Raw genomic sequence first — 281,891 nt, 5'->3', positions numbered from 1 at the left:
CTTTGTCCACTGAGCCAAGATGAAAAGGTGAAGGGAGGTAAAACCTCCTCCCACTGCCTTTTAGGGAACAGTCGCCTCGTCTGCCGAGGGTGGTCACCTCGCCCCCGTGCTCACCGAACCTCTAGCAGCTCCAGAAGGGAGCAGCCGCCTCTGCAGTCAGCTGAGGCCTTGCCACAAAGTCACCCCCTGATATCTGTTCAGAGTCGGAGGAATAGAGAGGAAGTAATTATTATTTACACTTCTATTGAAAAGGCTTCACTTAAAACTGAAAGAAGGAAACTCCACAATTGGCAACGAGGTTAAAAAAACAAAAGACACTGAGCAAAAATAGTTTCCCCTCTGTTGATCTAAACTCCCCATGCCTTCTTTCAAAAGGACATCTTAAATCCAAAACTGAAATCAAGGACTTTGCTTTTTTGGTAATTGTATTGGAATATAGTTGATTGACAATGTTGTGTTCATTTCCGGTGTGTGGCAAAGTGATTCGGTGATCATATATCCACTCCACATACGGTCACTACGGAATATTGATTAGAGTTCCCTGTGCTATCCAGCAGGTCCCTGTTGGTTATTTATTTTATATACAGTAGTGTGCGTATGTTAATCCAAACCTCCTAATGTATTCCTCCCGCCAACACTTCCCCTTTGGTAATAATAAGTTTGTTTTTGAAATTTGTGAGTCTGTGTTTAAGTTCACCTCTATCATTTTTTTAAATTAGATTCCACGCACGAGTGATGTCGCATATGTCTTTCTTTGTCTGACTTCACTCAGTATGATAACCTCTAGGTCCATCCATGTTGATGCAAACGGCATTATTTCGTTGTTTTTTACGGCTGAGTAATTTTCCACTGTGTGTGTGCGTGTGTGTGTGTATATAAAACATCTTCTTTGTCCAGTCTTCTGTCGATGGACATTTAAGATTCTTCCATGTTCTGGCTATTGGGAATACTGCTGCTATGAATACTGGAGCGCATGTATCCTTTTGAATTATAGTTTTTTCCAAGTATATGCCCAGGAGTGACTGCTGGGTCACAGGGTAGCTCTGTTTTAAGAGACTTCCAGCGTGTTCTCCACAGCGGCCGTACCAATTTGCATTCCCACCCTCAGTGCTGGAGGCCCCCTTTGCTCCACGCCCTCTCCAGCATTGGTTGTTTGTAGACATTTAGGTGGTGGCCATTCTGACTGGCGTGGGGTGACGCCTCACTGTGGTCTTGGTTTGCATTTCTCTAATAATTAGCGACGTTGACCATCTTTTCACGTGCTTTTTGGCTTATCTGTATGTCTTCTTTGGAGAAATGTCTATTTAGATCTTACACCCATTTTCCAATTGGGTTGCTTGTTTTTTTGACATAGAGCTGCATGAGCCGCTTGTATACTTTGGAAATCGATCCCCTGTTGATTGTAAAGTTTGCAGATATTTTCGCCCGTTCCGTGGCTTGTGTTTCATTTTGTTTATGGTTTTCATTGCTGTGCAAAAGCTTTTAAGTTTAATTAGGTCCCATTTGTTTTTTGTTTTTACTTTTATTCCTCTAGGAGGTGAATTCAAAAAAGATACTGCTGTGATTTATGTCAAAGAGTGTTCTGCCTATGTTCTCCTCTGATAAGAGTTTTATAGTATCCGGTCTTACGTTCAGGTCATCAATCCATTCTGCGTTCATTTTTGTGTGTGGTGTTGGAGAATGTTCTAGTTTCATTCCTTCACATGTAGCTGTCCAGTTTTTCCATGTGCTGCATCTTGAATGACAACCCAGCAGGACTGAGTTGTCCATATCCTGCACTTTCCGAGGAAAGGGCTGATCTTGACCAGCTCCAGGGAGATAACCTTGAAGGTCAAGGTATTTCCGGCCTGATAAGAGTTCCGTGGGGGCTGTGGGCCACACCAGATTGTTAATGCCGACAGTGTGGCTCATGAAAGCGGTCTTGGGCCGAACCACACATGTTTGACCTCTAGAGGGGCTGAAGACTGAACAACTAAGGTCAGCCACACGGACAGTCCATCCTTATGCGCCTGACCCCCAGCAGCACGCCTGGAAGGCAAGGCCCGGGCGGGCTCCCCGGCTGACACCAAGTCATGTGCGTCATCGCACATCATTATCAGGAGAACTAAGAATCGTCCGTTCCATTCCACCGGGAAAAGACAGTGGGAAGCCTGCTCACGGACTCTGTCCCGCAATTCTCTTACCTTTGCTGATTTTCATCGATATCCTCTTGCTATAATAAACCGTAATTGTGAGCATAACCGCAGAACTGAAGGGGGGGGCCCCGTCGAGACAACCTCGGTGTTACAGTCCAACCGTTTTGTGTGTTCTTTCATTTTCTTTCATTCTCCGTTGAGCCCACCTATGGAAGAGCTCGCCACTTTCCACACACCCAGTGCTTTCTCTCATCGCCACGCTCTTCTTAGCACTAGGGTTAGCAGTACAGGATTTATGAGAGTGTGATTGTGAAATATGAGGGCAGAAAGCAATAAGGTGCTCAAATCATTGGTCGGAAAACACAGATGGCACTGCCCACACTGACCAGGCAAGGGCCCTGGCATGCAGTAGCTCACTCGATAGGGTGACCCATGGGCGTTTGGACTCATTATAGGAGGATGTCCTTTAGGGTTGTCACTGAGTGCACAGAAGTGGGGGTGCCACAGAGGTCAGACTGCGGCAGAAGGAGTGGGAGATAGAGGCCAGCTAGAACAGATGATGACGACATATGTGTGTGAGTGTGTGTGGGTGAGTGTGTGCGTGCCACTCCACTGCGTCCCCCTGCACTAGTCCTCCTGGATCACCAGCTTTATCTTCCTGCAGGGTGTTGGCCTCCAGATGCTCACAGCCACGGGCTGGTCACAGCCTTCGCTGGTCTAGGCTGACCCCTCGCAGCTCCGCTGACCCCGTGGGCCACCAGTCAGGAGTCCTGGCTCACCCCACTCAGGCCGGCCCTCTTGGCCAAGCCACGAGATCAAGTAGAATTCTGCATCATGGGATGACTCCAGTGCCAAGGGTTCTGATGAGTCAGAGACTGAAGGAGAAGTGATCAAAACCGGCGGTGGAGATTCTGCCTCCAGAAGCCGGCCGTGCTGGTCACGTTCTGCTCCGTGAAGCCCCTCACATGTCCTCCGCCCCCACCCCACCCCCACCCTGCCTAGATCACTCACCCCCACCCGCCACGCTGACTCTCCCCAGCCAGGGAACCAGGGAAGCCTTTCTGGTCTTACATGTGGAATGCTTTTTTTTAATCCTTTTCATCCTGTTCTCCCCCATCTCTATCTGCATATGAGAGAACTTTCTCAGCCTTTGAGGCCCAGGCTTCTGAAACCTAAAGCCATGAGATGACTTATCTTAGTCTGTTCAGGCTGTGATAACAAGATCCCTCAGCCTGGGTGGCGTTTATTTCTCCCAGTTCTAGAGGCTGGAAGTCCAAGGGCAAGGCCAGCTTGGTTGCATCATGGTGAGGACCACTTCCTGGTTCATTGCTGGGGCCTCCTTGCTGAGTCCGCACGGAGTAGAAAGGGCCAGGCGAGCTCTGTGGGGTCCCTTTTAGAAGAACACTAATCCCCGTGGGCTTCCCTGGTGGTCCAGTGGTCAAGAATCTGCCTTACAATGTAGGGGCATGGGTTCGATCCTTAGTCAGGAAACTAAGTTCCCACTGACCTCAGAGCAAATAAGCCTGCACGCCATAACTCGAGAGTCTGCACCACAAGGGAAGTCTGCCCCCCCGCCCCCCACCCCATGATGTAATGAAGACCCAGTGCAGCCAAATGAATAAATAAAAAAAGAAAAAATAACACTAATCTCATCCATGAGGACTCCACCCTTGACCCCTCCCCACAAAGGCCTCACCTCCCAGTACCATCACCTTGGGGGTTAGGGTTTCAACACACAATTTTGCGGGGACAGAAACCTCCACACCACAGCCGTGGCTCTTTCTCTCTCTCTACGTTTCTGCTTTGCAGTCTTTCTTTGAGGCACTACAGGCAAGGTCAAAGGAGACATCAGGCATGAGAAAACGCCAGTGACGGTTTGAAATCACAGGGGAGGGCTGGACAATGCTGTGGATGTTCCAAATGCCATGGGATCATACACGTTGGAAAAGTCCACTCTGTGTTATGCGGGCTTCACCCCAGTGAGAAAAAAGAAAAAAAGGAGGCCTTGGTCAGTCACTCGGAAACATGGTCCACCTGCATTTCAGCATCACCCCCACGCCAGCTGGATGAGCTCGGCACCTTTAAATCTATGCTCGCTAATTGGAGCGCATGCAGGCTTCTGGCGGTGGCGACAGACTCTGTGATTAATTTAGCAAATGTCACGGTCAAGAGGACAGTTTGCGGAGAAGCCTCCAGGGGCAGGGCCCCAGGTCCACGGCCTGGCTCAGCCACTTCCGAGGGGCGTGACCTCGGCAAGGTCTTTAATTTTTTAAAACCGTTCATTTATTATTAACAGCCCAAGAGGAAATATGTGACTATTATTCAATCTCCTGCATTTAACTTTTCATGTCTCATGAACTTTCACCCTGGGAAATGTCAAATCCAGCCACGCAACATCCAAGCAGAAGTCAGACTGTCCCCAAACGTTAGAGAGATGAACCACGGCCTTTACACACAGTTCCGGGCATCAGAGATAACGTAAATGCTCTGTGCTTTGGCGTCTGTGTTGGCGAGTCGGGGGCCATGTCCCGGCCCGGGCTGTTCTTTCTCTCCCTCCTGACCCGATGCAGCAGCCTCCTGGCCGGCCACGGTCCACACACGCCTTTCCCACTCCATCGTTCCAGCTCCCCAGCTTACAACAGTCCACGGCTTCCATTGTTCTTGAACCGCAGTCCAGAATCCTCACCACGGCCGCAGGGGCGCCCACCCCAGCTCCAGCCCCTGCGGGCTTGTCCCAGTTCCCCTGAGGCTGCTCAGACACGCTCACCACTTATCACGACCCACCGTGGCCAGTGGCCGCTGGACTGGCTCTCCTACAAAACGATGAGACTTCCTTACCAGCTGCTGTGAGAATCAGGTGAGACAGGCATTAGGAACGCGCCCGGGGATAGAAAGGATGCACGAGAAAATCTGCCTGTGGGAAACAATTGGACACATCACATAATAGGTTTCCTAAAAAAGAAAATGATGTTGAGGAAGAAAATTTGTTATGCAGAAAGGTTCATAATACATCACAAAGAGAGAAAAAGACACCCAAGTATGTTCATGAGTATGCCTCTGATTTTGTCAAGGTGCACATTTTGTAGTTTTACACGAATATATAATGGTATAATTATCTGTAAATCATGGGCAACCTGTAAGTACATATAACTGATGTGTGTGTGGGGGGGTGTGTACATATTTTTAAACCACAATGTCAATATCAACATATTAGTAGTAGTGGTTGTCTCTGGGTGGCAGAAAGCATAAAGCCAGATATTTAATCTGTGTGTTTTCTGTGGGTTGTTTTTTGTTTGGTTTTGACTTTTTCTCTCTCTTACATTGAGCACAAGCTGTTTGTAATTAGAAGGTGAAGTTGACCATCCTCCTGTGTGATACTGTATTTCTTACCTTGGACAAATAGCACAGGATTCTTGAATCTGTGACAGCTACTGAATGTGTTTAATATTTTGAATTACAGATAAACGAAATAATCAGCTTTAAACTGAACAGAAAGCGGCTCCTAGCTTAAGTCATCGGGCTGTGAGAAGCAGTTAAAACCGCTGTATCCTGGCAGACACCTGCAGGCTGGGAAAGTTCAGTTGTCGCCAAGTCTGACTTGCAGGGAGTCGCTCTGTTGGGCTTGTTGGTTTGGCGCCTTGGATCTGCCCTGGCTCGAACGAGCCTCAAAGGGGCAGCTCTACCTCGACCTTGGGTTCCTGAGCCGCCTGGCCGCCCGGACGCCTGGGGGACTGTCTCTGCGGAGCGGGACGGGAGGCCATCCTGACCGCGTCACAGAGACCTGCCTGGAAAGGGACGGTGCCCAGGGGTGGCAGTGACCCAGGAGAGAGGCCAGGTGGGGGACGGGGTGAAGGCCGCGGGCAGGGGGCACAGGCCCCGGTGGGGGTGGTCGCGGGAGCAGCATTGGACAGAACCCCGGCCGGACAGACGTCTGATCTGAGTGCAGCTGAGATCGCCAAGGCGGGGCCTGTACGTGGAGACGCAAGGCCCAGGCTGGGCGCTGGGAAAGGCCAGCCTTCTGGGGCCAAGGGCGCGAGCCGGGAGGACACACCAAGGACTTTCTCCCAGGAGAAGCCAGCCAGGGGGAGGGGGTGGGTGGGCGGGTGGGAAGGCGGCTGTTCCAGCGGCCCAGGGGCGCCTCCGCAGACGGGACCCCCAGGACTCGAAGCCGAGCTCCAGCAGGTCCCCACAGCCCCGCCGAGGACGCGCACTGCCTTGGCCCGACATGGCTTCTCTGGAGAAACTCCCTTTACCGCAACACCTTGGTTCACGCGCCCCCACGGGCAGAGCGCATGCGCCAGCCCTCAGCGGGGGCGGGGTCCTGGTGCAGAGCCGCCAGCACAACAAGAAGTAAAGCCTGGAGCTTTCAGTTTAAATGGACCCGTTCCTCCTCATCCGGGACCGTCTGCGTGGGTTTGCATACGAAAGCGCTCCTCGAGATCACTGATCACCACAGCAGCCGGCCAAGGTGGGGCCCCCAGAAGATGCAGCCGTTTCCTCCAGGACGACGTCACGCTGCACCCTCGTCGCCACTGAGAAGGGCCCCGCGGGTGAAATCCGGTCCCCAGGTCCTGACGCTCCACTGTGTCCTCCAGTGCCACCCGTGTCTGTCTGCCCGGCCGGCTCAGCGCCTCCCACCGTCTCCCTAATACTCACGTTGCCCCGGGGTCAGCGCTGTGTCACTCGAGTGCGAGGCATTGCCTCTGCAGGGCGGCATCTAATTCTGACTCCGGCCCCACTCAGTACTTCTGCTCCTAAGCTGCCTGGTTCCCCCATGAAGCCAGCCGCTCTCAAGCTTTGTAGTCACGACAGCAACCCTCATCTCTCACCAAGTCCCGCGCCAGAACTCCACAGATCATCCTGGGATGCTTGGTCGTCTGAGTTCCCACCCTCCATCCTCAGACCATCATTCACTCTGTATCTCATGGTTTATCCTCCTGGCAGTCTGCGAGCCAACACCAGATGCCAGGGTGATTTTTTTTCCCACTTCCAACACCGTGGAGGAAAAACAGATCTTCCAGGTGTGGGAGCCCCCCTGATGGTTCAGAAAATGATGGATGGGCAGGAGTCTAGATTCATCAGAACACGAAGGCCCAAGGCTGGCTTCACCGCTCAGCCTCGCCTGAGCCGTCCCAGAGTGGAGGATGACCCTCGGATCTGGAGACAGAAAACCCTGGATGCGTCCTTGTCAGAGCCGGGCGCCCACGTCCGCTCGCCCCCAGGGGCCACGGGACAGGTGCGGAGGGAGCCGTTGGCGGGACTGTTTGCTCAAGGAGATCTGGAACAGCCAACAAGGGCCGTGGTCGGGCGCGTCTGAAGAGCCGAGTCCTGTTTCCGCTGCACTTGCAAGGCCCCTGGCGGCCAGGGGTCGGGTGGGGACAGCTAACCCGGCCCTCGAGGCTCTCAGTCTTGGCCCTCGCCACCGCCTGGGCACCCGCCCCTGCAGGCCTCTGACCACGTCCCCTTCCCCGTCTGCCCCGGCTCCGTGATGCCAGCATCTCAAAGGCAGTAAAGGGAGCCAGCAGACAGGTTCCAACCTCCCTCCTCTTCCTCCTGACCCTTCCTGGTTCTCACCGCGCCCCTAAGACCCTCATCCAACGCCCCAGGCCCCTCCCTCTGAGAAAACGAGCTGGCCCCCCACCCTGAGATGACTGAGACCCCCAGGTCTGTGCTCCGCCATTTCCCCTGGACCCCCACCCACACCTGCGCCTCCATCGCCCCTCCTCCACACCGCTTGCCACCGACTAAACGTCTCCCATGTGTCCCCTGAACTTGGTCGTCAAGAAGTTAGTCCGGGCCACGAGCAGAACCTTCCCCAGGGGGATGCCGGCGACTGACACGGGAGAGGACCGTGGGTGCGGGAGAGGGCGTGGAGCCCAGACTTCCGGAAGTGGCGGAATGTTCTAGACCTGCATTCTGGGCGAGGTTCCATGACTCCATCTATCCGTCCGAGTTCACAGGACCGCACACCAAGAAAGGACGGATTTCTGTCCACGTCGGTCACAGCTCAGTGGCACCGCCTTTGGTTTGAAGAAGTGCGTAGTCAATCCTTCAGGGACCTACCTGGCGGTTCAGTGGTCAGGACCCCACTCTTGCACGGCAGGAGTCACAGGTTCGATCCCCGGTTGGAGAACCACAATCCCACATGCCGCCTGCTTGGGGCAGCCAGAAAAAGAAAAGGGATAAATCATTCGTGTTCCGTGATGAGCACTTTTCCCTACTCAAACGACTCCTACGCCTCGCAGCCGTCACATCGCAGATGCTGCTCGTGTAGAAGACGAGCATAAATATTCCCCTCCCAGCCCGTTTTCCACGTTCTCTGCTCACCAATTTCTCCTCATTTTTCTCTCAGCATAGATTCTCCTTGATTCCCTTAATAAGCTCCGTTCTATAATTAGTCCGCTCTGATAATGCTTTTATCATGTATGTGTTTTATTTCTAAAACATTCACTGCCGTGTGCTGTCCCATCACACTGTAATTCCCAATTCCCTGACCACCATTTTTACAGTCTTACAGTCTTAATAATCTTTTCTATTTCGGTCGTGCTTTTTTTTTTTTTTTTTGCTCTTTTTGTCTGACGAACATGAAAGCACTCTGCAGGCATTTTATATCCCCGGGAGGTAGTTAGGGGAGGGAAAGAGATTTTACAGATGGGAAAATACCAGCACAGAACGTTGTGTGGGGTGCTAGTCAGGAGCATGGTGTTGAGTGTTAGCAAAAGCTTGGCTCAGCTCCGCAGCCCCAGGAAGGAGGGGTCCTGTCACCCCATCTCCTCTGCCCCCTCTAGGCCTGGGAGAATATAGAGTCAGCCGTGTAGCCTCTGGGTGGGGGCCAGGATGGGGCATCTCTCTGTACTGCATGCTTTCGTGCTGAGTCGTGTCCGACCCTTTGCAACCTCATGAACTGTAGCCCGTCAGGCTCCTCTGTCCGTGGAATTCTCCAGGCAAGAATACTGGAGTAGGTTGCCATTCCCTTCTCCAGGGGATCTTCCCGACCCAGGGATCGAACCCAGGTCTCCTGCACTGCAGGCAGCTTCTTTACCGTCTGAGCCACCAGGGAAGCCCTGCTTACAGGGTGGAGCACAGTCACATCCCCCTCACCCCCACCACCACCCCACCACCACCCACTGAACACAAGGATCCACTGGGGGTTAGGGTGGAAAGTAACCAAAGATGGAAATGTTACGAGCACACAGTGCTTCCCCAGAGACAAGTACAGGGATTTCCCCAAACCCAGAGGCTGCCTCTGTAAGTCCCCTGTTGGTGGGTTTGTGAGCACACAGTCCGCCCACCCCCGCCCAGGAGCTGGTCTGATGCTAAGTCCCACCATCAGGCGTTGTTCCCCCAGCCGCCACCCCCTCAGTAGCTCACTGGATCCAAGCCTTTGTCTCAACAAGCACAAGTCTTCTGGGTTGTTGAACTGTCCTAAATTTTCCTCCTTTCTGGAAATACTGGGGTGGCCAAAAACTTTGTTTGAGTTTCTGTAACATCATACAGAAAAACACGAATATGCTTTTCGGCCAAGCTTCTATGTCATCCCAACACACAAGTCGGCACCAAACAGGGTCAGCCCTTATTGCAAGGTGGTGCGCCTTGGGTCAGACCACACACACACAGCTCGAGGGCTTGGCAGCAAGCCAACCACCTGGAACTAGTCGTGGTGACGCTGACAAGCAGCCCAACCACCCTGACTGTCCGCTCCGTCTGGGGGGACACTGCACACCTGCCGGGTGTTAGGGATGCAGGTCCAGTGTCACTCCAAGAATAAGCTGATGAGCTGCGGTTTGGACCACAGACCACACTCCTTCTCCTGCCTTTCCTGGGCATAGTCATGGACACAGGGCCTTGCTGGGATTGGCAGAGGGGCCTTCCGAGTCTCTGGACGCCCGAGTGTCACCACCTCCCTCCAGCCTGGCACAGGTTGTGTTCTCCAAACGTGTCCGTAGCCATATCTCCCATCCCAAATGCTCTTCTTAAAACATCAGCTTGACATTCCTCCCCTGGAGTAATGGGGACCCTGTCCTTCCCCTTGAACCTGAGCAGGTTTGGAAGTCTAGGCTTATTTACTCATTCATTTTGTTGTTGTTCAGTCACTAAGTCGTGTATGACTCTTTGCAACCCTGTGGACTGCAGCACGCCAAGCTTCCCTGCCCATCACCAACTCCCAGAGCTTGCTCAAACTCATGTCCACTGAGTCGGTGACGCCATCCAACCATCTCATCCTCTGTCGTCGCCTTTTCCTCCTGTATTCAATTTTTCCCAGCATCCAGGCTTTTCCAAGGAGTCAGTTCTTCTAATCAGGTGGCCAAAGTACTGGAGTTTCATCTTCAGCATCAGTCCTTCCAATGGATATTCAGGACTGATTTCCTTTAGGATGGACTGGTTGGATCTCCTTGCAGTCCAAGAGACTCTCAAGAGTCTTCTCCAGCACTACAGTTCAAAAGCATCAGTTCTTTGGCACTCAGCTTTCTTTATAGTCCCAACTCTCACATCCATACATGACTACTAGAAAAACCATAGCTTAGACTAGACGGACCTTTGTTGGCAAAGTAATGTCTCTGCTTTTTAGTATGCTGTCTAGGTTGGTCATAGCTTTTCTTCCAAGGAACAAGCGTCTTAATTTCATGGCTGCAGTCACCATTTGCAGTGATTTTGGAGCCCCAAAAATTAGTCTCTCACCATTTCCATTGTTTTCCCATTTATTTGCCATGAAGTGATGGGACCAGATGCCATGATCTTAGTTTTCTGAATGTTGAGCTTTAAGCCAACTTTTTCACTCTCATCTTTCACTTTCATCAAGAGTCTCTTTAGTTCTTCTTCACTTCCTGCCATAAGGGTGGTATCATCTGCATATCTGAAGTTACTGATATTTCTCCCGGCAATCTTGATTCCAGCGTGTGTGTGCTTCATCCAGTCTGACATTTTGCATGATGGACTGTGCATGTAAGTTAAATAAGCAGGGTGACATTCAGAGTTAATTCCCTTTAGGATTGACTCCTTGCTGCCCAAGGGGCTCCCAGGAGTCTTCAGCATGAGCACCACCCGTGCACCTCGCCTGGCAGCCTCACTCAGATTTTAAACACTTAAGACTCTACTTTAGGGACGTCCCTGGTGGTCCAGTGGCTAAGTCTCTGTGTTCCCAATGCAGGGGCCCGGGCTCCATCCATGGTCAGGGAACTGGATCCCACGTGCCGCAACTAAGGGATCCTGTGTGCCAAAACTGAGACCTGGTGCAACCAAATAAAAAAAAAAAAACGAAAAGTAAAAACATTTTTAAAAGACTCTACTTCTCCATTTTAGGAGCGAGATTCCTTCTGTTTTGTTCAGGAGAGAAATTCCCTGGTTTGCTTTGAACCGGAGGCAGCACCGAGGTGATGTCCCCAAAAGGTGCCAGGAGGGAATCGGCGCCCACTCCGCCTGCTCCCTGTGGCCTGTGCTTGTATGGACTCTGGGGCAGGAGGGAACCATCCCGAGTTAAAGAGCCACCCCCCCGCCCCCCCACCCCGTTATGTCCGGTCCAGGCCCCTCTCGAATCCTGAAGTGAAAAGCCATACCTCTTCACCACAATCCACAGCATATACTTGCTTTCCTGAAGCCTCTGGAATATGCAGCAGGCAGATAAAATTATGCCATGTCTAAGATCGCTTTGACACTTTCAGAGCGTTGTCGGAGATGGAAGGACATCGCTGAAAAAGAAATCGCACGTTCCGTGCGACTGAGAGTGAAAACATGGTGGGTTCGGCATGCTCAGTCACGCAGTCGTGTCTGACTCTCTGCGACCGCACGGGCTGCAGCCTGCCAGCCTCCTCTGTCCATGGGATTCTCCAGGCAAGAATACTGGAGTGGGTTGCTATTTCCTCCTCCAGGGGAGCTCCCCAACCCAAGGATCGAACCCATGTGTCCTGCGTCTCCCGCATTGGCAGGCGGGTTTTTCACCACTGTGCCACCTAGGTCAGCAGAAGCCAACCCCAGATAATCTATCTTCACGTCCAGGGCGGTAAATCTCTCACTTTCAGCTCTGCCTACACATCAGAAGACAATCCTCCTTCTGTGAGGGGGCACAGAGAATGACACCCTGTGAGATGTTTGGCCCTCCTAGAGATGAACAGCCCTCCTTCCGTTTTATGGCTGCGTTGGGTCTTAGTCGCAGCGTGCGGGACCTTCGCCGCAGCACTCCGCCCTCTTGCCCTTGTGGTGCTCGGGCTTAGCTGCTCTGCAGCGTGTGGAATCTTAGTTCTCGGACCAGGGATTGAACCCACGTCGCCTGTACTGGAAGGTGAATTCTTAACCACTGGACCCCCAGGGAAGTTCCAGTAGCCCACCTTTCTATGGAAATATGAGGAAAAGAGCAGGACGGGGCCCTCCGCCGTGCGTCCGAGGCTATTCACAGCCGGTGTCAGCCCCCCGCTACGCCCAGGTGAGCTTTCTGCTCCCCAAGCCCCTCACTTTCCCGCCTCAGGGCCTTTGCGTGTGCTGTCCCTCCATCACAAACGCCAGCCTCTCCCTCGTCCAATTGGGAAAATCTCCCACATCCTCTAAGACCTCATACAAACGTCACCTGGTTTCCAGAACATTCTAACACCTGCCTCCCCAGCAGGGTTGGCTCTTCTGGCATCTGTGCCCTACGTGAGTGTCCATCTCTGCCTACACGCTGGGCCCCGAGGGTTGGGTCCACACATAAGACAAGTTACGTATCAACAAGTGGTGGTGGTGCTGTTGCTAATGACGAAACAGGTAAACACATCCAACATGTTTTGACCTCGGCCCGTCGGAAGGATTCTGCACACTCAGCAGCCCCTTCCCTCCCGAGGGCTCCAGTCTCAACCTTCCTCTTCTCAGAGGGGAGTTTCTCATTGTCATGGATGGCAACTCACACACGATGCAAATAATCACCTTTTATGTGGCCTTGGAAAAGCTTCTGTTTGATCTCCCCGCAGCTGTCTTCACGGAAGGCTCCCATGCAAATAAAGAGTGCAGTAGCAAAATGTCAGGGGGCTCAGCCCAGAAGCCTGAGCCCCTGAAGGGTCGGAGGGGCCAGGAGGGGCCTTGGGCCCTTATCTGACTCCCCAGAAACCAGAGCACCTTCCTGCCCGCCGCCGCCTCCTGCCCTTCTGTTCTCTGTCTTCAGGATGCTCTGGGTCTGCCCAGCATGGGACACACAGCTCTCCCCTGACCCTTCCCACACCCCCGCCAGGGCAGAGAGCACCTCTGTGTACCCCACCTCCCCCCGCTGAGCCGAGGCGGGGGACGGGAGTGAGTCTGGTGGAGCCAGTGTGCAGGTGGGGGCTGCCTCCCGCGGCTGGAATCAAACGGGAGCTGAGGGGCCCCGGGGCGGGCGAGCCACGTGGGTGGGGGGAGGAAGGCCACTGGCATCTCAGTGTGACGAAGGCCTCTCCACGGGAGGGGCAGACCATGTCCTGCTGGCGAGGACGTCAACTGCGTCCCTCCGTCTAAAGAGCAGTATTCTGGGGACTCTCCGCTGGTACGTGGAGAAGAATCCACCTGCCAGCACAGGGAACCCGGGTCTAAGCCCTAACTCAGGGCAGTTAGGCCTGTGTGCCACAGCTACTAAAGCCTGCTCGGCCTAGAGTCCGTGGTCTGCAACGAGAGAGGCCACCACGATGAGAAGCCCGCGCACCACAGCAGAGCTCGCCACAGTGAGAGAAAAGCCCACGCAGCAGCAAAGACCTCGCACAGCCAAACATGAAAATAAACAATAAATAAGATTTTTTTAATTAAAAAAAGAGAGAGAGAAAAGTGCTGGATTGGGAAACTCTTAGACTCAACATGAGATGCTGGAGCGGGGAGTAAAGAAATGCATGTGTCGGGAACCAAGCTCCCAATTCCGACCCCACAGATGAGCCAAGTGACCCTGTCCAGAGTGTTAGTAAGCCCCTCCCCGACGGGGGACCACCCCTGTAAGAGGAAGGTGGGGTAGCACCCCAGTGGCTTCTAGCACATGGGGCCTCAAAGCTCACACCATCAAAGATCAAAAAGACCCACATTTCCGAGAAAGATGTCCCACAGGCAGAGAAAGCATGCTGTCACTTCTGTGATGATCACAGAGCTCTGGTTTCCAACCTAGATTTTTATCTGGCGCCAGCAGGGAGAGGTTCTGCTTCTGAGTCAGACGGTATCTGAGCAGGGGATCTGGGTTCAAACCCAGCCCCTCCCATCCAGGGCGGTCTTAGGGTGAACTGACAAAGCCCCTCTGAACTTCAGTCTGCCAGTCTACGAAGGAAGTGTCCGGGGCGGAGCGGACGGTAGCGTCCGCACTGGGGCAGAGACGTCCCTGTGAAGAACAAACGAGGTGATGGGACCCGGCACATAGTAAGTGCCCGCGAAACACGGCTCGTTTTATGATCTCTCACGTGGAACGGAAATGACAGCTACTTCAGAGGTAGCTGATTTAGGGACTTCCCTGGTGGTTCAGTGGTTGAGACTCCATGATTGCAATACAGGGGCCACAGGTTTGATCCCTGATGGGGGGAACTAAGATCCCATGTGCCACCAAAAATATAAACAAAAAAAGTACCAGTTTTCATTCATTCATTCAAGATGATGAACACAGCAAATTAAAACACCAATGGCAGGTTGCAGCACCAGGCCAAAAAATAGTAGTTGATTTAGCCTCTGGATTAAACAAGATTGCTGGGAGAAGGCAATGGCACCCCACTCCAGTACTCTTGCCTGGAAAATCCCATGGACGGAGGAGCCAGGTAGGCTGCAGTCCATGAGGTCGCTGAGGGTCGGACACCACTGAGCGACTTCACTTTCACTTTTCACCTTCATGCATTGGAGGAGGAAATGGCAACTCATTCCAGTGTTCTTGCCTGGAGAATCCCAGGGACAGCAGGGCCTGGTGGGCTGCCGTCTATGGGGTTGCACAGAGTCAGACACGACTGAAGTGACTCAGCAGCAGGAGCAGCTATATACTGATAATATGTGAATAGATAAACTAGTTGGTTCAACTGTGTAACATAAAGCTGTGGAATTTTCAGTCTCGGCCCCCTAACTTGCTAGGCTGCTGCCCCCAGCCCCGATTCCTGGGACGCCAGAGCTTTGCTGAGAAAGTTCTAGATGCTGTCTGCTCACCCCTCACCTGCTTATTCTGCCCCCGCCTCCTGATGCTTCATTTCTTGGCCACCAGGTCATAAAGCGTCAGCCTCTTTGGGCAGAGCTGCCAATAAACTCCGGTCTTATGACCGTCCAGTTCCACTGAAACCTTGTCAGGCGGGACTTTTTTTTACTCCAGCAAACAGAAGATGGGGGTCATTTTATCTCACGTTATAATGATCAGCTTGGGATAGTTTTTGTTTTTTAATTTTTTGACCTCACCACAGAACATGCAGGATCTTAGTTTCCCAACCAGAGATGGAACCTGTGCCCCCCACCTCCCTGCATTGGAGGCACAGTCTTAACCACTGGACCACCAGGGATGTCCCTTGGGATGGTTTTTTTTATTTCCTTATCAATGTCAAAATGAGTGATCACAAACTTACATCCCCCGAGCAGCCAGGCAGTTGCCATAAATAAGGGACAACGCTTGGAGGCGGTGGGGCCTGACACCGCTGCTTCGCAGTTTTGGTCTTGTTGCTGCCACTGACAGGCTTGGCGCTGGGAACAGCAGGGCACGATGGAAACCAAGGCTAAGGCCGGAGACCTGTGCAGCCTCTTTGTCGTAATTTGAGGGTGATGGCCCAATTTTTCTAGTTGCTCTGATTTTTCATATTTTTGCATAAATTCTCCCAAATTTTAAAATATTGGCTCAGTTTGGTTTTTTTTTTTTTTGGACACTGTAAGTCAGAGAAAATATAACTGCAGACCAGATTCAGCTCCTGAGCCATCACCTTGAGAGACTTCATGGAGCCTCCTCCAGCCAGTCCTCACCACCGCCTCCAGTGTGTGTGAACGGAAGTGGAGAGTGGCCAGGGTCACCAGGACGATTGTCCTGAGCGTGAACTGCCCAAGGGCACCCACCTGAGAGGCGGCCTCTTCTGTCCCAGGGCAGCTAAGACTTGTTCTGCAAATTTCAGCGGTTGTCCAGCAGAGGGCAGTACGATTTCACAGTCTGACAAAGTCAGCCCATCACACGGTCTCAACAGATGGATGTGACGTGTCTTCCGGCTGGGGTGTGTCCTCCTTCAGATTCACCCAGAGCAGGTGTAAGGACCAGCAGCGGCCCTGAGCGGGGAGGAAACTGCAATGGAAGACCCCATCCATTCTGGTTGGGTTGCAAAGTGGAAGTTCCAAATACCAAGCATTAGTGAGGTTGTGGAAAAAACAGAAATTGCACTACCCTGGCGGGGGCAGTGGGGGGTGACGGTGAAGGACAGGAGGAGTGTGAATTGATACACCCCCACATTGGAAAGTTTTTAGCAGCACCTACCCAAACTGGACATACAAATACCCATGACCCAGCAATTCCACTAGGCGTGTGCCCAACCACACACAAACATACGTGTGCCTGGAAACGTTTAGAACATTCATGGGCATGCCCTTTCCGAGAGCCAAGACCAGAAAGAGGTCCAATGCCTATTAGAAATGGAAAAAATGAATAAAGTGTGTATCTGCAGGGTGGATACCAGACAGCAATGCAAACGAACCAGGATACAGAAAAATCTGCTCAAAGTAACGTTAGGTACATGAAGGCAGCCACAGAAGAGTGTCCTGGGGGATTTCATTCGTACCAAAGGCGAACAGCAGGCAGAGATCAGCTGTGGTGTCAGGAGCCAGGATGGCTTAGGTGCCTGGTGGTGACCTAAGGGGCACTCGGGGACTGTCCTGGGGTGCTGGTGAGGTTCTGGAGCTTGACCTGCAGGTGATGATGTGGTGGTGGTTGTTTGACTGCTAAGTCGTGTCTGACTCTTTGCAACCCCATGGACTGCAGCATACCAGGCTTCCCTGCCCTTCACTATCTCCCAGACTTTGTCAAACTCACGTCCACTGAGTCGGTGATATCATCCAACCATCTCATCCTCTGTCCTCTGTCATCCCCTTCTCCTTCTGCCTTCAATCTTTCTCAGCATCAGGGTCTTTTCCAATGAGTTGGCTCTTTGCATCAGGTGGCCAAAGTATTGGAGCTTCAACTTCATCACCAGTCCCTCTATTGAATATTCAGAACTGATTTCCTTTAGGATGGACTGGATGGATCTCCTTGCAGTCCAAAGGACTCTCAAGAGTCTTCTCCAGCACCACAGTTCAAAAGCATCAATTCTTCAACGCTCAGCCTTCTTTATGGTCCAACTCTCACATCCATACACGAATACCGGAAAAACCACAGCTTTGACTATACAGACCTTTGTCGGCAAAGTGATGTCTGTTTTTTAAGTAAACTGTCTAGGTTTGCCATAGCTTTTTTTCCAAGGAGCAAGCATCTTTTTTTTTTTTAATTTCATGCCTTCAGTCACCATCTGCAGTGATTTTGCAGCCCAAGAAAATAAAGTCTGTCAGTGTTTCCTGTGTTTCCCCTTTATTTGCCATGAAGTGATGGGACTGGATGCCATGAACTTCATTTTTATGAATGTTGAATTTTAAGCCAGCTTTTTCACTCCCCTCTTTCACCCTCATCAGGAGGCTTTTTAGCTCCTCTTCGCTTCCTGCATTAGAGAGCTGATGTGGATGGGGTCTCTGGGAAATCGACTCGTGCACTGTACGCTTTCTGTACACACGAGACCAACACACGAGTGTCACAGCAGAGACCCCCAGGTGTGCATTGGGCAGGGAAGGGCTTTGGAGGAGGAGAGGCAGAGGAAAGCTCCGAGTTCCGGCATCAGCGCCTCCAGGTGCGACGTTCACTCCAGGGCTGCCCGGGTCATGGGCGTCGCACTATTACTAGGGGAAGCCAGCATCCTTGGACGGGTCGTGTCAACGACGGGTTGGTGCATAGGACAGGGTTTGGGAACCAGGAATCCTTGCTTCCCTGAGATGAGGGTTTGTGTGCTGGTCATTTATGTGGCTCCCGGGAGATCCACGAGGGAGACAGAGCCGCCAAGCGAGGGCAGGACTTTGAGGTGCAGTCCCAGGCCCCTGGAATGCAGGTTACACCTCGAGGTTTGTCCCGACAGGCAAGGGAGCTGGGCTTTCAGAGCCCCACACCCATCAGCGCTTGGCTGAGGGCTCACCTGGAGGATGAAGACCCCCTGCCGTCTGCACGCACAGGCTGAATGGCCCCAGGGCAGGCGTTCCAGAGCCAAGCATCCCTTGCTGGGAAGAACCATGGGAATGTGGGGGAGCTCAGGGACCTGGGGTCCAGACGCTGACCTCCCCGCTTTCCCCGGGCATCTCCAGTTCAGAGGGGGGATGCGAGGCTGCCCGTCCCGCTGGAATCACAAATCACCTTCATCAGGCCCCAAGGCGGTGATGAATTGTTCAAGGGTATAGAAAGCGAAGAACTAAATTTAGAGCCTCTTGATGAAAATGAAAGAGGAGAGTGAAAAAGTTGGCTTAAAACTCAACATTCAGAAAACTAAGATCATGGCAATTAGATGAGAAAACAATGGAAAAAGTGACAGACTTTATTTTCTGGGCTCCAAAATCACTGCAGGTGGTGACTGCAGCCATGAAATTAAAAGACGCTTGCTCCTTGGAAGAAAAGTTATGACCAACGTAGATAGCATATTAAAAAGCAGAGACATTACTTGCCAACAAAGGTCCGTCTAGTCAAAGCTGTGGTTTTTCCAGTAGTCATGTAGGGATGTGAGATTTGGACCATAAAGAGAGCTGAGCACCAAAGAATTGATGCTTTTGAACTGTGGTGTCGGAGAAGACTCTTGAGAGTCCCTTGGACTGCAAGGAGATCCAACCAGTCCAACCTAAAGGAAATCAACCCTGAATATTCATTGGAATGACTGATACTGAAGTTTAAGCTCCAATATTTTGGCCACTTGATACGAAGAGTCAACTCATTGGAAAAGACCTTGATGCTGGAAAAGATTGAGGGCAGGAGGAGAAGGGGGCAACAGAAGATAAGATGCTTGGATGGCATCACCCACTTGATGGACATGAGTTTGAGTAAGCTCTGGGAGTTGGTGATGGACAGGGAAGCCTAGTGTGCTGCAGTCCATGGGGTCGCAAAAAATCGGACTCGACTGAGTGACTGAACCGATCTGAACTGATATTGGTTGCTTGCAGCGTTTGGGTTTCCTCTGGAAAACAAGAGGCCAGTGATGCTTTCAAAGTGCCAATGCTGGGACTTCCCCAATGGTTCAGTGGTTAAGACACTGTACTTCCAATCCAAGGGACGCAGGTTCACTCCCTGATCAGGAAACTAAGATCTCACATGCCATCTGGTCAAAAAAAGAGAAAAGAATATGCCAATATCTTTATAGTAACTGTTTTTTAAAAACCAAAAGTGAGTGAAGTCACTCAGTCGTGTCTGACTCTTTGCGACTTCATGGACTATAGCCTACCAGGCTCCTCCGTCCATGGGGTTTTCTAGGCAAGAGTGCTGGAGTGGGTTGCCATTTTAAAAACCAAATTGCCAAATGCAGCCCAGAAGTCCTGCCCCGCGTTGGCTTCTGGGTCTCCCTTACAGACTTGCCCTGGACGATGACCCACGGGAACACCCTGCACACACACTCTGATCTCAGAATTTGTTTCTGGGGACCCAGAACTAAAATGGAGGGGAGAATGGATTCCAACTGCTGGGAGAAGTGGAAACCTGAGCCCCAGCACACAGACCTCCTGCCTCCCCTACACTCGCCTGTGGGTCTGGTTTCTGCAAACAGAGTGAGTCTCTTGCAACAAGTTTGTCATCACTTCCAGGATCTGCCCTTGCTCAAGTTGTACTGTTTTCATTGGGAGCAGAGACGAGTCCCTGGCGTGGAACTCAGCTGCGCTTTCCCACAAAAATACCAGCGGCCGCTCACATCAGTGGGCGCGCCACCGCAGGCCAAGCCGGCCCCGAAGCGCCCTCTTAACCCCTGCGTCGCCCATCGTGATTCTGTCAGCCGCCCATCTGAGTCCGGGCGCTCTTCCTCCAGTCTGAGGGGGAAGAGAAAGGTGTCCTCACCCAGAACCAAGGCTCCTCTACAGGCCGGGGGCCGAGAGCTCCGTGTGTCATCTGAACAGACCCGGGATCTGGCGCTTCCTGGCCACTCTCCCCCAGACAGGCGCTGGCCTCCCGTTCAGACGTCCCCGTCTGGGTCACGGACCCGAGGACACCAGCCTCTCAGCCTTACAGCGAGCGTCGCGCAAATATTCACCGGGCAGCAGGCATACGGGGGGCTTCCCGGGGGCTCAGCAGGCAACAACCCGCCTGCCAGTGCAGGAGAAACAGGAGACGTGGGTTCAGTCCCTGGGTTGGGAAGATTCCCCTGAAGAAGGAAATGGCCACCCACTCCAGTACTCTTGCCTGGAGAATCCCATGGACAGAGGAGCCTGGCGGGCTACAGTCACACAGAGTCGGACTTAGCGACGGATCACGCGCACACAGGCATATGGAACGGTGCTTCACGGCACTGACCATCCAAGACACACCAAGAAAGGTCTCAGTGCGATACCAGATTGCGCAAAAGTAAACTCTCTCCCAAGCTGCTTGGGAGATCCGTTTGGGAGCATCCGCAGGAGCTAGTCACACATGGCTCCTGTGCCCCAGCCAGCTCCCTCATTCCCAAGCAGAGGAAGGGGGTGGGCCCCCCAGAAACACGTCCAAGCGCGTCACTGCGGCTCTGCTCGTAACAGGCGAAAGCTGGAAACAAATGTCTGCCAACGGTGGATGGGGAAGCAGCACGTGGCATGTGCGATACAGCAGTGAGAGTGAACAAAGCCCCCTCCTGCAACAGGTGTGGCCCTCACACCCACCACACTGAGCAAAGTTAGCGCCTGTGTGCGGCCAGAGCCCATTCAGATCAAGTTCAAAGGCAGGCAAAGCTGTCTTACTCCATTCATGCCGCTTTAACAAAGCACCGTGGACGGGGTGCCTTGTAAACATCACGAATTTATTTTTCCAGGTTCTAGAGGTTGGAGAAGGAAATGGCAACCCACTCCAGTGTTCTTGCCTGGAGAATCCCAGGGATGGCGGAGCCTGGTGGGCTGCCGTCTATGGGGTCGCACAGAGTCGGACACGACTGAATCGACTTAGCAGCAGCAGCAGAGGCTGGAGGTCCCAGATTGGGGTGCCAGCGTAGCTGAATTCTGGTGAGGACCGTCTTCTAAGGTTGCGTGCGTGCTCAGAAGTGCCCAATTCTTTGCAGCGCCATGGACTTATGGACTGTAGCCCTCCAGGCTCCTCTGTCCATGGGATTCTCCAGGAAAGAATACTGGGGTGGGTTGCCATTTCCTCCTCCAGGGGATCTGCCTGACCCAGGGATTGAACCCACATCTCCTGCATTGGCAGGCAGATTCTTTTACCACCGTGCCACCTGGGAACCCCTCTTCTAAGGCTGCAGACGCCTTTATATAGAATGAGTTCCACTCCTGAGTATACACCCCAAAGAACTGGAAACAGGAACTCAAACGGAATCGTGTGTAGTAATCTCCATTGCAGCCTTATTGGCCACAGCCAAAGGGTGGGAGCAACCCGTGTCCCTCAGTTGGTGAGTGGGCAAACCAAATGTGACATGCCCGTACAGTAGGTTGTTTTAAGTTTATTTGATTGATGTGTAGTTGATTTATAATGCCATGTTCATTTCTGCTGTACAGCAAGGTGACTCAGTTATAGACACATATTCATTTCCATTACGGTTTGTTGCAGGGTGCTGACGCGAGCTCCTGGTGCTCCACAGTAGGTCCTCGCTGCTCGTCCCTGCTGTGTACTCGAGTTTGCATCTGCTCAGCCCAGCCTCCCAGCCCCTCCCTCCCCCTCCCACTCTCCCCCTTGGCAGCCGGCGTCCTTCTCTAGATGAGCTTGTTTGTCACACAGTCGATGTTTCTCCTCCATAAAAGGAATCGAGTGCTGATACATGCTAGAATGTGGTTGAACTTGAAAACGTAATGCTAAATGAGAGAAGCCAGGTCCCAAAGGACACGCATGGCACGATCGCACGTCCGTGAAATACCCACAGTAGCAGATCCATGGGGACAGAAAGGAGATGCCTGCTTTCCAGAGGCTGGGCGGCCCAGGGGAGGGGGGAGGCGAAGTGAGTACATCGTGGGGCGGGGTTTCAGGCCTGGCAGGCGTTGACCGAGTTCTGGAACCCCATGGCGGCGACGGTTGCGCAGTATTGTGAATTACTTCACGCCACCCAAGTGCGCGCTTTAAAATGATTCGAATGAGAGATTTTTTTTATGTTGTGTGCCTTTTGCCGCGCACACAGAAAGTTAAACTGAAGTTACCGTATGACTCAGCAATTCCACTCCAAGGTGTAAAGCCCAGAGAATTGAAAACACGTGTCCACACGAAAAGCTGCCTGCGAACGTCCGTAGCAGCATGATTCATGACAGCCGTACCGTGGAAACCATCCAAATAACCATTGCATGAGGAATGGGTGTTTTGATTTCTTAGGGTTACTGAAACAAATTACGGCAAAGCAAATGACTTAAAACGATAGGAACGCGCCGTCTCGCAGCCCTGGAGGCCAGAAGTCTGAAATCCAGGTGTCGGCAGGGCTGAAACCTGTGGGGGAACCGTTGCCTGCCTCTTGGGGCTTCTGGTTTTGCTGGCAGCCCTTGGCATCTCTTGGCTTGTAGCTGCCTCCCACCACTCTCTGCCTGTGTCGTCACATGGCCACCTTCTTTCCATGTATAAGGATTCTCCTGCCTGGAGAATCCCATGGACGGAGGATCCTGGTGCGCTGCAGTCCATGGGGAGTTGGAAGCGACTGAGCGACTTCACTTTCACTTTTCACTTTCGTGCATTGGAGAAGGAAATGGCAACCCACTCCAGTGTTCTTGCCTGGAGAATCCCAGGGACGGGGGAGCCTGGTGGGCTGCCGTCTATGGGGACGCACAGAGTCGGACACGACTGAAGCGACTTAGCAGCAAGCAGCTATTTCCAAATAAGGTCACATTTCTAGGAAGTAGAGGCTAGGACTTGGTTTCTTTTTCTGGAGCACATAGTTCCACTCCTAACAGCGTATGGACTAAAGGCGGTGTATGTACATGATAAGACATGATCCAGCCAAGGGAGGAAATGAAATCCTGACACATGCTGTGTTGTGGGTAAAAGCTGCAGGCGTGATGCCAAGTGGGAGAAGCCAGACACGAAAGGTCACGCAGCGTACAGTTCCATTTATGTGAAATGAAATACCCAGAACAGGCAACTCCATAGACGCATAAAACCGCTTATAGAGTGTGGGGGAAGGGGCAGAATGCAGAGTGACTCCTTGAACGGGTCTGGAGTTTGTTCTGGAGGTGATGAAAAATGCTCTGGAACCAAACAGAGGCAACTTTTGGTTGCCAAACCAAACAACTTTGCAAATGTAATAAAAACTACCAAACCGTGCACTTTACAAGGGTGAATTTATAGTGACCGAAGCCATGAAATTGAAAGACACTTGCTCCTTGGAAGAGAAGTTATGACAAAAATAGCATATTCAAAAGCAGAAACATCACTTTGCCAGTAAAGATCCATATAGTCAAAGCTACGGTTTTCCCAGTAGTCATGTATGTAGCTCAGTCCATAAAGCATCTGCCCACAATGAAGGAGACCTGGGTTCAATTCCTGGGTTGGGAAGTTCCCTTGGAGAAGGAAATGGCAACCCACTTCCGTATTCTTGCCTGGAGAATCCCATGGACAGAGGAACCTGGCAGGCTACAGTCCATGGGGTCACAAGAGTCGGACACGACTTAGCGCTTTCTTTCTTTCTTTCTTCTTTCTTATACGGATGTGAGTGCTGGACCGTAAAGAAGGCTGAGCGCCAAAGAATTGATGATTTCGAACTGTGGTGTTGGAGAAAACTCTTGAGAGTCCCTTGGACTGCAAGGAGATCAAACCAGTCAATTCTATAGGAAATCAACCCTGAATGTTCATTGGAAGGACTGATGTTGAAGCTGAAACACCCATACTTTGACCACCTAATGAGAAGAGCCAACTCATGGGAAAAGACCCTGATGCTGGGAAAGACTGAAGGCAAAAGAAGAGGGTGGCAGAGATGTTTAGATGAGATGGTTAGAGAGCATCACTGAGTCAATGGACATGAATTTGAGCAAACTCTGGGAGATAGTGGAGGACAGGGGAGTCCAGTATGCTGCAGTTCATGGGGTTGCCAAGAGTTGGATGCAACTTAGCGACTGGACAACAGCAATTATTAATGGTATTTATCTCTTGAGTAGTGGGATTCAATCCCTGTGTCGGGAAGATGCCCTGGAGGAGGGCATGGCAACCCATTCCAGTATGCTTGCCTGGAGAATCCCATGGACAGAGCAGCCTGGCGGGCTGCAGTCCACGGGGTCACAAAGAGTCGGGCACGACTGAGCGACTGACACACACACACTGGGATCACAAATGACTTTGATCTTCCACTTTTTCCTGTGTTTTCCCTTTTTCCCACAATAAATCTGAATGCATTGTTTTTATCAGAAAAACATAGTGTGGGCCTTCGTTGGTTGAAAGCCACAGAAAGTAACTCAAACTAATGTAGACGAAAGGAGGGTGTTGGAAACTAGACAGAGAGCAAGACTTGCCCACCCAACAGCCGCTCTCCACCTCTTCCTTCCTAGCAGAAGCCTGGTTTGCAGGGTAGGAATGTGTCCCAGTAAACTACACTTCTTAGCTTCCCTTAAAACTGGGGACGGTCATGTTATGGAAAATAAGATAGAAACGGAAACTAGCTGGGTTGGAATTCTGGGAAAGATTTTAAGAGGTTGGCCATGCTGGCAATGTCCTTTCAACCTTCCTCCCTTCCTTGTCTCTGCTCTGTGGAATGTCATTGTGATGGCTTGTGCCGCAGCAGCAGTTGTGGCCGCATGTGACCTTGGGGATGGAGGCCACATGCTGAGGAAGGCTGGAGCAGAGGAAGAGTCTGGCACATTGGTGACTGTGGAGCCACAGACCAAACATGGGCTGTCTATTGCCAACATTTAGGCCACTGGCGGCTCAGACAGTAAAGAATCTGCCAAAGCAGGAGACCCGGGTTGGATCCCTGGGTCAGGAAGATGCCCTGGAGAGGAAATGGCAACCCACTACGGTATTCTTGCCTGAGAAATCCCATGACAAAGGAGCCTCGAGGGCTACAGTCCGTGGCGTCACAAAGAGTCGGACACAACTGAGCGACTAACACTTTCACTTTTTGCTGCTGCCTGCAAACTCATCTGTAACTGATCCAGCACTCGCTGGACCACTAGGAATCTGAAGAACCAGACTTGGAAATGAGCAGGGACCAAGGCAGCTCAAGAGTTAAGAAGCAAGAAACATACACAAAGTTATGGATGACTGCAGCACCATGGCTTGATGATTCTCCTTCTCGAGGGAGCAGCGGGTTAACAAACAGTCACCGGTCTCTGAAAACAAACCACACCCTTTCCTGGAAGCAAAGCTATAGGTTGGGACAACGAGAGAGAACACACGTGTCTATAAATCTGCCTTCAAAAAGTCCCACTTTGGAGATTTGCTTGCTTACTCTTGAGTAGTTCCAGAGAGAAATTTACCCTTTCAGTGTCTCAAATAAAATAAGAATTAATGGGTGCATGTGCCCACATTTCCCCACCACGAAAGATCTCTCCACCCGGCTGAACCGTAAACCGTAGGTAGTTGCTTGTGCCCAGATCGCCAGCAGGTGAGCCTTGCCAGCTCAGAGGTCCAGGATGTTTAACAAGTGATGAAGCGGGTCTCCAGCAGAACTGGAAGTACCGCGGCGAAATCTGAAACGGCTTCACGTGCTGTCGGACAGGAAACAGGAGGCTGGCAGAGCCCTTCAGAGTCCTGGGAGCTCCATTTCGAAATCTGCAGAAATATCTGAGTGTGACCTAACCCACAAGGGGTGGGGGCCTGACCCTAAGATGGAAGGTCCCTCAGGAGGAGCAGGGGAGGGTGGGGGAGAACTCCACTCGTTTCTGGCCTCTTTCTTCTTTTGCCCCAGATTCCGTTTACAGGGGAAGACGCATCTGGTTGGGTCTCCTGAGGGTCTAGACACCCTTGGGCTTGAGGATGGCAGACTCCTGGTTGTACTCCCCACCCCACCCTCCCTCCACCAAACTGCATCCAACGGGAAAGGGATTGGCAGTACCTCAAGTGAGATCAGAGAAAATGGACAGCTGGGAAACATATATTTTAAATTTTTAAGTATATACATTTTTAAAATATTTTCATTTATTTATTTGGCTGTGCCAGGCCTCAGCTGGGGCATGTGGGATCTAGTTCCCTGACCAGGGGTGGGACCTGGGCCCCTGCATTGGGAGTGCAGAGTCTTAGCTGCTGAACCACCAGGGAAGTCTCTAAGTAGATAAATTTTAAGTTAATTTTTCCTTTAAAAAATTAAGAGTTTCTGTGCCCAGAAGAATCCTGTGTTGAAGCCAACCTGAAAAGCACTGTGATTCTCTCAGGTCACACGGAGATAAATGAAGATCTAGAAGGAAAGCAAGATATACACAGATAAGCCACATGATGACTGCTAAGACCTGCTAACTGCGCCCAACCAGAGCACCATGGGGGAGCAGCCAAAGGGGGCTGTTTTCCTTTTGAGCCTCCAGATCAGAGGAGGCTTCCTGGAGGAGGTGACATTTGAGTAGAAGATGGGGATGAAGATAGAGATCTGTACCAAAGGATGTGGAGCTCTGAATGTCATCCTGAAGCTTTCTGTGGAAAATGGGGTGTCACTGAAGGGTTTTGAGCAGAAAGATAATCTGGGTCTTGTCTCAGCGGCCATGTAGAGATCAGATTGCTCCGGTGGGAGAGATTAAAAGTTAGGAGACCCATAAGAATGTTGCAGTCATTCAGATGAGCAGCGATAAGGCACTGCTCTGGAGACCAGGGAAACTAGGGTGATGATGCAAAACCGCATTCCAGGGAGCTAGACTGGGCAAGTCTCAGTGAATAATGGGATGTGGAGGGTCGAAAGGGAGATAATACAGGCTTTCTCTCCCGGGTGATGTGGTGCGTGGGGCTGCTCTGTACCCACCTGGGGAACTCAGGAGCAGTGTGAGTGGGGAAGAAGCCGAGGTTGATTGGGGTCAGGAAGGACTTGAGATGTTTCCTGATGGAAATAGTCTACCAGCAGTTGGAAATCTGATCACAGACAGAGTCAAGAAGAAACTGTTGGCCATCATCACCTCTGAGTACTGAATTATGAATTATTTTTGTTTGGTTGTTTTTAGGACCCTATGTGTTGCTTGGCATGTGTCGTCTGGTTATGAGAGAGAATATGCTTTTGTTTTGTTTTTTTTTTCAGTAGTAACAGGGACGTCCCTGGTGGTCCAACGGTTAAGAATCCACCTTGCAGTTCAGGGGACTCGGGTTCAGTCCCTGGTCGGGGAACTAAGGTCCCATATGCCAAGGAGCAACTAAGCCCACGAGCCACAGCTAGAGAGTCCACGCCCCTCAACAAAAGAGCCGAGGGCCACACTAAGACTCAACGCAGCCAAGTAAATAAATAAATATTTTTAAAGACCATTAATTCATTCACAGAATTGTTTTATATATATAGGTGTGTATGTATCTCAACAGCAGCAGACAGGTGGGGATCTGGGAGATCAGGACGCTCACAGACAGGACAGAACTGGGGAACGAGACTCGGCAGCAGCCAGTCAGTCTGGCGCAGACAGCGCCGTGACCCAGCACCTCCTCTTTGCTGGGCTCTGGGGAACAAGGCAGTGGCCGTGGGAGGCGCAGTCCGCACCCTCAGAGAGCCCCGAGGACTGGGGAGGCACCCGGAGAGGAGAGGCGTACAGATGGCCAGCTTGGCGAAAAAACAAAAAGGCAAGCACACGCACGTTCTGGAAGCTGCACAGCTGGGTGGCTGGCTGGGCAAAGATTCTACACTCTGGGCTTCTCTGGTGGCTCGGTGGTAAAGAATCCACCTGCCAATGCAGTGGGTTCAGTCCCTGACACCGGAGGATCCCACGTGCCACAGAGGAACTACTGAGTCTGTGTGCCCTTGAGCCCGAGCTGCGTGATAAGAGAAGTCGCCGCGATGAGAAGCCCACACACCGTGACGGAAAGTAGTCCCCAGTCTCCACAACTAGAGAAAAAGCCAGAAGGCCCAGCGCAGCCAAAACCAAATAAATACAATTTTAAAAAATTTTCTACATTCTCGTAGGCTCTGGGAGAAGAAGGCAGGGATAGCTGGTCCCTGGGAAAGTGCTTGGATCCACAGAGACCATTCATACTGGAGCAAGGGCATTCTCCTTCCTGGGAGGATAAGACTGAAGATGTTATGTCTCTGGGTTTCAGCCGAACATTTGACAGAGGTGCTCTGGCTGCCTCTCTGGGTGGGTTTCGACACCATGGGCTGAGGGGGTTTGAGAGACACAATCTCAAGAGAAGGCTCATGGACCAGATGCAGAGTTGTGACGAATGGGTCGACGACAAGCAGGAGGAAGGTCTTGAGATCTCACGCGTCTCCTCTCAGCTCCACCCTGTTCATCATTTTTTTTTTTTTTTTTAGAAAAACTGAGAAATAGATGCTGGCTCAGGATCAAGGACTTAAGCAAGCAAACGTCTCTGGAAAAAAGAACTGGAGGCCCTTTGGGGTGGGGAGCCCCATCAGCGGGTATGTTTGAGCAGCCCCTGGAGGACACCTTCCATGAGCAGGAAGACCAGAGTCCTGGAAGAAAGGGTGTAGTGGGAGCCCTACCACGTTTTCCAACACCAAGCCCCTTCCCGTCTACGAGAGCCCTTTGGAGCAACCACCTTCAAGCCCGCCATCTTGGCAAATGTGACGTGCTTACCACTGAGCAGTTGGGTTCTGGGTGGCACGGGGTCCCTGCCGTCAGTCATACCTGGGTTCCCATCCGAGCTGCACCTGTCCAGGCGTGTGCCCTTGAGACAAAGCACGCCAGCCCCCCTCCAGGGTCAGTCGCACCCCCCCAAGTCCTCTTGTCTGCGCTGTGTCCCCACCTTGCCCACCCCACGAGGCCACCCCATTCTCAGCACCCTCTTTCCTCTGAACCACCCCCAGCAGCCCCCCACCCTCCGGGCCCTCGTTACAGCCCCCCACCCTTCGGGTCCTCGTTGGCTGTTCTGTAAACCACGATGCTCAGTTTCTTTTTCTTCTCCTTGGCTTCCAGTCTTTGCAGGAAGACCAGGGGCTCTTTGCAGACGAGAGCCCAGCTGCTGCTTCTGGGGATGACCCGGGGCCCCGTCTTGCTTGAGACACACCCTTGGGGAGTGTGTGCTGTTGTCTCAAAGGCAGGTGCTGCCCGGGAGTTTGGGGTCATCCCAACAGAAGAGCTCACGGCACTTTCTGAGTGACACAGTGGCCCGTAACTCCAGCTTGGATTGGCCAAGACTGTCACCAGGGAGAAGGGGAAAGTCTAAGGAGTCTGTGGTTTGCACACAGGCAGAGCTCTGCCTTCTGTTTCACAGCCTCTTTGCTTGCTGCTTGCCCATCCCCCTTCTCAGGGCGTTCTACTCCTGGTTACCCCGGAGGTCCCTCCACCCAAGCAAGGTCAGAACTCCACCTTCCGTCCATCCCGAGCACAGGGTGGCTCTCCTCGGTAGTGCTTGTTCATGGTTTCCATGCATTTGGGTGATGCTTTATCACCAACTGTTTTCCTCGCCCTGGAGCTGTGTCCCCAGCACTTAGCCAGCTGCCTGTCACACAGCAATCAATCAATAAAGGCTGGTCCAGTAATTGAATGAACGCTCTCCGGTTCCAGCCAATATACGTGACCCTCCCACCAGTGTCTCTCCAAGCTGTCCTGTTAGAGGATCACTTGGGGAGGGGTGCTGGCCTGGCTCACACCCCCCATTTATCCTGGAAGCCAGAGGGCAGGGGAGGACCCCCTGGGAGAGCCCCAGGTCAGTCCTGGCAGTAACAGACAGGCTGATCGGCAAAAAGTCGGGGAGGAGCCGCTGCGGGTTTTTCTCAGCTTGGTTCTGTTCAATTCCCATCCTGCAGTGCCATCTCCAGGGCACCAGGGCACTCTGAGATGATCAGAGGTGCGGCCAGCTTGGCCGGAACCGCACAATCACCCTCATAATCAGAGCATTTGATCCGAGGAAGGTCAGAGCTCTGGAGAAGGACTTGCTCAATGCTGCTGTACACTGGTGACACCCACCGCCTGTCCCCTACTCCACGAGCGGGAGAGAGCGCGGGGCCAAGGCAGGAGCTGCCCTGGACCAGGGCTTATCCCAGGGCCACGTGCTTGGCAACCAACCCAGGATCATGCAAAGTACAGATTCCGTGGCAGTGGCCTGGGGTGGGGCCTGGGAGTCTGCATTTCTAGCAGATGGCCAATGCTGGTGCTGCTGGCCTGACACAGCAGTCCATCTTGACGTTTAAACTGTGGTGCAAGGGCTCTAACATCAGCATCTCTGGCAGGGTTTTGCTGCTCACGATGCTGTCCCCATCTGGGCGGCAGCAGCAGCACCTAGGAGTCTGTTACAAATACAGAGCCTCAGGCCCCACCCCAGACTCTCTGGACCAGAATCTGTATTTAAACCAGATCCACAGGGGATTCACAGACACGGTAAAGTCTGAGATGCTCCGCTCAAGAACCCTGGTCCTTAAGACCAACTGCATGTTGAAACCATCCGCCGAGCTTTTAAAAAATGACCTTGATGTAATCTGTGTTGGCTACAACCTGCATATCAGGGATTTTTTTTTTTCAACTCTCCAGGTGATTCTAACAGAAAACAAAGTCCAACTGCTTTTCTTCCTATTAGAATAGTTGATCAATATTTTATTAAATTTTGCTAATAGTTTTCTTAACACCTACAGGAAATTTTTTCTCCGGGGAAGATACAGAAATAGCCAACAAGCACAGAAAACATGCTCGGCATCAGTAAGCTAGGGCCACCTACTAGGGCGATATCCTTGTGTCGGCGGGCGGTAAGAGGCGCCGGTGAGCACGGGCAGGGACCGGGACCCTCGCACGCTGCCAGTGGAACGTAGAGTGACGTGGTGCCGACAGCCTGTCAGTTCCTCCAAAAGTTAAAACGGAGCTACCATATGACCCCGCGGTTCCACTCCTAGCTGTTTACCCCAAAGAATTGAAAACGGAGAATCAGATGTTTGTTCATGCAAGCTCATTGCCGCATTACTGACAATAGCCCAAAAGTAGACACAACCCAAGTGTCTACCAGCAGATGAATGGATAAACTATATGTGGCCTAGCCACACAATGGAATATTAATCACCCATAGAAGGGAATGGAGTGGCATGATGCACGCCACACTATGGATGACCTTGCAAACATTATGAGCCAAGCTAGAGAGGCCAGACAGGAAAGAAAGCCGTGCAGGAGCCCTATTACATGATATATCTGGACTAGGCAGATTCAGAGAGGCAGACATGTTTTCCTGTGTCTTCAAAAAGCTGAGTTCTTGGACCCTCTTCTTCCAGTCTATTGCAAAGTGGTCAGGGTCCTTCTTCATCAGCTACAACACCTCAGTTTCATCAAGAAAATTCCTCATGTCTTCCAGTTCTTAAAAGGAGAATAATCTGTCCTAAAGACTTTGCACATTTTTTAGTTTACTCCTGGGAAGTTTCGTCTTCCATTGTAAAAGGGATCCTCTGTTTTTTTCGTTTATTTATTTAATTGGAGGCTCATTGCTTTACAATGCTGGTGGTTTGTGCCCTGCATCAGCATGAATCAGCCATAAGCGTACGGATCTTCTATTTTCTAAGGAGGTGTTATTTGTATATAGAGCTGCTATTGATTTTCTTTTCTGCTGTATACCCACCCTTCTATTTTCAATATTGATTGATTGATTGATTTGGCTGCGTTGGGTCTTGCAGCATGCAAACTCTTAGTTGCGGCATGTCAGATGTAGTTCCCCAACCAGGGGTTGAACCCCGGCCCCCCGCACTTGGGAGCACGGAGTCTGAGCCACCGGACCCCCAGGGAAGTCCCCCTACCCATGTATGGTAGTTTCCCAACGGCCATGAGAAAACTGGTAGTTCTCTAAAACAGGGTGTAAGGTAGAGCTGACGTCATATACAAAACAGTCTTCCGTGAGTTCTACATGTGCTGAAGGGCCAGACTTGAGTCTTCTTCCCACTGAGTTTTATAAAATATTAACAGATGACAGGCCTACAGAAACCATTTCTGGATGCCATTAGAAGGTCAGATTGCTAAAGAGGTTTCTAAAGACTTATTTCCGATTTCTGTGCTTTCTTGCCATGGACCAGGAAACACTGGGCAGACCACGAGTGGGCCACAGACAACATTTTGAGTGTCGTTGCTTTATTTTTTTTTTAATTGGGGTATAGCCAGTTAACAATATTGTGGTAGCTGCAGGTGAACAGCGAAGGGACTTGGCCATATATATGCATATACCCGTTCTTTCCCAAATCCCCCGCCCATCTAGGCTGGCATAGAACATCGAGCAGGGTTCCCTGTGCTATACAGGAGGTCTTTGTTGGTTATCCATTTAAAATCTAGCAGTGTGTACACGACCTTCCCAAACTCCCTAACTCTCCTTCCTCCCTGCAGCCATAAGTTCATTTTCTAAATCTGTGAGTCTCTTTCCATTTTGTAAGTTCATTTGTAACCTTTCTTTTTAGATTCCACTTACAAGGGATGTCCTACGATATTTCTCCTTCTCTGTCTGACTTCCTTCACTCAGTATGACTGAGTGTTATTGTTTTAGAGCTTGTCTCTAACTGCATTAAATGTTAGAATTCCAACCCTATACCCTGTAATACGTTCTCACGTGTTCAGTTACCAAACTCTGTTTATTACTGCATGATCAGACTGCTTCTGCAAAGTACAGGAACCTGGATTATTAAGTGTGTGTGTGTAGTAGACTTTTTATTTCTAAAACCAGAAAAAAAATGAAGAATACAGGACATTCCAGAGATAGATATACTAATATATCTTGATATTGAAATTGTTCCTGGATTTTCTCCAGATTTGAGGGAGTGAAACACTGCCAGAGGAAACTGAGCCAAAAATAAAGTTTAAAAATTCTGAGCAAATTACGGTTTGGTGACGAGGGACCGTGGAGTCTTTAAAAACAGAGGCTTCAGAGAAGCTGTCTGCCGTGACAGTGAACTAGCATCACGGGCAGCACGCGTGGCCTTGTGGCTCCCGCAGCAGCAGAACTGCCTCCACGTCTGGGGCCCTGAAATTAACACGCTGGCCCCGTGTCTTGCAAGACCTTCACGGCACTACTCAGGACGAGCGGTATCTGGGATGCCGCCAGTTCCTCCGCTCTGCTGGCAGGGGGACAAGTCATGCGCGGCAGGGACACCGAGTCTTCCTGTTGGATCCTGGGGACCGCCGGACACAGTTGGGCCTCCCCACCCTGCTGGCGGGCGGTGAGACTTGTGGATCCCCTGCAGTTAGCCTCCCCAAGCATCTTGTTTTAAAATCAACCATCGGTGCCACTGAGGAAGGCGAGGCTGCCAAAGCGTGTGTGTTCTTTCCGAGATGAGGTGTGATGTAAACACATTTTGTTTTTTTTTTTTAAATATTTATGTATTTGACCACACCAGGTCTTAGTTGCAGCATACGGAATCTTCAGTTGCAGCATCTGGGATCTAGTTCCCTGTCCAGGGATCAAACCCAGGCGCCCTGCATTGGGACCACAGAGTCTTAGCCACTGGACCACCAGGGAAGCCCCAGACACGCGTATTTTAATAAGGACTCCTCACGATTCCCTGGGGGACTCCACAGTTGACTGAAACCTCACACTTGCTGCCTCTTTAACCCATAACAAGTTTGGGCTATGGGGGCGAGGGCTGTCATCAGTGGAAAAAATGATCCCATCTGCAGCCTGAGTCCTGGTTCTCCTTTCTGGAGCCTCTATTTGCTGATCTTTAAAATGGGTCCAAGGGTTGCTGGGAGGACCACATTGATGGCTACATGGCTGTTGCAAGCAGCAGTTAGGAAGCCTGGGGATACTTGCATTAAACTCATAGGTTCCTCTTGGGGGCTTCATGAACGCTTCCTGCAGGCTCAGCCCCAGCTGGAGGCTGCAAAGGCAGCTGTGAGTGAGACACACTAGACTCCCAGGAGTGGATGAGACAGACAGTGAACCGCAATCTGAGTGATAAGAGCTGCGAGGGCACTAAAACAGGGTCATGAACCCAAGGGCTGTGCCCTGCTTAAGCAGGGCAGTGCTCCAGAGGCCTCCAGAGAAGATGGCTCAGCCACAGCTGGGTCAGGAGGCTCTGATCCTGAAGCCCCTTCCCTGTGGCTGGAGCCAAGGGCGGTAGAACAGATGGAGGGGCCTGGATCACTCAGTCCCAGCCCGGCTCCACCCTCTAACCCTAGGCAAGTCACTTCGCCTGGAAGCATCATTTTCTCAATCCCTATTAAGAGCTAAGATCACCTGTGTGTAGTGACTTTTTTTAAATAATTAAATATTTTTAAAGTATTTATTTATTTGGCTGTGCCGGGCCTTAGTTGTAGCAAGTTCCCAGAACAAGGACAAACCCAGGCCTCCTGCATGAGGAGCACAGAGCTTTAGCCACTGAACCATCAAGGACATCCCTTTGTGTAGTGATTTTTAAAACAGGAGTCCAAAACTCTTTGACACTTCTTCGGCCAAGAGGTCGGTCTCCATCACCTCTCCTTGAAGCTGGGCAGGTTTCCAGTTGCTCCGACCGACCATGTTGGTGATGCCAACCAGTATGACTGTGACTTCCATGGATATGTCTTAAAATAGGCCCTTTCCACCTGGCTCCTTTGGGCACCTTGCTTTTGCAAGAAGTCCACTTTCCCTGAGACCACCACGCGAAGGAAGCCACAGATGGGCAGCCCCATCTGAGCCTCCAGCTGACGGCCGGCATCACCTGCCGACCTGGACATCCAGCCCCATCCAGCCATCAGCTGCCCATACCTCCCCACCATCTCCTCCTGGTCACTGCCCAAGACCTGCCCCCACCACCCCCAAGCGAGAACTGCCGGGCTGAGCCATCAGATTGTGAGTCAGACATGAAGGTTGTCTTACACTAGTAAGCTCAAGGGTCATCTGTCCCCTGGTTTTAGTGATGGGAGCACCTCTCTCTCTGCCCTCACTTCTGAAACCTCTCTTGCTCACCAGCTCCTACCACCGTGTCTTTTTTCTGTTCCTCAAACACACATGCAGCGGTTCTGGCCTCGGGTGTTTCCATGAGCCATCCTCTCTCTCCCTGGAAATTCCCCTCCCTTCCCCCATCTTCCATGGCCGTCTCCTTATCTCGTAAGGTCTCTGTTCAAACAGCCAGCCCTCAAAGGGCTCCTCGGGTCACCTGATCTAGATTAGGTCTCAGATCAGCAGCTCCTGTCACATCCACAGAGGCTTCTGAAACCCTTGAGCAGCGTCTGCTAGTTTTCTGTTTGTTGACTGTGTCCTCTGCCAGACAGTCCTCGAGAGGAAAGCCCTCCCCCACTTTGATCACCCGTGTATCCCCCTGCTCCTTGCAGAAAGTCTAGCACAACTTAAGCAGGGATCCATGTGGATTAAATAGACGAATATACAAGAAGGACACAGCCACGTCAGAGAACAGCAAGGAGAAGTGACGAGGGTGGCAAGTTCCGGGTCAGAAAGGCAGCTGGTTGGGGCTCCAGGGGTTTGAGATGACACAGGCAGGACGAGAGGGGCCCAGGCCTTTTAAAACATTGGATATTTTCACAACAAGAAAATTAGGTACAACGTGACCTGACTAGGGGGTGGGGGTGGGGGGAGATGGTACACGTAACATACAATTTACTTGCCTCAACTGTTTTTAAGTATACATTCTGCGTGTGCATGCTCAGGTGTGACCCCATGGACTGTAGCCCTCCAGGCCCCTCTGTCCATGGGATTCTCCAGGCAGGAATACTGGAGTGGGTAGCCATTTCCTCCTCCAGGGGATTTTCCCCAGCCAGGGATCAAACCGGACTCTCCTGTGTCTCCTGCATGGCAGGCGGATTCTTGACCACTGAGCCACCAGTTCAGTTCAGTCGCGCAGTCGTGTCCGACTCTGCGATCCCGTGGACTGCAGCAGGCCAGGCCTCCCTGTTCATCACCAGCTCCCAGAGTTTACTCAAACTCATGTCCATTGAGTCGGTGATGCCACCAGGAAAGCCCCTTAAGTGTACAGTTCGGTGGCATTAAGGACGTTCACACTGCTCCCCTCCCCAGCCCGTGTCCGTGAATCTGCCTATTCTAGAGACCTGGCGGACGTGGAATCATAAAGCCCGTGTCATTGTGAGTCTGGATTATTCCCCCCGGCCCACCCATGTTAGCACATACTGTGACTAACACACACACACACACACACACACACACACACACACACACACACACACACACACACACACGATACGCATTCTGCTCTGTTGCTTCTTAAGGTGGAACACCAGTTTCACTGCGTGCACACACCACATTCAGTTCACCGTTCACCAGCACGGGCGGACGGGCGTGTCCAAGGCTCTCTTCAGGGCCAGGTGAACCCTGCCCCGGGGTGGAGCTAGTGCGGGCCGAGGACACAGCCAGGGAAGGCCAGCAGTTCACCCGCACGACCACCCGCCTGTGCCCCGCCGTACAGGCGAGGCGCCGGCCCAAGTCACAAGGCCGGGAGCGGCCGGGGCAGCACCGGGCGGGGAGGGGCCCCGGAGCCCAGCCCACCTTTCCCGGCCGCCGGCCGCCCCTTCCCGGCCGCGCGCCCCGCCCGCCCCGCCCTGCAGCGCGCAGGCGCGGGAGGAGCCTCGCGGCGGAGCGCGGGGCGCATGCGCGGGAGGCGCCCAGCACGGACGGCTCCGCTCCCCGCCGGGGTGTGAGTCCGCGATCCGGGCTTTTGGTCCCGCCCGGAGTTCTGTTTATAAACACACGGCGCTGGCCACAGGCGAGGGGCGAACCCTAAAGGTGGTGGGGTCAGAGGTCAGCGGGCGCGCCGGCTAGGAGACCCATCCGTTTGGCTTCTCAGGCCGCTGGCCGTGCGGTGTGGCCGGCCCAGCTGCCCTACCGGGGTCTGGGACGGCCCGGGGGGAGGGGGGCGCCACGTGGTGCGCACGTGGTCCTGCCTGGCGCCGCAGCCGCCCTTCCCCCACAGCGCGGGCGGCCCCGGCGCCCCCTAGCGGCGGGCGGGGTTTGGGCGCCGCGCTGCAGTTGCGCCTGCGCACAATGCGTCACGGCGCGCCTTCCGGTGTGCGCCGTGGTCGGGCCACGCCCGTTACGTCGTCGTGGGGCCGGCGGCCGCCGGGACGCACGTGTGGGGCTGGCGGGGTCTCAGGGCCCCGCCCCGGCCTGCCGGCTCTGACCTAAAAGCAGACGTCGGGCCGCTGGGTTGTGATAACTCTGGGAGAGAGTGTGTGCCGGCTGGACGCTGCCTGGCATCAGTTTAGGTTCCCCAGAGCCCGGTGCCTGTAGGTGCGGTGTAAATGCTCGGTCAAATCAATAAACGGAGGGCGAGTTAATCATTAACTATTCAGGAAATGATGATTCAGATTTTTTTTTTGTTACTTCGCCTACTTTTTGTAAGTTTTATTTATGGGATAGTGCGTAAAAAGCTTGGGCTTCCCTTGGTGGCTCTATGGTAAAGAATCCGCCTGCCAATGCAGGAGACTCAGGTTCGATCCCTGGGTCAAACGGCAACCCATTCCAGTATTCTTGTCTGGAGAATGCTATGGACAGAGGAGCCTAGCGGGCTGCAAGTCCATGGGGTCACAAAGAGTTCAGCACGGCTGAGCGACTAAACCACAGCACGCAACAGGTTGGCTCAGGGTTAGCACTGAGGGCTTCCCTGGTGGCTCAGACGGTTACGAATCTGCTTGCAATGCAGGAGCCCTGGGTTCAGTCCCTGGGTCAGGAAGATTCCCTGGAGAAGAAAGTGGCAAGCCACTTCAGTGTTCTTTCCTGGAGAATTCCATGGGCAGAGGACCCTGGTGGGCTACAGTCCATGAGGTCACAAACAGTTGGACGCGGCGGGGCTACTGACACTTAGCCCTGAGCCTATGGTAGTTACTGTTATGGCTGTTGCCTTTTATTTTTTGTCCTTTTGAGTTTATTCTGTTAAGTGTAAAAAATTTGAGCTGTGCCTTAACCAAGATTAAAAAGACTCTCCCCCTTTTCTGCCATTTTATCCTAAAGACTCATAATTGCCACTGCTGGTTGCTCTGTACAATTGTTTCTCAGAAGTTTACCCCGCTTCGTGTTTTTAAAATACCAGAGTACGTGCCGGGACACTGCCCCAGGTCCTAAGGAAGATGGATCCCACCTTGGTAAGGGGAAAGCTAAAAGTGGTTACTTACAAAGGAAATCAGGAAGCACTTACCCTAAAGGTCAGGCCGATGGCACCTGTGTAACAGCTGGCAGGCGAAGAGTGAATACTTACAAACATTTATTATAAACTTTACTAATACAATGCGTGTGCAGTGCCCTTTCGCAGACAGGCAGCTTTTAGGCAACAGACATTGTTTTCCCACAGTTTGGTGTGGTGTGTGCGTGCTCCGTTGCATCCCTCTCTTTGGGACCCCATGAACTGTAGCCCACCAGGCTCCTCTGTGCGTGGAATTTTCCGGGCAAGAATACTGGAGTAGGTTTCCGTTTCCTTCTCCAGGGGATCTTCCCGCCCCCGGGATCAAACCCTCTTCTCGTGCATCCCTTGCATGGGCAGGCGGATTCTTCACCACTTGTGCCTCCTGCAAATCTGAGATGGGTCCTTGTTTCCTCCGAAGCCTCCCCGCTTGGCTGGGGGAGGTGAGCGTCTTCCTGTCCTCACGTGCTCGTCCCTCTGTGCGTGTCTGCATTCTGACCTCCTCTTCCAAGGACACCAGTCTCACAGGGCTACTCTGGTGACCTCGCTCTGCCTTACCTCTGCAGAGGCCTCATCTGCAGAGAAGGTCATGCTGTGAGGTGCTGGGGGTTAGGGCGTCCACATGAATTCAGAGGGGACACAGTTCAGCCATCACAAACCCCCAGTTTACAGATGAGGACGCTGAAGTAGAGAAAGGCCACATCACTTGCATGAAACCATGTAGGAATAAGGAACAAGCCAGGGCTCTCGCCCAGGGAGCCTTACTCCCTGCTGTTGGACTGAACATACATATGCCCCCCGCCCTGCCCCCCATCCCCAGGTTCTTTTGCTGAAACACTAATCAGCCAGGTCACGAGGGTCCTCACCGATGGGGTTGGCCCCCTTATAGGAAGAGACGCAAGAGCGGTATTTCTCACCCTCCTCCCACCCCCGCCCACGTGAGGAGGAGGAGAGAAAGCAGCCGTCGACGAAGCAGGGGGCAGGTTCTCACCAGACAGCTGATAAACTGACACCTCGGCGGGGCACCCTCACCTCCACACCGTCAGAGATAAACGGCTGTTGTCTAAGCCACCCAGTCCGTGATATTTTTGTTACAGCAGCGGAGATGACGTAAGACGCTCCCACCGTCAACCCCTGCTCTAGCGCCTCGGAGAACTTGCCGTGAAACGCTGCTGTGACACCGAAGGGCCGCGGTTGACCATGTCGTTGCTTCCCACCTGCAGACACACTCAGGGCCGGGCACCCGGCCTGCATTCCCAAGGGTGCTCCCGTGCTGACGGGGGCTTGGCAGTCGTCAGACGAATGAAGGGAAAGGGTCCAGGGCAGGGACACCTCCCAGGACAGCCTTCTTCTACCCGCCTCCACCCCACCCCGTTCACCCCGGGAACAAACGCAGCCCCAGGAAGCGCCCAGTCCTGTGGGCTCCAGGCGGGCAGTGGTTTCCAGGCCTGGGTGGGCCAGGTTGCTCTCCTTCCTATTTAACGGCCCCCTCCCCACACCGAGCCTGGTCCCCTTCCTCCCACGTCGCAAGCCCACCTCCCTCATGTGGTCACAGGAGGCCCCGCTCAGCCTGCCCACAGCCTGGCCGAGCCTGGCCAGGCATCACATCCCTATCCCCAGGCCTGGAGGCGGAGTCATCAGGCCGCCTCCTGGAGTCGGCCCCTCTCCACCCCTACCTCCTGTTTTCTGCCGGGTTTCACAGGAGAAGGGCTTCTGTGATGGTTCAGTTGGTAATGAATCTGCCTGCAATGTGGGACACCTCGGTTCGATCCCTGGGTCAGGAAGATCCCCTGGAGGAGGGCATGGCAACCCACTCCAGTGTACTTGCCTGGAGAATCCACGGACAGAGGAGCCTGGGGGCTACAGTCCATGGGGCCACATAGAAGCAACTTTCACAGAAAAAACCGGGTCTGCAGCCCCAGCGCTTGGCGAGGCCCGGATGCTGCTTCCTGGGCCACCCCGTGCGCAGGCCGCGCCCCCAGCCGCAGCCCAGTGAACAATAGGCCGGGGCCCTGGAGCCTGCACAGTGGTCTGTTGAAACCTCAGGGTGGGTCCCTATTTATCTCTCCCTTTAGTGCCTCCGAGGCCAGAAAAGGAGTCAAACAAAACCTCTTTTCTAAGCCGAAAGAACTTTCTAGAGAGCGAGAGGAAGAGCTAAGCCAAGTCTCCCAGCCCCTCTCACCAATGTAACATGAGTTGCCTACCTGGGCCTCCCAAACTCACCGACGGGAACAGAAGTGCCCTGGAGAGAGGTCCAGACTGCAACCTGTTGGCCTGGTGACCCCAGAAGGCCACAGCAGGAGAGCCAGCAAGGGATCCTGGCCTGCGTGCACACCACCCCCACCACCAGCCACCACCTTGATTTATTTTAAAAACCAACACGACCCAATTAAATGACGTTTTTGTTTGTTTGTTTTTTTTTTTTAAGTAGACACACACTTGGAGGGTGGGAGAGAGAAACAGACAGCCCATCTCCTTTCTTTCTCCAACGTCACCTTGAATCTCAGCCCCTTTGTCTGCTTTCTCCTGCTGCTGCCAGCTGCCTGAACCAGCAGTGAGAATGACCCTGATGAATGAGGGGTGATGCGGCTGCCTCACTCTGTAAGCAGAAGTTGGGCTTCTCTCTGTGAACAGGGCTCGGCCCAGCCCAGACACCAGCAGGCCTTCGCTCCCCCCAGAACCAGGCCTGTTGTCTCTGGTCCCGTGTCCGGACTGTCCTGCTAGAGAGAGATGACCTTTTCATCCAGACACTGGGGCACTTTTTCAGGCAGGAGGGGCAACAGTCCTGGATGTTTATGCCTCTCAGCACAGGCACGTTCTTTTTCATTAAAATTTAATTCAAAAACAAAAAACAAAAAACTGGCTCAGAGGGCATTGGCGTGTCGTCCGTTTAGATTTGAGGGCAGAAGTCTGTCCAGAAGCAGTGCAGAGCGTTAGCCTGGAAAACCAGATGAATGAAGAGACAGCAGTTGGTGGAAAGGGCCTCCTCCTTGACCTCGCCACACACGGCAGGGGCGTGATTCCCGGCACAGATTCTGGCCTGCCTGGGCCGCAGCCTCGCTTTGCGTTAGGCCCCACCTTGAACACGACCTTGGGCTCTGAGCACAGGCCTTCCTCCTTCCATCCTGAGCCTGTGCTAAGTCCTGGGTCCCATCAAGCAGGTGTCATTTCCCTGTTTTACAGCCAAGAACAGCAAGGCTGCCTCGGGCCAAGCGGGGGCCCAGCTCCAGTCGCAGGAAGAGACCACTTAGCACAGATGTAGGAGCGAAGCCCAGGGCCACCACGCTCCTTCCCCTGAACTTGGCCACTTGAACAATTTTAAGAGAACCCACTTCGGGGCAGTGGGGACAGGTGGCTTCATGTGCCGCTGCCCAGGAGACCAGGGGGACAGAGTTTCACGTGATACCATCCATGCAGGGCTTCCACCCCAGAGAGCAGATGCTCTTCTCGCAAAGAGAAACCCGAGTCAAATCCTGCCCCCGGACTTAGGCTCGGCGAATCCCACCCTTTCCGCAGGGCGTAACCAAGCTAAACAACTGGAGTTCACACCCTGTCACGTGTGCGTGTCCAGCCTGGCCCGTGCCATGATCACATTGCAGGGGAAATTGCCAGCCTGGCAGTTAGAAAGTATCTCTGGAGCTTCGCTATGGTGAGGGTTGTTGTTGTTTTATTTTTTTAATTAAAAAAATAATAATAGCACTGTCCTAGGAGAGATGATTATAATGATAGCTCTAGAGGTTACAAAGGAGCCGTCACACCAGAGAAGCTGGGAAAATGTAGGCTACAGCTGAAGCCCAATCACTGTGATTCCAGGAAGCCCTAAGGTCTTTGATGGCCAATCCAAAATAAAAGGATGCTTCTAATAATTCCAGTTTTGTGTTTTGCTCTATGGTTTGCAGCACAAAGCAATGCACAGGGACCCACCCCCAAAATCCAGAGACCTTCCTCCCACCCCCTTCCCAGCACAGGTTTTTATTTTTCCCAAACTGGAGATTGGCAGGAAGCCACACCTTCGAGCTGAATAGAGAGCTAACAGTGAGGAAAGGCCGGCTTAGGTTCTCAGCTCGCCCCGTCCCCTGCTGTGGCCGTCCTTCCAGAGCGCCAGTTTATACTGTTCTGCAAAGAGTAACTGATCAGCGTCTGTGCTGTGCAGTTACTTAAAGTGACGTCCACTAAGGATTTCTAATAACACCCCGTAAGGTGAAGTGGATGAAGCAAGATAGGAGATCAGGCTTGTGCATGTTCTGCAGAAAATGTACCCAGCTCTGAAAAGTCATCGGCGGTGAAGTCATGCGTGTGATTAGTTTTCTGTTTGATACATATTTTCCTAATTTTCTACATCGAGTGAACAGACGTTTCGAGTTGCATCGTGGCGTGTAGTTTCTTCAGTGAAATTTAACAGAAACTGGGCAACTCTCTCCTAGTCTTTTTCTCCCATATGGGGCCTTTTTCTGATGATTGACTTTCGTGGTCCATTTACGGTCCTTTTATTTAATTCTTGCTGTGGCCGCTGGTTGCTTGGTAACAATCATTGTTACTGATTGCCTTTTCCTCATCGGTGCTCTGTGGCAGTGCTGCATTGCGCAGCAAATCGGTGTGAAATGATTTCAAACCAGGGCAATGAAGGGAACTATCTGACCTCAATTATCACACTCTCCACCTTAGGAGACGTGGCTACCCTGCCAACTTCTCAAAACGTTACATTTAATAAATGTACTAGAAAGAACTATGGCTTAAAGACCCGTGGTTCCTGGTCCCACGCCCAGCTGTGAAAAATCTCTCCCTGAGATGCTGCTGGTCTCCAGGATGCTGTCCCCTCTCCTGCTGCAGCAAATGTGTTCACGGTGCCTACCTAGCAGCCCCCTCCCCAGTATTCTCTATTTCCTTCCACGAGAACCCAGGTTTTTGTCCTGAAACCATCTTTCTATCCACTTCAGGAGAGCCAGGGCCCGGCTCCTAAGTGAGACTCACAGCTGGGCCAAGAAGAGCGTGCTGGTCACAGAGCCCTCACTGGGAAGTGGTTTAGACAGAAGCGTGTGCAGTCTTTTTGGCCAGTAAGACACGAGGCGGGGTGGGCTGGGGTAGAGAGGTCCTGAGAGACGAGTGCTCCTAGGAAGGAGATGCGGGAAACAAAAATGGTCTCCACACCCTGGCTTGGGAAGATGGGGCATCTGGGGGCCTCATGTAGACCTGCAGCCACCTCGAAATCAGGAGAGTCGATCTGTCAAGGACGAAGGAGGCCAGCGCTGGGAGAACCTGAGCCCTGGTGGCATCAGAGTCCACCAGTTACCCCAGGGCCGCCCTTTCTCCTGAGTTCTCTTCGGTAAGGTTGGAACCCTCCTCCATGCTGGAGCCGTGTTTTCTATTATTTGCAGTCAGAACCTCCTGTCTGAGTGGGCGCTGACACTGAAGGTTTGCCTGACGGGCACCCCCTGCTCCCCGCTCATGGGGTAGCCCAGGCCTCCTAGACCATCCCCAGCACTCACCGTCCCGCCTGCGATCCTGGGGCAGAGACCACGAGTGTCCTGCTTCACTGTCCCGAGTGCCCCTGTTTCAGATGATCAGTTACACATTTGTTGTTATAAACTGAGTTGTGTCCCTGAGAAATCCACCTGCTGAAACCCTACCCCTTGTAACTGGAAGTGGGACCTTCTTTGGAAATCGAGTCAGGATAGATGTGAGAGTGTTAGTCCCTCAGTCATGTTTGACTCTTTGCAACTCCATGGATTGTAGCCTGCCAGGCTCCTCTGTCCTTGGAATTCTCCGGGCCAGAATCCTGGAGTGGGTTGCCATTTCCTTTTCCAGAGGATCTTCCCGACCCAGGGATCGAACCTAGGTCTCCTGCATTGCAGGCAGAATCTTTACTATCAGAGCCACCAGGGAAGCCCCTTATCGGGGCAGAGTCGGGTGGGACTCAAGTCCAGTGTGATCAGTGTCCTTATAAAGGGGAAGTTGGAGACAGACAGGCCACAGGGAGAGTCCCGTGGGAAGACTGGATATATGCTGCCACGAGCCAAGGATTGACCTACCAGGAAGGGAGCGGGGCGGGGTTGGGGGTCGGGGTTGGGACAGACAGACCCTCCCCGGAGCCTTCAGGGGAGCGCGGCCCTGCTGACTCCTTGATCTCAGACCCCAGGGTGCACAGGAATAGATTTCTGTTGAAGTTGCTACTTTGGTGGTACTTTGTGACAGTGGCCCTAACAAGCCCACGCGGATCCCACTGCAGGAGTGTCTGAGGGGGAAGGGGCCACTTCTGGTCTCAGGTGACTGGCAGCGGTGGCCCTGTAGAGGCTGTGGAGGAAGGGTGGAGTGTCAGCAGGCGGGAACACTGCATGGGGAGAGGGCCCCAAAGATGCAGAGAAACACTGAGCTAAAAGCACATTCACAGGCGACCCCCGTTGCCTCATCTGACTGCAGTGAGATCCGGGCAAAGGATCTGCCCAGCTCAAGGGCGTCAGGCTCCTCCGAGAGGGAGGATCCTTCCACCCCAGGTGGCCACAGAAGAAGTGGTCTGGCATCTCGTACACTGAGGTGCCCACTCCAGTGCCCGCAGATACACCAGTGAAACGACAGAGCACTCAGACACAGACCCGTGTGCATTGATGTCGTTCAGTCGCTAAGTCATGTCCAGCTCTTTGCGACCCCATGGACTGCAGCACGCCAGGTTCCTCTGTCCTCCACCATCTCCCAGAGTTTGCTCAGATTCGTGTCCAGTGATAGCCGATGCCATCCGACCATCTCGTCCTCTGCCATCCCCTTCTCCCGCCCTCAGTCTTTCCCAGCTTCAGGGTCTTTTCCAGTGAGGCAGCTCTTCGCATCTGGTGCCCAAAGGATTGGAGCTTCCGCTTCAGTGTCAGGCCTTCCTTCCAGTGGGTGTTCGGGTGGGTTTCCTTTGGGATGGACTGGAACACGTAACCGATGGCATTGGTGGCAGTACAGAGACATGGTTTTCAACCAGTGGTGCTAAGAAAGTTAGGTATTCACGTGGGAAAGAAAGAAATGGAACCCCTACCTCCCGTTACACACAACAGTCAGCTCTAGATGGAGTTAAGGATTAAATGTAAAAGGCAAAGCTACAGAGTTTGAAAAAGACATTTGGGAGACTGTCTTCATGACTTCGGGACAGGGAATGATTTCATAACAAGTTATTGAACAGAGACTTATCAATACATTTTTAGAGAGTGTCTCAATTAACATCTGGCTTCCCTGGTGACTCAGCAGTAAAGAATCCGCCTGCCAGTGCAGGAGACGTGGCTTCAATCCCTGGGTCAGGAAGAGCCCCTGGAGCAGGAAATGGCAACCCACTCCAGTATTCTTGCCTGAGGAATCCCATGGACAGAGGAGCCTGGTGGGCTACAGTCCATGGGATCGAAAGGAGTTGGACACGACTGAGCGACCAACACACACATCACCACCATGCAAAGTTGTTAGAGCTTAAAATTGATCAAGGGTTCAGAATACAGCTTACAATTATCGCTATCATCCACATTGCTTCATTAAGTTTTTGTCCCAACCTTGCGTATATTATAAATGTAAATTTTTCAAAAATGACGCATTGCTGAATTCTGAGCGAGGGAGAATTTTTCAGTGAAACGTATGCAGATATTTTTTCCTGATTGTCCAAGCAAAATATATACTAATATGATAGTTCTTCTGAATATGGTTCTGATTCAGATGTGAATATTAGATGAACAGAAAGACAAAAACCTTAGTGATTGATTCTGATATGAAAAGTGAAAATGAAACTCACGGTGCTGGAGAATGCCCCACTGCTTTTACAGAAGAGTGGATTGAAGACATTTCAGTAAAATTAGAGGACTTCACGGTGTCAGGTGTAAGTACTGAATGTAATAGCCCCCAAAGGGTTAGTGAAATAACAGAATTAATTTGGGGCCAGCCAAAATAAAGTTCACCGGCCACATGTGTTAGTTTCTGCAAAAATGCCCTCGTCACTAATGAGTTATCTCATTAAAAGCATTTATCATAAATAAAAGCAACGATAAATTAAAATGAAGAAGTTGTTCATCAAAGGATGATTGCAAAGAGAAAGTGGAGGTGAGAAGGCCAGTCTCAGAGCAGTGGAAGATACCTGGACCAAATATAACCAAGAAAAACCAGTTTTCAAAATATTTAAAGAACTTCACACTGATAAGGAAAAACAGACAACCCAACATAAAAAAAAAAAAAAAAACAGGCAAAAGACTGAAGCTGGCACATCACCAAAAGGTCAAATCCAGAGGACCACAAACTCGTGAGAAAGGCGTCCCCCTCGCTGGGAGTTATCTGAGTGCCCGTTAAAATCCTGAGACATCTTTTTACCTTCCAGCCTCGCAAAGCCCTTAAAGTCTGTGGTGGCAACGACACTGAGCCCCGGGGGTCTAAGACAGCACAGATGCCAGCACAGATGGGTCCAGTGACAGGAAAACTGTGACAGCCTCTTGAAACCTTGACCTTTGCACGTGCAGTGACTCACAGACCTATTCTGGAGGTGCAACCTCGAGAAGCGGCTCTCAGACTTGAGCAGACATCAGAATCCCCAGGGGGCGTCAGGGCCCCACCTCCAGAGTCTGAGTCAGTGGGTGTGGGATGGGACCCCAGAGCCTGCATCGCTAACAGGTTCCCTCCCAGGAAACGCAAACACTGCTGCCACGGGGACCACACTTTGAGAACCGCCTGGAGAAATGTGTGCTCGGTGCCGCAGGACACGCGTGTAGGAGCTGCCCTGAGAGTCGTCACTAAGACTGTCCACCAGCAGCTGCGTGAATAAAGTGTGCAGTGAGTGAAAGTCGTTCAGTCGTGCCCAACTCTTTGTGACCCCTACAGACTGTAGCCCCCAGGCTTCTCTGTCCATGAGATTTCCCAGGTAAGAATACTGGAATGGGTTGCCATTTCCTCCTCCAGAGGATCTTCCCAACCCAGGGATCGAACCCGTGTCTCTTAAGTCTCCTGCATTGGCAGGAACCTGCATTGGTAAGGTTCTTTACCACGGAGCCACCCATGTGCAGTACAGTTCAAATCACAAAATGTTGAAAAGTAAAAAAAAATCAAATCCTGTTACTCAGGGTGGCATGGGTATGTGATAAAGCTATGGAAAAGCAAGAAAACTGCATCGAAGTCGGTGCCATGGTTTCCTCCGGGGGAAAGAGAAAGTGATGTGACCAGGGGAAGGGTGCCAGTTATTCAGTCATCAGCCCGGACCCGGCTTTGTGGGCCTGGAACCTGCGTTCCCGCTTCTGTCCAGATGGCTGCCCCCTGGCAGGATCATCCAGTAGGTGGCGCTAGACCAGGGCGGAAAGAGGATGGGAAGAAGGGGCTCGTCTGCACCCCGCTTGGGGTCTACACCTGCTCCTTAGTCCCATAAACTGTGGCAGCAGCGCCTCCCTGCCACCACATCCTGGGTTCATTCGGGCAGCAGCAGCTTCTCGTCTGCCACTCTTCTGACGCCCACAGAGACAACTCATACGGCCCCTGGGGACCCCCGGCACAGCCAGCCCCCTTGCCCCCAGCACCGCCACCAAATGATCCATCTCGTTCAGTCACGACCTCCAAGAGCTGGGGCTCCCTCTGGACCCTTTCAGGTTACACTGAGAAAACCGCTTTGTGCCTGGTTCACGGTCCTTCCCATCAAGTTCTTCCTGTTAACGTAACTCAGCGGCTCTTGTCTTCATGCATGTCGGCTCGTCATCCCCTCCAGGATGGAGGCTGCGTGCTGTGCAGTGAGGGGCCACAGGCGGACGGGAGCTGCATCTCCCCTTTCTCTGAGCCGTCTTCGGGGCTGGCCAGCCATCCAGATCGTGCAGGGCTGAGAAGTCAGTCACCCGGGGCGCAGGGTGTCGGGCCTGAGATTGAGAAAGTGTCAGCAGTGAGCTGGTCATCCTGTGACTTCACCCAACACGTTAACCCGAGTTACGTCTTACGGCTGCACTTGGCTCCAAGAAAGGATGGGAAATGCAGGTTTAGCTGGGCTCATCATTACCATCTAGGAAAAAGCAGAGTTGTGTTACTTAGGGAGAAGGGCAGAATGGACTAAGGGAGGCTGCCGGTGCTTCTGCCCTTTTAACTCCAGACTGAGCACCACGCCCCCGAGGGCACTGTCTGAGACACAGCTGTGCCAGAGTGGTGGCCTGAAGCCGGGTCCTCTGGCCGTGGCCTCCCTTAGGACGCGATGCCTCTTCCGCTTCCTTTCTGGCAGCTTAGAAGGGAGGATCGTGCCTGTCCTTCTGGCTCTTTCAACCCTGAGTCCGAAGGGCTGGCAGTACTTCTTGCCACCACATCACACGTGGTGTTTTACGTAAGTTCTATTTTCCTTTCTGCATTCACAGTCACTCTATCTGAACAGGACTCCGGGTTTTCAGTTCTTCCTTTTGAGAGGGGTTTAGGAATCTTGGTCTTGTCTTTCTTTTAATCTTGTATTTACTTGGTGCTCTTCTCAGACATTAATTATCATTGCATCCTGGTTTATTCTGTATATCCTTCAGTACCTGCATTTACTGGGCTTCCCTGGTGGCTCAGTGGTAAAGAATCCGCCTGCCAGTGCAGGAGATGAGGGTTCAATCCCTGGGTCAGCAAGATCCCCTGGAGAAAGAAAAGTGAAAGTGAAAGTCGCTCAGTCGAGTCTGACTCTTTGTGACCCCATGGACTATACAGTTCATGGAATTCTCCAGGCCAGAGTACTGGAGCAGGTAGCTGTTCCCTTCTCCAGGGGATCTTCCCAACCCAGGGATCAATCCCAGGTCTCCCATTTTGCAGGCAGATTCTTTACCAGATGAGCCACCAGAGAAGAACACGCCTGGACAAGGGAATGATAACTCACTCCAGTATTCTCGCCTGGGAAATCTGGAGGAGCCCGGTGGAGTCACGGGGTCCCAAAGAGTCAGACCTGGCCGGACGGCTGAGCACGCACGAACCCACACCTGCGTTTCTTGCTCTTAGCTTGGGAGGAAAACCCTTGCCAGGGAGGATTTTCAAAGCCAGTCAGTCACTGCTGACTCACTTGAATTTCAACAGCCCGCTGCTTGTTCTTTATGACAACAATAAACATACAAAGAGGGAGGCAGTATCGTGTCTTGAAGATTTAATCCCTGATTAACTGAAACTTCGCAAGGCTCTTAGCCCACTTGGTCTTCCCCCTGATGCCTGAGTCGGTTCAGCCCAGCAGGGGCAGGGTGATGGTTAGGACTCGGCCGGCCAGGGGCTGTGTGCCCTGCACGATCCCCGTGTGTTCGCCCCACGCCACCGTCGAAGGTGGCGAGTCCGCACGGTCCCTGCCAAGCGGGAGGCTGGTCTCCTCTGCTCTCCATCGGCCCAGCGTGTTCAGTGCAGCCGCACTCCTTGCCCACGGCCGAGAGCCGGGCTGGAAGACAGGGCTTCTCAAATTCCCTTTTTTTCTCTCCGATACAGACTTCCCTCTAGATGTGGGAAGCTCCATTTTTCCTTTTCTCTGGCTTCAAAACAGGAATTAGGGGCTTCCTTGCCAGCTCCGTGGTAGGGATTCTGCCTGCCAACAGAGGGGCCGTGAGTTCAACCCCTGGTCGGGAAACCAGGATCCCACCTACCCTGGGGAAACTAAACCTGCCAGCTGCAACTAGAGAGAAGCCTGCGTGCTGCAGTGAAGCCCCCACACGCCGGAACTCAGGCCCGACGCAGCCGAACGAGTAAATGAATATTAAGAAGTCGCCCCCGTCCAGTGCCCTTTGACACCACGGAGCCATCCAAGGTGCACCTTGTGCAGTGAAAGGTGCTGAGGGGTCCCTGACATACAGATGACCCTTGGAAGGAAACAGAATCCGAAGGACGGGCGTTTAAGCCAGGTTTGCAACAAGCCAGGACCAGAGCCAGGCCTCTCCTTGGCTGGGGAGGGCTCCTTGGGGGCCTCCGAGGTCAGCTGGGAACCTGGCCTGCGGGGAGAAGGGGGTCCAGGCGTGGGAAGCTGGCCAGGCAGTCGCCCTCCTCAGGAAGGTGCCACTGCCTCATCCTCCGGTCCTTGTCCCCGCACTTCCCAGACACCAGCCCACTTGTCACTCGAGGGCAAGAGAGTGGGCACGGAAGAAGGTGCCCATGAGCTGCATGAAAAGGTTGCTCGCCAACTTGACTTCAAAACAGACTCTCAGAGACAGGGGAGGAATGAATGAGGACCTCGGGATTAGCAGATACACACTACTGTCTATAAAACAGATAAACAGCCAGGATCAGCTACATTCAATGAGTACGATAGTCTAGTAAGGCGCAACAGTGAATCCCTGTGCCCCGGGCCTGAGACTAACACACTGCACCAGAATCCTGGCGTGGGCAGCCTTTCCCTTCTCCAGGGGATCTTCCCGACCCAGGGATCGAACCCAGGTCTCCTGTATTGCAGGCAGATTCTTTACCATCTGAGCCCCAAGGGAACCCCAAGAATCCTGGCATGGGCAGCCTTTCCCTTCTCCAGGGGATCTTCCCGACCCAAGGATCGAACCCAGGTCTCCTGTATTGCAGGCAGATTCTTTACCATCTGAGCCCCAAGGGAACCCCAAGAATCCTGGAGTGGGCAGCCTTTCCCTTCTTGGGAAGGGCATCTTCCCAACCCAGGGATCAAAACCAGGTCTCCCGCATTGTGGGCAGATTCTTTACCATCTGAGCCCCAAGGGAACCCCAAGAATCCTGGCGTGGGTAGCCTATCCCTTCTCCAGGGGATCTTCCTGACCCAGGAATTGAACTGGGGTCTCTTGCATTGCAGGCGGATTCTTTACCAACTGAGCTATCAGGGAAGCCCTAACTAGGGAAGCCCATTGTAAATCAACTCTACGTCAATTAAAAACAAAACAAAACGGGATGACTTGACAGTGGGGTTTTTTGTTATTTCTGTTTTGTTTGCATACTTTTGGTCTTTGGGGGGAGTTTTGGTACAGACCTGAAGGGTAACTGATGTTCTAAGTACTTTGTTAGAAATTCTCTTTACTACAGCGTTTCTTTCTCTTCCCAGCTACACAACATTGAAATTGGATGATAAACACTCACGTGAGGACCTGAATGTTGTTGAAAGTTGCCTTTTTTGACCTAGGATTGAAAGTCTGACTTTCCATATTATCTCATCAGATCCCAAACAACCTTACTTACCACCTTTAAAAAAAGATATTTATGTATTTTTTTAAAATTTATCTGGCTGAGCCGGGGCGTAGTTGTGGGACACAGGATCTCCAATTTTCCTTCCGCCTACTGCCTTTTTTTTTTTTAATCACTGACGTTCCCCAAAAAAGACTGCCGTGTACTGTCCAGGTCACCAGTGGGGGTGCCGCTCCAGGAATTCCTACCACGTCCCTAGTAAGGAAGAGGGGATAATGTGGAAATTCTCTTCGGTCTCTGGCAGGAAAAGGCCAGTTTCCTGGGAGGAATCAGTTTGTTTTTATCTTCTGAACAGTGACTCTTGTAACCGAACCTGTTTCCTTCTTTGCTGGCGCTGTTCAGAAGCTCAGAATTAAAACCAGCATTTATCTTTACCAACTGTCTCAGACTTTAAGGTTTCTACTTTGTGCGCTGACTCTATCTGTGGCTTAATCTTGTTCGTTTCCATCACTGTTTCCCTGTTTTCCAGTTTCTCCACTTTTTTTTTTTTTTAGTTCAGATGAATGTAGACTCCATGAGATGCAGTCAGTAAAAGTGGGAAACAGAGTCTGGGAAACTTTAATGAACAAATGACCCAGTTTTTAAAAATAAATTGCAAAGGGGGGAAAAGGAGGTGGAGGGGAAACAGAGATTAAGAGATTCCTCACTCGCCGCTGCTGCTGCTGCTGCTGCTGCTAAGTCGCTTCAGTCATGCCCGACTCTGTGCGACCCCATAGATGGCAGCCCACCAGGCTCCCCCGTCCCTGGGATTCACCAGGCAAGAACACTGGAGTGGGTTGCCATTTCCTTCTCCAATACATGAAAGTGAAAAGTGAAAGGGAAGTCACTCAGTCGTGCCCGACTCTTATCGACACCATGGACTGCAGCCTACCAGGCTCCTCTGCCCATGGGATTTTCCAGGAGAGAGTACTCGTTGCTGGGAACATCCAATTCAGCAGTCACTTGGGAAAATGGTCTGTTAATTTCTCTAAATATACATTCAGCGTGTGACCCAGCAGTTCCATCCCTAGGAGAGAAATGCAAGCACATGCCAACAAGTTGTGCATGAATGTTTATGACAGAAGCATTCATAAAACCCAACCTGGAGACACCCCGTGTGTCTGTCACATAGGAACTGATTATTTTCACAGTGGTATATTCACTCAGTGGGCTTCCCAGGTGGCTCAGTAGTGGTAAAGGATCCATCTGACAATGCAGGAGACGGAAGAGACTCGGGTTTGATCCCTAGGTCGGGAAGATCCCCTGGAGGAGGAAATGGCAACCCACTGCGGTATTCTTGCCTGGAAAATCAGTCCCATGGACAGAGGAGCCTGGTGGGCTACAGTCCATGGGGTCTCAAAAGAGTCTGACACGACTTAGCAACTAAAACAGCAACAACAATAAATTACTCCTTAGTTGAAGTAAATTGTCCTTCCGTAAGTTTATTTAAAGATGAAAGTAAAAAGAGGCGAGAACACTGGCCGGGAATCGTATGCTGTTAAGCCAGGATTCGGCTTCTTTTGGAGGTGACAGTGTTGTGGTAATTTCTTAATCTTTTGTCTACATTTGTGTTGTTTATTTTGTTTTTGTTTATTTATTGGTGATGCTGGGTCTTAGTCATGGCCCTCAAGATCTTCGCCTTCATTGCTGCCTGCGGGATCCTTTAATTGTGGTGTTCAAACGCTTAGTTACAGCACATGGCCTCTGGTTCCCTGACCAGGGCCCCTGTGTTGTGAGCGTGGAATCTTAGCTTACTGGACCAGCAGGGAAGTCCTGTAGTGATATTTTTGAAACCAACTCTTATCTTCTGGGGATACACACTGAATTATAGGAAATGATATAATGCCTAAGACTGGCTTCAAAATAGTAGAGGATTTGGGCGGCTTGTGGATGAAGTGGATGAAACGAGGCTGAGTGCACACAGATCGGGCTGGAGCTGGGTTTGGGGCACATGGAGGTTTGCTTTATTATTCTGTCCTCTTTTGTCTGTGTGTTCAACGTTCCGGTAAGTGAAAGTTTTAAAAGAGGGGCTTAAGAGTCCTTGAGAACAGGCCGGAGCCAGCGAGCCCCTGACGACATCCGCTTGGAATGAGGAGGTGGACCAGCTATTGTTTGTCTGCCCGGCGGCCCCGCCCCCTGCACTAACAGGAACCAGACCCGCTCCCCGGATGGGCCAGCCCCGCAGGGTGGGCTGCATGCCTGACTTCCAGGCGCGGCCCCGCCTGGCGCCTGCCCGCCTTGGGCCCAGGCCTGGGCACAGACCCTGCACTAAGCCCTTCAGTGGCTTTCTCCTGGGGATTCCAGCCTCCTTCGGAATGATGCAAGAACCGGAAAAGTTTGGAACCGGTTAATCCCTGTGCAGGCAATCCTGGGAGACCAGCCTGGGGGTTTTTGCAGCTAACTCCCCAGGGCCCCTCTGCCTCCAGCCCTTTCTGAAACCCAGATCTCGGCTCTCTGCAGTTCTGTGATCACCCTAGCACTGTGCCAGTACGTACCCTTTTTGTTGAAGTTGGCCAGAGGGGATTTCCATGGCTGAAAACCAAAGCGCCGAACGAAGGAAACAGCAAGCTCACCAGATCATTGGTGTGCCCTTTTCAACCTCTCTGTACCCCTCAGCTGACCCTTTGAACGTGAAAACTCCCACACAGTGGTCTGATAAACAAAGAGGAGGGAATGTACTTGATACAGAGACACCAGGTTGATAGCAACATGCCCCTGCTCCACTAACACACAAACCCAGAAGTGAAGTGAAGTGAAAGTCGCTCAGTCGTGTCCGACTCTTTGTGACCGCGTGGACTGAACAGTCCATGGACTTCTCCAGGCCAGAATACTGGAGTGGGCAGCCTTTCCCTTCTCCAGAGGATCTTCCCAACCCAGGGATCGAACCCAGGTCTCCTGCGTTACAGGCGGATTCTTTACCAGCTGAGCCACAAACTCAGAGCATTGTCATAATTAAGACAGAAGCATCTATTGGGACAAAAAAGGTTACACTGGTCTCTAACAGCCCCATCTCACAGGAATATAATATGAGCCACAAATGTGAATTTTAAAAATTAAAATTTTTAACTTTCTAGTGATTGCATTTGGGGCCGCTAAGAGTCGGACACGACTGAGCGACTTCACTTTCACTTTCATGCATTGGAGAAGGAAATGGCAACCCACTCCAGCGTTCTTGCCTGGAGAATCCCAGGGACGGAGGAGCCTGGTGGGCTGCTGTCTATGGGGTCGCACAGAGTCGGACACGACTGACGTGACTTAGCAGCAGCAGCAGCAGTAATTGCATTAAAATGGCAAAAAGAAATAAGTGAAATTAATTTGGGTAGTGCATTTTATTTAGCCCAATGTATCCAACATATTACCATCTCAAAGTATAGCCAATATAAGTATGTGAAATACTAATAATACCATTTTGGTTCTTTTTTTTTTTTTTCCTATAATCAGTATAGTTTTGTGTATGTGCTCAGTCACAAAGTCTGACTCTTTGCAACCCCATGGACTGTAGCCTCCTGCCAGGCTCCTCTCTCCATGAGATTTCCCAGGCAAGAATACCAGAGTGGGTTGCCATTTCCTTCTCCAGGGGATCTTCCTGACCCAGGGATTGAACCTGCGTCTCCTGCTTGGCTGGCAGAATCCTTACCACTGAGCCAAAAGAAAAGCCCTAATATAGATTTACAAAACACTAACACTTTGCTTAAAGAAAAAAAAAAAAAACTAGGCCTTTGAAATCAGGTGTAGTGTGTTTTACACAGACGGCATGTCCCGCTTTGGCTGCGTTATGTGTTCGGTGCTCAAAAGCTGTAAATTATAAAGGGGCTGTACATCATCCTTGGGGGTTTCTGCGTATGTTCTGGGTCGAGCGTCCTTAAAACGACCAGCTCTGTTCTCACGATGGTACCAGAGGCTCCACTGAGGGCTCAGCCCCCGCGGCTCAGCAGTCCCAGGCGGGCTCTGTCTGAGGTGGGGACATTCCCCCAGGATGATACCACCGACTGGGCTGCTGGGAGGGCCGACTCTAGGCGGCAGCTTTAAAGATCTGATGTGACCTGTCCACCAAGTACAGAGGGGGCTTGCAGGGCCCAGCGGACATCTCTCCAGAAGAGCAGGCCCCTGAGCTGTTGAGCGAGTTGAGCCGTTCCTGGTGGAGACACCACGAAAACCCTCGCAGAGAGAAGAGACAGAGCTGCTCGGTGACCACTTGGAATGACTCCCGTGTCCAGTCCTGCATGCATGGAGCTTACGCTGGTCTATGACACATTGGACTGAATAGTCAAAGCTACTGTTTTTCCAGCAGCAGCCATGTACGGATGTGAGAGTTGAACCGTGAAGAACGCTTAGCGTCGAAGAACTGATGCTTTCAAATTGTGGTGCTGGAGAAGACTCTTGAGAGTCCCCTGGCCAATCCTAAAGGAAATCAGTCCTGAATATTCATTGGAAGGACTGATGCTGAAGCTGAAGCTCCAATACTTTGGCCACTTGATGCAAAGAACTGACTCATTGGAACAGACCCTGCTGCTGGGAAAGATTGAAGGCAGGAGGAGAAGGGGACGACAGAGGATGAGATGGTTGGATGGCATCACCGACTCAGTGGACATGATTTTGAGCAAGTTCCAGGAGTTGGTGATGACAGGCAGGCCTGGCTGCTGCAGTCCACGGGGTCGCAAAGAATCAGACGTGACTGAACAACTGAACAGCAGCAGCAACAATGTGACACGTTACTCCCGACCACAGAAGAAAAACGCTCAACGAGCTGAAGAATGAACTCTTCTTAGAGACATCAGAGAAGTGAGGCCACAGGCAAACCGCCACCCCAGGTTGGAGGGACAGACGGAAGAAGGTGCTGATCACAGCGCAGTAGAGCAGAGGCCAGAGAACAGGAAAGGCAGCGGCCCAGGGCCGGGCCGGCAGGCCGCACGCTCCTGGGGGCCTGTCCTGGGGGCCCCGACACGACCAGGAGTTTTACCACCGAAGCTCTGCCGGCTTTTCACAGTAAAGACCCTGAGCTTCCTTCGTTCCCAGGAGAACAGGAATTGTGTTCTTCCTGTTCTCTGCAAGGCCTGCCAGCTGAGCAGGTTCTGGGGGCTTCTGCGGAGCTAGCCCTTGGGCTAAGAGCCTTGCTTTCCCGACTTCCAAGTCTGTTCTTACAAAACACTCTGCATTTCTTGAGGTCGCAGGAGCGACTCTCTCGGGGTCCCCGCAACAGCCCTCAGCCCATTTCACAGCAGAGGAAACTGAGGTCCAGAGGCCAAATAACTTATCTGGGGGCACAGAGCTGGCTAATAGTGGGGCTGGCTCGTCCTTCCCCTGGCACCGTCATGCTGCTTTGTCTTAATTTTTTTAATATCTATTTTTATAATAAAGATATTATAAAAATTAAGAAATTAAAAGTTAAATAAAAATTAATTTTAATTAAATTTTAAATTAAGAAATTAAAAAAAAATTTTTTTAAGTTTATTTATCTGTTTTTTGGGGGGGCTTCCCTTGTGGCTCAGCTGGTAAAAAATCCACCTGCAATGCAGGAGACCTGGGTTTGATCCCTGGGTTGGGAAGATCCCCTGGAGGAGGGAATGGCTACGCACTCCAGTATTCTGGTGTGGAGAATTCCATGGGCTGTTTAGTCCACCCGGTCACATGGAGTCGGACAGGACTGCGAGACTTTCGCTTTCACTCTATTTCATTTGGCTGCACCAAGGCTTCGTTACAGCAGCATGTGGGGTCTTTACTTGCGGCACGTGGGATCTAGTTCCCTGACCAGGAACGGAGCCGGGGCCCCTGCGTTGGGAGCTCGGAGTCGTAGCCACTGTACCGACAGCGAAGTCCCAGGCCACGTTGTCTCAACGTGGCAAATCCTCCAGGCTCCAGTGAGCTTCCAGAAAACACAGCCCCACTACGTCTCACGAGGGGCCCTAAGCCGAAAGCACCCCGCCGGGTCACCCCTAAATCCCTGCCCCACGGACACGGTGAGATGGTACACATTGACGGTTTTAGCCGCTACGTTTTGGAGCCGTTCGATATTACACAGCAGTGGATGAGTTTTTTTTCCCCGAGTGCCAACACCCATGTGCTCTGTCGAGAGTAGTTTTCACCCCAGCTTTATTTGGACAGCTTTCCTCCAGGGTTGAAGTCGGACCTATCTTTTCCTGAATTTGTGCTCCAGAAACGTGGATGGACAGGTGCTAAACTACAGGGTGGCCAGAGGAGGCTGTAAAAGAAAATCAAGCCAGGCTGCTGTAAGTGAGCTGAGGACACAGAGGCCCTGTCTCTGGTTTGGGGGCCTCAAGTGGGTGAGGAAGTGTTTCGTGGAGGATTGTCCTGGCTGCCTCTGTCCTTTGTCGTGATACAAAGCTGCAGTCCCTCTCTCGGCGGTGGTCAGAGGCCCATCACCGTGGGATGTTCACCACCACCCCAGGGACTCGGTGAACAGACAGGAAGCAGCACGGGGGATGCGGGGAGGGTCCGAGAAGGAAGTGGCACTGAGCAGACAGGAAGAGGAAGGGGCGCGGAGAGCACAGAGCGTGGTCTGGCTTCCCCGGCCATTCGGCAGATGCCGCAGCGAGCCCCAGGCCCCAGAGGCTGTGAGTGTGGACCGGACGCTATCAGACTCCGAGGCGCCTAAGCCCCACTCGCCTGCCTGGAGACTCAGCCAGGACTGAGGGGGACCCTGTCTTCTGATGGGGCCTCCCTGCCGCTGCCCTGCCCTTAGCCCCCCCGGAACAGCAGTCCTTGAGTCCCTTTAGCAAGAGGGTGAGCCCACCGGTGCTCCCCGGGGTGGGGGTGGGGGTGGGGTCTCATTGTCCGGCTGCTCTGTGTGCGCAGCGTTGCTGTGATTGCCTGACTCCGGAGGAGGACGGCAGGAGAGGGCAGAGGCAGTCCAGCGACAGCCCCACCCCCAGAGCAGCAAGGTCCAGGACTTACTTTGTGCGTCTGCACGGATCACACAGAAGCCGTTAGCCACGTGGGTCTCCAGAGCCAGCACGTAAATGTGGCTCAGGCCGCCTGTCACAGCGAAGGGCTTCATTCCATTTCATCTTCATTAGGGGATGAGTGTAGATGGCCAGATGTGAGTGGTGGCTTCTAAATTGGACAGCATTGCCCTTAACAGACCCTTGTTTTGGGTCTATAATGATACCGTCTCTTTAGATGTGTGTGTGTGTGTGTGTGTATATATTTTAAAATATTTTTTTATTTGGCTGCATCAGGCCTTAGTTGAGAGTTACTCAGGATCTTACCTTGGAACGTGAGGACTCTGTAGTTGTGGTGAGCAGGTTTAGCTGCTCCATAGCATATGGGATCTTCGTTCCCTGGCTAGGGATTGAACCCATGCCCCCTGCATTGCAAGGCAAGATTTTTTTACCACTAGACTAGCTCAGCTGGTGAAGAATCTGCCTGCAATGCAGGAGGCCCCTGTTCCATTCTCGGGTCAGGAAGATCCCCAGAGAAGGGACAGGCTACCCACTCCAGTCTTGTGGCTCAGCTGGTAAAGAATCCACCTGCAGTGCGAGAGACCTGGGTTGGATCCCTGGGTTGGGAAGATCCCCCGGAGAAGGGAAAGGCCCCACTCCAGTATTCTGGCCTGGAGAAGTCCATGGACTGTATGGTCCATGGGGTTGCAAAGAGTCAGACACAACTGAGCGACTGTCACTCCCTAGAGCACCAGGGTGGTCCCTGGATACATATTTTTTCACTGTTTGTTTATTTGGCTATGCCGGCTCTTGGTTGCCGCACGCAAGACCTTCGCTGCGTCACTCAGAATCTTCCGCTGCGGCGTTCCAGCTCTCTAGTTGCAGCCCGCTGACTTAGTTGCTCTGTGGCTTGTGGCATCTTCATTCCCTGACCAAGGATCAAACTCGAGTCCCCCGCAGTGTAAAGCAGATTCTTAACCACTGGACCACCAGGGAAGTCCTGATATCTCCATTTTTTAATTAAGGTAGATGTACCTGTAGAGTAAGATTCACTCTCTATTTTCGTGCACCGTTGTGCTTTTGACAAGCACGTGGAGTCACATAATCGCCACCACAATCAGCACCACTCCCCTCGCCGAGATTCCCACATGTCGTTTTGTGGTCAGCCTCTCCCCAGACCTCCAGCCCCTGGAACCACTCATCTGTTTCTGTCTCCACAGTTTTGCTTTTGTTCCCAGAACGTCCTCCAGTGAAAGCATACGCTCTGCACTCGGGGTCCTCCGAGGTGTCCTGTTATGCAAACCCTGCTCCTTTCCTAGTACTGCATCCACTGTGTTCCATCATATGTTCATTACCCCTTCCCCAGGTGGGGTGCATTGGGGTTGTTGGGTTGTTGAAGTTTGGGGTGTCAGGAATAAAGCCACTGTAGACCATCATGAACAATTTTTGTGCCCACCCAAGTTTTCACTTCACTTGGATAAATACCTAGTCATGGGATTGCAGGCCATTTGGTAAATCAGTCGAACTAGATAAGAAAGTGCCAGACTTTTCCACAGTGGCAGTACTATCTTGAATTCTCCAAGCCCTGTGGAAGAATGCTAGAAGTTCTCATCCATTTTAATATTTAATAGGTGAACTTAAAACGGATGAGATTAAAACCAGTGTGGTTTTTTAACCAGTGTGGTTTTAATCTGCTCCCTAACAATGAATGGTGCTGAGCATCCTCTCCTGGGCTTGTCACACTTGTATCTTTAGTGAAAGATCTGTTCACATGTTTTTAGATTTACTTTTTATTGATTATCTTTGGCTGCACTGAGTCTTCAGTGTTGCGTGCAGGCTCTCTCTAGTTGCAGAAGCGGGGGCTACTCTCTAGGTGCAGTTCACGGGCTTCTCACTGCGGAGGCTTCTCCTGTGGCTCACAGGCTCACAGCATGTGGAATCTTCCCAGAGCAGGGACTGAACTCATGTTCCCCCTGGGTTGACAGGAGGATTCTTAACCATTGGACCAGCAGGGAAGTCCATGGTTTTCATTTTAATGGGTTGTTTCTGCGGACACTCAGTCGCCTCTTTTTAACTGGGCCTTCACCGTCACCCCCAAAACAGTGTATGTTTCTTGTCGATGGTTTAGTGTCTTGGTGTTAATTCTGTCCTGTTTTGTTCCTGTGACCAGGCTCAGGGCCTTGTGCCCATGGCTTGCACTGAGAGCCTGGGTGTCGCGGGCTCAGTGGCTGTCCAGGTTCTCCCTTGCAAGCCTTTTCTTTTTCCTTTTTCAAGTGAAGGCGTCATGAAGCAACTTTCGCAGGCCCCGTAGACCCAGAGGGAGTGTGAGAAGAGTTCACTTTCTCCAATTCTGGATTTTTAATGCCTTTTTATTGCCCCTGTTCTGGCCCCTCTCTATGTCAAAGCTGTCAGTGTATCTGAAGGCTCCCCATTTAAGGAGAAAAGAACTGCAAGGTTAAACGGGAGTCTGGGACTGCAAGGTCATCGTGAGTCAGCCCTGTACGCTCCTGCCATTATCACAGACAGGTTGCTGCTCTTCAGGAAAAGAACTGTCTATGACTGTCCGTCTGCGCGGAAGTCTTCACATTTAACGTTATTGGGCCTGAGGGGCCCTCGTGTATCACAGACTTGTCCTTAAAGAGTGGGAAGTCGCCCCAGATGAGCCAGAGGAAAGAACTTGGGAGGTTGTATATAGAACTTTTTATTAAAAAGAAAAGTGGTAAAATACATAAAATTTACCATCTTAACTATTTTTTAAAATATTTTATTTGGCTGTGCCAGGCCTTAATTGTGGTAAGAAGGGTCTTTGTGGCGGCCCGTGAGATCGAGTTCCCTGACCAGAGGTCAGACCCAGCGCCACTGCGCCCCCCCCAACCCCGAATTAGCCACTGGGCCACCAGGGAAGTCCCCTAACAATCTTAGGTGTAAAGTTCGGTAGAGTCCATTCACAGCGTTGTGCAGCCATCACCTCCAGAGCTTTTTCATCTTGAAGAACTGAAGCTCTGTCCCCACTGAACACTAACTCCCCATTCACTCCCTGTCCCCCGGCGACGTGCCCGCCCGTCCCCCGTCTGTCTCTGTGAACTTGACTCTGCCAGGGACCTCACCCGGCGGACTCGGGCAGCGCTTGTCTCTCTGTGACTGTGCGATTTCCCTTGGTGTCTTTGTCCCCAGGGTACATCCGTTGTCATGGGTGTCAGAACTTCCTTTTGTTTTTAAGGCTGAAAAATGTCCCATTGGACAGGTCGGCGGGCCTCTGGCTTCTCACGGCACTCCGAATAACGCTGCTGTGAACGTGAGAGCACAAATCCCGTCTCAGGACCCTGCTTTCAGTGCTTGTGGGCACAGATCTGAAGTGGACCTGCTGAGTCAGACGAGCGTGTGTTTTCTGCCCCACTGTCTCCCAGAGGGGCCGCGCTGTTTTCCATTCCCACCGCCAGCATGCCTGGAAGCGTCTCTGTCTGAGATAAACGCCACTCGACGCCCTCAGTGTCTCTCCACCTCCCAGATGCAGCCTCTCGCCTGGCCTCCTGGTTTCCTAACCGGCCTCCCAGTCACGCTGGCCCCTCTGCAACTCAGGCTTCGCACGACAGCCAGTGATCCTATTTCGAATTTGTGGTCCGCGTGTTGCCCTTCTGCTCACCACCCTTCAGTGGTTCCCACTGCTCTGGGATGAGACCCAAGTTACATGACTGCTGATCTGGGCTCTTCCCTTTCCCAGCTACCTGTCAGTCCCTAGAAAGCACCTTGCCCCCTTTCCTTAGCTCACGCTGTCCCTTGGCTGGAATGCCATCCCCAGCTCTCACCCCACCCCCCCAACAGCCTTGGATTTCAGCACATCGTGGCTCAGAGAAGGGTCCCAGATCCCACGACCTTGTCCTGGTTCCACGGACAAGTACCATCTCTTGTTGCAGCTTCTTGTAAAAGCGTCTTACTTGCCCTGAACCGCAAGCACTGATTCTGTTTGTTCTGTGTTTTCAATCACATGATGGTTGGGTTAAAACCTCCTGCAGCCCCAGACTAGACAGTGGCTAAGCAGACAAGCGTCCTATCCTGGGGAGGGGGGAGGGCAGGGGGCTGGGCCCATCTCCCTACATATGTCACCTTGCAACAAGGCCTCAGACTTGAGACTGCTGTAATTTTGTATTTGTTAGAATGTTACTTGATTTCTTCCTGCATCTCCCACTACACTGTAAGCTCTACTAGGAAGGGTCTGTTTTCTCCCCACCTCAATAATTATTAAATGATGACAGCGCGCAAACACTGGAGGGCCCTGACTGATTCAGGAACGGGCATGAAGCACTTCTGAAGGATGCCTGAAGTAGCCGGATCTGCCTTTTCACTGAAGACCCCCCTGCAGGCATCTGTCTCCCTGCCCCACCCCCGCCCCGCATTAGACTGTAACGGATGTAAGGACCTAGGCGCCTGGCCTGCGTCCTGGGTCACTCGTGTAGCTACTTGTTGAGTGAATGGATGACTCCGAATTGGAACACAGGGCATCAGGGGTCGCCAGCACCTTCAAGCAAACTCCAGTTACAGCGCAAGACCCCTCAGTCTTGGTGCTTAAGTAGGATCGCACTTTGGGGTGTCGGGTGGAGCCTCTAGAGCCCAGGAGGCTGCTGACGTCAGTGGTCCCTTTCTGCAGCGAGTGACCCAGGATCGAAACTTTCCAGTGCGGCTTCTTCGGGGGGGGGGGGGTGGGGCGGGTGAGGGCGGGGGTTCCCCTCCCGCGTCCCGGGGCCGGAGGAGGCGGCTTCCCACGGCCGGGCGCGGCGGCGGCGGCAGCGGCGGCCAGGGTCCACCCCCGGGCGGGCGCGGCGGGCTAGGCGCGGCGAGCGGACACGTCCCCCTGGCGGCCCCGCGCGCGCCGCGCCCGGCGGCTCCGCTCCGAGCGCTCCGGGCCGGGATCCCGCGGCCGCCGCGCCCGGAGCCCCGCCCCACGCGCCGCGCCGCCGCCGGAGGCCGCCCGGAGCTGCGCGAACATGGCCGAGGTCGGCGAGGACGGCGGGGCCCGCGCCCTGCTGGCGCTGCGCTCGGCGCCCTGCAGCCCGGTGCTGTGCGCCGCCGCCTTCCCGCCCGCCGCGCCCGCCGCCGCTCCGTCGCCGCCGCCGCCGCCCGCCCAGCCCCCGCCACCCCCACCGCCGCCGCCGGGCGCGATCGCCGGGGGCGCGGGGGGCGCGGCGGGCGAGGCCCTGGTGGCCGCGGCCGCCGCCTCGGTGCGCCGGAGCCCCGGGCCCGCGCTAGCGCGCCTGGAGGGCCGCGAGTTCGAGTTCCTCATGCGGCAGCCCAGCGTCACCATCGGCCGCAACTCGTCGCAGGGCTCGGTGGACCTGAGCATGGGCCTGTCCAGCTTCATCTCGCGGCGCCACCTGCAGCTCAGCTTCCAGGAGCCGCACTTCTACCTGCGCTGCCTCGGCAAGAACGGCGTCTTCGTGGACGGGGCCTTCCAGCGGCGCGGCGCGCCAGCCCTGCAGCTGCCCAAGCAGTGAGTGCCGCGGCCCCCGCCCCGAGGACGGCCCTCCGACCCCTGACGGTCGCCCTTGCCCCTGGGCTTGGGGTCGCCGCCCCCCGCGCCCCATCCCTGCCCGCGTTGGACAGGAGTCACCTCCTGACCCCAGCCTACCTTGGGCCGGGGGCAGCCCCCACCCCCCATGCCGGGCCGGGCCTCAGGGTCGCCCTTGCCCCTCTTCCCAGCAGAGCGTGGGGTCTCCCCGTCTCCTCCCGATCTGGACACGGGGTCACTCTTGACCCCTGCCCTGACGGCGCCCAGGGCGTCGAGGGTCGCCCTTGCCCTCCCCCACAACCTGGACACCAGGGACCCTCTATCCCCGCCCCTTGTCTGGACTGCGGTGGCTCTCAAATGGACTGGCTGGAAGGGTTGCGCCAGGCAGTCTGCGGGGTCCCCAGGGTGGAGGGGGGGGACCCGGGAAGGTCAGGCCCCTTCAGGGGACAAGAGGTGAGTGGGCTGGGGTGGGGACAGGAAGTGTCCTCTCCTCTGTGTATCTGAGGATGCGGGCCAGGGGTCCCCATGACTCGGGCATCCAGGGCACAGTCGGGGTTCCTGGGCAGGAGGGTACGTCCCAGCGAGGAGGCAGGGAGAGGGGGACCCGCCACGCTTGGGGGACAGGCGGCCGATGCCCCGTGGGACTTCAGCAACACCCTCGTGTTCCCTGGCCCTTCCGGTTCCCAGCCTGCCTACCGCCCTATCCCGGAGGTCCTTGCTTTCTCCCGTCTGCGGTCAGGTCGCTGTGCAGGTAGTCATGCCGCGCTGGGCACTTTCTTTTTCTCTGTAGCAGTTGCTTCCCACTCCTCACCAGTGTTCTGCTTCTGCAGTGGACCTGTGTTCCAGAGTTGTCTCTGACTAATTACTCTCGCTTTTATAAGCACTCTGGGTCCACAGGATTTTTTGGTGGGGTGAGTCCCAGGGCCCAAAGCCTGTTTCTGTAACCTTCTCCCCTTTCTAAGATCTCAGCGCGTTTGGTTGTTAAGTATTGTACTGAGTAATTTTTCAGCATCAGCAAGGACTTACTGGTGTTTAGGGCCTGGGGAGTGTGGGGGGTGGAAGGTGAAGGCGTAGACAAACTTTGTTTTCCAAACATGAAAGCTGTGTGTTTCTGTAAAGCCAGGACTTGATGAATAACAGAATTGTCTTATCCAGTGGTTGCTGTCTCTCTGTTGTGTCTTTTCCACAACCTACACACTCCCCATCCAGGCCATTAGATGTGTGCTGGGGCCAGCCCCTCGCCTGGTGAGAAAGTGACAGGCAAGCAGTGCCTTTCCCCTCCCTGCCCTGTAGCCCTCGGAGGCCCAGTCTGCTAGGGCTTCTTTGTATAAATTCAGGTTCTGGAAGGGCGTCCGCCCAGCAGTCTTGTTTTCAGAGCTCCCTGCCCAGCCGCTGAGTGGGTGCAGCCCTGGCGAGGCGAGGCTCACCGAATCGTGAATGCACCAGTATTTTCTCTAAGTCAAGGGGAAGAAATTTCAGCCGGAGGAGTCCTCGGTTCACGCGCTGAATAGGCGAGTCCCCGGCCCATTGTTTGTGAAACGTGACTGGTGATCACGCTGCCTCCCTGGCCCTTGGAGCCAGCAGCCCGCACGGCTACCCCTCTCCGTCCGGGACCCTGCCCACAGCGCTCGTCGGGCTGTGTTCAGATTCACGCGCCAGGGCGATGGAGAATCCACACAGCACGACGGGCATGCTGGTGGAGAGACCCCTCGTGGACATCCGAGTCGGCCTTCCTGGGAGAGGGCAGTTGTTTCTCAGACCGTCCAGGCCTGTGGACAGACGTGTTGGAGCCTGCCTGGTTGGATGTTGTTTTTATTTGAGGAAGCTCAGCCTAGGTGGTCATGTCCATGGGACAGAGGGGCTGTTGAGAGCTGCTCTCTCGAGTTGGGGCAGGGGCTTCGGCTCAGCACGTGGAGAAGCGATCAGGCAGGGTTACTGAGCCCAGAGGAAGGAAGTTGGCTGTGCGCACTGGGTGTCACCTCGGGATGGGAAGTTTGCTGCTGACTGTCAAAGAATGGCAGCAGCGAAGTCCGTTTCCTCTCAGGCCTCAGTGGCCGGTGTCGCCACGAGCGCACGAAGCTGTGGTGTTTCTCCGTCGTACTTTGAGAGAGTGCTTACCCTAGTGGGCGCTGCATCGCCCGCTTATGGTGGGCGCTGCCCGAGACCTGGGGCTCTTTGTGCGGGTCGTCCTGCTGGGCGCTCCCGTGTGCCACCCTGCACACACACGCACCCCCTCCCGCACACACACGTGCCCCCACACACACACACAAGCACCCCTGCACACCACCACCCCCGCCCCGCACACACACGCACCCCTGCACACCACCACCCCTGCCCCACACACACACGCACCCCTGCGCACACACATGCACCCCCCCGCACGCACACACACACCCGCCCCCCCCCCCACACACGCACCCTTGCACACCACCACCCCCGCCCCGCACACACACGCACCCCTGCGCACACATGCCCCCCCTTGCACACACACGTGCCCCCGCACACACATACACACACCCCTCCTGCACACACATGCACCCCCACGCACACACACGCACCCCCCTCCCGCACACACACGCACCCCCCCACACACACACACCCTTGCACACCACCACCCCCCGCCCCGCACACACATGCACCCCTGCAGACACATACCCCACACACACACACACACGCACCCCGGCACACACATGCCCCCCCACACACACACGCACCCGGGCATACACACGCGCCCCCCACACACACACACATGCATCCCTGCACACCACCACCACCCCCCCCCGCCCCGCACACACATGCCACCCCACACAGCTCCCCGGGCCGTCCCTTCTGTCCCTCCCCCGACTCAGGGACGCACGAGGTGGCGAGGAAACCCAGAATATACCCACCTTTGTGACTACGAGTAGGTTTTTCCAAAACTAAAATGAAACACTTTTGAAATTACTGGCAGGAAAAGAAAACTGCTTGTGACAGCCCTGGGGGCCGACCCTGCTGGGTGACCGTGAGAACTGGGGGGGCGATGCTGTCAGTCCCGCTGCGGCCCCTCCCCTGCAGATCTCCGGGGCCCCCCGGGGCCCCAGGCCTGGGCGCGGCGCCCGTCAGCTTCACGTGGAGACAGGCCCGCCAGCACTCGGTGTGTAAAAAGCGCGGTGTTTACAGGCTTGTTTGCCGATGAGGAATCAGTGACCGAGCCTGCAGCTCCCCCCGGTGCGGGGGGAAGAGCGTCCCGAGGCTCTGGGTTTCTGAGGCGGGTGGTCGCCGGGCCTCTCCTGGGCCCTGCGGGCGGGCGTGGTTCCTGTGTGTGGCTGGAGGTCGTCAGGCCAGCAGATCTGCAGTTTGCATCAGATGGAACCTGTGAACTAAAGGAGGGGGACCCCGCACGGCCTCGGGCTTGCTCTCTCGTCTCCCCTTTCCAACCGTCTTTCCCAAAAGCGTCATAAAATAAGCATGTGAACATGTGGACGTGAGTTTTTACAGTAAAAGCAAGACTTTGCTTGTGGTGGCTTCCGCAGGCGGTGACACTAATGGGATTCTTTTTACTTTTCTGCGCGTCCCAAGTTTTCTGTGATGAGCATAGGTCTTTTTTTCCTTCTTTTGAAGACTTTTCATTGCAGAATTTCAAGCGTAGTGACAGTGGTTCCCGGTGCCGTCGCCCAGCTCCCACGGCTGCCGCGCTATGGCCAAGCTTGTTTTATCTGCATCCCCCCGCCCCCCACGCGTCGCAACTGTCCGAGCACTCCGTCTGTAAATATTTCAACAAAAGATAAAGATTCCTTTTTCAAAAAACCTAACCACAGTGTCGTTATCACACGTAAAAAATTAATAACAATCTCTTACTATAATCAAATTTCCAATGAGTGTTTGGATTTCCCTTCCCTTCTCTTTCTTTTCTCACAGTGAGTTCCTTCGAATCAGGAACCAAATCAGGTCCAGACGCTGTGATTGGCTGGCGTGTCTCTCACATCTCTTTCAAACTGCAGGCTCGTCTCATCCCCCCTCCCCTCTCTCCCTTTTTTTGTCCCTGATGAAGAAACAGGGTCATTGGTCCCGTACACTTTCCCACGGTCTCTCTTCCCAGATTGCATTCCCGTGGTGTCTACTGCGTCCTCTCCCTTGGCGTTCTGTAAATCAGTTTTCGGACCTGGAGCTTTGGTCAGACTCGGGTCCAATGCCTTTTTTTTTTTTGGCCAAGCCTGCCCCGCGGGCAGAGGCCGGGCAGGCACGTGCCTGTCCCCGTGGCGGGCTTCTGATGGGCGCTGCCCGCGCCCCTCGGCCTGTTGTCCCCAGTCCTCCCATCGTTGATGGTGGCCGCCGGCACGTGTCCCGGGCCGTGCTGACGCAGTCTGCCCTCCGAAAGGCGTGTCGTGAACGGAGATGTTACGGATCATGGCCTCTGCAGGCATCCCGTGATAAAAATTAATTGTAACCACCAAAGCATTTAACTACATAAATAATTGTTCAGGCGCTATGAAAACATACAGGCTTCTCTGCTGGCGCCTGTGGTAAGGAGCCTACCTGCCAACGCAGGAGACACAAGAGACGCAGGTTCGGTCCCAGGGTTGGAAAGGTCCCCTGGAGAAGGAAACGGCAACCCGCTCCAGTACCCTCGCCTGGAAAATCCCATGAAGAGAGGGGCCTGGCAGGCTGCCGTCCATGGGGTCACAAAGAGTCGGACACAACTGAGCTTGCGCACTGTGGACCCATACAGGACATGCTTGTTGCTGTTCCAGCTGGTCACTGGAAGAATATTGAATTTGTTACTAACCATCTTAGGGTAGTCACCAGGTTGAAATATATTGAAATTAATGGGAAAATGCCCAAGACTTGGTGAGGACTGCAGGTGTGGGTGGAAGGCCTCAGGGCCCAGCATCCCCAGGGAGAGCAGCTGGCTCCTGTCCTCCCTACCCTCCTCCCTGTCCCCCACCCCCACCCTCAGCCCGCCGAGTGCCGCGGGGGCCCCCCAGACGCGGTCTCTCCATCCTGGGCGGCAGGTCGGGAGCAGGCCTGCATGCAGAGCTGGGGGCGCCTTTGGGGCAGGGAGGGCGTCAGGTCCCAGGGGTGAAGAGGTGAGACTTCGTGGTGCTGGCTGTGTTTCCGTGTGGAGAGGAGAGCGGTGGGCAGGGAGCAGGGCCACGTGCGGCCGTGTGTGGAGCCAGGGGCCCATAGAGCCCCGTGGACACGGTCATCAGGCCTGACCCCTGAGGACTGGGTGCGGGGGGCCGGGGGGCCGGAGAGAAAGAGATGCAGCCGAAAGGCCTCCTAAAGGAGGCGTGCTCTCATCTGGTGATGGAGCCGGCCAGGCGGCGTGTGTCTAGAAGCTCCGGGCACGGTGCCCACGTGGAATGAAACTCAGGGGAGGTTGGAGGGGCGTGCCGTGGAAGAAACGGAGCTTTGGAGTCCAGCTAGTCGGATCTGGATGGTGTAGTTGAAATACGAAATGTGGCATTTTCTCTAAGTAGGAGCTTTGTTGTGTGTTTCTTACTGTGTGCTCAGTCACATCAGTCATGTCCGACTCTTTGTGACCCCATGGACCGTGCCCTCCCGGCTCCTCTGTCCATCGGATTCTCCAGGCAGGAATACTGGAGCAGGTTGCCGTGCCTTCCTCCAGGGCGTCTTCCCGACCCAGGGATCAAGCCCACATCTCCTGCATCTTCTGCTTTGCAGGTGGACTCCGTACCTGTTGAGCCGTCGGTTGGCAATTATTGTGTTATCACATATGCCAGTTCAAAGAATGTGTCTTGTTAAAAACTTACTTTAAAAACATTTGTAGGCGTGTATTAATAGCAAAGTGAGAGTTCGTGCATTGAGTCTATGTTCCAGTATTGAATTCACATTGGCTGTTTTGGACTCCTCCTGTGTAAAAAAGTTTCTATAGTTCTTAAAAAAATCAATCTGTGGTAAGGATGGTTTTTATTATGCAGTATGTGTTGAATTTATAATAAACTTATGAAAGTCTTCATCGTTGATGAAGGAATGGAATTGGTAGGTGCTAAAAGAGCATTGAGAAGAGTTTTAGTGGCGTTCATAGTACTTTTGAAAAAGACACGGCTCTGTTCACAATTACGTGCTGGCGTGAAAGGAAAGCATTTGATGTGTAGATACGGTAATTTACCCTGTGCTGTTTCTGCATCTTGCGAATGTCAGGGGATAAACTTGCTAAGTTAATGACAACTCGAATTACAGCAGTGCCTCATTTCCATAATTACCCTGCATTTAAAGCATTTCATATTAAAATGAGAGGGTTATATAAAATGCATTTACTTTGATTTCCTGGAAAATAGGCCCTCGCATTTGTGACTTGTTATGAGATTTTCTAGTTCATTCTCGTGGCTTCTGTGGCTTCTCACGAGTTTCTAGTTTTCTGGTAAAAAATGTTGCTGGTAGATCTAAAAAGAAAGAGAAATGTAGCCTGCCTGTGTGCACGCGTTTCACGGCCCCGGAGAGGAAGGCTCTGCACCATGGCCCGGTGCACCTGGCCTCGCGCTGGCTCAGTGGCCGCCGGCCCGCGGCTGCACCCTGGGGCCTGGCGGGCTCTGCCTGGGTGCGGGGCGAGCCCGTGGGGGGCTCGCTTTGCTTAGCCCTGAGGGCTCCGCGTCCGTTCCTGAGGCTCCTCTCCCCTAAGAGCCAGCTCAGGTGTGGGTATTTGTTGGCGGTGACTCCGTTAGAAAGGAGTTAGGAAGGAACTCTCGTCCTTAGTCACTGGGGACGTGTTTAACTGTTTGTTTACCGGGGAGCCCAGAGAGCTCTTGTTTATATGGGGTGTGTCTGTTACAGTTGCCACATTGGAAATTGCCCTGAGAAAAGAAGGTTTATGTATTTATTAATCTATTTAAAAATAGCAATAAGAGGCCTATTTCAAAAATAACTTTCTATGAGAAAATAGCTCCGTCTCCCCAAACAAAAGAAACTGGGATGGGTGTTCATTTCTTGGTAAGCGTCCTTTAAGTCTGCCCTGATTGATGCAAGACCTGACTCTCCCCGGCCGGCCTCTGCTTACCGTGTTGTGATACGTTGCTTCAGCTAAGTTTCCTGGGAAAGGGAGGAGAGTTTTCTAGTCTTTGGGCAAGTTGTGGGAGTTCTCCCATGCCTCTCCAGGCTGGACAGCAGTGGTTTCTTGAAAGTTGACTGCAGGATGCCATCTGCAACCTCATCCCTGGACTTTAAAACCGAACATTAAAACCCGTTGCCCTCTCTTGTGTTTTGAAAAAATCTTTACCCATGGGTGATTTTGTAGCCTCATGCTTTGGTCATTGAGGAAAATACCAATTGAATTATGCAGATGTAATGTCAACATATCTTATTATACAAATGTTTTATTTTTGTTCTATCGTTAGTTACTTTTGATCCACTCGAACCCAATAACTCACGTCTTTGAAAATAGAAATCTTTGAAAGGATCAGTCTTCCTGATGTAGTTTAATTTTGCTCTAAAAGTTGAGTGAGAGCACATTTTGTAGAAGTAAGTCAGTGTTGTTGCCAGCCTTTCTGAGCATCCTGCGGCATGATTGGCTTAAATTCTAGTGTTTTCGTACGTGCAGTCAGTTCTGGATTAGCTCAGGTGGAGCTGTCCAGCCCACCAGTGACTTCTGCTCCTTCCCTGCCCCTGGAGGGGTGCCGTGGGGTCCCTGGGGGCTCCCCTCCCTTTCCCTCCAGCTGCGGCCGTGGACCCACCAGGAAATGGGAGAGCGAGGCCAGCGGTCATGGAGTGACTCAGCCCTCTAGGACGTCAGGGACAACATGGGATTTTATGGCATTATTCCTTGTTTGGGATTTTTCGTGAACCCTTTCTAAGCACAATTATAAAACAAGACTGGGCCCCTTTTGGTGAACATAAACCTTCCTTCCCTCCTCCTGCTCCCATCTCCTCCAAGTGGATGTCTTTCTGTCTGTCTGTCTGTGTCTTCCCTCCCCCAGTAGCTCGGCGTCACACACAGCATCAGGCCCATCTTCTGTCCCATTCTGGAAAGACTGCCTGTCGTGGTTTGTGTCAGAAAAGCCCGAGGGTCTTGCTGTGTTTCTGGATGAGCGGCTGTGAGGTCAGATGCGCTGGGACCGGCCCCCCCCCCACACACACCCCCATCGTCGCCTTTCTCTGAGTCACAGATGCTCTAGGTGAAGGGCCAGTCTAGGTGCTGACCTGATGAGGCGAGCGTGCCATCAGCTGGGGACGCGCAGTGCTGGGCTGGGGGTGGCTGCAGGGAGCCGGGCGTGGGTCCTGGAGAGCCTGCCCGGAAACCCCGCGCCCGCCCCCGTGTCTGGTTTGGATACGTTTACAGAGGAGGTTGAGGAGCCTCCGTGTGTTACCAGGAAGCCTCGCTGGAGCGTTCGTCAGTGAAAGGTAGCCTGTAAACTCAGTGCTGCTCCCGATCCCATGTGGAAAGGCTGTCAGGATGAAGCCCGATGTTTCTCATGACGGAGTGGCTGGCAGCAGACCGGCTGGCGCCCAGGGCCCATGTGAAGAGGACGACGGCCCGGTGGAAGTTTGTGCCCACCCCCCCCACCCCGCCCCCGCCACGGGGACATAAGTGTCTGGTCTGCTCGGCAGTTACGTGCCCCACGCTGGGAACAGTGACTCATTGTGGCCGGAGGAAAACACCTTCGCTCAGAGTGCCCGGCTGGGCTGGACCCCACGTGTACCAGCGCCTGCTGCCTGCAGCGCCCGGCCCTCAGGGTGGCTCAGCCGACCGTCGGGCTTTCTCAGCAGTTCAGTCTTTCCCTGGCGTGGCGCTGGGAGCAGGTTCCAGGCCCCTCCCCGGGTGGCCGGGCGGGGATCTTCCCAGTGTTTGGAACACCCTGCAGCAAAAGAAGTGCCCAGCAGGACTGCCCGGGCCCCGCATGGCTGTTGACACTTGAAATGTGGCTCATGTAACCAGAGAGCTGATTTTTTTTTGGCTGTGTGGTGTGCGTGTGGGATCTTAGTTTCCCAACCAGGAGTGGAACCCAGGGCCCCTGTAGTGGACTCAGGGGGCCCAGCCACTGAACTGCCAGGAGAGCCCCTGAGTTCTAATTTTTATTTTGCTTTTCAGTTTTTGTTGTCAATCAGTCAATAAGTTGTGTCCAAGTCCCTCTGACCCCATGGACTGCAGTACACCAGGCTTCCTGTCCTTCACTATCTCCCAGAGCTTGCTCAAAACTCATGTCCATTGAGTTGGTGATTCTATCCAAGCATCTCATTCTCTGTCATCCTCTTCTCCCACCTTTAATCTTTCTCAGCATCAGGGCTTTTCCCAATGAGTCGGCTTTTCACATCAGGTGGCCAAAGTATTGGGAGTTTCAGCTTCAGCATTAGTCCTTCCAATGAGTATTCAGGACTGATCTCCTTTAGGATGGACCGGTTGGATCTCCTTGCAGTCCAAGGGACTCTCAAGAGTCTTCGCCAGCACCACAGCTCAAAAGCATCAGTTCTCTGGCACTCAGCCTTCTTTGTGGTCCAGCTCTCACATCCGTCCTGCCCGTGTGTGGGGCTGTCCCCGGGCAACCTTGGGGAGGTGGTGGGTCTGTGGATGCCCAGGCCCCAGGGCATGGCTGCCACCACAGTTTACTCCACTGGCCTCCGAAGCATGCGTCTTGCTTCTGCCGTGTACCTCGAAGTGTGGGGTTGGGAAAGCCTGATCCAGGCCATGGGGTCAGGTCGCGTGTGGGGCAAGTGGTCCTTCCGCAGAGGAGGGCCCCGTTCAGTGTCTGCCACCCTGAACCGCAGCTAAGTCCAGATGGACGGCTTCTGTGTTTCCCTTCGTTGCCTCAGTACTTGAAGTCAGAGGAAGAAAGTCAGGGGATCTGAGACACAACTCCTGTGGGTGTTGAAGACGAAGGCAAATTTGCAGCTTTGCAGGAAGTTAACAGTGAAAACCCTCTCCCTGGCCCTTTGTAGCCCTGGGTGCGTTGATTATGGACAGATCCCCTGCGAGTCCAGCTCCCTAAGGCTCGTGTTTGGGTTTCTGTCCTTGCAGACTTTTCCCTCCTTGCTGAGCAGGTGAGTACCTGTCCAGAGTTGGAGTGGACACCTGCTTGGACCGGGTTGCTCTGGTCTGTGTGCCTGTGAGGGGCCCGTGTGTTGACCTGGCAGGACTTCCTGGGCCAGTCACTTGCTGAGTGGACACTGGCCCTCGTCCCTCTGGTCCTGTGTCCCTCTCAGGGATCTGGAGGTTCCTTGAGGGTGGCACTCACACGCATGGCCCCTGGGACACTCCGCATCTGTGGAGCGGATCTGTGTGCCTGATCTTGTGTGGCCTGCAGGTGGCTGGACAGGGTCCGTTCCAACATCTTACTCACAGGAAGTCCAAAACAGTTGTTTCTGACCAGTGGTTAGAAAACTCTTTGAGTGGCCAGGCCAGGACCCAGGCGGGTGCCATCCAGTGTCGTGTCCGCTCATCCTGACCCCCTCATCAGCTCAGTCTGCACCCGGCCTGCGGGGAGTCGTGCGGGGCCCTTGGATGGGCTTGGGCCCGGGCCCCTTCCCCAGGCTCCTGTTGGTCAGGTTTTCCTGGCGTTCGGCCACGCCGTGTCTCGGCATGTAGCACCTGCCGGGGCTACAGAATCCAGACTGCATGGTCGCCAGCATCACAGCCAGAATCTGCAAGTCCTCTTCACTAGGAGCCCCATGCCCCTTGTCACATTTAATCCCGGGCATTTATAGACTTCTCTCGGGGCTGGGTAACGTGATGGGGACTTTTCTCCCTGATCATTTTCTAAAGGTCAGAGCTCACAGGTAGGAAAAGGGGGCCCTTTCCCTTCACTCTGGAGTGTGTATTTCCCCAGAGTAAGAGTGTGTCCATCGCCAGGTCTGGCCCTGAGTCCGGGCAGTGTGACAGAACCTGTTTTCCGGCGGCCCTCTTCTTGGTTCCGTCACCAGCTGGGCTGGGTCCAGGCTGGAGGCTGCGCCCAGGGCCCCGTCTCCAGTGACCTTGACGCTCTTAAGAGAAAACAGGAGTCACTGAGTTGGAGGGACTCGATTTTCAGCTGGTCTGTCCAATCTGACGACGTCCTGATTGGGTTCTGGGGAAGCGTCTCTGGCTGGAACGCTGGCCCGGGCCGCGTGCCCTTTCTGAGTGTTGCACACACGTGGGCCTTCTCGACTGGATCGTGTGGCCACTAGGAGGATTTTGTGCTGTCGGGCTCCTCCACCAAATAGTTACTGGTGTTCTTGTGATTAGTAATCTCTGAGATTCGGTACTGGAATAAAACAGTAATTTCTAATCCAGCCACATTTACCCCTTCTATAGCAGTGTTTTAATTCACTCTCAGTGATGGGAGTTGGCTTGGCTGGGCCCCCCGGCAGGGGCAGCGACTGGCTCACCCCGGGCAGGACCCCGAGAGGTGGGCAGGCGGGGCTCTAATCTCACACCAGCCTCCTGTGTGCCTGACCATCACCACGGCGTTCGTGCACCACAAACGGGGGTGCAGGGCACTTTGCAAAGGAAAAGCTGTGCCTTGGAGGGGGAAGCCCGGGACTGATGAAATAACTCGCACGTTATGGAAGGCGTTTTAAGAAATACAGGAAAGTGCAGAGGACAGTGTAACGTGTCCTCCGTCATGTCCGGTCATTTTCTGTTTTTTTTTCTAAAGAAACGACAGGTCGCAGGTGACTTTGGGGTCCCCTGAGTTCCCGAGACCCTTAGGAGTTTGATTCTAGTCCTTCGTCATACCTTCCCGACCCAGAGCCGTCTCCGAGTGATGCTTGTGCAGTTGTGTGTGTGTCTGTGGTGGCGGGGGGCCGATTTACATGAGTGGGGTCTCACCGTCAGTGTGCTTCCACGGCTGCAGGAGGAGTGCTTCATGGGCGAGACGGTCAGATGCACGGCCGACCGTGTCTTCACAGCCCCGAGGCCTGACCGCTGCCCTTCCCGGCCCCGCAGCCTCCAGTCCCGCCTTCCTTCCCCTGTCCCGCCTGCTCCAGCGCTCACACCCCTGCACCCGTGCACTCCCAGGCCTCACCCCAGCATCCCTGCCCACCCCTCATCCCATCCGGGGCCCCGGGCTCACCCTCAGCCGCCATCCCTGAGCTCACGGCTGGATCCGGGGGGCCCCAGCGGGCCTCCGCTGGTCCCCTGCCTGGTGCGCCCGCGGTCGCCCAGTGGCGCTGCCGCGGGGCCGGGTGGGCCAGCAATGTGTGCTCTGCGTCCCCCGGGTCTTCCTGGAGCTTACACCCGTGCGTTTCCCGTATGACACGTATGTGTTGCTGCCCCACTAACCTGGAAGGTCTTGGGGGTGAGGTCCGTGCATGGAAGTGTTCATGCGGCAGTTGGTCAGGGTTACCTGGGCCTTTGCCCCGCAGCGCACCCCAGAGGTGTGCGGCCCTTCCCGAGGAAGGGCCTCGGGACTCGGAACCACGCTTGGAATAGTCCTGGCCAGACAGGTGGCCGCCCTGCCCGCCCAGCAGCAGGCTGAGCCGGCGGGCCCTGTCCCCGCCGTCCACCTCCCCTGCGGGCGTCTTCCGAGCTGCCCGGTGTCCCCGGACACTGTCCACAAGTACAGGGGTCCTGTAAGACACTCGGCCCATATTTGGGGGCAGTTGGTTCTTCAAGTCTCTAGGAGCCTGGTGGACCTCAGTCCCCATATGGGGACACAACTGAGCAACCAAAGGGCAACAGCAGGTTTCTCCCTCTCGACGGGCCTGTGACCTGTAGGGACTGAGCCGGAGCCCTGGGGACTCAGCACCCACAGGTGTGTCTCCCTTTTCTGGGCAGATCCACCAGTCTCTCTGTTACAGCTCCTTGTGAAGTGAAGTGAAAGTCGCTCAGTCGTGTCCAACTCTTTGCAACCCCATGGACTATACAATCCGTGGAATTCTCCAGGCCAGAATCCTGGAGTGGGCAGCCTTTCCCTTCTCCAGGGGATCCCAGGTGATCTCCAGGGGATCAACCCAGGGATCGAACCCAGGTCTCCTGCATTGCAGGCAGATTCTTTACCAGCTGAGCCACCGGGAAGCCCCGCAGCTCCTTCTGGTCATCAGTGTCTCAGCCTTCACTTTTTATCATTTTCAGAAGTGTAATTTCATTTTTTTTCCCCCTGCCATTTAAGCAGCCAAGGAAATCTGATGTGTTTTTAACATGATAACTATTTTTTTTAATGCTGAAAAATTGATAAAGCCGGTCACTTTTTTAAAGGCACCGGTGAGGGTCTCTATCTTTGGAGAACTTGTCTGTCCAGAGGCTTTTTTCCAGAGGGCTCCATGACTCCATGAATAACGAACGCAGTAGTTAATCCTCGCCAGAGCAGAGGAGTTGAAAGTCTTGAATTCTCAAGCTTATTGGCGAGTTTGCTTTCTCAGCCTGCATTATCTGATTTTCTTAAAAGTCAAAATTCTTCAGAGTCATTTCTTTTCTGGAAAAGTCTGTTTTTAAAAGAAAGCCAAAAAAACACACATTAGCTTGACATCACACATCTATGCAGCCTTTACTATTTCAAACCTTTTGGTGTTACATATGCAACCTGCGCCCATACAAACTTTGGAAAATGCAGAAATGTGGGGAGAAGAGCCCCGGACAGCGGCCCCCATGGAGGTGACCGCTGCTGCCTTCGGAGTGTTCCTTGCGCCTTGTTTCCTTTTTAAAAAACAAAACAAAACACTAGAGCAGGGGCTCTGCTGAAACTGCATATTTGCAATTTCACTGCTGCTGGGGAATTGGAATCCGTCTAGCCAGGGGCTCTAAAGCACCTTTTTTATGTTAATATCTGTGTGGCTGAGTAGATTAGGGCCCTGAGCCCAGAGTTGGTCTTTAAACGGAAGGGAGGGTCCCCGAAGAGTCTGGCCTCGGGACCTAATACCCTGGGGTTGGGCAGAGTCGGGGGCGGGTTGGGGTGGGACTCCCCTCCCCCATCCCCGTGGGCCCCAGTTCCTAGCGGCCAGATCAGATAAGGCTCTTGGTAACCAAAACGCTATTGCTAAGGCCTCCCCAGACAGCCATTTTGCTTTTTTGCATTTCTTTTCCATGGGGATGGTCTTGATCCCTGTCTCCTGTACAAAGTCACGAACCTCAGTCCATAGTTCATCAGGCACTCTTATCTATCAGACCTAGTCCCTTAAATCTATTTCTCACTTCCACTGTATAATCGTAAGGGATTTGATTTAGGTCATACCTGAATGGTCTAGTGGTTTTCACTACTTTCTTCAATTTCAGTCTGAATTTGACAATAAGGAGTTCATGATCTGAGCCACAGTCAGCTCCTGGTCTTGTTTTTGTTGACTGTATAGAGCTTCTTCATCTTTGGCTGCAAAGAATATAATCCATCTGATTTCGGTGTTGACCATCTGGTGATGTCCATGTGTAGAGTCTTCTCTTGTGTTGTTGGAAGAGGGTGTTTATTATGACCAGTGCATTTTCTTGGCAAAACTCTATTAGTCTTTGCCCTGCTTCATTCCGTATTCCAAGGCCAAATTTGCCTGTTACTCCAGGTGTTTCTTGACTTCCTACTTTTGCATTCCAGTCCCCTATAATGAAAAGGACATCTTTTTTGGGTGTTAGTTCTAAAAGGTCTTGTAGGTCTTCATAGAACCATTCAACTTCAGCTTCTTCAGCGTTACTGGTTGGGGCATAGACTTGGATGACTGTGATATTGAATGTTTTGCCTTGGAAACGAACAGAGATCATTCTGTCGTTCTTGAGATTGCATCCAAGTACTGCATTTCAAACTCTTTTGTTGACCATGATGGCTACTCCATTTCTTCTAAGGGATTCCTGCCCGCAGTAGTAGATATAATGGTCATCTGAGTTAAATTCACCCATTCCAGTCCATTTTAGTTCGCTGATTCCTAGAATGTCAACATTCACTCTTGCCATCTCTTGTTTGACCACTTTCAATTTGCCTTGATTCACGGACCTGACATTCCAGGTTCCAGAGTTCCAAAGAATAGCAAGAAGAGATAAGAAAGCCTTCTTCAGCGATCAATGCAAAGAAATAGAGGAAAACAACAGAATGGGAAAGACTAGAGATCTCTTCAAGAAAATTAAGAGATACCAAGGGAACATTTCATGCAAAGATGGGCTCGATAAAGGACAGAAATGGTATAGACCTAACAGAAGCAGAAGATATTAAGAAGAGATGGCAAGAATACACAGAAGAACTATACAAAAAAGATCTTCATGACCCAGATAATCACGATGGTGTGATCACTCACCTAGAGCCAGATATCCTGGAATGTGAAGTCAAGTGGGCCTTAGAAAGCATCACTACGAACAAAGCTAGTGGAGGTGATGGAATTCCAGTTGAGCTATTTCAAATCCTGAAAGATGATGCTGTGAAAGTGTTGCACTCAATATGCCAGCAAATTTCGAAAACTCAGCAGTGGCCACAGGACTGGAAAAGGCCAGTTTTCATTCCAATCCCAAAGAAAGGCAATGCCAAAGAATGCTCAGACTACTGCACAATTGCACTCATCTCACACGCTAGTAAAGTAATGCTCAAAATTCTCCAAGCCAGGCTTCAGCAATACGTGAACCATGAACTTCCAGATGTTCAAGCTGGTTTTCGAAAAGGCAGAGGAACCAGAGATCAAATTGCCCACATCCGCTGGATCATGGAAAAAGCAAGAGAGTTCCAGAAAAACATCTATTTCTGCTTTATTGACTATGCCAAAGCCTTTGACTGTGTGGATCACAATAAACTGTGGAAAATTCTGAAAGAGATGGAAATACCAGACCACCTGATCTGCCTCTTGAGAAATTTGTATGCAGGTCAGGAAGCAACAGTTAGAACTGGACATGGAACAACAGACTGGTTCCAAATAGGAAAAGGAGTACATCAAGGCTGTATATTGTCACCCTGCTTATTTAACTTATGTGCAGAGTACATCATAAGAAATGCTGGGCTGGAAGAAGCACAAGCTGGAATCCAGATTGCTGGGAGAAATATCAATAACCTTAGATATGCAGATGATACCACCCTTATGGCAGAAAGTGAAGAGGAACTAAAAAGCCTCTTGATGAAGGTGAAAGAGGAGAGTGAAAAAGTTGGCTTAAAACTCAGCATTCAAAAAATGAAGATCATGGCATCCGGTCCCATCACTTCATGGGAAACAGATGGGGAAACAGTGGAAACAGTGTCAGACTTTATTTTTGGGGGCTCCCAAATCACTGCAGATGGTGACTGCAGCCATGAAATTAAAAGACGCTTACTCCTTGGAAGGAAAGTTATAACCAACCCAGACAGCATATTGAAAAGCAGAGACATTACTTTGCCAACAAAGGCCCGTCTAGTCAAGGCTATGTTTTTTCCAGTGGTCATATATGGATGTGAGAGTTGGACTGTGAAGAAAGCTGAGCACCGAAGAATTGGTGCTTTTGAACTGTGGTGTTGGAGAAGACTCTTGAGAGGCCCTTGGACTGCAAGGAGATCCAACCAGTCCATTCTGAAGGAGATCAGCCCTGGGATTTCTTTGGAAGGAATGATGCTAAAGCTGAAACTCCAGTACTTTGGCCACCTCATGCGAAGAGTTGACTCATTGGAAAAGACTCTGATGCCCGGAGGGATTGGGGGCAGGAGAAGAAGGGGACGACAGAGGATGAGCTGGCTGGATGGCATCACTGACTCGATGGACGTGAGTCTGAGTGAACTCCGGGAGCTGGTGATGGACAGGGAGGCCTGGCGTGCTGCGAGTCATGGGGTCGCAAAGAGTTGGACACGACTGAGCGACTGAACTGAACTGAAGCAAACTGCAGCGTCATTCCTCATCTTCCTGGGTGGTTTTCAGCGTGGCGAAGTGTGAGTGAAGAGGCCGAGATGCTCCTGGTGGCGGACTCATCGCGGGTGGAAGTGTTGGAAGCCTTGGGGGGAGGGGCCGTTGCCCCAGCTGTAAATGCTGTAAGTCCTGTCTGACCAAGAGGTCAAGGTTCATTCTTGCTTCCCCTGCCGGGGCAATTGCCCCCTACAGACAGGACCTGCTGTCGTGAACACTTTTTGCAGGGTCTATCTACAGATAATTTTAATGAAACTGAATAAATAACACAAGAGGTCATGAAAAACACAAGCTGGTTTATGCCTTAACTGAACTCCATTGCATTTTCTCTGTAAAAGTGAAAAATAAAACCTGAGGGTCCCCTGCCTTTGTCCCCATGCGGCCGAGATGCTGCGTGGCCAAGATGCAGACACACCAGAGCGATGCCCCCCAGGCAGAGGGGCTGCCTCCAGCTGCAGGGAGAGAAGACCGCCCGCCCCCGACCCTTACCCCGCTCCCTGCACCGGCTGGGGAGGCAGGTGCTGCCCAGACAGCAGAGGAGAGGGCGGGCCCCTGGAGACCCAGTGGGGCTGGCCCTGTCCGGAGGGTGGGTATGGACCCCTGATGGGCGTCTGGCTCAGTCTTTATTTTAGAGAAAACGGTTCTGACGATAGGCCATCCGGGATAAACTGATGGGTTTGAGGCTGTAATTTACATAACAAGCCAGGTTGGTTTACCCCCACACTGCTGAACACAGGCTTCTCCCGGCGCAGTTTCTGTGTCATTAGCCTGTTGTATGACCCAGTTTCCCCAGACGGGTCGTTTCTCCTCCGCGGTGCTAATGTCTGAGCGGAGACATGGCCCCGGCTGGCGGGGGGGCCGGTGGTGCTGGAGCGGCCCCGCGGGGCTGGCGGGCCGTGGTTGGGGCGGTCCCTCCAGCCCTCCCGCTCCGCGCGTGCGTGCACTCAGCCCACCAGCACCGCTCGCGGGGCTCCTCCCGGTCCTCGTTCACGCCGCGGGGAGAGCCGGACCGCCACGGGATGCTGGTGGGCTCTCCTCCGCTCCTGGGGCGTCAGGGGTGAGCCCTGGGACAGGCCCGAGGCCTCTTCCAGGTGTGCGTTTTCTCCGGGCTGGCTCGGGGTCTCCCAACAGCCCCTCTGCTTTGCAGACGCCGCCTCCCTCCTGGGCTCCGGCTTCTCTTTCTCAGTGGCCCACAGTCAGCAGAGAAAGGGCACTCCTTTGGAAAGGGTTGGAGGGGTTAAAATCTAAGGTGAACACAGATTATCAAGTGATCCTGTTGGGTTAGTCCGGAATTTCACGTGACAGACGGGAAAGAGGCCGTGAAAGTGTAGCAAAGCAGGGTCATAGAGACAGGGCGCTCCAAGTGGTGTCAGCTTCTACTTCTGTGTGGCCGGGAGGGGTTTCCTCCTGGACATCTGGTGAAGCCCCAGCAGCTGGGAGTGGGCCCCGGGCACCCCACCCCCGCTGCCCCGTCCTAGGGGGTTTGGGGGTGAAGATGGCAGTGAGGTGCTGCTCCAGGGACAGAGACTGGCGACCCACGGGCTCCGGGTGGGCGCCGGGCGGCCGTGTCACCAGGCCGCGTTGTCCACGCTGCTGATGCCCGGGGAGCTCCCGCCTCCACCTGGCAGGGTGCTTCCCGCTCGGGGTGGGGGGGCCTGTGCTGGGCCCCTCGCGCGCTCTACTCCCGAGCTCGCGTCCGCCAGGTTGCCCAGCTCACAGGCCCGTCTCCCTGGAGAGAGCAACACTGCCGTCCTCGGGGCCCGTGCGGGGCCTCCCCTGTCAGCGGGCGCCCGGTGGACCCAGATGGCCCTGTCCGGCTGGGCCCGGGGGCCCCGGGACCCACTCAGGCCTCAGCTGCATCTGCCATGCCCGCGACAGCTGTTGCTTTCGTGGTGGCTCCTGGGTGGGCCGCAAGACATAGTGCAGGGGGGTGAAGTTTCAGGATTCCGCGTTGGGAAAAGGGAACTAATTTTCCGCCTCAGAGTTCAGATGGCCAGGCCCAGCGTCCTCCTGGGCACCCGAGCAGTGCCCACCGCCCCACGATGCCAGCCACTCGCCTGTGGGTGATGACAGGACAGCAGAGGGTGGGCCCAGCAGGCCCGGGAGATGGTGAGCTGTGTGGTGGTAGGCTGACTCAGCAGCAGGTTTTTGGGGTTTTTATTTAATGGCGTTTTATTGTGGTCTTTGTTTCGTCCCCGGGGAGTCGGGAGGTCAGAGCCGCCCTGGGCTCCCGGGCTGACCTCGGAGGAGGGTGAGGTCATGGCTGCCTCTGCGAAGGTTCTGGGTTAAGGGGCGTTTCCTGCCAGGACCCCCACAGCGGCTTCACGGAACAGCATGTCCTTCGGGGGTTTTGACTGGCTTTTGGCTCAGGGGCGGGGCGCCGGGATTCCCTGCCGACTGCCATGTGACTCCCGCAATGAAAACGTGCGGTGGTCGGTATTTCTCCTGCCTCAGGACGCCTGGTCTTGGCCTTGGGGCTGCCCAGTGGCGGGAAGGGTCTGAGCCGGACAGTCTGCACCACTGACGCTGCTTTTGATGGAAACTGAACCCAGAGCCTCGCCTCTGCCCCACGTGGAGCTACAGCAGCGCGCTGTCTGGAGTCTCCCCACGCCGTCGTCTCCCCCAGTCGTCGCAGGCGGTCTCACGGCTGTGCCCTCACTGGCCCTGCTCCGTGTCGTTCCTCCTGGAGGTGGCGGGGCGCGTGCGCGTCGGGACGAGCCTGATGCTGCTGCTGCGTGGCCACAGCCCTCCCCCTCGGAGCAGCTGGAGCGTCCCTGAGCTCAGAAGGGCCCAGAGAGCCCTGAGCGGGTCACCTCAAGCCTGACCACCACGTCGGGTACAGATGGCCATGCTGGGATCAGACTCCACGTCTCCTGATCCTCGGTCAGCACCACTCCTGTCTCTACTAAAACAGGCTTTCCCCGGGATGTCATGCCTAAGACAGGGTTTACGCGAGTCCAGTGTAGATCCTGCGCGGGCAGTGAGTTGCCGCCCCTCTGCGCCAGGCAGCTCCACTGAAGGCAGAGGTGAGGCTGCTCGGGGTCTGACTAGTGCGCTGTGTCAGTCGGGGAAGCCAGGGCGTTGTGACAAACACCCAGCGGCTCAGACGCAGCGGAAGTGGGTCGCAGCGGCTCCAGGTGCAGAAAGTGCCACCCGGGCACACGGGGCAGGAGCCTGGGGCTTCAGGAGGGGGGTCAGGCTGCCAGCACTGGAGCTGGGGCACTGTGTGCAGAACGGGGCTGGCAGCGGTGGGGCCTCGGGAATTCTCCAGCAGGGCCTAGGCCAGGCGCCCGGTTCCCAGATGTTGGAGGTGGCTCGTTGGTGCTTATTCCTTCCTCGCCCCCTCACGTGTGAGACAGGCCGGGAGGGTGGGAACCGGGTCCGCACGCGGCGGTCAGTGGCGTGTGCGCTCCTGCAGCCCGCAGCGCCCATTCGGTCCCCCACTTGCTGGCGAGTGCGCCTGCCTCAGACGGAGCCGGAGGGATGCTCTCAGCGGGTCTGCTCGGTCAGAAGGACTGAGGCATCCGGACCGAGGACAGGGCTGCCCTCTGCGGCGGGGGCTGGCCTTCGCGGGGGCTTAGCCCCCCGGCCCGCATGTGCAGACAGCCCCGCCCGCTGTGGACAGGACAGGCCAGCATCTGCCTGTTTGCTGTCAGGGATGAGACCCGCCTGTTCCGCTCATACATCTTTGGGAAGGAATGCTAACTGCTGACAACCAGACCACCACTCCATGGGTTCTGGGCTCCTTCTTGTCATGGGAAGGTGGTCCTGTCTGCGCTGGGGTCAAGTGTGCCGGCTGCCCCCTTCGCAGCTGGGTTTTCTGTCCTCCCGCCGTGCTGACCTGCCCTCTGCTGGGCAGGTGGCGTTTAGTTCTATGTCTGCTCCTGAGTGCATTCGAATCCGTTTATGATTAAACACTGCCCAAACACCCAGGGGGAGAGTTATTGACACAGGTTGGAGCAGAGCCGACGAGGGTGGCGTGCCGGGGCCGGCGTGAATTATCTCCCTCTTCTGTTTATTTCCAGTTGGCAAGAGATGACATTTATTTTTAAATTGTGCTCACAGCTCTGTGACTTCTGCAGAACTACAAACAAGATTTCATTGTAACCCCAGGGTGAGAAAAGGGATGAAGGTCAGTACCTCCGAGGGGCAGACCTCCTCCCGGGCTTCCAGTAGCCAATGAACTTCATCTCCAGATCTGAAATCAGGCAGGCAGCCTGGCCCAGGGAGTTTTACTCAAGCACATTCGTAACTTCAGAAAGTTCTATTTCTGGCCTTTCCATCTGTTAGTTTAGTTGTATTTTTTAGCAGTCAACAGAGAAAGTTCATAAGTGTTCGTCACCTTTAACTGTGTGAGCTCTAAGTAGTGAAAAGTGTCTTTTTACATAATCAGTGCAGCACTGCAGTGTGGGCTGAGTCGGGGCTCCTGGGAGAGGCCTGGGGCTCCTGGAGAGGCCCATTGCCCTCGGGAACACAGGAAGTCGGCTTCCCAGTAGGGAGGTCCCGAGAGCCACCGCCCTCTGAAGGCTCACATGGTGCTGATGGGGATCTCAGTGACCCCAGCCTCCTCCCCCTCCGAGTGACCCCGGCCTCCCCTTCCTCCCGGTGACCCCCGGCCTCCCCTTCCTCCCGGTGACCCCCCGCCTCCCCTTCCTCTTGATGACCCCGGCCTCCCCCTCTGAGTGACCCCAGCCTCCCCCCCCTCCCAGTGACCCCGGCCTCCCCCTCCTCCTGGTGACCCTGGCTGCCTCTTCCTCCCGGTGACCCCAGCCTCCCCCTCCTCCCGGTGATCCCAGTTGCCTCCTCCCGGTGACCCTGGCCACCCCCTCCCAGTGACCCCGGCCTCCCCATTCTCCTGGTGATCCCGGCCACCTCCTCCCGGTGACCCCGGCCGCCTCCTCCCAGTGACCCCGGCCGCCTCCTCCCAGTTACCCTGGCCTCCCCGTCCTCCCACTGACCCTGGCTGCCTCCTCACGGTGACCCTGTCCTCCTGGTGACCCCGCCCGCCTCCTCCCGGTGATCCCGTCCTCCCGGTGACCCCAGCTGCCTCCTCCTGGTGACCCCAGCCGCCTCCTTCTCTTGGTGACCCTGGCCTCCCAGTGATTCCAGCTGCCTCCTTCCTGTGACCCCGGCTGCCTCCGGGGCGGGCCAAGTGGCGGAGCGTTGTCTCAGGATTAACATCGTTTCTGGGTTAATGGCACTCTCGCCCTCTCGCTCATCTCACCTCCGCTTCTAGCGTAAGGGCTGCTTTGGGGTCGTCTTGCCTTTAGGACGCATCTTACAGGTTTTGACATGCGTGCTGTCTGAGGAGGTGGTTCACGGCCGCGGCCCCCCTCGTCCCCTCCCCCGGCCTGCATCCTGCAGACCTGGGAGGAGCGTCCTCCCACAGAGAGAGCCCCAGGAACGCCTGTCCTCACCTGCGCTTGTGCCCGATCGCGCGTGGTAGCGCCCGTGAACCCAGAGCACCGGGCATCGCGTCCTCCTAAACGTGGCGCAGAAGCAAAACCTCCAGAGGGAGAAGCAGAAGTCCCCGGGCAGGGAGGGGCGCCCTGCTGGCCAGCGAGTCTCCTGCCTTCATCCCACACAGAAAACCCTCAGTGGGAGCGTGGCTGGGACCGTGCTGGGTCTGGGTGTTCCCTCTCCAGGAGGGGTCACGGCCGACTGCCTCTGTCTGGCAGAGAGTCTCTAGGAGCAAAGCCCGTAGCATCAGGCCCCTGGTGTGCCTGGGTCCCGGCCCCGTGCGCCCTGCCGGCCCCGCGGCTGGCCCTGCACTGGCTGGAGGCAGAGGCTGGAAGCCTGACCTGTGAGAAGCCGTCTGCTTATCATTGTTTGGCTTGAGCAGAGCCAAGCTCAGAACAAACCAGGACCGTGCGAAGTGCTCCGGTGCTGTGGAATAGGAAGCAGGGTTCTTTGTTTCTCTCTGTAACTGACGGATTAGGACCTGGGTCTGGCCAAAGTGGCTGCACCGGGCATGTGGTCACGTTGGAAGTCCGGGGCAGCTCGCAGATGCCAGCACCAGAGCGCCCAGAGCCACGGCCAGTTCCCTGGAGGTGGAGCGACGTTGGGAAAGCAGTGCTTCCAGCGGCCGGCCCCAGGGTGGGGTCACCAGGCTTCAGCGTAGACCCCACAGTCTGGAAGCTGTGAGTAGGGGCCAGAAGTGAGGACCGCAGGACGGGGGTCTCTCCTCAGAGCTGTGGTCGGTGTGTGCTGCCCTCGTCCCGGTGGGCCGGCTGCAGTGGCCATGCACACAGTCAGGATGCGAAGCCCTGTCTGCCTCGTTCCGAGGAAGGAGCTGCCCCCCACCCCGGGAGTCCAGGGCGCCCCAGACGGGTGCTCTGAGTCAGGCCCGCAGTCCCACCTCGTCGCAGCCCTGCAGGCGCAGCATCGTGCGTCCGTCTGGGCCATTGGCCGCTGAGTCGTCACTGCCTCGCTGTATCAGTTCCCCGTGTTTCCTGTGGGACCCGGTGGCTGATCGCGGCTCCTGCAGATAAAGCAGCCGTGAGCAGCCGCGGGCAGGTTTCCAGCCCACCTGATCTTTCCTCTCGGGATGAGCGCCCAGGAGCGCAGTGGATCGGTCGCATCACGGGCTGTGTCTAGTTGAGGAACTGCCCACTGGTCTTCCAGTCCCACCGGCAGGGCGGGGAGATGGCACCGCTTCAGCCGTCTTCCGGGGTGGCCCCCCCGTGTCCCCCGATGGGCGGTGGGTCCCTGCAGCAAAGCGTCCACTCTCTAGTCACACTGGTTTTTCCTCCCATGGGTGATAACAGCTTTTCTCTAAGGCTTTTAGGACCTTCCGTCTGTCTTCCGTTTTCTGAAGGTGGGCGTGGATTTCTCTGAGTTTCGCCTGTCTGGGGATCACTCATCTTCTTGAACCTGTAGGTTACCTTGCTGCCGCGTTTGGCGTTTCTCAGCTATTTTTTTTACCCCACCCACTTTCTGTTCTCCTGGGACTTGGGCGTCGACCTTCTGTTTCAGTCACACAGGCTCCTTAGACGCCTGTGCTTTACCTCAGGCTCTCCTCTCTTTGTGGCTCCAGCTGGGTAATTTCATTGTTCTGGGCTTCAGGTTCACTGGTTCCGTTCTCATTCTTTTCATTCTGTCTGAGTCTTCATTGAGTTTTCAGTTACTGCGTGTTTAGTTCTAACATTCCCCATGGTGGTCTTTTGCTTACGGAGATTTTTCTGCTTCTTTAATTGCTCGTTTTAAGATCACTGCTTTAGAACCCTGGAATGGTGTTCTGACACCAGCATCCTCCTGTGTGGGTGTCTTCACGCCTTTTCCCATTTTGTTTGAGATTTTCCTCATAACAGAAATCTGGACGTTTGGGGGAACGAGCTCTGAAGACTTTGGACCTTATTTAAATCCAGTGTTTGATAAGCACGCCTCTGGGCGAAGGGGGACCGCCCCCGTCACTGCCCACGTGGCCCCCTAGGTGCTGAGAACGAGCCCAGGGACTCACGTGTCACTCCCGCCCCAGACCCGCCCACTGCTGGCTCTCTGCACTGGCCTGTGCGTCCCCGTCCTCGGTGGGGCAAGTCCCCGGCCCCTCGGTGGGGACAGCGTGCTCCCCGTCCTCGGTGGGGCAAGTCCCCGGCCCCTCGGTGGGGACACCGTGCTCCCCGTCCTCGGTGGGGCAAGTCCCCGGCCCCTCGGTGGGGACAGCGTGCTCCCCGTCCTCGGTGGGGCAAGTCCCCGGCCCCTCGGTGGGGACAGCGTGCTCCCCGTCCTCGGTGGGGCAAGTCCCCGGCCCCTCGGTGGGGACACCGTGCTCCCCGTCCTCGGTGGGGCAAGTCCCCGGCCCCTCGGTGGGGACAGCGTGCTCCCCGTCCTCCGTGGGGCAAGTCCCCGGCCCCTCGGTGGGGACACCGTGCTCCCTGTCCTCCGTGGGGCAAGTCCCCGGCCCCTCGGTGGGGACACCGTGCTCCCCGTCCTCGGTGGGGCAAGTCCCCGGCCCCTCGGTGGGGACAGCGTGCTCCCCGTCCTCGGTGGGGCAAGTCCCCGGCCCCTCGGTGGGGACAGCGTGCTCCCCGTCCTCGGTGGGGCAAGTCCCCGGCCCCTCGGTGGGGACACCGTGCTCCCCGTCCTCGGTGGGGCAAGTCCCCGGCCCCTCGGTGGGGACACCGTGCTCCCCGTCCTCCGTGGGGCAAGTCCCCGGCCCCTCGGTGGGGACAGCGTGCTCCCCGTCCTCGGTGGGGCAAGTCCCCGGCCCCTCGGTGGGGACACCGTGCTCCCCGTCCTCGGTGGGGCAAGTCCCCGGCCCCTCGGTGGGGACAGCGTGCTCCCCGTCCTCGGTGGGGCAAGTCCCCGGCCCCTCGGTGGGGACAGCGTGCTCCCTGTCCTCCGTGGGGCAAGTCCCCGGCCCCTCGGTGGGGACAGCGTGCTCCCCGTCCTCAGTGGGGCAAGTCCCCGGCCCCTCGGTGGGGACAGCGTGCGCCCGTCCTTGGTGTGCCCATGCTGCGTCCCCACACTCCACGGGGAGGACGTGGGTCCCGCCCTGGGTGGGGGAGGCGTGGGCTGCAGGACTGGTCTCCTCTGGGTCCCTGGCTGAGCCAGAGCCATGACTCCGCAGCCTCACCTGCCAGGACCCACCTCGCCCCCCACCCCAGTGTGGGGTGCTTCCTCTCCCGACCGCTGGCCACGTGCGTCCTGAGAATCAGAGCAGCCTGTTGTGAACTGTCTTACAAGCCGAGTGGCCTGTCTCCCGTTCAGCTGGGTCTTCTTGTCCTTGGGCTGATTAAGTTCTCTAGCTTTTCCCCGTCACGGCGTGGGCGCCTGAGACTCCTCCGTCCCTGTGCCGTCAAGGCTGCCTTCAGAGCTCTCCATCTCCCTTGTAACTCTCTGCTCTGAGACCCCGGGCGCTGCTGTCGCTGCCTGGACATTGGATTTCTGCGGAAGTGGAGCCGTGCTCCTTTACAAGGCCACTCAGGTTGGCAGGGCCCAGTGTCGTGTGTGGCCGGGGAAGTGGACGTGGAGTCCCAGCAGCTCCTCGGCCTCTGCCGTGGGCATGCCCCCTCGGCGGCCTTCCCGGAGTCCGCAGGCCTGTTGCCTGTGGGCGGGCAGTGGGCCCGCGGAGCACAGTCGTTCATGGAGAGCGAGGAACCCAGCACCCGACCCGCGCGTCCCCTCTGCCGGTGGCTGAGAGGCAGTTTCTCTGTCGCTCTGCCTCTTTTCCTGGCCTGTGCCCTCGGCAGACGTCCGCGTTTTCTCCCGGGCACTGTGGCACCTTCTCGGCTGAGCGTGTCACTCCCGCCCCAGCGGGACAGCACTTGCTGTCCCCACCGACGGGCCGGGGACTTGCCCCACCGAGGACAGGGGCGCACAGTGTCCCCACCGAGGGGCTGGGGACTTGCCCCACTGAAGTCCGTTGCGGGGTGTCCTGGCGGCCCTGGGGGGCGGGGGGTAGGGCGTGGACCCCCGCGTGCCCCCGCCCCCCATCCTGGCCCACAGGGACTCGAGGGGGAGCTGACTCGGGTGAGGCCCTGGGCCTGGGTCGTGTCCTATGCTGACCGAGTTGGTGGGATCAGGGTTGGGGGCTTTCAGATATGGTGTGGTATGTGTGTGGTCAGAGGTATGTGTCTGTGTGTTCGGAGGAGTGTGTGTATGTTCGGGTGGGGGGGTCAGAGCTGTGTGTGTGTGTGTGTTCAGAGGGGGGTGTGTGTGTGTGTGTATGTGTGTGTGTTCGGAGGTGTGGGGGTGATGGGGGGGTCACAGTGTGTGTGGTCAGAGGTGTGTGTGTGTGTTCGGAGGGGTGTGTGTGTGTGTGTTCAGGGGGGTGGGGGGTCAGAGCTGTGTGTGTGTGTGTATGTGTTTGTGTTCAGAGGGGTGTGTGTGTGTTCAGACGGGGGTGTGTGTGTGTGTGTGTTTGGAGTGGGGTGTGTGTGTGTGTTCGGGGGCTGGGGGTGTGTTCGGAGTGGGGTGTGTATGTGTGTTTGGGGGCTGGGGGTGTCAGAGCTGTGTGCACATGTGTGTGTGAACCGCGGTGCTGGCTGTGGGCGGACTGTTGCTCATTATCCATCACAGGTGGTTTCCCGGTCTCTTTCTGAGGCCTGATTTACGAGAAAGTTACGGAGACTTGAGCAGCCTGCTCGGCCCGTCCCTGCTCCTTGTCCGCAGGCCCCCTGGCCCCAGCTCCCCACTCTGCAGCCCCCCTCCTTTCTCCCTGTGGTTCAGGCCCAGAAGCCCCTGTGCAGAGTCTGTCGGGGTCTCTGCCCTACACACCCCCAGAGGGAGGGGCAGGCGGGGCACCCCAGACTGTGCCACCTGGACGAGAGACTTGGGTCCCAGCGTCCCGTCCGTCAGCCTCGCGATCCTGGGCCTGAGGCTGGGTCCCCTCCTGGTTGGGGGTCTGTCTTAGGACAGAGCAGGCACAGGCCCGGGGGCGCTCCCACGGAGCGGCAGGTCGGGCCGGAGCACTTGCTGGTGAGCACTGCCCAACCCCGGCCTCATCGTCCGCTCACGCCCTGCGCCCAGGCCCCTATGCTCATGCCCCTGTCCCCTGACGGCGGTCAAGGCCCGTCTCCAAACCGTCTTGCTGTGAGAAGCTGACTCAGAAGCCCAGAGAAGCCAGCTCCACGCTGGCCGTCCCTCCCGCCCGCCCGCCGGGTGCCCTCACCCCCCAGCTCCTTGGCCCCAGGCAGGGCCCCGCAGGGCAGCGCAGACGGTAGGGAGTCCATCCTCCAAGCAGACGCTGTTCGGGCTTTTGTCGTTAATTGTCGAGCAGCTGACGTGCCCTGCACTTCCTGCTTCTCCGTTGGTGGAGGCCGTGCTGTGCTGGGTTCTCCGTCCACCCCGGCGAGGGGTCGGTGCCGGGCCAGCCGCGCCCTGTGCCCCGCTGGGCGGCAGCAGGCTCTGGAAACGCAGCCACCCTGCTCATTGTGACTCGGCAGATGGCCCCTGGTTTGTTTGTCCCTCAGTGGAGAGCTCTGGCTTATTTTCCTTTCTGAAGCCAACTAGTTTTGTTTCGTCCAGAACGCATCAGGGACAGAGGGATCACACAGCCAGCCGTGTGTTGAGCTTGGCCCGCAGGCAGGCCGGGCCCCGGGCCTCGCGCCTGTGGAGGCTGCTTCCATCTCTCTGTCCCACAGTCCAGTCCTGGCCGGGGGTGGGGTTCCCACTTCAGGGTGACCTCCTTGCCCAGGGTGGTTGCTGGCAGCCGATCATCACGTTTCCACTCCGGGCGAGGAGCGGGAGGAGGAACGATGGGCAAGAATCCACCCTCGGGAGCTGTCTGCTGGCCTCTGCTCTCTTCCCCCCGCCACTGTCCATCAGTCACTCCTGGGGACATCGGCATCCCGGGAGAAGCGCTGGGAGGGAAGTGGGTCGGGGCAGGGTACCCCCTGGCGTACCCCTTCACGTCACGCCTGCCCTGCGAGGAACCCGGTTTCCCCACCTTCCCAGGGGCAGCCCCAGGATTGGCTCGCCCCATGAAAGCCGGGGCTCCTGTGGGTGGGGGAGCTGCCCGGGAATAATGCCCCTGCCCCTGGGTCTCCCTCCAGGGACGCCCTGCCCTACCCCCCTCTGGCTGGAGCCTGTGGGAGGAGGGGAGGGGGCTCGGCGGTGGGTCGGAGGGTCTTTCTCCCTGCCGCCTGAGCAGAGGTGAGAGCCGGGGTGGGGTGGCCAGGGCATGGGGGTGGACAGGGTGGCCCCCACCACCTGGCCCGAACGCGTCCACGTGCAGCAGGGGTTCATCCACCTCTGTAGACTCTGATACCTCCCCAGGTGCCTCCTGGGGTTTCGGTTCTTTGGGGAAATGGGCTGGCAGCCAAGTGCAGTTCTCGGGCCGCCCACGCCCCTCCCCAGCCTCTGTGCAGGGCGGCTCCGTCCGGCTTCCGTGTGTGCCTGTCGGATTCTCCAAATTAGGAAGGCAAGCCGAGCTAAGCTGGAAGCAGTCAGACAGGGTTCCTGTTGTGTTCTGACAAATGGAACATTTTTCTTTCTTTCTTTCTTTTTTTTTTAAATAGCAAAGGCTGTGTGTTCTCTTTGGAGGCGGGGCTGAGGTTTGTCTTTGGGGTTCCCTGCTGAGCTTCGCTGCTATCTCTGAGGCAGGTATTGAAAGGAAGGCCTTGGTTTGGGTGGCGGTGCACCCTGAGCGGGAGGCCCCACAGGTCCACCTGGACCCGTCCGCGCGGGAAGAACGAGGCCGCCCCGGGCCTTCCCTGCCAGCCCGGGTGCCCACACCTTCCCAGGCTCTTTTGCCCGCAGCTCCTGACAGTGTTTTCCGGCCAAGTTCAACAGAGAAGGGCCAGCACCCAGAGAGTCAGCGTGCAGAGTGGATTCCTGCTTTGTTTTCCTGTTTCTCCTCCAGCCACGGCGTCCTGGAGCCTTTTTCTTTCCGCGCCTCAGACTTACAGGAGCTGTGATCGCACAGGGCCCTCTCCACAATGTCCTCCAGACACACGTGTTTAACTCAAGTGTCCAGAGAAATGGAGTATGTTGGTTAGTTGACACACTTAACTTGCCAGCGTGTGGTTACCAGGGACGTGTAATGACAGCCTAGGCTGCCTTTTCACTGTCTTTCGCTGCATCGTATCATACTACGTTCTCATATCGTCGTATTCACACTTCACGTTGACTGAGGTCTGATCTCAGTTCTGCGGAGCACCTCGCATGCTCCACCCCAGCGGCTGACAGCGGCCTCCCTGTGCTGCGTGCTAGGCGCTCAGTCCTGTCCGACTCTGCAACTCCACGGACCACAGCCCGCCAGACTCCCCCTGTCCACGGGGACTCTCCAGACGAGAATCTTGGAGTGGGTAGCCTGCCCCTTCTCCAGAGGAACTTCCCGGCCCAGGAATCGAACCAGGGTCTCCTGCATGGCAGGCGGACTCTTTACCAGCTGAGCCAGCAGGGAAGAAGGCCTGGCCAGCCCCAAATTCCTGATGTCGCATCAGCGTCTTTCCTCGGGAGGGGGCGGCCTGCTACCCCCGAGGCGGGGGTTACTGCCGCTCCCTGGGTGGAGTCTGAGTGTTGATGAGGGTGTTACTCGTTGCAGGCTCGTTCTTGTTTCTTGCACTTGGCACTTTCCTGGGTCTTCGTCTTTGTGCTTAGACACCCCGTCCTCGTCCTTGGGAGGGAGGGAGAGGGGAGCCGTAATGGGGGTGACCTTGGGTCCTGACCGCAGACCAGGCGCGTGTCGCAGTGGGTGGGCGGTGGTCTCTGCACAGAGCCCAGCAGTCCCCCAGCCCCCTCTGTGGTGGCGCTGGACCCGGGCGTGGCCCAGCCCTCCGGGCTCTGCACATGGGGTGTCTCAGCCCATTCTCACTCCTGTTCTCAGTCGATCCTCTCTCCGTTAAAACCGTGGGTGCAGGTCTGAGCGGTGACACGGGCGGCATCCCCCTCCCTCCCCGCCCCGGTGGCAGGGAGGGCCTCCAGCTGTCCCCTGGCGCTCTGCCCTGTGACTCTGCACACACAGAGCATGTGTGTGGTCCATCTCCTGGCACGGTTCACCCAGGGTCAGGGAAGTCTGACCCTTGCACTAGGGCTTGGACGCTGGGCTTCAGCCGTGACCTCCAGGCTGCTGCATCCCTGTGGAAGGAATCAGGGTCCTTCGGCCTCAGGCCTGGCCTTTACCTCCTGGTAGACTTGGTTACCTGGTGATGCATGGTCCGCTCCTGTGGTGTGCACACCCACGTCGCCCCATGACGCGTGGTCCGCTCCTGCAGTGTGCACCACACATGCATGCAGTGTGGAGGGACAGGTGGCCACTGAGGTGACCCCCTCCGAGGGAGCCTGAGGTCTGGGAAGCCCCGCATGGAGGAACAGGGATGCCCGAGGTGGGCTCTGTGCAGGGGTGGCCCTGGGGACAGGAGCCTGGAGACCGTGTATCCGCGGGGATGCAGCCGGGCCCTGAGCTGGCGGCAGCCCGGCGCCGAAGGGCTCAGCGGGTGTCCGACCTGAGGCTCCGCTGCCAGAGGCCCGGCCTGTGGTCCCTACTTGACTCCCTGCTGCAGCACCCATTCACTGGGCAGTGACCCTCATGAAGCCAGGACCTTCCACGTGGTAATTCTGATCTCTGTAGCTCCCCCGTTCACCTGACTGGATCACCTTTGATGTTTTCCAGGCAGGTCCGGAAGGTACTTGCTTTTTCAGATATATTGGACTTCCTGCCCCGTCTGATTTTCCAAACTGTAAAGCTTGGGAGCTCAACTTAGGAGTCATTTTCTTGTCGTTCGCTTGTTTTAAACCTGACGCTTCCCCACCGAGGGGTAAGAATGTCCCTGGGAAGATGGCCTGGGGTCCTCCCGGGGACCCTGCCTGGCCCTGCTCTGCTGGGACCCTCTGAGCCCGAGGTGCAGGCCACGGGCAGCCTGGCCTCTGGAGGGGGGCCCTCCCCGACCCTGCTCAGATCCATCTCCTCGCCTTGCTGGCCGTCTGTCCCGTGCTCACTGTCCCTGGTCCACACCGCTGCCCAGCAGAGCAGACATCCGGCCTCTGCCGTCTCCAGCCTCCTAGGCCCAGCTCTGTGTTGGTTTTTAAAATGTTCTAGCAAAATGTATCACGTTTTTAATAGGAAATAGATATTTCAGGTTAAAGACACTTAGGATTGTCAGATTCCTTTGATTTGGGGGTTGTATATATAAAAGGTTTCTCAAAACCGTTTCCTGAACTGTCGTGTTTTTCTTTGGTTGTTCTTATAGAACTCAGAGCCTCTACTGCCTCTGGGGGTCCAGCTCCAGACCTCTGTAGACGGGGTTGCTTGTGGCCCAGGGCCCACCCTGGGCAAGCCGCCCACTGGCCCGTGCCTGGAACGCCCCGGCGAGGGTAGGCGGAAGGCGCTGCTGGCTGTCAGCTGCCCCAGCCCTCCCTTCCGAAAGGAGAGGCCCGACCATCTTCCCACGCCTGGGTTGTGGTTATTTACAAAATTTGAACATACTGGTCATCGAATACGTAACGGCTTTTTTCCTTCTCGAGTCTTTCATTTCTTTAAGGACACAGTTGCAACATCCAGAAAACGTTCTGAAAGACTCCAGACCTCTGCAGGCCACCCTCTCCCCGGGGCTGCTCTCACACCTCCTCCTAGTCCTCGTCCGCCTCGACGGACCAGAGCCCATGTCATCAGCCACTTGTGGTGCCAGCCTCGCCCACCCTGGGGCTCCTCCTGCACCCAGGCTTGGTGCTTTGTCTCTGGTTTACCAGGGAGAGGCATTAGATTGAGCCACACACCCCAGGTCCCCCTGCTTCATCCCAGCAGCCCGTTCTCTGATTTCAAATCCTGTGCCTTTTGCCATGACGCCGGACCACTGAGTCTCTGCTGTTTTCATTTCTTAGAGTATCATCAGCATTTTTAATCATCTTCCATGGGCCAGTTTTAACGAGTGACGGTTACTTGTTAGGGCTTCCCAGTTGGCGCTAGTGGTAAAGAATCCTGCTGGGGACTCAGGAGACGCAGGTTCAATCCCTGGGTCAGGAAGATCCCCTGGAGGAGGAAACGGCAGCCCACTCCAGTATTCTCGCCTGGAGAATCTGAAGAGCCTGGTGGGCTCCTGCCCAGGGGGTCGCAAAGAGCCAGACGTGACTGAAGTGGCTGAGCGTGTGCGTTACTTGTTCGGCACCACGATAACTTCTAACGGCTTTGTCTGGAGTAGTCCATGTAATAGTCACGAGACTCTTAGAGCGTACACACCGAGAACATCCCAGTTTTCCTGATAAGGAGAACGGATCGGAAGCTTTAAGAGATTTTCCCAGAGACACGCGGTCCTGGAAGGTGTCCTTTTAAATGGCTAAATGATATTCTTCCATGAATGGGTGCCCTGGTGCATTCAGCTGTTCCCACAGGGACTCATCCAGTGCAATCGCTCAGTTGTGTCCGACTCTGCGACCCCATGGGCTGCAGCACGCCAGGCTTCCCTGTCCATCACCAGCTCCTGGAGCTTGCTCAAACTCATGTCCATCGAGTCAGTGAAGCCATCCAACCATCTCATCCTCTGTCGTCCCCTTCTCCTCCTGCCTTCGATCTTTCCCAGCATCAGGGTCTTTTCCAGTGAGTCAGCTCTTCTCATCAGGTGGCCAAAGTATTGGAGTTTCAGCTTCAGCATCAGTCCTTCCAGTCAATATTCAGGACTGATTTCCTTTAAGATTGACTAGTTTGATTTCCTTATAGTCCAAGGGTTTCTCAAGAGTCTTCCCCAACACCACAGTTCAAAAGCATCAATTCTTCGGCGATCAGCTTTCTTTATGGTCCAACTCTCACATCCATACATGTCTACTAGAAAAACCATAGCTTTGACTAGACAGACTTTTGTCAGTAATGTCTTAGCTTTTTAATACACTGTCTAGGTTGGTCATAGCTTTTTTTCCAAGGAGCGAGTATCTTTTAATTTCATGGCTGTAGTCACCATCTGCAGTGATTTTGGAGCCTAAGAAAATAAAAGTCTGTCATTGTTTCCCCATCTATTTGCTATGAAGTGATGGGACCAGATGCCATGATCTTTGTGTTTTGAATGTTGAGTTTTAAGCCACCTTTTCACTCTCTTTCACTTTGATCAAGAGGCTCTTTAGTTCCTCTTTGCTTTCTGCCATAAGGGTGGTGTCATCTGCATATCTGAGGTTATTGATATTTCTCCCTGCAGTGTTGATGCCAACTTACGCTTCATCCAAGCCAACATTTCTCATGATGTACTCTGCATATAAGTTAAATAAGCAGGGTGACGATATACAGCCTTGACAGCTGTTTATAATTGGGAGGTAGGTTTGGTTTTGTAACAGAGGTCATAATGACAGGGGTGAGGTGGGTTTCTTTTGCGCATAACAGCCCCATGATGTGACCTGATACGGAAGCTCCAGGCTCTATTCTGTTTCTCCGTTTCCCGTTGTCCATTTTATGGCCCACTGTGGCTGCTCCAGCTCCTGCCATCACACCCACATTCTGGCCATCAGGAAGGGGAGAAGTGAAGAAGACGCTCTCTTTCTCCTGAGGACACGAACCATCCACCTCTCACTGACCAGCACAGTCTCACGGGTGCACGCGATGCAGAGAAACATCATCCTTAGTCCAGCAGCCATGTGTCCAGCTGAAAGGAGTTTGTTGTTGAAGCAAGAGAGACGTGTGTCCAGGGGACTAGCTGTCTCTGTCTACCCTCTCAGCGCCCCCCGGGGATTTGTGGCCTGGGTGATGCCAGTGGTCCTGCTCCTCTGCTGCTCCTAGAACACGCTTTCTTCAGTCCCCACCCCACCTCCACTACCACAGTACTCGGTCCCTGTTTTTCTGGGGGAGGCACCCCTGAATGCCCACCTCCCCCACCCCTGGCAGCCCCCAGAGTGCTGTCATCTCTGCCAATTAGGGCAAGAATTCTGAGGCAAGCTCTCAAGGGACCACCCCGCGAGGTGGGTGGATGCTTGCCAGGGGCCGTCACTGGGCTGGTGGGCGGCGGTTTCAGCACGCACCCACACATTCAGCCGGGGCCCCACCAGCACAGGCAGATTGCACCCGGGTTCAGACTGCATGTGGGCACCTTCAGGAGAATAGCTTTAACTGCAGAACACACTCATTAAAACTCCAGCCAGAGCCCTAAACCAGAATGGGCCAGCTCTGCGGGCACCCTGGGGAGGCATCTGTTTAATCAAGGAGCTCCCCGGTATCTCCTCTTCTCCCCTCCTCCTCCTCCTGAGTAGCGTATTGGCAGCCTCGGGATAATTTTGGAAGAGTGAGTCAGGAGAAGCCTCTGAAATAGCTGTTGCAGTAAATACTGTGAAAATATTTATGGTTAAAGCCTAATTGGGAAATCGCTGTTCCAGTGAGAAACGATCCTGCTGGTATCAGTTATCGACGGCAGTCGATTTTGCTGCTGACAGCGTGCCCACGTCCCTGACCTGTCAGTAGCCCTGTTTTGTCTCACTGAAGCCCCAGACCATCTATCTGGCGCCTTGGGTTTGGACTGGAAAGCTCCCGGGAGGGGATCGCTCCTGCCGAGTATGCAGGGCCCCAGAGGTGTTAGGGCAGGTGGGCGCAGAGCAGAAGTCAGGCTGGGAAGTGGAGGGAAGGGGGCCTAACAGTGCTCCCCGGCACCTCGCCGCTCCTCCTCCCAAGCTCGTCCCTCGGGGATCACGTGCGTCTTCTCGTCTGAACCCCAAACCCCGTTTTCTAAGATTCCCCCACCATCTTATGACCTCTACCAGAGGCCAGAAGCCACATCCCCTCTCTACTTGTCTTGACAGTTGTAGCTGTAAGATGACCTCAAGGTTGTGGTCTGATGCCATGTTAGCACAGGGACTTTTCACAGCGCAGGAAGTCAGAACTCCGCCCTCCTCTGGCAGAGAGGAGCACGTAACTTGTTTTGTTAACTTGCAGCAGTTAAGGGCCATAGAAACTCTTTAACTGCCTGTCACCGTTACTGCCTTCCTCCCTGGCACTGGTGGCAGAGGAGGGTGTGTATGTCCGTGGACACAGACTCCCCCGCTGTTCATCACGGCCCTTCGCTCATAGGTGGTGCTCACCTGTCCTCAGCCCGCTTCCAGGCTGGGGGACGCTGGGCCTGTCTTGGACTCGGCATGGATGCACACTGACTGCGAGTTACAGAAGCGGACCGGCCTCCAGGTCTGAGGAAACCCTGGGCCTCAGAAGGCATCTTAGGACGGAGCACATCTCCATTGGGTGGTGGGGAGACTGAGGCAAGTGGAGGGGACAGGAGGCTTCTTTCTTACAAGACGGAAACAGCAGGCTGTTTCTATACAGCCTGGTGGCCCTTTAAGCAGAAGCATGGATGACGTTGCCGTTACAGACCCCCCGTGACATTCTGGTGCTGAGTCAGAACAGCATCAAACAGGAAGACAGCGTCTGTTGGAAGAGTATCAAGATCCCCTTGTTCTGATTTTAGATTTGGAAATACGAGCCGGTCAGCCGTGAGTCCCACACGGGGGTGCCGCCCCGCCTGCTACAGGCGGGGCTCTGCCTTCATGGCCACCCGCAGCCCTCTCTGCTCTGTGTCTCTGGAAGGATCTGCGCTGGCCAGTCAAGCCAGATGAAGCTCCTGACGTCCTCTGACATGCAGGCAGTGGCTCTGAGCGTAGATGCTTGCACTGCTGAGTCATGTAGGGCGAGGTGAGCCCTCCCAGCAGGAGGCTTGCACACACCCCTCTTGGCTGGGGGGCGCTGGGGTCCCTGCCTGCTGGGTCCCCGAGCCTGTTCTGACTGGTTCTTAAATCCCCCTTCTGAAAGCCTATTTTACTGAGAGAAAAGGGAATGCAACTGAAGTGGTGCTTGCTATATCCCCGATTTGCTACTTAGATGCCGAATTGATTGACAGGACCAAATATAAGGCGCTTTTTGGTGTGGACCCAGTGTCTGCTCCAGGATTAGCAGCTTGTGGAGAACTTGGCGGCATGGTGTGCCGGACAGGCAACGCCCTGCGGTACAGGCGGGGGTTTCTCAGAGGGCGAGGAGCGCTGGGCTCCTGGGCGCACACGGAGAGGGACTCGGGTCTGTGATGGGCTGGGGGGCGGTCACCTGCAGTAGAGGACACGAGGTTCCCTTCCTGCCAGACCCCCGCCCGCACATGCGGCTGTTGCTGCTGCTGCTCCGGGGCGGGGAGCGCTCGGCCAGCTGCTGGCGTGGGCGGGGACACGGGTAGGGTGGGGGCCGGGTGGGGGCGAGGGTCTGTGCCGTGCCCGGCCGGTCCTGTCCCGGGAGCCGAGGACGCGCATCGGGCGCGGTTTGGGCGGGTGGGCGCGCACGGCAAGGCCCATCGCCACGCACGGGGCGCACCGGCCGCCGCACCCCTCTAACGCCCGCTGCCCTTCCGTTGCAGGTGCACCTTGCGCTTCCCCAGCACGGCGATAAAGATCCAGTTCACGTCGCTGTACCACCAGGAGGAGGCCCCCGCGTCCCCGCTGCGGCCGCTCTACCCGCAGATCTCCCCGCTGAAGATCCACATCCCGGAGCCGGACCTCCGGAGCCTGGTCAGCCCCATCCCCTCCCCGACCGGCACCATCAGGTGAGCGGCCCGGCCGGCCCCGTGCCGCCGCTGCCCAGCGAACCCAGGGCGCTGGCCTCCAGAACACGGCTGAGGAAGAGGAAAGTGATACAAAGAGGGTGTTCTGTGCTTGATACACTGTGGAGTCTGTTTCTGGAAAATGGGCCGTGGGCGGAAAATTTGAAACTATTTTAAGCGCATCAGGGAACCTGACAACTTGAACCGAGTCTCTGGAGAATGATCTTACAAAGTGAAGAATCACTACCTATTAGTCACCTTCCAGTGTGAAATTCTGTGCATTAGGGCCTCTGAAAGCAGGCATAGGTACCATTTGCTTTACAGACAGTGAAACTATTTAAAAGGAGGGTTTGTATACCCGGATTTGGTGGACTTGGCTTTTCTAAACTTGTAGAACTCCTTTCCAAAGTTTTACAAATTAATCTAGATGTCGAAGAAAGGCAGGTCCTCAAACGTTCTCATCCTTGGCGTGCTATACAAAGAGAACCCCTGTGGGGAGGCTTGAGGGTGATGCCCACAACCAGAGGCTGGGGAGGGGGAGAGGTGGGGCGAGCTGCCCCCCAGGAACACAGCGGGTCCTGTGCCTTCTTCCCCTTTTGTTGTAAAAACACGTTGGAAGACATGGATTTGAGGATCGAGATTTAATAAACTTTAAAGCAGTTTACTGCTTCGTTGACATTTTAACACGAGATGGGCCCTGGAGATAGAGAGGCAGACCATGTCTCGGGGTCAACATGAAGCTAGTTTCGAGCTCATGTCCCCCCTGAAACGGTCTCAGGGTCCCTGGGGACCACACTCTGATTGTGCTCCCCCAGCAGAGCTGGCGCCCGGCACCCCGCAGGTGTCATCAGTGACAGTCACTCTCTGGCCAACCAGCCCGGGTGGGGGCCCTGGTTTTGCACCTTTAAAGGTTTACATTTAGGAGCTCAGGTTGGTTCATCTCGTCATGGTCGCTGGCCTCACGTGTGCCCCGTGTTCTCCAACCCCGTGTCTGTGACCAGGTGGGAGTCATTTGCATTGAGCTTTCGGGAGTCAGTTCCCTCCCAAGCTGGTGAGCAGGCGTGTTTCTCTCGCGGAAAGAGCTCAGGGATGCCTTTGAAATGTCACAGCCCAGAACTCAGGTCTGGGACCCCAGTTCTGGTTCTGGCCGCATCTCTAGTTGGTGGGAGACCCGGGAGCAGGTCTCTGCAGCCTCCTCGGACCTTGTCTTCTCTGGTGATGAAGCCCACGGTGGCCCGGGGTGACAGGGAGGAGCAGTGAGTGGCGAGACCTGCCGTGGGTCAGGCCTGCCGCTCAGCAGCTGTACCTACACTGTTCTATTTAGTCCTTAGGGATTTATGAGAGGGATTCCGTCCTAAGCTCTTTTCAGGTTTCCAGCAATAGCTCTGTTCTCCAACCTGAAATGTACACCACCTCCCTGCCTTTTCTGACATCTATCCTGATAACAGCCTAAAACATGAGGGCTCCACTTGAGTTCACGATGAAGCTATGCTATGAAAATGCTCTGACACTCATACATCTATAATTTATGCACCGATAAAAAAATTATGTCGTAAAACGAAGCAGCCACTTTGGGAAACAGTCTCGCAGTTCTCCAAGACATTAAAAGTTTACCTTAACCGCCCAGCAACGCACTGGGTCGTGAGGTCTCCTTGGAAACCTCAGTGTTATTCATCAGATCAGATCAGATCAGTCGCTCAGTCGTGTCCGACTCTTCGCGACCCCATGAATCGCAGCACGCCAGGCCTCCCTGTCCATCACCAACTCCCAGAGTTCACTGAGACTCACATCCATCGAGTCAGTGATGCCATCCAGCCACCTCATCCTCTGTCGTCCCCTTCTCCTCTTGCCCCCAATCCCTCCCAGCATCAGAGTCTTTTCCAATGAGTCAACTCTTCGTATGAGGTGGCCAAAGTACTGGAGTTTCAGCTTTAGCATCATTCCTTCCAAAGAAATCCCAGGGCTGATCTCCTTCAGAATGGACTGTTTGGATCTCCTTGCAGTCCAAGGGACTCTCAAGAGTCTTCTCCAACACCACAGTTCAAAAGCATCAATTCTTCGGCGCTCAGCCTTCTTCACAGTCCAACTCTCACATCCATACATGACCACAGGAAAAACCATAGCCTTGACTAGACAGACCTTTGTTGGCAAAGTAATGTCTCTACTTTTCAATATGCTATCTAGGTTGGTCATAACTTTCCTTCCAAGGAGTAAGCGTCTTTTAATTTCATGGCTGCAGTCACCATCTGTAGTGATTTTGGAGCCCAGAAAAATAAAGTCTGACACTGTTTCCACTGTTTCCCCGTCTATTTCCCATGAAGTGATGGGACCGGATGCCATGATCTTCCTTTTCTGAATGTTGAGCTTTAAGTGTTATTCATAGCCGCCTCCAAAATGGAAACAACTCAGCTGTCCATCAGCCGCTGAGTGGAGGGAAACCGTGTTACAGCCACCGCGTGGAGAATAAAAGGGAGCAAAGTGCTGGCACCTGGTGACCCCTGAGAATGTGATGCAGAAGGAAAGGAACCAGTCCGCAGGCGCCCACAAGCCGTGTGCTTCCGTTGACAGGCAGTGCCCAGCGTAGGCACAGCCTTAGAGGAGGCAGGAGACAGCAGTGGCCAGGGACTCGCGAGGTTTAAGGGACTGATGGCCCCTGTCCTGGGTTTCTTCTTTCTGGGGTGATGACCATGTTGTGGGGCGAGGTGGTGTTCACACCACTCCGGACACTAAAAGCCCCCGAGTCGTGCGCTGGAAACGGGCGCACTGTGCGGCGTGCATAGCACGGGGAGCTGGTACCGAAGCCCTGCTCTGACACCTTCACCCCGCAGCACCTCGGGGCAGGGGCGGGGACGCTGGCCAGGCAGGTGCCCCACGCCACCGGGAGCCCAAGGGCCTGTCTCCGGCCGGGCGCGGCGGCCCTCCCAGGCCCTTGCACGTCCGCCGAAACCAGCTCAGACTGGCACGGGGCTGTGAACAATCAGCTTAGGATCCAGCCACATGGACGGCTTTTACGAGCAGAAAGTGTTTTGGTTTGTTCCTGGAGAGCTTCATAGAATAAATATAATTCCCAGTAACATTTTGAATAAAAGCAGCGGTCAGCAGGTCGAGCTGGAGTAGTGAGCCCGCGAGTGTGGAGGCCTGTGTGCCTGGGGGAGGCGGCGGCGGCTCTTGAGTGGGCCAGGGTTAGGGTAGAAGGGGTTCCCTGAGCAGAACTGGGCCTAGCCCGGGGGTAGGGGGCGGGGCTCAGAGAGGGGCTGCGGGCCGGTGGGGGGGCGGGGCTTGGAGAGGGGCTGGGGCGGGCCGCATGGGGTCTCCGGTGCCCACACAGGTTGGAGCATCTTTGCGGGAAGGCGGTAGCTTTGAGACGGGCTCCCGCACTCTTGGCCTCTAAGTGTCACAGGGAAGAATTTCTGTTTACATCCGCTTGTCTCTTCGCGCTGGAAACCTCAGGGGCCTTTTGATCTCCTTGCTCCCGCCCAGGCGCAGGAGCTGGGTGGGGCCGGCGTGTTTACAAACAGCTGCCCTCTCTTTCCCAGCCCCTCCCTGCGCCCCAGGTCCCAGCAGATCGCCGGGGAGGTAGGCTGCGGCCCGGGCCGCGGGGGTTCCCGTAGGCCGCGCACCCCGCCTCCTCCTCCCCCCGCCCAGGCCTCTATTGCTGCGTCTGTGCCCGCAGCCGGGTCTGTCGGCTAGCTGGGGCTCGGAGAGCTCGGTCTGGGCCGGCCCTCTCCGGAGCGGGTTTGGGGCGGGTCCTCTCCAGGACTAGGGGGCGGCTGGACCCGTCGGGGCTGCCCCGCCGCCCCGCCCTCCTCCCTGCTGGCCGAGTGGGGGCGGGGGCGGGGGCGGGTGTGTGCGGTTTTTTCCCTGCCCTGAAGTACTCCACCCAGAACATGAATGAACTCTCTTTGAAACAAGTTCTGCTATCTTAAACAGCGTTTTGTTGACTTTTTTTTTTTCTTTCCCCGTTTTGCACTGAACTGGTGGCTTTAAGAAAGAACCAACTGGTTAATCATTTTCCGAGTGTTACAAAAAGAGACTAATCCTTAGAGCTGCAGTTTAAAGAAAACTGCTGGAATTCAACCTGAGAAGGGGGGCAGGGATAGAGCAGCGGACTGGTGGCTCAGACAGTCAAGAATCCTCCTGCAATGGGGGAGACCTCGGTTCGACCCCTGGGTCGGGAAGATTCCCCTGGACGAGAAAATGGCAACCCACTCCAGTATTCTTGCCTGGGGAATCCCAAGGACAGAGGAGCCTGCTGGGCTGCAGTCCATGGGCTCGCAAAGAGTCGGACACAACTGAACGTCTAAACGAAGACTGGAAGCTATTTCTTGAGAAAGGCCTTTCTTGATTTTTCTAACATAGAGATCACAAAACCAAAAGTAACCTGCTTTGTGGAATTCATCCAAGGTTAGCGGAACCCTGTATAAAATAAACATTAAGCCGCTGGCCTCGGTTCCTAAACCACTTCACCCTGACCTGGCAGTCCATTGCGGCTTCACTGTGGCGGGAGAGTCAGTCCTCACTCGCTCTGCAACGCTGTGTGTCTTCTGAGCTTGGATGGGGCATGAGAACGGCTGTTGTGTTTCTGGCAAACTCTGGATCCTGCCTGAGAGTGACTTACTCTGCCTTTCCTCGGTTCTCCCGATGACCCGGAGGGGAGGCTGCCTGTGCACCTGTGGCCCTCACCGTACCTCACACACACACCCCCGCACCCACATGGTCCCTTTCCTCATCTGGAAACTGGGGAAAGATAAAAATTGGTTCATGGACACAGAAAGATGCGGCCTTCCGTCTTCTTTATGGTTCTCTTCCTGCTTCTCTGGGAGTTGGGACCAGGGGGCCTTTGGGCCGTCAGTTCTTGAGAGGAGGTGGGCTAGGCTTGTGCTGTAGCCCCGTCTCCAGGGGGACCCTGGGGCCCTGAAGATCCTGCCTCTGGTGTTCCTGGCTGTGCCTTCAGGGCAGCGCCCGCCTGGCATCCTGCCACCGAGGGCCCTTCCTTTCCAGATGACAGCTGTGGTTCAGGAAGCAGGCAGAGCGAGGGGGAGGAGCAGAGGGAGGCCTGGGGCCCCCTCCACTCCCAGATCTGCCCCCTGCCTGCTTGGAGAGAGAGGCGCTGGGAGGTCTGAGCTCAGGCCGGCTCTCCAATGTTCTGACACGACATGCATTTCAGACACCAGCTCCCCCTTCTGCAGTCACTTCCCAGGGTTTCACAGCACAGAGTTTCTCTTCGGGGGCACAGACCTGGTTAAGAGAGTGCTGAGAAACTGGCTTCCATGAATTCTCTTTGCCTGTTCTTTGTTTTCCCCCCAGATTACAGAAATACTATGTGCGCACTACACAAAATAGAGATGTTTCAGAAAGTGAAATCGCCTCAGTGACACTCCTGGAGCGACGTCTACAGGGGCCTCTTCATGTGAACGAGCAGAGAGCTCGTTGCATGGGTGTCAGTACTTGTGACCCCGCCCCGGAAGGGCGCTGTGGAGCCCAGAGGGTCCTGCAGAGACCCTTTCCTCCTGTCCCTCTGTCTCAGCCCCTTTCCTTGCCACCGCATCACTCGTGGCTGCACGGTAGACTGTTTTGACATGGCCTTGGTTGACCAGTTCCCCCACAAGAGCCACGCAGCCATTGCCGGTTTCTTAGTCTTGTGGGCAGCTCAGCAGCCAGTCTGCTTTGAAGTCGCCTCTCTGAGTGAGTGAGTGAATGAAAGCCACTTAGTCGTGTCCAGTTCTTTGCAACCCCATGGACTGTATAGTCCATGGACTTCTCCAAGCCAGAATACTGGAGAGGGTAGCCTTTCCCTTCTCCAAGGGATCTTCCCAACCCAGGGGTTGAACCCAGGTCTCCTGCATTGCAGGCGGATTCTTTACCAGCTGAGCCATCAGGGAAGCCCGTCGCCTCTCTGAAACGTCTATAAACGGCTCATGCTGAGGCCGTCAAACCCTGAGCTTTGATTATTTTGTCTACAATACTCTCATTAGGGTCGTGAGCCACAGCATTTTAAGAACAGCGATTAAAAAAGAGCTGGCTCTGACGTTCCTGCCAGGCCTGCGAGGAGGGCGGGGTGCCCAGTACACCCTTCGCCCCGCAGTTCCCTGCTCAGCGCTCCCCTGCCATCCAGCTCTTTGCAGATGAGGAAACCGAGGCTCCTCGGAGGTCATTCTCTCCAGCAAAACCATTGGGTGTCTGGGCTGCATGCTCAGCGGGTCCCACAGGGAAAGGCAGTACTAATTGTGCTCATGCTTTTTATTCTTATCAAAATAATACGTGCACCTAAGAAAGAAACCCAATGACTAATGCAGAAGAAGCTGAAGCTGACGGTTCTATGAAGACCTATAAGACCTTCTAGAACTAACACCAAAAAGAAAAAAGAGAGACCTACAAGACCTTCTAGAAATAACCCCTTTCATCATAGGGGACTGGAATGCCAAAGTAGGAGGTCAAGAGATGCCTGGAGTAACAGGCAAATTTGGCCTTAGAGTACAAAATGAAGCAGGTCAAAGGCTAACAGAGTTGTGCCAAGAGAACCCACTGGTCATAGCAAACACCCTCTTCCAACAACACAAGAGAAGGCTCTACACATGGACATCACCAGATGGTCAGTACCAAAATCAGATTGATTATATTCTTTGCAGCCAGAGATGGAGAAGCTCTATACAGTCAGCAAAAACAAGACCGGGAGCTGACTGTGGCTCAGATCATGAACTCCTTATTGCCAAGTTCAGACTTAAATTGAAGAAAGTAGGGAAAACCACTAGACCATTCAGGTATGACCTAAATCAAATCGTTTATGATTATACAGTGGAAGTGACAAATAGATTCAAGGGATTAGGTCTGATAGACAGAATGCCTGAAGAACTATGGACGGAGGTTTGTGACATTGTATAGGAGGCAGTGATCAAGACCATCCCCAAGAAGAAGAAATGCAAAAAGGCAAAATGGTTGTCTGAGGAAGTCTTACAAATAGATGAGAAAAGAGAAATGGAAGGCAAAGGAGAAAAGGAAAGATATACCCATTTGAATGCAGAGTTCCAGAGAGATAAAGCCTTCCTAACTGATCAATGCAAAGAAATAGAAGAAAATAATAGAATGGGAAAGACTAGAGATCTCTTCAAGAAAATGAGAGCTACCAAGGGAACATTTCATGCAAAGATGGGCTCAATAAAGGACATGCACCTAACAGAAGCAGAAAATATTAAGACGAGGTGGCAAGAATACACAAATCTATACAAAAAAGATCTCAGCGACCCAGATAACCACGATGGTGTGCTCACTCACCTAGAGCCAGAAATCCTGGAATTCGAAGTCAAGTGGGCCTTAGGAAGCATCACTACAAACAAAGCTAGTGGAGGTGATGGAATTCCAATTGAGCTATTTCAAATCCTAAAAGATGATGCTGAGAAAGTGCTGCACTCAGTATGCCAGCAAATTTGGAAAACCCAGCAGCAATCACATGGCTGGAAAAGGTCAGTTTTCATTCCACTCCCAAAGAAGGGCAATGCCAAAGAATGCTCAAACCGCACAGTTGCACTCATCTCACATGCTACTTCTGCTCTACTGACTACACCAAAGCCTTTGACTGTGTGGATCACAACAAACTGTGGAAAATTCTTCAAGAGATGGCAATACCAGACCACCTGACCTGCTCCTTGGGAAACCTGTATGCAGGTCAAGAAGCAACAGTTAGAACTAGACATGGAACAACACACTGGTTCCAAATAGGAAAAGGAGTACATCACGGCTGTATATTGTCACCCTGCTTATTTAACTTATGTGCAGAGTATAGCATGAGACACGCTGGATGAAGCACAAGCTGGAATCAAGATTGTTGGGAGAAATATCAGTAATCTTATGTATGCAGATGACAACATCCTTATGGCAGAAAGCAAAGAGGAACTGAAGAGCCTCTTGATGAAAGAGGAGAGTGAAAAACCTGGCTTAAAATTCAGCATTCAAAAAATGAAGATCATAGATAGCATCTGGTCCCATCACTTCATGGCAAATAGACAGGGAAACAGTGACAGACTTATTTTCTCAGGCTCCAGAATCACTGCAGATGGTGACTTCAGCCATGAAATTAAAAGACTCCTGCTCCTTGGAAGGAAAGTTATGACCAACCTAGACAGCATATTAAAAAGCAGAGACATTACTTTACCAACAAAGGTCCGTCCAGTCAAAGCTGTGCTTTTTCTAATGGTCATGTATGGATGTGAGAGTTGGACCATAAAGAAAGCTGAGCGCCGAAGAATTGGTGCTTTTCAACTGTGGTGTTGCAGAAGACTCTTGACAGTCTTGGACTGCAAGGAGATCCAGCCAGTCAGTCCTAAAGGAAATCAGTCTTGAATATTCATTGGAAGGACCGATGCTGAAGCTGAAACTCCAATACTTTGGCCACCTGATGCGAAGAGCTGACTCATTGGAAAAGACACTGATGCTGGGAAAGATTGAAGGCGGGGAAGGGGATGACAGAGGATGAGATGGTTGGATGGCATCACTGACTTGATGGATATGAGTCTGAACAAGCTCTGGGAGTTGGTGATGGACAGGGAAGCCTGGCGTGCTGCAGTCCGTAGGGTCGCAGAGTCGGACATGACTGAGCGACTGAACTGAAGAAAGCAGAGGCTACTGCAGGCTGGCCACGCCCACCGGTCCTCATGCCCCTCGGCACCTCCTCACTGGTTTCTCAGTCTCAGATCATTGGACTGCCTGCCTGTTGGATAAAGGACTTGGCTTTTCCTCCTCACTGAGATCAATGTCACAATTGTTGGTTACTGTCCCCCGAGTGGCCATGTGCCGTTCACACTTCAGCCTGAGCTCCTGGGACTGGTTGCCACTGGAGCAAGCAGCTCTTTACTCAAGCCTGGTGTCACAGCAGGGACCCTCTAGAGATGCCCTGTGTGTTTATTCTGTGGATCTTCCCTGTTTTGTGGATGGTCAAGAGATTTGACCTGGACTAGGAAACTCCCTTGGGGGACACTCAGTGCGTTGGTCAATTTCTCCAGTCATCTCTGAATCGCACATTCTCCACCCAGAGGTGTCCTGCTCGCCTGCCTCCAGCTCTGCCCACCCGGGACGTGTGACCCCAGGGCGGCCGGGTACCAGGCACAGCCCTCTGGGCCCAGGCCAGCCCGCAGAGACAGGTGAATGAGGTTTATTGAGGCTGGGGCCACCACGCGCATGAACAGACGCTCTCCAGACCAAGCCCCCCAGGTCCTCTGGGCATCAACGGTGCTCTGTGCCCAAGGAAGCTTCCCTGGGGAGGGGCTGTCAGCGCCAGCCTCCCCCGCTGTGGAAAGCCGCCTCTGCTCCCGCTGGGGAGCCAGTCTTGCTGTCTGTTTCCACTGGAAACTTCTGTGGGAGTGACAGCCTTTTCTCTGGGCTTTGCCTTTGGAAGGTTAGATGTAAACCTTCTGAGATGTTCTACAAAGTGTGGACGTGGGACGGGCAGTGGACCCCAGAGCCCAAGCCCAGAGTCCTGTCTGCCGTCTGCACTAGTCAGGATGCCGCGTGGGTCACGTACAGCAGGTGCCAGCGAGGTTTTCCCAGAGGAGCCCTGCACGCCCACCAAGCTGGATGGACATCACCTGACCTGTCTGCTGGGGGCTGGTGTGTTTCTGGGGCATGCTTCTCACGCCTGTGGTCAGAGCATGGACCAGGTGTTGTCCAGAGCGGCACTGAACCCCTCTGGGACTGGAGACGGTGCCCCGGCGCCTCTGCAGTGGCAGGTCCTGCAGCATCTTCAGGAGAGAATCTTCAGGACCCCCTCCCCCACCCCCATCCGAGTTGAACCCCCACGTGCTGAGGTGTTTGGTTCCCCGATGGACACGTTTGGAAACCTGATGCCGAGTGTGTGAACGTGTTACCAGTAAAACACTTTCCCTCCCCTCCCACCTTACTTTAAAAGCTTGGGTTTTGTATGTTTGGTTCACAATGAAATTCAGAAAGAGCTGTTTTTATTACTGCTTCCTACCTCTCAGCAGCTGGTTTATTATTGTTGGTTAAAGTGTCTATACTTGCACGACTTAACCTGTCTCTGTATCTGCAGAGTCTAGTTGAGAGGGGACTGATTCCTGAAAATTCCCACCTGGGTTGCTGGGATTCCCGACCCCAAAGTGGGTGACGGAGGTGGAATTCATCATTAATATCAACTGTCCCCTTTTTCTCAGACACAGTGTTTTGCTTTTTCCTTCATCCCTCCCTGAGATCAGTAACTATCTCTTGAGCCCTTCCTACGAGCCACAGATGGCTCCCCACCTTGGAGGAGCCGGGCAGGGAAGCCAGAGACAGCAGCCCAGCCAGAGAGGAGGCTCTGCGTCTGTGTCCAGGAAACTGGCACGGAGGGCTTTCATATGAACTTGACTTACGGGGGAGTTGGGGGCGTCTTGTCCCTTGGACAGTGAAGGAAGACGCCCTCGCGGGCTGTGGGGAGTGGGCCTGGGAGGCCCCCCTGCAGGTGGGAGGTGGACGCAGGGAGGCTGGGGATGCGTGGAAGGAGATGGTGACCTCCAAGCTCTGGTCAGCCCCCAGCTCGGGGCACCTCATACCTGGATTTGTGACCCACTTTTAGAGTTTATGACGGTTTTCTCTGAATACTTTTAATTTTCAAAACCAAAATTTCCACACGGCTTGACAACCGCAGCCAACTTGTTAGCGGCAGCAACCGGGCCACGCCTGTTGGTGGAGCCCTGGGCGGGACAGGGCGGGCAGGGCGGCCCTTGCACCGAAAGCACTGCGGTTCGGAGGGGGAGCCCCGCCGCTTCCCGCCCCCGGACAGGCGCGCAGTTTCCAACCGGAGAGGAGCGCGAGCCCGAGGCCGGGGGCTCGGGGTGGTGGAACGGGCCGAGCACGTGTCTCTGCGCGGCCTCCCCTCGGGCGCCCCCGTGTGGCCGAGTGAGGGCACCGCGCCCCCTCGGTGCAGCGCGGACGTCCCGTAGGGCCGGACAGCGGCTGCCTCGGTCCGGAGTCAAACCTCAGGACATGTCCTTTCTCTCCGCAGTGTCCCCAACTCCTGCCCAGCTAGCCCCCGAGGGGCCGGCTCCTCCAGCTACCGCTCCGTCCAGAACGTGACCTCCGACCTGCAGCTGGCCGCAGAGTTCGCCGCGAGGGCCGCCTCCGAGCAGCAGGCCGACACGTCCGGAGGGGACAGCCCCAAGGTCTCAGCCCTGGGCGCACTGGCTGGTGCCCGGCGGGTGCAGGTGTCCCTGCTCTCCTCCCCGAGCCCCCCTTGTCTCGTCTGCGGGGCCGGGTCGGCTCCAGAGCCTCCTTAGAGTTTCCGGGAGGGCGTCAGGCTTCTCGCCTCCCAGCTTAGTCTTAGTTCGTTCCCATCAGACAGCTGTCTTTAAATCAGTTTGCAGAGGAGGTGAGAAATTTCAGAATCAAACCTGACTTTCCCCCATGAGGCAGAATTGGCTCCTCCTAGTCTAAACCCCCAGGAGGAGGTGGGGGTGATGTTCTTAGACACCCCGAGAACCTGTGTCCTCTCTGGAGGGGGGTGGCTGGATTGGAAACGCGTCTCTCCAGGCTCACCCCCTCGTCTGCACCCCCAGGACGAGTCGAAGCCGCCATACTCATACGCTCAGCTCATCGTGCAGGCCATCTCGTCCGCGCAGGACCGGCAGCTGACTCTGAGCGGAATCTACGCACACATCACCAAGCATTACCCTTACTACCGCACGGCCGACAAGGGCTGGCAGGTGCGCCCCTTCCCGATCCCCGGGCCGTACACTGTGACCCCGACCCTACCCCCAGAGTCCGTCGTCCCTCCTGGGAGCCCACAGACGGGAAAATGTCCCCAGGCTCAGTGCACGGGGCGCTCCTCTGTGACCTTGCAAACATGCGTCCCTGCTCTCCACAGACTTCTTGTTTAGGTTCATAAGACCTTCGTCCAGTATTCTAGTTGGCTCAGCACACGTTCTGAACCTGGCGTCCCCTGAACAAGGGCTTCTCCTTAACGTTCTGGCTTTTCTGTAAGGGCTGCTCATGAGCCCGTGCTGAATTTTCACAGGCACGACCACTGTGACACCTCTGTGCCCAGGGCCCCTCCGGCCCTGACCCACGCCGGGCCTGCGCGGGTCAGAGCCACACCCACCATGACCCGTGACTCCCCGCTCTGCCCACAGAACTCCATCCGCCACAACCTCTCCCTGAACCGCTACTTCATCAAGGTCCCTCGCTCCCAGGAGGAGCCGGGGAAGGGATCCTTTTGGCGGATAGACCCTGCTTCAGAGGCCAAGCTGGTGGAGCAGGCGTTCCGGAAACGGAGGCAGCGGGGCGTCTCCTGCTTCCGCACCCCGTTTGGGCCGCTGTCGTCCAGGTGAGCCCCCGCCCCGCCACCCCCGCGGCTGCGGCCAGTGAAGCCGCCTCACCTTTTCTCGGAGAGACCAGCTTGGGCCCGAGAGGCAGGGAGAGGGCGTCGGCCGGATTCCCACGATGAGCTTTGCTCTCCGGGTGTTAGTTTGTCCCGGGGGAGGTTGGTGCCCATCCCAGCAGGACTGCTGTTCTTAATGTAAAAGCACAAGCCGCTTTCCAGGGGCGGCTGGCCAGGCCCCTCGGAGGTGAACGCGCTGGTCGTGGCCTTCCCCGGGCCCAGGATCACGGGGCGGTGGTTCATGTGGCGGGCGGCCAGCTGTGGCCGCAGGGTCGGGCAGCACTCGGGCACGCTCACTGCCACAGTCCCGTGTCCCCGTCTCCTAGGAGCGCCCCGGCTTCACCCACCCACCCTGGGCTGATGTCCCCGCGTTCCAGTGGCCTGCAGACTCCAGAGTGCCTGTCCCGGGAGGGCTCGCCCATTCCACACGACCCTGACTTTGGGGCCAAGTTAACTTCTGTTCCCGAGTACCGCTATTCCCAAAGCGCACCTGGTAAGCCCGGCCTCGCCCTCTCGTCTGATGTCCCGGGACAGAGAGCCGCGAGCCCCCCAGCAGGGCGTGTGCGGGGCCCCGCTGACCCAGCCCTCCTCTGCAGGCTCTCCGGTCAGTGCCCAGCCGGTGATTGTGGCCGTGCCGCCCCGGCCGCCCAGCCTGGTGGCCAAGCCCGTAGCCTATGTGCCGGCTTCCATAGTGACGGCCCAGCAGCCCTCGGGCCACGCCATCCACGTGGTGCAGCAGGCGCCCCCGGTCACCATGCTCAGGGTGGTCACCACCTCCGCCAGCTCTGCCAACGGATACATTCTTGCCAGCCAGGCAGCGGCAGGGGGCGCCCACGAGGCAGCGGGCACGGCCGTGCTGGACCTGGGTGGCGAAGCGAGAGGTAAGCTGACCATACGGTCACCTTGGTGGGGTCGCGTCCGGCTCTCGTGGGTCTTCAAGGTGGAGCCATCAGCCTGGGCCGTGGGGCTCAGGCCATCTCGGGCGGGATGTCTCTGAAGGGTCACCCCTCGTACCCTCCCGTTTTCCGGGGGTACGTTCCTATGAAGCAGCGCTGATCATCTGAAATGCCGCTCCCTGCAAGCAGCAGCTGGGGCTCCAGGCGCCCCTGGACTAGGTGTGGGGCCTCAGACTGGAGCCCCCAGCGAGGGCTCCTTAGATGTCCTTCGGAGTGAAAGAGTCACAGAGTCCTGAGTTAGAAGTCAAGAGTCCCAGAGGATTAACGCGGTGATGGTTGGGAATACCATCAGTGCTTTCGGAGGCCCTGGAGCCGACACTCTGAATGAAGCAGTGTCTTAGGGATGGCAGGCGGCTCATCCCAGCAGTGACATCCCTTCTGATCCCGTCCTAAAGACGTGCGTTTTGGTGAGAGAAAGCTAGGTCATAGCTCCAAGTGCAAATCGTTTCATTCCAGATGATACCCATTCTTTCTTAGATTAAACTTGCTTTGGTTAAAGTATGCAGTATTTAAAATTTCCCCTAAAACCCTATGGCTTGTATTTCTCTTGTTTCAAAACATTCCATCAGTGGGAGTTTTCTTTTAAGAACCCAGGTCTTTGCCCAGTGTCCCGGCTTCAGGCCCTTGGCCCCCCGCCCCACCCAGGGGTACCCCCGCAGGGCCGTGACCGTGGCTCTGACACATGCCGCCCCTGCAGGCTTGGAAGAGAAGCCCACCATCGCACTCGCCACCATCCCTGCTGCCAGCCGGGTGATCCAGACGGTGGCCAGCCAGATGGCCCCGGGGGTCCCCGGACACACAGTCGCCATCCTGCAGCCAGCCACACCAGTGACCCTGGGGCAGCACCACCTCCCAGTCCGGGCCGTCACTCAGAATGGCAAGCATGCCGTCCCCACAAGCAGCCTCGCCGGCAACGCTTACGGTGAGGCCCCACCTGGGGCGGCCCCTTCTGCCCCACTCGGCCCTGAGCGCCAGCCCAACCAGGGTCAGTTCAGCGAGCATGTCTCCTCAGTTCATCCGGCCAGTTTCCTGAGCACTTGCTCTGTGTCCGGGCTGGGATTTGAGGCCGAGGGAGCCCCGAGGGAGCACCCTGCGGGGACAGCGTCAGAGGGGATGGGAAGGCACTCAGCACTGCACAGTTAAAGCGGCGGGGGCGAGGGCGCCCGAGGCCAGGGCTCGACCCGCTGGGGTGACGTGGGAGCCGTCAGGGTGTACAGGGGATCCCCACACAGAAGCAACCGAAAGAGGGGGGACAGGGTTGGAGGCCCCCTGGGGTGGGGGCCGGAAGGGGCTGGTTCCCAGGAGCTGCCCCTTGGCTGTACCAGGAGGTGCCCGGTGTGCTGGGGAGCTGTCTCCTCGCCCTCCTCGCCCTCGTGTGGCGGCGCTGGTCCGACCAGCTCCGCAACGTGACTCTCTCTCTCTCCACCCTAGCCCTCACCAGCCCTCTGCAGCTCCTCGCGGCCCAGGCTAGCTCGTCCACACCGGTGGTGGTCACACGCGTGTGCGAGGTAGGGCCCGAGGAGCCAGCGGCAGCCACCAGCACGGCGCCCCCCACCGCCACCTCCGCCTCCCCCACCGGAGAGCCCGAGGTCAAGAGGTCCCGAGTGGAGGAGCCTGTGGGGACTGTGACTGCACAGGCCGGTGTGATGGCAGCCGCCGGCCCGCAGGGCCCCGGGACCGGGGAGTGACGTTGTGGCGTGGAGGTGGAGTGGGACACACGCCAGACAGAGCTCCGTGGCCGGACCAGGGCGGCTGACCCCGCCGCCCCTGGGACTGAGACGGGAAAGCTCCCAGTGGGCCGAGTGCAGGGCCCCACGGGCGGGACACCTCCACCTGCCCGCACCCGGACACCCGTCCTCCTGCCCCCAATCTGGAGTCAAACAAAAACACATAAACTCGTTCAGACAGCTGATTGTACGATTCTGGAATTCTTTTTCTTCGTTTCCTTCTCCACTCTGCCAGCACCGCCTTTTCTCCCCAGGCCTTTCGCCAAGGGCGTGGGAAGAAGGTCGCAGCCCAGCGTCTCCTGGAACATGTCCAGGCGGCCCGGCCCCGCACAGAAGCCAGGCTCCCGGGGTACCTTCACCCCCAGATGGTATGGAAGCACGGGCCGGCGGCACCAGCCCTGTCTGTAAGAGACAGGACCTGGGCGAGAGAGACGCAGAGCTGCCAGCTGTCAGACCATCCCCGTCGCTGCTGCTTCTAAAGTGACACCGAAAGTGTCGTCGTTCGCTGGACAGAGGGGAGGGGTCTGGTCTGGCTTTGAGCCCCACGTGTTTCCGGTTTTGTTAAAAGGCGGAATCGAGGCTTCACTGACGGCCTGAGACAGACACAGAAGGGATCGCCCGTTCCTGAGGTTTCCACCCAAAGACGCTCTAACAGCTGGGTGTCTGGGTCTTCCCGGCATCGGTCCCCACAGAGTGAACTCTTGCCGCTCCGTCTGCTAACTTCAAGGAAGACCGACGGCCTCCCGGACTGGCGCTCAAGGCAGAGAGCTGTTTGGATGAGAGGCCCACCTGCAGCGTCCACCCTCGTTCCGGCCACACCAGGTTGCTGGGGTCGGAAGGACGTGGCCGCCCCCGCGGGAGAACGGTCACGCTGAGTGGCCCCGTTTCCCGGCTGCTCTGACGTCCGGGGGCCCCGCGGCTGCCCGCCCAGCCTCCTCACCAGCTGCCAGAGTCTCTACCGCCCGACAGCCTGCCTGCCGTGACTGACCAGAACTGGCTCTGCGGCCCATGGCACCAGAGGCCCCAGTCTGGGCCCACAGCCCTCGCCAGCTCAAGGGCCCTCAGGGGGCCTCGGGCAGAGCAGGGCACCCCCGGTCCTTCACATCTCGGGAGAGCACTCTCAGGAAACGTTCAGTGTGTCTCTGCAAAGAGTGGTTTAGGTCCGGCCTGGTGTCGGCCCTGCCCTGGGGGTCCCCACGGACATGGGCTCCCCGCTTCCAAATCGCCATAGCAGCTGCAGGGGCAGGTGTGCGGGCCGCTTGCGCCGCCAAGGTTGTCCCCAGGCCCCCCACGGGGACCGGTGTTGAGTGTCCTTCCTCCAGGCTGGTGTCCACTCAGCCCACAGGCCAGGTGCGTCCGTGCCACTGACCCTCATCCTACGTTGTGGCCGTGGTGCCCCCGTGAGGTCAGAGACGGGAGGACGGGTGCCCGGCTCCGCACCCACGCCGCCCTGGCGTTCTCTATGGCTTCCCGTCTGGTGTGAGTGCAGAGCGTGAGACTGAGTGGGTCGAGACGGGCATCCAGGCACTGCCGGGCTGGCTCCGCAGGTCCTGGGTAGGGCTGGGGGCCATCGTCTCTTTCTTATGTTGCTGCTCAGCCCTGGGGCTGCGCGGGTCTTGCTCAGATGCCTTCTTGCTCACAGACCATCCTCTGCGCCACAGCTCGCCTCCCCCAGAGACAGACGCCAGGCCGGCTGGCCAGAGGACACGCCCAGCCCCGTCCCCTCTGCCTGGCCCGACCAGTCTGGCCCGACCCTGTGTTCTCCTGACTTCCGAGGCATTTTGGTTTTGTGTGTTACTGTGGACTCCCTCACGGTTCTATCCTGGCAGTAGTTCAGGGAGAAAGGAGCAGAGGGGGGTCTGTGGCTGGAACTGGGAGGGAGACTGCACGGGGTGTCCTCAGTGACGCTCTGCCACGTGCCGAGCGCATGCCTTTTTAGCTCCTTCTGGGCAGAAGGGACCCCGTGGGGCCAGGTTCAGGGGACCAGCCACTCCAGGTTCCTGGTGAGCCTCTGGGTGGGCTTTTGGTCATCTCCCCAGAGAGCCCGTGGTACCCGCCAGCACTTGTCCTGAGACCAAGAGGCCAGGAGTGGGCAGCTCCCCAGGGAAGATGCTGCTGTAGCCGGAAAGATCTCTGGTGTCCTCAGAGCCCCCCAAGCCGTGGGGCCACACACGCCCCCACCACACCCGTCTGCAGGAGCCAGAGCAGCCAGGAGAGCCGGCAGCCGTGGTCTTCCACATGCCTGGGTTGTGGCACATGGACCAACCCACCCGAGGCTGGGAAATAAAAAGGTAACCTGGCCTGACGCGGGGGCCACGGCCGCCTCGGGTCACCCAGGGGCTGGACTCCGCAGAGGGCCGGCCGGGCAGGTGCGCTCGGGCCCGTCGTCATGGCTGCTCACTCTCCATCGATACCAGGCCTGCCCGTCCAGCTGTACTCGCCCTTTACCAGTGCCAGATACAGGAGGGCGCCGCTCTGCATGGCGGGCGTCACGGAAATCCCTGCCCTACCCCGCTGAGTGTCCTCCCCTCCGGCCAGGGTCACCCTCTCGCGGGCCCGTGGTGGATGCTGAGTGTCCTTGCCCACCACCTGCATCTCTATGTGAAGCTCCGGGACGCCTGGCGCTGTCGAGCAGAGCCTGTGGTCGGGGTTCGGACCATCTGTCCTTCCCCCCACCCCCCTGGGATCCACTGTGAGGTCGGAGTAGCACTAGGGGGGCCCCCGGGCTGGACATCGTCACCTCCTACTCCCTCTGCTGCAGGGGACCCTCAGGCTCTTTCTGCCGCCAGGTTGGCTCACTTTCACGGTTGCTGTTTGTGGGAGGTTGTTTTTTCTGCTTCAGAATTAAGCCAAATGGAGAAGGTGAAAAATGGACTTCTGAGCTGCTAATCAACACGCATTGGTGATTCTCAGGCGGGAGGGGGTGGGCTTGGTGGGGCCACCAGGCTGCTGGCTGCTTATCTGGACCCTGCTGGGCCTGGAGGGAGACTGGTTTAGGTCGCAGCAGGCCTTGTTCGGCTGGCGCGCTGACTTCCCCTAAAGAAAGGTCTGCCTGGACCAGTCAGAGTGAGCCGCCCGGCTCCCGGGGCGCGTCCCAAGGTCTCTAGACAGAAACTCCTTCGCTGGCCCCTTGAAATTCAGGAGGAGACAGAAACTTTTGGCTTTTTTCCTTTGGTCAGTTTCTTCCTTTTTGGAGGGAAAGAAAAGACCGAACGTGAGCGTGTGTTAGAGAAGAGGGTCCTTCGCGCGGCTCCTCTAGGGTTTAGACTGAGGGGCGGTTGAGGCCGGAGAAGGAGCTGTCTTCTTCCCAAGCCCCAGGTTCTGCTTTGCCCCAAGACGGCTTCGTCTGGGATGGGGTGCTGCCGAGCCCCGGGGAACCGGCCTCGGGCGCCGCCAAGCTCACAGCTGCACCGCAGGCTTTGGTGCAAGAAGGAATGGACGGAGCTGCTAGGCAGGCCCCGCGGCGGTGGGGGGGGGCGGTGCCAGTGGGAGCCCCGCCCTCGCGGCCAGCCGCTCGAGGCCGCCCTCCGGGTTGCCTCTGCCCAGAAGTGAAGTGACTTACCGCGCCTCCTTTATGTTATTCACACGTGCTGCTACGAGGCGGGGACGGGCCGCAGAAGGAGGGAGGCTCTTTGGCGAGGGGAGCAGCAGCGGCTTCTGTCCTCAGCCCTCAGGCTGCTCTCATGCGTTTCATGAACTCCTCTCATCTCACTCGTCCCTTCCTCCAGGCTTGTCTCCATCGCGCGGACCCGCCCTTCCCGCCGGGCCCGGCCTCTTGCCTCTTCTCTCACCCCCAGAAGCTGCTCCCCGCTGGGTCTAAGGGCCGGTCTGGGCCATCAGTCACCACGCAGCCTCTGGGGTGGCCTCATCCGACCGTAAGGGGCCCACCCGGAGTCACAGCTGCCTTGCAGCGCACTGTGTTTGACACACCGCGAGCGTCTGCTCTGAGTGGAAACAGAAAGTGGGCTCGTTGGCTGAGTGTGTTTAGGGAAAGTAGTTTTGCTCTTCTGCTGAGAAGAACGGTCACTTGCCGAGTCTTCGGTGCCCCCCCAGCACCACCGGGTTGTCTGGGCGTCCCTGTGGAAGACCTGTCCTCTGGGCTTGGGCCGTGGCTCAGCTCTGCCCCAGCCCACGGAGTCATCCACTTCTGCCCTCATCCCCAGGGACACGGGACTCAGCAGAGGATAGAGGTTGGAAGGGTTCATGTCTCTGGGTTTGACAAGACCCCCCTCTGTCCCCATCACGTCTGAGTTAATGTCCCAGCAGCCACCATGAGAGGTCTGATTGTCTGCAAAACTTGCCCTGCCTCCACCCCCAGCTGCAGGCCTGGCCCCGCCCAGTGACCCTGCCCACCGCCCGGTGACAGGAGGCCTCCTGCGGGCTCAGCGCTGACCAGGAGGGACGTTTATGCTGTGTCTTCACGGGGCCCCGAGGTGATTTCTTCAAGTAGGCAAGCCTCAGGGTGTTCAGCGTCTCTTCCTCTCTCTCAGTGTTCTAGAAAAGACTGAGGGCTGCAGACTCTTTCTAGGCATCTTTCTTTTCCTCCAGGGAAGAATCTTACTCAGAGGATTTCCTTCATTCCTTGGACCTGCGTGTCATGCTGGAAGCAACTGGTACAGGTTCCTGAGAAGACCAATTGGGGAGGGGGAGGCGGGAAGCTGCAGCAGACAGGCTTCTTTCTCTAGTTGATGGGCTGAACACTGGCTACGTGGGACCCCTCACCCCCGCCCCCGGCTCTGATGAGCCAGGGGGTCTTCAGGTTACACCCTCCATCACCCTTTTGCTTCCAAGGGAGACAAGAGGTCTCCAAGCTATTCTCACTCTCTTGCCCCAGATCTGTTAAGAGTCAAAATAGAATTGGAAGAATTCTAGTTCATTATTCTTTGTTTGAGATCCTTTTTCTGCAATCAGTGGCTCATTGGACTCATCCAAATATTTATTGGTGGTTCACTCCGCATGAAAAACAGTAAGAAGTGCAGAGGAGTCCAGACCGGAGAGGGATGTGGCTGTTCAACGCTGTGACCCCCCTGGGCTACCACCGTGTTGGTCCCACTCACTAAAGATTCCATGCTGCTCATGTGAAGGTTTTTCTTAGTTGCTGGTGGCTCAGCTGGTAAAGAATCCGCCTGCAATGCAGGAGACCTGGGTTTGATCCCTGGGTTGGGAAGATCCCCCGGAGAAGGGAAAGGCTACCCACTCCAGTGTTCTGGCCTGGAGAATTCCGTGGACTGTATAAGTTCATGGGGTAACAAGGTCGGACACAACTGAGCGACTTTCACTCATTCACTTACTTTCTTAGCTGCAGTGATAAGACTGGCCCCTCTCAAGCTGTTGCCATGACCCCCAAGGAATGCTATGAGCTGTCCCCAAATTCTGAGCATATTGGCTGAGCTGGAATGAGGCCCGTGAACCTGAAATGGATTTCTTGTGCATGAAATTAACTGGCCAAAAGGCTATGGAACTACGCCTATGCTTTTTTTTTTTTTTTGCAGGTTTTTTTTTTTAATTTTATTTTATTTTTAAACTTTACATAATTGTATTAGTTTTGCCAAATATCATAATGAATCCGCCACAGGTATACATGTGTTCCCCATCCTGAACCCTCCTCCCTCCTCGCCTATGGCTTCTTAAGACCTTAGCCTCTAAATTTCTGAGTTAAGTTATCAAAAAAAATTTTTTTTAATAAGTAAAAATAGGGTTTAAAATCAAATATTCTTAAGTCTGGCCTCTCCCAGCTTCCTTCCAGGATGGGCTTTCTGGGTACCTGGTCAAGGGGGACTGACCCTGCTCCGTTTCTGCTTTAGGACAGGGACGAGGAGGAGAGACCAAAGTGTGTCCTTAATTCTTGCTTATATTCAGACCCAGATCCCGGGCAGCTTGGTGCACATGGGCAAGGGATAAACCCAGCACGGATTGTGTTTCTTACCTGACTGACAATTAGCCTGTAAAGATCTTTCAGCGGGGCGGATGTTGCTAGGGAGCGTGTCTGTGTGCATTTTTTTTTTTTTTTTCATGGTGGCCGTCTAAAGTTTTTTAGACAATATGTTTAATCATCAGTGCTTTAAAAAAGTGGCGGTATCCTGTAGAGTGGGAATTGGGCTGCGCGGCGTGTTTGGTGCGAGGCTGAAGTCACGGCGCATTACCGTGGTTCACCATCCATGTGTGGGCTCTGGCCTCTGGGGCACCCAGGAGGGACACATACACCCCAGCACCTGGGCAGGGCGGGGGGAGGGGTGCAAGTAGGGGGGACCCACCTTAGCTAGGCCAGCCTGCGTTTTCATTTCAAATGGGATACAGTATTTTTTTTTTTAATAAGGAGCCATACTTTTAAAAAAAAAAAGTTTGAGATCTGAATGTGATTTCTAATTGTACCAGACGTTAATGTTTTAAAGCTATAACAAAGTTTAAATTTTCTACCTTTTTTTTTTCATTTAACTGTTCTTTTATCTATTAAATTGTTGTATGTGGACGGGGAAGTTTTGTCTTTCCTCTTAGCATTTGTTTCTATAACCAGAAATAAAATTATATATTAAAGAAACGACATGGGGCTCCGCGTGGTCTTGTGAGCGACTGCTGAGGGACAGACGACAGATAGGCAGGTGCCCTGGACACTCGGCTCCCCTCTCAGCTGCAGGCAATCGCCACTTGCTTTTTCACTGTTCAGTCGCTCCGTCGGGTCCGACTCTTTGCTACCCCACGGGCTGCAGCACACCAGGCTTCCCTGTCCATCACCAGCTCCCGGAACTTGCTCACACTCATGCCATCCAACCATCTTACCCTCTGTTGCCCCCTTCCCCTTGTTCCTTCCATCTTTCCCAGCATCAGGGTCTTTTCCAACAAGCAGGTGCTGCCGGATTGACAGATCACCAGAAGGGGGCGCTCAGGCGTCGGCACTGCGGGCCGCCTCTGACCGGGGTCTGATGAAAGGTCGTCGCTGATCCGTCCTCGTCAAGGTTCCCGTGTGTGTTTGTGACTTACGTGCCTTCTTCAGATCTCTCAGTGGCCTGCGGTGCTAAAGGAGCTTCCAGCACCTCTCTTCCTCCTTCTGGAACTCCGCCACCAGTCCAGAGGGCGGATCGGTGAAGCCCTAATGCGGCGGTAACGGGTTAAGCAGAGGCTGGGAGTCCAGCCATACAGCAAGCGGGAGCGAAAGTGGTTAAGTTTCGGGAGCTACGTTGGCTAATTAGCATCTTTTTAAACTGTTGAGGTCTTAAAGGTTTGTTTTTGGTGAAGATCTTAAAATAGCATTTTACACAATGTTTTCGTAAGAAACCGTCAAATATCACCCTTGGTAATTCAGTCGGATGTGTGTGGGGAGAGAGGACACAGTTCCCAGTGAAAAATAAGCTCCCCTGTGACCCTGGGTGTGGACCAATGAGAAGTGAGTGCACATCCGCCCCAGGACAGTCACCCTTGGGCCAGCAGACTCCCACCAGAACCACGTGTCCTTGTTAGGCTACTGTCAGCTAGCTGCAGACCCAGCTTGTCTCGTGGTTCCAGGGCTGGGCCTCTGCCAGCCCATCCCTGCTGTGCCAGCTCCCGACTTCCGGCAGCCTGATGCAGGGTGTGTGTGGGGGGGGGGGGGGGGTGGCGGCTCCAGCAGGCGTCCTGACAACAGCAGCTGATGGCATCTGGTGGTCCCAGCCTGCGGGCCTCCTCCCCGGTCAACGTCAGCCGTGCCGGATCCCTCGGCCAAGTCCCGGACTGTAACCCTTCCACCCTCTTCCCTTGTCTCCCACACCACACTGCAGTTCTTTCTGTCGAATCTTCTGATGAAATGACTTGCCCTCCATCTCCAGACCAGCCGCAGATGGACACCAGGTGCCCCGAGTCAGGCTGACCTCGCTCAGCCTCCCCGCGGCACTTGGAACTCGACTCTGCGTCCCGTGGCCTCTGGGACCCCATGTGTCCCTGGCTGTCCTCCCGCTTCGCCGGCCACTCCTCGGCAGGCAGTGGGCAGAGCGGCTCCAAGCTCACCGGGACTCCGGCCACCGGTTCGTATCCCTCCTCTTCTGCAGGTATGACCCCGGGCCCTGAGCCGGTTCTTTAGCGTCAGCCACCTCCTTCAGTAACAGCCCTCCTCGTGTGAGGTGTGAGATGGCTGCTGTGCAGTGCGTGGCAAGCCTTCAGCGAGACGGCCTGTGACCAGGCTCCCTTCCCCCGTTCCCTTCCTGATGAGCGCTGAGCCATCCCCCTTTCCCCCATCCAGGGTCTTCCTCACCGCTCACCCTTCCTAGGCCTCGCTGACCTGCCCTATGCAAAGACACCCAACCTTGCCCTCCCCTCTCCTCCCTTCGTCAGCCCTGCAGAGCGTTTGTCCACTGAGCTGCACATGATCATGTATTTGATAGCCGTGTTTCTGGCTGTAAATTCTGGGAGGACAAGGACTTAGCCTCTCTTGTTCCCCAGAACCTAAAACGCTGCCGAGCACAGCCCAGGGCCACCATCATTGCTTGTTCCATGAATGAATGATTCCACAATCCTCTTCATCCTCTCCCGCCCCATGGCCGACGGAACGGCACCACCCTAAAAGCAGAAAGCTATTGGCACCGTTGGTTTTCCCTGTTCCTCCTCCCGTGGCCCTTACCTAGCTCAGGCAGCCTCCCTCCCTCCCTCTCTCCTCCGCATCAGCCCCTTCTACACACCCATGCACACGCACACACATTCACTCTGGATCAGCGCTTTCTACACCACCCCCCTGCCCCCAGTCCATTCTCTCCTCTCCTGCCAGACAGCAGGCTGCCCTCAGGCGTATGTAAGCCCCTAGAAGCAGGTCTTCATACTGCCTTCAGAACCTTCCCTCTGCCTTTCCCTCCCACCCCTTGGCCTGACACCCTCGGGGCTCATCTGAGGCATCCGTCCCTCATGTCCCTCACGGAGAACTCCTGGTTCGGCTGTGACCGCATTTATCCCGCTGGACTGTCACTGCGCAGAGGACCCGCCCTGTGTCCCCACGCGGTCTGCAGGGTGGAAATACTGTGGCCAGCACACCTTTCAGAATTAACTTGAATTTGACCTTTCCTCTCTGAGCCTGTTGCCCTTATCTGTAAAACGAGATACGGAGAGCCTGTGATTATGGTGGGGATAAGTTGTTTTTTTTTCTTAAGAGGCAGGTACAGCCTACATTAGATGCAAAAATGAAATGGGAATTTTAGGAAGGAACTTCTAAGAGTTGCCGCTGTTCCTTGCAAACTTCTGGACACGGATCCAGTCCACGGCCGGGGTGTGTGCAGCAGTTTCAGCCGCGCTGCACACAAGACCTGCCGGCGACGGAGCGGACGGCGTTTGTGGGACAGAACCCGGAGCGGGGGCGCTGGGCTGAGGCTCCTAACGGCGCCCGGAGTGAGGCGGCTCCGGCCCCCGCAGCCGCGGGATCCGCGGTTTAAAGCGTCGGAAGCCCGTGCAGGTACCCCCGGGCACAGTCCCGCCCCCTCCCCGCCCCCGCGCACAGTCCCGCCCCCTCCCCCCCCCCCGCGCACAGTCCCGCCCCCTCCCCCCCCCCCCGCGCACAGTCCCGCCCCCTCCCCCCCCGCGCACAGTCCCCGCCCCTCCCCCCCCCCCCCCGCGCACAGTCCCGCCCCCTCCCCCCCCCGCGCACTGTCCCGCCCCCTCCCCCCCCCCGCGCACAGTCCCGCCCCCTCCCCCACCCCGCGCACAGTCCCGCCCCCTCCCCCACCCCGCGCACTGTCCCGCCCCCTCCCCCCCCCCGCGCACTGTCCCGCCCCCTCCCCCCCCCCGCGCACTGTCCCGCCCTCTCCCCCCCCCCCGCGCACAGTCCCGCCCCCTCCCCCACCCCGCGCACTGTCCCGCCCCCTCCCCCCCCCCGCGCACTGTCCCGCCCCCTCCCCCCCCCGCGCACTGTCCCGCCCTCTCCCCCCCCCCCGCGCACAGTCCCGCCCCCTCCCCCCCCCCGCGCACAGTCCCGCCCCCCCCGCGTCGAAGCCTATTGGTCGGGGGCCGTGCGCCGAGCCCACGTGATGCGGCACGCTGCGCGGCCCGGAAGCTGGCGTCGCTGCGGGCACTGCTTCGCGAGTCGCCCCTGTCTGGAGCGCGCAGCCCGCCCTCAGGGCGGCGGTGGCGGCGGGATGTTGGCGACGGGGACGGAGAGTCTGCTCCGCCAGGCCAGGTGAGCGCGCTTTACGTCTCGGGCATGTGGCGGTGGGTCTCAGCGCGGGGCCTCGGAGGAGGCCGGGCCCGGCGTGAGGCGGTCCGGGGGAGGCGGCGGGCCCCGAGCGGCGCTCTGAGGGAAGAGCGGAAAGCTGGCCGGGTTGGGACCCCGCGCGGATGGGCCGGAGGCTCGGCGGCGTCAGGGCCGGGAAAGCCACAGAGGCGCCGGGGAGCCTGCTGGACTAAGCCGTGGCGGGCTCTGTGTGCGAGGTTTGCGAGTCCGGTGCCTTCCGACGGCTTCGGGGAGCCGCGAAGGGTTTAGTGACTTAGATTCTCGCGGGTGCGCTGGGCGTGTTGAGGGGATGCTCCTCCGTCCTCTGGCCCCGGGTTGCCTCTGGACGCCCACTGACTAGTCGGTAGCTCTCTCCTCACCAACTAGCCACTCACGGGGGAAAACAGATGTAGACTCGGACCCAGATCCCGCAGTCCGTCAGTGTAAGACTCGATGCTACTCGAGGAGAAGCAAAGGCGGCCAGAACCATGGTTTAAAGGGAAATCCAGGTATGGATTCGGAGCTAGACCAGTTGGTGGAAAAAATTAGGCTCGTTGAAGGAAAGTTATGTCCAACCTAGATAGCATATTCAAAAGCAGAGACATTACTTCGCCAGCAAAGGTCCATCTAATCAAGGCTGTGGTTTTTCCTGTGGTCATGTATGGATGTGAGAGTTGAACTGTGAAGAAAGCTGAGCACTGAAGAATTGATGCTTTTGAACTGTGGTGTTGGAGAAGACCCTTGAGAGTCCCTTGGACTGCAAGGAGATCCAACCAGTCCATTCTGAAGATCAGCCCTGGGATTTTTTTGGAAGGAATGATGCTAAAGCTGAAACTCCAGTACTTTGGCCACCTCATGCTAAGAGTTGACTCATTGGAAAAGACTCTGCTGCTGGGAGGAATTGGGGGCAGGAGGAGAAGGGGATGACAGAGGATGAGATGGCTGGATGGCATCACTGACTTGATGGATGTGAGTCTGAGTGAACTCCGGGAGTTGGTGATGGACAGGGAGGCCTGGAGTGCTGCGATTCATGGGGTCACAAAGAGTTGGACACGACTGAAGGACTGAACTGAACTGAGGCTCCTGTGATCTTAGGGAAGCAAGATCTTGAACACTTGTTAGGTTGTAAAGGCTGTGAATGGAGCAGAAGTTTGTTGTAGTCAAAATAACCCTTGAAAATCTGTTAGGCTAGTGTTTTCTCCCACTGCGTCCAAAAACGTCTCTGTTTCCTTCAATCTTGGACATGCATTCCAATACTCAAGTTCCACTATTCCAATTAAGGCTCGTTTGAATTTAGAAGCTCTATTAAGGGAAAATAGCTTTTTCAAAAAGTCGAAGTATAGTTGATTTACAGTATCAGTTTCAGGGGTACAATGCAGTGCTTCAGTATTTTACTGGATTATATTACATTTAAAGTTGTTATAAAATATTGACTGCATTGCCTGTGCTGTACCGTGTATCTGTACCTTGTTTAATACTGGTTTGTACCTCTTAACCCCTTCCCCTCCCCAGTTCCCAGTCTCCACGATAACGACTAGTATGTGCTCTGTGAGTCTGTTTTGTTCTATTCATTAATTCCATTTTTTGGATTCTGCATATAAATGATAATCAGTATCTGTCTTTCTTTGACTTATTTCACTGTGCTTAATGCTCTCTGCGTTCTTCCATGCTGTTGCACATGGCAGAATTTCATTCTTTATGACTAAGTAATATTCCATTGTGTGTATACACATCACATCTTCTTTATCCAGTCATCTGTTGATGGACATTTAGATTGCTTCCATGTCTTGGCTGTTGTAAACAGGGCTGCTGTGAACATCGGGGTGCATGTACCCTTTCAAATTAGAGTTTTTGTTTTCTTTGGATATATACCCAGGAATGTAGTTCAGTTTTTAGCTTTTTGAGGAACCTGAACAGTTTTCTGGTGACTACACCAATTTACATTCCCACCAACAGTGAACTAGGGTTTTCTTTTCTCCACTTACTCACCAGCATTTGGTATTGTGGTCTTCTCATTTGATAGCCATTTCTGACAGGTATGAGGTGTTACCTCGTTGTGGCTTTGATTTGTTTCTCTCAGTTGAGCATCTTTCTATCTGCCTGTTGGCCATCTGTATGTCGTCTTAGGGAAAATGTCTATTCAGGTCTTATGCCCATTTTTTAAATTGCTTTTTTCATATTGAGTTGTGTGAATTGTTTATTTTGGATATTAAACCCTTGTTAGTCATATCACTTGCAAATGTTTTCTCCCATTAAGTTGGTTTCCTTTGCTGTGCAAAAACTTTTAAATGTAATAATTAGGCCCCATTTGCTTGTTTTTGCTTTTGCTTCCTTTGCCTTAGGAGACAGAGCCAAAACACATTCCCACTATTTCTGTCACAGAGTGTTCCGTTTTCTTCTAGTTTTATGGTTTCTGACCTTACATTTAGGTTATTTAATCCATTTTGTTTATTTTTGTATATGGTGCGAGAAAATGTTCCAATTTCTTTCCTTTACAGGTAGCTGTCCAGTTTTACCAAGCACCACTGCTTGAAGAGACTGTCTTTTGCTCGTGTGTTTTGCCCCCTTTGTCATGGGTTGATTGCCCATAAGTGTGGTTTTATTTCCAGGCTCTGTTCTGTTTCACTGGTGTGTGTGTGTTGCTGCCAGTACCGTGATGTTCACATAGTGATACTGTAGTTTTGTAGTTTAGTATAGTCTGAAATCAGAGAGCATGATACCTCTCTCCAGCTTCGTTTTTTTTTGTTTTTTTTTGTTTTTTTTTAATTTTATTTTATTTTTAAACTTTACATAATTGTATTAGTTTTGCCAAATATCAAAATGAATCCACCACAGGTATACATGTGTTCCCCATCCTGAACCCTCCTCCCTCCCCATACCATCCCTCTGGGTCGTCCCAGTGCACTAGCCCCAAGCATCCAAGTATCGTGCCCCAAGTATCGTGCATCGAACCTGGACTGGCATCTCGTTTCATACATGATATTTTACATGTTTCAGTGCTATTCTCCCAAATCTTCCCACCCTCTCCCTCTCTCTCAGAGTCCATAAGACTGTGCTATACATCACTGTCTCTTTTGCTGTCTTGTACACAGGGTTATTGTTACCATCTTTCTAAATTCCATATATAAGATTGCTTTGCCTATTCATGTTTTAGAATTATTCTAGTTCTGTGGAAAAAACGTGGGTATTTTGATGGAGACTGCATTAAATGTGTAGATGGCTTTGGGTAGTATGGAGATTTTGGCAGTTTCAGTTCTTCCAACTCGCGTACATGAGATACCTTTGCATCTCTGTCAGCTTCACCTTCCTCTCGGTGTTTTATAGTTTGCAGTCTCAGTCTTTCACGTCTTGTGTGAAGGTTATTCCTAGGGTTGTTTTCTTTTTTTTCACATGATTTTAACGTGTATAGGAAAGCAACAGGTTTCTGAATATCAATCTTGTATCCTGGCAACTTAACTGAAGTTATTTTATTAGTTGTAGTAGTTTTTGGTGGAAACTTTAGAGTTTTATACATATATGGTATCATGTCATCTGCAAATAGTAGGTTTTACTTCCCTTCCAAGTTTTATGCCTTTTATTTATTCTCCTAGTCTGACTGCTGTGACTAGGACTTCTTACTTGCTAAAGTGCTCCTACAAAACACTACGCTGTGTTAAATAGAAGTGGTGAGAGTGGGTATCCATAGATGTGTTCCTGATCCTGGAAGAAAAATATTTTTGGCTTTTCAGTGTTGAGTATGACGTTAGCTGTCGGTTTGTCATAAATGACCTTTATGATGTCCCCTTGATATCAACTTTGATGAGAGTTTTTGTCGTGAATGAATGTTGAATTTTGTCCAATGCTTTTTTTGTAGCATCTGTTGAAACGGTCACGTGAATTTTATCCTTCCATTTGTTAACGTGGTGTATTATACCAATTGATTTGCGGATGTTGAAGCATCCTTGTGATCCTGGAATGACCATGGACTTTTTTCTTTTTTTTTTTGCCGTACTTCATGGCTTGTGGGATCTTAATTCCCCGACAGGGATTGAACCTTCACCCTCAGCAGTGAAAGCGCAGGGTTCTAATCACTTGACCACCAGAGAACTCCCCATGATCTTTTTTTATTGTTGAATTTTGTTTGCTAATGTTCTTTTGAGGATTTTCAGATCTATGTTCATCATAGATACTGACCTGTAATTGTTTTTTTTTCTTGTAGTGTCTGCCTGATTTTGGTATCAAGGTAATTGTGGCATCATAGAAGGAACTGAAGAGTGTTCCCTCCCGTTCGGTTTTTTGGGGTAGTTTGAGAAGGATAAGTATTATCTGTCTGTGTGTCTGGTAGAGTCCCCTCATGAAGCTCTCTGGTCCCAGACTTTTGTTTGCTGGAAGTCTTACCACTAATTTAGTTTCACTGCTAGTGACAGGTCTGTCAGATCGTCTGTTTCTTCCAGTTCATTCTTGGGAATTGCGTATTTCTAGAAATGCACCCGTTTCTTCTAGGTCCTCCCTTCTGTCTGTCTGAAGTATTGGTGCCACTGTCTGCAGACCTTCTAGGGTCTCACTTCACAGTCTCCCCCCTTGCATGTCTTCTCTGGGTCCTCTCTGTTGCTGACCACCCTGACCTGCAGGCTTGGCAGTTTTGTCCTTTACAGCCTGGTCTGTCGTCTCCGTCTGTCTGTCTCTGCTCTGGTTTTTGTATTTCCCTCTGTCTGCTGACTGTGGCCTTTGTCTCTTGTTTCTGTTTAGATGGTGGTGGTCTGAGACTGTTGTTCCTTGAGGTGTGCCTGGACTGCTGTAAACTCCCCTCTTGGAACTGCTTCTGCCGCAGCCCATAGGCGTGGGGTGTGCTGTTCTCCTCCTGGGGTCTTTGGTGTCTGCGCCTCCATGTCTCTGTCGCTCACTTGAGCAGCATGTTTAGTAGCGTGCAGTGACTCTACGTGTTTGTGTTTTTCCCGTTTTTTTCTTCCTGTGATTCATTTCTACTTTCATACTGTTGTGGTCAGAAACGGTACTGGATGTCATTTCTGTCCTCTTAAATTTGTTGAGGCTCATTTAATAGTCTAACGTGATCTATCCTGGGAACATCCCATGTGCATTTAAAAGAATGTGTGTTCGGCTGGTTTTGGATGGAGAATCCTAGAGAGAAAGTCTGCCTAGTTTACGTGTGTCATTTAAGACTGCTGCCTCCCTGTTGATTTTATGTCTGAATAATAAGTCAATTATTGGTACAGTTGCTTCCCTGGTAGCTCAGACGGTAAAGAATCTGCCTGCAACACGGGAGATCTGGGTTCGATCCCTGCTATGCCATGCTATGCTAAGTCACTTCAGTCGTGTCTGACTCTGTGTGACCCCATAGACAGCAGCCCACCAGGCTCCCCCGTCCCTGGGATTCTCCAGGTAAGAACACTGGAGTGAGTTGCCATTTCCTTCTCCAGTGCAGAAAAGTGAAAAGTGAAAGGGAAGTCGCTCAGTCGTGTTCGACTCCTCGAGACCCCATGGACTGCAGCCTACCAGGCTCCTCCGTCCATGGGATTTTCCAGGCAAGAGTACTGGAGTGGGGTGCCATTGCCTTCTCCGTCGATCCCTGAGTTGGGAACAATCCTGTGGAGGAGGGCATGACAACCCACTCCAGTGTTCTTGCCTGGGAAACCCATGGACAGAGGAACCTGGGGGCTGCAGCCCATGGGCTCGCAGTCGGACACGACTGAGCCACTGCGCGCGGCGCGCCCACTGATGTGCGGTGTTGGAGTCCCTGCTGTGACTGCAACACTGCCAGTTCCCCCTTTTTGCCTGTTAGTGCTTAGGTGCTGCTTTATTGGGTGCGCAGATGTTAATAATATGTTTTGTACTGGCCCCTTCATCGTTGTCTTCTGGTAGACTGTTTAAAGGCTGCTGTGTCTGATCGTGAATGTTGCTGCCCTGCTTTCCTGTTTCCATTTACATGGAGTATCTTTTCCCATCGCCTTTGCTTGCAGTCCGTGTCCTTAGTTGTGAAGCGAGTCTTTTAAGTAGCATGTATAATTGTCGGGTCTTGTTTTTAAACTAATCAGTTTGGCTTATGTCTTTTGATTGGAGCATGATACTCCATTGGCATTTACAGTGATTACTGATGGGTACTGGGAGATTCCCTGGTGGCTCAGATGGTAAAGCGTCTGCCTGCAATGCAGGAGACTCAGGTTCAGTCCCTGGGTCAGGAAGATCCTCTGGAGAAGGAAATGGCAACCCACTCCAGTACTCATGCCTGGAAGATTCTATGGATGGAGAAGCCTGGTGGGCTGCGGTCCATGGGGTTGCAAAGAGTCGGCCACGACTGAGCGACTTCACTTTCACGTTCTTACTGCCATCTGCTGCTCGTTTTCCAGCTGGTTTTATAGTGCTTCTCCGTTGTTTCTTGAGGTTTTTTGATTTGTGGCTACCTGCCCCGGGGTTCACGTATGTGACCTTTGTGGTAGCTTCGGTGGTTGACCCCACAGCCTCTACTGAGCATTTGCGCTCACTCATGGGCGTTGTCCTAATCTATAAATTCCTATAACTCTTAGGGTCAGTGTAGTATGGATGAACTGTTTCCGTTTTTGCTAGTCTGAAAAGTTCTTCTTTAATTCTGAATGATAACATTGCTGGGTAAAGCACCCTAGACTGTAGGTTTTTCCTTTTGGGACTTTATTCTGGTCTGAAAAGTTCCTGCAGAAAACTCCACTGATACCCATATGGGGGTTCCCTTGTTAGAATTCTCTTTAGCTTTTGCCATTTTAAGTTTGGTGTGTCTTGGTATGGCTGTTTTGGGGTTCATCTTGTTTAGGGGTCTCTTTGCTTCCTGTACCTGGCTGTTTCCTTCCTTAGGTTCAGGAGGTTTTCAGTCGTAATCTCATCAAACACATTTCCGCCCTTCTTCTCGGGCCCTTGTGTGTGCGCATCAGCACCTTGCTGTTGTCCCGGAGGGGTCTTAATTGGTCTCCGTTTCTTAAATGTGTTTCTTTTTGCTGTTCTGATTGGATAATGTTCCTCTGCATCACACAGCCAGTTGTTATACTCCTTCTAGTATGCTTTCCATTTCAGTTGTACATATCTGCTCGGATTACTTTTTTATATTTTGTAGGTCCTTGTTAAAATTCTGTGTTCAGTTCTTCTCCCTAGTTCAGACAGCTTTCTTACTACTAACGCTTTGAACTCTTTCTGGTAATTATGTTTCAGTAGTTGTTTTCTCAGTCTTTCCTATCTCACTTTGCTTTAGTTTTCTGTGTCTGTGATATCAGGTGAAACGGTTACCATATCGCGTGTGACCGGTGCCCCAGGGTGCTGCCTTGGTAGGAGGTGGGCTGGAGACGGAAGCCATCACTGCCCTCGTGGGGTGGGGTCGGGTCCCACGGCTGGAGCAGAAGCCCTAAGGACGAGGTCCAGGCTGGTTCTGTTCCCTCTGAGTGTGTGCTAGTCCCCCTCCCAGCAGTGGCATCCTTGCCCTTAAAGGGGAACAGGGCAGGTGCTCGGCTGGGCCGGCATGGAAACCAGCCAGCGCTTGCTCAGTCACATCCCACTGACTTGCGACCCCCACGGGCTGCAGCCCACCAGGCCCCTCTGTCCATGGGATTTTCCAGGCCAAAGGACACTGGAGTGGGGGATCTTGAGCCAGGGATCGAACCTGCGTCTTCTGCATCGGCAGGCGGGTTCTTTACCACTGCGGGCCCTGGAACGCCCGGACAGTCGCGCTCTGCTTCCTCTGCCTTAGTTGAGCAGCAGGCGAGCCTGTGCCCACGCTTCACAAGTGGAGGCTAGGTTTCTCACAGCCCTGCTGTTGGCCTCACTGGTTTTCAAACCAGCCAAAGGATTCGTCTTCCTGGTGTCGGAGCCCAAGGCTAGGACACGCAGTATGTGGCTCCACCCCTCAGTCCCCAGGAAGGCACTCAAGCCCCTGTACCCCCCCCCCGTTTCCTGTGTCCCCTCCCAGGGGCACCAGTTCCTGATTGCTCCTCCGATTGCTCCTCCTCCCCAAGTCCATGTGGATCCCTCTCCCCAGGCTCGTTTGTTTTCAGTGGGAGCTGCCTCTCCATGGCTGTGGTTGCATGTCTGCTCTTGAGGGGTGAGCTCTGTGTCCTCCTGCTCTCTCACTCTCCTCGCCCCAGAAAATAGATGAAATGCTAGCATCTCACTCGACGTGTGATATGCTTGCCCCGCAGTTCTTGCCGGGACACGAAGAACTGAGACCCACTCACAACTCCCAGCTTCTCTTCTGTTCACGGTTATAAATTCATAGACTGAAAGGCAGAAGGAATAGCCCTATTTCTTATTTCTCTGTGTCTTAGGTGGATTGGAATTCCTGTCAAGATTTGAGGAAAGGTTAAGTAACTATCAGTTGTGTCTTACTAGTGTTCACTATTTCTTTGATTATTTGTGGCACTTTAAAACAAATTACTGAAGTTTTGGAGTTAGGCTTTGGAGGAAATTTTAGTTATAAATTTTTCAGAGATGGAAAAGATGAAGAAACTTATCAGAAGCATGACTTGTGAGCTGCAGAGGAATGTGGGACTCGGGTAAGCGGGGAGGGTGAGTGCAGGGCTGGGGGCGTTTCCTGAAGGACCAGATGACTATCCAGAAGCTCAGAGCAGGCGAGGCGTTATCCAATGAGGGAAGCAGCCAAGAGCGCTCCAGGCAGAGGGTCCAAGCCAGGCGAAGGCAGGCGAGCAGGACGCGGTGCCCTTGGAGGAGTAGGGATGGCTGGGTGCTTGTGCGCTAGTGCCAGGAGTGTGAGAGCAGCCGGGAGCTGCTGAGGGTGTGGGCGAGGGGCACCGCCGTCTGGGACAGGCTGGCAGTCTCTGCCTCCGACATCACCCAGAGAAAAGCAGGCTGGACTGGCCCAGGGCTGAATCTCTTCCACCCACTCACGCCTCCGTCTGTGTTTGTAGGGGGCTGCGCCCTGCTCTGTCCGGAATAAGGGGGAGTGGCGGGGGAGTCTGCTGGGACTTCTCTGCCAGCCCTCAAGTAAATGGGGAAGCACAAGCCACCGCCCAGGACCCCTCCACAGCCTTAGAGGCTGGGGGTGCACGTGCTCTAAGGTCAAAACTGTGGCCCCTGAGTGTCAGCAGAACGGATTTGGTGGGCTTCACCCACAGCTTGGCCCAGCTGTGTGCTGCGCCCTTCCGAGAACTCCCCTGAAGCTCGAAGTGTGGTGACTTGCTGGCATGTTACTTCTCCTTGCCTTTCAGCATGGAATGGGAAGCAGGCTGTCTTGAGACCTCATTCAGTATGGAACCTGTTTTAAATGCTTAGTAGATACATTTTAAATTAAGCATTAGAGTAATGTCATAATATTTGCTCTGTCATACTTAACTTTTATTCCCAGAAGTTAAAAGGATCTTTTGAAAAGCAACTTGGTTCAGACTAAAATCTCCCTTAGTTTTGACTCCTAAACCAAGTGGTTTGTTTTTCTGGTCCTGGAATAACAAACCCTGAGTGTGTGGAGGCTTGCTGTGGACGCTGGTGGCCTGAGGGTCTCCCGCCAGCAGGGGAGGGGGCAAGGACCTGGGTCGGGTGCCTGGCAGCGGTTCATCCCGAGAGGCCTCGGGCTCCTCTGCTCGGGAGGGCCTGCCCCCGACAGGGCGGCCTTTCCCGTTGCCCACGTGGTGGTCTCTCTGCAGGGAGGTCGGGGCGGAGGAGCTGGGCAGGTTCTGTGCTCGCGTCAGCGCGCTGCTGCAGGCAGAGGACTGGGGCCCCGATGCCCTGGACGCCCTGCGGAGGCTCTTCCTCATCGTGGCGGCCACCAAGTACAGCAGGAGGTGAGCACCCCCCCGGCCTCCGGGCGGCCTGCCCGGCCCTGCGGAGGCTGACCGGCCCCTGCCCCCCAGGCTGGAGCCCACATGCGTGGCGCTGCTGCAGACCACCCTCTGCTCGCCCCGCTGCCCCGAGCGGCTCCAGCTGCTCTGCGCCGCCGTGCTGAGAGAGATGGCACCCTCCGACAGCCTGAGCCTGTCCTGCGACCACGCCCCGAGCTCGCGGCAGCTGGGCTTGGTGGCCTCCGTGCTCTTAGCCCAGGTAACGTGACTTCCGCGGCTCCCCAGCCCACCCCTGGTGGCCCTGGGCTCAGTGATCCAGCCACCGTGTGCGCCCCATGAGCGAGCGGGCTGGGCCGGGCCTGCCCTGGTGATGTTCTGGGCAGAGTGGTGTTTGTGGGGGGAGTTGGTGTTCACGTTCCGCCAGGGGTTCTGCAGGGCGACCCGCAGCAGGTCAGGACCGTGGGCCAGTGCGTCATCAAGGTCCTGGAGAGTCGGCAGCCTGAGGGGCCCAGCCTGACGTACCTCCTCCCGGTCGTGTCCAAGGTCACCAGCCTGGCCCCGGACGCCCTTCCTGAAGGTCAGCAGTGTCGGCAGGGGGGCAGGGGGGACCACCAGGGCCGCTGCTGGGTCCCAGGAAGCCCCACACGCTTAACTCTGTCCCCATGGTGTCCCCCCCAGAGCAGACCAAGGCACTCAGCAAGCGGCTGGGGGACTGGCTCCGCTACGCCAGCGTCCAGCAGGGGGCGGCCCACGCCTCCGGGGGCTTCTTCTCCACGCCCAGAGCCCGGCAGGTGAGTCTCGGGGGCGGCGGGGGTGTGGGCCGCCCTGTCCTGGGGCCACCTGCGGGCTGCCGTCAGCTCCTCCTGCGGGACCACCGCCCTGGTCCCAGGATGACCCCTCCTGTCTCCACTCGGGCGTTGAGGGCGTGGTGCTTGGGTCCTGCCCTTAGCCCGTGTTGTGCCCATGATGCTGTGAGGAGTCTTGGGTCGTGCTGGTGGGGATCTGGAGCAGGGCCATGTCGCAGCCCAAGTGCCTGTGTTCTCGCATCCTACGAGGGCGCCCTGGCTGTTCTTGACCCTGCTGTGCTTGCTGACCTCCCTTGTCCCCTGCAGCCAGGCCCTGTCACCGAGGTGGATGGGACCGTGGCCACAGACTTCTTCACGGTGCTGTCCACGGGCCAGCGTTTCACGGAGGACCAGCGGCTCAACGTGCAGGCCTTCTCCATGCTGCGGGCCTGGCTGCTGCAGGGCGGCCCTGCGCGCCCGGGTGCTGCGGATGCAGGTAGGACAGGGCGGGCTCCTGGGCGCCTTGGCCAAGCCTCATGGGCTCCAGGATGCTTTTCCCAGACGTGTTGAGAAGCCAGACGTTGGAGTCAAACAACTCCTCATCCGCACGCCTGCTAGCGGTTTAGACGGTCCGGGTGTGTCTGCACCTCTGGTGTCCCGTGAGGGTGGGAGCAGGCGGGACTGAGCTCCGGCCCCTGTGGATGCTCCCCTGCCCTCCAGACCGCCCGTCTCCGCGAGCTGCTAAGCCATCCCCTCTCTTCAGACGACAGGTCGGAGCTGGAGGGCTCCACCGTGTCCGTACTCTCGGCCGCCTCCGCCGCCAGCCACCTGCTGCCGCCCGCCGAGTGGCTGCGGGAGAAGGCCCTGGAGTACTGCCAGCGCCTCCTGGAGCAGAGCGGCCGGCGTGAGTCCTGAGCCCGCCCCGCATCGCGTGTCCGCGCTGGGGTCCCCCCAGGTGTGGGCTCCCCAGCCTCCCCTTGAGCTTCCAGAACACGGGCCACCGCCTCACCCGGAGGTGCCCGTGGGACGCAGAGACCAGGTGGCCCTTTTCCCTCCCCCAGGAGCCCTGAGGAAGGCCGACTCGGACCTGCAGAAGGCGGTGAGTGCCGGCGGGTGGCCTTGGGCGGGGCCCGCGGCCCCCTCTGAGCCACCTGTGTCCCCGCAGTGCCTGGTGGAGGCCGTGCTGGTGCTGGACGTGCTCTGCCGGCAGGACCCCTCCTTCCTGTACCGCGCCCTCCCGTGTGTGCGGGCCCTGCGCACCCGACTCTGCGGGGACACGGCCTGCGTCCGTGCATTGCTGCCCATCGCCCAGTTCTTTCTGCACCACGGTGAGCGCCTCCTGCGCTGGAGAACGGCGCCGGGCAGGGGCACCTTCCTCTTCCCCGCCGCCGCCATAGAGCAGCAGCGTCGATGGGTGCTTAGCACTCACGTGCCGGGGATTTTTAAAACGTTACCAGGTTGATGTTAATCTTGAGCTCTCTTTACCAAGGAGTTCCCTAGAAGGTGCCTGAAGCCATCCCCTCTAAGGAACAGTCCTTGTCCGTCCTCAGAGGGGCGGGTCTGTGGCCAGACATTGGGGAAGAGCTGGGTGCACTCGGCCGGCTGTCCCGTGCTTGTGATGCCGGATGTGTCTGCCAAGGGTGTCCCAGGGACGCGAGAGGCCCTAGAGGCCGGGCCTGAGGCCTCCTGCCCTGATGGAGCCGGTGCTCTCAGGGGAGGCTGCCGCAGTGGATGCCGACGCCGTCTGCCAGCACCTCTTCACCAGGATCCCTTCCGAACACTTCCACAGCCCGATGCTGGCCTTCGAGTTCGTCCAGTTCTGCAGGGACCACCTCGTGCTGTTCGGCAGCAACCTGGACCTTCTCAGGACCAGCTTTCCCAATCTCTTCAAGGCATGTGAGCTGGGCCCCTGGGGCAGCGGGCACCCATGCTCCGGTGACCCGTGCCCTTGGGAAGGCGCGCTCAGGCTGGCAGAGCCCACGGTGTTGGTTCAAAGTTAGCGTCTCACTGGGCGGCTGCGCCCGCTGTCAGCCCTTTAGTGCCTTCACCTTTGACGGGTGTTTCTGGCATGTCACCGCGGAGCTTTTCCAGAATCAGAGACTCAGTCCTTTAGTCAGGAAGAAACGATGGCAGGTGGGCAGGACTTGATTGTTGGCACCAGGTGAGGGCAGAGGCAAGCAGGGTCCTGGGGAAAACGGTGAAGGGCACGTCCCAGCCGTGGGATCGGGGGCACTGAGGCGCCCCTCGCCCTGCAGTTCCTGGCCTGGAGCAGTCCGGCCCTCACCTCTGGGTTCGTGGCGCTCCTGCCGGTGCTGGTTGACGCAGGCACGGCCGTGGAGATGCTCCACCTGCTGCTGGACCTGCCGAGCCTGACCGCGGCCTTGGACCTGCAGCTCCGGTGAGCCCAGCCCACTGCTCCCCATTCTCACGCCTCTGCCCTGCCTCCCGCGGGGGCCCGGTCCAGGGCGGGTGCCATTAGGGTGACGGCTGCTCGAGTCTCTCCCTGATCAGGGGCACCATGGGGCAGGAGCAGGAGCCACGTCCCAGCCGTCTCTGCTTGCAGGGCGTCACAGGCCGCATCTGAGAGGCCGCTCTGGGACGTCTCCGTGAGGGCCCCCGGCTGCCTGGAGGCCTTACGGGACCCCCAGGCCCAGGGCCTTTTCCAGCACCTGCTGCGGGCCAAGGCCAGCGGGACCGTGGAGAGGTAGGCCCTCTGTGGGGGCCCTGAGCGCGGGCCGCTGCGGCCGGAGCCCGGCCCCGAGCCTGCTGCTTTCTGACCTGGTGAGATAGTTCTGTTCACGGCCACCAGCAGCGCTGGCCGCGTGGCTGAGCACTTCCCGGGCACGGAGCTTGTGGTTTGTTCCGCTACGTAGTCCTGTCCTTGCTGTTCCGGAGGGTGGGGGGCACGCTGACTCCTTCCGCAGATGGAGGAAGTGAGGCTGAGCACCCGAGAGGTGGACGCGCCAGGACTGGCCCCAGCCGCACGCGAGTCCCGGGGGAGCTAGGGCAGGCTGACGAGGGCAGCGGCGGGTGCTTAGGAGCGGGCCGTGTGTCCCCAGGCTGACGCCGCTCCACCAGCTGCTCCAGCCCCTTGCCAGCTGCGCCCGGGTACTCCAGTGTGCCCAGGCTGTGCCCACCCTACTCCGAGCGTTCTTCGCGGCGGTGACACAGGTGAGCCTGCCTCCTAGGGCCTCCGTGCCCGCAGCAGAGGGCCAGCTGGAGCTGCGGGGCCAACCGCAGCAGTACGCAGTCAGGGCGCAAAGTGCTGCTCACAGCAGCCCCCAGGGCAGCAGACACGGTGGGGCCCAGCGCACAGGTGCCTCTGGGCAGGCACCCAGGCTCTCTCTCCCTCCCAGTTCGCCAGTGGGGCCCTGGCCAGCCAGCTGGCACTGCTGCTCTTGGAGAGAAGTGACTCACTTTTCCAGGTTGAGGGGTATGAAGCTGACGTGCACAGGTGGGTCTCTCCTGGCAGCTCCATGGGGCTCCACCCCTCCTGTGCCCTCAGCCCTGGTCACTGCAGACCCCCTCCCCAGCCTCACCCCCAGCACTCACCCCTTGGCACTTCGTGGGCTGCCGCACAGACTCTTCCCACTCCAGAGAGTTGCCACATCCCCTCCCCTCCAGCTTCTCTTGGGCAGAACCTTCCAGAAGATGCCCTTTCTGAAAGCCCGACTTGTGTGGGCTTATCCCCTCGCCAGCCCAGCCCGAGGACAGAGCCCGCCCCACCAGGCGGTAGTTCCAGACAGGCCGTGGGGCTGGGGTCTCTTGAGCGGTGTCCTCTCCGACAGGGTGCTGAGCTCCCAGTTCCCGGCCCTGTGCAAGCTGCATCCCCCGTTGGTGGTTGAGCGGGCCAAAGAGCTGCTGGAGTTCGTGGGCAGCCTGGGGGGGCCCCGCAGCACTGGGCACATGCTCACTTCTGTGGTAAGGCGGCCTCCCCCTCGCCCTGGCCTGCGCCTGGCACGGGGCCTGCTGTGGGCTGAGTGCTGCTCCCTGCCCAGGTGTGGGCCATTGGTGAGTACCTCTCAGTGTCCTGGGACCGGCGCTGCAGTGCGGAGCAGATCAGCAGGTTCTTCGAAGCTCTGGAGGCCCTGCTCTTCGAGGTCACCCAGTCTCGGCCTTCCGCCGCCCTTCCCAAGTGTCCTCCGCAGGTCATCACTGTGCTCATGACCACACTGACCAAGTTGGCCTCCCGGAGCCAAGACCTGATCCCCAGGTACGGGTTTGGGGCAGGTAGAGGGAACCTGCAGCCTTCCCGTGGGGAAAGCAAAGGGCTTAGCAGCCGCCCCCTCTCAGACACCTGGACACAGTGTCTGCACGAGCCTCCCAGCTGGGTGCCAGTGGCCCCGGATGTGGGCACTTTTTGGAGTTAAGGCCACACTAGCCTGTGCTCCTGGCGGCCGGGCCCCTCCCCGAGCCCCCGTCCACCTGAGGGGTGCGCCTGCACTGACAGGCTGGGCCCCCCACCCCCAGGGTCTCCCTGCTCCTGTCCAAGATGAGGACGCTGGCCCAGAGCCCAGCCGTGGGCCCCGTGCACGGCGAGGACGATCTGGGAGCCGTCCGCACACGGGCCACCGAGCTGCTGAACCTGCTCAAGATGCCCAGCGTGGCCCAGTTCGTGCTCACGCCCAGTGTGGAGGTGTCCCAGCCCCGCTATCACCGCGACTGCAACACCGCCCTGCCCCTGGCCCTGGACATGGTCAGCCGGCTGCTGGAGCGCGAGGCAGGCCTCCTGCCAGGGTGAGGGAATGGGGGACCCAGTAGGCACCAGGCTGCAGAGCCTGGTGTTGGGTCCCTGCCATGGCCTCAGGGGTCGGAGAAACCTGGGAAGGAGGCGGGGGGAGTCCACCATCTCAGCCTGTCTCTGCCACCTCTGGCAGAGATGGCACTGACTCTCGGCTTTGGCCCCTGTTGGGGCTGCCTGTGTTCTGCTGTTATTTGGGGGCAAGAGGAGAAAGAACAAAAATAAACCTTCACAAAATATTTGTGCACACAAGGGCAGGGTTGGTTCCCTTTATGTCCGCCCAGGAAGCGGGCAGCCCCGCGTGTGGGGCCTTCCCCAGTGGTCCTCCCACCTAATCCCCACGTGTCCCCAGTGATTGAGGACAGAGCACTGGCGTGCAGTCAGAAAGGAGCCATGTCCATCTCCCAGAGCCGAAGGCTGCCACTGGGACGTGAGTCTGGTCAGTGGAGAGCTTTTCGTGCTCCTGAGTTTAGCTTGGAGACGGGAAGGCGGGTTGGGGGGCCCTACTGCCTCCACAGGCCTGCAGTCTCCCACCCGCAGGACAAGGCCACCCCAGCACCTGCCGCTGGAAGCCGTACCCGGGAGATCACGTGCGCTCTGCTCTTCCCCCGAGTAGTGGACACACACTGGGTGCGGTGGGGCCAGAACCCCCTGCAGCCCCAGCGCTCCCTACCGCTCCTCCCCTGGAGTAGGCCTGCGGTACCCCCACCCGCGCCGGGAGGGGCCCGGCCACCAGGTGGCGCTGCTGCTCCGCGAGTCCCGGCCCGGCCGCCCCGGCCCCGCCCCTCCCCTCCCAGGGCGGGGCCGGCCCAGCCCTGCGAGCCCCAGCGAGCCCCTCACCCCTGCCCAGCCCTCCAGACTTGCGTCCCGGGAGGCCCAGGTGGAGCACTATGACCCCTAGAGAAATACTCCACTTTGCCTGACGCCCCGGGAGGCTCAGACGGAGCACCATGACCCCTAGAGAAACACTCTGCACTTTGCCCGACGCCCCTTAATGCACAGCTCTCAGTCTTTTCAGGTCGTCAGATATTGCAAGTTTGGGTCACAAATGTGTGTAAGAACTACTTTGAGAACATGGGTTTTGGGGGGGATCTTGCTTGCTTCCTCACACTGAGCCAGGGCCCCTCCGCAGTGTCCCCTTACCACACTCTTCACAGGGTGGACTTTTGTGGCGGCTGAGTCTACTTCAACAACCAGAGTTCAATCCTGACTGCCGCCCAGGTGGAGGTGGCGATTACGCCCCATCCTGCCCTGGTCTCGTGTGGGGAGCGTGCGCCCACTCGTCGGCAGGGCCGGGCGGCCCACAGGGGATCCGCACCACACAGGTGGACGCTGCGGGCCTGGGAGCCTGGCCCAGCCACGGTGCAAGGTCAAGGTCAAGGTCTGCGTGCCTGCAGAGCGCTCACCTGAGGTCATGCCCACGCACAGAGAGGAGGGCAGTGGTGGCTTGCAGAGACTGGGTTCTGTGGGGTTTCCCAACGTCATCCTGGTGCTCACTTGCCCACAGACACAGAAAAGCACAGCCCCACCCGCTCCACACTCACCTGAAACAGGGAACGTGTTTGAGTGACTGTCGTGCCCAACTCCGATCCCACGGGCTCTGTCCATGAAATTCTCTAGGCAAGAATACTGGAGTGGGCAGCCATTCCCTTCAGTGGGGTAATAACAGTACCAGCCTCAAAGAACGGCCTAGGAGTGACCTGGGTACTTCCCCAAAGACAGGTGGCAGCCCACACTCCCTGCGAGAAGAGAAGCCCCGAGGTCTTCCCCCAGAACCGAGGGACCCTGCAGTGTGCAGGCGTCCCCAAGCCAAGCAGCACCACGGAGGTGGGGGGAGGTCGGTGGGCCTCAGGCCAGGTGCCAGCTCCCTGAACTTGTGCCCTTATTTCAATCTGGGGCTCTACGAGTTTCTTCTGGGTTCAAGCATACATTTTAAGTGGCTTTTTAAAAGTACATTTCATCCAGGCGTCCCTGGTGGCTCAGTGCCCCTGGCACCTGTGCTCTGCAACAAGAAGCTGCCACGGAAGCCCACGCACCCCCGCCAGAGAGCAGCCCCCTTCCCCGCAGAGAGCAGCCCCCGTTCCCCAGAGAGCAGCCTGGGCAGCGACCGAGACTGAGCACAGCCAAACATAAATTCAGGGAAAAAATGCATCTCATCCAGCACCTGGGCAGCTGCTTCAGGGCAGTCGGAATCCCAATGCCGACACAAGGCAGCCAGCAGGGCCACCCCACCCGCACCCCCCCGCCCCACTCTGCACTAACCAGGGTGCGGCAGGGAGTTCGTGGCACTTGAGGCCCGGGGCCTGGGACCCACCTGGGACTGGCTGGGCTGCTGCTCCCTGCAGGAGACTCCTTTCCACGTAGGCAGTGTGTCTACAGTGGACTGGCCAGGACCCCTCATCCCGAGTCTGCGTGCCCGTCAGAGGACACGGGCCCAGAGTCCGAACCCAGGCTCTGAGCCCAGTGAGGACGCAGCTGAACCTGAAAATGGTCAGCGCCTCACCTTGACACCAGCACTGACCTGTATGCAGCCCCACTGCTGGGGCAGGAGGCGGGCCAGACACCAGGCGGATGCCAGGCGAGGGGTGTGAGGCCTGGGGAGGCCTGGGCACCCAGAGTTGGTCAAGACTCCCGCTTTATAGCCTCCCGAGTTTCTAGACCATCTCTTCAGGACCGTGCTGATCGCGGCACCCCGAGCGCAAAGCCCACTCTGAGGGGTGGGCGGCTCTCGCACTCTCCCTCCATGGCAGGGGGCTGCCTGGCATGGCCAGCTCCTCGTCTGGGGCAGGGGGAAGGCAGACGCAGAGTTAGAGCCATCCCACCACCCCGGGGATCCCGTGTTGTCACCAGTCTCCCACGCTGGTGGGGACGGGAGCAGATCCGGGAGCCCCCATGGCCCCTCTGGGAACCAGCATGGTGCCCCCTAGATGCCATGCCCTGCCACCCTCTGGAATACGAAAGATAGTTTATTGAATCTATGTTTTTCCATTAAAACCTTCAAACATAAAAGCTCTGTAACAAACATCACAACGTTGTCTGTCATATAAATAGAACGTACACGCAGGGACTGCAGGTGTCCTGCTGGGGGTGCACCTGCGAGGAACAGCCTGGCAGGAGAGATGTGCCTGCGGGACCCAGGGGCAGGCGGGCGGCCCCCCGCGCAGGGTGCCTAGGGGGGCGGTGTGCGAAAGCGGACCTTCCTGGCTGTCTCCACGTCAGACTTGGCAACCAGAAATCGCATCTTCTTGCCCCCGTGTCGGATCAGATCCACCGCCCTGAAAGCAGCCAAGGGACGCGGCCGGTGTAGACGAGCCCGCCCAGTGAGGACTGGGCGCTTGTCCAGCGGGGGGCAGCCTCCCCCTGACTGCTGTCCCAAGGGGACAATCAGAGGCAGTAACCCTGAGCCCCCCGAGTGGGACGGAGCTTCAGGATCAGAGAGCCAGGGCACCCGCTGCCACTCTGGAGCCCAAGGCACCTGAGCCCCTGGGTGGGCACTGCGGTGGCATCAGGGTGAGTGAGGGAAGGAAGGGCAGGAGGCGACACTGCGCTGCACTTGCTCATCTCCAAAACGGGCAGTGACAGGGCCCGCTGCTGGGCTTTGAGGCGGCAGCCAGGCTCGTCCCCCGGGGCGGGGCGCGGGGCGGGTACCTCGGGTAGCTGACGCCTGCCAGGCTGCTGCCGTTCACCTCCAGGATGCGGTCTCCCAGCGCCAGCCGCCCGTCAGCTGCGGCGGGGCTGCCCGGGAGCAGGGTCTGGATGTAGAGCCCAGGGGCGCCCAGGGGCGTGTGCTGCAGGAGAGGAGCAGCCTCAGGGCTCCGTGGGCCCTCGTCCGCGGGGCCCCAGCACCGGCACCTCCATACCTCCCCAGCCGGGCCCAGGGCGGCCACTCACCATCCCGTCAATGAGGCCCATGCCCAGCCCCGAGGGGCCACGCTCCAGCTCCACCACGAACATGTAGCAGAAGTCATCGGTGCTGGAGCTGTGGCTGGACGGGGCCGGAGGGGGCTCGTCCTCCGGGGCCGCACAGTCTCCTGTAGAACCAGAAAGTGCGGCGGGCGGGTGAGGGGCGGCCACTCAGGCCTCTGTCCAGACTCCCCCCAGGTCCAGGACCCACGTCCGGCTCAGCTGCTGCAGAGGACACTTGCTCCTAAAGGTCCAGGGGAGACCCGCTGGGGCCGTCTGGGGGACGGGGGCAGGCCAGCCGCCTGGTGCTGCCGCAGGACTCCACCCCTCAGGAGGCTGAGCGGGGGCTCTGCGCGTTCTCACCCGCCTTCCTCCCCAGCCTCACCCCCCTCAGCGGTGAGCCCCGTCTGCCCGCCCCGAGCTGGGGCCCTGCTGCTCCCCACCCGGATGTCCCGTCCTCCCCACGGGGCCAGCCGTGCTGTGCACCTGAGCGGTGTCCTGCCTCAGGCGCACCCGTCCCGGTGACCCTGCTCGCGGGGCACCCACCCAGCTCGGCTGCACACCGAGGACTCGCCGAGGCTGCCCCTCAGCGCCCTCGGCCCGGCCAGCAGCCCGGCCAGCACCCAGGGCTCCGCCTCCCCCGTCCTCCCGACCCGCGGGCCTCGCACCAGCTCGGGGGCTGAACGCACACCAGCAGTCGTCCGTTCCACCACACTGCCCGAGCGCCCTCTCCGGCCCCCCCATCCTAGGGCCCATCTTGTGCTCCAGGGTGACAGGCGCTCAGGGGCGACGCTGACAGCCCAGCCAAACATGCCGCCCGACTCCGTGGGGGAAGGACCCTGAGGGAACCGCCGGGGCGCAGGGCAGGCTGGTGGGCTCACCTTCCCGGGAGGCGCCCCGCGGGCCGCCGGGCCCCGTCCTCCGCCCTTCCGGGAGCGCCCTCCTGCAGGCGCTGCTGCCTTCGGGCCAGTCGGGAGCCGCGGGGTCCAGGCCCAGCGGTGTGCCTGGGGGTGTGAGCAGGCACGACGGGTCCCCATGCGGGTCCACGGCCTGGAGGCCCCCATGGCTAGGGCAGCCGGGCGGCCTTCCTGGGACGCCCTGTGCCCAGGGACCCCCCACGGAAGAGAGAGGGTGCTCCAGGCCAGTCTCCTGGGCTCCCCCTGTGGGGTCCCTGGAAGCCAGGGGGCAGCTCTGGGCCTCAGGGTGGCCCTCGGGACTGGCATGGTGTAGGCCCTGGGGAGACAAGAGAGAATTCAGCCCCGAGCGGTGGACCTGAGAGGGAAACAGAGGGGCCCCCCGAGCCGCGGGCGCCCCGCTGCTGCGTCCCCGGCACCTGGAGGCCCTCAGGCCGGGTGGGCGCTCCACTGGGGCCGGGCTGGCTCCGCAGGCCGCACAGGAAGTGGCGGATGTAGAGGAGGTGCTGGTAGACACGGTCGTCCGGGCACTCTGTGTCCAGATCCACTTGGAAGCCCTCGCTCGGCAAGACAATGGGCGGGGGGTTTTCGTAGGACTCCAGGACCTCCTCTGGTGGGGGCAAGGGGCTGTGACCTCAGCCAGGAGGCGCTGCCTACAACCCGCCCGCCACCACCAGACCCCAGGGACCCGGGGGCGGGACCCAGGTCGGCCCAGCCCCAAGGGCCACCGGGATGACCCGAGCTCCGCCAGGGGGAACGTGCGCCCCACGCCCTCCCAGACGCCCCCGGCCCAGCACGTGCCCACACTGGGGGTGCCCACAGCCACACTGACTGCACCCCACACTGTCACCCGTGGGGCACGGCCCACCTGCCTGCTGGCCTCCGCACTGGGAATGGTGCTCTGACCCCCAGACAGAGCCCCCCCCCCGCCCGCCGCAGGCCTTCGACATGACCCAGTTCAAGGGGGTACTGTCCAGAGTCCAAGCCCAGGTGATAAGGGGGAGATGGGGTGAAGCCCCTTCTGTCTGCACCCCCACCCTTCACTGTCCGTCTCTGTGTCACACACTGCTCACGACGCGAGGGGCTCGGCTAACTCGTGAAGAGCACGTGCATGTATGTGCGTCTGTTCCCGTGTGCACGAGCGTGTGGGCACGGCAGGTGTGCCCAGAACCGCACTGTGTCGAGCTGCCCAGTGTGGACAGCCTGCCCCCTCCCTGGTGGCTGAGTGCTGGGCGAGGCCCCAAGGGGGGGCGGAGACCCGTTACCGAGCCCGGACCTCGGGGGCCAAGGGGAGCCCCAGCCCTGGGCCACCTTCCTCCTCGGGGGTCCTGCCCTGCCCCTACCCGGGGACTGGGGCGTCCAGGAGCCCACGGGCGATGCCCCAGCTCCCAGCGCCCCCACGGAGGGGCCTCACCTGACTTGAAGGCGGCAGGGCCGTCCTGGGCACCCGGCTCCCAGGCGCTCATGGGGCCCATGGCCGAGGCCAGCTGGTACTGAGTCAGCAGCCGGTGCAGCTGCGCGGGGCTCAGGGCGGGGAACGCGGCCCGCAGGCTCGCCCAGCTCATCTGCGACAAGAAGCGCTCCTGGTCAAAGGGCGCGGAGCCCACCCCACGCAAGGGGGGCCAGCCTGCCTTCTGGGGAGCCCCCAGGGGCCAGGCGGAGAGTGAGGTCTGCAAGGGGACCGGCTCTGGCTGTGACGGGGACCAGGGAGGGCTCCTGGGAACGCTCAGACCGCCCCTGCCTTCTGTGAGGGGAGCTTCCGGGGGACCCGGGGGCCCGGGGTGGGAGAGCACCCTCCAGCCACCAGGGCTCAGGACTCCAGGCGGGAGGCCCTGGTGGGGAACCTGGGTGGCAGCTATGTGTCCGCTCCTGAGAAGCGGGCTCCTCCCTGGGAGCCCGCGGGGGCATGTCGGTGCAGGTATTGGCCCCTTCGCTCTGCCTCTCTGGCCTCCTGCTGCTAGGAAGCGGGTGTCACTGACTGCCCTTTACCTTCCTCCTCTCTCCCTTTTTTGCTTCACTTCCCTGCCAACATCAGAGGCCTGGGCGGGGTCACGGGGGTCCTGAGCTGTGGGGGGGGTCGGCCCCTTCTTCACCGCACCCAGCGAGGCCTCGGCTGCTTCTCCAGGGAGGGAGTCAACGGTCGCCCGACAGCCAGGCACCTCCTTCCCATCTCACGGGCTCTGCTTTCTGGGAAATTCCCCAACTTCAACTTCCAACTCTGCTACCGAACTTTGCATCTCTGATGTCGCAGTTTTAACTTCCAAGAATTCTTTCTGTTCTCCCATTTACAGCATCCGGTCATTATGTTACGGATACTCTGCCTGCTTTTTACGAGAATGTCGACGGTTTTTTAAACAAGCTTCTTCTCCCTAAACAGCCTGTCTCGAGGGTGGCAAACGACGGTGCTGGGCGGTGAGTGACAGCCCGGGGCAGGACTGTGGGTGGCAAGGAGAAAGTCCACGGGGCTGCCTGCTGCCCAGCAGGGAAAGGGCCTGGCGGCCTCACCCCACCCAGTGACGACCGTGTCACGGCGCAAGTGACGGGGGCGGGCGGGCGAGCTGGCATCCTTGTCTCCGGCTGCTGTTGCAGCAAACGAGCTTGAACGTGGCGGCGAGAACAAGCCGTCTCACAGGTCTCGGGGTCAAACACTCACATGGTTCACACAGGGCTAGACGGAGGGTCGGGGGCTGTGTTCCCCGGAGGCTCCAGGGCAGGACCCACTCCGGCCGAGGGCTGCTCCTGAATCCCGGAGGTCGCTGCACGCCATGGCCCGTCTGCCGCCGCCTCCTCTCCTGTTTCTCTGACCCACTCTTCCGCCTCCTTTTCTTCCTTTTATGGAAGTATAGTTGATTTACAGTGCTCTGTTAATTGCTGGTATAAAGTAATTTTATACATACAGAATCATCCAGCTGTGACTTTCAGACTCTCTTCCATCACGGTTTATTGCAGGGTACTCAGTGTGGCTCCTTGCGCTGCACGGAGAATCCCTGTTTCCGTTTCGTGTAGAGTCGTTTGCATCTGTTAATCCCAAATCCCACTTCATCTCGTCTTCCCTTTCCCCTCTGGTGACCATAAGTTAGCTTTCTACGTCTGCAAGCCTGCTTCTGCTTTGTAAGTTCCTTCCTTCACATCTTACTTTAGATCCTGCACACAGGTGGTATCGCGTGGCATCTGTGCTTCTCTTTCCGACTTGCCTAGTGTGATACTCTCTGGCTGTCCCCACGTTGCTGCAAATACCATTATTCCATCCTTCCGAATGGCTCAGTGGTACCCAGCTGTACACAGGGGCCGCGCCTCCTTTGCCCATTCCTGTCTGTGGACACGCGGGTTGCTCCCGTGTCTTGGAGGTTGTAAACAGTGCTGCTGTGAGCACTGAGGTGCGTGCGTCTTTCTGAATTAAGAGTTCTCCAGCACCACAATTCAAAGTCATCAATTCTTCAACACTAAACCTCTATGGCCCAACTCTCATATTCATACATGACTACTAGAAAGACTGTAGGTTTGACTCTATGGACCTCCAGCTGGCAAAGTGATGTCTTTGCTTTTTAATATGCTGTCTAGGTTTGCCATAGCTTTTCTTCCTAAGAGCAAGCATCTTTTAATTTCGTGGCTGCAGTCACCATCCACAGTGCTTTTGGAGGCCAAGAAAATCTGCCACTATTTCCACTTTTTGCCCATCTATCTGCCATGAAGGGATGCCATAATCTTAGTTTTTTGAATGTTGAGTTTTAAGCCAAGTTTTTTACTCTCCTCTTTCACCTTCAAGAGGCTCTTTAGTTCTTCACTTTCTGCCATTAGAGTGGTATCATCTGTATATCTGAGGTTGTTGGTTATTTCTCCCAGCAATCTTAATTCCAGCTTGTGATTCAGCCAGCCTGGCATTTTGCATGATGTCTGCACACAAGCTAAATAAGCAGAGGGACGATATACAGCCTTAAAGCCCTCCAGTTAATTTCAAACCAGTCTGTTGTTCTATGTCCAGTTCTAACTGTTGCTTCTTGACCTGCTTACAGATTTCTCAGGAGGCAGGTCAGGTGGTCGGTATTCCCATCTCTTTCAGAATTTTCCGGTTTGTTGTGATCCACCCAGTCAAAGACTTTATTTAGCACAGTCAATGAAGCAGATGTTTTTCTGGAATTCCCTCACTTTTTCTATGATCCAACAGATATTGGCAACTCTGGTTCCTTTGCCTTTTCTAAACCTGGCTTGAACATCTGGAAGTTCTCAGGGCTGTTGAAGTCTAGCTTGAAGGATTTTTAACATTACGTTGCTACCATATGGATTAAGTGCTGAATCATATGGCAACTCTATTTTTAACTTTTGAGGATTCTCCACCCTGTTCTCCACAGTGGCTGCGCCAGCACAGGGGCTCCCTTTCCTCTACGCCCACGCCAGCTTTTCTTAGTTTTGGGCTTTTTAGCAACGGCCGTCCCGACAGGTGTGAGGTGATGCCACTCTGTAGTTCTGATTTGCATTTCGCTAATAATTAGCAACGTCGAGTATTTTTTCATGTGCCTTTTGGCCATCTGTATGTCTTTTTTGGAGAACTGTCTATTTAGGTCTTCTGCGTATTTTTGATCGGGCTATTTTTTGATACTGAGCTTTATGACCTGTTTGTAGATTTTGGAAATGAAGCCCTTGTCGGTCACATCGTTTACAAACATTTTCCCAGATTTAAGGACTCATGAGCTTAGATGGGGCTACCAGGTGACCGGCGTGACCGCCCCACCGCGGGGTCCCTCACCTCCACCTGTCAGCAGGGCCCCCGTGTCACTGCTGTAGGTCAGGGACGAGACACGGACGTGCTGGGCCGTCACCCTGCCTGCAGGGTAACAGCTGGGGACCAGGGGCTGCAGCTGGAGGAAGGTGCGCAACGCACTCCAGGTTTCCTGCCTGGAGAATCCCCATGGACAGGAGCCTGGTGGGCTACGGTCCGTGGGGTCCCGAACAGTCGGACAGGCTTGAGGCGCGCTTCGCCTGCCCGCAGGGACTTCGAGCTGCTGAGCCCGGAGCAACCAACGCCCCCCAGCCCCTCTCACCTGGATGAGCTGGGCACTGGGCGTGGCCAGCAGGTTGAGAGTGCAGGAAAGCTTCCGGAAGAAGCGCTCCCCCGCCTCTCCGAAGCCGGCGCTCCTGATCCACTCCAGGAGCTGCTGCAGGCGGGCGCAGGCCTGGACACCCCTGGGCCAGTGGAAGCAGCTCAAAGAGGGGCCTGGGGGAGAGATGGAGGGAGGGTGATGCGGAGCCCTCGCAGGGCACCCCCAAGGGAGACAAGCCCGGCAGCGCCCCAGGCCTCTGGACAGTCGGGAGACCTTCCATCACTTTCCCAGCTTCTCCACCTGCTTCCAGACCCCTGGGGGAGGTGGGAGGAGAACCCGTGGGCCGGCCCCACTCGCCCGGCCCCATGCCCCAGTGCTGCCTTGGCCAGAGATCCCGGCGGCCCTGAGCGTGGGCCAGGTGATGGAGGAGATCTGGGCGCCAGTGAGGCCGGGTCAAAGGTCACGCCAGTTCCCTGAGCCTGTTCCCTCCTCCCAGGGGCCTGGGGCAGAGTGGGGAAAGCAGGACCCAGGAAAGGCCAGAGGGCCCCCTGCACACGCTGCCGGGTGCCTGCCCGGGCCCCACGCAGCACGACGGCCTCCCCTGAGGACACGCGCGGCGCCAGGGGTGCGCCCGCCCTCACCCTTGTCCAGCAGCTGGTTGAGCAGCAGCGTGCCGGAGAAGAAGAAGAGGTAGGCCAGCACCTGCGCGGCGACCTCGGGGTGCACGTGCAGCCGCCGCAGCAGGTCCAGGGCGGCCTGGTACACGGCCACCACGCGGCGCAGCTCCTCGGGCAGCGGGGGCCCCGCGCTCCAGCTCTCCCGGCACTCCGACTGGAACGGGGGGCACTCCAGCAGGGCTGGGAGGCACACGTACAGGGCCTGGGGGCCAGAGGAAAGCGCTGCCGGCAGAGGCCCCAGGCCCGCCCGGCCACACCACGTGTCAGCCCCACAGGAGCCGCAGGGGTGCGGAGGCTCAGGAGAGCTCCCGCAGAGGCGCAGATGGCACAGGCGGCGGAGGGCCGGCAAAGGGGCCGGGACGGGTGGGGCCGCTGTTTCCCAGAGCAGCGAAACAGAGGGCTCAGGCCACGGGAGGGACAGCGAGCGAGGGGACAGAGCGGCCGGGGCGGAGGAACAGAGGGTGGGGCCGGGGGGCCTGAGGGTCGGGGGACAGAGGGCAGGGCCAGGGGGGCTGGAGGGGCTGAGGCCAAGGATTTGGGGGCTGGAGGGGCCGGGGGCCGGGCATGGGGGGATGGAGGACCGAGGGCGGGGGAACAGAGGGTGGGGCCGGGGGGCCGGGGGGCCGGAGGGGCCAAGGCCGGGGCCGGAGGGCCGGCGCTCAGGCCCCAGGCACACGTGGCGCGGTACCTTGGAGACGTAGTAGACGCACTGCTGGAAGGCGTACAGGACAACCTCCTCCAGCACCGCCATGGCCTCCTCGCTGGCCGTGAGGGCGCAGGAGAACAGGGACTCCTTGGAGCCTGCAGGAGAGCGGCACTGTCACCGGGGCGGGGGGTGCGGGGGCGGGGACGCCGATGGGAACCTTCCGGAACCACCCGTGGCCTGAGTGTTCCGCCCAACGCCTCCTCTTGGGCTTGGAGAACGAGATAACCCAAAGCCACGGGGCGGCCCACCTCTCCCGGGCCCCAGCGTCCGGAGGAGCTGGCTGAGGGCCGGGACCCAAGCCCCAGGCCTCCCGCCCGTGGACGCTGAGCCACTGTCGGCACAGCAGGCGCCCGCGAACAGGTCGATTCAGGACTCAGTCAGGACCCAGCACCCGTGACAGCAGATCCGGCCCCTGTCACTTCTCACTGGGACCCGGGTCAGAGGGCATGGCCAACACTCCTCCGGAGGCCGTCATTCGGGACAGTGGTGACGTGTTCCAAGACGAGCCCGTGGGGCCCCTGTGCGCCGCTGGCCCCCAGCACCCCGGTCACCCCACAGGAGCTGCACTGCCCCAGCACGGGGCAGAGGCCCCGGGCCCTCGGCACCTCAGGGCTCGGGTCCAGTGGGCAGCAGGCGGGTGGTGGGCAGGGCTTCCAGGCTGGGCAGTGGCCATGGTGGGGGTTTGAGGGTTCCAGGCAACTCCCCCTGGGAGGGGCTCCGGTAGAGCCAAGAGCCAGACTGGCCATGGGGTCCCCCAAAGCAGAGGCCCCAAAGGGTGGGGCCACCTGAGGGGCCTTTCAGACGAGGGCGCATAGTGCCCGGTGCCCTGGGGGCAGAGAAGGCCAGACAGGACCCCACCCCAGTCTGCACGCTCAGCCCGTTTCTCTCTACGAGGACAGGAGGCCGCCCGCACGGCTGTCCTCCCGCTGTGCGCCCTGCACCGCCTTCTAATTAGCGCACAGCGTGAACCCACGTCTGGCAATCTCCTCTCAGGGCAGGAGGGGGCCCAGCAATCAACTTGAGCCCTAAGCTGGGCCCCCGGGAGTACAGGGCTGGGGCCGCCAGTCAAACAGAGAGCAAGCGGTGTGAGTCCATCAGAGACCCGCCCAGCAGACCACGCCATCAAGGGCTCGGGCCCCAAGAACCCACCCGACCAGGAAGCCAGAGGCCTGCAGGGCCCCCCAGGGCCCATCCCAGAGCCTGGCCTGCAAGGTCTTATTTGAGAGCCTCCCTGGGCTTGAAACGGAGAGGGCCAGGGAGGGTTCAGGGAGGGCCTGAAACGTCAATACTCTGGCTGCCTGACGCGAAGAGCTGCCTCACTGGAAAAGACCCCGATGCTGGGAGAGACTGAAGGCAGGAGAAGGGGACGACACAGGATGAGATGGCTGGATGGCATCGCCGGCTCTATGGACATGGGTTTGGGTGGACTCTGGGAGTTGGTGATGGACAGGGAGGCCTGCCATGCTGCAGGCCACGGGGTCACAAAGAGTCGGACACGACCGAGTGACTGAACTGAACTGGGCTTCGGGGGAGAAGCCAGTGGGGCGATTTGAGGGCCCCAGGCCTGCGTCCTGCAGCCTCGGATGCCGCCCCTAGTCTGAGAAGGCGGACCTACACCCCTGCGTGGGCACCGGGGCTCTGGTGAGAGGACCTGATGGAGAGGCAGGGCTGAGGACAAGAGCACAACCCTGGGGCGGCCCCAGCAGATGCCCAGGAAGCCCCCGAAGCCCCTCTACCCACAGCGCAGGCTCTGCCGGGGCTTTCGACTAAGCCGACGCCCCCACGAGCCTGTCGGAGGGCCAGGAGCCCTGGCCGCCATCAACCGTGTCCTGAGCCCCTGGGCCCTGAGGACACCCCCCACATCTCAGATCTGAGGCAGAGCCTCCAAGCCTCACAGGAGAACTTTAAATGACTAACATAAACACCCCCAGAGGAGCTAACGTTTTATCTGCCCACATGAACAGGCTTTCTGGGTAAGAGCTTCAGGCAGAAAAGGGTGTTTGGGGAAGAAAAGCTCTCTCCAGCGCTCAGGACGTGACATCCTGCCCTAGCGCTCTTCCCACAGACGCTTCCTGCTGGAAGGCAGGCGGCCGGCACGTCCTCAACCTGCCCTCGGCGCCGGGCTGGTAGTGCTCCCCGCTTTCTGCAGCCCGGACGCCCCCAAGCCGTGTTTCCAGGGCTCAGGCCCTGCTGTGGCTGCCCCGGTCCCCAGGGTGGGCAGAGACTGGACCGCCTCTCCCAGCGTTAACTGGGCTACACATCTGGGCCTTGAACCAAAAATAACTCCCTCCTGAGAGCAGAGGGGGCGGAGTGCCCCCCCCCCAACCCCGCTGCCCCTATGAACGTCAGCCGGACTCGGGATCCCTCTGCAGGACACGATGTCTGAGATGATCGGACAGGAAGGGGTGCCGGTGGGACTCACCCGTGAACACAGCGCCCAGAGTCTGGGGGTTGGGTGGGGTCGGGGAGCCCTCCCATACGGCCCCCCTCGGAGGCCCTTTTTCACTGAGCGTCTTCAGCACTTCACACGAGTTTCATCAATTCTCCGACGCACAGTTTTAAGTTTCAGTCTCCAAGTTTCCCATCACACGCTCGTCTCTCTCGCAGGTAGCACGCCTCTCTCTGAAACTCTGCCACGTGTAGGAGGGGCCGTGGCTGGCAGAGGGCAGTGCCCGGGGAGGGACGTGTGGCACAGCCCTGCCCCACAGCAGAGCCCAGTGGGGCTGCGTGGCGGGGGCCGGCACACAGCTCACCTGTGACGTCCAGCTCCTCCTCCAGGCTCTGCATGTAGAGCGGGCACCTCTGCTGGACGAAGTAGAGCAGCTCCACCGAGTTGGACATCCAGAAGAGGATGTGCTGCAGGTCGGGGGCCAGGCCGGCCAAGGAGAAGCTGGCCGCGGACGGCGGCTCGGGGCTGCCGGACAGACACCCAGGGTCACCGGGAGGCTGGCCCCCCCAGGGCCGCCACACCCCGCCAGCGCCCCGCGTCAGGCTGGGCAGTTAGACTGAGACCCCTAATGGCGAGAGACGCGTCGCCCACAAACCTCAGGGGAGGAGCACCTGCGACCCCAGAGCAAAGGCCTCTGGTGGATTCGCCGTCTTCACACCTTCTCTCAGAATTAGGTCACGTGGGGAGGGGGGCTGCGACTGATCAGACAAGCAGCAGGGGTCACCCCTGGTCTTAAGGAGCCAGAGAGGAGCCCCGTGTTCTAAGCTAATAGCGGAACTAACAGGAAACGATGACATAACTGCTCGGCGGTGGGCAGACAAGGTCGGCTAAGCGCGGCAGGACAGGGAAGACGGTGGGGAGTCAACGGGTCGGGAGGACGGGTCACAGGTGTCACTGGAAGATTTAACCAACAGGAAACACCACTGGCTGCAGGTCGCTGACACACGGCTCAGCTCGGGCAGAGCCACTCATGTCCCCTGGGAGCCAGCGCAGGCGGGGCCCCCAGGCAGAGAGCAGGGTCCCATCACTCTCCTGGGGGCCGGTCCCCAGGCGGAGGGACCCAGCACCTCTCCCTTCCCCAGGGACACTGTGGACCGTGGGGCCCCCTGCCTCCACGGTCAGGCGGCTTCCGTCCATCTCAGGCCCTTCCTTCCGCATCTCCAGAGCCGGGACCTGGGGTCTGGGTCGCCGGCGCTGTGACAGACGCTCCCGTGCTGTCCTCACCAGCCCCCGTGGCCCCTCGTGTGAACAGCAGCCCTGTGTCTCTGTCTGGCTCCTCCCCCACGGCAAGCCCGGCTGGGAGACGTGTGTCCCAGGAGCATCCTACACTGGGTCCCTGACCACACCTGCCGAGGCTCCCACAGGCGAGCAGGGATCCGCGGACAAGCAAAGCAAGCCCCCTGGAGGTCCCCTGGGTCTGTCACGGGCGAGCGCAGCTACGCCTCTCCCTGGCGGGACTCCAGGCGCAAGGCAGGCTCGGCAGACATCGTGCAAAGACAGGCCAGCCCCGGCCCTTCGTCCTGCCAGGGGGCTTCCAGGAACCCAGCGCAGCTCGCAGACTCCGGCTGTCGTGGTGACCGTCATGCTGGGGGTGCTGGGGGTCAGACCACAGGCCCGGCCAGGAAGCGTCAGGAGGGCTGGGTCCCCTCTGAGCAGCTGGCCTGGGCCCGGGGCGCCCTTTCCCACATCCACCTCTCCTTGTTCTTCCTGCTGATCTGGCTTCTCCCCCGTCCTCCTCGCTGGTCTGAGTCATGCACACGTCTGTGCGCAGGCATGGAGTGCCGTGTCGTGGCTGCTGCTCAGCTGCTCAGGGCTGTGTCCGTGGACTGCAGCACAGCAGGCCTCCCTGTCCTTCACCTCTCCCGGACTTTGCTCAAACTCGTGTCCGTCGAGTCGGTGATGCCATCCAACCATCTCCTCCTCTGTCGGCCCCTTCTCCTCCCGCCTTCAATCTTCCTCAGGTCTTTTCCAGTGAGTTGGCTCTTCACAGCAGGTGGCCAAAGTACTGGAGCTTCAGCTTCAGTCCTTCTAGTGAGTATTCAGGGTTGATCTCCTTCATGATTGACTGGTTTGATCCTGCAATCCAAGAGACTCTCAAGGGTCTTCAACACCACAGTTCAAAAGCATCAATTCTTTGATGCTCAGCCTTCTTTATGGTTCAACTCTCACATCCATACATGACTACCGCACAACTATAGCATTGACTACATAGACCTTTATGTCACTAAAAAGGATTAATCTGTTTGTGCAGCCAAAGCTGCTTCAGTCGTGCCCTACTCTGTGTGACCTTATGGACTGCAGCCCGCCAGGCTCCTCTGTCCATGGGATTCTCCAGGCAAGAGTACTGGAGTGGGTGGCCATGCCGTCCTCCAGGGGATCTTCCCGACCCAGGGATCGAACCCATGTCTCTTGTCTCCTGCACTGGCAGGCGGGTTCTTTACCACTAGAGCCACCTGGGAAGCCCATTAATCTGCTTGTCAGAACCCAATTCTGTTTTGTTTCCACATGTATGGCCCTTCTCAATCTCACCCAGAACGCAGTGGGACAGACGTGCCTCCACATAGGAACAATCCACCAGCTAAGCCACGGCCACCAGTGGGGCTCTGGTGTTGGGTCCTGGTGTGGTCGGCCCCGAGGTCTGTGCCCCCGGCCAGCCCGGGAGGCGCTCTGGGGCCCCAAGGAGGCGCTGCAGCCTGGCCCACCGTCCAGGAGGGCCTGAGTGGGGCCAGGGCCAGAAAGGCACCGGCCACGGAGCAGAGACCGACCAGTGGGGTCAGATCAATAGAGAGGAGACCGCTCACAGAATGAAAAGGCGACCGACAGATGGGCGAGAGAATTTACAAACCGTGTGCCCGCTGAATGGGATGGGTCACCAGTACACACAAGGAACCCGTACAGTTCAAAAGCAAAAACCCTAATAACCCGATTACAGACGAGCTAAAGGTGTGAACAGGTGTGTCTCCAAGCAGACCGACAGCAGGAGCAGGAAAAGTCCTCAGCCTCCCTGACCACCAGGGAGACGCGGGTCAGACCACAGGGCGCAGCCACCTCACACCTGCCAGGTGTCCGCAGCGGGAAGACAAGAGACGGGACCTCTGGGGGCCCAGCGGTCATGAACCTGCCCTGCAGGGCAGGGGACACGGGTTCTACCCCCAGCCAGGGAACTAACCCCCACTTGCCGCAGAACCACTGAGCCCGCACACAACCAGGGCATCCGTGCGCCTCAGCCAAAGATCCCGCCAGATGCAACGAAGACCCTGCATGCAGCAACTGAGCCCTGATGCACCCAAACACATAAATCAGTACTTTTTTTAAAAAGACCTGACCCAGTGGGTGTCACAGAGCACGTGGAGAAACCGAACTCTTGTGCACCGCTGGTGGGGATGCGAACTGGCACAGCCGCTGTGGGACACAGCACGGAGGTTCCTCAAAAAAATAAACCCGAGCTTCCTTATGGCCCAGCAATCCCACGTCCGGGCCAGCGCTGCTCGGATGCCCACAAGCCCCACGGGGATTCTGTTCATCTCAGCCCAGCGGGAGCCTCGCTGCTCAGCCCCCGGCTCCCAGCTCCATCCCTCTAGGCCCCAACAACGATGTAGGAAGGAGGGGGCAATGATGCTTCCTCCTGCTCCCCTTACAGGACCTACCGCGGGTGGGCAGTACCCCGCAAGCATGACAGCATGCATGTGCTTTATAAATGAACCCTCCTCACTCGACATCTTCACACGAACAGTTCAGGTCAGTCCCTCAGTCAGGTCTTTGCAACCCCATGAACTGTGGCACACCAGGCTTCCCTGTCCATCACCAACTCCCAGAGCGTGCTCAAACTCATGTCCATCGCGTCAGTGATGCCATCCAACCATCTCATCCTCTGCTGTCCCCTTCTCCTCCCGCCTTCAATCTTTTCCAGCATCTGGATCTTTTCTAATGAGTCAGTTCTTCGAATCAAGTGGCCAAAATATTGGAGCTTCAGCCTCAGCATCAGTCCTTCCAGTGAACATTCAGGACCAATTTCCTTTAGGATGGACTGGTTGGATCTCCTTGCAGTCCAAGGGACTCTCAAGAGTCTTCTCCAACACCACTGTTCAAAAATATCGATTCTTCGGCGCTCAGCTTTCTTTGTAGTCCAACTCTCACATCCATACATGACCACTGGAAAAACCATAGCTTTGACTAAACAGACCTCTGTCAGCAAAGTGATGTCTCTGCCTTTTAATATGCTGTCTAGGTTGTCACGTGAATGGGGATGAGGCAAACCCCTGTGGACCGCAGTGTGATTTGTGGCCTCAGGAGCCCCGCATCCCTGACGTGCGGTGACCACACGCAGCCTCTGCTGTCGCCACGCGTCACGTTCCTCCAGGGGACGGGTGGCCGTGGCTTAGGCGCGTTTGTGAAGGCAGTTCCCTGCAGTGTCCGCTCATCTTGACCGCTAATGCCAAATGGTTTTCCCAACTCCTCCAGCATCAATTAAGAGTAGATACAGTGCTTCTGGTTGGAGAGCCAAGACCGACTGCCCCATCTAGACCCCAGAGGTGTTCGTTTCCCCAAAGAAGCCGGTTCACGTTAACACAGTCGTTACGGGAGCAAGTGAGGAGACAGCTTCCGAGAGGGTCGCGCCCACTCTGTCACATACTCCCCCGACACACAGTTCTGCAGGTGGTGACTGCAGACGTGGAGAGAGCCCCCCAGAAACAGAAAGACGCTTTAGGACGGACCGGCTGGACCTCCTTGCAGTCCAAGGGACTCTCAAGAGTCTTCAACACCACAGTTCATGGAAGCATAGAGCAGGCCCCAGTGGGGGTGGAGGGAGCTGGGTCTGAGCCCCTCGGGGAACCAGGGGCGGGGAGGGTACAATGACGGGGCCATACTTACAGGTGCGCCTGCTTCTCTGCCAGCTCTTTGGTTTTCTCCTACAATCAGAAATGGAGAAAGCAAGATGAGACAAACGGGCCAGGATGGCTGTGACAGTCAGACCACCACCGACTGCAGCTCCACCCACGTGCACACACGGCCTCCCTGCTGGGGCGCCCTGAACCCGGTGACCTGCTCTGAGCCACACGGGAACCTGTCTTCCCATTTGGTCAAACCTCCCAGCACAGAAGGAACATTTCACATCCAGCTCTCTTACATAACAAGCAGCCAGGCAGAGAAGAGGAAAGACAGGTCAAACGTTTGACAAGTTTCAGAATAAGGATTCCAGCAACTCCCTGATGGTGAAGCTTCATAGTCACACTTTTAAAAGCCAGTCCCCAGAAACAACGAGCAGGTGCTTGTGGGTTTGAGTTTCTACAAATACAATTCAACGTGCCCACAGGGACTCAGGCCTAGCCAACGTTTTCTGTCCTTTTTAATCAAGAAATCATTCTTGGGGCTCTCCTGGCAGTCCAGTGGATAGGGCCCCTCACTTCCACGGCAGAGGGGCTCGTGTTCTGATCCCTGGTCTGGGAACTAAGATCCCACACGCCTTGGGGACGGCCACACATACATACGAATAAAAAAGGAAATCACTCCCGCTTTAGCCAAGGCGGCCCGGCGTGCCCTAACGGACTCCCACTCAGGCTCTCTCAGTTGCTCCCGGCGCCTGAGCTGAGGAGACTCGTGAGCGCTGGGTGGCGGCAGGGTGGGGGACTGCTGATGCCCCCAGATGAACAAACAAGCAAAGGAGCCTCGGGGACTGGAGACAGACCCGTGTGAGGCTTCTCACCCCCGGGGAAGCAGCTCAGGATCACCCAGCCCGGGACCCGAGGAGAGGAGGTCCACCGCCTCCACGAGCCTGCTCCTCGCCCGCCCGGGGCCGGGGCCCAGGGCTGGTCCTATGAGCTTGGGGGGGAAGCCGAGGGTCACGCTCGGGCTCAGGAGACGCGGTTCTCTGCCCCGGTGCTCTCAGCTGTGACACGGGACACCCACGCTGTTGGGGTGCTGTGAGAATGAAATCCAGCAGCAGCAGATGACTACACCCAGTGTCTGACAGAGGGCAGACTCAGGAAAGGAGGGTCACTTGTGGGATTCGGGGCCTCTGAGCACCTGGCCCCTCCACCACACGGCCTGGCCCCACCACTGACCCAGACGGTCTCACGGATCAGCCGGGCTATCTTGAGCAGCAGCTGCCCAAAGGAGCCCGGCTCGAGGCGGGTGGCCGAGTGCTGGATGCAGAGGCAGAGGAGGAAGGCGGGGGTCAGCTTGTGGTCATCGCCATCCGGCTCGATCAGCGTCATGATCCGCTGCAGCAGCGTGTCCTCCACGTCGGGCTCGAACTCCAGCTGCAGCGGCCGCGGCCGGGGCAGGGCGGGCCGGGCGGGGGCAGGGGCGCCGCGGGCCCGGAGCAGGGCGCCGCACAGCCGGCAGCTCTGTGGCGCGGTCCGGAGGCGGGCCAGGGCCTGGGCGGGCAGCGGCTGGGCCTGCGCCGGGTCCTTGAACAGCAGTAGGTAGTAGAGGCCCAGGGACAGCAGGTCGCCGTGCCGCAGCGCCACCGGGCGGGCCCCCACCTCCGCGAAGTTGACGGCAACGGGCGCCCCGGGCAGCGGCTCCAGCACCAGCTGGGCCCCCGCTGGGCCCTGGCCCGAGGGCTGGCGCCGGCGCAGGGTGCAATGCAGGGGCAGGATGTCGGGGGCCGAGAGGCTGATGCTGGGCTTGCTGGACGGGGTCCTCTGGCCCACCGTGTGCCGCTCCCGGTTGAGCACATACACCAGGCTGTCCTGAAACGCAGACGCCAGAGCTCAGGGACTGGCCGCCACGCCGGCAACTCCATCCCTGGCAGCTAAGCTGCCCGGGCCGCCCACCCTGGAGCGCGTCCTGACCTGCGGCCTGCCCCCAGCCTGCCCACCCTGGGCATCCACCCCGACTCCCAGACTCCAGGGGCGACTCCAATGGAGATGTGGGAGGCGGCCCTGCACACACTCGAAGTCACGGGAGGCGGGGGTGTCGGCCCACAGGAACCACTCCCTGGGACCCACCAACCCCCAACCCCGGGGAGGCAGCAGGTCCCCCCCCAAGCCAGGCAGGCAGCGGCCTAAGCGACAGGTGGGTGGGGCCCAGGATCAGATGAGCCCCGGCTGGGGTCAGTCAGTGAGGAGCTGAGGGGCCCCTCCCAGCCCTGCTGCCTCCTACTGTAACCTGCACCAGAGAATGTTCTGGAAGCAGAGAACAGGGACGCCTCTACTCTCCTCCAGAGTCCAGGACCGACCAAGGCCACCACAGCCCCCGGCCCCAGCTAAGGCCAGCTGGGGGTGTGCACCTGAGAGCGCCCAGCCCCCTGACCCCCAGGTCCATCTGAAAGCCCTGCGCCCGCCCCCCCAGTCCGTCTGAGAGCCCTGCGCCTGCCCCCTCGACCCCCCAGGTCCATCTGAAAGCCCTGTGCCCACCCCCTGGTCCATCTGAGAGCCCCACACCCACCCCGCCGGTCCATCTGAGAGCCCTGTGCCCACCCTCCAGTCCATCTGAGAGCCTCCTGCCCCCCGACCCCCAGGTCCATCTGAGAGGCCCGCCCCCACCCCGGTCCATCTGAGAGCCCTGCGCCCACCCCACTGGTCCATCTGAGAGCCCCGCCAGTCCATCTGAGCGCCTCCTGCCTCCCAACCCCCAGGTCCATCTGAGAGCCCTGCACCTGCCCCCCACCCCGGTCCATCTGAGAGCCCTGCACCTGCCCCCCACCCCGGTCCATCTGAGAGCCCTGCACCCGCCCCCCACCCCGGTCCATCTGAGAGCCCTGCACCCGCCCCCCTCGGTCCATCTGAGAGCCCCCCCGGTCCATCTGAGAGCCTCCTGCCTCCCGACCCTCAGGTCCATCTGAGAGCCCTGCACCCGCCCCCCTCGGTCCATCTGAGAGCCTCCTGCCCCCCGACGCCCCGGTCCATCTGAGAGCCCCCCCAGTCCATCTGAGAGCCCTGCGCCCACCCCACCAGTCCATCTGAGAGCCCCCCTGATCCATCTGAGAGCCTCCTGCCTCCCGACCCCCAGGTCCACCTGAGAGCCCTGCATCTGCCCCCCCCCCCACCTCAGGTCCATCTGAGAGCACTGAACCCGCCCCACCAGTCCATCTGAGAGCCCTGCGCCCGCCCCCCTGGTCCATCTGAGAGCCTCCTGCCCCCCAACCCCCCAGTCCATCTGAGAGCCCGGCCCCCTCAGTCCATCTGAGAGCCCTGCGCCCGCCCCCCTGGTCCATCTGAGAGCCTCCTGCCCTCCAACCCCCTGGTCCATCTGAGAGCCCAGCCCCCTCAGTCCATCTGAGAGCCTCCTGCTCTCCAACCCCCAGGTCCATCTGAGAGACCCGCCCCCACCCCCGGTCCATCTGAGAGCCCCCCACCCCAGTGAGGGGCTCACGTGCTGCTGGCTGTAGCCCTGCAGGAGCAGCAGGTGGGGTGACTCGTAGAGGGAACAGCGCATGGTGTCCCGGCCAGGCTCCTCAGGGTCCCGGGTGGAAGCCGAGCTCAGGCTGGTCTCGCTGACTGTACGGCGCAGCCTCGGTGGAGGAGGGCTCCGGGTGCCCCCTGCGGCCGGGGCCGGGGTTCCCTTGGCACGGCTCCGCTGCAGCCTCCGGGCTTGGGCGTTTATCCCTGTAAAGCAGCCGTGTCGGGTGAGCAGGGCCCGGGCTCCAGTTCTGGGCTCAGGCCACAGGAACCACTCCTCATGCTGTTCACTGCTCCGTTCAGCGGGCCTGCAAGGAGCCGCAGGACTCTGCCCACTGACCACTTCCTGGAAGGCTGGGCACCTTGGAGGCTCCCCCAAGAGCCAGGCAGCCCAGCCGTCTTGAACCTCAAACACCCCCCAGGAGCCTGGCGGCACACTGCAGTCAACCCCCTGAGGGATGCCAAGCCCACCTCCGAGCCCAGCCCATCCACCCGTCCCACCCTGGCACCCCGCGTGAGCGTGTGTGCGCTGGTTAGATGAGAACCGCTCATCCACCCCACGTTCCACGAGGAGGAAGCCGCCAACTCGCCACGGCACCCCAGCCCACCGCCCGGAGTACAGCCATGCCTTCCCAGGCCGCCTCCAGCACAGCAGGTCAGAGGTGTGCTGTGCCCGCTTGTGCACACACCAACACACCCCAGGAAAGCCTTGAACAGACCTCTACGGGTGGGAAGCGCTCTTTCACACTAAAGCCACACGAAAGCTGAGAAGCCACCCAGAACTGGTCTTCCGTCACAGCCGCGTCCCCGGCTGGCCAGGGCTTCTGCTCTGAGCCCTCCGAGAGCCCTCTGCAGCCGCTGTCTGCAGCGTCCTGCCCACGACCACTCCAAACAGAAGCAGACACTGCCGGGGGGAAGGGAGGGGGTAAGCAGGGGCCAAGGGCGTGGCCTTACCAGGAGCAGGCAGCCAAGCGGGAGGGAGATGGACCTGCTTCCAGCAGGAGAGGGAAGTCGGCTCCTCTGCAGCCCACAGGGGGCCGGGGCTGCGGGAGGGAGGCTGCTCCGCTCAGCCCGCTCAGCTCAGCCGCAGTGCGAGTGTCTGCCGGGACTGCCGCTGCCGCAGAGCCGGGCCAGAGAGCCAGGGGAGGGGCGCGGTGGGGGCAGGAGCCAGGCATGGAGGAAGCAGCCCCCTCAGCCCTGTGTCCCGGCTGGGGCATCGCTGCCCAAGCCCCGGGCCCCCCTCCCTCCATAGAGGACGCGCCCAGAACTGCCTTCCCTCCCAGACAGCAACAGAGCCCAGAGGGTCGCCGTTCCCTCTCAGATGAGGACGAGGCCTGGGCACCTGGGGCCAGGTCCCCTGGGATGCAGGAGACAGGTGTGGGTGCCAGCTCCCAGCCACCCGGACCCTCAGCTGGGGTCCCGCCCCCGCAGATGACCCCTCTCAGGCCACAGCAGGGCCTCTCACCCGCCTGCGTTCAGAATGGCCTGGAGTGTGGAACAGCACCACCCTCCCAGGGCTCCTCCGCGGGCCCCCGATGGGAAGGGCCAGGGCTGTCGGCGGGGAGGCAGGGGCAGCTAGAGGCCAGGGCCGCTGGACCGCCGACACAGCACGGCCAGCGCGCAGAGCCGACACGAACGCTGCACACCCCGTGGGGGCACAGCCAGGACGACCCTCGCGTGCAGACACCAAGCAAGGACAGGCACTGGGCCCCTGTGAGCTCCACGGGGACCGTTCACCCGGCAGGACGGAGCCACTGCCACTGCCCAGGGGAGGCGGGCCCCAGGCTGCACCGGCGGTGGGCAGAAAGGCCCGAAGAGGGGCGGCGCGAGGGTGGGAGACCCTGTCCCCACGGCAGCCGCACGGGAAGCGCCCTGCACGTCCCCGGAGCTGGATCCATGTGCACGCAAAGCTGCTTGCAAAAGCAGACAGAAAGGCACACAGCAGGTTCTAGAACTAGCCAGCTCATAGGTCGGGGGATGGAGCCCGGGGGCCTACCAGGACACGCGGAACATCACATGTGCACACACGAGGACACGCTTCATAGGGAGCTGTGTGTGCCGTCTACTCACTCAGAAAAACTAAACAACATTTTTTAAATGTACAGGTCGACTCTGGAAGGGAGATACCCAGTACATTATTGTCTATCCTTTATATTTGAAAACTTTCTTAAAGTAAAAATCATGAACACCACGCGGTCCCCTCCCGTGTGAGGACTCTGCAGCTGCCCCGAGGTAGGGGGATCACCGGGCAGCCACTCGCTCCGAGGAGGTCGTGGCTTCCGGGGCTGATGCTCGCGTCCCAGTGCCGCACAAAACCAGGGCAGCTCTGCCTGGCTGAGCAGACCCTCCTCGCTGAGCGTGGGACGGGGACGCGTCCCCGTAAGCGGGAGGCAGGATGCGGGGACAGCATTGCTCCTGGACGGGGTGTCTCTGAAGGGGAAGGGGGCCGCGCCTGTGGGAGGGGTCCCTGACAGACAGGGGCGGCGTGTCCTCCAAGCACAAGGCTTGCGGCTCAGGGAAGGAGCGGGCTCTCCTCTCACAGCAGCACTGCAGGGCGGGACCCAAGTCTTCCATCGGACGCTCCGGGGCAGGCAGCACGGACCGGGGGGGACACCGCACCACACGGAGGTTCCTGTGCTGGCCCAGGCATCCCCGTCCTCTCTGCCAGGAGAGAGCAGAGGACCCTGGACATGGGGGAGGGGACGTCTGCTGGAAGCAGCTGTCGTCAAGGCTTCAGAGCAGCCCTGGAAAGAACAACAAGGCTCTTCCTGCCTGTCAGGACATTCCGGACAGCAAACAGGCTGCAGGTCTGACCCCAGGCCCGTGTGGGCGTCTCTCCCAGGAGCCGGAGGGTCTGAAACAAGGCACGCAGCTCGGAGAAGCCTCTGTGGTCACCCCCACCACCGGGCTGGGGCAGGACTTGGAATGACTGTGACAGGGGCTGACGAGGCCAACGAGCCTGTGCGGGTGAGCTCTGCTCAAACAGGGCTGACTGAGCCGACCTCAGGGCCCTAACAACAGCTGGGGATGTGCTGCTAGAACAGACGGCCATGGCCGTGGCGAAGTCCCAAGTCAGACCTGCCTTCAACACGCCCTCTGGACTGGAATGCTGTTTCCAGGTCAGCAAAGGCTGCATGATGAAGCTCCACGGCAACCAAGCAACCCATGAGCTTAACCTGAAACTTTTTTTATACCTGAAACGTGTAACAACAGAGACCTCAGGATCGTCCAGAGAGCGCCTGCCTCCTACACGGCTGGCCTTATTCCACGCACTCTGCATGTAATTCCGTTTCGCTCTCGTGTTATAATAAACTCTACAAAGGGACTGCAGTGAGATAAGAATATGCCACCTGGCTTTCCGGGCTCGCTCTTCCCACTGGCAAACACAGTTCTGAACAAAAGTGGATGTGCAGGCCCACCTCCCCACGAGGAGCACACCGGCAGGCCCGCCGGCCACGTCGTTCACGCCGCATGGGGTCCTAACCGGTACAGTCACGTCGAAACACACACGGGCGGCGGGAGGGCCGGAAAGGGGAAGCTGTAGTTACTTTACAGACGATGTGACTGTACAAAGAAAACACAAAGCAATCTATGGGCAAACCATTAGAAGTGAGAAATGGACTCAGCAAGGGGACGAGACACCGGAAGTAAAGAGACGCAACACTGTTTTTAAACACTAGAAACAAAGTGAAAGGGCCATGTCCTTACAAATGACACCATTTACAACGGCGTCAGGAAGTATGAAAAGACGAAGGAATAAACCTTCAGAAGCCTCGCAAGACCGTCACTGAAAACCACGAAGTGCTGTTGACAGAAACGAAAGAAACCGAAGCGAAGAAACACCACGTGCAGGAGAGGAAAGGGAACAGCCAGCGCCCCGCACGCTGCCGGGCGGCGGGGGCCAACCAGCAAGCAGCTGGAAGCCACTGTGGGGCCGCGTCTCCACCACTGACCGTCGACGCCACTCCGAGGTGGATGGGACAGGGACACGCACAGCAGAACCACTGCAAACGGGCCCAAGCCGGAGACTTTACTCATCTCCACCAGCAGCAGAATGACCAAGTGAACTGTGCTACAACACACCGAATGATAAAAGAGAAGGCCATCTGACGTGGGCAGGCGCTAAACACCACTGGAATGCACTGGAAATGTTAACTTTGCTATGTCAATTTTATTTCCATTTTTTAAATCAGGCTTTAAAGACCCTCATTGAAAGGCAAGACCAGAAAGCTCTCCAAAGAGAATGAGGGGAATATCTTTATGACCCCAGAGACAAGGAAGGATTTCTTACACAAAACTGAACCAGAGAAACACTGACCATAAAGGAGAGAATGAACAAATCCAACCACGTTAACAGTTTTACTCATCAAAAGACGCTGTAAGTAGAATTTAGAACACCGACTCACAGACCTGGAGGAAATAATTACAACACGTATCGCTGATAAAGACTAGAAACTAGAATAAAGGACGCCCACAAATCAACACAGGGCTTCCCTGATGGTCAGTTGGCAAAGAATCCGCCTGCAACGCAGGAGACCCTGGTTCGATTCCTGGGTCGGGAAAAAATCCGCCAGTAATGTAGGAGCCCTGGGTTCAATCCCTGGGTTGTGAAGATCCCCTGGAGAAAGGAACAGCTACCCAACTCCAGTATTCTGGCCTGGAGAATTCCATGGACAGTACAGTCCATGGGGTCGTGAAGACTCAGACATAACAACCAACTTCCACTTTTCACATTTCACAAATCAATAAGGAAAAGATCAGACAATAGAAAACGCAGAAGAGCAGACCACACACTTGAGGCTGCCAGTGGAGTGGTGAACCGGAAGCTGGCCTCATCAGGTAGAGCGAAAATACGCACACTCAGCGTCCAGCCAGTCCCAGCCAGGCGCGCACCGCAGAGGGGCCGCACATGTGGGGACCAGGATGCTCGCAGCAGCGTGGCTCCCAGACTCGTTCGCGGGGGGACAGGCCATGGCCGGGAGCAGCATGACGGACGAGACCTAAATCCACCCGCACAACTCAAAACAAGCGAAGCCACACTGTCGCGGGCAGAACACACAGGCGACGACGCTGCGAGGAACCCGAGAAGGCGGCCTCACAAAACCACGACGGCGGCTCCTTCCGAGGGGCAGGGAGAGGGTGGCGCTCAGGGCGGCCCCGGGGACAGCAAGCCGCGCCCACGTGCCCACCTCAGCCTCGGGACTGACCTACGGGCCCACGCAGGGTGCCTCCAACAGCCCCATCCCAGCCAAAGCCTCAGGGCCTGCCGCCGCACCCGCCCAGGGGGAGGGCACCCCCCACCAACCAAAGCCTCAGGACCTGCCGCCGCACCCGCCCAGGGGGAGGGCACCCCCCACCACCCAAAGCCTCAGGGCCTGCCGCCGCACCCGCCCAGGGGGAGGGCACCCCCCACCAACCAAAGCCTCAGGGCCTGCCGCCGCACCCGCCCAGGGGGAGGGCACCCCCCACCACCCAAAGCCTCAGGGCCTGCCGCCGCACCCGCCCAGGGGGAGGGCACCCCCCACCAACCAAAGCCTCAGGGCCTGCCGCCGCACCCGCCCAGGGGGAGGGCACCCCCCACCACCCAAAGCCTCAGGGCCTGCCGCCGCACCCGCCCAGGGGGAGGGCACCCCCCACCAACCAAAGCCTCAGGGCCTGCCGCCGCACCCGCCCAGGGGGAGGGCACCCCCCACCACCCAAAGCCTCAGGGCCTGCCGCCGCACCCGCCCAGGGGGAGGGCACCCCCCACCAACCAAAGCCTCAGGGCCTGCCGCCGCACCCGCCCAGGGGGAGGGCACCCCCCACCACCCAAAGCCTCAGGGCCTGCCGCCGCACCCGCCCAGGGGGAGGGCACCCCCCACCACCCAAAGCCTCAGGGCCTGCCGCCGCACCCGCCCAGGGGGAGGGCACCCCCCACCACCCAAAGCCTCAGGGCCTGCCGCCGCACCCGCCCAGGGGGAGGGCACCCCCCACCAGCCAAAGCCTCAGGACCTGCCGCCGCACCCGCCCAGGGGGAGGGCACCCAGGGGACACGGCGGGCACCAGAGCCCCACGTCCATCCCACCGAGGGCCCTGTCCCCTGCAAGCCGCCACAGGCTGCAGTAACCCAAGTTCCAACCAGCATCGAGGACGCATCCTACACCAGCCACTCTGGCAGTCAGATGCTGCCAGCCCTGCAGTTCCATCTCTCCTCAGCCCCGTCCCCAGCACGAATCCTCGCCCGCCACCCAAAGAGCTGACAGATGTCTGCCTTCCCGCCAGCGGCCCAGGGGTTCAAGTCCCGGGCAAGATGCAGATGTCCTGCGCCTCCCCGCCTCCTCTCCAGGGCTGGGCGGAGAGCCAAGGACACCTCCAGGGGCCGCGGCCCCGCCCCCTCCTGCCGCACTCCAGCTGGACGACTTATTTCTGAAGCTGGGTCATGGGTGCACAAACAGGTCACTATGTTACCCCGGATCTAGTCCTCTGCTGAGAGCATTTCAAAATAAAGATGAGGAAAGCGACAAGAGGCGGGTACAGACTATCAAGCACAGATGGCCTGCGTACAGTGTAAAACCCACTCCATCTCACAAATACTAAAGGAAACACAAACCAGCATCATGCGTGCGTCCCCTGTCTAGTCGGCAGAGACTCTTTAAGGACAGAGCCATGTAAGAGAGAAGGTGAGGTGAGACAGCACGTGCAGACACTGCCCGTGGGGGCGTCACCTGGCGCCGGTCCTCACCAAGGTCAAAACCAGCCAGGGCCTGGTGCCAACCACGTCCTGTTAGGCACGCACAGGCCTGCAGTTAGAAACGCCTCCAGCTCTCCACGACGAATCCCACCTTTAAGTTCCTATCCTCCAGAAACAATCAAAAAGGAATCAAAGATGCTTACATAAGCGTTACAGAGAAAAGTGGGAAATATTCTGAAGCTTCACCAAGGACGCAGTCACACAGCCCACGCTCCACTAAGCACTAAATACGATGTTCACAATGTAAGTACACGGAGTTAAAAAAAAAAGGTAAAGAGCTCTGTACACAGGTTGATTCGAATTACGTAAGAAAATAAACTTGATAGTAAGAAAAGAAGGAAAGGCACCAAAATGCTAAAAGCAATTCTCTTTTGGAGGTAATTTCACAGATGATTTTTACTCTCTGTATACTTTTTATTTTCCAAATTTTCAACAATAAAAACGTTTTAAAGTACCGAGGAGGGGCTACCCTGGTGGCTCAGTGGTAAAGAATCCGCCTGCCAGTGCAGGAGACACGGGTTCGAACCCTGGTCCGGGAAGATCCCACCTGCCGCGGAGCAGCTCAGCCCAAGCACCACGACACTGAGCCTGCGCTCTGAGCCTGGGAGCCGCAACTAGGGAAAAGCCCGAACAGCGATGAAGAACAGATTAATCAAATTTTAAAACTTTTTTTTTTAAAAAAAAAGAACATCCTTAAAGTACCGAGGAATATTATCTCCGTGGTAAAACCTAGACCTTCTCCTACTAATTAGGGCCTTAATCAGGAAGAGCAACGTCTACAGGAGGGCTAATAACCTAATTAAGATAATGGGTAACTGAGCAGATCAAATGCTTTGGCCACTCGTCAGCCATCACAGATGGAGACGGGCCTCCCAGAGCCGTACCAGAGAAAGATCGGCGTGGCAGAGGCCGGATTTTTCTTTAGCTGAAACCGAAGGCCCCATTGGATTCCCCGGAGATTCCTCGAGCCCTCCCTGGAGGGGACCCTGGTAAACACAGCACCCGCCCAGCCGTGCGCCAGGCCTCGACGACCCACGGGAGGGGCTCGTCCACTGGTGGTGCTCAGCGGGGGACGCGCCCTCCTGGCCGAGCTCAGCACCGGCTCTGCTGCTCCACAGGGAGAGGCCTCCCTACCCCGGAGGCCACGCCTCCAGATGCCCGCACAGCTGCCCACGTGCACGCAGGCCGGAAAACAGGCGGGGAAACCACTGTGAAAATCGAGCGAGCAGACAAAACAGAGAAGCTAGAAGAGAGCAGATCACGGGAAGACGGCGGCCCAGGAGGCACCGAGCCCGGGTAAGGGCACGCCCGGCAGGGGCAATCCGAGGACTGGGGTAGTCCTTCAGAGGACGTGGGTTTTTAGGGTGAAACGCCCATTAAAAGTCACTAAACACAGTAGAGATCAAAAATGCATAAAGGGCCAAAATACGCAAAGAGAAAATTTTAATACCCTTCATAAAATAAGAGAACATGGACTTTATAAACAAACACGATAACTGATCCTGGAGTAGGCAGTGGCAACCCTCTCCAGTATTCTCACCTGGAAAACCGCATGGACAGAGGAGCCTGGTGGGCTGAGCGCATGGGGTCGCGGAGAGGGGCACCGCTGAGTGACCGACACACGGCGCGGGATGGCTGACACAGCATCGTTTCTACATTAAAACAAATCTGACACAAAGGGTGCAGACACGCTGAGGCTGCGGCACGAGGCTGGGGAGACGCTGTATTTCCAGGGGAGAAGGCGGGGGTTAAGTCCAAAGGCGCAGGAATCACATGTCAGAGCGCCTCCCAGAGGGGGAGTTAGAAGACGAGGAACAGAGGCCTCCGAAATGCTAGGAAAGAAAGTATTTTCATCTAGAACTCTATACCCAGCTACACTGTCAATCAAGCATTAAGGCAGAATAAAGATCTTTTAAGCAACTTCACTTCCCATGGACACTCTCAGGAGGCCACTGGAGAAGCCAGTCCACCAAAGCCAGGCGTAAACCTAGAACCAGGAAGAAGGGGACGGGAGGTGGGGCGGGGGTGGGGGAGAGGGGCGGCTGGGAGCGGGCTGGAGAAAGCACCGAGGAAAAAGGGCAAACAAATAACGATGACAGCAGTTAATTTCAAAGAAAATAGAAGCTGGACAAGAAGAGAAGATCCTCAGCTGCAAAACGCTGTCTCTGGTCATAAGAATGTAAACACCAATTACAAATCTAAACAAACTTATTTAGATTCATGAGCGGACAGGGCCGAGGGGCTGATACTTTAAATGAGCGAGGGTGAACAGAGTGGAATTCTCGTCCAGCCGTAGTGGGACACGTGTGTCACCGTAAGCCGTGGGGTTAAATGCCAACAAGGACCAGGGTTCACAGCTGAACCTGGTTCCCTCTGGGCAGGGCCAACTGGGAAGCAGGGAAGGCGAGGGCAGAGACCAGCTGTTTTGGCTTCCCTGCTTTGCTTTGTTGATTTTAATTAGTGATGAGAAAGTATCACTTTGCACGCTCACGGATGTAACTAGTAAAAACAAGCTTTTAAATGTACATGCTTTTCTACCTAATGAACGAGGGAATGAATGAATGCACACACATATGGTATATATTTCATCAATTCCGAGACATACTTTCACATCTCTGAACGCACCCTGCGTGCACACGGGAAGTCCCAGGCGGCAGCTGTCATGTGAGAACTGGCTGTTGTTCCAGGGGGGCCAGACTGTGCAATACTCCAGTCACTTAAGAACCACCTGAAGAATAGATGAGTTCTGGTTGTTGGGCACAAACTGGCAGGATTTTGCGCCACGGCCGAGAGACAATCCCAGAATAACAGTGAAGTGCTCTTAAAAGGAGTGGCCTCAGCGATGCTTTTTGTTTCTTTTTATTTTTATTTATTTATTTTTGGCTGTGCTGGGTATTCCCTGCTGCACGGGTTTTGCTCCAGTTGTGAAAGGGAGAGCTACTCTGTAGTCTTGGTGCTCGGGCTTCTCATTGCAGTGGCTTCTCTTGTTGAGATGCACAGGCTCGGGGGCACACGGGCTTTACTGCTGTGGCGCACAGGCTTAGCTGCCCCACCACACGTGGGATCCTCCTGGGATCAAACCCATGTCTCTGGCAGAGGGATTCTTTACCACTGAGCCACCCAGTGACGCCCAGCAACGTTCCTGAGGCCCAGAAAAGGGCACCTGAGCACAAATAAATAATAATATAAGGCACTGTGTCCTCGTTGACCTTGTAGTATTTTCTGCGTTAGTGGTAAGGAGGTACTGGTGTTCTTACAATCAATAACGTCTTTTATGTGGTGAAATACAGTACATACAGGAATACCTACTGCAAAATTTTTCTTAAATGATTAGTAAAAAAAAAAAAAAAATTAAAATATACACAATGTTCTGACCATACCATGGAGTATTCCATAAACCCTAAAATGAATGAATTAAAATGATAACAGATGACATGCGGAGATTTTCAAAAGGAATTTGCTAAGACAAGATACAGAGGTCTTCCCTGGTGGGCTAGTGGTTGAGAATCTGCCTGTCAAGGCAGGGATCACGGGGTTGATCCCTGGCCCGGGAAGTTTCCACGTGGCACATAACAACAAAGCCGCGTGGGCCACAGCTCCTGAGCCGCACTCTAGAGCCTGTGGGCCACAACTCCCAAGCCCCTGCACTGCCACTGCTGAAGCCAACGCCTGCAGCCCGAGTTCTGCAACGAGAGAAGCCACCGCACCGGGAAGGCTGCACAGCAGCACGAAGAGCAGCCCCTGCTCGCGGAGACTAGAGAACGCCCACGCGCGGCAAGACCCCGCGCGACCCAAAGTAAAGAAATAAGTCTTTTTTTAAAATACAGAAAAATAAGTATGTGATCCTGTTTCTTTAAAAAAATTTCTTTATGAAAATCCCACACATGTACATGTTTACATAGATCTGTACAGCAGCAGAGGAACACAGGATAACTATGGAAGGCCATGTGGGAGCAGAATTCTAAGGTACCCGTGACCTCTGCCCCTGGGGTCTCTCCCGGGAGTAGGCTCATGGGCAGGAGAGGTCCTGTAGGTACCACTCAAGTTCCTGAGCAGCTGATCTGGAGATGCAGAGATTATCCAGCGGACCCAACCCAACACGTGAGCAACCTCCAAGCAGAGCGTTCTCCGGTTGGTCACAGGAGAGAAGGCCTGAACACCGGGCTTCCCTCGCTCGGATGGGAGGGGCCGCAGGAAAAGGAGCTGAGCGTGGGCGCTAGTCCACAGCTAGCAACGAAAAGGAAGAAAGGAAACACGCGATTTCAGTCCTACAGCCCCGAGGAGCGGAATTCTGCCTTGCACCAGCAACTCCTCCCCACCGGCTATTTTCCCCTTTCAACTTGGACACCCATGACGTTATCCTGTGTCCGTCCCACCACTGGCTGCTGGGAGCAGGATAGGTAACTCGTCCCTGTACCAACGGGCCCACGGGGGAAGGACCGTGCCCCTCCACCCTCAGGGCTGTACTTAATGGACTACACCCAGGGGCCTCCTCCACACCTGACTGAGGCCACTTAGACGATGAGATCTGGGACTTGACCTGATACTGTAAGGAGGTGAGAGCTGGGACTGGGAGATGGCTGTGTGCATTCTGCACGTGGACGAAGGTCGCTGGGGCCAGAGGGCAGACTGCAGCCAGAATTCTGGATGCGCCCATCGACCGTGCCTGGTCTAACCACCTCTTCAGGAGTGGGTGGCGCTCCCGAGGGGCGGTGGGGGAGGTGTCTGGGCATCAATAAAAACAGGGAGGGGGGAAGGAGAGAGTTCTAACTTCACATGACTGGCTGGGGTGTAGGGCGGGTCCAAGAGACCTCAAGCTGCGGTCTCAGCTTCAAGGCCTTGGCTTTTCCAGGGCAGCCAGTGGCTGCTCAGCAGGAGGCGGCACCGAGAAAGAGCCAGCAGGGACAGACAGGAGATCTCCCCCAGGAGTGACCCGACAACCACACCCCAAATCCGGGTGACGACCTGACCCGAGCAAGGACTGGCCCACGGTGGGCGGCCAGCACGCGGTGCCCACAAGCGCCTGCCTGAACCTCACAAGCAGGCTGAAAGGAGACACGAAAGCCCACACACCCTCTGATTTAGCTCAGAAAGTTCACACCGAGGCAAAACCGGGCCATCTGGAGAAAAGCAAAGCACGACCATCACAGAGTGGGGATGTGGGCACACCTGCAGCAAAGACCCCGGCCAGCCTGCCGAGGACCAGGAAGGCGGGAGCACCGCTGCCCAGTAGGGGCCACGGTGCTTTATAACTATCGGTTCAACTGCACAGACGCAGCTTGCTTTGTACCGGTTTTCTCTTTTTAACGTATTATTTTATCGATCTTATTTTGGCCTGCGTTGGGTCCTCATTGCTGGGGGCTGGCGCTCTCTGGTTGCAGAGCACCAACTCGAGGGCCTGCCAGCTCAGTAGCCGCGGCTTCCGGGCTCCGAGCACAGGCTCAGCAGTCGTGGTGCGTGGGCTTAGTTGCTCCTTGGCCTGTGGGGTCCCCCCGGATCAGGGGTTGAGCCCGTGTATCCTACATTGGCAGGTGGATCCTTTACCTCTGAGCCACCGGGAAGCCCTCGGATATGCTTCATATCCTCTTCTGTAAAAAGGAAAACGGTTTATCATGGTGGTCTAATGGGAGCCAGGGTCTCAAGGACCTTTCTTCTCTATATTTTCACGAGTGGTTCGAAGTCTTTAAGATGAACGTGTGTTGCTATACAACCAGGATCGAGGGTGAGCAGACCTCCCCTAGCCCCCTGGCAGTGGGCCCCTGCCCTGGCACCCCATACGCTCTGGGCTCCCAGCCCTGCCTCCACCCATACCCGCGAGCCACAGGCGCCTCCCTCAACCCTCCTTTTCAGCCAAACATTGTGGAAAAGTTGTCTGCGCACAGGCTTCCTACTCACCCTCTGGGATGACGAGGAAACGCCGCAGGCACCTGGAAGGGTGTGGAGAACAGGATGACATGCCCACTGGAAAGGCCGTTCCAGATACGGGTGAGAATTCTTCCTCCATCCAAAGAGAAGAGCGCTACTGATTTGGGGTCGTAATTCCTGTGTGTGTATTTCTTCATGATTAAGTATGGCTGGGATGTTACACACATACGTAGTAAATATCTCTGAAAAGCACGTATTTCATCTGCAGTCATGTGGTGTGAGCACAGACTCTGGCTCTGTGTACCTCTAGCTCATCCCTGTTCGGTGCCGTGCGGTATTTCACCCTGAGGTATTTAAAGGGGCCATTCTTCCTGCTGACCAGTGAGAAGTCTCCAAGATGGCCCCAAGGGATCGCCTGCTTTTCGAGCTCTTCTGGAGTCTCCTCCTGTTTAACCACAAGGACACAGCGGAAGTGGTGGTGTGACTTCCACATTCGGGTCCTGAAGACACTACAGCTTGTGCCTTGCACTCTCAGATCACGTGCCGGGGTTAAAGTCAGCTGCCACGCCGTGAGGACCCTCCGTCAACCTACGGAGAGCTGGGGCCTCCTGCCAACAACCAGCATCAACCTACCAGCCGGCATCACAAATGTTAAATCACCTTAGCATTCCAGAGATACATCAAACTTGCTCAGGATGGTTTGGTATACATTTCTGGTTTGGGTTTAGTTTTCATATCCACATTTGGCTGATAACTTTTATCATGTTCTGCTTCTCTGGTTTTTACATAAAGGTTATATTTGTTGTATAGAAAAAAAACATTTCTTCTTTTTCTGTTTTCTGGCATAGTCTGATGTAAAATATTGGAATAAATCTTCTCATTGAACATCGGGTAGAATTGGCCTGTACAACCTTCTAGGTCTTATGCTTTTTGTGATTTTACTTTGGTTTTGATTGGGGACGTCTTCAAACTACTCAAGCCATTTCTTTCAAGGTTATAAGTCCATTCAGGTTTTCTGTCCTTCAGTAAGTCTGGGTAGGTTATCTCTGTGTAGATTGCCCATTTCAACTAAGTTTTCAACTTTACTGGCATAAAGCTTTATAACGTATCGCTTATGTGTATCATCTTCAGCTTTCCTCAGTCTTCCCAGTTTTGACTATTGTAAGTCTTTCCAGAGAACCTCCTCTCCGCTTTGTTGGCCCTCCGCACTGCATGTGTATCCCTGTCTCCACTCTCTGCTCTCTACTGCTTCTCTGAATGTGTCGTGTCCTTTCTAACCCAGCTCTGAAGGCACTCAGCGCATCAGTCTTCAGTCTTTATTTTCCTAGGGCAGCGTTTACAGCCAGGCACCCCCTCTTCTGAACATCACGGCCGCAGCCACAAGCTGCCTTTTCATTACTCTTCAGTTCTAATTCACAGTAAAGTGTCTTTTTTGATCCTTATTCGGAAGTCTTAGTGTCTAAATGTAGGAGTGTGCAAGACGCTCTATCGTTGTATTTCAACACCCATTCTGTCCCGTTTTCCTCTCACGTAACAATGGGGATGACGATTACCCGTCCAATGAGCACGGACTACGCCTTCTGGCCTCCCTTGTAGGTAGGCAGGGCCTTCTCGGGCTTCCCTGGTAGCTCGGGTGGCAAAGAATCCACCTGCGATGCAGGAGACCTGGGTTCAATCCCTGGGTCAGGAAGATCCCCTGGAGAAAGGGATGGCAACCCACTCGTGTTCTTGCCTGGAGAATCCCATGGGCAGAGGAGCCTGGCGGGCTACACTCCATGGAGTCGCAGAGAGTCTGATGCGACCGAGTGAGAAACTCGTGGGGCCTGCTAAGTTCCAGTCAGCAGAAGACGAGGGCGCGTCATCCTCCAGGACAGGGTCTGCGGGGACAGCGTCACCCCTCCCCGCCCCTTCCTTCCTCCAGCCTTACATGAAGATGTGGCGGCAGTGGCCATGCCATCGCCCTGCACCTGGAGGTGACCCCGGGGATGGAAGGCACGAACTGCAGCGGTGGGGCTGGCCCTGGGGAAGCCGGGGTCCCTGGGGGCCAGGAAAGTGTCCCCACTGGCCCTGAACCGACTCCCTCTGGACGTGAAAGAGAATCTCCCTGTACTGGGCTCAGTCATTGTCAAATGCAATGTCTGGTCAAATGCAATTCCTAACTGATGAAGACGTGTTTAAGACAACCCTCTGGAGGTGGCCCTGGGGTACAGTGGGCAGCCCACTGGACTTCAGGAGATGACATCACCTTGGTGCTAGGTTTCCTGATCAGACATCACACACACAGAAGCATTTACAACTTGGATTAACAATAAAACCAACACCACCTCCTCCCCCACCCACCCTGCAAGAGGAGGAAGGCTTCCCGTCCGCCTTCCGGCACTGCGGCCCCCTCCTGCCCCTCTGGCCCCAGCTACTCTGGATTCTGCTCCACTTTCCCTGATTTCTCCCTTACACTCCGCAGTTGTGCTAAATGACACTGCCCTACTTTGCTTCCTTTAAACCTCATACAGAATGGCCACACTGTGTATTTTCCTGCGCATTTCTTTTCCCCCCAGCGTTAGGAAATGCAGCTATTAACATTATCCGGACACACGAGGCCTGGGTCCACGTTATTTACTGCATGACTACACTGCGCGCCCTCCACTCCGTGCTAATGGAGATGTGCGTTTTTTCGGGCTTCAAGCTATTACAAAATGCTGCTGTTTCACTCTCCTCATCTCCTGGGGACCGTGGGGCAGTCTCTCTAGCAAAGTGCTTCCTGAATTGGCACACGTGGGAACCGAGGACATCCACGTGGCATGCGGGAGGTAAGCTAGAGGGGTTGAGGGGTCTGCAGAGGTGGCCCAGACTCTGGCCGCCCCGACAGACGAGGGAGCAGTCAGATGGAGGGCACCAGAGCCCCACGAGCAGGGTGGAGCCCTGTGGGCGCATCGCCACACTAGCAGAAAGCCCACACCTCCTGAAGGGACCGGTCTGCATTGCAGCCCACTGGCCATCACATCAGCGCGCCCCCTCCTCACCAAACCTCAACGCTGTCAGACTTCATTTTTGTTAAAAAAAGAAAAAGGAAAAACAGCTCTGTGGTCTTAATTCCCACTTTTCTCACCACTAACGAGAGGCAGCACCCTTTCCCGTTCACTCTTATTTCCTCTTCTGTGAAGTACCGAAGCATCTCTTTCGCCCGTTTATTGGGTTGCTTCATCTTTTCAGAGACCTCCTCCCCACATTGTTAGTATCTCCTGGACTGTGACTGTCTGATGTGTTATGAAATCTCCGTGCTCACAGCCTGTTTTCCACTTTTCACTGTTCATCACTTGATAGAATAAGAGACTCTGTCTGTCTGTCTCTTCACGACTTTAGCGCTTTTGTGTCTTCTTTAGGAAATTTTTTTCTGTGCTGTTTATCATTCATTCCCAACTGTTTTGCAGTCAGAGAACATGTTCCATGAATCAAGTAATTTAAAATATGTTCCATGAATCAAGTAATTTAAAATATGTTCCATGAATCAAGTAATTTAAAATATGTTCCATGAATCAAGTAATTTAAAATATGTTCCATGAATCATGTAATTTAAAATATGTTCAAGCAGAAAGTAAAAAGAGTTTTACTTTCTGGTTGAACATGAGGGTGTGTGTGTGTGTGTGTGTTACATGCCCAGTGTTTATTTGACAATAAAATGCATTTCTAATTGTTGAGTGGAAGGTTCTACAACAAACGTCCAATAGATCAGAGATAACAACTGCCGGTGGGGGGAACGGGCGACAAACCCAGCCTGGGCGTCTGCTGACACACATTCCGTGCTGAGCTCCCTTAAAAGGCAGAGTTCAGCAGCTGAGACAGAGACTGCAGACCCTCACAAGACTGAAAACACTTCCTAGCTGGCCCTTTATGGGCTTCCCTGGTGGCTCGGGGTAAAGAATCCGCCTGCCATGCAGGAGACGGAGGAGACTCCAGTTTGATCCCTGGCTGGGGAAAATCCCTTAGAAGAGGAAACTGCTACCCACTCCAGTACTCTTGCTTAAAAAGTCCCACGGACAGAGGAGCCTGGCGAGCTGCAGTCCCTGGGGTCGTAGAGTCGGACACGACTGAGCACCATTCCGCCACCACCTAGCCCTTTACAAGAAATGTTTGCCAACTCCTGTTGTATGTTCAAAACTATTCCCTTTTTGTCTGCTTAACATCAATTAACGAAAGGAGCTGTGTAAAAACGTTCTGCGACAGGGACGCTTCTGGCAGACCGTGACCTGTTTACCTTGAGGCTCTTAGATGTGGACACGAAGCCGCGCCCCTTCCTGCCGCAGCTCCTCTCCTCTCCCTGCCGCACTGGTCCCTTCTGCCCCTGGCAATTATTTTCAGCTTGAAGCGTTTGGATGACACTGTCACTCTAAGAGCTTTTTGTTGGCCTTCCTTCCTCTCTCTCAGGTCTTACATTCTGGGTGTGCCGCTCGTAAACAGAGCGTAAGCAGCTGAACGCAGTTTTTCCACAGACTCCGACAACCTCCGCTTTAGTCAGGATGTTTAGCCCACTTATGCGTACAGTGACGTACTTGGCTTCATGTCCCCCATCTTAGACGGGGGGACTTCCCACCTGCCTCGTTCCTGGCTTTCTCTGAGAGACTTGCACCGGGCAGCTCAGCCGGCACGCGGGCTCTCTGTTCCCTGACCACGGATGGACGCTCGCCCCTGCCTTACAAGTGCTGAGGTGTAATCACTGGGTCACCAGCGAAGTCCCCTCCCCACCTTCTTTTGAATTAGGAATTTTTTAACTCTATTTTTTAACCATTTTCCCCCAAAAGAAAGTGGTTTATTGCTTTTACGACAAAGTAAGATGCTCTCAGAAATTTTTTTTAGTGAAGAAAATTCTTTTGGAACTTTAAGACTTTTCTAAAATACTATTTTTGTCCGCTTCAATACAGAAAGGTCTCCGGAGGCCACTGCCGGGGCTGGAAGGCGCAGTGTGCGGCCCTGGGTCCCCTCCCCACCGCTGGCTGAAGCCTCCTGTTCAGAAGCAGGGCTGGCACTGTCGGTGCCCCCTGCCCCGCCGCCTGGGGCGCCCCTCTGCCAGCACCCACTCCAGCTCTTCCTCACCACAAGACCCCTCCCCGCCATAGCATCCCGTACAGGAGCCTGGGGGGGCAGGCAGGGGGCCAAGCTGCTTCTGGTCAGGCTGGCTCAGAAGGAAAGCCAGAGGCCATGTGTTCAGTGCTGCTGCTTAAGGCCCTAGTCTGGCTGTGGGGTCAGCATGCTTGAAATGAAGTGTTAATCTTTTCAGGCTTCTCCCTAACGCTGTAACATGAACTCTAGACTTCAAATAAAGTGGACAGGTTCATCAGCGTCTCTCCCTGCTGGAGCACTGTAAGAACAGCTGAACTGTTATCCTCAGGTTTAAATCCCTCTGCTTGCTTCTTTCTCGTTTATTTTTATTGTGTTTTTTTTTTTTTAATGGAGAAATACATCATCTCTTTTCAAAATAGCGCTTGAAAAATACAAGGAGTACAGATACTATAAAACAAAGCAAACTCCAGTCATGAGACACTACGCACACAGTATGAAAAAATAGTCCGATATTCAGGTAATGAAAACTAGAATTAAAAAGCTCCAACTTTCCAGCTTGGAAAAACAAGTACAATTACACGAAACATTTAATAAACTAATTTTCCCCCAATGTGTGAACAAAACGACAGGACTAAATTTGTGCCTGGCAATTTCAGTGACACAACAGCTATTCAAAATACACAGGTACTGTACACACGTCACCTGATTTTATTGTAGCAGAAGGGAAGAGGACCACACAGGTAGCAGGAACACCGTGTACTAGGCGTCAGGAGGTCATGGTGAACAGAGTCTCAATTACTGCACAGCCCACAACAGAAACGACTAGAATCCAACTTTGGGGGAATTATTCAGAAGGACGGGGAAAGAGTTTAAGAAGCTGCAGTTTGAGATGAAAAATGCACGTGTGGTAAAAAGGAACACTGACAGGGGATGGGAAGAACCAGAACCAGGCTGTGGAAAACCTGTTAGGTGTGCTACTACGCCCAGAGTAAGACCGAGCTCTCATCACCTACAAGCGCGGGCATTCCTGGTTTCAACATGAATGTTCTGCGGCTTAACTATGAGCGGTCTTTTTTTTTTTTTTTTTTAATTTAAAGAAAGGTATTTTAAATCTCTTGCAGGATAAATGAGTAGAAAGCTGACCAGATGTCAAGTGCTTGCTAGAAACTTTTTATGTTTCTACATGTAAATTTCACTAATGAATTTTAGTAAGTCATTACAAATAAAAATTGATTTAAAATTCTAGAGAAAATGCTTTTGCTTACACGTTTAAATTAGAAATTAACTTTACCATAAGCAGGTATTCTGTGGAGTATACACATCTTCTCTTACGTGGAGACTGAACGGCCATCCAAGATGGATAACATGCTTCACAGGAATTACTTTTAGTAAAACTTCACTCAATACTAGCCAGGGGGCCACAGGACTGTTGGTTTCACATCATGGTTGAGAAAACACGAGCATACTGAGTTTTCTGTGAAACAATATACAAGCGCATCTTGTGCACACAAGCAGAGAAGGCAGTGGGGGTGGGGGGTACAGGAAGTTTTTCCTTGTTTTAAGACAAATGATTAAGGATAAGAGAACATGGAGCTTTGTTAGCTCCATACAGTATCTGCCGTCTGACTGCTGATTGTTCGCACCCTCAAACAGCTGTACAGATGAAACCAGTGTCTCCTTTCTTGATCCTGTCCCATCAAAACCAAACACTTACTAATTACTGCTCCAGCGCCAAGCGCATATCCTAAGAGCTGGTACTTGGTCTGAAAGGGTGACCTCACAGGGCTGAGCCAGGTGGCCTCGATGCCTGTGAAGCACAGCACACCACTCGCCACACAATGGGAACCCACCACAAGATTAATAATGAAGAACGCCCTTCAGGAAAAAACTGAAATCCATCAAGCTGAAAAGGCTAAAATTAGTTCTACTTTCTAATAAAAATATACATAAAGTGCATCATCAGCATAAGGAATTCTGATACCAGTTTGTATTGCAAACTTCCCCCAACAATGCACCCAACATCAATCCCGTCCAGATGTCAGTCAAGGGTACAAATATAGCTGGAGGGGTTTTTTCCTCCTAAAGGGCAGGTGTCCTTTGAAATAGCATAACTGTGGCTAACACGTAAGTATCCTGACACATTAGTAACAGTACTTCCAGCTTCACATACTAACCTGGACTTCTGATCAAGATTAGCCCATAAGAGAAGTCACCAAATACACCTACTAGACCTATCTGGAACCGTATCTAGTCTGGTACCCTTCATTCTCCTCCATTAGCATGTGAAGACAGCAGGCTGAGTTGGCAGATACTGTTTATGGACCTCGAGGTGTTTTTCTCAGTTCAATCTGTTTTATTGAATTCTTGATAACAGGAATAGGATCTGCAGGGAGAGCAGGGGTACTGGGAAGGTCTGCAGTGGATGTTCCCCGTGAGGCCAACAAAAGCTGCTGTCTGAATAGTTTTCAATCGAGTCACACTGGTCTCTCTCTGAGAACATTCCTCTTCTGTTTTGGCTGCCTTGGTCCTTTCTTCTTGGTGACGCGACAATGTCCTCTAGACTCCTACGATAGGATTAGCTATGCTTGTTGCTGCGCTCCCTGAAGGCCTGGGTGGATGGCTGACCAGCCGTGTTGAGGAAACGACTCTGGTGACCATGGGCTTCGGTGCTGGAGGAACAGCTGGCTGTGGAGCAGTCTGAGGGATGCTTTCGCTGGACGCACCCCCCAGGCTGTCGCTGGGATTTGCTTGCTGCAAGGAAACTTCAGGAAACTGTACGCCAGTCACAGATGCTGCCATTGCCACCGGGGCAGGACTGTTTCTGCCTTGAGTGCTGCCAGTCACTGGGCCAGTCTTCGAAGCAGCAGGAAGTGACGACACAGGTGTGCTGTTCTCACCGTTGACAGACAAGTCAAGGCTGCCGTCATCCAAGGCTGTCAATCTGACACCTTCTGTAGAAAGTGTTTTCTTTTTCTGAAGCACATGATTAGGCAGTAGTTGATGAAGTTCCTTTCTTTTCAAATGCATTGCAGCAATTTTCATGTCCATCTCAAACATTTTACTATTTATCGCTTGCCTATACACAGTGTCTGTGAAAGACTGGATATCATAGGTGAGGTCAATACTGAGAACTTCAGAGTTTTCTGGTTTTTTTAACACTAACCCAATCACCCACATTGTACGAAATTCTTCCTTGTCAGGACTCTCCTTGGGTGCTGGAAACGACTGAGGATTCACATGAGCCAGTGTAATAAATTCATTCTTCTCCAAGCTTCCGACCAGAATTCGGATTTTTGATTCCACCAAACCCACCCACTCTAGATGTTGTTTCTCTGTTGGCGCACTTGCCAGAAGCACAATATAATGCTTGTACTTCTGGAAGAAGCTGGGCGCTTCGAAAAGTTTGGACCACTCTGCCTTACTCAGCAAAATCTCATGTGTGATAGCAAGCCCTTGCTTAAACTCTTCAATCATGACCATCCGTGTTGAAACAGACACATTGTAGGTGGAGTTCTGCTGTGGGTATGCTGGTGTGATTATGGGCATGAGATGGTACCTATCACTGGGACTTACTCTTGGGTCCCAGACAGGCAAATTCAGATTCCGTTCTTCGGGCTCTTTCAGTAGCACTGGATTCGGCCATTCCCACTCAGAAAACACCAAGAAAAATTTACGGACAAGAGTTGATGCTATGGCATTTGGATAAAGCTGGCAAGTTCTTGCTACTAGCATCGCCCAGGAAACACCACCGAGGAAACCTAGTATATTGGAATAAATATTGTGGCATTTGGCCCACAGCTTGATGGCTCTCAGAGTTAATCTGAAGTTGTCAATGTTTGGTACTAGATGTAAAATCTCATCAGTTACCCGGCAACCATTAAGGCTTCTTATGCATCTTATATCTAAGTTTTTAAGCAGACTGTCATCTCTTAGGTCCAAATCTTCAGGAATAGTCTGCAGTGCTAATCTTGCAAACAAAATATCAATCTCTATCCCATCGAAACAGAGTTTGATAACTGGTACAAATGCCTCCTCAACAGCCCTTAAATCCTTTACTTCTTCATGTAGTTTCAATTTATCATAGAAGGAAGTGAAAAAGTCGCTTCGATCAACGTGTCTCGGTGCCACGCACAACGCATCGATATCTGCACCTTTCGTATGCACCCCTAACCTGTAAGAACCAAATGTAAAGATTTTCCCTCCAACATTTTCAATTACAGCTTGTGGAAGACTCTTGCTTTCACTGATTTCTCGTATCCATTCCTTTACCAGATTATTTAATTTCTCCAAAATTAAAATCCTGCGCTGCAGTTCCTCTTCCTCTTCAAAAACCCCGAAGGGCTTCAGAGTTTCAATTAATTTCTGGGTAAGTATGCAGTCAGTCTCCCTGGGGGGTGCTAAACTGATGGGGGAAGAGATGCCGTAGTGCTTGGGCGGCGGCGGGGTCCGCTGTGGTCCCAGGGTGGTCACCGGAAACGGCATCATCTCTAGCGCTGGCCCCGCCACGCCGCGTCCCCCGCCACCGCGACCTCCGTGGCCGCCGCCCGGGTCATGATCCGCTGAGGCGGGAGGGGCGGGGCTCCTACCAGCCCAGGTCCGACCCGCTCCCGCTCCGCTCCCGCCGCTTCAAGCACCTCTCCGCGGTCCCCTCGGCCCCAACATGGCGCCTGGGCCCTCGCCGCTGCGTTCTAGAACGCCCACGCACGCCACGCCGCGCGCCACGCACGCCAGTCGCCGCGCCCGCCACGCCTGCCACGGCGCATGCGCACGCGCAGAGCCTCACGGGGGCTGTAGTTCCGGGGGCTCCGCCCCAGCATCTGGCCAGTCCGGGCAAGCAGGGGTGCGCCCCCGGCTCCGGCCGTGTCAAAGCCGTGTGGGACGTTTGCCCAGACCTACCGTCCATCTGCTCGCTAGCCATTTCCTCTTCGCCGGGTCTCCGGCGTCTCCCGCGGCACCTTCAGGGGCCCTCTGCCCTCATGCCCGTCCTTGAGGACCCCTGCACAGCGGGGTCCGTTGTGGGGGAGCTGCTCTGTCGCGTGCCCCGTGGTCGGCTACCTGGGTGGCGGGGCAGCCGCGACCGCAACTCCGGGATCTCGGTCCTGTCCTGTCCAGCTCCGAGGGTCCCATCTGCTGACCTCTGGTTTCTGCGGCTCCCGGTGCGGAGTCTGCAGCCGGCTAGCCTGCTGCTCGCCGGTCTCGTCTTTGTGACAGCTGTAAAAATCCGTCTTAAGTGTCCTGCGGCATCGCCACCAGGGAGCAAGGGGCGAACCTCTCGTTCATCTCACGCGGCGAACGCCGAGTCATGCTCCCGGGTGACTCTCGGGCACGTCCGTGGGGTATGTCCTCGCTCCATTCTCTTGGCCCTCTTCGTGGGGACATGTGACAGACCTTCTCATCAGCTCCCCATGACTCTCAGCCCGTTTCTGTCTGCATGATGCCGGGCCTACCTTGTTCTCTAGTTCTCTTCAGACATATCTAGTCTGCTGTTTAAGCCATCACCAAAGTGTCCCTTTATGAACTTGCATTTTTATTACTAAAAGCATCTTTTTCTTTTCCAAATCCTCCCTGCCTTTTTGGATGACATTCTGTTCTTTCCTGTTTCCTTTCTACCTTTTATTTCATTAAATAGTTTAAATCTACTTACTCAATATTTTATAACTAAGGGTTCCAGTTCCCAGGTTCTTGAGAATTTGAGTCTACAGTTTTCTACTGACTCATTTCAAGTAGCATCACTTCATGTGTCTTGTTATTTGGGGTTGTGAGCTCATCTCTGGCCAGATTTGGGAGACCTGTGTGGAAGCATGTCCTTCCAAAGAGTACTTTGTTCTATCGGATGTCCTTGTACATCATCAAATTATGTACAATGTAATTTCGTATCCACATCACTTAAATAGTACAATTCTGAACTCCAAACGTGAGGGGAAGAATGCTTTTCAATTCTAGGAAAGAATATTCAGTTTTTCCCACCCAGAGCCCAGGTCAAGAGAGAGAACTCTGTCATCTTTTACCAGGTAGCAAACTCTTCCTATTTTGTCTTTTCATTGAGTGTGTCCACCTTTATAGTTTCCAAATATATATGAGGTTTCAGTTCCAGCTCCCTACATCTTTCTTGGACAGCTATTAAACTTAAGTCTCTCGGTTACAAAGACTGGCAAATACCTGCAAGGCAACTGTGGCTTCATCATCAGCTCAGATTCTAAGGCCCTCATTTTCTCATTTTTCTTCACCCCTAGGGATTCCTTTATTTGGGGAGGTTCTCAGCTATGCATCTAAAAGGAGAATTGTTACAGTTCATCCAGCACTTCCAGGTACTTTATACAGAAAGATCTTCCAGGCTAATTAACCCCACATATTGCCAGAAATATAAGCACCACTTTCTCAACCTATTTCAACGTGGTATGCGTGCTAAACGTTCTAGCAACACAGCTGCCAGGAGGGCCTCTAGTGACCATGTTGCTTAACACAGTGGCTTCAATGGTGCACACCTTCTTTGACCTCGAGTAGACTCACACTGGCCTCCTAAAGGAGGAGGCCTGGATTTGATCCCCAGTAAGGGAACTAGATCCCACGGGCCACATCTAAGAGTTCGCATGCCGTGACTAAAGATGCCACTGCTGCAACCAAGACCTGGCACAGCCAAGTAAGTATCTGAAAAGGAAAATTCCTTCACCGTCAAATCCCTGGCTAATCAATATCCACAAGGCCCATCTCTTGAGTTTTGTTAAGGCCAAGGGACCCTTTCAAAGTTACACTCTGACTCAGGAAAATCATCTCACAACTCAGTTCACAGCCGCTCACGCCCACCGGTACCGGGCATCTCTCTGGCCGCATGACTCCAGCATCCTGTGACCCTGCAGCACCTTCTGATTTTAACCTATTTCCGGGAAGATTTCCATGGGGCGGGGGCGCATACTCAATGCTTAAGGATACGGAATGGCTATACAAGAAAGCAGGCAGCCTGTCTGCAGAGCTGCTGTCCCACAGTAATCCAGAAGCGCCGTTCCCTAGTGGCGACCCCCAGGGGACTTGGCACAGGCCCTGGAGAGGGTCAGTGTCCCACGGTCTGTAGCAGGAAGAAGAGGATGCAGCCTGAGTGCCCACGATTAGGAGAATGGATCATGGAGCACACAAGCAAGTGGTGGAAGCCGTGCCTCAAGCAAAAGCAATGCTGCAAAAAAGAGCTGAATTTACACGCAGCACCACAAACAGAACTAAACGTTGTATCTTATTACATAGTATATAATGTCTGTAGGTGGAAAGAAAGCTTAAACTTCAATATAGTCAGATTCATCTGCCTTCCCCCCCCAGTTTGTGTCCTATAAAGAAAGCTGAGCACTGAAGAATTGACGCTTTTGAACTGTGGTGTTGGAGAAGACTCTTGAGAGTCCCTTGGACTGCAAGGAGATCCAACCAGTCCATTCTGAAGGAGATCAGTCCTGGGTGTTCACTGGAAGGACTGATGCTGAAACTCCAATCCTTTGGCCACCTGATGCAAAGAACTGACTCACTGCAAAAGACCCTGATGCTGGGAAAGATTGAAGGCGGGAGGAGAAGGAGACGACAGAGGATGAGATGGTTGGATGGCATCACCGACTTGATGGACATGAGTCTGAACAAGCTCCAGGAGTTGGTGATGGCCAGGGAGGCCTGGCGTGCTGCAGTCCATGGGGTCGAAAAGAGTCAGACACAACTGAGTGACTGAATTGAAGCCTTATTTATGAAATCTTTATTTTAGCTCTATAACTTTATCTCTGATGTGGGGGTTTTTAAACTATTCGGAGTGAGGATCCAACTTCACTTTTTCTTCTTTGCACCGTCCCTAGCCATACTTTAGCCAGTTCCTTAGTGTTGTCAATTTTGAGAGTTTTGTGTCTTTCAGACATTCTGCACCAGATCGGATCGCCCCATGTCTTGTGTGTTAAGCGGTGAGCCTTCGAAGGCTCCTTAGATGACGTGGCCTGAAGTCTCCGGGGGGCGGCAGGGGAAGGTGCTGCCAGCCAGGCCCCAGGTGGGTACATCGGGCTCAGGAGACAGGGCTTCTAGGCTTCCTTCCAACACCCCGCCTCAATGTGACACTAAAGGCTGTAATGTTTTTTTTTTTTTTTAATCTAAGCAGTGAATCGAAGAATGAAACTGGTTTGTTAGCAGCTAACCAACTTTATGTTCTCTTTGAATTAAAAATCCTCAAGAACAGCCTTCCCTCGTGGTACAATGGATAAGAATCTACCTGCCAATGCAGGGGACATGGATCTGATCTGTAGTCTGGGAAGACACCACATTCCTCGGAGCCAACTAAGCCGGTGTGCCTTAACTACCAAGCCCGCACTCTAGAGCCCGAGAGCCACGACTCCTGAGCCTGCAATCCTGACCCGTGTGCCTGGGAGCCTGTGCTCTGCAGCGAGAAACCACCGCAGTGAGCAGCCCGTGCGCCGCAACAGAGTAGCCCCCTTCCACACACAACAGCAGCGACCCAGCACAGCCAAAAATAAATAATACAGATCCTCAAAGACGTCTTTTAGGCTCAGTTGATTTTCTAGTTTTAGACTGATGGGGAAAGTTGGCCATTGTCTTGCTTTTACCCACACGTAAACTAGAGTTTTCCCACAGTGACTGTCGCTGAGAACAGGCTCAAGGGGAGTCTTGTTCAAGTCTCAAGAGACAGCTGCTCTTCAGTGAGAGAAAAGAATCCAGATCACCTCCTTCATCCTGAGAGACATGTTATGAAACGTCAGATTCGTGGCAGGAGGAAAAAAAGGTCAAAAGCAAACAGCACCGAGAAGCTGGGGGGTGCGGGACAGAATTCACAGCACACAGCCGCTGAGACAGCAGCGGCCTCACCAGACGCCTGGACACCCCAGTTTAGTCAGGGCTCAGGCCTGTCCACCCCTCCGTGGACGGGATGGGACAGCAAACACACGCCCAGTCGGCTGCTCAGATGACAGGCCCGCCCCCGCCAGCCCCTCCAGCCAGCCTCGGAGGAGATGGGAGGCCGGCAGGCCCCGTGGTCGGTGCCAGAGCAGCGCGTTCCTCCTCACTCGAGCCCCAGTCCGCGCTGGTGGGCACCCAAGCCCCCTGCAGGCCACCCCACCGCCCACACCCCGCAGAAAAAACCAATCCCAGCCCTGCAGCCTGAGGTGCACCTTGAAGCCCAGACCTACAGAGGAGCTTGCCTTTCTAGTTTGCATCAACCCTTAAGCAGGCATTTAACGAGCACCTGCTGTGTGCCAGACCACACTGACACCGCAGGACGATGGGGACAAGCCCAGGGCTGATGCAGAGACGTCCCTGCAGAGAGAACCTCACGACACAGCAGCTTTAGAAACCCTCTCAGCTTGCCTCCCTCAGAAGAGGGCACCCAGAGTCAAGGAGGCCCTGCCTCCCAGACGGGAACAAGGCCAGGCAGGCCGCAAGGAAGGCACCCCAGTCCCTTAGGCGGGGCCCCAATGCCCAGCCTGGCCGAGGGCCCAGGACACACGGCCTCGGGCACCTGCAGGAGGCACAGGCGCAGCCGGCAGGCTGAGTTCCTGCCTTGTCAAGGCCACCGCGTCCAAATCAGTGGTTCCCACTTGAGGGCGAACTTGCCCCCTGGCCACCCAGCCAGGCCCAGAGACATCTGTGGTTGTCACAACTGGGGGGCAAGGCTGGGACGGAGCTAAGCGTCCTACTGGGCCCAGGGCGGCCCCGACAGCAGAGACCTGCCAGCCCGGAGTGCCCTGGGGCTGTGGGTGAGAACCCAGCTCACAAGCTCGCCTCTGATCCGGGACACAAAACAACCCCACGCTCTTGCCTTCCCTTGCCACTGACGAAAACCACATGGCCCACAGCCCTCCCCGGGGTCAGCAGAAGTGACTGCCACCTTTTTCCAGGGGACAGGCCCAGAGCCCTCTCCACGGGGCATAAGCCCTGGATGCCAGCCTCTGGGAACAGGCGGGAGCAGCTCTGGCCCCCGCCCGCACCACACGGGGCTGCCATCCTCTGGAAATCGTGGGCAGGCTGGCAGCTGGGAAAAGGCAGTATTTATGGAAAACACGCGCCAGCACTGCCCACACACACACTACGGGCACGTAATGACGGCCGGACGGTCCTGGAGCGCCGCGCGGGGTCTTCCTCCAGCGCCCTCGGACGGCGCCTTCCACCGCCTGGCCAGGAGGGGCGTCCCGGTCACCCAAGGATGCCTTGGGGGCTCCTGGAGCCTCCAGGATGCACGAGGGGGCTTTTAACCTGGCACAACCAATGAGCCCCACACAGGCGCTCTTCTGACGTGAGGACGAAATGGGAAAACCACTATCGTCGTGACTGTTCAGTAACCTGACACCTAGGGAGGCGGGCACTCGTTCACATCCGCACGTGTCCACGCGCACTCGTCCACACACATGCACACATGTCCACACAGGCGGTCCAGTCCTCTCGCACCCTTCTCCCGACGAGGTGGACCGTCCACTCCCAGGGGCTAGAGACACCGTCACCCATCTTCAGGGAAGGAGGCAGGGAATCTGGTGTCTGGGTGCCCACCACAGCCCACACCGCCTCACAGCCTTCGGTGACACTCGGGTCACTCAGGGCACCTACAGCATCTCGGGGCTCATCACGGGCCACCCAGGAGGTGGGGCGCCCCTTCTCTGGAGACACTAGTGTTAGAAACAGCGGCAGAGGCCGCCAGGGAGGAGCAGTCAGAGGGGCTCACAGACCACCCCCCCGACAGCAACACCTTCACCCTTCAGTCTCTCTGCAGGCCCCGCCATCACGAGGAGGCGGGGGCCCTGGACCCCGGGGCGCACTAGGAGGTGAGGGGCACCTGGGGACCCAGGGGCTGCAGCGAACTCTACACGGGGGAACAGTGCAGACTGAGAGTTCACACGTGCGAGCGTGTGCACACAGCTGGGTATCACCAGGATCCCCAGACACCTGACACAGGGGCCCTGGACTCTGGTGAAGCTCCACCGCCCGTGCACTGTGGAGCGGGGCTGGACGGGGCGGGCCTCCTGCAGGGTCCTCGGTGCTCACTCTGCAGCATGGTCACTGGCCGGGGGGACGGTCCAGCCAGGAGGCACAGGGCACCCAGGCCACGCCCAAGTCGGAGGCTGGCCAGAAAGGCCAACTCCCTGGGGCCCGGGAAGCCTGCTCCAGGCAGGTAACACAACCCGCTTCCAGCCCAGATAAGTGTGTCAGTGAAACCCCACCCAGGTCAATAGACTCCTTCTCTGAAAACCACCCCCAGACTGAATAGGCTGGGCGCCTTCTCCTGCCTCAACAGTATAAAAGGAACAGATCTAAACAGTGTCATGGAACAGGAGACAAAGCCCTGCGCCCCCAGATGGCATCCGGCCCCGTGGCTGCCCTGCTCCCCCTCCGCTCAAGCAGTCACCCCCATAACACAGAGTGGCCCCCCAGGGCCCACCCAGGACCCGCAGAACCGGCGGGGCCGGCCCAGCCCACATACTCTCTGCTCTCCGTCCAGCAGAGGAAACGCTGGGCAACACGGTGACCGTGAGCCGAACACCCACCTCTCCGCCCATGTGCGTGACGCGGCCCCTTCCAGGCCTCCTAGAGCGAGGCGAGCAAGGAGCCGGGGCCTCGGGAGCAGCAGGGCAGGGCCGGCACGGAATCCACAGCCTGCAGCCAGGCCTGTGGGTGGGGCGTTTGGGGCGCTGGTCCGAGGAGAATTAGAAACAATAACATCGAAATTAACACAACACTGTAAATCAACTCTACTTCGATAAAATTAATTTTTTTAAAAACCAATAAAAGAAACAACCCAGTAACATCAGTTACTCATTGGGCAGCTTCTCATTCTCCCAGGTGCCTGCAAATCCGCAAAACATCGTGATAACACACCTGGCCCTGTCAGAGGGACCCCAAGCCCATCACAGGTCCACTTCCGCTGTGAACTCACAGAACAAACCCCAGACGGTCATAGTCGGGACTCCGCACATACCCCTGCACCCTGGGGCCCCTGAGAGGCGAGCACCCAACCTCCAGATCACAAGACTGAGGCCAGAAGGGGTAGCGGGCTCCGCTGCCGCCCACCACCACCCGTGGCAGCCCTGGCAGGCCGCAGGCCATCAATCCGCCTGCCACACCCTTGTCCCCACACCCTGAGCATGCAAGGCAGGCTCCACACCAGAGCACACGCGTGTTCAACACACCTGGAGACACACACAGGACGTCAGCGAGGGCTCCAGCCCCCTGACCCCACGGACCAAGTGATGGGTCTCCCAAGGCCACCGAATGACCTCTGCTCTGAGCCACATGAGACCACTCCATTTGCTCACATAAAGTGATGGGTCTCCCAAGGCCACCGAATGACCTCTGCTCTGAGCCACATGAGACCACTCCATTTGCTCACATAAAGCCACCATTTTCATAAGAAACGAACGAGAAGTCGAATACGACCCGAGATATGTTTAAGAGTCTTTTGGCATTTGAAAAAAACATATATTTTTTATGGCACTTACCATGAAGATAACCAGCTTCTTTCCACCAAGTGAATAAAAGCCAGACACAAAGCAGCGGCCCTGCTGACCCGAGAGGCTGCAGGCCCCTCAGGGCCCGGGCTGCCCCAGCGAGCCTGCGGCAGTGACCCACCGCCTCCAGGCCGGGCCTCCTCCAGCCCAGGCCCCGAGCTCCAGTGCGTCCCTCATGCACCACAGCTGAGACCCCTTCCTCCAGCAGCACACAGCCCCATGTCCAAGAGGCCCCGGGAGCCTCAGACGCTGAGGGCCTTTCTGTACCACGTTTGCCACCTGCGCGGGCCGAGGTCCTCCCTGCCCCACAACTCCACAAGGTGGCATGGAGTCGGCACCAGCAGGCACCCGCTGTGTGGACAGGCCCCTCCATCTGTTCCCCTCCAGACACCCCCGCGTCCCCCGAACCCCCACCTTCACCGCCTCACCTGCCGTCATGGTGTCCACGTCCTTGGCGGCCAGCTCCTCCACCTCTGACCTCTTCCTCAGCTCAAACCTCCGGGACAAGCCTTCTCGGGGCTTCCATAACTCCTGGATCAGGAGGGGCTTCTCGTTGTCGCCGAACACCCGGAAGCCCTGAGCCTGCCACGCATGCCCGCCACCGCTGGCCTGGCCCACGACATCGCACAGCACGAACTGGGCGGCACGCTCGGGGCTCAGTGCGTAGCGCTCCAGGGCCTCCCTCACCAGCTCCCGGGCGCTGGACGTGCCGGTGGCCAGGACGCTCTTGTAGTGGGTGCCTGAGCACACGCTGTCCCCGAATACCTTCAGGACCCCGGGGGCCGAGAGCTGCGTGGACAGCTCGGCAGGGTCATCGCTGGCACCCAGGCCTGAGTAGGGGGTGTCCAGGTCGCGGTACTTGTAGCTCAGGGTCCGGGACAGCACACTGGACAGCAGCTGGCCCTGCCGCTTCAGCTTGCTCTTGGCGGGTGGGGACATGATGAAGTGGGTCCCATAGAACATGGTGGGCTCGTCTTCACCGACGAGCACCCGGGACTCCGGCCAGCGGCAGGGAAGAGGCCGCGTCCTGGGAGAAAATGAAAGGTGGGTGAGCACCGACCAGCAGGAGCCCACAAGGCTAGGGAGAACTTCACCAGACTGGACGGCTGCCCAGGGCCCGCTGCCCCAGCAGAAGCTGCGGACACAGCACCTTGGAGCAATCAAACAGGGAGGATACAGCCGAAGCCGGTGGGACCGCTGGGGACAGAGCATGTCTGGAGCGGCTGGGGTTCCCTTCAAGGAAAGCCATCACTAGGAAGCTCCGCGAGGTCACCCAAGGGCAGACAAGAGATGCCCAGAGCCAGGGCAGAGTCCAGCGTGCCTCCCCTAAACGCCACCTGCCCCACCTGTGCTCCGAGAGACTCAGTGCACACAGCAACGCAGCCAGCCAACAGGCAGAGACAACCGCAGACAGCCGCCCGCCATCAGCACACAAGCCCCCGACACGCTGCTCCGGGCGGACGGGTCCTGGTTTGGAGGAGCCACTTTCCAGGACGGCAGCACTCAAATGGACACATGACCACAACGGACACAAAAGGGCTCTTCCAGAAGCAGCGGAGGCATGGCTGGAATGCCAGGGTCCACCCACGGCGTCCAGCCTGGCGTGGGCCCTGGCCAGGCCAGAGGGGCCATCTTGCCGAGGAAATCAGAACACAGCGCTGAGACGCTGAGGAGTGTTCCTAAAGTCTCGACTCTCGTGCACTAGGGGCCTCAGAGGCCTAGGGTTCCAGAGAGCGGGGTTCCGGGCCCTCTCCCCACGAGCTCCGGGCGGGTGGAGGGGAAGGAAGACGTCCTCCTCCACAGAAACTCGGGGCTCACGACCACTGGGGGAGCCCAAGCACCGCCAGCTCCCGACTCTGCGCCCCCTCCAGGCAGGCAGACCAGAGAGGCAGGTCCGCTTTCTAGAAGGCTCTGGAAACCCAGGCCAGGCCCTGGTGAGAGCAGCTCTGGGCACCGGCCCCAGTGACCAGCGTCAGCACGGGACTCCGCCACAGTCATCACCTCAGCCCTGACTCACAGGTGCTGGGAGGGGCTTCCCGGGGGGGAAGGGACTGCCCCAGGTGGGAGAAGTGACCAGGGAGCCCCCTGAAGACGAGGATCCACGCCCACACCACAGGACCCAAACCGGGTGAGGCCCCCAGCCCAGGCACCGACATCGAACCGCATTCTTCCCGGCTGGCTGGCCCCTGGCCCCGGGTCCCGGCCTGTGAGGTCATCACCCCCACCCCGACCCCAGGGCTGTGGGAATGAAGGCTGAGCAGCAGACCTGCCCTTCTGTTCCTCCAGAACCATCCTCAGAGGACCCTGAACTCTTCAAAATGCTCCTAACAACATCACACCCCAAAGACTGGCTTCTGAATGCTAACGCGTGCCCACTGGCTGGGCTGGGGCCCCCTGCGCTAACAGCCCGCTGTGCAGGCTCACCACCGCAGAGCCCCGTGCTGTGGGCCAGCTTTCTGAAGCCCCAACCTGCTGAAAACAGCCAGGGGTCCTCAGCGGAGGAGCGCACGAGGCCTCCGGGCTCGAGTCCAGCTGGAAAGGAGCGACTCCGAACTCCCTGAGGAAGGTGCACCAGCCTCCCAATCAGAGGCCGTGGAGTGCAGAGCTGGCTTGGCTCCCCATCTCGGACCCGTCCGCAGCCCCGACTGAACCTACCACAGAAGCGTCTCCGCTGGGCCTCACGTGACAAGCACACGGCTATGGTTCGCACACCACGCGAGTGCCTTCAAGCCACCGCACCTCCTGAGAGGCACACCACCCGCCTCAGAAAATTCCAAGTCGTGCCTCTGGCCACCACCCGTTCTCCGTGGACCTGACCCTCCATAGACGCACGGCTCACCTCGAGCACAGCCCCCTCAGTCCTGACCCAGCCCCGCGGTCCGCCAGGGATGTCTGGCAGAGAAACCTCTATGTTCGGAGATGATGTCCAAGTACAGAATAAATAAATACAATGCTGAAAATGGCGGAAGCCGTGTCTCAGCAGAAGGCCAACTCACAGAAAAGTCAGGAAGTAATAAATGCGGGGATTTAAAAGGCCCCAGACACAACAGAGGCCTTCCTAAGTGGCTCAGTGGTAAAGAACCCGCCTGCCAATGCAGGAGACACGCGTTCAATCCCTGGGTCAGGAAGATCCCCTGGGGGAAGGATAGGCCACCCATTCCAGTATTCTTGCCTGGAGAATCCCACGGACAGAGGAGCCTGGCGGGCTACAGTCCATGGGGTCAAAAAGAGCTGGACACGACTTAGCAACTGAGCAGAGCAGATACAACGAAGAAGTAAAAAGCTATTTTGCACCAGGGGGTGCATCTTTACAGGTTCCGTAAGGCTCTTACAGGTTCTAAAGCTTATGTGATTCTGCTTTAATTAAAAACAGAAAATCACAGACACATAGCTGCTACGTGTAGAGTCATGGAAGGGAGCCCCCCTCCTCTGGGGCAAAGTTAGCAACATCAACAAAAAAGGGGCAGAAAAACGTAGGAGACACTGACTCATTCCCTTCCAGCAACAGCTTCTTGAGCCCCAAGAAGTCCCAGTAAATACAGACCCTGATGGGCTGGATCCATTCTACCAGGAGACTCTCGCCTCCTCGTGATCATGCCCTCTGTGGCCACCTTCAGGGAGGGACCACGGAGCATGACCACTTGCTCACACGCACCCTTCCCCCACAATCACACAGAGAATGCAGAGTACAGCCTGTTTGTCAAAATGGGACGCCCGAGTTTTTTGCAAAGGGCAAGAGGCGTGCAGGAGTTTCCTACGGAGCGGAGCACACCCGGGGTAACAAGCTCTGTTTTTTTGGAAGCATGACCAGCCTTTTCCTCTTCTGCTCAGTCCCCTCCTCTTTCACACAAAAACTTGGGGAAACACGGGCCCAAGGCTGCAGGTCGCCTGCTGTTGCTTCTCCTGGAGAATGTTTTTCTCTTGTTCTCAAGAAAAGAGTCCAATTTCTGATGAAAACAAGCTCAAGTCACAGCAGCGAGTGAGGTCAGTGCGGGGCTGACCGAATGGGTGGAGGGACACTGCCGTTCCAAAACTGCAGTGTGGGATCCATTAGCATTTCCACCGGGGCAGGAAAGGAAGAGGGTGGATTCACAGGCTCTGTCTGATTCCGACCAGCCATAAATCCTACATTGACAGCTCCGGCCAGAGCCACACTTTTAAAAGATGAAAATAATCTAATCAGATTTAATTCAGGCGTGCTAGCCTCCTGAGAGGGGTCTGACTTTTCTGTCTGTGGGATTAAGGACTTCTCCTCTCTCCAGCATACTCCAGAGGCTGCCGGAGCTAATGGGAGACACCTGTAACTAACCAGAGACATCTGTAATCAGGGCTGGAAAATTCTTTCCAGCAATTCAGATTAATCAAACACTTGACCAGGTGCTGGGAGCCCGGGTGTCTGGGTCTGCAGCCCCGCCCCGGCCCCACCCACTGGCTCCGAAATGGGATAATCCTGTTTCTTCCGCAGGGGTCCCCAGGAGCCCCAGGCCTGCGTGTTTTCTTAAGAGACGCTATTTTGTCGAGGGGCTGGAAATGGTACAGAAATCGCTGGGAGACAATGCTTTCAGCTGGCACGCGAGCGGGGAACGTGCTACTGTGTGAACAGGAAAACCAGAACAGGCTGTGGGCGTTGCGGGGGGCGGGTGTCGCCCCGACCCTGGAGAAGAGGGTGACGGGCCCCTATGCTCCGTGCCCGCCTGCAGGCGCCCCTCTCCAAGGGGGCCGCCACGGTTGGGGGGACTGCATTCGGAGGGACGCAGGGGGCGGTGGCCGCAGGTGACCTCCTGGAACCTTCAGGCTAGGCCGCCCTCACCCCCTGCAGCTGGCCTGCGGGACCCGCCCCCCGAGACCGCGCCCGGGCCCCCGAGAGCCGCCTGTTTCCACGACAACCGGACAAGCCTGGCCCGGACGGCCCGAGAGACGCCCCGTGCGGGCCCAGCCGCCTCGGCGCGCGCCCCCCGCCCCGGGGCCTCGCCGCCCAGCCAACCTCCGCGACCCGGAGTCCCGGACGCCACGGAGCGACCCCAGCCGCCGCTTCTCGCGCACCCCTCACTCACCTCCAACGCAGCCCCCCGCCGCCGCCACCACGTTCCCGCGCGGCTTCTACCCGCGCCGTTGGCCCGAGCCCGTGTCCCGGACCCGCGCATGGCGCGACGCCTCCTGCCGGCCGCTCAACGGACGGGGGCGGTCCCTCGGGGGCGGGGCCAGGTGGGCGGGGCCTCGAGGGGCGGGGCCGGCGGCGGGAAGACGGGAGGGCGAGCTCCTCCTGCGGCCAACCCGAGACACGGAGCGGGCCTCGGGAAGGGGCGGGGCCTCCGAGGGACGAGCCGCTGGCCCAATGGAAGCCGGTGAGACCTGAGGGGGCGGGGGGAGGGGAGGGCCCCCGTGAGTGGGCGGGGCGACGAGATGGGCGGGGCCTAGGGTCCGCGGCCGCCCAATGAACGCACACAAGGCCTGGAGGGGGCGGGGCCTCGAGGGAGTGGGTGGAGCCGATGGGGGCGTGCCGGGCTCCGGCACCACGTGCCGACCAATTAATAGGCACAGACGTGCCTCGAAGGCAGAGGTGGGTGGGGCTGGCCGCAGAGAAGCGGGTGCTGGGCTGCGCACCTCTATCTTCAGCTCAAGGGGACTATGCAGGAGAGGCCGGGCCAGTGCTAAGCTCTGAGGCCAAGTGGTGGCCTCAAGCTGGGTGGGGGCGGGGGCTGGCAAACTGTTTTGTCCCCACCTTCTAGTCCCTACGTGGACAAGGCCAAGGCAAAGAGGAAGCTGGGTTAAGACAAGCGCTGATGGAAAGCGCTTATGGCGGTCCATAGTCGTTAGTCTGATATATGAACATCCAAAACACGGAAAGAGGACGAGGGTGGCAGCTTCCCTCTCTCTTACAATCCGTCCCCCACTTAGCAGCCAGAGTCTTAAACGACAAATCAGATCATGGCTCTCTTCTGCTTAAAACGACGCAAAACGGGGTCAGCTCAGCTCCGGGGCTCTGGCCCAACCGCCCTCCTCGAGTAACTTGTTTTAAAAGAAGCTCCTGTCCTTAGAGCTCACTTTGACACAAGTCCTCCGGCTGGGGTTCCACCTTGGAGAAAGGCTTCTCACAGATAGCTCTCTTTATACCGCCCTGCTCTTGGTCTAGACCTGGGGGATTCATGTGGCCTCTGGATAAAAACGCAGAATTCTGACCCTGGGAGTGAATCTTTTTGGTGACAGCCATTGGGGTATAAAGGCCTTCCCTGGTGGCTCAGACAGTAAAGAATCTGCCTGCAACACAGGAGACCCAGGTTGGATCCCTGGGTCATGAAGATCCACTGGAGAAGGGAATGGCAACCCATTCCAGTATTCTTGCCTGGAGAATTCCATGGAGGAGCCTGGAAGGCTACAGTCTGTGGAGTCGCAAAGAGTCGGACAAGACCAACCGACTAACACTTTCACTTTTTCACTGAGATATAAAGTTTTATGGTCATGACCCCAAATTCGCTAGGAGGAGACTGGGGAGGAGGGAACAGCAATCTACTGACCACCTACTGTATGCTGGACCCGTGCCAGGGGCTTTATGTCAGTCACCTCATCTAAAGCTCACATCAACTCTTGTGAGGCAGATGCTGTTACACCCAGAGAAGTCAAACAGCTAGAAGTAGATCCAGGAACTGAGGCCAGGACTGTGTGATTAAATAATATCCTATCCTCGGCAAGACTCCCCGTATATCTGCACAGCCTTCCCCACTCTGACCCTGAAGAGGCAAATGTCAGCGCTGGAAGGAGAGCCTGGGTTTAAACCTGTGTTTTTCTCCTAAGGCATTCCTCACCATCGTCCTGTCCCAAGGCTTACCCTTCCCCTCACCCCTCTTCAGCAGGGTGGTGGGGGGCAAACTCCCACCTGTGAGCCAAATCTGAGCTGCTATTTTATAAATAACATTATACTGGAACCCAGCCACACCCCTTTGCTTATATCTCGTCTAAACTGCTTTCATGCAGCAAAGACTTTTCAGACCCGAGTCTAAAATATTTACTATATGGCCCTTTATAGAAAAATCCACGGCCCTGCTCTTCAGGATCTAGTAATGCCAACTATTGGTTATTTCTTAGCGTACCTGGTGGCTCAGATAGTAAAGAAGTCCACGGGGTCGCAAAGAGTTGCACGTGACTGAGCCACGAACATACACACACACCACACACCTTTCTCATCTCTGTCTTGGCTCAGTTCGTCCCCGCTGCCTTGGTACACCGTACCCAACTGTAGTACTCTGCTCAGGTGGCCATAATGAAAGAACACAGACCGGGGGGCTTAAACAGTGGAGATTTATTTTCTCACGGTTCTGGAGGCTGGAAATCCGCAATCAAGGTGCCAGCAGAGGGGATTTCTTGTGAGGCCGCTCCCCTTGGCTTGCAGACGCCAGCTTCTCCCTGTGTCCTCATGTCCTCCTGCAGTCTTTCTTATTCGTCTGTGTCCTAATCTCCTCTTGTAAGGACACCAGTCAGATTGGATTAGGGCCCACCCTAATGACCTCATTTTCACTTAATCACTTCTTTAAAGGCCCCATTTCCAAATACACTCACATTATGAGATGCTGGGGGTTATAGCTTCAACATATGGATTTTTTTTTTTAATTTTTTAAATGTTTTTTTTTCTTTGGCTGCACTGGGCCTTCGTTGCCCTTGGGCGGGCTTTCTCTAGCTGTGTGAGCAGGAGTTGCTCTCTAGTTGCAGTGTACAGGCTTCCCACTGCGGTGGCTTCTCTTGTTGCGGCATGCGGAATCTTCCGGGACCGAGGATCAATCCAATCCACACACACAGGCGGATTCTTAACCACTGGGCCACCAGGGAAGTCCTCAACGTATGGATTTGAAAGGAACACAGTTCAGTTCCTCAGACAGTCTTCATCATCTGGCTAATGTCTACTCATCCTTTAAGACTCAGAGTGGGTGTTACTTATGTAGTTACTTCCCCCACGGTGGTTCCCAGTGACTCACACTTTCTGGTTTCACACCCCAGGGTAGTCCCCTCCCAGGCTGAAACAGATCGGAGCTGTGTAAACAGTAAGATGCTACCAAAGTGACAGTGTGACTTCAGGGGCTAAACTATAAAAGCTGTGGCTTCCGCCCTTGCTCTCTCCAGGATCATTCCCTCTGGAGGAAGAACATTCAAGCAACCCTGGAGGGGTCCACGTAGCGAGAAAACCAATGCCTCCCGTCAAGACAGCACCAACTTGCCACCCGCACGAGCCATCCTGGAAGTGAGTCCCCCAGCCCCAGGAACCTCCATGGCTGCCACCCCAACCAACACCCTGACCGCATCTATTGAGGGACCCTCAGCCAGAAGTGGCTCAGACAGTGTAGAATCTGCCTGCAATGCAGGAGACCTGGGTTCGATCCCTGTGTTGGGAAGATCCCCTGGACGAGAAAATGGCTACCCACCCCGGGGTTCTTGCCTGGAGAATCCCATGGACAGAGGAGCCTGGTGGGCTGCAGTCCATGGGGTCGCAAAGAGTCGGACACGACTGAGTGACTAACACAGCCAGAATCACCCAGCAAAGCTGCTTCTGAATTCCCAGCCCTCAGAAACTACCTGAGATGAGGAATGTTTACTCCTGACTCATGCCCCTAAGTTTTGGGGCCATGGTTATGCAGCAATAGATCAATAGATCAATGAGTGCCCCTTATCCAGAAAGGCCTCCCTGCCCCCAGACCTGGCTGCACCCCCCTCCTCTGTGCCCCCACAGACTTTTGTTTTTGGCCTTGCCACTCGGCTGGTGGGATCCTAGTTCCCAACCAGGGATTGAATCTGGGCCCTCAGCAGTGAGAGCACGGAGTCCTAACCGCCGGACCCATGGGGGAATTCCCTCCCACAGACTTTTGTTTTCTACCTTTTTATTCACCAAGTCCATGTTATATCGAACCACGTTCCTTAAATGCAAATCAGAGATTTCTCCTCCCCGAGCTGCGGTCCTCGAATCACTTCCCTTCAAGCTTCAAGTCCACGCCCTCCTCCAGGGGGGCCCTGCTGACCGCTCCACCTACTCTCTCCCTCCACCACGGAGCTCCAGCGACGTCAAGCTTGTCTTCAAACACACCAAGCTCACTCCCTCTTCTGAAACCTTTCCCCTTGCTGCGTCCTCTTCCCCAAATGCTCGTCCTGCTGTGCTGGCACGATGCCATCTTTCTCGCCCTGAAACCCGGCTCTGGAACTTCTCCAGTGGTCCAGCGGTTACGACTCCTCACTTCCACTGCAGGGGCCACGGGTTCGAGCCCTGGTCGGGGAACTAAGACCCCACATACCGTGTGGTGTAGCCAAAGCCAACAGTTCTGTCATATCCTGACCATCTCATAGTGGTCACCCCATGCTCATTCTCTGCCTCACAACCTGCTTAATTCATAGGCCTTTATCACCATTCGCTCGTGTATTGGACACACATTGGGATTTGAGTTCTGTAAAGGCCGGCTCCTCAGCTGTCTTCTTTACTGCCACACATGGCACAGAGTAAGAAAAAGTGCTGGTTGCTAAGTCACGTCTGACTCTTTATGACCCCATGGACTGTAGCCCGCCAGGCTCCTCTGTCCATGGGATTTCCCAGGCAAGAATACTGGAGTGGGTTGTCATTTCCTTCTCCAGGGGATCTTCCATGGATTGAACTCACCTTTCTTGCATTGGCAGGTAGATTCTTTACCATCTGAGCCACCAGGCACGTGCCAGATTTCGGGCTGCATGAATATTTGTTAAATGAATAAGCAAGGGAACGAACAGATTTCGACCCAGTCTCAACCTCTCACCCCCGCCCTCAACTGGAAGCTTCTTAAGGGCAAGTGCTGAATTTTATTCATCTTTGTATTCCTTCTGGGAAATTCACTCACCGATTCAGAATAAGGGCTTCCCAGGTGGTACAGTGGTAAAGAATCCACCTGCCAATGCAGGAGACGCAGGTTTGATCCCTGGGTCAGGAAGATCCCTTGGAGAAGGGAATGGCAACCCACTCCAGTATTCTTGCCTGGGAAATTCCATGGACAGAGGAGCCTGGCGGGCTACAGTCCATGGGGTCACAAAGAGTCAGATACAACTAAGGGATTAACACTTGTATTCCTGCAACTGCCACCATGGGCCGGTGAGCAAAATTTTGAACTGTAAGGTTAAATGGAGCGGTGAGCCGCCCCTTGTGGCCACCAGAGGGCAGCAGAGTCCTGGGACTCAATTAGGAAAAACCAAAAGGTGCCCAAAGGAAAAAACATCTTGTTAAGGTCAAAGGGCAGGTTCAGGGGCAGAGAGAGACTGGGCTCTCTAGAGGCCAGGAGAGCGGGAAGGAGGCAGCAGGCCCAGGGAGGAAGTTACCTCTCCATCCCTAGAAGGGGCTGGAGAAACGAGCGATTTCGGGCTCAGGTTCCATCCTCCATGAGCTCAGCACCATGACCGGCAACTGCGGAGTTTGGGGCTCCCTGTAGACTCACCAGCCGACAGCTCTGCAGTTATATGTCTTCCCACATCCTCTGCTAAACAGCTTTCGGCTGACAACTAGTACCCCCGGCGCTGGTAAGGTACGGATGCCAGGACTTAGGCGCTGGGTCCTTGCACCCTTTAATCAACAGAAGCTGGAAAGAGGCCAGACAAGCAGTTCAGGCGAGGGAGGCTATCCTGGGATCCGTGCACAAAGGAGAGAACACGAGTAACTGGGTGCCCTCGCTTGCTCCAGGGCGCGTGGGCTGCTTCCTTAAAGGGGGTGAGGGTCCGGGAGCATCAGCGCATCTGGCGGGAGGAGCCGCTTGGGTGGTCTGCCCATCCCCTCGGTGGTGCTGCACGTGGGGATCAAGCCAAGGACCCTGCTTTTGCTCCCAGCACCTCAGATGTGGCAGTTGGTGTGTAGCCTTTTTGTATCTTATTGTTCCTAATTTGCCCCATCTCCACATGCCTGCAGTTATTTTTAGCCCCTTTTATTTTATTTTAACTTCCTCACTTGAGGAGATGTTTGTCCAAGGGCAAGCACTGCAGTTAAGGGTCCCAGGTCCCAGCGGAGCTCAGAGGGCTGTCAGGAGTAGAGTAATGTCTGGAGTAACAGGACTACGAAAGTAAAAGCCGCCTGCTCCTTGGAAAAAAGGCTATGACAAACCTAGATGTATTCAGATCAGATCAGATCAGTCGCTCAGCCATGTCCGACTCTTTGTGACCCCATGAATCGCAGCATGCCAGGCCTCCCTGTCCCTCACCAACTCCCAGAGTTCACTCAGACTCACGTCCATCAAATCAGTGATGCCATCCAGCCATCTCATCCTCTGTCGTCCCCTTCTCCTCCTGCCCCCAATCCCTCCCAGCATCAGAGTCTTTTCCAATGAGTCAAGTCTTCACATGAGGTGGCCAAAGTACTGGAGTTTCAGCTTTAGCATCATTCCTTCCAAAGAAATCCCAGAGCTGACCTCCTTCAGAATGGACTGGTTGGATCTCCTTGCAGGCCAAGGGACTCTCAAGAGTCTTCTCCAACACCACAGTTCAAAGGCATCAATTCTTCGGCGCTCAGCCTCTTTGAGACATCACTTTGCCAACAAAGGTCCATCTAATCAAAGCTATGGTTTTTCCAATCGTCATGTATGGATGTGAGAGTTGAACCATAAAGAAGGCTGAGCACCAAAGAACTTATACTTTCGAACTGTGCTGGAGAAGACTCTTTAGAGTCCCTTGGACTGCAAGGAGATCAAACCAGTCAATCCTAAGGGAAATCAGTCCTGAATATTCATTAGAAAGACTGATGCTGAAGCTGAAGCTCCAAAGCTTTGGCCACCTGATGGGAAGAACAGACTCACTGGGAAAAAACCCTGAAGCCGGGAAAGATTGAGGGCAGGAGAAGGGGGTGACAGAGAATGAGATGCTTGGATGGCATCACTGCCTCAATGGACATAAAGTTTGAGCAAACTCTGGGAGAGAGTGAAGGACAGGGAAGTCTGGTGTGCCACAGTCCATGAGTCACAAAGAATCAGACACGGCTGAGGGACCGAATGACACCCAGAGGCCTACAGAATAATGTGAGGGCACCACAGCTACAGAGGAATGTGTAGGGCACCAGGACCACAGAGATGCAGTACTTGACGCTCTTCAGTTTGAAGTTTATGCACATGTTCTGATGTAGACACCCAACATTCGGTGCTAGGGATCTGTACTTCAGGTGAGCTATTTAGTTGGGAAACAGCGACTCAAAGTCATTAGCATAACCCACTGTATTGCACAGGGAACTATACTCAATATCTTGTAATAACCTATAATAGAAGAGAATGTTAAAGAGGAAAAAAAAAATATATATATATATATATATATGGGCTTCCCACGCGGTGCTGGTGGTAAAGAGCCTGCCCGCCAATGTAGGAAACAAAAGAGACGGGGGTTTGATCCCTGGGTTGGGAAGATCCCCTGGAGGAGGGCATGGCAACCCACTCCAGTATTCTTGCCTGGAGAATCCCATGGGCAGAGGAGCCTGGCAGATTATAGTCCACAGGGTGGAAGAGTCAGACACCACTGGAGTGACTGAGCACGTGTGCGTGTGTGTATAAAATTATATCACTTTGCCATATAACTGCAACTAACACAACGTTGTCAATCAACTGTATTTCAATAAAAGTCTTTAATTAAAACAATAATAATAACTTTCAAAAGTCATTAGCATGCTGATAGGAAATGAAGCCTGGGCAGTGTTTAATTGGAACAAACAGTAACACTAAAATTCCAATTGCTAAATCGTGTCTGACTCTTTCAACCCCATGGACTGCAGCATGCCAGGCTTCCCTATCCTTCACTGTCATCCCGGAGCTTGCTCAAACTCATGTCCATTGAGTCAGTGATGCCATCCAACCATCTCAGCCTCTGTCGCCCCGTTCTCCTTCTGCCCTCAATCTTTCCTGGCATCAGGGTCTTTTCCGATGAGTTGGCTCTTCACATCAGGTGGCCAAAGTATTGGAGCTGCACCCTAAGCATCAGTCCTTCCAATTAAAGCAGATCACATCAAATTACTTTGGAGTGTTGGGTCTGTCATAAAGAAACTTGAATCATATTAACTGTCAAAGATTTTAGGCTGGGGGGTGCTTTAAGAAATCCTCTACCCCAGTGACTATTAAACTGCTCATGCAGTGACGTCTCTGGAAGTTCTAGCGCTCTTGGGACTGGGAGTGTGTCTCAGACCACATAGGAATCAGGATTAATTTCCTTAGCCAAAAACGTGACCTCGTGATAAACACAAGACCTGAACACCTGTGGCCTCTAGAGGGCATACTGTTGAGCCAAAATGCTTGCTTGGGTCTGACATTTCCATGAAGATTAATTTTTTATTGCTTACTTGATTTGATGTTGCCTGGGAGCATTTTGGGAGAGGTACCGAGACAGGCCCGGGACCCGAGACCCCTTTCTTGCACTTGAACCTACAATATACAAGAAAATCATAATGAACCAAAAATAACTGCGTGCATGCACAGTTGGGGCAAATTCTGGACAAAAGGTACGAAAAGACCAAGAGAGCCTCGCTGCTTCCTTCCCAGGGAAATCACAGTGAAGGCTGTGGTCCACATACTCCCGCCCCGTCTGCTTCCTGACCCGCCTGGTGCTTCCCACTGTAGGCCTGCCTGGCGGTGCACACCCCCTTCCCTTGGGGTCTGTGAATAACTGTCTTTTCAGTGGCAGTCATCTCCTGATCCGTTGGTCTCACCATCCCTGAATAATAATAAAATCTACTTTAAAAATATATATTTTGGCCACACCACTCAGCATCTGGGATCTTAGTTCCCCGACCAGTGATTAAACCTGCACCCCCCTCTCCCCCCAACTGCCAGGGAAGTCCCACGATCTACCTTTTAAAGCAGGGTGTTTGGCCAGCCTCCCCAGCTGACTCTCCCCACCAGCTGAAGCCAATTCTGAATTCCTGACCAACAGGAGCCAAAAGAGAGATTGATGCCTATTTGCTGTTTTAAGACTGCATCCCAGGATAACTTGTTATACAGCAATACACAGTTTTTCCTTTATATTTTTCTAAATATTCCAAGTTTCCTACAATGAACAGCTTTTATATATAAAAAAAAAAAAAACTTTTGACCAATGTTATTTTCAAAAAGACAACTGAGCAAGCATGAGGCATCTTGAATTTTTATTAAGTTCTTTCTACTCCACTGGAAACGACCACATTCGCCAGCAGGATGATTCTTCTTAATACAAATGTTTATCCAATAACGAGTTAACACAAAACGACAGTTTCACGACAGAAAAGGTCCAGAACCAGCGGGACGGTTGTTAAAAGTCACGCCACGCACGCGCCAATCCCAAACACTGTAGACGTGACAGATCCATAAACGAACAGGGAGACCATCGGGGCTCCTGCTCACTGCTGCAGCCCCAGCCCCACCCCCGAGAAAGCGCTTAACAAGCTGCAGGGTCTACACCTGCACACAAGTGGGTGGGTTCCTCGGGAAACCTGGCGGTGTAAACACGACTGCTGGGCGAGTCATTCCCCAGAGTCAGAGCCTGAAATTTGAAATTGTTTACAGAGGCAAAGCTGCTCCTCCAAAACTCTGGATCCAAGATCTCTGGATTCCCCCTCTCCCTCCCGCCTTCCCAACCCTTCCTGGTCTACAACCACTCAGCTCCAAGGGCCCCTGAACACGGGAACATCACCAGGACAAGAGACCCCCAAAGTCTGACGCTGTATTTCCCTCAAGGGGGTCAGGGTTGGCAGTAACCAGATCCTCAGAGCTTCCCACATGGCCCTGGGACACCCAGGCTCCCGAGGCATGGCACCATGCTGACCCCTGCCGATCACGGCCAACTGGCACGAAGCCCCTAACACCAAGGCTCAGGGCTTTGCAGAGAGTGCGCCAAGAGCAGTGCCCAGAACTGAGGATGCAGGCCCACCGGTGGGCCACAGAATTGTTCCAGCTTGAACACAATGCCACAGGGCAAGACAGAGCCGGGGGTCGGAGTAGGTGAGGGGAGGTCAGCGCCCCGCCAGCAGGTCCCATTTCAGAGCGGGTCACACATAACCGGAGTCGCCGTGTAGAACGCGTTTCTTATGGTGGGTATTAAGAAGGCTTGGAAAACACAAACGCCATCTAATCCCTGCACCCTGCAGCCTGACTCCTCACAGGGCCAACCCCGGGATGCACAGGTCACCCTCCCGAAATAGACTGCTGGGCCACCGCTGGGATGGGCACCTCCCCTCTGACCACCATGACGAGTGTAAACGTCGGTTCGAAAGCCCATCGTGAGGCCAGGTTTGCAGGGAGAAGGTGGGGGCGCGGTATGGGCAGAGATTCCGAGAGGACCTGAGATGGATTCATCAGTCACGGCTGTGCCGGGCCCAGCAGACCCCAAACCCTCACCCGACAGGCCAGGTGGATGAGAGCAGTCGCTTCTCCACGCATTGACCCGTTCAAGTGTGTGTACACGCTGCCTTTACCTTGTGCTGCTGGTGGGAAGGCCGTCGGCTGGACACGCGCGCCTTAAGAAGACAAGCACCACTTGGGAGCAGGAAATACCCGCGGTCTCACCCTCAGACCTGCCGAGGCGCGGGCAAAACTGACGGAATTCGGGGATTCAGCAGCCAGATCAGGAGCAGTGTGGCCCCAGAAGGACATCAAGAAGACGCCCTCACCTGCTGCTCAGAGCTCAGCCCTCGGGAGCAAGACAGCCCGGGCCCTCGGGAGGAGGAAGGAAGCCTCAGCCAGGGGCCGCGCCCCAGATTCTGCCTGCTGGGCTGCCCCGGGCAAATCACTCGGCCTCTCTGAGCAGCCTCAGTCTCCCCAAGTAAGACGCACAAACAGCAGTTTCGTCTTGCCAGGCTTTGTGGGGAGAAATACATGAGAACATGGATGAGAATAAGCACCCGTCTGTAACTGTGTGTGACTGTGTGCTCAGATGCTCAGTCATGCCCCACTCTTGATAGCCTCCTGGGCTGCAGCCCACCGGGCTCCTCTGTCCATGGGATTCTTCCGGCAAGAATACCAGAGCAGGTTGCCTTTTCCTCCTCCAGTGGATCTTCCCAACCCAGGGATCGAATTGGTGTCTCTTATGTCTCCTGCACTGGCGGGCGGGTTCTTTACCGCTGTGACATCTGGGAAGCCCCCCAGCTGTGTGTACCTGACCTGCTAATCATGAAGAGGGGATGGAACACGGAAGAGCCTGCCCGGGGTGCGGGCTACGGCCCGCTGGTAAACAAGCTCCCCAAAAGGCAGAGCTCTGATGTGCGGGCTTTGCCGATTTCCACAGTTGTAGCTACTCCACTCTGGCCAGATTCACACTAGCCGTGGTTTAAGGCCTTTCCAAAGTTTCCTGAAAACTTGACAACTGGTCTCCATGGCACCACACATGTGCAGAGCACACCAGCAAGGGCTTCTCCCCTCCCACCAGCAGCTGACAGCGTCAGCCAGGGTCAGCACGCATGCCCAGCAACGTGCCCGCCACAGCCCGCCAGCCTCTCCCTCTCGTGAGCCTCCAGACCACCTGTTGTTGTTCAGTCTCTCAGTCGTGTCCCACTCCTTGCAACCCCGTGGACTGCAGCACACCAGGCTTCCCTGTCCTTCACTATCTCCCAAAGCTTGCTCAAACTCATGTCCATTTAGTCGGTGATGCCGTCCAACCATCTCAGCCTCCGTCGCCCCTTCTCCTCCCGCCCTCACTCTACAGGCCACCTGCAGGACACACAGACACGTGCTCCCCTCCCCCTCCACGCTCACACCTCACGCCTCACGGGCTGACTTTTCCAAACCGCCCAGATAATCCCGCTCTCTGGGAGCATCCAGGCAGGAGGTCCCCGGAAGCCCGGACTCCTTCAGGGGTGAGGACGGTGGCCAGTTGTAGGAACAATCCACCCAATGTCCACAGGAATGGTGGTGGCCAGGATGGGGCACCCACATAGCAGGAAGCAGATTCCACCTACCATCTGCATGGCCGACAGCAGACACACTACATACGAGGGAAAACTTGATGGCAAAAGATCCTCATTACAGATCAATCTATGCTTGTCTCCTGAATTAAAAGGATGATTAAAGAAACTGGTACGTCCATTTAATGGAGGCCTTTAAAAGAATGTTTACAAGGCGCTTGAAATTAGGAGAAATAGAAGTCTTTTTTTTTTTTTTAAAGTAGGCTGTAAAGGCGTCTATGGCAAGAGAAAGGGAAAGGGAAGTCGCTCAGTCGTGTCCGACTCTTAGTGACCCCATGGACTACAGCCTACCAGGCTCCTCCATCCATGGGATTTTCCAGGCAAGAGTACTGGAGTGGGCTGCCATTGCCTTCTCCGATGGCAAGAGAAGAAAACGTCAAAATTTAAAAGTACGCATCAGGGGACTTGGTGGCGGTCTGGAGGTTAGGACTCTGCACTTTCACTGCAGGAGGGCCTGGGTTTAATTCCTTGTCAGGGAACCAAGATCCCACAAGTCTCCCAGCCAAAATGAACAAAAAACAGTACCCACTGAGTGAGGAGAATAGAAAGAAAAAAACTAGGAGTGGTTATCTGAGGCGTGTGTGTGTGTGTGCGAGTGTGTGTGTGTGTCTGTGTTAGTTGCTCGGTAGTGCCCAACTCCTTGTGACCCGATGGACTGTAGGCTCCTCTGTCCATGGAATTCTCCAGGCAAGAATATTGGAGTGAGTTGCCATTCCCTTCTCCAGGGGATCTTTCTGACCCAGGGATTGAACCATGATCTCCCGTATTGCAGGCAGGTTCTTTACAGTCTGAGCCACCGGGGTTATCTGAAGTAGATGCTGGCAGATATTTTCTACCTTTCTAGCATTTTCTGAACATGTTATAGTAAGCATTTATTATTATAATGAAAACATAAAAAAACAACCCCCCAAGGGAATTCCCTGGCGGTCCAGTGGTTAGGACTCCCAGGTTTCCTCTGCCGTGGGCCCAGGCTTAACCCCTGATTGTGGAACTAAGGTCCCACGAGCTCTGGTGCAGCCAAAAAAAAAGAAAGCAAGCCACCCCCTCCCAGTCACTAGGACACACCATGCCTCCAGCCACAGGCGTCGCAGGGCCCCGCCAGATGCCATCCCGACACGTGCAGACCTGGTTTCCCATGGGGTCCTGTCTCCCTCATCCTGGGGTACCAGGGCTCCAGGCCGACTTGGGGCAGAGGCAAAGCTCGTCACAAACCCGAGTTGGAAAACAACAGCCCCGAGGTGTCTTCTGATGAGCAGACACGAGAGGAAAGGCAGGGCAGTGTCCCCGCAGACCCTGGTCATGAGCCTGCCCCATCCGGCCCCAGACACAAAGGGGCCAAGACTCACACAGAACTCCTTGCCCAGTCTTCCACCTCAGGGAGGAGGAGGAGACCACACCAGACCAAGCTCACCATCCCCCGTTCCTTCCGCACATTTGTCTGAGCGTCGGCAGGCGAGTTCTTTACCACCGAGCCACCAAGAAAGCCTTTCATAATGATACTATGACAGTATCTGCCTCTTTCCCTCACTTGTACCCACACCTGTAACCCGTGGGTGCTCCTGAGCTGCTCCGCCTGTGTGGAAGTGGCTGCTGGGGCTTCCCCGGGCTCCTTCAGCACCCCACAGAGCCGTCCCCAGAGCCTGCATCTCAGCATCTGATCACACAGTTTGCGGTGGCACATCTGACAGGTCCTTTTCTGACCAGGTCACCAGGCCCAGCTCAGCCTCTGAGCTCCACCTGCCTGTCTCAGCACGTGCGGGGGCTGTGGGCAGCCTGAGCGCCACCCTGCCTTGTTCCTGACGGAGGCCTGGGTCCGGCCGCAGGGGCTCGAGCAGGGTTACAGGAAAACCTTCAGAGTGCTTCAGCTTTCGCAAATACAGAAAGCAGAGCTGGGAAGAGTTGAAACCCCCCCCAGAAGTCCCGGGACTGCAACCTTCTAAATGACCCCTCTGTGCAGGGCATCCACCCACAGCCCAGGTGGCTTTAGGGCTTCAGATCCAGGCCCACTGACAAGTCCCATCTCTGTCAGCCCCCCTCCACTCCCGGTGCTTTCCTAGGATTCTTCCCCAGCCCCACCCAGAGGCTGATGGAAAGGCGGATACTCAGCCCTGCTCCCGCTGTACATGCAATTGTAACTGGAAATCAAGACAGAAAGGGAGCTCTGGTCTGTGACAATGACTGAAACCCTCCCCTGGGCTGAGGGGACAGCCCTGGGTGAGCTCTGCTCTGGGTCTTTCAGGGAAACCCCGCCAACCGGCGGCCAGGCCTCCACCAGCAAGCATACCTGCTCGGGTTTGTTGTGACGATCGCCAGCGGACTAACTGAGCAGGTGGTCAACAGCAGGCCGGTCCACCGGCGCGGGATGCCATGGGGGGCACGCTGTTGAAATGCGAGCCCCAGCCCCCCCACCCGGCTCCTGCCTTCCTCCCTAACCTTCGCACCAGCTTCACCTCTCGCCCTGCCCTGGCAGTGCCCACCTAACTCAGGAGCGGTCACTGAAGTGCCCGGAATGTCCAACAGGCCACTCTGCTGCCAACTGCTCCCTCTCCCGGCTCCTTGGGACACAATAGCTGTCTTGCTGGGTCATCCTGGCACAGGATGGCCTCAAAGGAGGACAGGACGAGGGAGCTGGCGGGCATCTGAATTTCCAGTGTCCTGACCACCCCGCCCTTCACCCCCGGGCACAGCTTAGGATGCTACCGGGACAGAGTCTTACCTCACGAGGGACTAAAGGAATGTCTTTTCCTTGCCTTCGATGTTTGTGGTATATGTGAAGGAATGCCAGGGTCTTGGGTTAAATGGCATCCTGGGAAATTCACTCTCAGATTGATGCTGGGGAAGAAAGTTCACAGGAAGCCAGTTCTGAACGGGAGTTGGGGGTGGGGCAGCGTGGTCAAGGCTGCACAAACAGCCTCCATTGTGCTCACCAGCCCGTCCGTAGTCAGACATTCCGCCATTGGTGGGTCATTCCTTTGGGTGGCACAGGCTTTGACACACCTCTCATTATCATCACTGGGGATTGCTTTCCAACTCAGGGAGCTAATGAGGATACCAGGCCGAAGTGTTTGACGTTCAGCCTCCTGCTGAATCTTCAAACAACCCTGCGAGGTGTCACCTTACCACACTCATCGTACAGCAGAGGACACTGAGGCACAGAGAGGTTGAGGAGTTAGCCCAAGCCTTCCCAAAGAGGTGGGAGGATGCTGGAATTGGTCCCGAGTCTGGCAAGACACAGCCCCTCCCTCCAGGAGCATGTGTGTTGGGCAGCAGGCACAAGTACCAGGGGATGAAGGAACACGGGCGGGCAGGTGAGCACGAGGGGTGTTGGGAAGCAGAGTGGGGGGAGCCCCTAAATCAGAGGAGGATCAGAAGTTCTTCTGTGCTAATGCCCGAGTGGGGCTTTGAAGGATGTGTAGGAGTTGGGTGGGTGAGGGGGTGAACAGAGTCCCCATCAGAGGAACAGGCACCTCAAAAGGTGTGGGGATAAAGGAGCAGGCTGTCTAGGGAGAAATGTCATACCCAGTACCCAGGAGAAGCATGAGGAAACGCAGGCATCACAAGAGCTCTGCAGGGGCTCGGGGACAGTACAGGGAGTCCCGGGTCAGAGTCTTGAGCACTCAGCACTGGCCCGGCCACCGGGCTTCAGTCCCCATCAGCCGCTCAATGAAGGGACTGTCGTCTCGGCCTGCCATGGAGCCATGCTTCGGGAGTTTTCCTAAACAGCATCCCAGGACCCACGTGGTCCCTCCCCCACCTCAGACCCAGCAGAGGTCGGGTCACAGGGTCCCTGCCCTCAATCAGGGCAAGCCTGCCCTCCCCCTCAAAGTTTCCCCTCCCCTCATCTCCAACCGTGACCCCCAACTGATAGGAAATCCTTGGAGGGCTCACAGGGCAGGTTTGTACACACACACACACACACACCCAGGCAAGAGGACAAAAACCCCCAAGCTCAGAAACCCGCCCACCTGAAGATGTGTCAGAGGACTTAATATCGTCTCGAATGTGGGGTTCCAGATGCCAGAGCCCTGAAACACCCTGGAATGTGCGAGAACTCGGCGTAAGGCACCCTGTCTCTGCCCACTTGACCCTGGCTGGGAGTCTCAGAGTGAAGTCTGTCTAACGAGACGCAGATCCTGATGCAGTCTGAGACGCCAGGTCAGACCCCGCAGGCGGCCTGTCCCGAGCGCTGGCCCAGCCCTGCGAGAGGGCTGAGGACATTGGCTGAGGGTTGGTTAGTCAGGCTTCCGCCCCTGGTCTTGGGACTGCTGTAGGCTTTGGAGGTTGGGGGTGTCCCGGACACCCTGCCCAGATCCTCATCAAACGACCCGAGGCCTTCCCTCCAGGGCTCATCCAAGGAGCCTCCAAGGGCGGCTGATCGGCACTCATTGAGAATCTGAATCACAAACCCTAAATCTGGAGCGAGCAAACCGAGTTCCTGGGGTCTGCTTGCCCCCCCACCACCCCACCACAATGAATGGCTCTTGTAATGTCTCTGGGTTTGTCAGCAAGAGAAGAAACGGCCAAGGGACAGGAGGCGCGTCCCCCGCCGCTCGCCCTCTGTGCTGAGAACCCACTGCAGTGCAGTAGGATGGTGGGCTGCTCTGGGTGCACCTCAGTCTCCCCCCAACGGCCCCCAAATGCCCTCGCCAGGGAACCAAGCCTGGTCTCCAACATGGAGACACCGAAGTGCTCTGGCCAAAACCCCACTGCAGAGCGCACAGGGTTGGCAAGGCAAAGAGGGGGGCCCTCATAAGTGCCAACTCAATTGGCAGTGGCTGCCCAGAGAAGTCGTGGAAAGAATTCTGAAACCACACCGCGCGGCAGCTGATTGGGGATGCCTGCCACGGTCACAGATTCTCACCATCCCTGATCTACTAGCTGGGGGACGTCCCCCCATGAGCAGGGGATAATTCCCCAGCCAGGACTTTGGTAGCAGAGGAGGCCCAGGCCACCTGGGGTATCAGTAACACCAGACTCCCCGATAGACTTCTCAGGGCCTTGAGAAGCACGTGTGGGCCCGTCATTCCTCAGCTGGCCAGGATCTCGTCTGCCCCCTTTTCTGACGATGTGAATGTTGGTTGCTTTAGGAAACGTCTGTCTAGAATAGGAACACACTGCAGGGTCCATTTCTCCTCTGAGAGAGTGACTAAATGCCTTCTCTCTCACCTAGAGCCCAAGGGATGGTCTGGCTTATCACCAGAAGTGATCTCAGACCCACTGAAAGCTTGACCCGTGGGAGGGCAGACGGGCCTGGGCGCTGTGCTCTGGGCTCAGGGTTGCAGGAACACTCCCCGTGATGCTCTGCTCCAAAGGCCTACATGTCCCCACGCAGGCTGGGCCGCCTCATTTGGACACCTTGGCGTGCAGGGTGCTGGGCAGATACAAGTACCTCCAGATGGCATAGTAGTGGGTGCCAGCACCGAATGCCACAAAGAGATGCCAGATGGCATGGGCAAAGGGGATCCTCCCGTCACTCTTGAAGAACACCATGCCCAAGCAGTAGAAGACCCCTCCGGTCACCAGCTCCCAGATGCCCTCGGTGTCGGGCTGTCGGTAAGGACAAGGGTGAGCACACGTCAGATGAGCGGCCAGCGAGACCAACACCACCCAGCCACCCCCACCACCCGGACAGGAAGACATGGATGGCGGGGCTGCCCAGAGCCCCAGGAGCGGCATCTCAGCACACCGATGTCATCAACTCTCAACCCCACCCGCCCCACCGATTCATTCTCGTGTGTAACACATTTCTGTCACAATCTCAAAGGATATCTCGAAGCTTTTTATCTGTCCTAAAAAGCAAACATCAGAGAAGGGAAAGCAGAGACACACACAGATACTTGTACAACCAAGTTCACTGCAGCGTCATTTACAGCAGCCAAAAGCAGGAGGCAACCCAAGCGTCCGGCAGGAGGAGAATGGATACGCAACATGGTATCTGTGTTAGTTTACATGGTGGAGTATTATTCAGCCTTGAAAAGGGAGGAAACTCTGACACATGATACAACACGGAAGAGACCGCAAGGGCGCTGTGCAAGCGAAATAAACCAGACAGCGACCGTAGGCCGAAATAAACCAGACAGACTGAATGAGTCAAATTCACGGTTGGAAAGCACAGTGGCCATCTGGCTACCAGGGGCTGGGTTGGGGGGAACAGGTAGGGAGTGAGGTTTAGTGGGGACAGAATGTCGGAAGATGAGACAGTCCCGTGGATGGACGGTGGTGATGGCTCCACAACAAGATGAGTGAACTTCATGCCCTTGAACTGTACACTTAAAGACGGCTAAAACCATAAACTGCATGTGTATTTTATCACAATTCTTAAAAAGTAGTATGCATCCATGGGATGGATGTGAGAGTGGACTATAAAGAAAGCTGAGCACCGAAGAATTGATGCTTTTAACTGTGGTGTTGGAGAAGACTCCCGAGAGTCCCTTGGACTGCAAGGAGATCCAACCAGTCCATTCTAAAGGAGATCAGTCCTGGGTGTTCATTGGAAGGACTGATGCTGAAACTCCAATCCTTTGGCCACCTGATGCAAAGAACTGACTCACTGCAAAAGACCCTGATGCTGGGAAAGATTGAAGGTGGGAGGAGAAGGGGACGACAGAGGATGAGATGGCTGGACGGCATCACCAACACGATGGACATGAGTTTGAGTGAACTCCGGGAGTTGGTGATGGACAGGGAAGCCTGGCGTGCTGCAGTCCATGGGGTCACGAAGAGTCGGACACGACTGAGCAACTGAACTGAACTGAACTGATCCATGGTGGATTGCGGCATTCCCGGCCCTCCGAGGCGAGCACAAGTGACGCCTGGGTGGTTGTTACGGGGGCTCAAGGGGAACAGGAGGGACGGGGAGTAAGAACTTACCGCCCCGTCTCCTGGGCCCCCTTCCCACAGGTCTCACTGCTCACCACCAATAACCGTGTCTGACGGTATCCTTCCAGACTCGTCTATATGCACGCAGTACACGGTATGCACTTCATAAGCATATACATGCCCAGAGCGACGGGTCACTTAAGATAAGGGGGCTCGGGCCACGCCTGTCATCCTGATACATCACTTCCACGATGCAGTCTCGTGGGGATTCATCTACCTCCCCGTGTGGGGACCCACCTCGGTCTTCGGAACAGCTGGGGAGCTTTTCACTGGAGGTATGTACAAGCACGCACCCAGCCCTCCAGAGGGTGACGCCTGACTATTAAAGACGTATCACAGTAACACTTCTCAGCACGGACTGCTTGCCATACCCCGTCCTAAGGGCCTTAAGTGAGTTATCCAACGCCATCTTCACAACAATCTCCAGAGGCAGGTGCAGCTCTATGGCACAGGCCCTCGACATCACGCCAAGTGAGACAAGCGTGTTCCGGAACAGTTTGTACAGCGTGATCCCATTTTTTTGTAAAAGATGAACAAACAAGGCATCATGTCTGCAGACCCACAGACTTGCCTGTTAGCCATCCTTAATGGTTTGCTGTGTATCTTTTCCATTTCTCATGAAGAGGCATTAGATAACTCATGTTACGGACTCAATGGACATACATTACCGACTCAATGGACATGAATTTGAGCAAACTCCGGGAGACAGTGAAGAACTGGGAAGTCTGGTGTGCTGCAATCCATGGGGGTCACTTAGCGACTGAACAACAACAAACTCACATTTTCACAGGGAAAATGTTGAGTAGGAACGCTAAGGGGGCTGTCACAAGCTGGAGACTCAGCTCCGCCTCCATGGCCACCTGCGTTATTATTATTATAGATTTAATTTAGCCAGCAGGTACTTACTCTGTTGCAGGCACCCTTCTAGTCCCTGTCCCTGAGTTTTCTTACCTGATGCCTAAATAAGCAGGAAAACCTGGAGCCCAGAGGGACTAATGAACCCGCTGAGGTGAAGCAGAGAGAGGAGGCCCTGGAACCGAGGAGCCGAGCCCAGGGTGACCTGCACCTTGGCAGGCGAGTCACGTGGACCCCAGGCCTGAGATCACCATCTGCCGGGGCAGAAGCCTCAGCCTCACCATCTCCAGTACCACTCTGGGCCCCCTCCAGCCAGACGCAAGACCCACACCTGGTGGGGTGACTTACCATGGAAAGGACGACCAGGGCGGGGAAGAAGCCCATGATGACATAGCAGAGCAGCTCCACGAGCTTGTACCTGCCAGGAAGACAGGGCGTCATGGCCTTGGGACGGCCTCCCCGTGAGCATCACCTCCCCCATTCGGGTTGGGAGGGGGCACCCCCAGCCGGAAGAGTAACGGAAGGGAACTGTGCCCTCTGCCCAGCACCCCTGAGCTCGGATTTGATCCAGCTGCACCCAGCAAGTGCTAGCAGAGCTGGGTGGCCGTGGGCGGATCCCTTTCCCTCTCTGAGGCTAGGTTTCCACACCTGTGAACTGACATTCGAGGGTGGCAAATGCTGGGTGGGCATAGCATGCCTGGGTGCTCCTCCCTTGCTCAACCCAGGGCAGGCATTACTGTTCCATCCCAGCACCTTTCACCACAAGGCTCGAGCAAACGCTCTCCATCCATCCGAGTGGCGGCACCAACTGATACCCGTCCGCTGTCCTCGGACAGTCCAGGGTCTGTGGCTGCCTCTGACTTCTCCAGCTCTGTTTCCTTCCCCCTCGTCCTCACTTCCCTGCTGTCTCTCAGCAGGATGGAAGCGGGTGGGCGGCCCTGAGACCCTCTCCTTCTCACCTGCTGACCCAGCTTAAAGAAGACCCCATTCACCGGGTCGAAGCACCAACAATGACCTTTTTTTTTTTAACTCCTCACATTGACCCTATGGACTGTGCACATGGTGACTGCCGATGGGCCTGGACACAGGGGTGCCAGGCACGGCTGTGCCCACACGCTTCGGGGGACATGCTGAGGTCTCGTCCTGGCAGGGGCAGGGAGGAGGCCCTGATGGAGGCACCCCGCCCCCTGAGACCCCGCCCCCTCTCCCCACCCCACCCCTGAGACTCCATCCCCTCCCCACCCCGCCCCCTGAGACCCCGCCCCCTCTCCCCACCCCGCCCCTGAGACCCCATCCCTCCCCACCTCGCCCCCTGAGACCCCACCCCCTCTCCCCACCCCACCCCCTGAGACCCCGCCCCCTCCCCACCCCGCCCCTGAGACCCCACCCCCTCGCCCCACCCCGCCCGAGACCCGGCCCCCTCCCCACCCCGCCCCTGAGACCCCGCCCCCTCGCCCCACCCCGCCCGAGACCCCGCCCCCGAGACCCACCCCGCCCCCTGAGACCCCGCCCCCGAGACCCACCCCGCCCCCTGAGACCCCGCCCCCGAGACCCACCCCGCCCCCTGAGACCCCGCCCCCGAGACCCACCCCGCCCCCTGAGACCCCGCCCCCGAGACCCACCCCGCCCCTGAGACCCCGCCCCCTCGCCCCACCCCGCCCCCTGAGACCCCGCCCCCTCCCCCCCAGCCCCAGCTTACCGCTCATGAAAGAAGAAGACATAGACTGTGCCGACCGAGGCCATGATCCAGACCAGCCATCGCATGTGGGAGGCCCAGGGGCCCAGCTCGCGGAGGTTCAGCCTGGGAGGCAGGACGGGAGGGCACAGGGGCCTGAGGGGCCTGAGGGGGTGGGGGCGGGCCTGGGACCTCGCCTTCCACGGCCAGCCCTGTCCCCTGTGGCTCCACGTCTGGGATGTGGCCTCTCACGGAGGACAGGTGGAGAGACAGAAAGAGAAACCAAAACTGTATGCAATTATTCGAGCCAAGTCAGCAAAACTGAGGATGTCCCAGCATGAAGGAAAAGGGCATCTCAAACCAGTGGGCGTTTCCTGGCGCCCGGGCTTAGTTGCCCCACAGCAAGCGGTATCTTCCCAGAGCAGGGATCGACCATGTCCCCTGCACTGGCAGGCGGACTCCTACCCACCGGACCACCAGGGAAGTCCTGCCTGCTGGGTGACAGCTGAGCTGGGCCTTGTGAACTCCTCCCTCCGCAGCCAGCACAGCGTGGGGTTCAGCAGTAGAGGGGACTTTGCAGGAGGAACTCCTTCCTTCCTTCCCCACTCCTGAGACTCTCTCCCCAGGCTCCCAGAAAAGTGGGTTTTTCTCTCCGCTGCTCAAGCCAGGTGGTGTCTCCTGGGCCAGGTGCCTGCAGGACCCAGCCTTTGGCTCCAGCTGTTGGCTTAGGTCAGCAGTCCCCCACCTTTGAGGGACCAGGGACAGGTTTCGTGGAAGACAATTTTTCCATGGACTGGGGAGGGGATGGTTTCGTGATGATTCAAGCACATTAACTTCATTATACACTTTATTTATTATTATTATTTTTACATCAGCTCTGCCTCAGGTCATCAGGCATTAGAGCTCGGAGGTTGGGGACCCCTGGCCTGGGAAATGGCTGCGGAGCCAGGGGCCCCGGACAATGCAGGCCTGTGCCCCAGGCCAGGGGGCTGGTCCTGCACCCTCTCTCCAGCCCGCATGCATGCATTCCAGCCTCCAGCCTATGCCGCTGTCTGTACAACCTGACTGCACAAAAACACGCCAGGTTCCTGCAGAAGGGGCTCCGGTTCCAGAAGACGGTGACTTTTCTTTTGTCCTCCTCAATATTTATGACTCGATTATTAACGGTTTTCTGAAGCACTGGGGAAGGGAAAGTTCTGTGTCACCCTGACCCAGCCAGTTTTCCTGATCATTCGTGACACGGTCCTCCCTGCCTGGTTAATTGCATGAATGGCGTCTGTGTGCGGGTCACCGTCATCCCTCTTCACGACAGCTGGGGGAGGGGGTACTATTGCTGCCTCCCTTTTAAAGGCCAGGAGACTGAGGCTGGGACAGACTCGGGAGTTATCCCAGGACCCGTGGCTCCGGAAAGGCTGATCAGGACCAGGGCCTCGTGCGGTCTGATGCCACGACTGTTCTCTTTCAGCAACACCGGAGCCTTGCAACCACCTTTCAGACCCTTTTTTTAAGTAAAGGTGATATGCTGGAATCTTATATTTAAGCTTAATCTATCAAAAGTGAAAATAAAGGGACTTCCCTGGTGGCTCAGTGGTAAAGATGCTGCCTGCCAGCGCAGAAGACGCGGGTTCAATCCCTGGTCTGGGAAGATAGCACGTGTCTCGGAGCAACTAAGCCCGTGTGCCGCAACCACTGAGCCTGCGCTCGAGAGCCCGGGAGCCGCGCCCGCTGAAGCCTGAGCACCCTCGAGCCCGTGCTCCACAAAAGGAGCCGCCGCGAGAAGGAGCCCCGCTCGCCGCAACCAGAGAAAACCTGCACAGCAACCAAGACCCAGCACGGCCAAAAGTAAATAAATAGGAACTTTTAAAGAACGAAAATAAAAACTAAAATCACAGAGTTTTTTCAGATTGAGGCAGGGATGGGGGGACCCAGAGTCATTCACATCTCCACCCCTTCAACCAGAGCACCGCGAAGAAAAATACCCACAAATCACTCCACAAACCCTTGTCTCCTGTCTCCCTTCCCCATGCACCCGGGTGTCCAGGTAGAACACTGTCATCACCTCTGATCCTCTCTCAACCCCACATCCAGTCAACGGCCAAGTTCTGCCGACCCTTCCCCCCCGACACAGCTCACAAACCCGGGCACTTCTCCCCTTCTCGGCCCCTGCGTCCCTCCTTTGCAGCTTGGACCACAGTGGTGGTTCAGTCTCTGTGTCGGTGTCGGGACAAAGTCCACATCCTCTGGGAGACACTAAGTCCCATAAGGACAGAGCCTGTGTCTCTGTTCACAGCCACATCCTCAGACACCAGCACTCGACAGGCACGGAGCCAGTGCCCAGACCGTCAGCATCAGGGATAAAGAACAGAAACCCAGGCGCTGAATCAGCCAAGGCAGGGGGGCATTCAGAGGGCGGCTCCAGAAATCCAAGTCAAGGATAGTTACTGCAGCTGAGCACAAAACCTAGCTTTACTCTAATTGGCAACATCCAAAAAAGAAACTAGAGATCACCCGACTCCTGAGAACTGCAGGTGGTGCCTGTGGGTGACCTGGGGCCAGCGGAAGGCACCCTCCCATCGTTTCTGGCTTCTCTACCCTGCTCTCTGCATCTCCAGGGGCCCCCACCTACCCACTCGAACAGCAGCCCCTCACCCGGGACTGACCGTTCTTTTCAGGGTCTCCGTACACCAGCCCACCGGGCACCTGACGACCAGAAGCATCCTGGTTTACACGTCCCCTCCTCCCACAAAGCTCAGCTGGTCACAGGCTGCCTCTGATTACGTCCCCAGGCTGACAGCAGTGAGGGCCGATTTCCTGGAGGAAGCCAGAAACCCTGGTATTCCTCCCCACCTTCAGTCACTCACAGTTTCCACTTCGTTTCCTGTAAATTCATCTTCCATCCATCCATCCATCCTCTCAACTCCAAGGCCAGTGCCAGGGCCCCAGCCACAACCATCTCTCTCCCAGCTCCTTGCATCAGCCTCCTTGCACCTCCTCACTCCCAAGGCATCATCCTTCGGTCCAAAAGATAAAACCAACGACTTCCCTGATGGTCCAGTGGTTAAGACTTTGCCTTCTGATGTAGGAGGGAGCAGATTCAATCCCTGATCAGGGAGCTGAGAAACCAAATGACTCACAGCCAAAAAAACAAAAGGTGAAACAGAAGCAATGTTGTAACAAATTCAATAAAGACTTTTAAAATGGTCCACAGAAAAAAATAAAAATAAAACCAAGTGAATATCCTGCTTCAAGCCCCACCCACCCCTCAGTTCACTGCCACACCCACACAAGAACGACCAGAGGACCCACCGTGGAGCCATAATCTCCCCAAACTTGGAAACCTTGCAAAGTGCCTCACAGGAGATGGACGCCTCTGGTTCATTCATCCAGAACGCTGTCCAGCAAGGAGACGGGACTGCGACTCCTGCAGCCGTGACTCCGTGACCCTCACCACACAATGCTGCCCAAAAGTGAGACCCGAAAGAATGATGATTCCATTCACGTGAAAGAAGACATCGGGCAAAGCTGCCTCAAGACAGCCGCCCACGGGAGCCGCAGACTGGGGAGGGGCTGGACGTGCGGCTTCTCCACCCAGGGGGCCAGCTGCGGGATGTGGGAAGTCCCTGTGTGGACCCCCCAGGCACATCTCAACAAAACGTGTTCCAAAGGCACTCGCCTTCGTGTGCACCAACTAAACCCACTTATTAGCTGACATAATGAAAAAGAACACTCCATTTACAATAGCCAAAGATTGGAATTCCCTGGGCAAGACTGGGACAAACCTTTCTGTGGCTCCCACGCCTTGGGCCAACGCGCACAGGCTCCAGGGCGGGCCGGCTTCTGTAGTTGTGGCTCCTGGGCTCCAGAGAGCGGGTTCAGCAGCTGTGGTGCATGAGCACAGCCACACTGCAAAATATGAGATCTTCCCGGACCAGGGATTGAACCCACGTCCCCTGCACTGGCAAGCGGTTTCTCAACCACCTAGACCACCAGGGAGGTCCCTGCTGGGGGGTTTAAACCAGTACAATCTGTGCAAGGTGCCTCGGCAACAGTTACCCAAAGAACTAAGGCCCACTCCTGCCACCGAGCCTCCAAGTTTGGCGTTTACCCCACAAAGATCAGGCTCGGCTTAAGAACCTGGGGCTTCTGTAGCTCAAAATAGGTTGGCTCAGCAGTTTCACCTGTTTCCAGCAACCGAACCAGGCACAAGGCGATGCATGATCCGTCAGCAAGGACCCTCACTGCAGGCCTGTGCGTTACAGCAAAGGAAGGGGAGGCCTGACGTTGTAAACACTCATAAATAGGGGCGGCCAGGGAATGTTATGCTGCTGTAAAAACGGAATGGAGACATCTTCAAGGTACTAATATGAAAAGAGGTCCCCAAGAACATGACTAAGAGAATGAAGGCTGACTTCAGCGTCTGTACACTATCCTTCCTTTTCTACTCAAGTAGGAAAGGTGGCTCAGACGGTAAAGAATCCACCCCCAACGTGGGAGACCTGGGCTCGATCCCTGGGTGGGGAAGATCCCCTGGAGGAGGGCATGGCTACCCGCTCCAGTATCTTGCCTGGAGAATCCCCATGGACAGCGGAGCCTGGTGGGCTGCAGTCTGTGGGGTCACAAAGAGTCGGACACAGCTGAGCAACTGAGCATGAACGCAGCAATATAGGGACTTCCCTGGCGGTCCACTGGTTAAGATGTCACCTTCCAATGCAGGGGGTGTCGGTTGGATCCCGGGTCTGAAAGCTAGGATCCCACATGCCTCGTGGCCAAAAAAACAAAAGGTAAAACAGAAGCAATACTGTAACAAGATCAATAAAGGCTTTAGGAAAAAAAAAAAAATAAAGGCTTTAGGAAAGCGTAAGTGCGAATATGTGTATTTGCATATATGCATATGCATGTATGCAAATGTGTCTATACATATACACATACATACACATTTGCTCTTTTCTACACAAAATCACCCTGGAAGGATACACAGGAAGCTGGCGCTAAGTCATGGCTTCTAGGAAGGAGAATGCGTGGAGGGTGTCCTTTTACCTACATTCTTGTGCTGAGGTCACAGATCACCCAGCCAAACATGCAGGGAAATTCGAAGAAGGGAAGGGGAGGAAGCCAGCCCCAGCCCCCACCTCACTCGGGGACCCGCAGCGACACTCACCAGGGCGCGTAGGAGGCCGCTATGAAGAAATAGATGACCATGCGGTCCGACATGTGCAGACAATGCTCTACCGTCCTGCAGCAGAGAAGGCGGGTTACAGGGCCCAACCTGGACAAATGGGCTTTGGGGACGGGGGCCTGGGCACAGGGCTGATGAGCCTCCATCCAGCCACGACCCCTCGGGCCTCAGTGTCCCCCCATCTGTGAGTGACCAAGGCAGTGCTTTTCCAGCCGGGCTCCCTGTCAGCCCAGGGGCTGAATGGAGAAACCTCGGGGCTCCCGTCAAGGACCCTCCTCCCCCTGACATCCTACTTCTCTAACCAAAGCAACTCTGCATTCTGTTTTACATTCTGGGCTTTTCGAAAGATTTCAAATGATAAAAAATTCAGTAGCTTAAAAAAACACAGACTCACAATACACAGAGAGAATCACAGTCTGCAAAATACAGACTCAGATACAGAGAAGAAACGAGCGGTCACCAGTGGGGAGAGGGAAGGGGAGGGGGCAAGACAGGGAAGGCGATGAAGAGATACAAACTGTTAGGTTTAAAACAGGCTACAAGGGGAGTTCCCCGGTGGTCCAGTGGGTAGGACTGGGTGCTTTCACTGCGGTGGCCTGGGTTCAATCCCTGGTCAGGGAACTAAGATCCCGCATGCCTTGAGATGCGGCTAAATAACTAAACATTGAGTAATAAAACACAATAAAATAAGCTACAAGGACGTATCATACAATACGGGGAATATAGCCAGTGTTTTGCAGTTACTATAAATGGAATATAATCTTTAAAAAATTGTGAGTCGCTAATTGTACGCCTGTAACTTATGTGGTACATCAACTGTACTTCAATTAAACAGTGAAAAAAATTCAACTATACTCAATATTTTTAATAACCTAGATGGGAAAAGAATCTGAAAAAGTATATGTCTCTGTGTGTGTGTATGTGTGTAACTGAATCACTTTGCCGTACATCTGAAACTACACAAGATTGTAAACCAACTACGCTTCAGTTAGAAAAAATAAAAGTGAACTAAAAAATACATACTCAATAGAAGCACAGCAAGCAGAAGAAAACATGGAAAATTAAACATGTATTAATTTTACTTCAGTCTCTTTTCATTCATCCAGCAAACCTAGGTACCCCTGAAGACCCTCTAGGTTCTGGTATTCCGGTTCAGGTCCAAGTTCTGGAGCCAGAAGGCCAGGGTTCGGATCCCAACCCTACCACGGAGGAACGATGACCCTGAGCAAGAACTTGCCCTCCCTGGTCTCAGCTCCCTCATCTGTGAAACAGGGAGGAGTACTGGCATCCTACCACGGGGTGAGGGTGAAGAGGGTCAGGATTCAGCACCACGCAAAACAGGAAGTGCTCATAAACGTCACCTGTTTCCATTATGGCCTCACCTTCAAGAGCAGACTACACTCCTTAACACATCTGGCCAGCGTGCTGCAGCCTCCAAAACGGTCCCCAAGGAGCCCCGCCTCCTGGTCCCCACACCTTCACACCCTCGTGCGGCCCTTCCCACAACGAGCACAGCAAACGCGTGGAGCCGACGCGAGGTCGCACACGCGTCGGAGTGTGGTTTCTGAGGCTGACCACCTCCCCCTTGTTCTCTTGGATCATTAACTACGGAGGGGAACAAGCCACGGGGCCGTGGAGAGGTCCCTGCTGCTACTAAGTCGCTTCAGTCGTGTCCGACTCTGTGCGACCTCATAGACGGCAGCCTACCAGGCTCCCCCGTCCCTGGGATTCTCCAGGCAAGAACACTGGAGTGGGTTGCCATTTCCTTCTCCAGTGCATGAAAGTGAAAAATGAAAGTGAAGTCGCTCAGTCGTGTCTGACTCGTAGCAACCCCATGAACTGCAGCCTACCAGGCTCCTCCATCTATGGGATTTTCCAGGCAAGAGTACTGGAGTGGGGTGCCACTGCCTTCTCTGGAGAGGTCCCAGTAGGTAACTAATACAAACTGTGATTCAGCCTGGCCACTGCGGCCCTCATTAAACGTGGCCAGCGTTTCTATCTGATGCTGGGCTAACTGCATGTCTCCCTAGAAATACAGGGAGTAACAACAGCTGACATGTAATCAGAGCACCATGCAAAGCTCTTAAGCATGACCTCTTTAACCCCACCTAGGGGGGCAGGGCCACGACTTCATCCACCACGTCACACTGAAGGGCAGCACGGTCCCACCGCTGACAAGTGGGCCCCCACCCAGGGACGGGTGTCTTTAGAAGGAAAAGGAGAGGGGGCCTGGGACACACAGAGGCACAGAAGGAGGCCTATGGAGACAGGCAGAGACTGGCGTGACGCTGCCACAAGCCGGGGAACCGGGGAGCCTCCAGAAGCTGGAGGAGGAAACACAGGGTCCTCCCCTGGAGACGTGGCCCCACTGACTTGCTGATCTCAGACTCTGGCCTCCTAGACCGTGAGCGGCTAAGCTCCTGTTGTTTCAGGATGCTCCGTGTGTGGGAATTTGTTACAGCAGCCTCAGGACTCTCATACAGTGGGGTCCACCAGGACCCACGGAAACAATGGGGACAGGACTGGTGGGATACAGCAGAGTCGCAGGGCTTCTGGGGGGCAGGAGGGGCATGGGGACATGGGGACCAGTGATCACTGCAGCTGCTGCAACGGACCAGAGAGTCCCCTTACTCTGTGGGGGCCCTGGAGTCCTGCAATCAGTTCTGGCTTGGCCACGACCAGCGAGGTAACCTTAAGCATGTCCCGTCACCTTCCACATTCAGAGTCGCCATCCACAAAAACCAGGATTCTGTAAGCTGCCACGTGGATGAGCCCCGGGATGTCTCAGAGAAGCCGGTGACAAAGGGCAGAAGCACCCCAAGTGTCCGTAACAGCTGAATGGATCAACAAAGTGCGGTCCAACCGCAGAGTGAGACATGCTTCAGCCTTGAGAAGGAAGGCGACTCTGACACCTGCTGTGGCGAGGGTGAGCTCTGAGGACACTGTGCTCACAAAAGGGTAAGCAGTATATGACCCCACTTACACGGGGTGCACAGAGCAGACAACTCATAGAGACAGAAAGTAGAAGGGCGGTGCCAGGGGCCGGGAGGAGATGGGGTGTTAGTGTTTAATGGAGACAGGGCCTCGGTTTGGGAAGATGAAAATATTCAGCAGATGGATGGTGGTGATGGTTGTACAACAGCGTTAATGTGCTTAATGCCACTGGAGGTACACTTGGAAACGGTCAAGATGGTGAATTTTACACCGTGCTTATTTACCACAAAACAAATCAAAATTAAAATCCAGGATGCTAATGCCTACACAGCAGAATTTTTGGAGAGATCCAAAGTGACAGCTGCAGAGTGCCTGGAACCTAGGGGTGCCCAGAAACGGGCAGTTACTGTGACAGTTAAGGGTCCCTCATAACGACCTGGGAGTGAGGGGCTTGCTCTTTCGGCTGCTCAGAGGGCAGCAAATGAGTCTTCTGAGGGTGAGGGGGTCCCCCGGGGGGACTCAACCCCGCCGGCCTGAAGCAAACATGGCACAAGGCCTTCCATCCTGGGCCCCTCTGTGCTCAGCCAAGCACAGCCCGAGGCATCTTGCCCCACCTCAGCCCGCCGTGGGCCCCAGCCCTGGTGACCCCGCCGTGCGCATGCCCCCACCAGTGGGCTGGGCAGCAGGCACCTGAGGTGGCTCTTCTTCCAGGAGATGGTGTGGAACACGGTGGACACCACGAAGAGCCCGCAGAGCCCGAGGCCGTAGATCCAGGCGGAGATGGCCTCCCAGTCGTCGTCCGACAGGAAGTAGAGGTTGGAGCTGCCGAGGATGCTGGGGATGATCCAGAGCTGGAGGCAGGGAGGGGGTGGTGCTGCAAGGCCGGCCTCTGGAGCGGGGGCCAGGCAAGTGCAGAGCCCCCGGGAGACCCCCACGCATCTTCTCCAGACCTGCACTGCCCGACAACTCCCCGTGGTGGAGGGAAGGTTCCAGACCTGCGCTGCCCGACGGAACTCCCTACAGTGGTGGAAACGTTCTAGACCTGTGCTGCCCCACAGAACTCCCGTGGTGGAGGGAAGGTTCCAGACCTGCGCTGCCCGACGGAACTCCCTGTGATGGAGGGAAGGTTCCAGACCTGCGCTGCCCCACAGAATTCCCGTGGTGGAGGGAAGGGTCTAGACCTACACTGCCCGACGGAACTCCCGTGACAGAGGGAAGGGTCTAGACCTGCACCGTCCAGGATGGAAGCCTCCAAGCCCACACAGCTACCAAGCACATGAAATGTGGCTTGTACCACTAAGGACTTGCCGTTTTCATTTTCTGTCATCTTAACTGGCTTCAACTTTGAATCCAACAGCCACACCAGGACAGTGGCAACCATACTGGACAGCATAGCTCTAGACAATGTAGCGGTAAATCAGGAAGCCAAGATCTCCTGTCTTCAGGACGCGTCTCTGGCCGCCGCCCCCATCCTGCATGTCCGCTGCTAACCCGGCTTCGAGCACCCTAGACTGGCCATGATGCTTCACACTGCCACACTGATGCCCACGGGGTTCTCCCCGAAGACGTCCCTCCCCACAATGTCTACCTGGAAAACTTACTCTTCAAATCTTGGTTTATCCGTTGGTTTCTCTGAGAAATCTCAGAGTTCTCCAAAGCACTGGGCAGGGGGTGGGGAGTACAGAGTCTCCAAAAGAGTTTGTCTGATTCTGTGTGTTAGGAGCACTTATTCTGGAGACAGACCCTACAGCAGCTCCAGCCGACAAAACTACTTAATACAATGCAGGTGGCACAGCAAATTTTATTTTTAATTATTTTTTAACTTATTTATGTGGCTGTGCCAAGTCTTAGTCACGGCACTCGGTATCTTCAATCCTCATTGCTGCGTGCAGGATCTTTAGCTGCAGCGTGCAAACTCTTAGTGGGGGCACGTGGGACCTTGTTCCCTGATCAGGGATCAAACCCGGGGCCCCCTGCGCTGGGAGCACACAGTCTTAGCCACCAGACCACCAGGGAAGTCCCAGCACAGGTAATTTTAGATTTTCCAGTAGCCACATTTTAAAAATGAAAAAATACATTTATTAATATATTTGCTTTATTAATATATTAATTGATATGTTTTATTAATAAATAATTTATGTAAATTATATTTAAATATAACATTTCAATATATTGTTAATATATTAATTTTTAATATATTTGACTTTATTAATATATTTTGCTTAGTCCGATATATCCAAAGTATCCTTTCAACATGTCATTAATATAAAAAGAACTAAGATATCTTGCATTCTTTTTTTCACGCTGCATCTTAAAAAGCTGCCATGTAGTCTGCACTCACAGCACACCTCAGTTCAGACGTGCCGTATTTCAGCTGCACGAGGCCAGTGGCTATGAAGCTGGACAGCGTAGGTCCGGATCTTCATAAGATCCTCAAAGGGGCCGAAAGGCGTAAGGACCGCTGCCCAGAGCAGGATTTCGTTGGGGAGATGGCAAGTATTCCAGGCCCTGGGAACAGCATGTGCAAAGACACTGGGTCGTGCCTTCTAGTTTGGAAACAGTGGGTGGAATTCAGGGTGCTGGCGCCTGGGGGCAAGATCACGGCACGGGGAGGTGGGGCGACGTTCAGGCTAAGACCTGTATCTGGGAGCTTCTACCGAGCCCGGACGGTGTACCGGGTACTAGGGAGCCACTGAAGGTTCTTAAGGCCAAAGAGAGGCGCGCTCAGAGCCACAGTCCTTTACCCACATGACCTTCCCTCGGGATCCCCCTGAGGGGCAGGCCCCTCGGGTCACCACCGTGGGATGAGAACACTGACTCCAAGGGCAACAGGCTGCCTCCCGGCCCCTCCTGTGCCGCTCAGCCCCCCGAGACTCACAGCGTGGGTGGCACAGTTGGCAGCATGCTCATACTCCGTGGGCTGGTACCTCTTGTGGGCGGGAACCCGGTGGTTCATGAACCTGGGGGGAGACACACAATCCCCGGCAGCTGGGTGGAGGCAGCCGGCAGCAGCCCTGGTCACAGAGCCCCGGGGCCCCCGGCTCTGCTGGTGGGGAGGGCCCGCCTTGGCTCCCCTCCCCTCCCCTCCCCTCACTCTCTCTATTACACCTTTTTTGGACTATCCAGCATTTTAAGCCAAATCCCCAAAGTCACATTTGCTAAATATCAGGTTGCAGGGAATTCCCTGACAGTCCAGTGATTAGGACTCTTTGCTCTCACTGCCGACGGCCCAGGTTCAATCCATGGTCAGGGAACTAAGATCCTGCAAGTCATGAAGTATGGCTAAAATATTAATAAATAAATAAATCCTGGGGCGTAGCATGCTCTTTCATTTCCTATTTTTAATTTTCTTTATGTGTCACAGATACACGGTCTATAGCTCCCCAGGGTGCAGTTCCATGGATTTTACACAGACACACACCCACGTGACCACCACCCAGAGCACCCAGAGGTCCTTTCCCAGGCCCTAGAAAGTGCCTTCACGCCCCTTCCCCAGGGCACCACCCCTCAAGGAACCCGCCCCCGACACACATACACTGCCACTGTAGACTAGTCTCGCCGGTTCTTGATCTTCCCATCTGTGGGATCACACAGCACACTCCCTCTGGGTCTGGCTCCTTGCGCTCAGCGAGACTTTTGTCAGATGCAATAATTGGTTGCTTTCATAGCAATAGACTATTTTGCCAGGTGAGCAAACCACAATTCATTTATCCCATCTACTGGAGGTGGACGTTCCAACTTGAGGCTGTTATGGTAACTCTGCTGTGAGCGTTCATGGTAGGGAACATACGCACTCATTTCTGCTGGGCATTGATCCACAGGTGGAATGGCCAGGTGACTTTATCTTAACAGTAAACACTCCTTTTTAAAAAACCTTTTTTGGCCACATGCGGGATCTTACTACCCCAAGCAGGGATCGAACCCGTGGCCCCTGCAGCGACTGTGCAGAGTCCTAATCATCGCACCAGCAGGAAAAGCGAAAGTGAAAGTCGCTCAGTCCTGTCCGACTCTTTGCTACCCCATGGACTACACAGTCTGTGGAATTCTCCAGGCCAGAATACTGGAGTGGGTAGTATTCCCTTCTCCAGGGGATATTCCTAACCCAGGGATAGAACCCAGGTCTCCCAGAAGTTCCAACAAGAAGCATTCCTGATGTTCTGGTGTCTTTAGACAATCTTCCAAGCCCCAGCCCTGCCTCTGTCTGCCCCAGTCTCTCTCCTCCTCCTCACAGGAGCTCCACCGGCCCACAGAGCCATCACGACCCCTGCTTTCCAGAAGGGACACCCTAGGGCAGAGTCAGGAAGCGACATCACCCAGGTGGGACGGGACGGTGCACCTGACCGACAGGACTCCCTGCAGGCGTCTCCAGGCCAGGCTGGCAGGGGGCTGGGGGCTGGGGGATAAGAGCTGCAGGCAGGACCTCACCGGCTCAGAGTCGGGCAAGTGGGCGGTTCACCTTGGACTCTGCCAAGAATCATCCACCAGGGGGGTTAAACTCCACTTAAACACCGAAAACAACCCCCCACCCCAGGAACCCGATTATTACTAGAAAGAGCCACCAACATGAGAAACGAGGGTATGGTTCAGAACAAAGGGCTCAGTGCAGAAAGGTGCACAGAGCATTTATAAAGCACCACTGTGCGCTGTGTCCACGCTAGGTGTGGGACACTGCCCTGCGGGCCAGCGGTTAAGACTGCGCTCCCAATGCGTGCTGCGTGGGTCCACTTAGCATTTGCTGAGTACCTCCCGTATGCTGGATCTACACCACTAAAGCAAAAAAAAAACCAACAAAAAAGAGCGTTATAACAGCTGAATTGAGTCCTCCCAAAATTCCTGTGCTAAAGTCCTGACCCCCCAGGACCTCGGAATCTGACTTATTTGTAAAGAGCTGCAGATGTAATCAGCTGAGATGAGGTCACACTGAGGGGGGTGAGCCTCTCATCCAACATGACAGGTGTCCTTGTAAGCAGAGGAGAGCCACAGAGAGCAGACAGGGTGGAGACAGGCCTGGGGCAGCTTCACACTGAAGGCGCAGGCAGCCGGTAGCAGCTGGGAGGGAGGCCCGGAGCAGGTGCATCCGCAAGCCTCCAGAGGGAGCCAAACCGGGGCCCGATTCCCGTTGCTTTAAGCCACTAACTGTGGGGACTTCCCTGGCGGTCCACTGGTTAAGACTCTGCTTCCACTGCAGGAGGCAAAGGTTCGATGCCTGGTTGGGGAACTAAGATCACGTATGTAGCGCAACGTGGCAAAAAAAATAATATAACAATTAAGCCACAAAGTGTGTGTCCATCCGTTCCCAGAGACACGAACCCAGGGACACACGGTGTTCCCTTTGGCAGACTCTGCCCCAGAGCCCCCCAGAGAGGCGGTGCTAGTCTACGCCCCACTCTGATTGGGCTGGGGGCCGGGACTCCGAGATGAGCTGTGAAGGGGAGAGCTGACACCTTTCTCCTGAGCGGGAAACCAAGTCTCCCCCACCTGTAGCCGGGACTGCCCTCTCCCCTGCCCCTTTAACAAACACCGAGCCCCCCGCGGTGCCAGCCACTTGGTCTGAGGGTGATGTCACGGTTGCCAGGGCGACCAGGATGGGGCAGTTTATTTATTTATTTCTGGGCTCCACAAAACTTTCCTTGTCTTTCACCCGGGGCTGCCGCTATTGAATGCGGTCGGGAGAGTGGAGAGGGGCCAGGGGCAAAGACCCAAGACACAGAGTTCCCACAGCCTGCAAGAAATGGTTTCTTTAACTCCTTGTGGCGTTCTTTTTTCTTCCTTCATAAACCTCCAGGCAGGCATTTTGAAGAGGACAATGCACTCACTGTTTCTTTTTAATTTTCCTTTCCATTTAGGTTCAGTAAAATTTCCCCTTTTCGCAGCACGTCTTTATATAAGTTTAGGTAAATGGAGAGAGCTGTATAACCACCGCCATAACCAAGAGAAACCAAGAGAAAGAAAAGGTCCATCACCCCCCCGAACGCCCTCCTGCCTCCCGCTGCCCCATCCCTTTCTGCAGCCCTGTAGCCGCTGCTCTGCTCTCTGACCCCTTGTAGCTTTCCCATTTCCAGAGCCTCATACATGGGATCGTACAGAAGCCCTGCAGACATTTATTTATATATATTTTTTTTACTGTCTAAAAAGAATTGATTGCCTAAAGTCAAGTGTATTCTTAGATGAAAAGAAACTGTGCTTGGAATGCCAAACAGGGATTTACTTCTTTTCTGCTTAAACTGTATCTAAGACAAAGCTGTTTCCTATGAAGAGCAAATGGACCCTCTAACACTACTATTCTCGGCCACCTCCTTCCAGCCTCTCTTCCTCCGTCCCCAGCACAGTCTTTTGAGTTCGGCTTTCTTCACTCAGCTTAAAGCAGGTTGGCTTCATCCACGCTGTTGCCTGGGTCAATGGTTCCTTCCTTTTCATTGCTGAGAACTAGTCCTTCATGTGGACATGCCATGGCTTGTCTGTTTCCCCAGTACGGGGACGAGGGAGTCGTTTTTAACAGCTGAAATGCAGAGAGAAAATTTAGAATGCTCTGGAACAGAGCTGGCAGCCTTCAAGACTGTAGGAAATTTCAGAGTCAGCATTTCTAGCTAGTTGTTGCTGGTTCAAATAAAGGAGGGAAATGGACCTTCTGCCTCCTTTCTGGAGAACAGAATCCGCGTTCTGGGGCCAGCCCGGCCACTTAGATGACCACGTGGCCGCAGCATTTCATGGGAGTAGGGAGCCTACCTCCTTGTGGAGGGCTCCCAAACTGAGCTGCCAGGAGACCAGGACAGAAGGTCAACTCCCACCCTGAGCTGGTGGGGGCAGGGCTTTGGAGCCAGACACACAGCTGGGTGGAAAGTCCCTGCATGGTCACTTGGCTGCCATGTGACACGGGAAACATCTTAGCGTCTCTGGCCTGCCACACAACTTCCTCATGTGTCCATAGCACACCGCCGCAGGCCCCTCAAACGTACGTTCTTCTTGAATGTAAAATACATTCATTCCATCCCAACAACCCCAAAAGTATCAACTCAACCCAGCATTACCTCTAAAGCCCAAAATTCAAAGTCTCATCGAAACGTCATCTAGGGGCTTCCCTGACGGCTCAGTGGTAGAGAAAACGCCTGCAATGCAGGAGAGGCGAGTTCAATCCCTGCATCCGTCCCCTGCATGGGGAAGATCCCATGGAGGAAGAAATGCAACCTGCTCCAGTATTCTTGCCTGGAGAATCCCATGGACAGAGGAGCCTGGCGGGCTACAGTCCACGGGGTAGCAAAGAGTCAGACACGACTGAGAGAGTGAGCAAGTCAAGTGGAACGGAACATCTAAGGCAGACATGGGTGAGACACGGAAGTACAATTCATTCCAAGGCAAAATTCCTCTCCAGCTGTGAGTCTGGGAAACCAAACACAATGGTGGGATAGGCTCGGGACAGACACTCCCATTTAAAAAAAAAAAAAGATACCAAAAAGAAGGAAGGGATTCCAAGCTCTGCAACAAGAGCTGCTGCTGCTGCTGCTAAGTCGCATCAGTCATGTCCGACTCTGTGCGACCCCATAGATGGCAGCCCACCAGGCTCCTCTGTCCCTGGGATTCTCCAGGCAAGAACACTGGAGTGGGTTGCCATTTCCTTCTCCAATGCATGCATGCTAAGTTGCTTCAGTCGTGTCTGACTCTGTGCGATCCCATGGACAGCAGCCCACCAGACTCCCCTGTCCACAGGATTCTCCAGGAGAAGCCCCCATAATGAGAAGCCCGAGCACTGCAACTAGAGAAAGCCCTCGAGCAGCAATGAAGACTCAGCGCAGCCAAGACTAAATAAATGAAAGCAAGGGATCTGTTAAGAGTTGGGAAAAAAGAAGGAAGAAGGGGTGACGGGGCCCAAGCAAGTCCAAAGGGGAGCAAGGCAAGCTCCTTGAGACCGTCAGGCTCAATGTCTTCTCTGGTCCCATGCTCTGCCCTCCAGGGGCCCAGGGTGACAGCATCACCCCCACAGCTCAGCAGGTCACCCCACCCCTGAGACGTCCCCACCCTTGGAAACAGGAGCAGCCAGTCCCGCCCCAAGATCTCTGAACCGCCTCCACTCGTGGCTCTTCCCTCTTCCCAAGCAACAGTGCCCGCGTGCAGCCCTCCTCCACGCCTTCGCCCCGGCTGGGAGGACTCTGTCCCTGGCTTCAGGGCAGAGGCAGACGGGCCCACGGTCCCCATCGACACTAACCCCCTCACGAATGGTCCACGGGCCACATCCCCAGCGTTCCCTTCTAAACATGTGCCCGCTATTTAACTAACGTATGGACAGGCGGAGAACTCTCCAAATGTCTACGTCCCGGCTGCTTTTTGCTTCTTCGATTCATTTCTCTCCTCCCGTATCTCACTGTAAGCAGCTGGGAGGACCGAGCCACTCCATCAACACTGGGCTCGGGGACCACGTACGAGTCCCGCCCTACCCAGAACACAAACACAAGACAAGTCGGACAAAGGTCTCAGCTGCTTTATAATGAGGACCTTCTGTCCATTATCCAGCAACATGCCCCTCACCCCACCTGAGACCACGCCACACTGGCCTCAGAATCCCCCGGGAGCGGGGAGGGTGCTGATGACATCCCCATTGCTCAGTTGGAAAAAGTGAGGGCGCGAATTTCTGCCAACATCCGAGTCACGACTGTCATGAATTCTCCCAGAAGATGGAGGCTTTCTCTACCACTCTCTTTTCTTGCCGGGTTCGCACCGGAATTACCTTTAAAAGTCCCTTCTCAGGGGACTTCCCTGGCGGTCCAGTGATTAAGAATCTGCCCTGCAATGCATGGGATGCAGGTTCAATCCCTGGTTGAGGAACTAAGATCCCACACGCTTCGGAGCAACTAAGCCCGAGAGCCCCAGCTACAGAGTCCATGCCCCACGATGAAAGATCTCACATGATGCGACTAAGACCCAGCACAGCAAATAAGTAAATACATTTCTTTAAAAAGTCCCTTCTTGCCTTTTACTTCCATGAACTTCAAAACCCTTCCAGTCCCTACTCCTTCAACCCCAGCCCCATCCCTTATCAGCCCACGCGTCCGTGGACAAGTTACTAAAGCCCTCTGGGCCTCACCTTTCTCATCTGAGCAATGGGGGTGTTATCAGCACCCACCCTGGGGATCCCAAAGGGATGGAATGGGTTAATCTGTGCACAGCACTCAGTACACATTGACCCATGACTGATACTGATGCTTCTCTTACTATAAATCCTCCATGGTATTACTGAACCCACTTTACAGCTGAGAAAACAGAAATTCAAAGGGGTTTGGAGGTCCAGAAAATCAAATCACCTTTCTGATGCAGTACTCTGGCCACCTGATGCAGAGAACTGACTCACTGGGAAAGACCCTGACGCTGAGAAAGATTGAAGGTGGGAGGAGAAGGGGACAACAGAGAATGAGATGGTTGGATGGCATCACCGACTCGATAGACATGAGTTTGAGCAAGCTCCGAGAGTTGGTGATGGACAGGGAAGCCTGGCGTGCTGCAGCCCATGGGATCACAAACAGTCAGACACGACTGAGTGACTGAACTGAACTGAAGTGATTCAAGACAGCTAGGAAAGGATGGAGCCAGGATTTCAGCCTGGGATTGTCCAACCTCAAGACCTGGGCTACAGGACAGTAGCGAGACGCAGTGTGTGAAGTGACCCACGCACAGGAGGCACGTATGCACACGGACCCCTCTCTGCCTCCTCCATCAGCTCTGGAAGAGGTGCTCTAACGTGTCTAAGTAAGGAAAGAAGAAGCTTTGCATGGACAAAGACCCTCTGTTAACACGCCAGCATGGAGGTGACATGAGCTGAATCTCCGCTGAGCCATCACCGCTCCCCTCCCCGGAATCCGACACCACCCAGGACAAGAGCGTCATCATCCGTCACCTAGCAGGTTGGACGAAGGGGCCAGGGCTAGCATTGCTGCCCTTAACAATCACCGGGGAGATCTGAAAAGTCCCTGACAAAACAGAATCAGTGGGGTGGGGGGAAAAGTTTTTTAAACTTCCCATGCGATTCCAGTGCAGGGGCAAGGCTGAGGAGCAGCAGGCTGGAGGAAGAGGCCAGCAGGCAGGGGGTGAGGGGCCCCACCTGGACGGTGCCAGGTGCCACACCGCGGCGATGGCCCCTGACCCCAGCGCCACAGAATGAACACCAGGCCCAGCAGAGGCAGCACATGGACTTCAGCTCACACGCCAGTTCTGATCAACCCATAAGAGCCTGCCTGGAGCGCTGTGCTGAAAGAATTCTGAGAACGAACCTAAGTGATGAATTAGCAATGTCTGCCACGGGCAGGCGAGAGGCAGCCGTCGCTGGTGTTAAGAGTTCCCCGCAAAGCTTCCGCTCCCTCCCCCTCTCCCAGCCTCACAAGCACGCTGTAAACTGAGCAGGGCCGAGGTGATGCTTGTCATTTTATACAGGGATTCTGAGGCACAACTCAGAAGTGGTGCGGCTGACTGCAACCCAGACAGGTTTAGACAATCCGCTCACCACCCTTTCAGCCCTGTCCATGGTCCTGATGGGAGAGTTTCTGCCATCAGTCTTTCACACTGTAGGAGGAAGCGTCTGGTCACCCCCTCCTGGATGGAAGACTGGCTGTGGAGCCAGAGGTGAAGGGAGAGGAGGAACAGAGCCCTTTCCTAGCTCCTGAAAGCCCCACCTCACTGGCCAGGGGTCAGAGCAGCCCTGGACACAAGTCATCCATGACCCCCAGGCCTCCTAAACTCTGGCTGTGTCAATCCCTCCCATGCTGGACTGGCCTCACCAAGACTCCCTCCCAGGCCCCACTGGCCAGGGTAAAGCCCTGGAGGACCCAGAGCATAAACACCTGTGCCAAGGCCAAGAACAGAAATCACCAGGCAGCTCCTGCATGGGCTAGAAGACCCTGTGTTCCAGGGCATCTGCTTCCCTTGTTTTCTATCCCTGACTCACTCCCTGTAATGTCTCCTCACCCCAGGACAGCTCTCTCCATAGTCCACAGTCATCACGCCTCTTGGCCTTGCACACATTGTTCCTTCTGCTTAAAAGTCCCTTTCCCTCTTTTCTAGCTGGTGAACTCCTATTCAGCCCTCAGAACCCAGGGCAAAAGGCCCTTCTCCTGAAAAAGTCTTGCTTGAGCACTACTATCACAACCCCATCCAGACTGGATTGTAAACTGCCCCCTCTCACCTCAAGGCCACTGCTTAGGTTGCCTGTTTGGAATCTCCTTCCCCCTCTAGTCTTCCTGGAGCTTTCCCAGGAAGAAGGTGGCTCTTTCCTCAGGACTCCCACAGCAGCCTGTGTGACCCCTATTGTAGCACAGATGATCCATATTTGGGTGCTTCTGGGTCTGCCTCGGCCCCAAGACTGCAAACCAGGGGACTGGCCCTGATTCCTCTTCACCTACTTGGACCCAATGCAGAGCCTGAATGCAACAGGTGATGCTCGCAAGCAACCAAATAACCAATCATCTTTGAGCATTTACTACGTTGTTCAGACTCAACGTAACCAGTCAGGACAGTCACTGTCTTTTAAAAAACCTTCAGAGCTTTCGGGTTAGATGGATTCCAGAGACATGGGTTAATCCAGCCAGGACCTTGGCTGCCCAAAGGCCACACGATTCCAGGGGTGGGAGACAATTTGCTGGTTTAGAAAAGCAGGAGGTAAGAAAGGAAACCCCAGTGAGAGTCTGGGGAGAAGAGGGGAAATACTGCTTCTTTTCTATTTCTGGGCTGCTTGACCGGCTACAATGTTCATTCGCTAAAAAAAAGTTTTGTTAAAATCTAATAAAATATTTTAAATATGGAAGTCTATGTCTGAAATCAATATTGAAACTCTATGTTCTCCAACCTACAGCATTAGAGTTGGAAGAGGAGAGAGGCTGGTCCCAAAGAGAGTTCTGGAAACCATCCAACTGCCCATCCAGAGTCCCTTGGAAATAGAAGGCAGAGGGTCCCAAACAGAACTAGACTGCAGAGAGAACCAGTCAGAGAATACCTTGCACTCAGAGACGCGGGCGCATCACAATCATGGCACCAAACAGGACGGGCTCTCTTACATAAACTTCGAGAACCGGCAACAGTAGTCTTTGAAGATAAAAACCAGGACAGTGGCTACCCTTGGAATCATTAAGGGATCTGATCCAGGTGCTGGTCCCACGGGTGTGCTCAGTCTTCCAGCCCTAAGGAAAGGCGCACAATTTCCAGTAGTTGCTGTTATTCAGTTGCTAAGTCGTGTCTGACTCTTTGCGGCTGCATGGACTGCAGCATGCCAGGCTGCCCTGTTCTTCACTGTTTTCTGGAGTTCGCTCAGATTCATGTCCATTGAATCAGTGATGTTACCTAACCATCTCATCTGCTGCCATGCCCTTTGCCTTTTGCCTTCAATCTTTCCCAGCACCAGGGTCTTTTCCAAAGAGTCAGTTCTTTGCATCAGGTGGCCAAAGTATCGGAGCTTCAGCCTCAGCGTCAGTCCTTCCAATGAATATTTAAGGTTGATTTCCTTTAGGATCGACTGGTTTGATCTCCTTGCAATCGGAGGGACTCTCAAGAGTCTTCTCCAGCACCACAGTTCAAAATCATCAGTTCTCTGGTGCTCAGCCTTCTATATGGTCCAACTCCCACATCCATACATGACTACTGAAAAAAACATACTTTGCCTATATGGACTTCTATCAGCAAAATGATGTCTCTGCTTTTTAATATGCTGTCTGGATTTATCATAGCTTTCCTTCCAAGGAGCAAGTGTCTTTTAATTTCATGGCTGCAGTCACCATCCACAGTGATTTAGGAGCCCTAGAAAATAAAATCTGTCACTGTGAGAGAGTCATTTCCTAGGCAGGTTGATAGGGAGTCTAGGGGTCCCCAAGGAGAGAAGGGTCTGGAATTCTCAAGGAGGAAGAAAGGACAAACTTTTCTTTCTCCACATTCCTTAGGATTATATAACAATAATGTATCCTGCCTGAGGACAGTCTCTGGATTAAAGACAGTCTTTGGATTCAACCTTCTGTTATTTTAAAATGTTAATTATGGGAGTATACCTGGTCTTTACAAGGATGGATCTTGCCTGAGGACAGTGTTATCTTAAAATGTAAATTATGGGAGTAGGTCGGAGGAGGTCTTTACAACCTCCAGACATTCTTTGAATTATATAACCTCATTGTTAACACTAGCAAGGGGGTACTCTTTCTGCCCCCTTCTGATGCCTATGTCAGAAGCTTTCTCTATCTCCTTTATACTTTAATAAAACTTTATTACAAAAAAAAAAAAAAAAAACTTTATTACACAAAAGCTCCGAGCGATCAAGCCTCGTCTCTGGCCCTGGACTGAATTCTTCTCCTCCGGGGGCCAAGAATCCCGGTGTATTCGCGTGATTCAACAACAACCTTTCAACTGTTCCCATTTTTCCCCCTCTTTTTGCCATGAAATGATGGGACTGGATGCCATGATCTTAGTTTCTTTAATGTTCAGTTTTAAGCCAGGTTTTTCACTCTCCCCTTTCACCCCCATCAAGAGGCTCTTTAGTTCCTCTTCACTTTCTTCTATTAGAGTGGTATCTTCTATATATCTGAGGTTATTGATAGTTCTCCCGGCAATCTTGATTCCAGCTTGTGATTCATCCAGCCCAGCATTCTGCATGATGTACTCTGCATGTAAGTTAAACAAGCAGGATGACAAGATACACCTTGTCGTACTCCTTTCCCAATTTTGATCCGGTAGTTACACTCTAATAAAGGGTTAAAGATGGAGTAGCCTCAGGCTCCTACCAGCCAGGTCTGGGCGGGGTGTGCTTTCTAAACCACCACCTTGGGATCTCTGCAGGTAGCCCCGGGCAGGGGGCCTAAGCTTGCTGGCCACCTGCCCTGTGCCCACCACCTGGGCCCCCCTCCAGGCCTGGGCACACCAGCGACTGGCTCTCCCCTTCTGCCCCCTCCCCGCCTGCGGTCTGAAGCAGCCAGGCCCAGGTTCAGAGTTCCGCAATGTCTCCCTCCCCTCCTGGCCTGGGCCCAGCCAGGGTCCGCAGCCCCAAGAGAGAAGCGGGCCTCTTCCTCCAAATGAACCCGGGGCCCAGGGAAACCGCTGCAGCCGCCCCTTCCGGGCCAGGCTGGTGCCTGGCGATGGCAGCCTTGAATCCCCAGGACAGAGGACTAAAGAGAATTGTCTAGGAGACAAAGCGGAGTCTGTCTGTCCGTCCCTCTGGCCCTGGGCCCTCTGGGCTGCTCCCTTTCTCCAGCTGGGTCCCAGGCTACTTCTTTGTGTCCATTCAGGAATTCACAGCTCCTCCTGGATGGCAGATGGCAGCTTGGCTTGGTCTCTGGGAAACGGAGTTGGGGAGAACAGACCATGGGCTGCCGCCAGCTCAGAACAGTTTTGAGATGGAAACCCCAGCAAGGAAAGAGCGGGACCAGCAGGGCAAGCCGAGGAAGAGGGGGAAAGGGCCGGAGTCTCTGGAAGGCCTGCAGCAGAGAAAATGAGGCGTTCCACGTGAACGGTGCCCCCTGGAGGTGTGCAGCTGGAGGTCCTGACCTAGCACAGCAGCGGCCAGAGCCCAGCCCCGCACCCTCCCCAGGGCTCCCTTCAGAATCTGGCTTAATGAGGGTCCACGCCTCTGAAGCAGGGACCACCCCATCCTCCTGGCCTCATCGGAAGCTCCCAGAAGGTAACAGATAAGCAGGTGCCACAGGAACCCAGACATTCTGGACCAGAAACCCAGGGTGGCCCTCCACCCTCCGGAATCTCCATAACAGGGAGCTGATACAAGCCGAGTGGTTGACTCTTCACCTCGAAGCTGGGGATGCCCATCCCCCTCCCCACAGCGTCCAGACCCCAGGCCAAGAGCTCTGAAATTTGCACCAAAGTTTCAGGAGCCCAGGAACTAATGTTCAGAGGAATCAGCCTCCCCAGGGACTCCTCGGGCTGACGAAGACCCCGCTCCTCTGCCCTCATTCGAGACAACTCCCAGCCTCACTCCCCACGGTCTCCCGTGCAGGACCAAGCTCTGGGTGCCTACAGGGCATCCTGCTTCCTTTTTGTGGCTGCGTGCCCTCCCATCCTCACTTCCACTCTCTCCTGCTGCTGCATCTTGGGGTCACCTCCCAAATGTTACACCCTTTGCCCCTGTATCCTCTCCTGGGTTTAGCTTCTGGGGAAGCCCACACGAAGGCAGATTCTTGGCAGCTAAGAGTAAAACCCCAAAAATATAGCCACAGGCGTTATGGGCAAGAAGCAAGACTGCAGGTGTCCCTGGCGGTCCAGTGGTTAGGACTCCTTGTTTCCACTGCAGGGGGGGACCCAAGGTCCATCCCCCGCTGGGGAACGAAGATTCCACATGCTGCACAGCGCTGCCTGCAGCCAACAAGCAACAAGTAAGAAGCAGCACCACCTCTGACGGATTCCAGTCCCAGCTGCTGCTGCTGCTGATCCCAGGAGGCTTGTCTGCACAGCACTGCACAGTCCGCAAGGCTCACTCACACCCTCCAGCTTCCACCGCCTCAGGAAGGGACAGGCCACCACCCTGCCCATCCCTGCTCCCCTAGACCCACCACATCCCATCTCTGCCGCTTTCCCCTCCCGGAAGCCAGGATGGGATCACAACCACCTCCCTTCTCCTCACAGGGGCCACACCCGAAACACGCCTCCTAAGAGGCACATCCCAAACCAGAATCCACTGGGAGGAACTTGGAGAAACTCAGTAAGGGACTTCCTTGGTGGTTCAGTGGCTAAGACTGCAGGCTCCCAATGCAGGGGGCCCGGGTGTGATCCCTGGTCAGGGAACTAGATCCCACATGCTGCAATTGAGACCCGGCACAGCCAAAATAAGTAAATAAATATTTACATAAAAAGAAACTCAACAAATATCTCCCCCTACTCCACCCCCATCAGCCTCAGGGGACCTGTGGCCGTCCTGGGCTCACCTTAAGTGGCAAAAGCAGCCCTAACTCCAGAGATGGGGGCAGCCACCTTCCAACGTGTAGGCTGCACCAGCCTCCCACCAGAACCACAGGGGCATCCTGGGATGGCTGATCCTGTCACAGAAAATCGTTTTCTCCCCGCTCATACTAGTCCCCGTGAAAGGAGGGGCCACTCCCGGGCCTGTAGAACAGGCAGAGGCCTAGGCACGCCCCATCCCCGCTGACACAGCGCCACTGGCCCTGGCTTAGCCCAGCCCTACCCATGCCCAAGTGTCCAGGATACCATCCTGGGTGGAGCCATGGAAATTCCAAAGCAGAGGGCCCTGGGCCGTCCCCTCCCCCTAATGCTGGTTCCCAGCCAACTCCACCCCTTACGACCCGGATTCAGGCACCAACTGCTGAGCAAAGCAGCTGCCTTCGGGGAGAAACAGCTTCCCCCAGAGACCTACACCTTTCTGGAGCAAAATGCACCAATGTGCATGCGCACACACCCACATGCACACAGGTATGGGCACACAGACCTGTACACACACACACACACGCTGCACACAAGCCCAGGGGCTTCACAGAGCCTGAAATAGCACCCACACATCCTGAGAACGTCTCCACTTCGAAAAGGGACTGGTTCATTCCTTCCCCCCGAGGCCTTTCTTCCAAAGAAATGAAGGCTCGGTTTTGTCTTAGATAGTAACAAGGATCTCACCACTTTGATACACTTTGAGTGCAGAGATGTTTGAAGTGAGGGTCTTTTTTCCTGAAGAGAGGCTCCTGAAAAATCACAAAACTGCAAGCCCTAATGAAAGCATTGATTCAGGCAAGGGTGACCAACAGATGCAGAGAAGGTTGATGAGAGGTTGCTAAGCAATGAGATGGTCCAATCCAGGAAACCCAGAATCACCTCGCCGGCTCCGAGATAAACCCCAACATCCCCAGAGACAGGGCAGCCAGGCATCCCCTGCCTCCTTGGGAGACACAAAGCGACATTTCTCGCCTGTCTTGCCAAGAACATCGATCCTGAATATAATAAGCCTCTACAGCTGTGTTGGCCACTGTGGCAGCCACGGGCCATGTGTGGCCAAGTCAGCAAGAACTCACTCAAACTAAATAAAAGGTACAGTTCAGTTCCTCAGCTGTGCTAGGGCTCAATGGTGCCAGGGGGCAGTGCCCACACTGTCGGTGTGCTGGGGGCCTTGTGGTCACGGAAGTAACCCTCACCAGTTAAGAGGCACGGACTGAAACAGTAACATCACCAGGGGTTTGCCTTCAACTGTCCACAGAGAAAAAGCAAAGCGATGAAACAAGGGTGGCAAGTCGTCCGTTAATTAGTAAATTTTAGTTAGGCTATGGGGTCCATCATAACTGTTCTCTCTACTTTTTGAATGGAAGTTTTCATAACAGGAGGAACGGAATGTTTGCAGACTCTCAAGCACTTCCCCTCCCTCTGCAATGGTATTCATCATGGAAGGAAATGGTAACTCTACAGAGAGCAACCTGGTGGATTCCAGCTGAACCAAGGGTCAAGGTTGCGTGTGTGCTCAGGCGCAAGGGTCAAGGTTAAAACACCACGATGGCAGGATGGGCATCCTGCTGGGAAGCGGTCACTGAAACACTGATGTGCAACCGGGGAAGTCTGTGGGCCTCATTAAATAATACTGCGTCAGGGACTTCCTGGGACTTCGCCTTCCAAGGCAGGGGTTGTGGGTTCTGTCCCTGGTGGGGGAGCTAAGATCCTGCATGCCTCCAGGCCAAAAAAACCAAGACAGAAAACTGAAGCAACACTGTAACAAATTCAACATCGCTTTTTTTGAAAAATAAATAAATGATACTGCATTAAGGCCAATGTTCCTTTTTTTCCTCTCACATTTAATAAACAACCTGCATATGACACCATTTTCAACTGAGCTTTACTTTTCATAAATTTTCTAACTGTGGTAAGACACAACATAAAATCCACCATTTTAACCATTTTGACGGGCGTCCTTCTGCAGCATAAGCACGTTCATATTGTTGCACGAACATCACAGCAGTCCACCTCTAGAACCGTTCCATCCTCCCAAACTAAGGTTCTGACTGCACGAACCACTGAGTCCCCTCCCACCCCCTGCCCCTGGCAGCCTGCCTTCCACTTCCTGTCTCCATGACACTGATGACTCTAAGGACCTTGTGTAAGTGGAATCACACAGGGTGTGTCTTTTTGTTTGTCAGCTTATTAGCAGAAGGCAACGACAGCATCCTGTTCATTCCGTTTAGGAGCAGAGTGACCTCAAGTTCATTCATGGCACAGCCTGTATCAGAATGCCCTTCCTTTTCAAGGCCAGGGTTCATTTTTTAAATCTCATTTCATGAGACAGTGCCCTGGGACTGAGCAAATACACACTGCAGGCTTTGGGGCCAAGCGGGGATATGAGCAAGGAACCCTCCTGTAGCCAGTCGAGTAGCCCTTCTCAGTGAGCTCCAGCAGCCCTGGTCCCTTGGGGGTCCCAAGAAGCCCCCCACTTTTCATCAGCGACAGGTCCAAAAATGGGCGTGAAATCCAAGCCAGGACAAGAAGACTCAGTTGCAGGGCCGTGGTGTTCCTGGAGGAGCCTGTAGGATTCTCTCTACCCACAAGGGCTGTGAGCAGTCCAGAAAATGAGAGGCCAGTGGAGACAGACCCCAGGGACGGACAGAGGCAGCCCGGTCCCCTTGGAGACTCTGGATCCAGCTGGACCTGAACCTACAACCTTTTCGTTTCCAAAGATCAACCTGCTTTCCCTTCTTTTCCCTCCTCCTCTTTCTCCTTCCTCCTCCCTCCCTCCTCACCCTCCACCACTCTCTCTCTCTCTTAAGCCAGTTCAAACTGACACTTCTCTTACTTATAACTGAAAGGCCAAAAGTCACCCTCAAACCCCTCCTCACCCAGGCACTCAAGCAGAAACCATACCTACATTTCCAGCATATGTATCAATATCTCAATTACGCATTTGTTCACATACTATGAGCAGACCTAGCCCTCCCCTAAACTATGAGCTTCAGAAGGGGAGGAGGCAAGCTTTGCACAGGGTTCATTTTCCTGCCCCAGCCTTGGTCCTCAAACAAGGTTTTCAGGTGAGTCAGTGAACCAACTAGCCCACTGTGGGTGCCCAACCAGTGGACAAGTCAGTCACGCCCACCACACGCCAGACCATGCTGGCCCCTCACCAGACAAAACTGGGGGTCTGAATAGCCCCCAACCCACCCCTGTTCCAAGGAGTTTGCGGTCTGGCTGGGGAATGGTGGCCAAAGACACAAGACCTGCCATGCTGTCCCCTGCCTGAGACGAGGGCTTGGGAGAAAGCTGGAGGTGCAGGGGGGCTGCGTCTGGATGAATCTGAGTCTGCACTGCCGCTGGCATGGAGTCTCCAGACAGCTGTCACTTCCCAGGACCCCCTGCACGTCTGTCAACTCAGGTCTGCAGGCACAGGGCACCGAGCTGAGACCTGCTGGTGCTGAAAGGACAGCTCCCCGGGGCGCCCGGCCCCGCAGCAAGCACCCCGTCCCTGTGGAACCAGTCCAGCACTTAACGCGCACCCCCTGTATGCAGGTCTACATACATTTACTCCAAACAGTCCTACGAGGGAAGCATCATTAGGTCCATTTTAATTTCAATGCACCCTGCACCTCACATCCTTGTCTGGCCAGTCACCCCCTGAAATCCCATCACATAGTTATCCATCTGCTGTCTGTTTCTCACACCAGGACGTGAGCTCCACGAGGTCAGGGAGTTTGTCTTGGTCAGTCCTGTATCCCTAGCAACCAGAACAGCGCCCAGCACCTCGCCACGCACGGCGATTATTGCTGAATTTATGAACAAATGAAACACGGGTGCAGCTGTGTGGTGCAGCTACGTGTCCACGTCGAGGGCGGGGAACATGTTCCTGGTTGCCCTCTCTGTGGTCCGCCAACACACGCGGCACAGACCCACCCTCTCGCCCCTCCGTCTCCTGCCCAACCCCCAACTAAAGACTTCAAGCCCAGCAGTAATGATCAAAGTCAGAGGGACTTCCCCGGCAGTCCAGTGGTTAAGACTCTGTGCTTCTAATGCAGGGGGCACAGGTTCAATCCCTGGTCTGGGAACAAGGATCCCACACGCTGCACAGATGATTGATTGACAGATTAAAAAAACAGCCGCAGAATCCCCAGGGCTCCTGCCTTCTGGGTGGTGATATCTGCTCACACAGCAGAGACTCAGGGGCATCCTGACACCCCCAGTCCAGATGCTCTCATGCCCCTGATGACTCCTTCAGCTGGACATTCTGGGAGGACGGGGAACTTCACCATCAGGTGGAAGAAGGGAGCCCAAAGGCAGAGCCCCCCACCCAGGCCTGAGGATCACAGCTTTGCAGCTCAGGTTCCCTGAGGATGCAGGGACCTGGTCCCAAGACGAGTCACTCCTGGAGTGACTCTAAGGACTCTGCTTCATTCAGAGTTGTTCACTGTCCAGTCTGCGGCCAGAGGGACACGCCCCACCTGCTGATAAGTGTATGTGCCAGGCCCATACCTCACGCAGTGATGGAGGACCTGAGTCTCGGGGAAGCTAAGGGACCAGCCCAAGAGCCCTCAGCGGGGGAGAGACAGGACCAAGACGGACGACACGCCACGAGAGCACTCACTGCATGCCGGACGCAGGCCAAGCACGGGCCGAGCACTCACTGCATGCCGGACGCGGGCCAAGCACCGGCCGAGCACTCACTGCATGCCGGATGCAGGCCAAGCACTGGCCGAGCACTCACTGCATGCCGGATGCGGGCCAAGCACGGGCCGAGCACTCACTGCATGCCGGATGCGGGCCAAGCACGGGCCGAGCACTCACTGCATGCCGGATGCGGGCCAAGCACGGGCCGAGCACTCACTGCATGCCGGATGCGGGCCAAGCACGGGCCGAGCACTGACTGCATGCCGGATGCGGGCCAAGCACCGGCTGAGCACTCACTGCATGCTGGATGCAGGCCAAGCACGGGCCGAGGGCGGCATTTAGTCTTCCAAACGTCTCAGTGAGGCTTGATTATTTTGTCCATTTTACAGATGAGGACACTGATGTTCAGAGACTCAATCGACCCTGTGAGATTAGTACTGCTATTATTCCCCATCTCTCAGAAGAGGAAACTAAGGCACAGAGAGGCCAGGTACACATGCCCAAGATCACACAGCCATTCACTGGAGGGGCCCCCGAGGCACACGCGGGAGGTCTGATGCCAGAAGCCACCAAGGTGAAATTCTACTTTCTGTTTCTCAAGTACAGTAAGTCCCAAGTTGCAAACTTCCAAAGATGCAAATGTGCTACTACCCAAACATCACTGGATCTTTCTTTTTTTCAAGAGGGTAGATAGAATTAATCCAGCAAGGAACTGGAGTATGCCATCAACGTCAGGTGTGAGGGAACCTGCAGCGCGCCCCACGTCTCCTACTGCTGACAATCCTTTAGCTCTACCATCTCTCACCTCCTCTCCCTTCTCCGGTCAGTAACTCTTCTTGCCTGTTGACCCGACGCCCACCCCTGTATGCCAGCTGTTGTACTGGACTGCTGGACTTTTCAAGGTACTGTTCTATAACATTTAAAATGTTTTCTTTTTGTGTGTGTGTTTATGTATTATCTGTGTGAAAAGTATTATAAACCTACTACAGTACAGTACTGTGTTAGCTGGGTACCTAGGCTAACTTTGTCGGACTTACAAACAAATTGGACTCATGAATGCATTCTCGGAACAGAACTCAATCTGCTGCACTTACTGTGTGCCGTTCACTCCCAGGTAAGGAGAGGACACAGCGACATTCTCCACCTCCCCCAAGCTCGTGGGGAGACAGCCAAGGAAGCGAGTCCAATACAGAACAGGATGGAGGCTGCAAGCAGCAGAGGTGGAGAGCTGAGGTTACGAGAGAGCAGAAACTGTGAGGAGGAGGCGGGGGGAACAACAGAGTCCAGGGTGACGGAGGGAGACGGTGGGAAAGTGGAGAACAGGGAAAACCCCCGGAGAGGGGCCGAGGCCTCTGTGGGCGCCGGGCCTCCAGCTCCAGGCCCCACGGAGCCCTGAACGCACCAAAGTCTGCAGCGAGCTCAGATGCTCTGCTGTTTAAGAAGTGACTTCACTTAGTCAAGGATTCCCTGGTGGCTCAGATGGTAAAGAATCTGCCTGCAATTCCGGAGGCCCAGGTTCGATCCCTGGGTTGGGAAGCTCCTCTGGAGAAGGGAATGGCAACCCACACCAGTATTCTTGTCTGGAGAATCTCACGGACAGAGGGGCCTGACGGGCTACAGGCCATGGGGTCACAAAGAGCTGGACACGACTGAGCAACTAACACTTTCACTCTTTCATTTTCACTTAGTCACAGCGAACCACTGTCCACAGTGACACTGTGAACCAAGCCAGCACTCTGGGTTCAACTCCAGTGGCGCTTCCACTCATCTGGCTAGGGGTCCCCAGGCCCCCCAGGGAGGGGGCCGCAGGGGTCTGGGCCTCAGCCGGGAGCTCTGGCGGCTTGGGGATCCCTGGAGGGAGGGCTTGGCAAAAGCTCAGACTTGAGGTTAGTCGGAGCTGGGTTAGAGCTGGCCGCCCCTCTCCCTGGCCACCGGCCCAGCCTCCCCGGCACCTCGTCTGTAACTCGGGGCCAAGGACACTGATCTGGCAGGGTCCGGGATGGGTAAGAATCAATCCACACAGTACAGGAAGTAGAGCCTGGAACATACAAAACACTTGGGAAATGGTGCAGGTCTTTACTGTGGTGGCAATTAACATGAAAAAAATAGAGGCAGAGAGGCAGTCTGGGACACTGGGAATTAATTTACCCAAATCTCGATCCACTTTTTTTTTTTTGGCTGTGCTGGGTCTTCGCTGTTGCACAGGCTTTCTCTAGTTGCAGCGAGCGGGGGCTACTTTTGGTTTCGATCCACAGGCTTCTCACTGGGGTGGCTTCTCTTGTCTCGTTGCAGAGCACGGGCTCTATCGCTCACCGGCTCGGTAGTTGTGGTTCCCGTACTCGAGAGCGCAGGCTCAATAGCTGTGACGCACGGCTTACTTGCTCTGTGACTGGTGGGATCTTCCCAGACCAGGAAATCCATGTCTCCTGCCCTGGCAGGTGGATTCTTAACCACGGAGCCACCAGGGAAGCCCTCGATCCACACTTCTTCTTGCACCTACGTGGCCATGTCCCTGATCTGCTTCTCTGTTGGTCAAGGGCACTGGGTTGAGGAATGTGAGGCTCCCTGTGCTCAGTGGGAAGGACGATTTTGAATTCCATGATCGATTAGTGATGTCTGTCCTGGGCACAAGGAAAGGATGGCAGTAAGGGCTCTACTGTCCTACTCTAACAATCCTATGAGGATGTGAGAGCTGGACCATAAAAAAGGCTGAGCGCCGAAGAATTGATGCTTTTGAACTGTGGTGTTGGAGAAGACTCTTGAGAGTCCCTCCAACTGCAAGGAGATCAAATGAGTCAATCCTAAAGGAAATCAACCCTGAATATTCATTGGAAGGACTGATGTTGAAGCTGAAAATCCAATACTTTGGTCACCTGATGCAAAGAGTTGACTCATTGGAAAAGACCCTGATGCTGGGAAAGATTGAAGGCGGGAGGAGAAGGGGACGACAGAGGATGAGATGGTTGGATGGCATCACCGACTCGATGGACACAACTTAAGCAAACTCCAGGAGATGGACGACATGAAGCCTGGCGTGCTGCAGACCATGGGGTTGCAAAGTCAGACTCGACTCAGAGACTGAACAACAGTAACAATAATTCCGTTAGAGCTGTGTTCAGGCAGCATCACCCTTAAACAGGAGGGCCTCTGTCCCTAACCATGTCCTTTAGATCTGTTGCTTCTCCAACTTTCATGCACACCTGACCACTGAAGGATCTTATGACAATGAAGATTCTGATTCCAGAGGCTTGCAGTGGATTTCTAACGAGTGCTAGCGGACGCCAAGGCAATGGATCTTTGGAGTGTGCTGCAGATCAGGGTTAAGGGGGCCCTGCTCACACAAACACAGGCTGCTCTGTTAACGAGACATCGGGCGCCTTGGTCATGGGGGATCCAGCACTCATCGTCAGCGTGTGAGCTGTGACCCTGGACGTCCGCTTTGTGAACAATGCTGGCAGGCCCCAGACAAGTACGTCGTCACATCTCCTGTCCTGTGTCCTTTGCGAGAAACATGGGTACAGATCCACACAATGGAATGTCATTCAGCCTTAAAAAGGAAGATACTACGATGAGATACCACCTCACACTGGTCAGAACTGCTATCATAAAAGAGTCTGCAAATGACAGGGACTTCCCTGGTGATCCAGTGGCTAAGAGTCCGAGCTCCCAGTGCAGGGGGCCCAGGTGTGATCCCTGCTCAGGGAGCTAGATCCCACATGCTGCAACTAAGACCCAGCACAGCCAAATAAATAAAATAAACATTTTTGAAATGGCTGAAATGGTAAACTTTACATGATGCATATTTTACCACAATAACAAAAAACGATTACATCCAAATGCCGTGGAGCTTTGTGGATGACGTCACGTGTGACACTGGGAACAAGGAGGATGTGAGCAGCAGAAAGATCTGGGTGAGAGAAAGACAAACCCCAGTCGGCCCTCCCCACCAGAGGTTACACCTCTCAGGGACCCACCAGCCACAGGCGGAAACCACTAGCGACTGGCAGCTGGTTCAATCTACAGATGCGGAGCCCAAGGGTACAGAGGCGCATCCGCGGACGTTGGGAGTCGAGGGAGTCCTGGAACTAACCCACCACCCAGGCGGGTACCGAGGAAGGACCTCGATTCATCCTCGAAAGCTTTGCTCTCAAGGCAGCAACCTCCAGCATCCAGTTTGTCCCTCTCCCCGTTTCGGTTCCAGGTTTCAAAGACACTCGTGAATCGCCCTGGAATTCCCAGTAGGTGCGCGTGGCAGCTGATGGACACACGAAATGCTAATGCATTCATATCACTCCTGAACTTCCACATGAGCAGGACTAGAGGCAACTTGCATAAGACACAAGTCCTGTTCTTTTTTTAATGGAAGTACAGTTGATTTACAATGTTGTGCCCATCTCTGCTGTACAGCAAAGTGATTTGGTTTTACACATGTTAATATACACATTATTTTTTAATATTCCTTTCTGGACTTCCCTGGTGGGCCAGTGGTTAAGAATCCACCTGCCAGGGCAGGGGACGGGTTCGATCCCGGTCTGTGAAGCTTGCTTCCACGTGTCACGGGGCAACTGAGCCCGTGGGCCACAACTACTGAGCCTGAGCTCCAGAGCCCGTGAGAAGCCCTCGGACTGCATCTAGAGTAGCCCCTGCTTGCCGCGAATACAGAAAGCCCACATGCATCAATGAAGACTCAGCACTGCCAAAACACACAAATAAAATTCTTTTCCATGATGGTTCAGGGGCTTCCCTGGTGGCTCAGATGGTAAAGAATCTGCCTGCAGTGCAGGAGACCCCATTCAATCCCTGGATTGGGAAGATCCCCTGGAGAAGGGAAAGGCTACCCACTCCAATATTCTGGCCTGGAGAATTCCATGGACTGTACAGTCCACGGGGTCACAAAGAGTTGGACACGACTGAGCGACTTTCACTCTCACATTCACATGATGGTTTATCCCTGGACCCTGGATAGCTTCCTGTGCTACACGATGGGACCTTTTTATCCATTCTCTGTATGGTAGTTGGCGTCTACCAGCCCCAAATTCTCAGCCCACTCCTCTCCTTCCTGCTCCCCTTGGCAACCATAAGCCTGATCCCCATCTAGTCCTCATGTTGGCAACGAGCTGGACATTGGACTTGAGGCGTGAGCAGTTTCATTTTCATGAGATGGGTTTCAATTACATTTTCTAAAAACTCAAATAAAATATCTCAGCTTTAACTTAAATACTGTTTGACTTTAAAATGTTATACTCACCCATCTTAATTAAATTTTGCCTTTTCAATTTAATAGGAATTTTTGAATACTTTAGAATTGAGTCATATAAACTCTTTCAGTTTCTGACATTCGCTTTAATTTACATTTGTGGAGTCTTTTAATTACATTTTCCACTTGAACCTTTTAGGCCAGTGTTCTCCCAGAGGAATTTCTGCAGTGATGGAAATGTTAAACATCTGTGTTGTCCCGCAGAGCGGCTGCTGGCCCCTCGTGACTATGGAGCGTTTGAAATGTGGCTGGTGCGACTAAGGAACCAGCTTGTTAATTTTGTTTTACCTTAATGAATTTAGATTTACTTTTTGTCTTTGGCCACAAAGCTTGTGAGGTCTTAGTTTGATCTGGTGCCCCATGCGCTGGGAGCATGGAGTTTTAACCAATGGATGGCCAGGGAAGTCCCAAGATTTACTTCTAAATAAGCCACATGTGGCTAGGCCCACAGCCCTGAACAGAGCACCGTTAGATTATTACTGTTAATAAAACCCCCAAATAAGTGAAAATCTTGACTACAAAAAATGATTCTGCGTGATGAAGTCAATAAAAATAAATCATGTGATATACATAATAAATGGTGCGTGTCTTCGTTACTCATCCGAGCAAGGCTGCCCGGCAACGAACGCCAAACACGCGTGTGAAAGTTCACTACATTCAGCTGTCTTTCTGTGTATTTTCTTGGCCATGCCCCATGGGACCCTAGTTCCCAGACGAAGGATCAAACCAGTGCCCCCGCACTGGCAGCATGCAGTCTTAGCCCCTGGGCCACCAGGGAAGTCCCCCACCTTAAGCTGTCTTTGAAACTAGCCAGTCTTCGATCATAAGAAGGCCACCGTTTTACAGTGGTCAGTTCTGTCTCTATAGAAGTACAGCTGTCGAAAGGAGGACAGAACCCGTTTTGTCGAGAAGCTTGTCAGCTTGACTTTTAACTTGAGATATCCAGACACAGAGCAAGTGAGCTTCTCGGGGACACCGCTCTGGCTCCACAGCGTTGGGGGCGGGCCCGTCAGTGAATGAATGAAGGAGGCCGACGATGGTGTGTTCTGGGAGCCCTGCCAGGTCCTGCCAGGGTGTGGGCAGTGGGAAGGACTCGGAATTCTATTCCCTGCATCCGGCAGGGAGCAGATGATCCTGTAAAACGCCGCGTGTGAGACTCTCACCCTGCAGCTGTTGGTGACGGCGACTGCTGTCACCCCTCAGGTTTGCACAGGAGGCAGAAGGGCAGAGCAGAGGCCAGGCGAACCCAGGTGTGAACCCTACCGCCCGCGCTACGACCTCGGGCAAATCAGGCAGGTATGAAAACTGCGGCCACTCCCAGGACGGCCAAGGGTCAGAGGAGATGATGTACAGAAACCGAGGGTCAGGACTTCCCTGGTGCTCCCAACGCAGGGGGCCTGGGTTTGACCCCTGGTCAGGGAACTAGATTCCACTTGCCGCAACTAAGAGTTTAGGAGTTCGCATGCTGCAACTAAAAAGGTTCTGCTTACCGCAACTAAGGTCAAAGATCTTGAGTGTTGTGACTAAAACCTGGAGCAGGACTTCCCTGGTGGTCCGGTGGATAAGAATCAGCCTGCCAGCGCAGGGGATCCGGGTTCCATCTCTGGGCTGGAAAGATTTCACATGCATCGCAGCTACGAAGCCCTTGGGCCACAACTGCTGAAGCCCTCGAGCCTACAGCCCATGCTCCACAGCAAGAGACGACCCTGCTCAACACAACTAAGAAAGCCCACTCGCAGCGATTAACACCCAGTGCAGTCGAAAATAAATAAAATTTCAAAAATAAACCTGGTGCAACCAAATAAATAAATAATTCTTTTTTAAGTATGGGTCACCTCCCTCTACTCCATGAAGCCCTGTCCCCAGGTTAGTCCAGCAAGACAGAAGCAACCATGAACCTCACCTCCCCACCCACCCCTTCTCCATCCACCCAGACACCTGCTGAAGTCACAGAAAGCTTTGCCAAGGTAGAAGGGTTTCTCTGACAGCCCCTGGATCTTCAGAAACTTGCTTTGTACAAACGGCCTAAAAGCTTCTTTAGAAAGAGACACACTGGATCAGAATAACCGTGACATAAATAGCCACGCTCCAGAGCACCAACTGTAGACTAGGTACCTCGCCAGCTGCATCACATACCTCATCTTAATCTCCTTAAGGACCGCCAAGGTTTAGGAAACCTGTGACCTCCAGAATTCAGAGTCCCGGCTGGAGCAGGACTAACTAGCTTTGAAGGGACTTCAGGCAGCAAGACGGAGAAGGCAATGGCACCCCACTCCAGTACTCTTGCCTGGCAAATCCCATGGATGGAGGAGCCTGGTATGCTGCAGTCCACGGGGTCGCGAAGAGTCGGACACAACTGAGCGACTTGCCTTTCACTTTTCACTTTCATGCATTAGAGAAGGAAATGGCAACCCACTCCAGTGTTCTTGCCTGGAGAATCCCAGGGACGGAGGAGTCTGGTGGGCTGCCATCTATGGGGTCGCACAGAGTCGGACACGACTGAAGTGACTTAGCAGCAGCAGCAGCAGCAGGCAGCAAGACAGGACTAACCTACAGAAGGCCTCCCACGGCCAGCACGAGCGTCACCACCCCCTCCTGTCAACCTCCCTTACAAAGGGGAAAGCGGGACTCAGGGAAAAGCCCCGTGCCCGTGAGAAGAAGCAGAGAGGAGGGCAGGGTCACAGCACCGGCCCCTGGCCCCTCCTCCTTCCCCAAGATGCAGCCATGGAAGGAGTGAGAACCCGTCTCTGACCTTAGGAGCAACTCCAAACACCACGGCAGAACCCGCGCTGTGAAGGGGGTGGGGGTCCCCAGCCTGGTCACTGTCGTCTGGGCAGTCAGCGATCCTCACATGGACCTGGTGACCAGGGCAACACCCTGAATGGACAAAGAATCGAGTGTTCGCTGCAGAGATGCTCCCGGAGCGTGACTGCCCGGAAGCAGAACCCAGAAAACAACCTGAGTGTCCCACAGAGGGAAATAATGAAATAAAGCAGGGTGTGATGGCGAGCTGGGACACACGCAAAAGCCCATGTCGAACTGCGGCTGCAAGCAGTTAGGAAAGACGAAGGAGAAGGGAGTATAGCAAGTCAATTTTAAAAAATCAGGATACAGTGCTAGCTGTAGGCTATCTATAGAAGAAAAATCAACACATTTAAAAGTGATGATCTCGGGACCATGGGATTGAGGGTCTGCTGCTTTCATTTTTATACCTACTTCCCAGGATTTAAAAACTTTTCTCCAAGAAGCATGCGCTACATCTATAACCACGTTGCTATTTTATAATGACCGCCACGTTTAAGGTCACACTGCATTAAGCCAAAGAGGACACTGGTGTCTGCACAGCTTGATTCAATCATCTAAAGTCACACAGCCAGGATCCAGGCGACAGATTCTGACTGGTAACTACTCAGGTGCCAGGTGTTGTTCTGGGCACAGACAGACAGATGGGACTTCACTCCGAAGTCTCCCGGCAGTTTCCCGGGCCTCGTGGGGCTCGCCCAGGAAATGTGAGACCTTGCTGCCTTCCAGGACACATAGAACCAAATTTATTTTTATTCTCAAGACCCTGGACTTCCCTGGTGGTCCAACAGTTAAGAATCCACCTGCCGATGCAGGGGTCACGGGTTCGAACCCTGGTCTGGGAAGATCTCACAAGCTGTGGAGCAACCAAGCCCACGCAGCACAATTGCTGAGCCCTAGAACCCATGCTCTGCAACAAGAGAAGCCGTCTCGATGAGAGGCCATACACAACTAGGAAGAAGCCCCTACTCGGCAACCAAGACCAGCGCAGCCAAAAAACAAATAAATAAAAATATTTTAAAAAAGAATTACAAAGACCCGGAAGCACCCTGTGTACCTTTCCTTCCTCCCTTAGAGATGACCACTAACCTGACCTCGTAATCATCACTTTCTCACTTTTTGCATGCCTTTCTCTGCATTCCTAAACCACACAGCTGGTTTGCAGGGTTTCAAGTGTTACATGATTGGAGTCATGCTTTCTTCCAAGTTTTGCTATCGTTCAACACATCCGTGCAATCTATCCACACACTCTTTAGAACTGGAGTTCGTTTTCATTGCAGGATTACTATTCCACTGTACAAGGCCACCCTGTTCAATCAGCGTGGACCTCTGGGCTGCCTCCAGGTCTTGCTTACCACGAACAATGCTGCTGAGAAGTTTCTGGACCATCTTCCCCGGTACACACGCTCACAGAGTTTCTCTAGGGTAGACACCCAGACGAGAATGGCCGTGCCCAGGTTCACATAATAATTTCTGTTTTCCAAAGCAATTATAATAGTTTCGTCAGACTTTCAACATACTGAATACGAGCACGGCATCCCGAGGACTCTTACTTTGCATTTCCTTGATCACCAACACAAGTGAGCAGTTTTTCACACGCTTGCTGCTCATCTGTGTTCTCCCTTCCGGAAATGACTCTCTTTTCCCATTTTGTATTGGGTTGTCTCTTCCTTATTGCAGTTCTTTATAGATTCTGGATATTAAACTTTTTCGGTCATGCTGTGTGGCTTGTGGGATTTTAGCTCCACACAGGAACTGCACCCAGGCCACAGCAGTGAAAGCGTGTAGTCCTACCCACTGGCGGTGGTGGTGGTTTTCATCGCTAACACGTGTTTGACTCTTTTGCGACCCCATGGACAGTGGCCCGCCAGGCTCCTCTGTCCACGGGATTTCCCAGGCATGAATATTGGAGTGTGTTGTCATTTCTTTCTCCAGGGGACCTTTCTGACCCAGGATCAAACCCAAGTCTCCTGTGTCTCCTGCATTGGCAGGTGGATTCTTCACCACTGAGCCACCAGGGAAGCCCTTGAACCACTGGACCACCATGGAATTCCTGATTCCGGTATTAATTACTTGTTGGTTAAACGTGCTGCTAATAAGTCCTCCAAGTGTGTGGCTTGTCTTCTCTTCTTTTCTTGGCATTTTTTGTTTTTGTTTTTGGCGAATAAACACATAAACTTTTCTACTGTAGTTGAGTTTATCAACCTTTTATAGTTTGGACATCTCTGTGCCCTCAGAAATCTCTCCCTAGCGTGACAGCCCAAAGGTACTGTTTTAAGTTTTCAAAAGGTTCAATGTTTTTAAAAAATTTTCACTTGTAAATGTTTTTTCACGCTTAAAGGCAAGTGCATTCAGTTCCTTTCCAGGCAGAAGATACGGTATCTTACACACTTGTTCCTTCTCTTCCAAATCAAGTTTGGGACAGCCTTTGAGGGCCCACTCATCCTCCACAGAGGGCCGCCTTGCACCATGTTCTGGTCAGTGTCTTCCGTAGGGGAGAAAGGAACATTCTTGCTGACCTGCAGACTAGTCCAGGGGAAGTGTGCTAGAAAGGTAATGTGTACTGTCTGTCCAGCTGTGGTCAAGCTCACAGTACGGTCATTATCCAGGTAAACCAACAGATGCCTACGGAAGCCACTCAGATACACCGTGGCAGGTAGGAAGCCACAGGAGAAGAGATGGAGAGATGTGCTAGTCTAGGGTGGAGTCAAGAGGCTGCTGGCGTGAAAAAACAGGAAAAATGGAAGTGAAGTCGTCCTCTTTAGGACGCCCTGCCAAGCAGAAAGGCTCCAAAAAATCCACCAGTCGCTAGAACATTCTTTTTCACAAACGACACCAGCTCCTCTGCTTTGCTCTTGACCTGTGGCTTCCCTGGTGGCTCAGTCGGTAAAGTCCACCCGCAATATGGGAGACCTAGGTTCTATCCCTGGGTTGGGAAGATACCCCGGCAAAGGAAATGGCAACCACTGCAGTATTCTTGCCTGGAAATTTTCGTGGACAGAGGAGCCTGGTGGGCTACAGTCTATGGGGTCACAAAGAGTCCAACACAACTAAGTGACTTTCTTTCTCCTCTCTTTCTGTGTAGGTGTCCCGTTGTTCTTGAGGATCTGCAGCTGCTCCTTGGCTTTCTCCCGTGTCCTTCTCTACCCGCTGCCAGTCCACTCGGATGGACCCAGTATGGTTCACAAGCTGAAAACGAAGAAACCCACCTCCCAAAGCCGTCGCAGCCAACTTTCCCACCTTCTGGAATATGAAAACCACACACCATCCAGTTGTTGTACAGTCACTCAATTGTGTCAGACTCTTTGCGACCCCATGGACTGCAGCACACCAGGCTTCCCTGTCCTTCACCAAATGACATCGCCAATTAACAGCTGGGTTGCCACACTCTACATTTTTGGCTTAAGGTTCAGCTTTCTGCCCAAACAGCATTTGCCACCATGGCTGCTTTTTAGCAAGTTCTGAGAGGTCCAGGGACTCAAAATTTTCCCCACAGTAGACTGGTTGCCGCCATTCCGGCGAGCTCATCTCACGATGACACCTGCCTCGACTCCGAGAAGGAAGGCACGCAGTGGAGCAGGCTCGAGCTGGCTTGCGGCACGTGGGGTAGACGTTTCCATTCCCACCGGGAGACAGAAAGGACCCGGCAGGGCTGGGGCGTGCACTCCTCTTCCTTCCACTTCCACTTCCGCCCGCAGCCAAGTCCTACATATATTTTTGGAGGGGGGAGTGGGGCTGTACCAGATCGTCATTCGGAGAAGGCGATGGCACCCCATTCTAGTACTCTTGCCTGGAAAATCCCCTGTACGGAGGAGCCTGGTAGGCTGCAGTCCATGGGGTCGCAAAAGGTCAGACAGGACTGAGCGACTTCACTTTCACTTTCCTGCATTGGAGAAGGAAATGGAAACCCACTCCAGTGTTCTTGCCTGGAGAATCCCAGGGACAGAGGAGCCTGGTAGGCTGCCATCTATGGGGTCGCACAGAGTTGGGCACAACTGAAGCGACTTATCAGCAGCAGCAGATCATCATTGTGGCACCAAACTTTTGTTTTTGGCATGTGGGATCTAGTTCCCTGACCAGCAATGGAACCCCCATCCCCTGCATTGGGAGTGCAGAGTCTCAGCTTGGGCCACCAGGGAAATCCTCCACTTGTTAATCTGTAATCCATCTACAAATGCTTTTTCTGTAAGGTGTGAGGTAGGGCTCCAGTTTTCTTGTTTCCATCTGGTTAACTGTCTCAGTACCATTGATTCACTAAACCACCCCTGCCTGATCAGCAATACTGCCTCTGTCAAAAGCCAAATGCCTTTATATGCATGAATCTGTTTCTGGGCTCTCTGTTCTGTTTCATTGGTCAATTCACCGAGCTCTGCGCCCTGTCTTTAATTCCTATAGCTCTGCAATAAGTGTGTTTCTGGATGTAGATAAGTCATTCAAGGACTTGAGGTTAGAACCTTAAAGATCAACTGATCCAACCAGCCACTGAGAAACAGAGGCTCAGAGAGGGAAAGCATCTTTTGCAATGTCACACAGCATTTAACTAAAAGCACTGTTAAGAACTGGATGTTTGTGTTCCTGCCTCCAAAAAAAATTCACATGTTGAAATCCAACCCCCCATGTGATGGCATTTGGAGGTAGAACCCTTGAGACATGATTAGATCATGAGGGTGGAGCCTTCATGAATGGAATTAGTGCCCTTATCTGAAGAGGCCAAAGAGCTGGCCCCGTGTCTTTCTAACATATGAAGAGATCAGTAGTCTGAAACTTGGAAGAGGGCCTTCACCAGACCCAGACCATGCTGGCACCATGACCTCACACCTCCAACCTCTAGAACTGTGAGGAATAATTTTCTGCTGTTTATAAGGCACCCAGTCTGTGGTACTTTATTACGGCAGCCTGAATGGACTAACACCCATATCTCACCCTGGACGATGGTCTTGTCCTGTTCAATATGGCCGTCAATGACCACCTGTGTGTGGTTACTGAGCACTTGAATAATTTGTTTATATTGATTACATATTGAACGTCCTTTGGATAGAGTTAACTAAAATATATTCTCATAATTAACTTCACCTGTTTCTTTTTCTGACACTGAGTTGGGACATAAGCTACATATTAAAATGAATGACCACTAGGAAATTTAAAACTACCTCTGTGACTTGTACGATATCTCTACTGGAGAGAACTCGGTTATACTTCTAAATTCACTCAATCACAAAGCCTTGATTATGGCCCTAATATGTGGACTGGACGGTAAAAAGGGCCACAGCAGGAGGAAAAGAAGAGAAATAATCGATGCACTCTGTCTCCTCACTGGGCTCATTACCCCGAGAAGAGTCATCAGTCCCAGCATGAAAGAGCTCACGGTGCAGCCCTCAGCCCAGCTGGAGCTCTATTCCAGTAAGAGAGAGGGCAGCCCCAGTGCCTAAATCTAGCCATCATTTACACCAACCCCCTTGTCTTACAGATTAACCAGCAGAGGCCCAGAGAGGTTGAGACACCTACCCAAGATCACACAGTGGGTGTGGGACAGAGCTCCTTCCCCCACTGTCTGCATGTGTAGCCTCCAGTTCTGGGCATCCCCCTTCCCTTTGAGTGAACACTCCACCAACTTACATCTCATACGAGCACACCGGACCCTTGAGAAAAGCCTAAGAAAGTCCGAGTGTCCACACCGGAGGAGACCTCACAGATCTGTGCAGCCAGCCCCTCCCACCTTCGTCCCAAGAGAAACTCCACAGGAATTCCCACTAGTATCCCCTTCCCAGCGGGACTCCCCAACTTTATGACGGAGACACAACACGTCTCCCTCCAGGGGAAACCAAGATGAGACCGGGGGGGAAAGGGCCCACTGTCCCTGCCCCCAGCCCTGCTCAGGCCGGCCTCTGGGGCCAAGCTATGCTCCCTCTGACGGGAACTCACAGAGAGGTCGTGGGACCAGGGGTCCTCAACAACTGCTGGGAGACAATGAGCCGTGTTGTGCCACAGCAAAAATGACGCCCACCCAGCTCAACTCACCGCCTGCCCCCTCTACCCCCGAGGCAGGAGGTGTGGGGGGAGGGCGGGGGCAGGGCAGGCCGAGTGTCCTCTCCCACATCAGGCTCTCCCGGGGCAGGAGGAAGAAACCAGGGCTGCACGCCCAGAGCGGCCTGTCCTCCCCCGAGACCCCTGCGAGCCAAGGGGCAACCCTAGAAAAGGGTTTCCATCCAGCTTGCAAGCAAGCCCACCCTCCCAAAATCTTAGAGCCATTTAATATTCCCTCACCTCCCCCGGCCCCTTAATTGGGAATCTGAGCCACAGGACCTTGGCTTCCACTCAGCAATCTGAAATCACCACTTTAGAAGAGGAAACCAAGGCTCAGGAGGGACCACGGATTTCATATTATGAAAAGGCCAAGACGCACAGGTCCTGGCCCTGAGCCTCAGTTTACCCACCTGAAAAGAGCACTTACCCATTCGTCCGGCTTGCTGTGAGGACGGTCAGGGGTGGTGAGGGGACAGGGCCGGTCAGGGGGGACAGGGGTGGTCAAGGAGGACAGGGTGATCGGGGGACAGGGGTGGCTGGGGAGACAGGGTGACGCGGGGACAGTGTGGTCAGGGGGGACAAGGGTGATACTGGCCAATGCCTTTTATCATTAACAAAAGCTCCAGGTAGCAACTGAGCCCGTGCAAAGTGCTTTCAAGGGATCGGCTCACTTAACCATCGCGGGGGGGCCCCAGGGGTGGGGACGCTCGTTATCCCCGCCTTGCAGAACTGGAAATCGAGGTTCCGAGAGGTGAAGCGACTGGCCCCAGGGCACCCCGCTAAGTGTGTCTGAGGCGCTGGGAACCCGCGCGCCTCCCGAGTCCAAGGCGCGGAGCTCACAAAGACCGCGACGTCTCGCGTCCGGGTTCTTCCGGCCCGGGGACAGGGTCCATTGGTCACCCCGAATTCTCGGGGCGGCGGGGGGCGCGCTGGCCGTGCGGGTAGCCGGACCCGCGCCCCCGCGCCCGCGCGCCCCCGCCACTCACCTCGCGTACTTGGTCTTCTGAAAATCCAGGAGCCGCGGGGCGAACATCGCGGCGGTTCCATCGGCCTCCAGCCGGGGGCTCCGACCGCGGCAACTCGGCGAGGCCGCGGGGCGGGAGCAGCAGGTCGGCGGGCGCGGGGCGGGGGCGGCCGGGGGCGCGCGGAGCCGAGCTGGAGCTGAGCCGGGAGCCGCCGACGCCAAATCCCGAGCAGATGGTGGCGGGCGGGGCGGGGGGGCTCCGGGCCAATCGCCTGAGTCCCCGCGGCCCCGGCCCCCTCCCCGCGCGGGGCGGCCCCCTCCCGGCCTCGCTGTGGGGCGGGGGCCCTGGAAGAGGGGTGAGGGGCCCCGGGGGGCTTCCGAATGCAGCCCCTTCCCCCTCACTCCTCGGGCCCCCTCCTCCCGTAGTTCTTCCAGCCAGAAGACGGCCTGTTAGACGGAGCCACGCTGCCCTCGGCTTACTGTTCCCCACCCCCCGCCCCGGCCGGGGCTGGGCTGCAAGGCATGTGGAGCCTGCAGGGGAGCCTGGCCCCAGAGGGTACTTGTAGCTCGCGACCCCCCACCGCCTTGACGCCCCTTCGAGGCTCGACGGCCCCAAGGGGATGGCCGCAGTCTCTGGGGAACCCCCCCCAACTCCCAGAGGCTATGATTCTGGGGACCCTCGTGATCCCGAGACAGGGGCGCAAGCATCTGGACATATGGTCGCCAGATTCCAGGTACCCAGGATCTGCCCACCTCCACCCCGAGTCTGTACAAAATGCAGCTTTCTCCTTTAGAGGCCCTTGGCTTGGGTGATGGGCTCTGTGAAACCCCCTACTGGAAGAGGTGACACCCTGAGGGGCTGCTGGAGGTCAGGCCAGCCTCCGACAGGGAAGGACAAGTCCCCAAATAGAAGGACAGGCCATCCCTTCGCACCCACACACCTCTCCCTCCTCCCCTCCCTTCCCAAGCCCCAGCTCCTTGCTACTTTTTATAACCAGCTTTATTTGAGATCTTACTACACAGTCAGAATAATCCCACCCACGTCCTCTGCCCCAAGGTAGCTGGAACAAGAAGGAGAAAGACAAAGGGATTCCATCAAATTCATTTCTGGGTTCCAGACGCTGAGCACGCACCTGGAATGGGTAAGGACCAGAAGGGTTGCAGATATATGCGTTCAGAGGCCACAGCGGGGCTGGCGGGGCGGGATGGACAAGGGAAGGGATCCAGGAGTGCTGAGGAGGTCAAACCCACCAGACCCTGCTGATGGAGGATTAGAAGTGGGGGATGGCCCCGGGGTTTCTGGCTGGCCCTGATGGGTGGGTATTGATGCCACCTAGCTTCCCTGTTGGCTCAGGTGGTAAAGAATCCGCCTGCCATGTGGGAGACCTGGGTTCTGTCCCTGGGTTGGGAAGATCCCCTGGAGGAGGGCATGGCAACCCACTCCAGTATTCTTGTCTGGAAAATCCCCATGGACAGAGGAGCCTGGTGGGCTGCAGTCCATGGGGTCGCAAAGAGTCGGATACGACTGAGCGACTAAGCACAGCACAGCACAGCACAGGGAGGGGGGCGGGGAAAGGAGTTGGAGGAGACCAGAGGGGGAGCGACAGGAAGCCCGGAGATCATGAATGGGGTTTTGGCCAGGTGAGCTTGAGGTCAAGGTTGGCACGAGTGCCAAGGGATGAAGCCAAGCATGCCAAGCATGAAGGCCAAGGGACAGATGTGTGGGCCACAGGGTCTGGCAGGGCTGAGGGTCCAGCTGGGGAGGAGGGGCCAGGAGGGCTGGGCTGGAAGGAGCCCCATGGGTTCGACTTGCTCTCTGGACCTGCTAAGGCTGTGATTTCCAATACAGCGGCCACCAGCCTCACGCAGCTGTTTACATCTTACACTGAGTGAAAATCAAATAAAATTGAAAATGCGGTTCCCAGGTTACAGTCGTATTTCAAGGGGCTACCATATCAGACCACTGCCAACATCATGGAAGGTTCCGTGGGACCACACGACACGAGATGATCATGGAGTCAACCTCAGGATGGTGGCAGCAATTAAAAAGAAAGCAAAGTTTAAGAGACACAATAGGAACAGGTCACGTTCAAGAAGGGCCTTACCCGGTGGCTCAACGGTAAAGAATCCATCTGCCAAAGCAGGAGACACAGGTTCGATCCCTGAGTTGGGAAATCCCCCTGGAGAAGGATCTTGTATTCTTGCCAGGAAAATCTCACGTACAGAGGATCAAGGCGGGCTATGACCCACAGGGTCGCAAAGAGTTAGACAGGACTGAGCCTGCACACACGTTCAAAAAACTTTTGTTTGTACACATCTGGGTCCCCGTTGGGATAGGAAATGTGTTTCTTACGGGGTCTCGTGGTTAAGAAGGGCGGGGCTCACGGTGGTGGTGGCCATCGCCTCTTCCCCTTGTATACAGCAGAGAAAGTGAGGCTGAAAGGGACCAGGGGACCCTCCCCAGGTCACACAGCCTGAGGACCCCCGCTCTGCAGACTCCAAGCTCACTGCCCACACAGAACCTCCCGTTCCAAGGAGTTATTAGACCTCCAGGAGCCCAAAGTCAAACTGAGGCAGGTAAGGCCAAGCCCTGCACATCATGGCTATTTTTCGCTGACGACCTCCATCGCCATTGCTCTGACCCCCAACCTCTGCCCCCAGCCTCACCGTCAGCTGCACCAGGACACACCTGTCCCCAGGCACCAGCCAGACTTCCTCCTCCAATGCCCTCCACCTCAATTTCCAAAACAAAAAAACGCCCCTGCTGGCTTTTCAAGGTGAGAGTCCCCCACTTTCTGGAACAGCCAGGCCGGGCTCAGGGTGTCCGCTGCTAACGACAACCCCAGAGGCCCAGCAGAGTTGCTCAGAGAGAGGGGCTTGGGCCTCCCTCGGCTCTAGGTCCGCTTGCCTCCTCCCGGCCCCCAGTACGGTCGACCTTCAAGCAGGTCTTGCCAGTGGGCTCAGCAGGGCCCCAGAGAAGACCCCTGTAACGAAACACGAGCCTAGAAATGGATTTTCTTTTCCTCCAAGAGCAAGAGAAGTTGAATAAAAAATAAGTTACTATTTTTACCACCGGGATCCAGTTGTTATAGCAACCGAGGGCCTGACTTCTGCACAGGAGTCAGGGCTGGGCCGCACGTGAGAAAGAAGATAGGTGGGCTCTGGGGGCAGCAAGGGCTGGTGGAGAAGCCTCAGGCCCCGCCCTCCGGGCAAAGGGCCCAGGTCTGGCCCACCCCCGCCCCGAAGGGAAGCCCAGCCCTGCTTGCTGCTGACCCTTTGGTGCAAGCCCGTGCGTGTGTGTGCGCGCGCGCGCGCGCGCGCGTGGGTGCGCACGTGCGAGCGCACACGTGTGCTAAGTTGCTTCAGTCGTGTCCAACTCTGTGCGACCCCATGGACTCCAGGCTCCTCTGTCCATGGGATTCTCCAGGCAAGAATACTGGAGTGGGTTGCCATTTCCTTCTGCAGGGGATCTTCCCAGCCTGGGGATCAAACCGGCGTCTCTTATGTCTCCTGCGTTGGCAGGCGGGCTCTTTATCACTAGCACCACTTGGGAAGTCCCACCTCCCGCTATCTCTGTGGTCCCAGGCCAGGCCCGGCCTTGTCACCAAAGCCTGGTTCACCTCTCCTGGGACTGGGCTACACACCTTATCTCCAGATGGGACCTGGGCCCAGCCACGGTGACAGCTCACGGACCAAGACGGTCAGCCGCTCAGCCTCGCCTGGCCGCAGCCCCACTCGCGAGGTCCCCTCCCTCACTGCTGCTCCTCCTCTAGTCCCCCGAGCCCCAAAGCAGGCACCAGCACTACCCCCCGCCCCGGGCCAGGCAAGATAGTGCCTGGAAAGCTCTGAAGTGGCCTCCCTGGGACTCAAGGCCGGGGGCTAGCGTTCCAGCCTCAGCACCTCCACGTGTAGAATCGGGGTAGCAGCACCCACCTTGCGGAATGACCAGGGAACAAAGGCGGCCTGGACCTGATGTGATTATGGAAAGTCTGTTTCCCCTGAATCCTCTCTCTAGTTTACAAGTGAGGAAGCAGGCTCAGCCAACTTAAGCCACATGGCTAGACTGAAAATCACCGCCGAGTCCACGTAAGCCTGGAGCCCCTGCCCTATTGAACAGATGTCGATCACACACTCAGCGCGTTCCCAGCGATTAGGAGGGGCAGAGTGCGAAGCAGGTGGGCGAGATAAAGCCTGCCTAACCACCCATGCTTCTTCCCCCTTCCTTGGAGCCCTGACATCCCCCACACCCAGATCACCCCCCGAGCCATGGGGCCGTCTCTGCCTGGGGCCCCCCCAGCAGGCCCCTCCCACTTGGTGACGTTCATCTCCAACAGTAGATAAGAATGGGCACCTACGATGTTCCTAGCAGGGTCTGGGAGCTAAAAGCAGGCACAGTCCTGGCCATCTAGAGCGTGCGGTCTGGTGTGGCGATCGCAAACCATTTGTCTGATGCCCAAGTGATAAATCTGAGTACCTGTCACCTGCCTGACTCTTCACATACATCATCCCATGGATCCTTTCAACAGTCGGACAGTGATTCCCCTTCAGTCGACTGGCTGAGGCTTGGACAGGAGGCTGGGGACCGACAGGAAGGGTGGAGCCGGGTTGTAAACCCACAGCGACCTCACAGCAAACCCCTTGCTGGTCTCTGGAATCTCTCTTTCAGTCCCCCAGCCTCCCAGCTTGAGGCACCAGGTGGATGAAGAAGGCAGGCCTGGGGAGAGCAACAGCCAAAGCACAGGTGAGGTCTTGGTGGGGGGGCGGGGACTGAAGAGAGGAAGCGGCTTTGCCTCGGGGGTGGGCGGGGGGGGTGGGCGGGCGCCAAGGCTGGGGGAAGGCGTCTCAGCTGAGGCTGATCCATGGCTGGAAGTGAGCCGGGAGGACCGGGGGCAGCCAACGGAGGAAGTGCCTTCCAGGCAGAGGGAAGGGCGTGTGCAGAGGTAGCCTGGGTGACGGGTCTGGACAACACCCTCTGGGCACTGGAGAGGCAACGGGTTTTAAGCAGGGGCGTGGGCACGCGGCCCTCTCCAGGAGGATGTAGCGGGGGTGCTCACAGGAGACCAGCTGCCGTTTAGGGCAGAGACACCCAGCGGAACTGAGGGAGCAGAGAACAGAGACGCTGGAAGACAGAATCCACATGTCTTCAAGGGCTTCCCTGGTGGTGCAGTGGTTAACTGTCCACCTGCCAGTGCAGGGGACGCGGATTCGACACCTGATCCAGGAAGATTCCCACGTGCCGTGAGGCCACGTGAAGCCCGGCTGCCACAGCTACTGAGCCTGGGCGCTCTAGAGCCCATGCTCCACGCGAAGCCCTTGGACCGCACCAGAGGGCAGCCCCTGCTCGCCGCAACTAGGGGTTAGGGTTAGGGAGGCCCTTGCACAGCAATGAAGACCCCACACAGCCAAAAATAAATAATAAATAAAGAATGTCTGCAAGTGGAAATGGAGGAAGAGAAGTCACTGAGGGTACCTCCCCCCAGTTCCCAGCTGAGACCCAGCTTCTCGTCGACAACACCAATTTTCATCAAATCTAAGACACCAGCCAGGTGAGGTGCACTTCTGGGTAACACTCAGAAAGATAAATTGCTGGCAATTAATTTTGCCAGCGTGGCATCATGAACTTTTTTCAGGCATACAGAATTCAAAGAATGGTACAGCGAACACGCATGTACACACCACCCAGAATCTATGGCTAGCATTTGGTCCCATCACATATCTATGCCTCGATCCATACATCACTCCATCTGTTTTTTTTTTGAGTGCATTTCAAAGTAGCTTGGAGTCATAATAGACACTAAGGTACATATCATTAACTAGAGCTGAATATGTGTTTACGGCCCTTTTTTAGGAGAAAATCTACAAAGAATGAAATATAAATCTTGAGCGAACATTCATGGGTATTTGACAAGAACATACACATACATAAGCCCAATTCTTTCAAGACATAGAACCCCAGAAAGATCCTTCATATGCCAGTCAACCTCCACCCCATCCCCAGGGAAAACCACTCTTCTGGTTAGTTTTGCCTGTTCTAGAACTTCACATACAGTCTGTATTCAACATAATGCCTTTGATGTCCTTTGATATCCTTTGATCTTTAGCGTTAAGCCTCTGAGATTCATCCAAGTTGCTTCATGGATCAGTAACTCGTTCCTTTTATCACCAAGTCTCTTCCCCAGGGTGTGGGTGTACCGAGGTTAGTGTGGGCACTCCACTGTTGACTGACACCTGGGCTGCTCCCAGTGTCTGGCTGTTATTGCCAGTAAAGAGGTCATTGAATGCTAAGACACATCCTGATTTCAGGGCTAAAATGGGAACTACAGGACGAGCCAATGTGAACAGAGAACTTACTACCTGCAAGGTGTGTGGTTTGCAGAGATTCACTCATTTCATCTTTCAGCATCCCTTGGTAGATTTCCCTCCCTGTTGTCCAAAGGGGGAAACTGAGGGAGAAAGAGGTTCAGTCCCGTGCCCAAAGTCAAACAGCGTAGAAAGGAGGGATCAGGAGGCAGAGCCAGGGAGGGCGGATCCAGGGCTTAGCCTCTGTGCTGCCCTCCCGGGAGGCGGGGGTGGGGGGGGTGCCCGGTGTGCCTGGGTCGCACCCCAAGAGCGTGCCACTACTGGTCGCCTGTATCTTGAGGGCCCTGCAAAGATCCAGGCCTTGTGGGGGAGGCTAAGACCCTCCATGGGCCACACAGGCCATGGAGTGGAGGGAGGACTCAGGGAAGCTTCCTGGGGCAGAACCCACAGGCCCACCTAACTGCCGCCAGCTACAGAGAGGGGGTGAGAACAGGGGCCCAGGACCTGCCCTCCCCCACCGGGCTTCAGGGGCCCAGCAGAGTCCTTGCCAGGCCTGGGCCCCTCCCTCCCACCCCCTCCCTACCACAGCAGTCTCTCTAAAACGCAAACCAGATCAGGCCAGTCTCCCTCATCCATGGCCCTCAGGGTGGGCCTCACCCACCATCACAGTAAGTGACTCTAAACTCCTCCAAACACACATGGCTTTCTCCTGCTCTGTGACCACACGGACGCCGTTTCCTCTGCCCGGAACGCCTTTCCGCCTTAATCTGCCTGGCAGGCCTCGATTTGTTCTTCCAGACTCAGATCAAAGGGCTCTGAGGGAGCTTTTAGGAAAACAGCTTCTTCCTTTGTGCCACCTTGGAGCCAGCGTGTGTCTTATCTATGTGTTATTACATGTGCATATACATGTATACACGTGTGTATGTGTAGATGTGTGCACATGTGTGTGCATACGTGGTATATATTTACATGTATGTGCATATACATGTGTATATGTGTGTAGCTATATATACATGTATATGGATGAAATTATATAAAGATGGTTTTTGTGTGTGTGTTAGTCACTCAGTCGTGTCTGATTATTTGTGACCCCATGGACTGGAGCCTGCCAGGCTCCTCTGTCCGTGGATTCTCCAGGCAAGAATACTGGAAAGGGAAGGCCATGCCCTTCTCCAGGGGATCTTCCTGATGCAGGAATTGAACCAAGGTCTCCTGCATTGCAGGCAGATTCTTTACTCTCTGAGTTACGAGGGAAGCAAAGCAGTTTATATATACATCTCTCTCTCAGATTCTACAGTACATTCCAGACTTCACGACCTACATTAAGTGTGTATGTCACTGCTGGAGCGCTGGTCTAACCAGGCTGCTCCGTCCTCTGCCATTGGTCGAACCTGGGACTCAACCATGCATGCCTTGTTCAGGCCTCTGTGTGCCGGGCCTGAGCCTGACCGAACCGCCCGCCCAGGGAGGCAGGGTTGGGGGCCGGGAAGGTGGCTGGGGAGGGGGACTCTTCCTCCTTTCCAGCCTTGACCCCCTCCCCCAGCAGCCGGCTTCAGAGCTGACCAGAAAGGAAAGAAGCAGCTCCCCCAGCTGGGTTCCCAGGACGCAGGCTCTGAGATGAGCTTAGTGAGCGGATTTATTAAGGCACTATTTTGGGGGTGGGTGGCAGGGCGGGGCGAGCTCTTGGGCTGCAGTGAAGCCTTGGCTTCAGCAGGTCCCCAGGGGCATTCTGAAGCTGGGGAGACCCTCCAGGAGTGAGGGAACTGGGTCTTCACACGCTATCCAGGCCTGGCAGCCTAGAGGGTAACTCTGGGGGTCTTGCTGCTCCCAACTGCCAGCTCTGCCTGGGTCCCCTCCCTCTCCTCCCTGCCTCCCACCTCCTCCAAACACATCGCTCCTCTCCTGACTTAGCTGGGGGTCCAAACCCCGAAACGCCCCAGCAGCAGAGAGCAGGGCTGGAGGACAGCCGTTGGGGGCTGTCAGGGGTCTGGACTTTGTCCTCCAGACACCTCTTATCTAAGCCCGGTGATCCGAGGGAGGAGAGATTCCGTATTACTTCTCTGTTTGCAAAGTGCCCAAGGGCATCATTCAAGTGAAACCGGTCTCATGTTCAAAGAGACCACTAGGGCTGGAGGGACCTTCTGAGAGAAAGAAGCCGAGTTCCACGCCAGGCTCTCCAATGCCCTGGGGGCCTAGGTGGAGAGGGAGGGAAAGAGGGGCAGGAGAGGAGCAGGTATTCTTGCTCTCAAACTGTAAAACTGGAACTTGCCTGGTGGGCCAGTGGTTAGGACTCCACCCATCCAATGCAGGAGGCTGGCTTCGATCCTGGTGTGGGGACTGAGATCCCATATGCCGTGAGGCATGGCCAAAAGATTTTTAAAAATAATCTTTAAAAAACTCTAAAATAAAAATATAGCGATACCAAAAGAAGAATGAAGTTGGAGTAATCCTGCTAGGTGATTTCAATTAACTTTAAAGCTACACTAATCAAAACGTTATGAATAAGAGAAAAGAACATACAGACCAGCAGAATAAAATAGATCCTTTGATTTTTGACAAAGATGTCAAGGTAACTTAATGGCTATACAGGACGGTCTCTTCAACAAATGGTGCTGGAAAAAATTGGATATCCATGTGCTAAAATATTGTTACTTCCATATCTTATATCACATATAGAAACGAGCTCATAGGCATCGGTGGTTTCTGGGGGCTTGGGACCGGGGTGGCCGAACATGACGACAAAGAGTGAATCTTAGGGGTGATGGATTTGTCCTAGATCTCATTCTTGAGGGTGATTGCATGACTACATAAACCTGTCAAAACTCTTAGAACTGAACGCTTCACGAGAGTGTATTTTGCTGCATGTAAATTATACTTTAATTAGACTGAAAACACTTAAAATACATGTAACGGTATAGAAAAAAAGCCACGTTGTACCTGCTGGGCGTGTGTGTGTGTGTGTGTGCGTGTGTGTGTGTGTGCGTGTGTGAGAGCACAAGAAAGACAGACAGCAAGTGTGTGTGTTTGGGGGCCCATTTGCTGCTGTAATTGATGGTTATCAACTTTAACTTTTTTAAAATGATGTTTCTTTATCATTTCTGTTTGCCATCAGATAACATGCCTGAATTGAGTGAGCTAGCATATTCTTAAATATCTTAGAAGCTCAATTTCATTAAGCCTTAGGAATGACATTCTCATAAAAACTCTATGTATATGAACTTGCTAAGGATATGGATGGACAATTTGAATCTCCCTGTTTTAGCAGCCATCTGTATTTATCCAGACTCCTTAAGGGATTCACCGATAGCTGTCCACGCTTCCCAGGTGGCTCAGTCGGTAAAGAATCTGCCTGCAATGCAGGAGATACAGGTTCAATCCCTGTGTCGGGAAGATCCCCTGGAGAAGGGAATGGCAACCCATTCCAGGATTCTTGCCTGGAGAATCCCATGAACTGTGCCTCCCGGCTGAGTGAGGAAGCAGGCAGGTGAGCCTGGCATGTTGGGGCTTCCCAGGGGATACCAGTGGTAAAGACCTGCCTGCCCATGCAGGAGACACAAGAGATGTGGGTTCGATCTCTGGGTCAGGAAGATCCCCTGGAGGAAGGCATGGCCACCCACTCCAGCATTCTTGCCTGGAGAATCTCATGGACAGAGGAGCCTGGAGGGCTATAGTCCATAGGGTCACAGAGAGTCGGACGTGAATGAGTCGACTTAGTAGGCACGCACGTCAATAGCCGCTGTCCAGCACTGGAAATAACCATTCACATCAACTCCCTTTGATTACGCCTCCCCTCCTGACCTCAGTCGAGAGCAATGGACTAAGCTCCAAATTCTTTATCCATAGCACTAAAAATTAAAATAATGATTGGAAAACTAGCATGTGTTTTTAATTACAGAAATGTTCAGTGCTCGAATCCCCAGGAGCTGACCACAAGCCCCGACAGGCCAGCCCGTCTCTCATCCTCTCTGACACACCGAGCCCCTCATCCATACCTGCCCCATCCACTCCACTCACCCACCTCCTGGTTACTGGACATCCTGACCCTGGCCACCCTCGAGAGGATCCAAAGCCCAGGATCCAGCCTTAGAGGGTCCCTCAGGTCCAACGTCTGGGCCTTGCTGGCCTCTTGTGGCCAGAAGTAGAATTATCACACATTAAAAAGGAAGGCGATCCAGGAGTTGGCTCTGACTGGGGCTGGAGGTCGGGGTGGCGGGAGCAGTATAAACTAAGAAAACCTCAGCGGTACACGTCGGAATTTAAGATGCACCGACTCTCCAACCCGCTGACCCCAGCTCTGGGTATCCCGGATGAGTTTTCTCGCCAAAACACACTTCCTCTGGTTCTCAGTAAAAGAGATAAGAGGAACGTTCTCATTGTCAAGATCAAAGAAACCACATAACCCAGACTGTGGGGGCCCCTGCAGGACCAGTGTTCACGGACTTCTCAAGGCAAGAACACTGGAGTGGACTGCCATTCCCTTCTCCAAGGGACTGCGTTTTGTCAGAACTCTCCACCATGACCCTTCCGTCTTGGGTGGCCCTTCACCACATGGCTCATAGCTTCATGGAGTTACACAAGGCTATGATCCACTGATTCTGTCACTTCAACAAATCCCTGGCATGAAAATGGGTAGAGGGGAGACTGTTTTGATTAAAATGAGATTTCCAGGCTCATCACATCGTGATTCAAAGGAACCCACCATAAACAAGACCTGTTATACAGTCAGGGGGGATGGAGCCTGGACTGTGTGCTTGATAATGTTAAGGAATAAGTGTTCATTTTGTGAGGTGAGACATGGATTTATGGTCATGTTAAGGGCGGGGGGAAGGTTTTCTAGGATGTAAACTGAGGTACTATGGGTGAAATGAAATGGCATCTGGGATCGACTCCTCAAATATTTCCCCCAGATGTCAGGGAGTGGAGCTAACACAAGGAGAGTGAAGTGCTGACTGCCAGTGAAGCTGGGTTACGGGTGTGTGGAAATACATTATGCTCTATACTTTTGGTGTATGTGAAAATAGCCATAATTTTTTTTTTTTAATTAAGTGCTTAAAGAGGAACAGAGTAATTCCCTGGTGGTCCAGTGGTTAGGACTCTATGCATTCACTGCTGAGGGCCTGGGTTCAGTCCCTGGTCAGGGAACTAAGATCCCATACGCCACATGGTGTGGCCAAAACAAATAAATGAAAGGGGAGCAGAGAAGACAGCGGGACAGGGGCTCGGGGACCTGCATGGTCATGTTAAAAAGCAAAGCTGGGTCTGCTCACCTGCACACGGTAAAGCCAGTCTGCTGACACTCAGTCGTGGTGAAGGAAAAGGGCAGCACTCACTGCAGGCACCAAGGAGGGAGTCCAGACGGAAGCCTTTTCTCAGCCCAGCACGAGCGACGATGGTACCCGGACGCGGACGGCGGCGGAGAGCGGGCGCGGTGGGTTTCTAACTGTTTTGGAGGCAGGCTCTGCACTGTTTGCTGAGAGTGCAGCTGCCTAGATGCACAAACATCCCACAGCCAGACCAGTAAGTCCAGGGCCCCAGACAAGCGCCCTTGCAGCCGTCGGCCCCAGACACCGGGACTTGATCAGTAACCGACAACTGCCCCACTTCCAACTCAGGACCAACCGGAGAGAAGCAAGTTCGCACCCCTCAGCAGGAGCACGGCATGTCTCACTTCCCGGGAGCCTGCCTCCAGCCTCCCCGGCGGCAGCCTCCAGGCAGGACCCAGCTGAAACCTCCTCTTCTTTTCCCCACGAAGTCCCACTCCTCTGCCTGAGTCTCTGCCAGACCCCAGCGATGGCAGGCGACCCTCTTGCTATAGCAAGTGCAGACTAGACAGCCTCTGCTTGTTCTCGTGCGGGTGGTGGCTGTTCCTGCCCACGGCGGTGAGAGAAAGGTTTTTTTTTGGGGGGGGGTGTTCCCTGGCCGAAGTGGGGAAGGCCTAGGGGAAGAGTGGCTTCGGGGAAACCACTTTGGGTCAGAACCTGCTTTGGGTCTTTAAGTTGGAGATGCTCCATGTGAAGTCTCTAAAGGGAAGGCACCAACATTCTAGAGCCCAGGGGAGAGGTCGGGGAGAAGGAATAAATCTGGGAGTCAAAAATAAGATGGTACTGGGACCCACTGGTGGTCCACTGGCTAAAACTCCACACTCCCAACGCGGGGGGGCCAGGGCTTCATCTCTGGTTGGGGAACTAGATCCCACACGCCTGCCGCTAAGACCCGGAGCAGCCAAATAAATAAAGTGTGTATATATACATTTTTTTTTTTTTTTTTTTTAAATAGGACAACATGACAAATAGTGAAAAAGCGGGAACATGCTAGATACCTATCAACTCAGAAACGCTGCTTTAAACACGGGTGGGACAGCCATACAGTGGGACCCCAGAGCAACTTGTAGAAAACAATGCATTCCATCTGGATTGGCCTCGAAATGTCCCCAGGCTGCGTGGTTAAGTGGAAAAGCTAGAGGTAGAAGTGCAACTTTACGTAAGGATGGACAAGGAGCTCAGCGGCCCCTCTCCCTGGGAAGACAACTGTTAACTGGTGCCAGTGTTCCAGAACAATCAATCAACATCTCTGCAAATGGTCCTTGGGGCAGGCAGCAAGCAGAGCCGCATTCTTTCAAGAACACCGACTAAATCTATGCAAAGCAGCAGTCTGTAGCTTTCGAGCCACAACCACTGACGTCACCCAACCCCAGGGCCACGTCACAGAAGCTCCGCAGACAGCTGCGGAGGCCAAGAAGATGAGGCGGCTCCCTCCAGCCCAGGCTGGGAGGGAAGGGCTCCCCCAGTTTCTCATCACCCCCTGATGCAGGAACTCTAGACCTGGCCCACGTGACTGGCCTAAAGGACCCATCTCTGCTCTCCACCCAGTCCTCGCCAGGGGGAAGCTGTGTGCCAGGCGTCACTGAGAACACTGAGGTCCCCACGGACCCCACCCCGGTCCACTCTCCACCTCGAGACGTGTGTGCGGAGGAAACCAGGATGCCCCTGCATCCCCCCAGGGCTGGCTTGAAGAGCTTGGAGTGACGTGTGTGTCACTGTGAGAGGGGCTGGTTGCCACCCCCAGCTCAGGTGAGGCGACCCAGGATTCTGCTCAAAGAAAGTGGCAAGACTCGAAGATAAGGAGCTCAGCTCCCATGCCTGAGGGGACCGGCCGCATGCGAACCCTGAACCGAACGCGCTGGCCCTAAAGGGAGACCTCACATGTCTTGGTGGAGATGCTCGGACGTCCTGGAGTTTAAGAGAGAGAGCCAGAGGATGAGAAAACTGAGAAACCCCGCCTGGGGTTGCAGACAATCCTGGAGGCAGCAAGGGTGTGCCCACTCAGGGCAACACTTGGGGTCAAGGGGAAAGCCTTCCCCACGCGCATCCAGCCCCACCAAACAGATGGCCGCCTCCTTGGCACGGGGCCTTGCCAGAACTCCTGACCTAACCGCCACGGGACAGCAAGCTGCTCCTTCTCAGTGGCTGCTCTTGGAAGCCAGGAGGTTTGTTTGTTTTTGGGGCCATGCCACACAGCATGTGGGATCTTAGATCCCCAAGCAAGGACTGAACCCGCAACCCCTGCATGGGAAGTGTGGAGTCCACCACTGGAGTGTCAGGAAAGCCTCCGTTCAACCTCTCTTCATGGCATTCTCAGGAGGGGAGTTTAGTCCTGGTGATTATTGAGGAAGCTGATGCTTGGAGAGGTTGGGTGACTGACCCAAGAACATACAGCTGGTAAGAATCCGAGCCATTGTCTGATCTCAGTGTTCCGTACATCCTGACCCCACCTTCCACCGCCGCACCTCGAGCAACATGCCCGCCACCACCCTTTCGCTGCCGCGCGTCCTTCCCTCCTCCATGCCAGCTGTGCATCCTGCGAGTTTGTTCAGGACCTTGCCTGTGGGCGGGGCACTGCTGATCTCTCAGCATTGCACATGAGAATACTACTTGAGGAATGTTCTAGAGTCGCAGCTGATGCCTCTGTTCTGAAACAGGGCGGGACCCTATGGTCCTTGCCTGCCCCCCTCACCTCATGTCCTCTGCCTGCGTTTTGCCTTCAGTCAAAGAGGAAGCTTAACCAGAGAAATGAGAACACACAAAAAACAAAGTCAAAGGAGATCAAATGATAATAATGTGGTCACTAAGTATAGTCAGGGACCTTTAGTTCTTTCTCAAGGGCAATAGATAATATTCTGATCCATATCCTGTGAGCTGTCTTACAGATACTGAAATCCCAGGTGGAGAAATTAACTATATAATAACGGGACTGTACCCATGGCATGAGCTGCCACAATTCAGAGAACTGACCTCAAAGAACTGGAAATAAACCGACCCTGGAACTGAAGATGTGCTGTTGTTCAGTTGCTAAGTCGTGTCCGACTCTTCACGACCCCACGGACTGTAGTATGACAGGCTTCCCTGTCCTTCACCAGCTTCCAGAGTTTGCTCAGATGCATGTCCATTCATGTTGGTGATGCTATCTAATCATCTCATCCTCTGTTGCCCACTTCTCCTCCTGCCCTCAATCTTTCCCAGCATCAGAGTCTTTTCCAATGAGTCAGCTCTTCGCATCAGGTGACCCAAGTATTGGAGCTGCAGCATCAGTCCTTCCAATGAGTATCCAGGATTGATTTCCTTTAGGACTGGCTGGTTTGATCTCCTTGCATGGCATGGCTCATAGCTTCATTGAGTGATGCAAGCCCCTTTCCCATGACAAGGCTGTGATCCATGAAGGGGAACTGAAGATTAACTGTACCCAAAACAGTCAAGGTGATGCTGGTCAGGCCACCGATGACCAATCTGAAGATGACTGTCAGAGCTGACTGTGCTGTTTTTGCATGGGGCCCCCTCCTGTTCTCTATAAAAGCTCTTGCCCACTGGTTGCCAGTGCGGGGAGTCAGCCTTTGGACAGATGTCTGCCCTCCCCGTCCCCAGTCGCTGGCATCTAAAATAAAGCAGATTTTCCTTTCCACCAACTTGGCCTGTTTATTGGCGTTTCAGCAGCAAGCAGCCAGACCCTACCCTGGGGTAACAGTCCTACGGTTGATCAGAGGAAGGGAAGTGCTTCTCTGTGGGACTGGCATCAGGCGAGTCACCTCGAAGAGTCCTGAAGTGATGACAAGCCCCTGAGCCCCCTTCCTGCCCTACGTGCCATCAGGAATGCCAGCCATGGCCTGCCCAGGTGCGCAGGAACCCGAGGGTGTATGAGTCACACGCAGGTCAAGGTCTCCGGCACAAAGCCAGCCTGCTCGCCAACATGCATAGGTGTTTCCTAATACCACGTAGATCATAAAGCGGCGAAATAAAAACTAGATGAGCCCTCAGCTCATCCCCGTCACCAGGACTGGAGGCCTAGAATTTAGTTCTCCAGGCAGTGCTGTAAGCGATGGGAAAAGAGTGAACACCACTGACAAAAACTCTGCCTTCGTGGAGCATGTGTTCTAGCTGGGAGGGGACATTACTGGACATATTGGACGAGATAGGTGCTATTATTGTTGTTGTTCAGTCACTAAGTCCTGTCCGACTCTTTGCAACCCCATGAATTGCAGCACACCAGGCTTCCCTGTCCTTCACTATCTCCCAGAGTTTGCTCAGACTCATGTCCCTTGAGTCAGTGATGCCGTCCAACCATCTCATCCTCTGCTGCCCCCTTCTCCTTTTGCCCTCAGTCTTTCCCAGTATCAGGGTCTTTTGCAACGAGGCGGCTCTTCACATCAAGAGCCAAACTATCTTAACTTCAGCATCAGTCCTTCCAATGAATATTCAGGGTTGATTTCCTCTAGGATTGACTGCTTTGATTTCCTTGCAGTCCAAGGGACTCTCAAGAGTCTTCTCCAGCACCATTATTCAAAAGCATCAGCATTCAGCCTTCTATAGTATATGTTAATAGAAATATAGCACAATGAAAGGAATGGGGAATATGCAGAAGGGTGGAGGCTACTGTTTTCAATACGGTTATTCAGGTGTCCATACCACACGTCTTCTGACCAAGCCCCTTACATTTAGGTGAAGGGAGCTTGGCAACAGGCTCATGCCCTTGGCATTCACCACCCTTAGCATGTGCCCTGTTACTCAGCAGAAGATGGGATGGCTTCACTGAAGGTTCAGTTGTGGTGCCAGCTAAGAGGCCATGCCCTGTGAGGCCCAGTGTCACTCTACAATACACAGCACAGGGACTTCCCTGGTGGTCCAGTGGTTAAGACCCCACCCTTTCACTGCAGCGAGCAGTGGACTGACCCCAGGTCAGGGAACTAAGATTCCGCCAGCTGAGAGGCATGGCCCAAAACAAGACACCGTTCACGGCTGTAAACTAGAAGTGGAGGCGGTAGTGTTTTCTTACATATTACATCTAATTATTCACTTAAGAAATTTCTGTTTCCCCAAAACAGACTCAGGGCTTCCCAGGTGGCACTAGCGGTAAGGAATGTGCCTGCCAATACAGGAGATTCAACAGATGGGGGGTTCGACCTGTGGGTTAGAAGATCCCCTGGAGTAAGAAATGGCAACTGGCTCCAGGATTCTTGCCTGGAAAATTTCGTGGACAGAGGAGCCTGGCAGGCTACAGTCCATGGGGCTGCAGAGTCAGACACAGGTAACTGAGAAAAACAGATTCAGAGATACAGAAAATAGACTGGGGGTTGCCAAGCTGGGGGCGGGGGGTCCGCAGCGGAGGGAAGGGCTGGAAGTTTGGGCTTAGCAGATGCAAACTATTTATCTAGGGTGGGTAAACAAGCTCCTACAGTACCACACAGGGAACTGTATTCAATATCCTGTAACAAAGCATCATAGAGAAGAATATGCAAAAGAACATCCGTATGTATAACTGAGTCACTGTGCTGTTCAGAAGAAATTAACAACACTGTAGGGCAACTATATTTCAATAAAAAAGTTTTAAAGGGGAAAGAAAAAACACACAAAAAGAAATTTCTCTTTCCATCCACACAACACTACATTCACTAGAGTTTGAGATCCAGTCACCTACGACTCCAGGGAATAGAGTCACGGCTAACCCCTAGGGCATTCGGGGATTTCCACCAGCTAAACCAGTAGAGAGAGAAGGCGTTACTATCCTGAATGGACTGATAGATTCTGACGAACAAGGGGAAATCAAGTGGCATTTCAAGGTGAAGTCAAGGGCTGTCTAAAACCCAGGGATTCACCTGGGGACCCCTTTGTGTGCCTTCATTCAATAATAATGGGCCAAAGTAAACCATGCCAACTAATACAGAACCACCCGAAGATATTGCTTATGCTCTGTATCTTGATGGGCATTCACATTTATACATTAATACACCTACATAAGGACTTCCCTGTAGCTCAAACGGTTAATGAAGATCAGGGTTGATCCCTGGGCTGAGAAGATCCTCTGGAGAAGGGAATGGCAATCCACTCCAGTATTCTTGCCTGGAGAATCCCACGGACAGAGAAGCCTGGCGGGCTACAGTCCATAGGGTCTCGAAGAGTCGGACACGACTGAGCGACCAGTGCATGCACACCTACACGTGTAAATGTCCATACGGCCAACCACTAAAATGTCTTCAGCTGGATCCTTCATGTCCCCTCCCAAGCAACTTCCCCCCAGAGGTAACCACTGTGCTGCCTGTTTTTCACTTCATATAAGTGGACTCGTGTGGTATATATTCTTTTGTGCCTGGCTTTTCTCACTCAATATTACACCTGTGAGATTATCCATGGGCTAAGTCTTTTTCTTTGCAGCATGGTATTCTTTTATATGAATGTACCACAATTTACTTATTCATTCTCTTGTAGCAGAGTGATTGGCTTATTTCCAGTTTGGGGGTTATTGTGAATAAAGCAGCTATAAATATTTTAACACCTGTCTTTTGGGGGAAAGCACTCATTTCTACTGAGTATATACATAGAAGTAAAATGGCTGAGTCATAGGGAATATGTATGCATGACTTCTGTGGACACTGTCAAACAGTTTTCCAAAGTAATTCCAACAATTTAGGGTTCTACTCACAGTGTACCAGAGTTCCAATTGCTCCGCACTGTTGCCTGCACTTGCCACTCAGTTCTTTCCATTTTATCCAACCTGGCAGATGGTTGGTTGTCTCCTGTTTGCTCCTAATTTGCATTTTCTTGATGAGTGTCAATGATGACCACCTTTTCAGGTGCTCATTCACCATTTTGATGCCCTCTTCTGTGAAATGTCTGTGCTCAAGTATTTTACTCATTAATAAAAATGAGTTGTCAGTATTTTCCTCATTAATTTGTAGTTCTTCAAATATTCTGGAAATAAGTCCTTTGTCAAAAGATATGGATTGCAAATATACGTATCCCATTCCAACATCTCTTGATGATCTCTTTTGATGAGATGTTCTAAGTTATGATAACCAACTTTTTATTCCATGGTTAGTAATTTTTAAAGTACTTGTTTAGATGACTTTGTTTACATCAGAGACACTGCTAGTTTTCTTCTAGCAGCTTTATTGTCTTACCTTTCAACATTTAGGTTTCCTTCCACCTCAAATGAATGCTTGAGTATGGTATGAGGTGGGGGGATGGGGCAGAGTCTGCATCTTTTATAGAAAAGACCATTCTTTCCTCA

General features: G+C 55.3%; 4 protein-coding genes and 2 long non-coding RNA genes across 28 annotated transcripts; 4 read left to right on the top strand and 2 right to left on the bottom strand.

Annotated features, from left to right (window-relative positions):
- The first annotated feature begins 63,158 nt into the window (after positions 1-63,158).
- On the top strand, positions 63,159-122,007 carry FOXK1 (forkhead box K1). Of its 2 annotated transcripts, none has more exons than XM_019987696.2 (9): positions 63,159-63,808; positions 100,240-100,425; positions 111,413-111,611; positions 111,963-112,109; positions 112,536-112,729; positions 113,110-113,276; positions 113,380-113,664; positions 114,437-114,661; positions 115,171-122,007. In XM_019987696.2, the coding sequence occupies exons 1-9, from the start codon at positions 63,306-63,308 to the stop codon at positions 115,425-115,427; spliced, it is 2,163 nt and encodes a 720-aa protein (XP_019843255.2). In that variant the 5' UTR covers positions 63,159-63,305; the 3' UTR covers positions 115,428-122,007. The 2 variants fall into 2 exon arrangements, with proteins under 2 accessions (XP_019843255.2, XP_070636383.1); XM_070780282.1 differs by having other exon boundaries at positions 63,165-63,808; positions 111,413-111,569.
- A 3,430-nt stretch (positions 122,008-125,437) lies between these two features.
- Positions 125,438-141,149, top strand: AP5Z1 (adaptor related protein complex 5 subunit zeta 1). 12 transcript variants are annotated; one of them, XM_070780280.1, is made up of 18 exons: positions 125,442-125,592; positions 129,824-129,847; positions 135,237-135,374; positions 135,444-135,630; positions 135,807-135,948; positions 136,050-136,162; positions 136,484-136,652; positions 136,920-137,060; positions 137,218-137,255; positions 137,322-137,484; positions 137,870-138,048; positions 138,412-138,554; positions 138,720-138,860; positions 139,216-139,327; positions 139,513-139,610; positions 139,945-140,077; positions 140,155-140,369; positions 140,627-141,149. In XM_070780280.1, the coding sequence occupies exons 1-18, from the start codon at positions 125,444-125,446 to the stop codon at positions 140,895-140,897; spliced, it is 2,556 nt and encodes an 851-aa protein (XP_070636381.1). In that variant the 5' UTR covers positions 125,442-125,443; the 3' UTR covers positions 140,898-141,149. The 12 variants fall into 12 exon arrangements, with proteins under 12 accessions (XP_070636379.1, XP_019843591.2, XP_070636374.1 ...); XM_019988032.2 differs by lacking the exon at positions 129,824-129,847 and having other exon boundaries at positions 125,439-125,592; XM_070780279.1 differs by having other exon boundaries at positions 125,441-125,592; positions 137,218-137,484.
- A 2,696-nt stretch (positions 141,150-143,845) lies between these two features.
- Positions 143,846-267,700, bottom strand: LOC109578577 (monocyte to macrophage differentiation factor 2). Of its 11 annotated transcripts, XM_070780263.1 has the most exons (22): positions 263,059-263,146; positions 255,999-256,123; positions 230,330-230,411; positions 228,142-228,302; positions 224,500-224,574; positions 219,366-219,467; positions 218,015-218,084; positions 215,322-215,479; positions 193,473-194,071; positions 162,905-163,137; positions 160,648-161,280; positions 159,458-159,495; positions 154,890-155,050; positions 152,119-152,231; positions 151,395-151,632; positions 150,754-150,926; positions 147,129-147,279; positions 146,134-146,324; positions 145,682-146,033; positions 144,789-144,928; positions 144,546-144,685; positions 143,846-144,172 (listed from the first exon to the last, which is right to left on the bottom strand). In XM_070780263.1, exons 3-22 carry the CDS (start codon positions 230,405-230,407, stop codon positions 144,067-144,069), a joined length of 3,912 nt encoding a protein of 1,303 aa, XP_070636364.1. In that variant the 5' UTR covers positions 230,408-230,411; positions 255,999-256,123; positions 263,059-263,146; the 3' UTR covers positions 143,846-144,066. The 11 variants fall into 11 exon arrangements, with proteins under 11 accessions (XP_070636364.1, XP_070636362.1, XP_070636361.1 ...); XM_070780261.1 differs by lacking the exons at positions 255,999-256,123; positions 263,059-263,146 and adding an exon at positions 267,511-267,700; XM_070780260.1 differs by lacking the exon at positions 255,999-256,123 and having other exon boundaries at positions 263,059-263,222.
- PAPOLB (poly(A) polymerase beta) lies at positions 180,924-185,277 on the bottom strand. Its single transcript, XM_019987922.2, has one exon. The coding sequence runs from the start codon at positions 185,063-185,065 to the stop codon at positions 183,137-183,139; it is 1,929 nt and encodes a 642-aa protein (XP_019843481.1). The 5' UTR covers positions 185,066-185,277; the 3' UTR covers positions 180,924-183,136.
- Positions 185,401-189,070, top strand: LOC139179784 (uncharacterized). Its single transcript, XR_011564144.1, has 3 exons — positions 185,401-185,916; positions 188,460-188,588; positions 188,770-189,070. It is a non-coding gene; the product is annotated as an uncharacterized lncRNA (long non-coding RNA).
- Positions 263,332-266,310, top strand: LOC139179785 (uncharacterized). Its single transcript, XR_011564146.1, has 3 exons — positions 263,332-265,189; positions 265,459-265,613; positions 265,698-266,310. It is a non-coding gene; the product is annotated as an uncharacterized lncRNA (long non-coding RNA).
- Positions 267,701-281,891: the final 14,191 nt, after the last annotated feature.

The sequence above is a fragment of the Bos indicus genome, chromosome 25 (assembly GCF_029378745.1).
Source record: "Bos indicus isolate NIAB-ARS_2022 breed Sahiwal x Tharparkar chromosome 25, NIAB-ARS_B.indTharparkar_mat_pri_1.0, whole genome shotgun sequence".
Lineage (NCBI taxonomy): Eukaryota > Metazoa > Chordata > Mammalia > Artiodactyla > Bovidae > Bos > Bos indicus.
The sequence above is the reverse complement of the archived record's forward strand: the minus strand, read 5'-3'. Positions and strand labels throughout refer to the sequence as shown.

Excerpts from the sequence above, each read along its gene's own strand:
- LOC109578577 (XM_070780260.1), bottom strand. The coding sequence starts at position 263,105 with ATGTTCGCCCCGCGGCTCCTGGATTTTCAGAAGACCAAGTACGCGAG. Across the intron at positions 146,034-146,133 it reads CCCGGCCTGAGGGCCTCCAG|GGCCTACACCATGCCAGTCC; the intron begins GTGCCGGGGACG and ends TTGTCTCCCCAG. Across the intron at positions 144,929-145,681 it reads GCGGGGCGCCTCCCGGGAAG|GAGACTGTGCGGCCCCGGAG; the intron begins GTGAGCCCACCA and ends CTGGTTCTACAG.
- FOXK1 (XM_019987696.2), top strand. The coding sequence starts at position 63,306 with ATGGCCGAGGTCGGCGAGGACGGCGGGGCCCGCGCCCTGCTGGCGCTG. Across the intron at positions 100,426-111,412 it reads TCCCCGACCGGCACCATCAG|TGTCCCCAACTCCTGCCCAG; the intron begins GTGAGCGGCCCG and ends TTCTCTCCGCAG. Across the intron at positions 112,110-112,535 it reads CGGCCGACAAGGGCTGGCAG|AACTCCATCCGCCACAACCT; the intron begins GTGCGCCCCTTC and ends CTCTGCCCACAG.
- AP5Z1 (XM_070780271.1), top strand. The coding sequence starts at position 125,444 with ATGCGGCACGCTGCGCGGCCCGGAAGCTGGCGTCGCTGCGGGCACTGC. Across the intron at positions 125,593-129,823 it reads AGTCTGCTCCGCCAGGCCAG|TGTCTGCCTGATTTTGGTAT; the intron begins GTGAGCGCGCTT and ends TTTTTCTTGTAG. Across the intron at positions 135,631-135,806 it reads CCTCCGTGCTCTTAGCCCAG|GGCGACCCGCAGCAGGTCAG; the intron begins GTAACGTGACTT and ends GGGGTTCTGCAG.
- PAPOLB (XM_019987922.2), bottom strand. The coding sequence starts at position 185,065 with ATGATGCCGTTTCCGGTGACCACCCTGGGACCACAGCGGACCCCGCCG.